The sequence below is a fragment of the Capra hircus genome, chromosome 4 (assembly GCF_001704415.2).
Source record: "Capra hircus breed San Clemente chromosome 4, ASM170441v1, whole genome shotgun sequence".
Lineage (NCBI taxonomy): Eukaryota > Metazoa > Chordata > Mammalia > Artiodactyla > Bovidae > Capra > Capra hircus.
The window spans coordinates 30,600,301-30,888,658 of NC_030811.1; the positions used below are offsets into that span (position 1 = coordinate 30,600,301).

The 288,358-nt window shown below is 37.3% G+C and overlaps 1 pseudogene; it reads right to left on the bottom strand.

Annotated features, from left to right (window-relative positions):
- Window positions 17,103-196,730, bottom strand: LOC102169254 (annotated as a pseudogene).

The following is a 288,358-nucleotide window of genomic DNA, read 5'->3' on the forward strand; positions in this document are numbered from 1 at the left end:
TATGATCTCTGTTCATTTCCAAGGCAAACCATTCAATATCAAGGTAATCCAAGTCTATGGCCCAACCAGTAACACTGAAGTTGATGAAGTTGAACCGTTCTATGAAGACCTGCGAGACCTTTTAGAACTAACACCCCCAAAAAAGATGTCCTTTTCATTATAGGGGACTGGAATGCAAAAGTAGGAAGTCAAGAAACACCTGGAGTAACAGGCAAATTTGGCCTTGGAATGCAGAATGAAGCAGGGCAAAGACTAATAGAGTTTTGCCAAGAAAGTGCACTGGTCATAGAAAACACCCTCTTTCAACAACACCAGAGAAGACTCTACACATGGACATCAGATAATCAACACCAAAATCTTGATTATATTCTTTGCAGCCAAAGATGAAGAAGCTCTATACAGTCAGCAAAAAAGACTGGGAGCTGACTGTGGCTCAGATCATGAATTCCTTAATGCCAAATTCAAACTTAAATTGAAGTGGGGAAAGCCACTAGACCATTCATGTATAACCTAAATCAAATCCCTTATGCCTATACAATGGAAGTGAGCAAAAGATTTAAGGGACTAGATCTGATAGACAGAGTGCCCGATGAACTATGGACGGAGGTTCGTGAAATTCTACAGGAGACAGGGATCAAGACCATCTCCAAGAAAAATAAATGCAATAAAGCAAATTGGATGTTTGAGCAGGCCTTACAAATGGCTGTGAAAATAAGAGAAGTGAAAAATGAAGGAGAAAAGGAAAGATATACCCATTTCAATGCAGAGTTCCAAACAATAGCAAGGAGAGATAAGAAAGCCTTCCTCAGTGATGAGTGCAAAGAAATAGAGGAAAACAATAGAATGGGGAAGACTAGAGATTTATTCAGAAAATCAGAGATACCAAGGGAACATATCATGCAAAGATATTCTCGATAAAGGACAGAAATGGTATGGACCTAACAGAAGCAGAAGGTATTAAGAAGAGGTGGCAATAATATACAGAAAAACTGTATAAAAAATATCTTCATGACCGAGATACTCATGATGGTATGATCACTCACCCTGACATTATTATTCTACCTCAAATTCAAACAAATACGCCAGTTCTGCAATATGAAGCAACATCTACTAACCAACCAATTGTCTTAAGTGTTTGTAAAATATAGTTTTGGGTTTTCCCTGGATAATTTCTAAAAATATTTTTGGCATAAAAATAATTTAGTTATCTTATGAATTATGTAACACTGCAAAAGCAGAATACTATCATTGTATTTGTCCATTATTGTTTTCCAAACTGAAGTCCAGCACAACTATAGCAATGCAAAATACATGGAAAATATACACCCTGTTTCTCCATAGCTTAAATTTCATTCCTAAGATTATACATGAGTATATAAAATACTCTCGGATTTTACATGTCTTTCTAACAAAGAGGATAGTGTTATGGGCGCGTTTAAATCACAAATAACTTTTAAATTTATTATTATTGTAAGTATTTTTATTCTAAAGCAGATCTATCTTCCAAAGTGTCATAGGCTAAAATTTTCTTCAAATCTTTAAATATATGATCAATTGCATTAAGTTAGGTTATCAGACGATCTAAAAGTACTTAAAAACAGAAAAATAATCTTATTCTACCATCCCATCAGGTAGAATTGGAGCCAAAGAAAAGTCCTTTTAAAATGGCCAGATACTAACAAGAGAAAACTTTACGTAAAGGGTTTGGATTCAGATATTCATTCTGAAAACTGATTCTTACCTAATTCAGGTACTTTTCTTAACACTGACATTCCTTCCTTTCATTACTGGCTCCTTTCAATTCCAAGGAGTTGATTCATGGATACAAACAGGTTCCCTTACTCCATTAGCTGTGAACGGTTTGATATTCTGCTTGGCAGCATTTACAATGAGGGATGGAAGGGATGACAAATTAGATCTCTCATTCAATCATATTTCTTTTTAGTACTCTTTCTAATTTTTGCATGAGGTCTCTCCTTTGATCCAGCTTCAAAATATATGTTCATTCCTAACTTTGAATCTTTCTTCTTTGTCATTCTGATGAATAGAAAAGCACATATTAAAGTTGTCATCTGGGAATGAGTCTATCGTCTACAGATCATCGGCAGGGCGGCCAAAGAGTTTTTCTACCAAATCGTATTCCCAGCAGGAGTAGATATAGACACTCTAACAAACTCTGGGCACAGTGACATCTGTATCTCTGAGAAGGGATCAATTTGCATACCATCTGGCACCAGAGAATTGAACTACTTGAAGTCCTAGTGGAGATGCTTTTGGCTCTGGCAATCAGGTTACAGATATGTGGCGAGTTAAATGCTCCAACAGAGCTGCTGACAGGAGTATTACAGCCGTGAAAAGACAAACTGGGTGGTATCATTGGACGGGCTAGAATAAATGTAACAAAAGGAAGACATCTAACTTTGTAATTTATCTTCCTGTGGAAATTCCAGAAGGGCTTATATGTCATATTCATTCACAGTATTAACATTCATCTTTCAGAAATGTTAGTTTTTTAAATAAAGACATTAGCCTTGAGATTCAATTAAAAAAGGATGAGAATATTCCTTCCAAGGTGCAACATACTGTGTCTGTAAGTAACAGCTTGAGAGAAAATTACAGTCATTAGGGTGCAATGGTAAGGAGTTTTTATTTCTATTTAATTCAAATTAAATCGCATTCAAAATACACGGGGAACAGGGGTGGTTATTGCCAGGAATGCTATTAAAGCTTCTGTTCAGTATTTCTGTAGACTGTTTATTAAAATGGGACTGACAGCATCATCTTGGCCATTGCCCTTCTGTTCACTCTCCACTCATGACCACCCTAAATGCAACTGCTGCTTGGAAGTAGGATCAGGGAGTGGAGATGGGAGAGTGAGGGAAGGGAGGCTTGATAGAAAGAACTAACATATTACAGCTTAGGAGAGAAGAAGTTTTAACATTTTTACTCATTATTCCAAGATTGGTTTTATAAAAAAGAAACTCTGTAGTTTGTTTGTGATACCTGCATTTTTTAAATGAATTATAGGATTGATTTACTTTTTTTTTCTTATGAGCATGATAAATTAATTTTCATAAAAACTTCAGCCAACTTCCAAGAAGAAAATACTTAGTGTACTTTACTTGTTTTAACTTGCGGGGCGGGGGGGGCGGGGGGGGCTGGGCGGGTGACTTACCTGGTGGCTCAGATGGTAAAGAGTTCTCCTGCAATGCGGGAGACCTGGGTTTAATCACGGCCTCAATCAATGGCACCAGTATGACCTTTGCTTCCATTATCCCCTTCTCATAAGGACCCCTGTGATTACAATGGACCCACCTGGAAAAGCCAGGATAATCCTTAAAATAGTTACATCTGCAGAGTCCTTTTGCCAGGTAAGGTAGGTAACAGGTTCTGGGATTTGGACATGGACAGCTGTGTAAGAACATTATTTTACATACGACACAGAGAAGGCACCAAATGATCATAGGAGGCACACAATTTCCACCAGGGTTACCTGCCATCTTATTGTGACAGATGATGGCAATGGTGTTACAATCATCAGCAATGTTCTCTTTGATAGGAGGAAATGGAAGTCACTCTCCTGCCTCTAGACAGTCATTGATTCACTTATGCATAAGTCTTATTGAACAATAACCTGAAGCAATGGAAGAAGTCGTCTCTTCACAAGAAGTTTATAATCTACTATAAGTTAAAAAGTATGCAGATAAGTAATCATAAGAGAAGGCAAAGTGGTAAGTGCCCTAGGAAGTGAATCCTATGATTCAGGAGATAGGGGACAAAGTGTACACTGAACAGGGTTAGCAGTGAAGGCTTCTTTTTAAATTTCTTTATTTAGTAAGTACTTAGCATTTCTTACTTTATTCCAGACATCAATTTACATATTTTCAAAAATTACTTGTTTAGCTCTTATAACAACCCTTTCTAAAATATTATTATTTTTACAGCCATTTCACAGATGAGGGAGCTGAGCCACAAATACGTTAAAAAGTAAAATAAGTCATACCCAGAAAGAGGTCTGAGCCCAAGCATTCTGACTCTGGATTCTCTTCTTAACCACTACCCTAAGCTGCCCCTTAGAGAGGGCCATTAAGCCAGGCTTTTTCAAGTACTATATTAAAAGGTTTGTGAGTGGAGAAGACAAAAAACATTCTGGGATATAAAAAAGTGGCTTATTTGAAGGCAGGAAAGCAAAGAACATGATTGTTCAGCTAAATATCATAACTCATTTGTCTTAAAGAGTAAGGAGACACATAGCTGTATGTAATGTGTACCCTCACGTTTACAGATGAACAAAACTCCAAACCATTTGGCCATACCACCTACCCCAGGGCATCTTAAACTTTCAAGTCACCTTAACCTGAATCTCAAGTTGAGTATAAATATGAAGCTCATAACATCTTGGTTTGAAGAATTTTGGTTTACTAGCAATTATCTGTCAGGTTATGTAGGTTATTTCAGGTCTGGAAATTTCTCTCTGTCTTTGTATATGTTTTTCTCATCATAAGAATTACTAAATCATATTAATATATAGCTTCATGATACCAAAGGGCAAAACAGGAAAGTGGTAAAGAGTTTCAGAATCAGACATACCTGGATTTGAATAACAACTCTGCTCATTCCTAGTTGTATCAACATATTCGCCTCCTTTAGGCTAAGTTTCTCCATCTTAGGAGAAATGAGGGTAAAAACAATTTCCACTTCTTCAAATAGTGGTTATAAGTATTAAAGATTGCATTTTGAAACACATAATACCGACTATTAATTACTCAGTAAATGTTAGCTACTATTAGCCAATCATTTGATATTTACATTGACATAATGTGGCAGGAATTAGATTGGGAGGTATTCATAACACAGCAAAGTGAAAATTTCAATGTGGAAGAAAGATTATTTTTTAACAATGATTTTTTTTAAATGGCAGCAAGGTATACCAGTTAGAAAAATAGATTTTGGACTAAGAAAAGACTAGTTGAAATTCATGACTTTGCTATCTGACTCAAGAGTGTTAATTAGCTTTCTGAATCTATTCTTTCCATCTGAATAAAAAAATATAAATAAAACTGTATAATCAATGCATTACACATAAAAAACTATTAATAATATATCACCATAAATAACAACTTTGTTTAACAATTCTAACTGGATTCCTATTATTTCTTTCTAAATACTATTTATAATAAAAAGTTCAAAAGTAGTAACAAAGATAGAAGAATAGCCCATTAGTGGCATATCAATGTTAGATCAACAATTTACTAATGGTTTTAAGAGAACACATCATCTGGTTATTTTACATTGGACCACAATTCTTTTTTGACCAAAAAAAAAAAAAAAAAAAAACCCTCACATTGCATTTTTTAATATGTAAATTTATGCCTGAATTCACTTATTTGGCTTTGATAAAAGCAGTCAAATCATTGTTTGGAAACAATTGTTTTCAAAAAATGCAAATTTAAAATAATAAAAATAATATAGTGCCCAGTTCCTTTTAAAAGAGAATGAAATGAAGTCATTTTCAGCAATGTGGATGAACCTAGAGATTGTCACACTGTGAAGTAAGTCAAACAGAGAAAGACAAATATTACATGATACCACTTATACAAGGAATCTAAAAACTGGTACAAATAGACTTATTTACAAACAGAATAGATCCACAGATATAGAAATCAAACCAGGGGGGTTTGGTAGGGGAGATAAATAAATTGGGAGATTGGGATAGACATATACCCAAGGAAATCAAAGCAGTCAATCCTAAAAGAAATCAATCCTAAATATTCACTGGAAAAGGGGACGCTGAAGCTGAAGCCCAAATACTTTGGCCACCTGATGCGAAGAGCAGACTCACTGGAAAAGACCCTGATGCTTGGAAGGATTGAGGGCAGAAGCAAAGGTTGACAGAGGATGAGATGGTTGGATAGCACCATCGACTCAATGGACATGAGTTTGAGGAAACCCCAGGAGATAAAGTGAAGGACAGGGAAGTCTGGCATGCTGTAGTCTAATGGGGTCACAAAGAGTCATAAATGACTGAGTGGCTGAACAACAATTATATATAAAATAGATAACTAATAAGAACCTACTGTATACCACACAGAACTCTACTCAGTACCCTGTGATGGCCTATGTGGGAACAGAATCTAGAAAGAGTATATGTATGTATCACTGACTCACTTTGCTATACACTCGAAACTAACACAACATTGTAAATCAACTATCAGTTCAGTTCAGTCGCTCAGTCGTGTCCAACTCTTCACGACCCCATGAATCGCAGCAGGCCAGGCCTCCCTACCCATCACCAACTCCCGGAGTTCACTCAGACTCACGTCCATCGAGTCAGTGATTCCATCCAGCCATCTCATCCTCTGTCATCCCCTTTTCCTCCTGCCCCCAATCCCTCCCAGCATCAGAGTCTTCTCCAATGAGTCAACTCTACTCCAATAAAAATTAATTTTAAAAATAAATTGGATTTTTATAATTTATTTATATAGTCTAATTAACAGTTGCTGACTGAATCAGGTCAGTTTGGAAAATTTAGTACATTTTCTGACATCTGTTCTTGAGTCATTGTTTACTAAAGCTGCACTTTTACAACAGGAGGGGAAATTATTATAAAGGTAATTGATAAACTAAGCATTTCCAACCGAAGGAATGAGCTGATTTTGCAACAGCAAATGGTTCTGAAAAATTTAAAGTACATATTCAAGGAGTCCCAGATTTATAGGTACAGCCTCCTTGATACCAATAGCTTCAGCTAGGATTTATTGAGGAACTCTTAGTGCCAAGCACTTTAAAAGAAGCAGCACATTTATGACAAATTAAAACCTATGAGAGATAGCTTATCTCACATGCACCCATTTTCCAGATGAATAAAATAAGGTTTACATGAGTTAAAAAGTTTTGTTCAAGCCATATCATTGGTAAGTGGTAGATATGGGACTTGAATTCATGTATGGGCAATTCTAAATATTGTATTTTTAACTTCTAATTTTACTATCTTTACAGATAAGCACAGAAAATATCTATTCCCATATACTTTCAATAAATATTACTTTTATCTTTCAAAGCACATCGGATGCGCCTTACTTTTGCCTCTGCCGTCTTCTCCATCACCAGGATGCCGTCATCATTGTCGTAGGCTAGGCTCTTCAACTCCTCCCAGCCTCCCAGTCTCTCAACCATGGCACCCCTCCCATTCATCGTCTTGCTTGGCTCCCTTCACTCTTTCACTGCACTGAACTGTACTGTACCGAACATGGAGAAAGGTGCGTTGGGGAGAAGAGCAGAGTAATTCATTCCTTCTTTCTGCACTGAAAGCCCCAACACACTAATTTTGGGTGCTACATAGACCTTGATAAAATGACTAGTATGTACAGTCTAGGATTTTCTCTGAAAAATAGATCTTCAAAATCTCATCTTGTACATTTACATACTCAAAAAATTCTCTACTTTTAAATCAATTTTAATCATTTTTATTTAATTCTAAGAGATAACTACAATATAACCAAAGGAATGAAACTTTTAAATTTTATTTTTTCTTTGGAGCTTTCAAATAAAACCCATAAGAGAGAGAAAAAATGATCAATAAGTAGTCAATATTGGTGACTCAAATATTTTATTAGGGTTAGTCACAAATATATTAGTGACTCAAATAGATCAAATGTTTTAAGGGTCATTTTCCATAGATCTAGGTTGAAAAGGAGCTGTGGAGAAAAAGAAGGAAGATAACTCTTCAAGTGAGAATAAAGGTTAAATTAGAGAGCAAAGGTGAAGGGAAAATGAAAAATATGAAAAATGAGAAAACATAGATTTGAAAAATAGAGGAGATAAAAAATAAAAAATATGGAAGACTAGAAAGCAGCAGACAGCTTCCAAAGGAATAGTATAATATGCCATTCCAGTCATTGACTGCATTTATTATCATTATACACCAGATCTCAAATTCAAATCTCACTTCTTTCCTTAATAGGCTTCCAAGCATGAAGGCTGTGAATCTTTTAGGGCCTCAGCTTCATGCTTTAGAAAGTTTCAGTAAAGACCAAATGAAACACTATTTTGTGCACTTTGCAAACTGGGCTTTGCAAGGGGATATGGATACAAAGAAGGTTATGGTTACAGAAGGTTCAAAAAGCCACAGGATAAACATAACATATCCATTGAGCACCAACCTGTTTAAAATATTGTCTATATGTTTAAAAGGATATCCATACTTGGAAGTAGCAAGCAAAATTTTACTTTTTATTCAGATTACACATATACCTTTAAAAAAGTTCATGCATATGAAGTCGTCCAAATATAACTTGACCTAATAAGCACTATTTGATAGCTTAGAGAAAATTAAATGTCCTCTGAGCTTTTAAAAAGCATTAGAAGTTTATGGCAAAATACATTTCAGAAACATGGTATGTTGTATCTAACAATGCACATAAACATTTAAGGCACTAAAGAATCCTACAGTAGAAAACCTAGTTAATGTATTCAACTTCAATATAATCAGTATATTTACTCATGAAATTCTACTCTTCTATGAAATGCCTATTAATAATTATAAGTACACTAGAGTCTGGGGGAAAACTTTAGTAAGCTGTTCTGAGAGCTTTCTCACCAGCTGCCATAAATACTCCTCTTCCTCTGGGAACACACAATTGGAATTCTCAATAAATATCTTACACAGAACTTTTTGAACATAACTCACATGTAAGGTAAGAACAATTTTTTATGAGACATGATTTTTCTAAGAACTGGACCCTTTTATAATGTAATCTATGTCTATAATGGGGAAGAGACATTTCTATATACATTTCCTGTATGGAAGTTGACATATAGAAATATTAAATACCTCCCATCTTACATGAAGTTTATAATTTTCCTTACAAACTGTAGTGCTTTTTTTAAAAAAAATTAAGTGCCTCATTCAGATCCTGAATGAGTATACAAGGATCATTGTATAATAAACTATATAAACTGTATATTATTATATAATAGACTATACAATATCATGATTCATTATAAAACTATTAAAATAAATTCTGCTATTCAAATATTACAATATATGTAATTGTACAATTCACCTGGAAACTTCTAAAGTCTTTAGAGTTCCTATCATTTTCTTTTTTTATTATTATTATTTATTGGAGTATAGTTGATTTACAGTGTTGCATTAGTTTCATGTGTATAACTGTCTGGAGAATCCCAGGGATGGTGGAGCCTGGTGGGCTGCTGTCTATGGGGTTGCACAGAGTCGGACACGACCGAAGCGACTTAGCAGCATGTGTATGACAGAGTCAGTCACACATATACATGTGGTGGTTTAGATGCTAAGTCGTGTCTGACTCTTGCGACCCCATGGGTGGTAGCCTGCCAGGCTCCTCTGTCTATGGGATTCTCCAGGCAAGATTACTGGAGTGGGTTGCCATTTCCTTTTCCAGGGGATCTTCCCGACCCAGGAATCAAACTCCAGTCTCCTGCATTGCAGGCAGATTCTTAACCAACTGAGCTACCCGGGAAGCCTCAGGTATGCATATATCTACTCATATACATGTATACTCGTATACACATATCTACACATATACATATATCTATTTATTTTTAGATTATTTTCCTATTACAGGTAATTACAGAGTATAGTTCCCTATACTATACAGTAGGTCCTTATTAGTTATCTACTTTATATGTCAATCCCAATCTCCCAATTTTTCCACCCCCTTTTTCTGCTTGGTAATCATAAATTTATTTTCAACCTCTGTGATGCCTATCATTTTAATAGTCACTGCTTCTGTAAGGACAAATAGAGGACACAAAAAGTGTACTGACATGAGTTTATAGGGCATTCATATAAGCTCACTATCTGACTAAATGAGAGGAAAAAAAACTGAATTATTTAAATTCTCACCTCATCAAGTCACCAAAATTATACTCTACTAACTTAAGTTGTTACAGAATAATCAAAATTGCAAATACTGAATCTTCCATATCAAAATTTATACTCTCCTACACACACAAAAAAAATATGTGTTAATTAATAATCCCAAGCAAAAGCTTGAGTATATAAATTAACATGCTGGTTAATTTTTTAAAAACTTTTCAGATCTTCCATACTTGTATATACCAGTTTGCATGAAAATGCCAGTCTCAGCATTCTTATAATCAGTTATATAAATAAAGAGATCTTTTGTATGTTTTGTATGTTAGTCACCTTGAATGAAGGGAGAAGGAAATGGTAACCCACTCCAATATTCTTGCCTGGAGGATCCCAGAGATGCCGAAGCCTGGTGGGCTACCGTCTATGGGGTCACACAGAGTCGGATATGACTGAAGCAACTTAGCAGCATCAGCAGAGACACTGGTTATTCTTTTCTCTGAATGTATTACTTCCAATGAAAACAATGGCTCAGGCAATGCTGATTTAAAATATTTAGCAATCCAGAAACATATATATCATCATACGTAAATACATAGCTTGTGGGAAGTTGCTATATAACACAAGGAGCTCAATCAGTGCTCTGTGACAACCTAGAGATGTAGGATGGGTTGGGGTGGCAAGCAGCTTCAAAAGGGAGGGGATATATGTATACTTAGGGCGGATTCACACTGTTGCATGATAGAAACCAACACAGCATTATAAAGCAATAATTCTCCAATTAAAAATAAATTTAAAAGATCAAAAGAATTAAATAAAAAGCAGTAGTTTAGGGAAATAGAAAATAAAAGAACAGTGTTAATACACAATTGGGACAATTCTATTTATTCTAATCAGGGTAAATATTATTAGAAGAACAGAGATTATTACGAGAAGTATAAACATAACGCTTAACATTCTTTAGTAATAAAATCATTTAACTAATGAATTTTAGTAACAGGTATTATAAGTTAAACTTCCTCTATTAAAAATGATGTTAATTCAGTGGAATTAGATTCCACATATAAATGAGATCATGCAAGTCTTTTTTCCCTTGGTGTCTGGCTTATTTCACTTAGCATAAAGCCCTCCAGGTTCACCACGTTGTTGCAAAGGGGACGATCTCCCTTTTTTAAAAGGCCGAACGATATTCCTCTGTGTTTGTATCAGAATTTCTTAATGTGTTTGTTCACTGAGGAACACTCAGGTGTTTCCATATCTTAGTTATTATGGATAATGCTGCAATGAACATGGGAGTGCAAATATCTCTTTATGGTACTGATTTCATTTTCTTTGGGTATAGGTATAGAAGTTGGATTACTGAAATATGTAGAAGCTAAGGGTAGGATGGTGGCCACCATGGGAGGATGTTGGTTAAACAGCACAAAGCTGCAGTTATATAAGGTGAAGAGATCTAGTGCACAGCATGATGACTAAAGTTAATAATAATGTTTTGAATACTGGAAATTTGCTTAAAGGGCAAATTCAGGTGCTCTCACCACACACAGACAAATGGTAACTAATGAGATGATGTTAATTATCTTAGCTGGTGTAATCATTTCATATATATGTATATTAAATCATCATGTTGCATACCTTAAATATATACAAATTTATTTTAAAATAAAAATATACTAAAAGATGGCAGGGTTTTTGTATTTAATTCTCTGGCAAAAATTTACTCATTTAAAATCATCTCTACATGACTGGAATCATACAAAGAATAACTTCAGAAAAATAAAACTCCAATGGTTTTAGGAAAACAAATTGTTTTTAAGCACATTTGAAGGATCCATTCAATCATTTAAAGTCCTAATTATTCTACTTACATCCTTTCACCTGCATTATAAGTTAGTTTCCAATCTGTTAATATGGATTTTCTCAAACTGGAAGGAGATATAGATTTAATTAAATAAATTAACTTTTTAATTCTAAAATTCAGACTTGGTAACAACTCAGACTTTCATTCTTCTTTATTACTTCTACATAAGAAAACTTGGCACACATGTTCCTTATATTAAATATATATTATTTGTTGATTTGTTTTACTTATAATTATTCTTCAAGCATTAAATACACAGTATTATGTGTATTTCATGCAATACAATTCACACAATAATTGAAGTGTTAATTTCTTACACATAGCATTAAAATCTATCAGGAAAGATCACAGGATCTTATGAATTATTAGCTATTTTGAGACTACAGTCAGAAACACTGCAAATAAAGTAGTTCATAATAAAATGTTATACTACACTAACAATAGTGATTGACATTAAATGTATTAAATTATATGCCTCATATTTGAGAATATATTTTAGAAAATGTAGAATAAGGAATATTCCTATAATAAATCTTGTCACCTCTACTTAAACATAAGATTTCTCTCAAAATATTATTACTAAGATTAATCTCAAAGTACATTAGTTTTAAAATTTAAAATTAAACATTTTAACTACATTTTTTATTGTAGTCAAAATATTTAACATCAAATATACTCTTCTAATAAGTTTTCAAGTGTACAATACAGACTTTTTAACTGTGGGAACAGTGTTCTCCAGAGAACCTAGTCATCTTGGATAACTGAAACATTATATCCATTGATTAGCAACTGCCCACATCCTGTTTGATCCCATTTGTGAGGTATGAGGTGTCTAAAATGGTCAGACCCACAGAAAAAAAGACTAGGCTGGTGATTTCCAGGAGATAGGGCTAAGACAAAATAAGGGGTTGAATACCCTATGCTTAAAGTACCAAGGGAACATTTCATGCAAAGATGGGCTCAATAAAGGACAGAAATGGTATGGACCAAACAGAAGCAGAAGATATTCAGAAGAGGTGGCAAGAATACACAAAAGAACTGTACAAAAAAGATCTTCATGACCCAGATAATCACGATGGTGTGATTGCTGACCTAGAGCCAGACATCCTGGAAAGTGAAGTCAAGTGGGCCTTAGGAAGCATCACTATGAACAAAGCTAGTGGAGGTGATGGAATTCCAGTTGAGCTTTTCAAATCCTAAAAGATGATGCTATGAGAGTGCTGCACTCAATATGCCAGCAAATTTGGAAAACTCAGCAGTGGCCACAGGACTGGAAAAGGTCAGTTCTCATCTCAATCCCAAAAAAGACAATGCCAAAGAATGTTCAAACTAATGCACAATTGCACTCATCTCACACACTAGTAAAGAAATACTCAAAATTCTCCAGCCAGGCTCCAACAATATGTGAACCTAAACTTCCAGATAGTTAAGCTGGTTTCAGAAAAGGCAGGGGAACCAGAGATTAAATTGCCAACATCCGCTGGATCATGAAAAAAGCAAGACAGTTCCTGAAATACATCTATTTCTGCTTCATTGACTATGCCAAAGCCTTTGACTGTGTGGATCACCACAAACTGTGGAACGTTTTTCAAGAGATGGGAATACCAGACCACCTGACATGGCTGTTGAGAAGTCTGTATGCATGTCAAGAAGAAATAGAACTGGACATTGAACAACAGACTGGTTCCAAATAGGAAAAGGAGTACGTCAAGGCTGTATATTGTCACCCTGCTTATTTAACTTCTATGCAGAGTACATCATGAGAAACACTGGGCTGTATAAAGCAGAAGCTGGAATCAAGATTGCCAGGAGAAATATCAAAAACCTCAGATATGCAGATGATACCACCTTTATGGCAGAAAGTGAAGAACTAAAGAGCCTCTTGATGAAAGTGAAAGAGGAGAGTGAAAAAGTTGGCTTAAAGCTCAACATTCAGAAAACTAAGAACGTGACATCCAGTCCAACACTTCATGTCAAATAGATGGGGAAACAGTGGCTGACTTTTTTTCTGGGGGCTCCAAAATCACTGTAGATGGTGATTGCAGCCATGAAATTAAAAGACTCTTGCTCCTCGGAAGGAAAGTTATGACCAAACTAGGCAGCATACTGAAAAGCAAAGATATTACTTTGCCAACAAAAGTCTGTCTCATCAAGGCTATGTTTTTCCAGTAGTCGTGTACGGATGTGAGAGTTGGACTATAAAGAAAGCTGAGCTCAGAAGAAGATGTTTTTGAACTGTGGTGTTGGAGAAGACTCTTGAGAGTCCCTTGGACTGCAAGGAGATCCAACCAGTCCATCCTAAAGGAGCTCAATCCTGAGTGTTCATTGGAAGGACTATTGTTTAAGCTGAAACTGCAGTACTTTAGCCACCCGATGTGAAGAGCTGCCTCATTTGAAAAGACCCTGATGCTGGGTAAGATTAAAGGCAGGAGAAGGGGCTGACAGAGGATGAGATGGTTGGTGGCATCACCAACTCAATGGAGATGAGTTTGGGTAAACTCCAGGAGTTGGTAATGGACAGGGAGGCCTGGCGTGCTACAGTTCATGGGGTTGAAAGAGTCAGACACGTTGAGTGACTGAACTGAATTGAAAATACAAGTTGAATCCATAGTAGTCAATTAGTGTTTCTAACAAATAATAATAAACTGGTAATTTCTTTTCAGCTATCTTTAGAATCAGAGGAGGAAGGAAACATGCACTACCAGGCATTATAGACATGTATTCAAAAAATCAGTTAAGTTGAGAAAAAAAGAAATCTACATTTTGTGCTACAGCAGATAATTATATTAAAAATAACTTTTTTATAAAACTGACACATCTAAAATCATTCCATGTAGACAATATTGTTACAAAAGATTCTTATTTAGGTAAATTCTATAAATTATATCAGCCATACAGAGTGATGACTTTGGCTTATAAGAAAACTGGATCTAAAAAAGAAAAATTATTTAAATATAACTTCAAGCATCTGAATGAATAGATTTAAAATATAGAAACTTATTTTCTAATATGTATATATGTAATCCGTTTCTTTAGTTCATCATCAGATTTCAAATCAACTTGAGTTAAGTTCTACTAAAGTAGCCTTTAAAGATGATCATTAAAGATAAATCAATTATTTGTATTTTCTCAGATAAAAAATAAAGAAAGATTTTTCACTGAGATGTTCTATTAGGCAGGATAGGCTAAGTTATACTTCAGTTACAAAAAAATTAAAGACTTATGCCTTGCCCATTGCTTATACTTCATGTCCACTAGAAGCTAGCTAGGGCTCTGCTGTTAACCAGCCTTGTGTATGTTCCTATTGCGGTGGTCCTTTTCACCCAGGGCCAAGATGCTAAGACTCCCCATGAATGCCTAAAACTGCAAATAGTAGGTTAGTTCTGAGCCCTATATCTACTGTGATATTTTCTATACATACATACCCACAATAAAGTTTAATTTATAAATTAGACATAGCAAAAGTTATTAATGATTAATAATAAGAACAATTTAAACAACATAATGGAATAAAACATGTGAATGTGGTCTCTCTCCACAAACATCTTACTGCACTCACCCTTCTTATTTGATGATGAGAGATGTCTGCCGCAAGAGATGAGTGAGACTACTACTGACCTTCTGATTATACGTTATGAGGAGGATCCTCCACTTCTACTGATTCTGGATCATTGAGCAGTGATGATGCTTGATGGCTGGGTGTCCAGGGCTAGTGGATGTTGACGTTTGGGGATCTTAGGCAGGGTGGAGCAAGACAGTGCTACTTGCATCAAACTACTCAGAATGGCACAACATTTAAAATTTATAAATTCTATTTTCTGGAATTTTCCATTTAATATGTTCAGACTAAGCTTGGTCGTGGTTTAGTCACTAAGTCATGTCTGACTCTTGCAGTACCATGGACTATAGCTTGCCAGGCTCCTCTGTCCATGGGATTCTCCAAGCAAGAATACTGGAGTGGGCTGCCATTTCCTTCTGCAGGGGATCTTTCCAAACCAGAAATCGAACCTGGGTCTCCTGCATTGCAGGCAGATTCTCTACTGACTGAGCTATGAGGGAAGTTATCTCAGCAACAGTTGTATAACAGTTTCATGACTACAAGGACTAAGGTTGACCTTGGGTAACTGAAACCATGGAAAGTGAAATGTGGATAAGGGAGAACTACTATGATTTTATCTGTGCAGTAAGGCTGAGTTTCAAATAGCCTCAAATTGTTTTCAGTATTTTATTTTACATTGTTTTTAAATAATATATTGGCAATGTTTTCACACTGAAATAATAGCTGATATTCAATAACATTTTCAATATTGTTTCAAATTGTTTAAAAATATTTATAAATTATTTTTATTTTATTTAATTTACTTTGTAATTGAAAAGGAAGTACCTGTTCCAACCCTATAATGCCTAATTTTATGGGCTCTGTCTCTATTCCCTTTCATTATTACTGAAAACTGGTCAGTAATTTTCTCATCTCATTTCTTGCTTGGGCTTCCCTTGTGGGCCAGTGGTAAAGAATACACCTGCAATGTAGTAGACGAAGGAGATATAGGTTCAATCCCTTGATTAAGAAGATCCCCTGGAGAAGGAAATGGCAACCCACTTCAGTATTCTTGCCAGGAAAATCCCATGGATAGAGGAGCCTGGTGCGCTATGACTCATGGGATCATAGAGTCAGATACTACTGAAGTGACTAAGCATATCTCTTTCTTATAATGCATTGCCAAATGTAGCCCACAGCAACCGACACACACGCTTAATGCTCACTGTATATCCCAATCTCTTCCCACAGGGCTGCAGGGTCATTAGCTTTAGACTTGCATTCCAGGTTATCTCAGTAGCAATTGTATAACAATTTCATGACTAGATAGACAGATTTTCATGTTTTCCAACACACAAGAATCATTTATTTGCTATCTGCCAGTCAGGCCTTAAAAAATAAACACTGCTATTTAAGTGCCTTTCCCCTTGTGGCAGCATTTATTTTTATAACAGTCAGTTTACCAGGTTAAGACAGAGAACAAACTACTCCAAAATACTTAATGAGTTAAAGATTAATTTTTCTTCATATTATATGTCCTTTGCAGGTCAACTGGTATCTGTGCTCTGCATCATTCTCACTCTGGGACCCAGGCGGGCAAAGAATCCATCTCCTGGAATCCTGCTGGTCACTGCTACAGAGAGAAGATAAAGTGTAGTGGGTCACGTGCTGGTTCAGTAGAGAAATGCTTCAGTACAGAAATGACAGTCTACGTGACCATTCTCCAGCAAGGTGGCTAGGGGAGAGCCAGGTATAAGTGATGAACAGCACTTATGATTTCTACATACATTATTTGATTCAAAGTTGTGTGATATAGTTGAAAATGAGAAGCAGACTTTCTAAGAGAACCTTTAGGAATAAATAAGTGCATACAAGCAGTATTGCAGGCATTCCAGTGCATGACGACCTGATATACAGAGCATAGCAAACGGAGCTTCCTTGCACTAAAAGACACAGAATTCTAATGATAAATTCATTATTCTATCCACCCTTGAATTCCTTTTACATTACAGCTAGTCCACATACCAAGCATTCTAGAGGAAGCCATTAAAACATCATTTATACTCCTTACAGTATTTATATAGAATGGCACTGTTTATCACATAATATTGTTAATGCCTTAGGAAATAAGAGTACAAACTACAGTTTTACCTCCTTTGATCATATCTGCCTGAAAATATTCTTGACTATCTCATAAGGAGATCATACTCATACACAAATTACTTGCATAACAATTGACTGTATGTGAAAGCAAGGGCAATGAGATTTATTTTCAGCAACATGAAAAATAAACATAAAGGTCCATTCTGGACATGGGTATTTTGTAGTTTCTATTTTAGGGTCAGCATTTTAGCGTCCCAAGTCCTTGTCAGAGTCACTCTATCATGGCCTTTGTTACTGAGAGATAGGAATGAAACAGTTCCATTTTATTTATTTGTATTACTGAGGTATTGTTGTTTACAATATTATTTTAGTTTCAGATGTTCAATGTTTTTATAGATATACTCATTTAAAGTTATAAAATATTAGCAACATTCCCTGTGCTGTGCAATGGATCCTTATAGATTATTTTATATATAGTAGTTTGTAGCCCTTATCTCTACCTTGCCCCTTTTCCTGTCCCTCACCATACTAGTAACCACTAGTTTGTTCTCTATAAGTCTGTTCATGTTTTTCTAATATTATTATTTCTTTATTTTTTAGATTCCACATATAAGTGATAATACACAGTGTTTGTCTTTCACTGTCTGACTTACTTTTCTAACCATAATACCTTCCAGGTCCAGCCATGTAGTTACAAACAGCATAATCTCACTGTTTTTTTTTTTTTTATGGCTGAGTAATATCTCTTGCTTATGTATTTGTATATATTACTTCTTTGTTGATGGACACTTAAGTTGCTTCCCTATATTGGCTACTGTACATAAAGCTTCTATGAATATTTCAATTTAGTGTTTTCATTTTCTTTGGATATACTCAGCAGAAGAATTGATAGATAGTTCTATTTTTAAATTTTTGGAGGGAACTTCCATACTTTGGTCTCTATTTTCTTTATTTCCTCTCTGATCTTTATTATTTTCTTCCTTCTGCTTACTCTCAACTTTGTTCTTTTGCTTATTTTTTACATGGCATATTAGTTTCGTTTATTTGAGATTTTTCTTCTTTCTTGAGATAGGCCTGAATTGCTATAAACTCTCTCTTTGAATTGTTTTTTCCATGTCTTATAGCTTTTAGAAGGGTTCCCTTGTGGCTCAGCTGGTAAAGAATCCACCTGCAATGCGGGACACCTGGGTTTGATCCCTGGGTAGGGAAGATCCCCTGGAGAAGGGAAAGGGTACCCACTCCACTATTCTTGCCTGGAGAATCCCATTGACAGAGAAGCCTGGCAGGCTACAGTCCATGGGGTCACAAAGAGTCAGATATGACTGAGTAATTTTCACTTTCATAGCTTTCAGAAACTGGTGGTTTTATTTTCATTTGTCTCTTCAGAAATGTTTCCAATTTTCTCTTTGATATCTTTATTGACATATTGGTTTTCTTAGTAGCATGTTGTTAGTCTCTTCCTCTTTCTCTCTCTCTTTTTTTTTTTTTTACCTCCTGTAATTGATTTCTAGTTTCATATCATTATGGTCAGGAAAAAAAAAAAAAGCTTGATATAATTTCAATCCTCTTAAATCTGTTGAGACTTGTTTTATGTCCTAGAATGTGATATATCTTGGAGGAAGAGGGACTAAAGAGAGTAACCAATGAAGGCAGGGACATGTGCTGGGACAGTACCAGGTCAGCAGTCAGAGGCTGAGACAGCTCCCAAATTACTGCCCCCTTGAACACCAGTAATAGCTGGCTTCACCCCATTCAGATTAATTGCAGGGTACTAGATAACCCACTTCCCTTAACCTTGATATCTCCTTGGCAATAGCAGCCTTCACTCTGGTGAGGAGCTGCTCCAGAGCAAAAGAAATCAGAGCAAGTGTTCAACATGGGCCAGAGCATGTGGTCAGATGCTTGCAGGAAACTGGCCAAAATCCTAGACTGTTCCAGTCTGCCTTGTTCCCAGGGGTAAGCAAGTGTGTCTGCTTGCTCTTCATGAAAGAAATCTGGATTTGTTCAGCTCTACGGTTAGGCTCACTAGCTTTCACATCACCTAAGGGGACTAGTCTTGCTGAGGTTAAACCTAGGATTGGATACTTCACTGTCATTTTTCACTTTTATGCATTGGAGAAGAACATGGCAACCCACTCCAGTGTTCTTGCCTGGAGAATCCCAGGGACGGGGGAGCCTGGTGGGCTGCCGTCTATGGGGTCACACAGAGTGGGACACGACTGAAGTGACTTAGCAGCAGCAGCAAGATGCCCAACATGTGGTTCAAACCAATAATTCCATAGGGAGGATCTCCAAGCCAAAGTAATCCCCCTCCTTCCTCTCCTAGGGGTACAAGTCCCAAACTAATTGCTTATCTTTCCTTCCTATCTAACTGTGTGGAACTTCCTTTAGTTTTTCTGCCAGTCTCCAGTGAGAATTGTTCTTCATATAAATGTGTTTTTGTGGGAGGTAAGTTTAGTGTCTTCCTATTCCACAATCTTGATTTCCTCTTCCAAAAGTTTCCAATTTAGAGAGTGTCCACGCTGATAACTCTTGGAAGTACCTGAAGAAACTTTACAGCATGGGCCTATCAATAACCTTTTCACATTTTGTTGTGGTTGAACTACTGAACTACATAGTATACATAACATTGGAAATCAGAAAATGTTAAAGATGGAAAAGTAAGCAAAGTATCATAGAAATTTTTTAAAAATCTGTATTAGTATTATCAGATAATATTCTGCATTAAGCTGTCAATTTTAAAGCATCTTACACATCATTTTGTAAGAGTTCTTGCAGGGAAAAGAGGACTTCCTGGGTGGCACTAGTGGTAAAGACTCAGCCTGCCTATATAGGAGATGCAAGAGACACGGGTTTGATCTTCGGGGCAGAAGATCCCCTGGAGGAGGAAATGGCAACCCACTCCAGTATTCTTGCCATGAAAATTCCATAGACAGTGGAGGCTGGTGTCACAGAGAGTCACATGGAGTTCATTTTACAGTCCATGGAGTCACACAAACAGTCAGATTGAGCAACTGAGCAGGTAGGAAAAAGAACTTATCATTTTGTAAACAACAAGCTGTCAGAATCAAAAAGGAAACAGATTTCATGAGCAGTAACAAACCTGAGATAACCACAGAGCACAAGACTTATTAAAAATCCATGATTCTATAAAGCCTGTGAGCAAGAGGGTAATAAATGAATTAATGACAAGAACCTGTAGTGAGCTATTACTCCTGTAATGATGCCTTAGTGACCCTCTAATAAATGCTTAATTTGTTTCTTGGCAGGAGAACCATGTTGGAAGGCCTAAGGTGATATGGTCAAAGCAATATGAACAAAAAATGCCTTTTTAATAGCTACATAATGAAGCTTGCATGACTTTAAAACATTGAAATAAAAGTTACTATTTCATATTGGTGTTTTTTTATTCTGTATTCCAAAACTAAAATAACAATGCTACTTTAATAACCTTGTCATCTACACTTTTTAAAGCATTATTTTATCTTAATTCTTTACAATTAATAAGATATATGAGTAACTTTAGATTAAAATATACTACTTAATATGGCTTAATATGCCTGAACATAATGGTAAATTTTACTAAATTAACAATTCATGAGCATTCATTTTAGATGAAGCACTTAATATTTCTGGATGCCTATGTTAATTATCTTCTATATTTATTATGAAAAGCAGAGACATTACCAACAAAGGTCCGTATGTATAATCAAAGCTATGGTTTTTCCAGTAGTCATGTATGGATATAAGAGTTGAGCCATAAAGAAAGCTGAGTGACAAAGAATTGATGCTTTTGAATTGTGGTCTTGAAAAGGACTCTTGAGAGTCCCTTGAGACTGCAAGGAGATCCAACCAGTCCATCCTAAAGGAGATCAGTCCTGGATGTTCATTGGAAGGACTGATGTTGAAGCTGAAGCTCCAATACTTTGGCCACCTGATGCGAAGAGCTGACTCACTTGAAAAGACCCTGATACTGGGAAAGATTCAGGGCAGGAGGAGAAGGGGATGACAGAGGATGAGATGGTTGGATGGCATCCCCGACTTGATGGACATGGGTTTTTGTGGACTCCGAGGGTTGGTGATGGACAGGGAGGCCTGGCATGGGGTCGCAAAGAGTCAGACTCAACTGAGTGACTGAACTGAACTGATATTGTTTGTCTTTTGATTTTACTTACATTCATTTAATTATTGTTGTTTCTGAAAGATTCAAACATTCAACAAGTTTTAATTAAGCCCATTATTAGGGTTTGATGTGTACATTAGAATGGTCAGTATTTAACTGAATTATTCGCAAAGCCAATCTTAACTCTTTACCCATGGTCCATGGATAAGAGCCCAAGTGTCCTTCAAGAGGCTGCCTTTGTCAGAAAATCTCAGTGAATCAGTTTTCTATGTGTTCCTGATACTTTCTGATCAATCTCACTAAATATTACAGCAAATCCTTTGCAGCTATGTATGTGTGTACTAGTTGTTCAATCATATCTGACTGTGCAACCCCATGGACTGCAGCCCAGCAGGCTCCTCTGTCCATGGAATTCTCCAGGCAAGAATACTGGAGTGAATTGCTCTTCCCTTCTCCAGAGGATCATACCAACCCAGGGATCAAACCTTGATCTCCTACACTATAGGCAGATTCTTTACCATCGGAACCACCAGGGAAAATGAGTGAACTAGACCTTTAGGTACTTTGTAGTTATAGCTAAGTAAAATTTTGACTTTTACCAGGTGCATTTTTATTTTTTTTTTAATTTAATTTTATTTTTTATTAGTTAATAGGGATTTAGGTTTTAATCTTAGCACTAATTGGAAGACTTGGAAATTTATTTTGTCTCTTCTAAAAGTCCCTGTTGATGTGAGAGCCCATACCTGCCTGTCTGCTATTAGTTTCTCTTTACTTCAAGTTCTGTGCATACAGATTCACATACCCTACTGTTGAAAAAAAAAAAAAAATACTTGATCTAAGAAAGAAATGGAAAATTTTATTCAAGTCATCTTCAGTATTATAACCCAAGAGACAGTCTTTTAGAATGCTCTGAGGACTGTTCTGCTCATTAGAGCTCAAAGCACAGTTGTATATATTTTTAAGTTTACACAATCCTGATGTGCATCCACAAAATGAGTAGTGGATCATCGTGAACACTTACAAAATTAAGAAGGAAGGTTATCTCCTAAAGCGATTAATTCAGACGTGCAATGCACACTAGAAGGGAGGGAGGAGGCCCAATAGAGAGAAAATTTTATGTTTAAGTTTTCCTTCTCTTGTCATAAAATATGAATTTTATTTCATCACTGCTCATACTAAATCTGTTTTCTGGGCTTCAGATCAGCCCAGGAGCACTCCTATTCTTAAGAAAGGTGCTCAGGCAAGGAGGTAAAGAAAGTCAGGCTGCTTCACTCAGTACTTGCTACTATTGAAATGATGAAAGAAAAGACAGTAAATTGTAGTCATGATAACTTCAGAATTCCATGCAGGGAAAAGGATGACTGATATGGGAATTCAATAACCTAGACAAGCTTTTCCAGAGCCCCAGAATCTAATACAGAAATCAACAAGATTGTCCACGTAGCTTTAGAGAGTCAAGAGAAAAATTTGCAAAAACTCATAAATTATAGCTGAGTCAGAGGAAGATCATGGATAAAGTAAAAGAGAAGGAATAAGATAGAACTAGTTATAAGGCAATCTATAATTAATGCAAAGATGGGAGGGTCATGAAATGTTGTGCATAAGTCTCACTTTCTAACTGAATCAACAGCATAGCACAACACAAAGGAACAAGAACAAAAACCAAATTGAATGTATCTTTGGTTGAAAGTCCAATAAAATCTTGCGACTTCTCTGGTGGCTCAGATGGTAAAGCATCTGTCTACAATGTGGGAAACCTGGGTTTGATCCTTGGGTTGGGAAGATCCCCTGGAGAAGGAAATGGCAATCCACTCCAGTACTGTTGCCTGGAAAGTCCCATGGACAGAGGAGCCTGGTAGGCTACAGTCCATGGGGTCACAAAGAGTAGGACACAACTGAGAGAATTCACTAATAAAATCTTAGGCCATAATAATTCAATATATTTAAGTATCATACTAAAAAGGCTTACTGTTAATTTATTTAATAGTATTCTTAAATAAAATATTATAATGAGAAAATAAAGAGTTCAGCACCAGAATATTCCTTAATATCTTCCAAGAAATAAAACATTTAATATCAGTAGCAAATCCAAATATAAATCACCTCTTTACAAGGGTGGGTCTGCAATTTCGAAATGTGCCTTGTTTTTTCTGAAAGCATAGTTCAATCATTTATAGTCAATCATGATTATATAAAAAAATTTTAAAAGTGAAAAACATCTCCCTCTTTCTGTCGCTAAGAACTTTTTCTAAGTGAAGGACAGAAAAACAATTCTACTCCACCTAAGAGTTTTTTTTTCAATTACACAAGGAACAGTGAAAGGCAGAGGATAAGCAATAAGATCAATATAATTTTTTTCTTTTCATGAATTAACTCTGTATCTAGAAAAATAAACATGGTAAATGAAGCTCATAGTACAGATTATAAAGTACAAAGACTTTCACTCAATATTTGTTTTCTGCCTTCAACTACCATGGTATTGATAATTATTTGTGAGAAAGAAACAGTGTTAGCTAGAACTTGGGACTGTATCTACTTACTAGGCATAAAATTTTGTGGAAATTTCTTTTCAAAATTTATGCTAAAGAAATAAATATTATAATCTTTTTGAAGTAAAAAGATAGTATTTTATAGTGTAACATTAAAAAAATGTTGCTTTACAAATAATTTCAAATTTATATGAGTTGCAAAGATAGTACAAAGAATTTCAGTAAATCTTTCACTTATCTATCCCTACTATTAACATTTTCCATAACTATTCCCACATAAAAAAGTTTATGTATGGTAAAAAATAAGCTTATAAACATTGGCATAATTGGAGAAGCTCTATACAGTCAGTAAAAAAAGACCAGGAGCTGACTGTGGTTCAGATCATGAATTCCTTATTGCCAAATTCAGACTGAAATTGAAGAAAGTAGGGAAAACCATGAGACCACTCAGGTTTGACCTACATCATATCCCTGGCAATTATAGAGTGGAAGTGGGAAATAGACTTAAGGGACTAGATCTGATAGACAGAGTGCCTGATGAACTCTGGACAGAGGTTCGTGACATTGTACAGGAGACAGGGAGCAAGACCATCCCCAAGAAAAAGAAAGGCAAAAAAGAAAACTGGCTGTCTGAGGAGGCCTTACAAATAGCTGTGAAAAGAAGAGAAACAAAAAAAGAAGAAGAAGAAGAAAAGGAAAGATATACCCATCTGAATGCAGAGTTCCAAAGAATATCAAGGAGAGATAAGAAAGACTTCCTCAGTAATAAATGCAAAGAAAAAGAGAAAAACAAGAATGGGAAAGACTAGAGATCTCTTCAAGAAAATTAGAGATATCAAGGGAACATTTCATGCAAAGACAAGCTCAATAAAGGACAGGAAATCTATGGACATAAGAGAAGCAGAAGATATTAAGAAGAGGTGGCAGGAATACACAGAACTGTATAAGAAAGATTTTCACAACCCAGATGATCACGATAGTTTGATCACTCAGCTAGAGCCAGACGTCCTGGAATGTGATGCCAAGTGGGCCTTAAGAAGCATCACTATGAACAAAGCTAGTGGAGGTGATGGAATTCCAGTTGAGCTATTTCAAATCCTAAAGATGATGCTGTGAAAGTGCTACACTCAATATGCCAGCAAATTTGGAAAACTCAGCAGTGGCCACAGGACTGCAAAAGGTCAGTTTTCATTCCAATCCCAAAGAAAGGCAATGCCAAAGAATGCTCAGACTACCGCACAATTGCACACATCTCACACACTAGTAAAGTAATGCTCAAAATTCTCTAGCCAGGCTTCAAGAATACATGAACCGTGAACTTCCAGATGTTCAAGGTGGATTTAGAAAAGGTAGAGGAACCCAAGATCAAATTGCCAACATCTGCTGGTTCATGGAAAAAGCAAGACAGTACCAGAAAAACATCTATTTCTGCTTCATTGACTATGCAAAGCCTTTGACTGTGTGGATCAAAACAAACTGTGGAAAATTCTTCAAGAGATTGGTCAGACCACTTGACCTGTCTCTTGAGAAATCTGTATGCAGGTCAAGAAGCAACAGTTAGAACTGGACATGAAACAACAGACTGGTTCCAAATATGAAAAGGAGTACATCAAGACTGTATATTGTCACCCTGCTTATTTCACTTCTATGCAGAGTACATCATAAGAAACACTGGGCTGGAGGAAGCACAGGCTGGAATCAAGATTGCCAAGAGAAATATCAATAACCTCAGATATGCAGAGGACACCACCCTTATGACAGAAAGAGAAGAGGAACTAAAGAGCCTCATGATGAAAGTGAAAGAGGACAGTGAAAATGATGGCTTAAAGCTCAACATTTAGAAAACTAAGATCATGGGATCCAGTCCCATCACTTCATGGGAAATAGATGGGGAAACAGTGGAACAGTGACAGACTTTATTTTGGGGGGCTCCAAAATCACTGCAGATGGTGATTGCAGCCACGAAATTAAAAGACATTTACTCCTTGGAAGGAAAGTTATGACCAACCTAGACAACATATTAAAAAGTAGAGGCATTACTTTGCCAACAAAGGTCCATCTAGTCAAGGCTATGCTTTATCCAGTGGTCAGGTATGGATGTAAGAGTTGGACTGTAAAGAAACGTGAGCACAGAAGAAATGATGCTTTTGAACTGTGGTGTTGGAGAAGACTTTTGAGAGTCCCTTGGGCTGCAAGGAGATCCAACCAGTCCATCCTAAAGGAGATCAATCCTGAGTGTTCATTGAAGTATTTATGTTGACGCTGAAACTTCAATACTTTAGACACCTCATGCGAAGAACTGACATATTGGAAAAGACCTGATTCTGGGAAGGATTGAAGGTAGGAGGAGAAGGGAATGAAAGATGACGAGATGGTTGTATGGCATCACTGACTCAATGGACATGAGTTTGGGTAAACTCTGGGAGCTGGTGATGGACAGGGAGGTCTGGCATGCTGCAGAATATGGGGACACAAAGAGTCGGACACTACTGAGCTACTGAACTGATCTGAACTTACACTGAGTGTAAATGCATCTGTGCCTGGAAGTTAAAAAAAAAAAAGGAGACTCCTAGATTAAGGAATAGATTATATGAGAGAAATTTCATTAACAAGAAAAAAAAAAAATTTAGGACCCTTTAAGGCTTTCAGTTCAGTTCAGTTCAGTCGCTCAGTCCTGTCCGACCCTTTGCGACCCCATGAATCGCAGCACGCCAGACCTCCCTGTCCATCACCAACTCCTGGAGTTCACTCATGCTCACGTCCATCGAGTCAGGATGCCATTCAGCCATCCCATCCTCTGTTGTCCCCTTCTCCTCCTGCCCCCAACCCCTCCCAGCATCAGAGTCTTTTCCAATGAGTCAACTCTTCTCATGAGGTGGCCAAAGTACTGGAGTTTCAGCTTCAGCATCAGTCCTTCCAAAAAATCCCAGGGCTGATCTCCTTCAGAATGGACTGGTTGGATCTCCTTGCAGTCCAAGGGACTCTCAAGACTCTTCTCCAATACCACACTTCAAAAGCATCAATTTTTTGGCACTCAGCCTTCTTCACAGTCCAACTCTCACATCAGTAGATCACCACAGGAAAAACCATAGCCTTGACTAGACAGAACTTAGTCGGCAAAGTAATGTCTCTGCTTTTGAATATGTTATCTAGGTTGGTCATAACTTTTCTTCCAAGGAGTAAGCCTCTTTTAATATCATGGCTGCAATCACCATCTGCAGTGATTTTGGAGCCCCCCAAAAATAAAGTCTGACACTGTTTCCACTGTTTCCCCATCTATTTCCCATGAAGTGATGGGACCAGATGCCATGATCTTAAGTTTTCTAAATGTTGAGCTTTAAGCCAACTTTTTCACTCTCCTCTCACTTTCATCAAGAGGCTTTTTAGTTCCTCTTCACTTTCTGCCATAAGGGTGGTGTCATCTGCATATCTGAGGTTATTGATATTTCTCCCAGCAATCTTGATTCCAGCTTGTATTTCTTCCAGTCCAGCGTTTCTCATGATGTATTCTGCATAGAAGTGAAATAAGCAGGGTGACAATATACAGCCTTGATGTACTCCTTTTCCTATTTGGAACCAGTCTATTGTTCCATGTCCAGTTCTAACCATTACTTCCTAACCTGCATACAGATTTCTCAAGAGGCAGGTCAGGTGGTCTGGTATTCCCATCTCTTTCAGAATTTTCCACAGTTTCTTGTGATCCACACAGTCAAAGGCTTTGGCATAGTCAATAAAGCAGAAATAGATGTTTTTCTGGAACTCTCTTGCTTTTTCCATGATCTGGCGGATGTTGGCAATTTGATCTCTGGTTCCTCTGCCTTTTCTAAAACCTGCATGAACATTTGGAAGTTCACAGTTCACGTATTGCTGAAGCCTGACTTGGAGGATTTTGAGCATTACTTTACTAGCATGTGAGATGAGTGCAACTGTGCCGTCGTTTGAGCATTCCTTGGCATTGCCTTTCTTTGGTATTGGAATGAAAATTGACCTTTTGCAGTCCTGTGGCCACTGCTGAGTTTTCCAAATTTGCTGGCATACTGAGTGCAGCACTTTGACAGCATCATCTTTCAGGATTTGAAATAGTTCACCTGGAATTCCATCACCTCCACTAGCTTTGTTCGTAGTGATGCTTTCTAAAGCCCACTTGACTTCACATTGCAGGATGTCTGGCTCTAGGTGAGTGATCACACCATCATGATTATCTGCGTCGTGAAGATCTTTTTTGTACAGTTCTTCCATGTATTCTTGACGCCTCTTCTTAACATCTTCTGCTTCTGTTAGGTCCATGCCATTTTATTGAGCCCATCTTTGCATGAAATATTCCCTTGGTATCTCTAATTTTCTTGAAGAGATCTCTAGTCTTTCCCATTCTGTTCTTTTCCTCTATTTCTTTGCATTGATCGCTAAAGAAGGCCTTCTTATCTCTTCTTGCTATTCTCTGGAACTCTCCATTCAGATGCTTATATCTTTCCTTTTCTCCTTTGTTTTTTGCCTCTCTTCTTTTTGCAGCTATTTGTAAGGCCTCTCCAGACAGCCATTTTGCTTTTTTGCATTTCTTTTCCATGGGGATGGTCTTGATCCCTGTCTCCTGTACAATGTCACAAACCTCATTCCATAGTTCATCAGGCACTCATCTAGGCCCTTAAATCTATTTCTCACTTCCACTGTAGAATCATAAGGGATTTGATTTAGGTCATACCTGAATGGTCTAGCAGTTCTCCCTGCTTTCTTCAATTTAGGTCTGAATTTGGTAATAAGGAGTTCATGATCTGAGCCACAGTCAGCTCCTGGTCTTGTTTTTGTTGACTGTATAGAGCTTCTTCATCTTTGGCTGTAAAGAATATAATCAATCTGATTTTAGTTTAGTCTGATTAAGGATTTCAGGAGTGTATAAAAAGTTATTTAGAAACTATAAACCAACTTCCGCATCTGATTTACCTAACTGATGAGAGATAAATGAGCTGAGCATTTAAAACACAGCCCTTAGGTGTGTTCTTTTGCACAAGAACTGTCTCTCTTAAAAAACAATATAATCATTAGCTTCTGCTACCACCATGCCAGCAGCAGTCACTGACCTTTCCTACCATAAATAGTTTCAGAAATAGCAATAGAACGATTATAAATCATGATTCTCCTGGCTGATTTAGTACATTTTTATAAACTAGAAACTCTGTAAATGTTAATACTTTATTATGTGCAAACAGGATATTATTATTTATTAAAAATGCCATTAAATCTCACAGTGATAGTGTGAAAATAATTCCTACTGATTCATGGGAGGTCTTTTTATGAAGCAAGCTGAGAGATAAATATTCTGTAGATTGCTCTAAAGACAGATGAGAATTTCATTTGCTGAAGGGGGTGAACATCACCACCATTTGGGCAATATTAAAATCAGACTTGCTGCTACTACCAAGACCAGAACCTCCCTTGCTTATACAAAAGCCAATGATAAAATATCTCCTTTTAAAATGAGATGAAATTAATATGAGAATCCATTCCAACAATAGGAATATGAATGCTCTGTTGTATATCTGTATTCAGCTTTGTAACAAACTCTCAAACCATCTTCCAAATGGTTATATTATTTTTCACATTTGGCATTGATAGATAAGAGTTCTTGCAGCATCCATGGCTTACCTTTTCAATCTTAACTTTGTCATTTTCAGAGCAAAAGTTTTTAATTTTAATAAAGTTCAAATCATAGTCTTTCTTTTGTACATCATGACTCTAAGAACTTATCACCAAACCCAAGGTGACCTAAAATTTATCCTTTTTCTTCTAGAAGTTAACATAATTTTGCACTTGGCATTTAGGTTGTTCATCCATTTTGGGCTAATTTGCATAAAATAAGTAAATTATTTGTCTGTGTTCACTTTTTGCATTACAGATTTTCAACTGGTCCAGCATCATTTGTTAAAGTAACAAATTTTCTTTATTGAATTACCTTTTCCCTTTTGTTAAAAAAAAAAATCAGTTGAGCATTTCTGGACTCAGTTCTCTTCCACTGACTATGTGCTTAAACTTTCACCAAAAACTTTGCTATTTTATATTGTCTTGAAATTGAGTAGTATGAGTCCTCCAACTTTTTTCTTCTTCAGTATGTTTTTGACTGTTGTAGATTTACTGCCTTTCCATATAAACTTTGTTGTTTATGTACAGTTGTTAACTTGAGTCCAGCTCTTTGCTACTCCATTAACTGCAGCATGCCAGGCATCCCTGTCCTTCACTATCTCCCAGAGTTTGCTCAAACTCATGTCCTTTGAGTCAATGATGCCATTCAACAATCTCATCCTCTGTGGTCCCCTCTTCCTCCTGCCCTTAACCTTTCCCAGCATCAGAGTCTTATTCAGTGAGTTTGCTTTTGGCATTAGCTAGCCAAAGTATTGGGGCTTCAGCATCAGTCCTTCCAGTGAATATTCAGAGTTGATTTCCTTCAGGATTGACCAGTGTGATCTCCTTGCAGCCCAAGGGACCCTCAAGAATCTTCTCCAACACCACAGTTGAAAAGCATCAGTTCTTCAGTGCTCACCTTATCTTTGCTCCAACTCTCACATCTGTACATGTCTGGCTCCTCTGCCTTTTTTAAATTCAGCTTGAACCTCTGGAATCCCTCTGTTCACATACTGTTGCAGCCTAGCTTAAAGGATTTTGATACTACCTTGCTAGCATGTGAAATGAATGCAATTGTACAGTAGTTTGAACATTCTTTGGCATTGCCTTTATAAGGACTGGAATGAAAATTGACCTTTTCCAGTCCTATGGCCACTGCTGAGTTTTCCAAATTTGGCATATTGAGTGCAGCAGTATCTTTTAGGATTTGAGATAGTTCAACTGGAATTTCATCACCTCCACTTCTTTTGTTCATTGTAATACTTCCTAAGGCCCATTTGACTTCATACCCCAGGTTATTTGCCACCACAATTATCTGGGTCGTTAGGTCCTTTTTTGTATAGTTCTGTGTATTCTTGCCACTTCTCAATCTCTTCTGCTTCTGTTAGGTCCTTGCCATTTCTGTCTTTTATTGTGCCCATCTTTGCATGAAATGTTCCCATGGTATTTCCAATTTTCTTGACAATATCTCTAGTCTTTTCCATTCTATTGTTTTCTCCATTCCTTTTCATTGTTCACTTAAAAAGCCTTTATTGTCTCTCCTTACTATTCTCTGAAACTCTGTATATCTTTCCCTTTCTCCTTTGCCTTTCACTTCATTTCTCAGGTATATAAACTTATAAAACTTTGTTAGAAGCTTTATATATATAAACTTTAGAATCTATTTATTCATATCTCATAAATAGCTTCTGAGCCTTTTGATTGAGACTGCACTGAATCTTTAGAGCAAGTTGGGAAGAACTGACTTTTTAACAATATTGAGTCTTCTAATTGAGAAACTCAGATTCTCTGTCCACTTTTCTAGGTCTTTCTATGATTCTTTTATCAGCTTTTTTTTTTTTTTTTTTTAGCTTTTTCCATATAGATATTGCCCATACTTTCTTATGTTGATATCTAAGTATTTCCTTTTTGTAGTATTATAAATGTTCTTTTCTTAAATTCAAATTCCCATTGTTAATTGCTAGTATTAGGAAAGAAACTGATTTTGAATGTTAATTTTGCACCCTGTGATCTTGACTTTCTCATCCATTAGTCCAAGGATGTTTTTGGCCAGTCTTTGTAATGTTGAGACTTCCCTGGTGGCTCAGACGGTAAAGCATCTGTATACGATGCGGGAGACCTGGGTTTGATCCCTGGGTCGGGAGGTTCCCTGGAGAAGGAAAAGGCAACCCACTCCAGTACTCTTGCCTAGAAAATCCCATGGGTGGAGGAGCCTTGTTGTCCATGGGGTTGCAAAGAGTCGGACATGACTGAGCGACTTCACTTTCACTTTGTGATGTTATACATAGTTAATTGTTATATGCAAATGAAGATGGTTTCATTTTCCCTTTTCCAATTTCTACACCTTTTATATCTTTTATTGTTGCACTAACTAGAACCTTCAGGATAATATTCAATCGGAGTGGTGTCTTGCTTTTTTTCTCAGTCTTAGGGAAAAAATGTTCACTCTATCACAATTAAGTATGAAGTCTGTTGTAAGACTTTTGTATATATTTGTTGTTAGGTTGAGGACTTTCCTCTATATCCCTCGTTTGCTGGTATGTTTTATCATAAACCGATTTTGGATGTTAAAAGTTTTTTTTTGCATCAACTGATATATATAACTATATAATCTTTCTTCTTTAGACTATTGTGATAAATTATGACATCTTTAAATGTTGAATAAGCCTTGAATAGCTGGTATAATTTTTTTAATACTTCATGGAAATTGATTTGCTAATATTTTAAGGATTTCTGTATCTACATTTATAAGAAATATCACTCAGAAGTTTTTGTTTCTTCTAATTCTTTATCTGGTTTGGTAGTAAAAGGGTTATGATGACTTAAGCACCAAATAATGGAAAACTCAAGTCAAATTTCTTAGCTAAATCAGAATATATTCCCTCATATACAAGAGATATCAAGGATAGCATTTCTAGGTTTGGCTAATGCAGTTGATCAACAATGTCAAGGACTCAGGTCCCTTCTTTCTTTTCATTCTGTCACCCTTAGAGTGCTTGTTATCAATTAATACCATTTTTACAGAAGATACCTGATGGAAGGAAATGTACTTTTGTTATATGTGTGATTCCTTTCCTGGAGTCATGGCAAATGCCTCGTATCTTATTGGTCATAACCAAGTTATTCGTAAATCATGCTTATTCTTAAACCAAGTCAGAGAATGAGAGAGTTTCAATTAACTTAGACAAAACAGGATTTACTCTGAATAAATATTTAGTAGAATGGAGGCATGAACAAAATCTGTTCCTGGACACTGTTCCAATTACTACTGAAACCTAACAAATCATATACCAAACTTACACATTTAAAAAAACAAAGTTTTTTTGTTTGTTTGTTTGTTTTTTTACCTCTTACATTTACTGTAAGTTAGAATTTGGCAACTTCTGTACACTCTTGGCTCAGGATATATCATATTGTGGTCAGACAGGGATTGGAATTCTAAGAGCAAATGACTAAATTCATTGAAAGATAAACAAGCATCTCTCTCTCTCCCCATATAATCTTAAGGCCTCTTCCTGTCATTTTTCTATATGATTAGTCTTCACGGCCTACATTGGTCTTCCTCAAAACATGGCAACCTAGGCAACTAGATTGCTCACATTGAAGTTTTAATCTCCAAAAATGAAGGCCTCAGGTAATAAGGTGGATGTCGCATCCTTTTAAGGCCAGTGTTTAAATTAATATAGGATAATTTTTGCCACACTCTCTTGGATATACATAATGTACTAAGCCTGCTCAGAATTAGGAGGGGAATTAACTTCTGCCTCTCAATATGGGTGTGGCAAGGTTCCCATGTGTGTGGCACATTAGATGAAAGACAAAAATAAACAAAACACAGACAAAAACAGAAGAAGGAGAAACCCCTGTGAGTAATCTGCCATACACACACACACACACACACACACACACACATTTTTCTGCTTATTCTATGTGAATGGAAAATAGAGTACATTAGTGTTAGTCACTCAGTCGTATCCAACTCTTTGTGACCCCATGGGCTGTAGCCCACCAAGGCTCCTCTCTCCATGGAATTCTCCAAGGAAGAATACTGGAGTGGGTTGACATTTCCTTCTTCAGTAGAGTACACTAGTTTGGGCAAAAATTCAAGATCAGGAAATGTCTAGGTGGACCATTCATAAGCAAAGTCCCTGGGCCAGACACAAACTCCCAGGTTGAAAGATCTTATGAGGGAGATCTTATTTATTGAGGGAGAGAGAAATGAAGATGGCAAGTAACAGAGAAAGGAGAGGAAGGTTTTAAAAATGACAAGGGAAGCAATGATGATGCCAAGTAGCTGTTTTTCCCCACACTGTTGCTCATGGTTAGCCCTTTTTCTTCTTTTCCTTTTTAAATTAATTATTTTATTTATTTATATTTAATTGAAGGATAATTGCTTTAATTAAAAGACGCTTACTCCTTGGAAGAAAGTTATGACCAACCTAGATAGCCTATTCAAAAGCAGAGACATTACTTTGCCGACTAAGTTCCGTCTAGTCAAGGCTATGGCTTTTCCAGTGGTCATGTGCTGATGTGAGAGTTGGACTGTGAAGAAGGCAGAGCACTGAAGAATTGATGCCTTTGAACTGTGATGTTGGAGAAGACTCTTGAGAGTCCCTTGGACTGCAAGGAGATCCAACCAGTCCATTCTGAAGGAGATCAGCCCTGGGATTTCTTTGGAAGGAATGATGCTAAAGATGAAACTCCAGTACTTTGGCCACCTCATGTGAAGAGTTGACTCATTGGAAAAGACTCTGATGCTGGGAGGGATTGTGGGCAGGAGGAGAAGAGGATGACCAAGGATGAGATGGCTGGATGGCATCACCGACTCAATGGACGTGAGTGTGAGTGAACTCTGGGAGTTGGTGATGGACAGAGAGGCCTGGTTTACTGCGATTCATGGGGTCGCAAAGAGTTGGACACGACTGAGCGACTGAACTGAACTGAACTGATTGTGTTGGTTTTGGCCCAAAATGTACATGACTCAGCCATGGATGGTTGATAATTCAGCCAGGTCAACATATACATGTTTGTGATTAGCCCTTTGTGAGCCACTATGTGTCAAAGGTTCATGATCCTACACAGATTCAACTATCCTCTTTTGTCTGTCTGCACTCAAGTGATCTGCCCATTCAAGCTTTTTTCCCCAACATTTATAGCCTGAAACACTGTCTGAAGCTGTGTTGCATGCCTTTAGAGGGTTTCTTCTTGATGTCCTGGTAGTAGTCTTCTCAGATCACATCACTGATTCAATGGACATGAGTTTGAGAAAATTCTGGGAGATAGTGAAGGACAGGGAAGCCTGGTGTGCTGTAGTCCATTGGGTCACAAAAAGTTGGACATGACTTAGCAACTGAACAACAACAGCTCTGCACACTACTTTAAAAATGAGTTAATATAGTTGGAAGTGAAATGTGCCTTGGTAATTGAGTGAAAGGACTTTGTGGTCACGTTGTAAAGGACTTATATATCATCCTTTCCTTTCCAAGGTTTGAAACCAATGTTCAAGAAGGGACTGCCATACCAAAGACTGCAAAAAGGATGAGACAGAGAGTAAGAGATATCCAAGAAGGCTTAGTTCAGTGACCTGAAGTAATTGAGAGAAATGAGAAAGGAAATATAAACTGATAGACTTATGAAGGAGAAGGAGGAATTTAACAAGGTTAACATGGGAAGATTCAGTGAGTGACCTGATAGCTAAAGATATGGACGGAAGGAAGGTGTATCAAGAATCTTTGAGTTTTCAAGTATGGCTACTTCCATTATTAATAACTTCATTGGTTCCATTTAAGGAAATAATAAACACAGAAGTCTTTAGAGATTAATTTAATTGGCCTTTTAAATTGGTGCTAATGAAATCTATAGTAATAGGTAATATCACACACAAAATCATATGTAATGGGGTACAGGTCAAAGATGGAATCATGGAACTCACCAGCAGTTAGGGACAGAACTGGAGGAAATCCAGAAAGACAATAATCAGTGAGCTGAAGACAGGAAAGATAAATAAGGTATTAATATCATAGTGAAGAAGACTATAGTGGAAAAATTATGATCAATATTATTATGCTATAGAGCAGCCAAATTAAGTAGAAGGCAGTCACTGGATCTGATAATTACAAGTGTCTTTTCTATGTCATTAAAATAAAAAATCAGATCAAAGTGAGTTTAGTAGCACATTGAACATGAAGGAACAACAATTTTTGTAAACTTTTTAATGAAGTTTGTCTGTAGAAGGAGAGAAATGAGAGCACTTACAATGCAGCAATGAAACAGTATATGTGATGGTGTGTTTTCAGGATACGTTTTTAAAGTGTACCTAAGGATGATATTCTTAGAAGAGTTTAAAAAAAAAAAGTGAACTTGAACTAAAGAAAGATCAGTTCTGCCTTGAGAGGAAAGAGATAGGGAGTGACAAAGATTGCTGGAGGAGATGACAGATGGATGAAGTGGTTTGATGAGTTTGTTTGACATGCAGGGTTTAAGAAATTTGAAGCAAATATAACATATCCAGTCGATGAGGTACAGTTTAAACAAAAACTAAGCCCCACGTGACCAGTCAAGCCATGAAGCTGGTTTGAAAAAAATATAAACTAACAACTGAAAGTAATGAAAATAAACCACTATTTACTGGAATCTCTCAAACAATATTAAAGTGTAAGAAACATTTTTCATTGCACTGAAAATCTTTAAAACATTTTCATCTCTGTCATCACCAGTACCCTACCCTTGAATTAGAACTGATTTCCTCAAAAGCTTACTCCACTGTAACTCTGAACCCCTGCTTCTTTTCCTACAAGCCACCATTCTCTCTTAAAGAGACAAGGCCCTTCCCAGCAAGACTCAATTTATGTATCTTTCTCTCTACTTGTCCTAAATGTATGATGCTCTATTTGTTATCTTAAAACTATATGACAGAAATCTAAAGAAGGAGCTGACACAACAGGGATACTCACTAGATGTGGCAGCGGTGCAAAATCTCAGTGGAAATAATCATAATTTCCCTCAACATATGAGGGAGAAAGAAAATGGAAAATGCAGATGTTTTATCTGTCACAGATGAGAAAGAAAACCGAAGTTGCAAAATCATTTTCTGCTAGAGTTGCTAAAATATGGATGATTCTTCAAGGGTAATTCAAAGATTAAACTGTTCAAAATGTGAGCATATATGCTCCTAGAATCAATTACTGAACTATTATATCATATTAAATTCTCATATATCACCTCATAAGTCCTACTATTTACCATCAGTATGGGTGGATGATGGAAATTTTAACCTCATGAAGGTGGTTGTAAAATTATATCACCCCCCAAATACTAACAGCATCTTAAGTGTATGATGTGTGCCAGACTCTTCTGTGCACACTCCTTCCAAAAACTCTAGGTTTCCAGATGAGAAAAATAAAAACATAAAGGTAAATTAGAAGAAATAAAGAACAAGTAACAGTGATATAAACTGATGATGCAGGAGTATAGTAAGCAGAATAATGCTCCCTCCCCAAAGACACTCCTGTCTTAATCCCCAGAACCTGTGAATATGTCATGTACAGTTACAAGGGACTTTGCATATGTGATTAAGATTAAGGGTTTTGAGATAGGGAGCCTGTCCTGGATTTTCCAGGTGAGCTTAGTTTAACCCCAAGAGTCCTTAGAAGAGGGAGTCAGGAGAATCAGAGTCACAGAAGGGGCTGTGATTATTGAGGAAGAAGCAAGAGCATTACTACAGGAGCCAAGAAGTGTGTGCAGCCCCTAGGAGCTGGAAAGGGCAAGGAATGGATTCTCTGCTAGAGTCTCAGGAAAGGGTGCAGCTCTGCTGATGACACTGATTCTAGCCCGTAAAACCCAGTTCACGTATCTGACCTCCGGGACTGTAAGATAATAACTTGGTGATGTTTTAAACCATTAAGTCCTTAATAATTTGTTGTAGCAGCAACAGAAAACTAATACAAGAAAAGGCAGGAATAGTGAAAAGAGTGAAGTCTTTGAGTAGCTGTGAGGGAAGCAGCTACAGACTAAGGGGATTAGATATTTCTTTGTCTTGAGGACAGATCTTTTTCTTTTTTTTAAATCTTAGATCACTAAATGGAGTTCAATAAATATTAGTGAATTACAAAAAGCTATAAATGTCTCTCAAATAATAGACCATCCCTCTTTATGCTGTTAAAAAGAAAACTATTATATTTCTAAGATATGGTGCTGAGTGGTCTACTCACAGTAATTTGCCTACCCTACCCCCTTTAAAGGGGCTCCCCAGGTGGCTCAGTGGTAAAGAATCAGTCTACTAATGCAGAAGATACAGGTTTAATCCCTGGGTTGTGAAGAGCCCCTAGAAATGGCAATTCACTCCAATATTCTTGCCTGGGAAATCCCATGGACAGAGGAGCCTGATGGGGTCACAAAGAGTCAGACACGACTGAGCAACTAAACAACAACAATCCCTCTTTGAAACCTAATTTCTACCCATATCTTTGAAAAATTAAAATATTTGTGAGAATAGGCTGGAGGGAGATATCAATAAGTCACTGAAAGGAGAGAGGGGCACCATTCACATACCAGAGATACTATGTGAATTCTGAAAGTTACAGGACTGAGTAAAGCAGATGGAGGGGGAGGCCAGACAATCTGGAATTAGTGTTAAGAACAAGACTATCTCTGGCCAACATGTGGAAAGTCACCAGGAGGAAGCGTTACTATCTTACATCTGTGAAGAGAAGGGTGAGGCTGCATTCAGAGATCCTGCTGGAGCTTCCTGTCTAGGTAAAGACCATCCAGAGAAGCAACCTACTCTCCATGAGGAAAGACAGTATTTTATGATCCTTTTATGGCAGCTGTCATGCCAGCTAAATCATGGTGGCCTTTTGCATCCGACTTGGCATAATAGTGAGCAAAGGCAACTTTGACACGGATCATAAGAGTCTCACTATTAGCAGCCACCAAGGACACCATCATTTTCTTTTGTCTCTTGCTTAATGCATGGGTGGTTGAAGGAAGTCTAGAACACATGTTGCATAAGCTTTCTTGTCTTCTCCCTCTAGGTGTGAAAAAACGTTCATTGTATATTTGCATAGGCACAAAAGTCGCAAAATGTTTTCTTTTTCCATATTTCATCATAAGCAGTTTGGATAATCTGTGTAAAAGGTCATCATAGTTCTGTGCTGAAAACACTTATAAGACATTTTGCCCTTTGTGAAACACTGCCTAACAAGAGACCCTTCTTACCTGGCTTCTGCCTACTTGCCCAGAATCAAAAGTCCCTGACACAGTACACATTAGGAGTAAAATGGGATAACCTTTATTTCTCCTAAAGTTCAATGTCCTGTGTTCTCAGACCTTTATGTATATCGTAGTTCTCTCCGTTTGGACTCTGTCTCTCCCACCTTTCAGGTCTTCAACATCATTAACTTAGTGTGGCTGATTTGGAAACATTTCAGGTCTCAGCTGTGAAGTCAGTTCCCCCTTGAAGATGTTCTCTGATCCACCACAAAGGACTATCCCATCACCATGCCCTGCTCTGTGTTTCAGAAGAGCAGAACAGCTAGAGTACCAGAATACCTGTTTGGAAGAGCACTATTTTTGGCCAAATAAATATTGATTGATATGTTGATAAAATTCAAGGGACTGTTTTATAAGAAATTAAAATTATCACTAAACTATTATACAAGAGTTTATGAGAGAAGTTTATTTTCTGTTTCTGAGAAGAAGGGAAAGAAAAGAAGCAAGAAAAAGATGAGAACTAAACAGGGGTGCAGTTAGATAACCACAACTGTCATACGCTCACTTGTCTCTGCCTTAACATATATCATCATGTCTACAATAATTGTCTCTGAGGTCACTATCAATAATTTATATTCTAATTTTCTCCTTTATATTTTTTGAACATTTCTAAAATAGACACTTTATTTTTAAAATTAAAAAAGAGTGCTGGTTTGTTGATTCATTCAGCATATGTGCTGGAATTTACTAAGTGCCAAGTATTTTTCAAAGCACTGAAATAAAATACGGAACAAGAAATAAATAAAATGTTGCTGATTGTAAAGAGTTTGCATTCTAGAGGGAAGTGCAGAAATTTAAACTAAAAATAAATAAAGCAATATCAGATAGCAAGAAGTAATACATAAAATAATAAAGTGATATACTGTAAAATAAGTGGTGGTCAGAGAAGGCCCTTTTCAGTGACAAGAAGGTGTTGTTCACATGAAGGTTTAAGGAAGGGCCTTTCAGGAAGTGAGACGAGATAATGCGAAGTCCTGACAGTGGAAAAGTCTTGCCCTGTTAGTGAAATAGAAGAAAAACCAGAGTGGATGAAGTGTGAAAACTGAGGGAGATGGGTGTTTGAGATGTGATGTATAGTTTAAGGTATAAAGTATAGTTGTGCAGGAGCCCATAACTATGCAGATCCTTAGCATCCAAGATGATGACTCTGAATTTTATTCTCCATGTAGTACTGATAGTAAATTTATTACACACATTTTCCAATTTTACTAAATATTCTTCTAAAATACCATTTTAATGTGTTCACATTATTCTGTCATATGGATGTGCTAAGATTCAATTAATCATTCCCTTATTATCGGACATTTAGGTTATAAGCCTTGGCCAAAACCCAACTTGAATCAGTTAATGAAACAGAATGAATCCACCTCTTTACTGCTTCAATCAAATGTCAGTTAGTAGTAATTAGTATTTGCTGAGCATGATATATGACACTGGAAATTATAATCAGGTAAGAAATGTGCATTATTCCCCATGATATAATTTATTTTGACATGTTTGGAATAAAGTGTAGATGCTTAAGTTAATATCACGGCATGTTTTCAACTATCTCTGGAGAGCTCTTACAAATCTAATAAGTGGATATGCTAGCATAAATGATGAAAATTTTAAAAGCATTTTATTTGAAATAAACATTTCACAAGAGATATTCAAAAGGTAGCCAAGGAAATATATATATGGAGTTTTTGAAAAAATGTGATAGAGAAGACTTTTATAATTGTAGTGGAACCAAGCATCATTTTAAAGGAAGAATTCTGTTACTATGAGGCGTCCATCATTGTCAGGGATCCTATCCTAACCACCTCTCTAGATCTCTAAGGTTTGACTTATATATGCAATAACTGCCAGCTCCTCCTCCTGCCTTCAACTCAACCCCCTGGAGCAGGAGCCTAAGTCATAATCTCCTGATAGCTGGATAACCTTATGTATGGATCCTTCTCAGAATATTGATTTTAGCTGAATTCAATTAAATACATGGGATTGTAAAGGAAATCAATTCTACTGAAATGTAGTTCTATCCATCATCTTGGAGCTCAGTTGAAGGCCTAGACTATCAGTTCTCCATGGATGATTTTGTAGTTGTAGTACAAGACCTCTCCTACCCTTAGCTCAGGTAAATATTAATATGTGTGCCTTGGATTTCCTGATAAAGAATCTGCCTGCAATGCAGAAGACCCAGGTTCAATCCCTGGGTCAGGAAGATTCCCTGGAGAAGGAAATGATTACCAACCCCGTATTCTTGCCTGAAGAATTCCATGGAGAGAGGAGTCTGGCGGGCTATAGTCAATAGGATCACAAAGAGTCAGACAGGACTGAGCAACTAACACCCTTTCACTTTTTTTTTTTTTTTCCAACGTAGAGCATATTTATGATAATAGTAGGTGCATGGGTGTATGTGTTTATAAAATTGGCCCCTCGGGCTACAAAAGCCAGATGTATAGTCAGTGTTTGAGCAAATTACAAAACTTATTTTTATGTGGTCCTCAGGAACACCAGTCCTACACTGCGATTTCTTTCCTTTGACTCTGTGTCTGATGGTGGAGGGCATGGAGAGCAGCTACATTTTCTTAAATGCTGTCATCCTCTGGATCCCCTAAGGACTGAGAAGAGGTACTCAATGGGCTGTCATGTTAGCCATCCAGAGATGCTCCTGGTTATGGAGAGGACTGATCTCTGTCTTGGTCACCACATGGCTGAATTTCGACGGCAGTACTTTCTCCATTGTCCATGAATTTCTACAGCAGTAGTTTCTTCACTGTGTATGAAGCTGGCTGATCCTGAGACTTGCTGGGATGGAGCTTCTAGAACGGTACACACACCACTCCTTAAAATGCGAAGTCCTGCACCCTTCCTCACATTTCCCTTCTCCTCAAAGAAAGTATATTACTTAGACATAGTCCTCAAATCAGGCCGCAGAGTTGAGCCTTTCCTGGTGTTGTTTGCTTACTTTTGCTTCCTGGGATTTTGCTGTTGTTTTTAATTGCTGGAGCATTCTTAGACCAGGAAGCAATGTCTGTTCCTCTCCCAAACTGTCCACAGAACTCCCCAGAAACCAGTTTTTATTCCCACTTCTTTCAGTTCCTGGTCAGCTACTTCTCTCAAAACTCAGGCAACCAACCAGGTCAAAATTAATTTTCTCCATGTAATCTTAACAGCCAAGTTTGTGCTGTAAAATTTTCTTTGAATTTTTAGTAGACATGATACAATCAATTGTTGCTTCATGTGTGAGTCCTACCACATCCTGTTTCCTAATATGCATATGTGTATAAGTATGTGAGTAAATAGAGGAAAGCCTATTTGTATCTCTATGTGAGCATTTGTTATTGGAGTTTAACCATTGGAAGAAATGTGTGTTTGTAAAGACAATATTTTTCTTTCGTAGCTACATGGAGGATTATGAGAAGGAAGAGATGCACAGCTTTTTTCTGGATAATTATATTTCTCCAAGAGTTCCTCTGGGCATGCCATGGGAACCATGTGTAAATGCCATTTAAAAGTGTTTTGACGCAAAAGTGAAGAGAGATGACTGAAGGAGGGACAAAGATTCTGATACAGAATAATACAAAAAAAAAAAAAAAGCAGAAAGGCCACTGGAGTCAGGTGGTCCTGAGATCTCCTTTTATCTGCTACCTGCTGTGTAACCTCAGTAAGTCACTCAGAGCTTCGATTTTCTCACCTTTAAACAAAGTAAAACGTATGATTATTTGAGGATTAAATGCCTGGCACAGTGTAGGAGATCAATATATGTGATCAATAAATGGAAGGTTCCAACCTCTACCTCAGTAAGTATTGCTTCTAAATCTTTTCATGCTGAGTGATCAAATTTGCATAGGTCCATAAGAACAGTAACTTTTATTAAGTATTTAATATACAGGAGATGCTCTTCTTGAAGCTCTAAATCTTCTGTATGATTTAAATCTATGAGAAGGGTATTTCTGTTACACACACCTTACAAGTGAGTAATTTAGGGCACAGAGAGGTTAACAGGCTGGCAGTCATAGAACTCACAAGCAAAGGAACTGGGATTTGAGTCCCAGCAGAATGGGCTCCAAGCTCATGCACTCTTACCCAATGTGCCCAAAATACCTCTTATTAACTAGGTAGAACTGAGGTGGTTGGACATCATGCAGAAATGAGAGATTTCCCTGTGAATCCAGTCTTTGGAAATGAAGAAGGAATAAAATGTTCTTTCTCAAAGAAGAATAGAGAATGAGCTACTATCACACAAGAATCAGTGCTATGTGTAAAAGATCCAGGGTGTACCATGCTTGGACCACAAACTGGCCATGTTTCAAGGCACTCCCTTTCTGTTCCACCTAGAAGAGGAACCAAACTGAGCCTTCCAAAGGATGAGCAGTTCCCTCCACCTGCCACATAACATTCACTGGCTTTGTTTCCCAGCTGTCCCTAGTCACGAATTCAAGGAACCTGGCTTTCCCAGATACTTCTCCAAGCAAGTGGTACCCTCACATAAAGACTGCTGTGCCAGCTGACTGCTTAATTTCCCCTGAGCAGAGCCCTTCTTCAAACTCACCCTCTGTGAGGAGAGTCATAAGTGGAAGTGTATTTTCTGTAGCAATGGAATGGATCCTACACTCCATAGGATGACAGGAAACTAAAGACTGTCCCAATTCTCTGCCTGGTTAAGTCTAACCACACGAGTTACGCCTCATACCACACCATGTCACAGTATGGAATTTGTCCCAACTGTATGCATTGACAGATGACAGCTCTGAAGGCATCCACCAGACATGTGAGTTGGAGAGTAATATAAGGTCACAGAAGACTGTTCTTGTCAGCCACTGAGCAGCTTATTGTCAGCATCATGATGATATAATGATGTGATGATGATGATAAGACCTCACATTTGTATATAAATTTACAGCGTCAGAAGTACTTTTTATCTGTTATCATGTTTTATTTTGGGGCTTCCCTGGTGGCTCACATGGTAAAGAATCTGCCTGCAGTGTGGGAGACATGGGTTTGATCCCTGGGTTGGGAAGATCCCTTGGAGAAGGGAATGATGACCCACTCCAGTATTCTTGCCTAAAGAATCCCACAGACAGAGGAGTCTGGCAGACGACAGTTGATGGGGTCACAAAGAGTCAGACATGACTGAATGACTAAGCATACACATTTTATTTTTAGGAAAGAGAATATAAATCATCCACATATGACACTCAAGGAAACAGAAAGATTAAGAAATAGAGACTTTTCCAAGTCTGACTGCTAATAAATCCAAGAACCAGTACTACGGCTCAAGTTTTCTGATGGTTTTACACATGGTGCTTGAGAAATATCAGCTAATTTATTAAAAACCATTACCTCTAAATAGCAGTTTAGAGATACTCAGACAAGTGGTAATTTTGTGTGCAACGAATTATATTAGCTAAATATGACCAAGTTACATATAAAATATAACTAGCCTGGGCAACTTGACAGTTCACACTCTTTGCTTCCTCTGTGGAGGTAGCAAGTATGCAGGGTCAGCCAATCTGAGAAACCTTTCCACTTAAAATGTAACCGGATACTGGCTAGCATAATTCTGCCATCAACATGCTGCTTCTTTCCTGGAAGATTGACTCTACGATTCTTCATCTGCAAGGAACTGAGAGTCAGTCAATTAAGTGAAATGAACAAGGACAGTCCTATTTTCCCCTCAAAAGCCAATGTTCCTTTATTGCTCATTGTTTTCATTTTTGAAGTCATTGTAAAACGGTGTCTCTAGGTGGCACATACCTTCTCAGCCAAGTTCACCATCTCAGCACAAAAAGATTTTGTGTACACAAACTGAACGTGAGACTGATGTCCATGGTGTGGACAAGTCTTAAAAGGAATTAAGTAGTTGACAGGGCCCTTGTTCTTTGGGTCATTTCCTTTTCTATGAAGTACTGAAATCACTGCCAAAAAATTCTAAAACTTAGGTCTGAACACTATTGATCCTTTCTGGACACTAACTTTTTTTAATAAGATCAGTTTGAGCAAACTAGGAGATGGTGAAGGACAGGAAAGCGTGGCATGCTGCATTTCATAGGCTTGTAAAGAGCTGGACACAACTTGGTGACTGAACAAGTGAAGACCATTGTCTTTTTTAATATCCATCACAAAAAACTCAGGATGACATTTCACTTTTATGCTTTCACAACATACATATGATAATTATTCATATATGCACTTCATTAAATTTGAAGACATCTACACTTTTCATAGGAAGAACTAGTCAAGAAGAGAATAAATGATGCATACCTAACATAGATTAGTTTTTCCTTACAATTGTACAATAGTATATTCTCTGCCATCAGCAAAATATTATACAATTGTATATACTGACACAGAAAGAGCAAAAATACTTTACTCAGTAACTCTTTTAATGATAAACTCCTTGGTTTACCATTTCTTACATAACCATATGTATTTTGCTATATGCGTGCTACTTATATTTTATATGGTATAAGTATATTCTACTTTTGTTGAAGAAGTTTGCAGTCTGGACCATGGATAACAAGATGTTGTCTAAATACTGTATATCCAGGTCATTTTGTTCTACTCCAGATTGAATCATATATATTTTGAAAGACATTGTATGTATCTAAATTAATTAATCTTTTTTAAAGGAAATAAGAATGAAATATTTGAACTTTACATTTTCAATTAAATTTTTATTTTTCTCTACAGTTTCTACCCTGGTAAGTTATTTTTTTATCTGGGTGACATCTATCCCAAGTGTGTTATAAATTCTCATGTTCTGTTATTTTGAAATGCATATGTGGATAAATTGTGACTTTCTCAATTAGCTGCCTTCTATGGGGTCTCACAGAGTCAGACACGACTGAAGCGACTTAGAAGCAGCAGCAGCAGCAGCAATTGTCTGGTAAACATAATATAAAGGATTGATTTCTAGTATTGAATTTTTCATCTTACCTTCCAATATTCAGAAGCTTCAAATTGATATATTCAATTTTTTAAAGACTATAAAATAATCACTTGATATTATTGAGCTCTTCTTGGGTAAAGGGGATATATAGTTGAATTTTACTGAAGTAGTAAATTATTAGTTGAACTCTACTTTGTATCTGATCTTTGTAAATCTACTCTATCTAATGTCTAGTTCCCTGTTTTCCTTAATTCAGGATGAACTAATCATTTTGTTGTTTAGTCACCAAGTCATGTCCGGCTCTTTCGCAGACACATGGATTGTAGCCCTCCAGGCTCCTCTCTCCATGGAATTTCCCAGACAAGAATACTGGAGTGGGTTGCCATTTCCTTCTTTAGGGGATATTCCCAACCCAGGGACCAAACCTGCATCTCCTGCTTGGAGTGCAGATTCTTTACCACTAGTGCCACCTGGAAAGTCCCAGTCATCTTGGACCTCATGCAAATGCTGATCTAGATACTGTTATTGAATGATGGTAACTCAAGACTTTTTATAGATAAATAAAAATAGCCTATAGCCATGCACTCTATTTAATTTGCTTATATCAGTTTTGGTCTTTGCTTTTTTTTTTTTTTTTTTTTTTTGAGGAAAAGACAAAACTGAGGTGGGTGGCCCTGTTTACTGGCCATTTTGAATTGGCTTAGTCAGAAGAATTTCTTGAAAAGCATGACTCTAAGAGCATCATTCTCTTCCCCTCTTTTTGGCACTAATTTTTTCCCAAAGAGCTCTTCTCCAACTAATTTTCAAGTGCTAAAATTCTACTGTTACTAGTGCTTAATTCCTTTAACCTCTGTTAAATGCAAATTACCTTTGGCAGAATAATAATTAAAGTGATTCGTGTCATAATCTCCTCTGAGTATTTCTCCAGTAAAGGTTTCCATGAGAGAATGAAAGAAAATGTAACTCAAGGAATAAAAATAGAATGAAGACAGACTTCACTCACTTAATTTCTTCCTAGAGTCAGCTCTAGAAATGAAAAACAGCTATATTAACACACAGTAGTATAGAGCAGAGCTTATTATTACTGAAATGTGAGCTAAAGGATGATTCTTTGTCATACAGTATAATCATGCAGTGGATTTCTAACCTACTGGACTGTAAAGCATCTGTATGTAATACAGAAGAGTATAGTAACCTGAAAGAGCACATACTTTCAGAACCTCAGAAAATGCCACTTTCAGAAGTATAAAATTTTGCAAAATGAAGGAAAATTTGTTGACATTAACCTAATTTTGATACCACACACAGGCACACAGATACACACACACAACACACAAACATCAATGAACCTAATTCTAAAATATTGCTAACATAAACTATAAGAAGATGTTTCAGTTGGATAAATCTGTCATGATTTTTTTTTCTAAAGATGACTTTGATAGTCAAAATGTAATATTGAAAAATGAGAGAATGAGACCCTGGGAAATTAATATACATTCAGTTCAGTTCTGTTCAGTCGCTCAGTCGTGTCTGACTCTCTGCGACCCCATGAATCGCAGCACTCCAGGCCTCCCTGTCCATCACCAACTCCCGGAGTTCACTCAGACTCATGTCCATCAAGTCAGTGATGCCATCCAACCATCTCGTCCTCTGTTGTCCCCTTCTCCTCCTGCCCCCAATCCCTCCCAGCATCAGAGTCTTTTCCAATGAGTTAACTCTTCGCATGAGGTGGCCAAAATACTGGAGTTTCAGCTTCAGCATCATTCCCTCCAAAGAAATCCCAGGGCTGATCTCCTTCAGAATGGACTGGTTGGATCTCCTTGCAGTCCAAGGGACTGTCTAGAGTCTTCTCCAACACTATAGTTCAAAAGCATCAATTCTTCGGCACTCAGCTTTCTTCACAATCCAACTCTCACATCCATGCATGACCACAGGAAAACCCATAGCCTTGACTAGACGGACCTTAGTTGGCAAAGTAATGTCTCTGCTTTTCAATATGTTATCTAGGTTGGTCATAACTTTTCTTCCAAGAGTAAGCATCTTTTAACATTAATCTAGCACTGTCTAAGGGTACAAAATAACTCTCCATTGTAGTTCAAGATTTATCATTTAGACTGTATTAGAATCTGGTGACATTCATTGGGACAGATACATTTCACTGACTAAATACTAATCACTCTTCACTTGTTCCTCACCAATAGAAATCTTGCTTCCCAGATGGCATAGTGGTAAAGAACCTATAGGTCAATGGATGAGACACAAGAGATGTGAGTTTCCAAACAGTGGTGCTGGAAAACTATATATCCATTTGGGTAAAAATGATAAACATTCACCTTATCTACAAAATGCAAGAAATAATAACAGCATATGGAGAAGGAAATTGCAACCCAATCCAGTATTCTTGACTGGAGAATCCCATGGAGAGAGGAGCCTGGTGTGCTATAGTCCATGGGGTCACAAAGAGTCAGACACAACTGAGTGACTGAGCACAATAATAGCATAAATTAAAGCACGGCCATAAATGAACAACCATGATACTTCTAGAATAAAATACATCAGAAAATTTTGTAAAATGTGAAAGGAATGCCAAAAAATAAACCTATAAAAATTAGAAATTGGGCTGTATCAAATTTAAAAAACATTTTTTTCTGTTGAAAGAATACCATTACAAAAATGAAATTGTGAGTCACAGAATGGAGGAAAATATATGCAATACTTCTATATGACAAAATAAACAATAAGAAAGCAAACCACTCAACTTAAAAATTGGCAAATGTTTGAACAGATCTTACCAGGAAAAAATTGAATCTGTAGATCATCTTTGTGGTTCACATTATATTTCTATTGCAATTACAGTTCTACAGCACGTGAAAGCACAGGATTCAAAAAGAATAAAGATGAAACAAAGTAATTGGTTCCCTCAGTTCAGTTCAGTCGCTCAGTCCTGTCCGACTCTTTGCAACCCCATGAATCGCAGCACGCCAAGCCTCCCTGCTCATCACCAACTCCCAGAGTTCACTTAAACTCAAGTTCATCGAGTCAGTAATGCCATCCAGCCATCTCATTCTCTGTTGTCTGCCAGGGTCCAGCCCCGGTGGATCCAGGGAATTCGAAGGGTGGATGGAGTCGGCAAGGAAAACTTATTTGTTTATTAATATAAGATTAGATTAGGAAGAAATAGTGTAGTAGGAAAATTAAGTGGAAAAAGAGGGCTGAATAACTTGGATTATGTGGAAGACCAATAAAACTCCAGACAAGGAATTTGCACCATCTACGTTGGGCCACTGGCACTCGCTTGAATATCTAACGGTGCCTCGCCTTAGGCTCCCTTTCACACGGGTCTTAACAGCCAGGGCAAGTAAGTAGACTTGGTGAGCCTCCGTGCCCCAGATGGGAATCTCAGCCTGAAATTAAAGTAAAGAGGAGAGGGAGGGAAAGGGAGAAAAGGAGAGAGAGAGAGACACGGGGGAAACCAGTCCAGCCACTGGCTCTGTCCTCTATTGTTCAGAAGGCCTTTTATACTTTTGATAAAACATGGAGATCAATGGGTAACACAAAGTTATACAGCGTTAACAGTTCAGACTCTTATCAAAACCAGGCTTTTCTCTCTGCATACCTAGTTGTATACACAAATCTTAGGTAATTTACATAATCTTCCAGCCAAAAGGGCCAATTAACATTTTACAGCCTTTTTTCTGATAAGGGTTTGTCAACCAGAATACTTATTTGTGTTGATCTTCCCAAAGTCTGGTGCCATTCTCAGAAAGCACTAAATAAAGTTACATTCTTATATAGCAAGGACACAAGAGGAGTGCAGTGATATATAACAAAGAGAAAAGTAATTAACTCAAAAGTCTAGTGTTGCTAACATCAAAACTACTATATATCTTTTTCCATATCCCATTTACATTGATTAACATCCTCCCAGGTGCCTAAAAGATAAAGAATATTGGAGGCCTGGTAGCAGTCATTGAGTCAAGAGTGAAAACCCTCTAACAATATAATTTTTAACTCTTTAGAAAAGGCTCTGTATCTTTAAGATGCTTTAAGCTTTGTTCCTCTCGCAGTTGGGGGCTGCAAGCAATTCACAAGCTGTAAGAGGTCCAGGGGAGAGAGGGGTTAGGCAAACTAGAGAGTTATCAGAGGGGTTTAACTGAAACATCCCTTTCAAATGCAGAAGACTAAAGCCCTGAGTTGACTTTATTCCAGAGAATATCAGAAGAGTGGAAAAGCAGGCAGATTCTTATTTTTGGGGGGTGAATGCTCAGGAAATTCCAGGGGGAAAACCTGAGGTCTGATTAGCCTTGCCATCAGAGCTCTGCCGCATGACCTTGTCACGGGTGGAATTCCTCATGCTGGCTCCCGGCAGTTGTCCCCTTCTCCTCCTGCCCCCAATCCTTCCCAGCATCAGAGTCTTTTCCAATGGGTCAACTTTTTGCATGAGGTGGCCAAAGTATTGGAGTTTCAGCTTTAGCATCATTCCCTCCAAAGAACAACCAGGACTGATCTCCTTTAAAGTGGACTGGTTGGATCTCCTTGCAGTCCAAAGGACTCTCCAGAATTGGTTCCTTAAGCAGCATTACATTGAGTTTCCTCAACTAACAATAAGATAAACTGAATCTGAATCCTCTTTTGCCTAGGATCTGAAAAAAAAAACAAACATATTCTAAACACATGCAATATAAGAAATTTTTATTCTGTCAGTTAGATATGTAATATATCATCATTCTGCAGACCTATGATCCTCCTCTAAATGACTCAGGGAGACTTTTAACCATGCTTAAGCAAGTTAACAAAATATTCCAAAGCCACAAATCAGTTTACAACATAGTTCCTTACATTCTTTCCTAATAATCCTCATGTTCAGGCTCAGATATATTCTTGATTTTAAACTATACATATTCTTTTGCTCTTTAGATTTTATCTCATGTTTCTATTTTTACTATCTTTTTTGGAAAGGTAGGTGGGAGATAAATTCAAAATCTAGTCCATATCCATGGCCTTGCCTTCCTTTAAATTTCGATTCATTTATTTCCTCTGTGGCTTTACTATTTACAGTGCCAACCTCACTCAGCCCTTGCTTGGGCCTTGGCAATTTTCAGATTCTTCACCCTATGAATATAGCTAAAGTAACTGAAGCGGTGAAAGAATGAAATACAATGCATTATAAACCACTAATTACAATTAACACTTGAAACATGGGAAGAGTTTAAAGAAATATTAAAAGCATATCAAGTTCTATATATATTTCAATAGAAAGAAAGATATAGATATCACATAAGTATTACAAATTACTTTAGAGAGAGATTCATTTATAATAAGTGCATGAATGGGGTTGTGGCTGTCTTAACAAAATAACAACCCTATTAAATTCAATTTAACATGAGAAATTAGGGCTGCTATTTATTCCTACTTCTTTATCCTTGAAAATCTATATAGTAAATAACAAGAAAGTTTCACTGTTCTAAACACTATATTTGTGCAAACATAAAGAGTGTCTAAATGCCAGAAGAAATGTTCACAATGTTGGTGAAAATATTATTATATAGATTTTAATCCTCAAAATTTTAAACACATAGGAGCATTCACTATGGAAAGCAGAATAATTTAAGAAAGAGCAGATTAAGATAAGAAAGAAAAATCTTTTTCTAGGTCTGACTTGTATTTATCAGTTCAGTTCAGTTCAATCTCTCAGTCGTGTCAGACTCTTTGCGACCCCATGAATCGCAGCAAGCCAGGCCTCCCTGTCCATCACCAACTCCTGGAGTTCACTCAGACTCACGTCCATCGAGTCAGTGATGCCATCCAGCCATCTCATCCTCTGTCGTCCCCTTCTCCTCCTGCCCCCAATCCCTCCCAGCATCAGAGTCTTTTCCAATGAGTTAACTCTTTGTATCAGGTGGCCAAAGTATTGGAGTTTCAGCTTTAGCATCATTCCTTCCAAAGAAATCTCAGGGCTGATCTCTTTGCAGTCCAAGGGCCTCTCAAGAGTCTTCTCCAACACCACAGTTCAAACGCATCAATTCTTCAGCGCTCAACTTTCATCAGAGTCCAACTCTCACATCCATACATGACCACTGGAAAAACCATACCCTTGACTAGATGGACCTTTGTTGGCAAAGTAATGTCTCTGCTTTTGAATATGTTGTCTAGGTTGGTCATAACTTTTCTTCCAAGGAGTAAGAGTCTTTTAATTCCATGGCTGCAGTCACCATCTACAGTGATTTTGGAGCCCAAAATAATAAAGTCTGACACTGTTTCCACTGTTTTCCCATCTATTTCCCATGAAGTGATGGGACCAGATGCCATGATCTTCATTTTCTGAATGTTGAGCTTTAAGCCAACTTTTCCACTCTCCTCTTTCACTTGCAGCAAGAGGCTTATAAGTTCCTCTTCTTTCTGCTATAAGGGTGGTGTCATCTGCATATATGAGGTTATTGATGTTTCTCCTTGCAAACTTGATTCCAGCTTGCCCTTCTTCCAGCCCAGCGTTTCTCATGATGTATTCTGAATAGAAGTTAAATAAGCAGGGTGACAATATACAGCCTTGATGTACTGCTTTTCCTATTTGGAACCAGTCTGTTGTTCCATGTCCAGTTCTAACTGTTGCTTCCTGACCTGCATACAAATTTCTCAAGAGTCAGATCAGGTGGTCTGGTATTCCCATCTCTTTCAGAATTTTCCACAGTTTATTGTGATTCACACAGGCTGTCCAGAGAGGCCTTACAAATAGCTGTGAAAAGAAGAGAAGTGTAAAGCAAAGGAGAAAAGGAAAGATATAAGTATCTGAATGTAGAATTCCAAAGAATAGCAAGAAGAGATAAGGAAGCCTTCCTCAGTGATCAATGCAAAGAAATAGAGGAAAACAACAGAATGGGAAGGCTAGAGATCTCTTCAAGAAAATTAGAGATACCAAGGGAATATTTCATGCAAAGATGGGCTCGATAAAGGACAGAAATGGTATGGACCTAACAGAAGCAGAAGATATTAAGAAGAGGTGGCAAGAAGAAACAGAAGAACTGTACAAAAAAGATCTTCACGACCCAGATAATCATGATGGTGTGATCACTCACCTAGAGCCAGACATCCTAGAATGGGAAGTCAAGTGGGCCTTAGAAAGCATCACTACAAACAGAGCTAGTGGAGGTGATGGAATTCCAGTTGAGCTGTTTCAAATCCTGAAAGATGATGCTGTGAAAGTGCAGCACTCAATATGCCAGCACATTTGGAAAACTCAGCAGTGGCCACAGGACTGGAAAAGGTCAGTTTTCATTCCAATCCCAAAGAAAGGCAATGCAAAAGAATGCTCAAACTACCTCACAATTGCACTCATCTCACACGCTAGTAAAGTAATGTTCAAAATTCTCCAAGCCAGGCTTCAGCAATATGTGAACCGTGAACTTTCAGATGTTTAAGCTGGTTTTAGAAAAGTCAGAGGAACCAGAGATCAAATTGTCAAAATCTGCTGGATCATGGAAAAAGCAAGAGAGTTCCAAAAAAAAAAACCATCTATTTCTGCTTTACTGACTATGCCAAAACCTTTGACTTGTATTTATAGCTGGAAAAATAAAGGATTTGTAGTGTAATATCCCACATACAAGTGGCATTGCATTTGAGTATACATTAGCATGAGGAAATTCTCAAGAAAAAGATTTCAAAGTTAGAAAATAATGCATTCTATTCATAAAAGCAACGTGAAATTTTGCAAATTAAGCAACAGTTGAAGGAAAGTACTCATAATAAAACTTACAATTTCTTAAGTGGGTAGAATTTTGAGTCACAGACAATATTTTAAATGAGATTAAGAAAACGTGCCTCAGTAATGCTGAAACTAATTGGCTTTTGAGACATATACAAAGAGCAATGTCTAGACACAATGAAACATTCATTGATAACAACTGATACAGAGCATAAAGAAAAAGTTCTTAGAAACTCTTTATCATGGTAATAACCCTTGATTATATTATTTCCCTGGTATAGAGAGCAGGTACTAGAAATTGAATACCCATTTGCTTTGCATAAAAATTGTGATTTATTCTACCAGGGAAGCATAAAATTAAATTAGAAGTATATAGGTGAAATTTTAAGTTGGTGAAATGGTCAAAGTTTGATGATAAAGTCCTAAAAGAGATTTATAGAATCAATCTCATTTATTTCTTAAATACTAGAGTATTTTCCATGAACAAGGCACTTTGCAAGGTGGATTATACCAAGTCTATAATTATAGCTTCTACTTTAAAATGCAATTGTGTAGAATGTAAAGAAATAAAAGTCCTTTGAATTACACTGACAGAGCCAGGAAAGGCTGACATTGGCCATGATGAAAGAAAAGGTGGAGCAGAACCTGGACCTGTTTGCCACCAGATCCTCCTCTTCTCCTTTTGGCTCTGTAAAATTGGTAATCTGATTCCATGAACCGTGTTTTCAAGATCTTCTATCAGTTGGCTTTCTATTGGGATTCATAAAATGAAGGACAGAAGAGAGGAAACAATTTATTGTCTATCTCAGCCTTAGGCATCACCTCATCCTGATCATCAGGCCGTGTCAGTGTCTCTTTCAAGGAACCAGCTTCCAATCACTTGACTCTGGCCCCTGAGTTCTCATATCAGCTTACTATTCTGTGCCCAGTTTCTAGTGATGGTAGCAACACCCTCCAGTTGCTATTGCTCATCCTGTTATTGCTTGCTGTTGGATTATCTCCCCACAGTCTTCTATTAATTTTCTCTGCTTTTCCATCACCAGAATAACAACTTAAGTACACTAAATTCTATTTCAAATATTTTGAGTGCTTTTTGTTTTTGCTGGATAGACACTGAGGATAAAAAACACCATCGGGGGCTCACTGAGTACCAGGCATCGTAAAAATGCTTTACATATGATATTGCATATATTCCATATAACAACCACAAGAAACAGATAATATTAGTAGTATCATTTGTCAGAGAAGGAAACAAAGTGGTTTAAATATTTTCACAAGGTCACACAACTGTAAGTAGAAGCGCTAGACTTTAAGATCGGGCAATCTGAGTCTGAAATTAATGCTCTAAACAGTGAAATACTAGGTTAAATCAACTCATTATCTTTCACGTGGGAAACATGCAATGGGGGTGAGTCTAAGCTGTCCAACTCACCAAAAGATGAGTCTGTTTCAGTCAAATATTGATATCCAAGGGCCTAGGGTAATACATGATAGCTGCTATTCATTCATCTACTGTACCAAGAAATTAATGTTCTTGGTGCTGGGAAACAGCAGATAAACAATAACCAAATAGATAAAAATTCTGACCTCATGGAGCTTACAAACTATTAGAGGGTAAAAAGATAATAGATAAGTGAATGGTAGTTGCTAGCAAAGAATTCTATGATAAGAAAATAAAGTAATTAACCTCCAATTTAAATAAATAAATTTATATTTTAAAAAAAAGAAAATAAGGAAAGGAAGAGGTATGAGAAATCTCAGGACAAGTTTTGAATTTTAAATAGGAAAGTTCTATATATTTCCTTAGATGTTCTCAAATATCACTTTTCCTCTCTTGTGGTCCACACTCTACCTTTCAGCATTGCTTCTCCTCTTTAAACAAGAATGAAATACCATGCCATAGAGTATGGGACATGGCTTAATGAATGGCCATCAAGGTGCTGACCACTGTGACATGGAGGTTCAAGAAATCCCCAAGAAGTTTCCCCATCATGTTTTCCTCATCTCATAGGAAGCAGGATGCCCTTTATTATCTCTCTAGTAAATTACTTTGATGTAAATTTCCTACTTTCATTGTTTTAAAAACCTTTTATGTGCCTATTATTTGTTTGTGTCTCTTGATAAAAATGCTGTTGCAGTTTAGTTGCTAAGTCGTGTCCAATTCTTTTGTAACCCATGAACTGTAGCCCGCCAGGCTATATCCAGGTTAGTGTGTGTGTGCTAAGTCACTTCAGCTGTGTCCAACTCTTTACGACCCTATGAACTGTAGCCCACCAGGCTCCTCTGTCCATGGGACTCTCCACGCAAGAATACTGGAGTAGGTTGCCACTTACTTCTCCAGGGGATCTTCCTGACCCAGGTATTGAACCTGAGTCTCTTGAGAGTCTCCTGTATTGGCAGGCAGGTTCTTTACCACTAGGATTACGTGGGAAATAATTCATGGCATTACCTTGCTCAGCATCTTTCTTGCTTCATTTCTATATTTCTCTCATCTTCATCCTTGTCATGTTCCTCTCAAGCAAAGTTGTTGTTCAGTCGCTAGTGAAGTGAAGTGAAGTGAAGTCGCTCAGTTGTGTTTGACTCTTTGCGACCCCATGGACTGTAGACTACCAGGCTCCTCCCTCCATGGGATTCTCCAGGCAAGAGTACTGGAGTGGGTTACCATTTCCTTCTCCAGGGGAACTTCCCGACCCAGGGATCGAACCCGGGTCTCCAGCATTCCAGGCAGATGCTTTAACCTCTGGACCACCAGAGAAGCCCCTAAATCATGTCCAATTCTTTACAACCCCATAAACTGAAGCACACCAGGCTTCCCTGTCCTTCATGGTCCCCCAGAGTTTGCTCAGACTCATGCCCATTGAATCATTGATGCTATCCAACCATCTTATCCTCTGCTGCCCCCTTATCCTCCTGCCCTCAATCTTTCCCAGCATCAGGGTCTTTTCCAATGAAGAGCCTCAAGTAAACTATCAGAAACTAAATTCTTTCCATAGAAACGGAAAGAAACCAAAATTATTTTACTTATAGTTAGAAATGTGGAGAGAGGCAGCTAATAAGCAACAGATTTGTGCCTTAAGTATATCACAGACATCATCTCTGATTCCATCTCAGGCTTTTGCTGGATCCAAATAAAGGCTGCTGAAACTCCTAATGCGGCATTTCAATTTGAGGCAGTAAGGAAGGAAGAAAAAGGAGAAACACTAGCTGAGTTTCCCTTTTAATCATAAAAGATTTTCCCCAGAAATGCCAATAACACAATTCCATTTAGCATACCATTGGGTGAAACTGCCACTTGGCATGCCCTAATTTCAAGAGAGACTTTGGAAGTTAGGATTTAGTGGCTCTAGTCTTTTAGTGAAAGTGTATAAAGAGGAAGGAACCCAATGCCATGCACTGGCCGGGCAGTAAGACTTATCACATTCATTAAGAAGAATTGCAACAGGAGAGAACAAAGAGAATGCCACTGAGGCAATATTTGAAAAACACGACAGAATTTAATAAAGACATGAATTAAAACTCATGATTGAAATTGCCCACTTATTTCCAAGCAAACTGAACAGGAAATGCACATCTTGTTAAAAGTTAAATTGTTCCTCCTAAAATGCAAAGAAAAAGTGTTGAAAGCAACCATAAACAAAGGATCAGTTACATAAGAAGGGAACAACAATTAGACTGACAGTTTTCAATAGCAAAGAAAGAGGCTCAAAGACAACGAAATCTTCAGTGTTCAGTTCAGTCACTCAGTCATGCCCCACTCATTGCGACCCCATGAACCACAGCGTGCCAGTCCTCCCTGTCCATCACCAACACCCAGAATCCACCCAAACTCATGTCCACCAAGTTAATGATGCCATCCAACCATCTCATACTCTGTTGTCCCCTTCTCCTCCTGCCCCTAATCCCTCCCAATATCAGGGTCTTTTCCAATGAATCAGCTCTTCGCATCATGTGGCCAAAGTATTAGAGTCCTTCCAATGAACACCCAGGACTGATCTCCATTAGGATGGACTGGTTGGATCTCCTTGCAGTCCAAGGGACTCTCAAGAGTCTTCTCTAACACCACAGTTCAAAAGCATCAATTCTTCGGGGCTCAGCTTTCTTTATAGTTCAGCTCTCACATCCATACATGACCACTGGAAAAACCATAGCCTTGACTAGATGCATCTTGTTGGCAAAGTAATGTCTCTGCTTTCAAATATGCTATCTAGGTTGGTCATAACTTTCCTTCCAAGAACTAAGCATCTTTTAATTTCATTGCTGCAATCACCATCTACAGTGATTTTGGAGCCCCGAAAAATAAAGTCTGGCACTGTTTCCACTGTTTCCCCATCTATCTGCCATGAAGTAATGGGACCGGATGCCATGATCTTAGTTTTCTGAATGTTGAGCTTCAAAGTGTTAAGAGAAAATAAATGTCACCTATCTTGTAACTTGTTCAATTATCATTCAAGAATATATACTATATAAAGGCATTTTCTTTCAAATAATGGAAAATTTTATCACTCATACATATTTGGTTAAAGAATTAGAGAGGCTTTACCTCAATAAAAAGGAAATTGATATCAGTGAGAAGGAATAGAATGTGAAGAGCAGTGGTATGGTCTGAAACCAAATGATCAAACTTGACTGAGAGTAATTGCAAAGAATTGCAAGAATATACAACCTAGCGTGATCATATAATTTGTTGTTCTAAACTGGGAGATTTTTTACAGTAAAAGGGATTAATAAAAATAATTTTAAATATGAATTGTATAAAATACTTTATTGAGTATCTTGGTTTTATTAAACTGATAGGTCTTTATTATAAGAGTTACCATTTTAAATGTTTTTGAAAGTGTGTTTTAGTTGCTAAGTCATGTCTGACTCTGCGACCCCAAGGACTTTAGCTTAAATTAATATTATTTTTACAAAATTAAGAAAATATATATATTAAAACAAAATTTTCTGTCTCATTATTAATTTTTGAACCATTAAAAATCAGTTTTTTAACTGTATCTGTTTCTAAGACTATGTGCTTTTTTAAAATGGTCTTATTGCTTTTCATTTTATAATAAAGTTAAAATGTTTCTCAAAATTGCATTTCATGGTCAATAAATTTGAATTATCAATACATTCTATTGAAAATTCTCTCCATTATATTTTGTTGATATGAAAATATTCACTCTAGATGTAGTCCCTTGTAAAATCAAACTCTACTAAATACAGGATATTTTCCCTTATAGTACTGTCTTTTTGCCTTGAATCAGAGTTTGTTTACTTAGTAAATATGCTCAAAAGAAAGAGCTCATAAAGTTAGTTGTTCTCATCTAAACTTATTTTGAATATTTCAATAAATTTTATATATCAATAAATTTAAAAATTCATTAACGATAGAAATTAAAGATATAGTAAGAAGTCACAGACTATCAATTCATCCAATTAAAAGTAGAGAATCGAATCTCTACAATTTGAGATATTCTAAAGCACAACTATTCTAGATTGAATATTATAAAGGACTTCACTGCTCATTCAACTTGTTCAATTCTTTTCTTGCTCTTATATAGGATAAATCTTAGTGTTTACCTGTTGGTAAGCTTTGTTCCATGTGTTGCAAATTGCTAAAATCTTCAAATCTTATATTTTCTAGCAGCTAATCTTTTGACTTAAAATGTCATTTATTTTCAAAATAAAGCAACAAACATAGTAGAAATATTTACAAAAATTTCTGTAATATTTTAGTGCTGTTAGAATGACTAAAGAAAACACCTACAGCTCAAACATTTTTGAAATGCAAAGTAAAAAAAGAAAATAGAGAAGGCTACATGTACTGCTATGCTGAGTTTTTGTCTGTATGTTTATTTAACATTGGTTTCGTCATTAAAAGTTTAGTTAATTACCCTAGATCTATATGGGCAAAAATTATAAACTTTGACAGCTTCAAGTTTCTTGTCCATTAGTAGAAACATATGTCTTAAATATATACATAGATATATAATTATATATACAATTATAATTTATGTATGCTCCCAAATTAAGTCCAAGTATATTTCTGCTCCACAGATTTCTTACTTTACTGTGAATATTGTTTTTATCATAAAGTTTTGCTCCACCAAAATTGGTTAAAAGGGTTGTATCATTCATGTTGGATTTTAACTGAAATTCCAATAACATGTCAGATGTTTTAACCAAATAAGCCTCCAGGACCGCATTTCCTCTCAATTGTTGGGCAACAAAAAGAAGTATTTGATGACATTAACCTTTTTAACTGGAAAAATTTAACTATTTTTGAAGCTCTTCTTGTACACAAAGAGACAAGATATTAACATCTATCAGTTCATTCTTCACAGTACTTAAGAAAGCTGGAATTAAATCAGGAGGTCAACTGATATATTTAGAAGAGTCACTTGACATATATGAAAAGTCACACTTTGCAGAAAGGTTATTTAAATACAAAAATGCATCTTCTGCAGCACTGAGTGTCTCCTTCTTAAACAATTTAACTAAAATTTTTAGGTAGATTATGAGACTGTGACAAATCTGAAAATGGAACATTTTTTGAATTTTACCACACCTGCGCTATTTACAAATAATACTTAGCTAAATCCTGGGCAAGTGCTGAATTAGGTGGATGCCAGGAAATAAACTAGAAACATTCCAGGCAAATCAGAAAGTAAACTTACCCATATTAAACTCACATTATCCTTGGTCATTTATGTACAGTATGGTGGCATTTGGAGTAGTATGCTATCAAAATCTGAATTCGAGTTTATAAAATGTGTTGCCAACATTATGTACTTAATCTAAAAGATTTAGGATAATTTACATGAAGTGTTGAAGAGAATTTTACAAGGTATAAAAGCTATGATTATAAACTATAGTGAAAATGGAATATTGGAAGCTTTTATTCAATAAAATGAAGCATATTATAAAAGTTTCTGAAGTTTGTGAGTCTACAGTTGTCACAATATTTCATTTTATGTTTCTTTTCTCTGAATGAAATGACAAAGCGCTATTGTTAAATGTCAGTCTTCACATAACTCCCTCATTCTCCCTCAAGCTAAAAAATGATGAACTATCACTTATTGCTCATTGATTTCTTTTCATATAAAAGTCAGTGCTTAATTATTTCTCAACATAGAAACTATAATTTAAGTAAGTTCTGAAACACTGAAAAGTCTCGCCACACAAATAATATCTCCTCTTGGTCTTTACCTGCTGTGCACCAGGATTCAAGATGAATTTCATAATGTATGACATTGCTAAGGATATACTTTAGTGAGAAAACTTACATAGTGTCAAGGGTGTGGGGGGAGGAGCCTCTGACCCTGCCATCATTCCACAGAGATGTGTACCAAAGCTTTGAGCCTGTTGAAGCATTTAGTCCTTCTACTATGAGTCTTTTTTATAAGATAAACATGGGAAAACAGCTTTGTCATTGACAGAATGAATGAACTGCTAAACTTGGGGACCATCTATTTATAAAGTTGTTCTGGAAAAACCAGCATTTCAACACTTGAAGATTAAGGCTTGATGAATCCTTTTGTTGGAGGAGGAAGCCCTATTCCTATGGAAACAATCATTTTAAAAGGAATCTCTGGTCTTAGCCAGCTGGGGTACAGGCAACAAAAGGTGCGCATCCCCACTCAACTTCATCAATTGTTTGTGGCACTGCACATCTTATAAAAACTCATGATGGAAAGTATCTTTATCTATCTATCTATCTTCTATTTATTATCTGTAGACCACATCTACGAAAATATTGTCTTATATAAATGGTCATTTAAGATTAACAAGTTGTACATCATGCATCACAAACTCTATAAAGATGACACAGTTTATAAACTTCATATTTATAAGAACAATAAAGTCACTTACTACCATAACATAACCACTGCTGAACTTAATATGATGGACAAGAATGAATATAGAATCAAAGTTCATGCATGCCTTTTTCAAACAAGGTATGTATAGATCTGATTCGTTTAAAAAACAAAAATTACAAATTATTTATATTAAAAAAGCTATAATTTTTCACTTCTCAGACATACAGTGTTAGAGTCTTATTATGGAACAACAGACTGGTTCCAAATAGGAAAAGGAGTATGTCAAGCCTGCATATTGTCACCCTGCTTATTTAACTTATATGCAGAGTACATCATGAGAAACGCTGGGCTGGAAGAAGCACAAGCTGGAATCAAGATTGCTGGGAGAAATATCAATAACCTCAGATATGCAGATCACACCACCTTTATGGCAGAAAGTGAAGAGGAACTACAGAGCCTCTTGATGAAAGTGAAGGAGTAGAGTGAAAAAGTTGACTTAAAACTCAACATTCAGAAAACAAAGATCATGGCATCCAGTCCCATCACTTCGTGGCAAATAGATGGGGAAACTGTGGAAACAATGACAGACTTTATCTTTTGGGGCTCCAAAATAACTGCAGATGGTGATTGCAGCCATGAAATAAAAAGACGCTTACTCCTTGGAAGGAAAATTATGACCAACCTAGATAGCATATTCAAAAGCAGAGACATTACTTTGCCAACAAAAGTCCATCTAGTCAAGGCTATGGTTTTTCCAGTGGTCATGTATGGATGTGAGAGTTGGACTGTGAAGAAAGTTGAGCACCGAAGAATTGATGCTTTTGAACTGTGGTGTTGGAGAAGACTCTTGAGAGTCCCTTGGACTGCAAGGAGATCCAACCAGTCCATCCTAATGGAGATCAGTCCTAGGTGTTCATTGGAAGGAATGATGCTAAAGCTGAAACTCCAATACTTTGGCCACCTCATGAGAAGAGTTGTCTCATTGGAAAAGACCCTGATGCTGGGAGGGATTAGGGGCAGGAGGAGAAGGGGATGACAGAGAATGAGATGGCTGGATGGCATCACCAACTCGATGGACACGAGTTTGAGTGAACTCTGGGAGTTGGTGATGGACAGGGATGCCTGGGGTGCTGCGATTCATGGAGTTACAGAGTCGGACACTACTGAGCGACTGAACTGAACTGAACTGATCTATCCTTCCAGAGTATTTAAACATTAACATTTGTGAAATCAAAAGTTGCTGATAATAGTATTTTCTTTTCGATTATTGGATCCCAAGAATATAAAATTCACTACTATTTCCATTTTTTCCCCATCTCTTTGCCATGAAGTGCAGGGATTGGATGCAATGAATGTTTGTTTTTTGAATACTGAGTTTTAAGCCAGCCTTTTCACTCTTCTTTTTCATCTTCATCAACAGACTCTTTAGTTCCTCTTCACTTTCTGCCATTAGGGTGGCATCATCTGCATATCTGAGGTTGCTGATATTTCTCCTGGTAATCTTTATACCAGTTTGTGAGCCATCCAGCCCAGCATTTCCAGTGATGTATTCTGCATACAAGTTAAATAAGCAGGGTGACAATACACAGCTTTGATGTACTCCTTTCTCAATTTTGAACCAGTTCAATGTTCCATGTCCAGTTCTAATTGTTTCTTCTTGACTTGCATACAGGTTTCACAGGGGGTAGATTTCTCAGGGGGGCTGGTATTCTCATCTCTTTAAGAATCTTCCACGGTTTGTTGTGATCAACATAGTCAAAGTCTTCGGGATAGTCAATAAAGCAGAAATAGATATTTTTATGAAATTATTTTGCTTTTTCTATGATCCAGTGGAAGTTGGCAATTTGATTTCTGGTTCCTCTGCCTTTTCTAAATCCAGCTTGTACATCTGGAAGTTCTTTGTTCATGTCTTGTTGATACCTATTACTACTACTACTACTAAGTCACTTCAATCATGTCCATCTTAGTGTGACCCCATAGATGGCAGCCCACCAGGCTCTCCTGTCGCTGGGATTCTCCAGGCAAGAACACTGGAGTGAGTTGCCATTTCCTTCTCCAATGCATGAAAGTGAAATATGAAAGTGAAGTTGCTCAGTCGTGTCTATTAGCGACCCCATGGACTACAGTCTACCAGGCTCCTCTGTCCATGGAATTTTCCAGGCAAGAGTACTGGAGTAGGGTGACATCGCCTTCTTCTGTTGAGGCCTAGCTTGAAGGATTTTGAGTATTACTTTCTGAGTATGTGAAAAGAGTGCACAGTAGTTTCAACATTCTTTGGCATAGCCTTTCTTTGGGCTTGAAATGAAAACTGACCTTTTCTAGTCCTGTGGCCATTCCTGAGTTCTCCAAATTTGCTGGCATAATGAGTGCAGGACTTTAACAGTATAATGTTTTAGGAATTTAAATAGCTCAGCTGGAATCTCATCACCTCCATTAACTTTGTTTGTAGTAAAGCTTTCTAAGGCCACTGGACATCACACTCCAGGATGTCTGGCTCTAGGTGAATGACCACACCATGGTGGTTATCTAGGTCATTAAGTCCTTTTTTGTGTAGTTCTGTGTATTCTTGCCACCTCTTCTTAATCTCTTCTGCTTCTGTTAGGTCCTTGCCATTTCGGTCCTTTATTGTGCCCATCTTTGCATGAAATATTCCCTTAGTATCTCTAGTTTTCTTGAAGAAATCTCTTGTCTTTCCCATTCTATTATTTTCCTCTATTTATCTGTATTGTTCAGGTAAGAAGGCTTTCTTGTCTCTCCTTACTATTTTACTTATTTTATTGGACTTCAAAAACACTAGAGACAGTGACTGCAAAAATGAAATTAAAATACACTTGTTCCTTGGAAAAAAAAATATGACAAACCTAGTGTGAAAGTGTCAGTCACTCAGTCGTCTCTGACTCTTCGAGATGCTATGGACTGTAGGCCACCAGGCTCCTCTGTCCATGCAAATCTCCAGGCAAGAACACTGCAGTGGGTTGCTATTTCCTTCTCCAGGGGGATCTTCCTGACCCAGAAATCGAACCCGAATCTCCCACATTACAGGCAAATTATTTACTGTCTCAGCCACCTAGATAGCATATTAAAAAGCAGAGACATCACTTTGCCAACAAAGCTTCATATAGTCAAAACTAAGGTTTTTCCAGTAGTCATGTACTGATGTGAGAGTTGAACAATAAAGAATGCTGAGCATCAAATAATTGATGCTCCCAAATTATGATGCTAGAGAAGACCCTTGAGAGTCCCTCGGACAGAAAGGAGATCAAACCAGTCAATCTGAAAAGAAATCAACCCAAACATTCATTATTAATAGAAGGACTGATGCTGAAGCTCTAATACTCTGGCCATCTGATGGGAAGAGCTGATTCATTGGAAAAGACCCTGAGGCTGGTAAAGATTGAGGGCAGGAAGAGAAGGGGGTGACAGAGGATGAGATGGTTGGATGACATGAGCAAACTGTGGGAGATAGTGAAGGACAGGGAAGCCTGGCATGCTACAGTCCAGAGGGTCACAAACAGTTGAACATTTTATGCAAAAATGGGTGCAATAAAGGACAGAAATGGTGTAGAGCTAACAGAAGCAGGAGATATTAAGAAGAGGTGGCAAGAATACACAGAAGAACTATACAAAAAAGATCTTCATGCCCCAGATAACCACGATGGTGTGATCACTCACCTAGAGCCAGACATCCTGGAGTCTAAAGTCAAGTGGCCTTAGAAAGCATCACTATGAACAAAGCTAGTGGAGGTGATCGAATTCCAGTTGAGCTGTTTCAAATCCCAAAAGATGATGCTGTGAAAGTGCTGCACTCAATATACCAGCAAGTTTGGAAAACTCAGCAGTGGCCATAGGACTGGAAAATGTCTGTTTTCATTCCAATCCTAAGAAAGGCAACGCCAAAGAATGCTCAAACTACTGCACAATTGCACTCATCTCACATGCTAGCAAAGTAATGCTCAAAATTCTCCAAGTGAGGCTTCAACAGAAGGTGAACCAAGAACTTCCAGATAGATGTTCAAGCTGGATTTAGAAAAGGCAGAGGGACCAGAGATCAAATTGCCAACACTGGCTGATCATAGAAAAAGCGAGAGTTCCAGAAAGACATCTACTTCTACTTTATTGACTATGCCAAGGCCTCTGAACACAACAAACTGGAAATTTTTGCATGAGATGGGAATATCAGATCACCTGACCTGACTTCTGAGAAATCTGTATACAGGCCAAGAAGCAACAGTTAAAACCAGAAGTGGGACAGACTGGTTCTAAATAGGGAAAGGAGTATGTCAAGGCTGTATATTCTCACCCTGCTTATTTAACTTAAATGCAGAGCACATCATGAGAAATGCCAGGCTGGATGATGCACAGGCTAGAACCAAGACTCCCAGGAGGAATACCAATAACCTCAGATATGCAGATGATACTGCCCTTAGGGCAGAAAGTAAAGAGGAACTGAGGAGCCTCTTGATGAAAATGAAAGAGGAGAGTGAAAAAGCTGACTTAAAACTCAACATTCAAATAACTAAGATCATGGCATCATCTGGTCCCATCACTTTATGGCAAATAGATGCGGAAACAATGGAAAAAGACTTTATTTTCTTGGGTTTCAAAATCTCTGCAGATGGTGACTGAAGCCATGAAATTAAAAGACACTTGCTCCTTGGAATAAAAGCTATGACCAACCTAAACAGCATGTTAACAATCAGACATTACTTTGCCAACAAAGGCCCATCTATTCAAAACTCTGGTTTTTCCAGTAGTCATCTATGAATGTGAGAATTGGACTATAAAGAAAACTGAACGCTGAAGACTTTTGGACTATGGAGTTGGAGAAGACTCTTAAGAGTCCCTAGGACTACAAGGAGATCAAACCAGTCAGTTTTAAAGAAAATCAGTCCTGATTATTCATTGGAAGGACTGATGCTGAAGATGAAGCTCCGATACTTTGGCCACCTGATGCAAAGAACGATTCACTGGAAAAGACCATGATGCTGGAAGAGTTTGAAGGAAGGAGGAGAAGGGGACGACAGAGGATGAGATGGTTGGATAGCGTCACTGACTCAATGGACGTGAGTTTGAGCAAGCTCCAGGAGTTGGTAATGGACAGGGTAGCCTGGCATGCTGCAGTCCATGGGGTCGCTGGACACGACTGAGCAACTGAACTGAACTAGCGACTGAACAACAACAATGACAGAACTGATTTTGATTCTAAAAGACTGAATTAAAAATCATTGAAGAAGTTGTATCAAAGGGAGGATAATTCAGTTCTGCAGTACACATAGAATCTTATCAGATTGTCTATTTTTAAGAGTCTATGAATTATTACTACTCAATATGCTATTTATTTTCTGTCACCATACATTCATCACATTCTCTATAGCATGGGAAAGTACTATTTTAGAGAAATGTGGGGGGCAAATAAACCACCAGAAGCACAAAATGCTTGTCCTCTGGTCTCCCTGAAACTTTCTTTACATCAAGATAAAATGAAAGTCCCGCATTCATATGATTCAAATTGTAGGAAGATAGTAAATATTTCAAAATGCCAAAGGAAAAAAAAAGCAAGATGCCATAGCACACAAAGCATAGATTAATTTTATTCCTATTGATTCTCTTTCTACCAATACAGCAATCAAGGTCAGGTAACATAACCCACATAGCCTGTTTTTTTTACCTGTAAAATGGGGATAAAGAACATTATCTCAAGGGAAGAACTAATGGAAATTATTATGACTTATCACAATAATTTTAAGAGGATCTCCTGAATTCAAAGTCTATCAATACATTATTTACCAACAATGTAAATTTTTTTCTTTGTGGCTGAATAATGTAAACCTTTATAAAAATCTTTATAAAATCTTTATTTAGCTCAATTTTCTTTACAGTTAATAAATCTAAAAGTCTCATAGATAACTGTAGAAAAGCTTAGTTAAATTTGAATATGATTCTTTTTGACATGCTTTCATAATATGCTGCTGTAAAAGTCAGAGGGTTCATTATGACATGTAAAGCCACATTCTTTGTTTTAAAGTGAACTCCCTAGAACTAGTTTCTCTTATATTCTTTGGGAAACACTCACCTAATTCTTTTTCAAAGTATTCCATTGTTATTGCCACATGTTGTAAAGCTTATAAAATCATTTAGAAAAACAGTATTTTATTTCCACTCATTAATTATAATCTACTGTTTAGCTAACTCACAGCAAATATAGATAGTTATACTTTGTTGTGTTTGTAAAAATACTTTTTAAGTTGAAATGTTTTTCAAACAGGTAAAAACTTCTTGTTTGTTTTTCAGAGAACATGAATCCATCTGAAACAAGATTTTATTTTGCTTCTGGATTGTTGAATTTGGGGAATGCTATCAGTATGTCACTAAGGCTAATTGTTGACCACAAAGGATGTGGTTTTACTATAGAAATAAAAATATCCAACAACCAGAACAGGCATCTTCCAGCAACGCTGATCAGTCACTGAGCATCACATTATGGGTCATGGAAACACTGCCTGAGCTTTGACTGGATACATCAAAAATGGAATATAATGTCTAATTCTTCATACACTTGAAGGCATTTCAGGAAAATTATGACAAACATAAGGGATATTTTTTAGACAGTGTCCAACAGTGTCCATAAGGCAACAGCCTACATTAGTCTAATCGCTGTTGAAACAAATTAGCAACAATTTAGTAATTTAAAAGAGTGCAAACATATGATTTCACATTTTAAAAGTCTGAAATAGGTTTTGTGGGTTTAAAATCAAGGTGTTAGCAGGGCTGAATTCCTTCTGGGGGCTCTAGGGCAGAAAAAGTATCCCTGCCTTTTCTAGTTTCTGGAGGCTGCCTCCATTCCCTGGTTCGTGGCCCCCTTCTATCTTCAATAAAAATCGGCAAACAAATCACTCTGACCTCTGCCTCTGCATCATGTCTCCTTTGATGATTCTGCCTCCTCTGCATCCTTTTCTAAGGTCCCATGCAATTATCTTGGGCCCACTGAGAAAAATGTGTCCATATCAAGATCCTTAACTTAATCATATCTGTAAAGTCCCTCTTGCCAGGCAATAACATATTAACAGATTCCAGGATTAGAAGATGAACATCTTTAGAGGGACATTTTTCTACCCACCACAACACTCCCCTTTTCTTCATACCAAAAAAAAAAAAAAAAAAAAAAACCAGTTGAAATCTTTGAGTTAGCAATCATACTTCTCAATTTCCTGAACATCAACAGTAATGATTTAGATTTTCAGAGTACAGGGAGAAGATTTACTTGCCAGGTGACTGAAAAAATATAAATGGCACCAGCAACTGAATTTAAGAAATGGAGAACATTACTTTAGAGATTTTATTACATACAGCTTACATAGACAAAGAATGATTTTGTCTCACAGCGACTATATCCATCAACTCAATTTTATCACTTTGCTTTTCTAAACAAGAAAGTGTTTTATAAATCATACACATCTGTCATCTTATTTGCTGCTGTATGAGGCATCATGTGTTAAGAATAAGTGTTTAGAGTTCAATGTGATATATCCTCTCTTTTTAATAACTTGTCTATGCTTGGTATTTTCTCACCTTGCAGCAAAATTTTAGAGATTGCTATGTTCTCTGATGAGTTATTATAAATCCAAAGAGACTTACCACATGCAAAGAGAAAAAAATGTATCTGTTTATTTGATAATTCACTAGGTTTATTCTTCACATCAGATAAATGCTACCTGACCATGTGAGATCTAATAAAAGCCAATACCCATTTTGTCAAATTCCTCTTCTGCAGCATCTGTACATGGGTCATTACACACTTTCAGCCTATCATGTGCGCTGGTCATTAGAGCTAGACCTGGCTCATCTAAATCAATTTGTAATGTATGTAGATCAGTTACAGATTTTCACTGCTAATGCTTCATAGTGTGACTCAGACTCTTAATTTAGTTATTCAACAAAGATAAAAAAAAGAAATAGCTACTCAGACTGAGAACAATTGCTATTCTTTTTGACCTCATTACAGGCTTGAGTCTCACTTTGCTTATATCCTGGATTCATATCAGTTCACATAAAACATGACTACAGATAATTTAGGGCTACTCACCATCAGGGCAATCAGCAAACTTGTACTGCACTGGAAGAGTGAACACCCTAGTACAACACCCTGAGTAATCTGTTCTGAAGACAACAATAGGGAGAAAGACATAATGAGAATTATTCTGACATTTCAGTAATTAAATTCACTTTGTGTCTAGATCAACCTGACTTAACTCTGAATTTCGCTCTAGAATGGTTTTCAAAACATGTTTTCATTGTATTCAGGTATCTGAATGGGACCTTTCAGAAGAACTCAAAGGGAAATGACTCATTTGGTAACTGTACTTTCAGGGACTGTGGTACAAACTAGTCTAAAGAATAAATCACTAACGTGAACATAGTGTGTCTCTGGAGGAAACGTCATATCTTGTTCAGGTTTGGTTTCAGAGACACGGTGTCACAGGTGACATCGTACTGTACTTGCCAGGGAGCTAGAACTGGGCCAACATCTACTCCATGAACACGGACCAAGAAGTTGGTGTTCTAGTGAGAGTCAGCGAGAGGTCCATGTTCCCTGAAGCAGATGACCCAAACCTTATAGCAAATCAGTTCATCTGCGCCATGTTTCTAGATTCCACATACAAGTGACATCATATGATATTTTTTTTCTCTTTCTGACTTACTTCACTCCAAATGAAAATCTCTAGGTCCATCTAAATGGCATTATTTAGTTCCATTTTTATGGCTGAGTAACATTCCATTGTGTATATATGTACTAATCTTCTTTATCCACTTGCAAAGCAGAAGTAGAATCACAGATGTAGAGAACAAACTTACGGTTACCAAGGAGGGAAACGGTGTGATGAACTGGAAGGCTGGGATTGACATATATACACTACTATGTATAAAAAGGATAACTATTGAGCCCCTACTGTGTAGCAAAGGGAACTCTACTCAGTGCTCTGTGGTAGCCTAAATGAGAAGCAAATCTAAAAAGGAGGGGACACTTGTATACATGTAACTGATTCACTTTGCTGCACAATAGAAACTAACACAATATTGCAAACAATTTTTATTGTTGTTGTTCAGTCGCTCCGTTATGCCTGACTCTTTGTAATCCCACGGACACAGCACTTTAAGCTCCTGGGTCCTCCACTCTCTTCCAGTGTTTGCTCAGATTCATGTACATTGAGTCAGTGATGCTATCTAACCATTTCATCCTCTGCTGCCCCCTTTTCTTGCCTTCAATCTTGCCCAGCATCCATGTCTTTTCCAATGAGCTGGCTCTTTGCATCAAGTGCCCAAAGTATTGCAGCTTCAACATCAGTCCTTCCAATAAATTTTCAGGTTTAAGTTCCTTTAGTATTGACTGGTTTGATCTCCTTGCTGTCCAAAGGACTCTCAAGCGTCATCTCTAGCACCACAATTCGAAAGCATCAATTCTTTGGCACTCAGTCTTCTTTATAGACCAATTCTCACATCTGTACATGACTGCTGCAAAAACCATAGCTTTAAATATATGAATCTTTGTCAGCAAAGTGATGCCTCTGTTACTTCAATAAAAATTAATTTAGAAAACATCACAGCAGTCCAGGGCCAAGCTCTATCTATCACTATCTTCTGATGCCACGTCATGTACAAAGGAGTCTCTAGGGTGAGGGAAGCTGGACAGAAGACTGGGTGGAAGATCGTTCCTTCAAATTCGACTAATGCAGGAGGTGGCTGCAGACTGTTCTAACAGGGGCTCATTTGGAAGAGACATTAGAAAAGATCATCCAGAGGGAGAAAAAGTAAAAGATGAAGGAGGGAAAAAATGAAGATAAAGACAGTCCTTGTTTTAAGTTAGAATAATGTACAATAAATAGCCTTATTCAGTTAGGATTTATAGATAAATCAACTATATAATTTTACATAGAATATTACTTTTGGATGGAAGGGGGCAAGCAACATTAGAATGTTCAAGATTGCCAGCCACTCTAGGAAGCGGAAGAAAAAAAAAACAGTTCTGGAATGCTGGCTCTGGGTTTTCATCTTCTGGTTCAGTATATACTGGCTCTTCCTATCCTCTCCAGTTTGGACAGTTGCGGTCCCCTCTTGGTCTCAAGCCTCTACAATTACATTCTGCTTTTGGTTGTCAGCACCCAATACAAACCATCTGTCACTTCCCAGCTCAAATCACCCTTCATATCATCCTGTTTTCAGTGTTAACCATGAACCTCCTACACAAAAATGGGTGGGTATAAATATGCAGACTCCTAAAACCCACTTTAAGAATATGGCAAGGTTCATTTATAACATTTATATCAAGTTGATTGGACTGCAGGATACATTTTAACAAAAACTATGTTAAGTCTTCAAATTACTAGAAAATGACAAACCTCTGTCCTTTCTTTTCCCTACCCCTAGTTGCTTCACTGAATTTTGTAGATAAGTTGACCCACACAGAATTACGAGAACAGAAGTATTATGAGTAGCCACTCTACAAAGTAAAAATTAAGAACCAGGATTAAATTTTTATTTACTGACATAAACATATAGCATTATTAAATATTTAATGATAGTCATGAGACTAATCCAGTATACTGCTGAAAATAGCAGATGCCATACTGTGTTACTCATCATTAAGGTGTAAATTAAAATTAAAAGCTTCTGCACAACAAAGGAAAATATAAGCAAGGTGAAAAGACAGCCTTCTGAATGGGAGAAAATAATAGCAAATGAAGCTACTGACAAACAACTAATCTCAAAAATATACAAACAACTTCTGCAGCTCAATTCCAGAAAAATAAACGACCCAATCAAAAAATGGGCCAAAGAACTAAATAGACATTTCTCCAAAGAAGACATACGGATGGCTAACAAACACATGAAAAGATGCTCAACATCACTCATTATTAGAGAAATGCAAATCAAAACCACAATGAGGTACCACTTCACACCAGTCAGAATGGCTGCGATCCAAAAATCTGCAAGCAATAAATGCTGGAGAGGGTGTGGAGAAAAGGGAACCCTCCTACACTGTTGGTGGGAATGCAAACTAGTACAGCCACTATGGAGAACAGTGTGGAGATTCCTTAAAAAATTGCAAATAGAACTACCTTATGACCCAGCAATCCCACTGCTGGGCATACACACCGAGGAAACCAGAATTGAAAGAGACACATGTACCCCAATGTTCATCGCAGCACTGTTTACAATAGCCAGGACATGGAAACAACCTAGATGTCCATCAGCAGATGAATGGATAAGAAAGCTGTGGTACATATACACAATGGAGTATTACTCAGCCATTAAAAAGAATTCATTTGAATCAGTTCTGATGAGATGGATGAAACTGGAGCCGATTATACAGAGTGAAGTAAGCCAGAAAGAAAAACACCAATACAGTATACTAACACATATATATGGAATTTAGGAAGATGGCAATGACGACCCTGTATGCAAGACAGGGAAAGAGACACAGATGTGTATAATGGACTTTTGGACTCAGAGGGAGAGGGAGAGGGTGGGATGATTTGGGAGAATGACATTCTAACATGTATACTATCATGTAAGAATTGAATCGCCAGTCTATGTCTGATGCAGGATACAGCATGCTTGGAGCTGGTGCATGGGGATGACCCAGAGAGATGTTATGGGGAGGGAGGTGGGAGGGGGATTCATGTTTGGGAACGCATGTAAGAATTAAAGATTTTAAAATTAAAAAAAAAAAAAAAGAACAAATGTAAAAAAAAAATTAAAAAAATAAAACAGAAGTAGACTCTCAAAAAAAAAAAAGAATAAAAAAAAAGGTGTAAATTAATTATGTGTAAATCAGAAAATAGATTTCCAGGGTCACTTTCTGTGATAAAAAAAATCACCAACTCCCAATCTAAGTTTGTCTATTAGTAGAAGGAAAAGAATTTCAGTGACACTCTTTCAGAATGTAACACAGGCATTCTAGGCAGGGGGTGGATGGCAGTGTGTGGGGTTGTAGGGGGGCTGGAGGAATTTATACAGCTACAATCAAACAGCAAATAAATTTGAATTTCAGACTATGTAGAAATTTCTCGTTATAGGTAATTCATATCAAAACTACTAGTCAATGCATGACAAAGCATTTCTATTAAGAGTTTTTTTTTCTTTACAAGTTTGTTGAGTTTTGTTGTTTAGTAATTAATGTCCTTTTCTTCAAAGTCCTTTTTTAAAAAAAGTTACAAACATAAGATAAAGGATTCATATAAACTTTTAATGGAGCAATAAGGATCCTGGTTGACTTATGAGGTTAATTAATTCTAGTCTTTCCAAAGGAGATATTAAAGTCATTGTTTGGGAGTGGAAATGGAGAAGTAGTCTGACAAGTTGCTACAGCTTTTGATCACAGGCATGAACAGATTCACTGAAAAAACTTAACAATTTTGTTATGTATTTGTGTAGACAACAAGAGTACAACCCATGCCAGTCATTTGTTTTGCTCAAAATAATGACATTTAAAAACTCACTACCTTCTCAGTAAATGCAAATTAGTTAAGTGTCATATTCTGCTTTTTTCAAGAACATTTGTTAGCAATTAAGAGATAAAGATGATAAAAATGTTTATCCTCATGGGATTAAGCAACTTGAAATTTTAATTATTCTCGAGTGACTGTGTCGCTGTCTCGGGATTATAAACTGAACAAGAAAGAACAGGTATGGCAACCTAATTCTTCAGACCCCAGATGGCAATTAGAAGGAGACTCTTTACTCATGGGGTGTCTTAAGACTAAAATGTATTTATACTAGAAGTCTTGGTATTTCAAGACAGATAATCAGAGAAGGTCCAAAACTAAATTCCATGTTACACAGAATTTGTAAGTGGCGATACAGTAGACAGGTGGAATTTGGGGGAACAATTCCCTAAAACCTCCTGGCTTGGCATGCCTGCTTCACATAATATTATTTAAATGTTTATTGAAAAATTTCTAGGCTCACATATTGAAGCTATAAACTTTAATTGTTTAGTCATCCCCGTAAGCCTATGGGGAAAGTTCTGTAGTGATTCCAATTCCATAGCTGAGGCAAAACGGAAGATTAAAGAAAGAATAAAATCAGGACCTCACCTCAGATGATTACAGCACAGCCTGCCTATTTAAACACCATGCTCTTCTATCTAGTAAACTGTGATTTATGTGTAATTGTATCGGGGAGATACTTCAAATGTAGGATAGAGCCATGCTCAAATTCTTCCAGGAGGACAACTGCCTAATGTATGGTATGTGAAATCGATATTAGATGACAGCATTCTCATGTTACTTACTGACTATAATATATTTTTAAAAGATATGTAGGGGACTTTTGTTTCTTACATATATCATGTCTCAGTGCTTTAGAACTTTGAATCACATGATAAACTACAAATACAAGAAAGCTTTAACTATGATGATATTTATCTGAAATGATTCAATATGAATCAATTCTTTAAAATGAAGATTTTTATATTTATAAGTGTTTATTACTATTTAAGGTTACATCTTAAGTTTTGAGATTTAAAATTTAACTTCAAAGATAAGCTTTCAGGATATTTGATCCACTTTTACATGTATTTTTTATTACTTTCTTGGAATTTGAGAAAATAGTCCTATTGTTTTCATAATTCCAAGCAAAGAGCTGGTTATATAGTAGACAGTTAATAAGTATTGGATTGATAAACTGATTTACCTTGTTTCTAAGCTTTGTCCTCTGGTAATTTGTACTATTGTTGTTATTGTTCAGTCGCTAAGACCTATTCAACTCTTCGTGACCGCACAGACTGCAGTGTGCCAGGCTTCCCTGTCCACAATGTCCCAGAGTTTGCTCAAACTCATGTCCTTGAGTCGGGGATGCCATCCAACCATCACATCTTCTGTCACCCACCTTCTACTGCCCTCAGTCTTTGCCAGTATCAAGGTCATTTCCAGTGAGTCGACTCTTCCCATCAAGGGACTATAATATTAGAGCTTCAGCTTCAGCAGCAGTCCTTTTAATAAATATTCAGGGTTGGTTTCCTTTAAGATTGACTGGTTTGATCTCCCAAAGGACTTTCAAGACTCTTCTTCAGCACCACAGTTTGGAAGCATAGATTCTTCAGCCCTCAGTCTTTTTTATGGTCCAACTACTACGTCCACATATGACTACCAGAAAAACCATAGCTTTGACAATACAGAACTTTGTCAGCTTTGCTTTCTTTGCTTTCTGATATGCTATCTAGGTTTGTCATAGCTTTTCTTCCAAGGAGGAAGCTTCTTTTAATTTCATGGCTGCAATCAGCATCCACATTGATTTTGGAACACAAGAAAATAAAATCTGCCACCGTTTCCATTTTCCTCCTGTCTATTGGCCATGAAGTGATGGAATGAATGCCATGATCTTAATTTTTTGAATATTGAGTTTTAAGCCAGTGTTTCCACTCTCCTCTTTCACCCTCATCAAGAGGCTCTTTAGTTTCTCCTTACTTTTGCCATTAGAGTAGTATTACTTGCATACATTAGTTGTTGATATTTCTCCTGGTAATCTTGATTCCAGCTTGTGCTTTATCCAGCCCTTCATTTCACATGATGCATTTTGCATATCAGGGCTTCCCTAATAGCTCAGTTGGTAAAGATTCTTCCTGCTGCAGGAGATCCTGGTTTGATTCCTGGATTGGGAAGATCCCTTGGAGAAGGTATAGGCTACCCACTCCAGTATTCTTGGGCTTCCCTTGTAGCTCAGCTGGTAAAGAATCTGCCTGCAATGTGCGAGACCTGGGTTTGATCCCTGGGTTGCGAAGATCCCCTGGAGAAGGAAATAGCAACCCACTCCAGTATTCTGGCCTGGAGAATTCCATGGACTGTATAGTGCATGGGGTCGCAAAGACTTGGACATGACTGAGCGACTTTCACTTTCGCTTCTCTCTGCATATAAGTTAAATAAGCAGGATGACAATATACAGCCTTGACCCCTTTCCCAATTTTGAACCAGTCCATTGTTCCATATCTAACCATTGCTTCTTGACTTGCATACAGGTTTTTCAGGAGTCAGGTACAGTCGTCCGATATCCCCATCTCTTTAAGAATTTTCCACAGTTTGTTGTGATCCACACAAATGCTATGAAGCAGAAGTAGATGTTTTTCTGGAATTCCCTTGCTTTTTCTATGATCCAATGGATGTTGGCAATTTGATCTCCTGTTCCTCTGTCTCTTCTAAATCCAGCTTGTGTATCTGAAAGTTCTCATTTCACATAATGTTGAAGCCTAGTTTGATGGATTTTGAGCATTACTTTGCTGGAATGTGAGATGAGCAAAATTGTGAGGTAATATGAACATCCTTTGGCATCACTTTCCTTTGGGATTGGAATGAAAACTGAAAACTGTACTGGGAAAATCCAGTCCTGTTGCCATTGCCAAGTTTTCCAAATTTGCAGGCATAAAGAGTGCAGTATCTTAAGAACATCATCTTTTAGGATTTGAAATAGCTCAGCTGGAATTCCATCACCTCTACGAGTTTTCTTTGTAGTAATGCTTCCAAAAGCCCACTTGACTTCACACTCCACGATGTCTGGCTCTAGGTGAGTGACCACACCATCATGGTTACCTGGGTCATTAAGACCTTTCCTGTATAGTCCTTTTGTGTTCTTGTCACCTCTTCTTAATCTCTGCTGTTTCGGTTATGTCCTTGCTCTTTCTGTCCTTTATCGTGCTCATCTTTGCATGAAATGTTCCCTTGGTATCTGCAATTTTCTTGAAGAGATCTCTTGTCTTTCCCATTCTATTTTTTTCCTCTATTTCTTTGCATTAATCATTTAGGAAGGATTTCTTATCTCTCCTGGCTATTCTCTGGAACTATGCATTCAGATGGGTATAGCTTTCCCTTTCTCCTTTGCCTTTTGCTTCTTTTCTTCCTCAGCCATTTGTAAGCCCTCCTCACACAATCATTTTGCCTTCCTGCATTTCTTTTACTTTGAGATGGTTTTGGTGACTGCCTTCCATACACTGTTGCAAACCTCCATCCACAGCTCTTCAGGCATTCTATCTAGCAGATCTAATCCCTTGAATCTACTTTTCACCTCCACTGTATAATCATAAGATTTGATTTAGGTTATACTTGAATGGCCTAGAGGTTTACTGCCATATTAAATACCCTTAATGGTAAAATAAAAATTATTTTTGTATTAAAACACTTTTCAGGTGGGATTAGTAAAGATTTTCCTTTTTTTCCTCCTTAAACATATCAGTTAATTCATTGTTTATCAGCTTTAAAACTGAAGGTTCCCTTTTTCCAATTACTTGGGTCACTGAATGTTATCTGAGGGTCCAGTGAAGGCTCTGCTTCCCTACCATTATATAAGTTTTCTACTTTCCTGTAGAATTAGTAGATGGTAGAACATACGTGATGAGTTTCAACTTTGAAAACAGACTTTCAATGCTAAGTATGCTTTGTTCAAAGAAGTCTTATAGTTTAAACAATTTCTACTCATCTCCTGGGACTTTCAGAGTCAATCTTCTTTGTAAGATGCATTCCAAATTTTGACTTTGATAGCTCCTAGTTGTGTCTTTAGTAACCCTTATCCTAAATTAGATCTTCAGGCACTGAAGTTGTATTTTTTTACAGTTGTATTCCTACCTGTGTTTAGCTGTTTTTGCCTACTTTGGGACTTTTGGTTGTTTGTTTATGTGGTTATTTGTTTTACTAAGCAGTAGTTGAAAAACCTAAAAATCAAGCTCTTATCACTGACGTAAAGAGGTCTGCCAAATACTGGTTCCACCATAAATGTTTGTGAGTGACTGAACTGCTGTCATACAGAAATTCATGAGGTTTTGTCAGTGGCTCTGTTCCATGTCCCATTATGATGCTTTTTGTCAACCACCCATAATGATACTAAAAATGTCATTTACTCTTTTTCCTTTCCTTATTCTCCTACTCTTTTTCTTCTGATTTTGTTTCCATTTCCTTTTTCTCTTCCTCCTCAAAATATAATATTGGGTTATATTCTACTCATATATTTTATTTATATGATTTATTTAATTATTGGGTTTCCCCTCACCATCAAGGCTGAGAAGTTTCTACTCTGCCTTCAAGCATAGAAAGAAACTGAAAGTGAAAGTTACTCAGGCATGTCTGACTCTTTATGACCACATGGACCATACAGTCCATGGAATTCTCCAGGCCAAAATACTGGAGTGAGTAGCCATTCACTTCTTCAGGGGATTTTCCCAACCTAGGGATCAAACCCAGGTCTCCTACATCGCAGGTGGATTCTTTACCAGCTGAGCCACAAGGGAAGCCCTTAAGTATGGATCACCCAATCAAATAATCCACCTTCTTATTTTGAGTAATCAGATGGAGAATTTTTTGTTTTCCCTAAAAATAGTCATAAATGAAAGATGTACTGTATTAACCAGGATTCACCAGAGAAACAAAACTAATGGATCTGTCTGTCTGTCTATCTATCTATCTTTGAGTTGGCACATATAATCACATGGGCTAAGTCCCCATGATCTGCTGTCTGCAAGGTGGTGACCCAGATAAGCCAGTGATACAATTCCAATGTGAGTGCAAAGTCTTGGGAGTCAGGGGAGCGAGTGGTATAAATCTCAGTCCAAGGACAATGTCTCAGTTGGGCAGGCAGACAGAAATAGGGCAAATCCTCCCTTCCTACCCTTTTCAGTCTAGTCAGGCCCTCTTAATGGATTGGACCATGCCACCCCACCCCCATCTATTTTACTGAGTTCACAGATTCAAATGCTAATCTCATCCAGAAATACCCTCACAGATACATTCATAAGTGTTTAATCTGGGCTCTCATGGCCCATCATGGACATTTCAGTGTCTGATATAGCCTTTGATTTCCAGTGGGAATAAACCAGTTTTAAGTCATTTTGCAAATTCAGAAAACTAAAGTATTCTTCTAAACCTCACAGACTATCCAAGTCATATAAGGAAAAATTATAAAACACCCTTAACTCCCCAAAGACTTAACATCTCACTAAAGGAAGGACACCTTTAATTCATTCCTCTTGAATGGATCAGATGTTTTAGTAAAAAGTAAAGAAGGAAGGAAGGAAGGAGGAAGGAATATGAAAAGATTAAAACAACAGCAGTTTATTAATACCTGTTCAACATCAAACAGCCTTATTTCTTCTCAGTCTTGAAAAAATTAAAGCATCTGCTTTGGTTTCATGAAGACATATTTCATTGAGGTTGCTCTATTTTTTAAAAAGTGATATGCTGCTGCTGCTGCTGCTAAGTCGCTTCAGTCGTGTCCGACTCTGTGCGACCCCATAGACAGCAGCCCACCAGGCTCTGCCGTCCCTGGGATTCTCCAGGCAAGAACACTGGAGTGGGTTGCCATGTCCTTCTCCAATGCATAAAAGTGAAAAGTGAAAGTGAAGTCACTCAGTTGTGTCCGACTCTTAGCGACCCCATGGACTGCAGCCTACCAGGCTCCTCTGTCCATGAGATTTTCCAGGCAAGAGTACTGGAGTGTGGTGCCATTGCCTTCTCCGAAAAAATGATATAGGATTGTGTAAATGTGATTATTATTCTGACCTATGTCTCTAGAATCTACAGTTTAGAATCGTGGGAGGAATGACTATTGATACAATGTTCTATTCAAATAGAAAGACAATCCAATAGAAACATTCTTCATTTGAAACATTTCATAACCTCACTTGACAAAGGAACTTTGGAAGTTTTGCAATAACTGGATGCATGCTGCTGCTGCTGCTGCTACTGCTAAGTCGCTTCAGTCGTGTCCGACTATGTGTGACCCCATAGACGGCAGCCCACTAGGCTCCTCTGTCCCTGGGATTCTCCAGGCAAGAATACTGGAGTGGGTTGCCATTTCCTTCTCCAATGCATGAAAGTGAAAAACGAAAGTGAAGTCGTTCAGTCGTGCCTGACCTTAGCGACCCCATGGGATTTTCCAGGCAAGAGTACTGAAGTGGGGTGCCATTGAAGTCTCGATAAAAACAAACAAATAAAAATCCTCTATTTTTTTTTTCTTAGAATGACTTCCTACATCCTAGATGCTGTGGTTTTGTTTGTTCAAGTTTCTACCCCAAAGAAAGTAGCTTTCCTTGCATACACAGTATCATGGTCAGGGTCTTTAACTTGCTTTCTTCATTGGTCATAGCCATCTTACACTCAAATGGTGTTAAAGCTTTTTAATTGCATTATGCAGGCTATTAAAATGAAGCAATCAGGGAGAACTGGTTGCAAGTCCAAGAGAAGTGGTAAAAATCATATGCAACTAATCCTTTTGCTACTTGAAATGACTATAAAAGATAATGGCTCTGTCAGCAGACAATTAGATCAGCAGTGCAAAGAAACAAAAATACAATACAGGAAAGAAAGCAACTTTTAAAAAGAAAAAAAAAAAGTCCTTTCCAGTTGGCTCTCTGGAAACATCCCCCACACATCCAAGTTTGACTTGACTATATTTCTTATCAACTTCTGTCAAACTGGTGGTTAAACTCATAAATAAACAAATTATTTGGAATGTTTTTAAAGCCTAGGTTCATTTGATGAAGAAGATGCCTAGAAGCAGTTGAGTCTCAAGATAATAAGAACTACTTACATAATTAAAACATTCTACCTTTACCCATGACACTAAGTGTTCCAGAATTTATATAAACTTATTTTATTTATCAGCGTGCTTTGGAGATCCCTCTTGCAACATTGAATATAGAAGTAGTAACAAATAAAAAGAGGAAACGAGATGCTGCTTCATTGGCAATATTTCAACTTCATTATCTTAAAAGCTGAGGGAAGCTGGCCTTAGTCACCTTTACATTATGAGAAAACAAAAAGACATTTAAGAGTTAAAAATCATCATTCCGAGCTTTCTGCTTAGAGAAGATTCCAAGGAGCAACTTCTATGTTTACCCTCTGCCTGTTCAGCACTTTGGTGTCTGTCCCTACACGTGTCTACAATTCCCTTGCACTAAATAAGGCTGAATTTAACAAAGTGAAGAATTCAGTTTCACACATTGCTAAGTATGAAAATAGTGTTCCACAAACGAACTGCACTGCTAGCTTACATTTCCTGAATGAAAGAGTAGATGACTGATGATGAAATGAACTAACAAATTGAAAGTAAGTATGTATAATGGAGAGGATTTGGTATGTGGCTGTGTTTCTCACCAATGCGCAACTGCCTGGGGATAATACAGAAATTGCCTTTTGCTTGATAGTATAAATTTTAAATCAATCTCTCAGTTAATCAGAAGAAAAGCTGGTCTGGTTCCTGCCACAGCCTTTCTGTTTGTTATTAACTTTGCTCAAAGAACTTATGATTTATTTATTTTTTAATAACCAAAGCACACAGTATACAGTGATGGATCTGCAATGATTTAACTTTCCGGAGATGTGCAGCCTTTATTTTAAACAGAATTATATATCCCTTAGAAGTTCCACATTATTTTCAGCCATCCACAAGTGTTATATATAAAACAATTAGCCACATTGAGAAAATTGGATTAAAAAAAAAGTAGTGATGATGATATCTGCCTTTGGGCAGAGAATATATCAAACAGAAACTGAAAGATGTGTACTTAATACAATAAGAGTATAATATGAGGGGGGTTCTACATTGTACTACTACCTAAATTCTCCTTCTTCTGCCAGTACATTCTTTCGTTTTCCTGGGTAAACTTCCTTGACATACTCAGAATCAGACCTTCCCTTTGGAGACCTGCACCAATGTGGGTCAGTCCGGAGACCCAGAACTTGCTTCTGACATCCCCTAATCTCTAATCCCATGCCCTCTTTCCCTGAGCTCTACTGCTATCTGTTCAGAATCATCAGGACTAAAATAATTGTCATCTGCATCTTTTTATATCAATCACCACAGGAAGCTTGGCTCTCCAGGTTATACCTCATCTCTCAGATTTCAATTCCCAGAATGTACCCAGCACCTTCCTACCCATCTTTCCCTCTCCCACAACTCCTTCAACTTTTCTCCCTTCGTCCTTAGATTCTCTAATTTGTCCCATACTTTCTTGTTCTAACCAGGCTTCCACACAGCTCATTCAGTTGGTGTTAGTCTCCTTACCTCCCTAACCGTTGGCCCTGGAAATGTGGTAGAGATTCTCCTTGCACTAATCGCCACTTGGAGCATATCCTCTTTTCTTCCTCTCTAAAGACCTTCAGTCTACATGATTCAAGTCACTTTTTTCCCCTTCCATAAACATTTGTTATGTGAATCATTATGACTCTTTAAAAATACCCCATTTTAACTTTTAGTGATGTTAAACCCACCATGAAAAGTTGCAGAAAGAACAGGGAGATTATTAGGGACTCTCCCCTATTTCTTTCCACCAGGAAATTACTCCTGCACGCACTTGCATTAGAGAGGATGTATGTTCCCTGGAAAAGTTTAGTCAAAAGGGCTCTGAACTCAGAAATAAATGGAACAGATGGAGGCAGAGTGCTGTAACTTGGGTCTTTGTTGCTCAAAGAATGGTCCACAGAGAAACAGAATTTTTATTACCTGAGATCTTGTGAGAAATTCAGAAACTGAAAGTATACACTAGAACTATGGAATCACAATGCATATTTTACTGTGTATTTATAGGCCTACTGGAATTTAAGAAGCAAGGACACTGTGTTAACTAAAAAGAATCTGGCAATCCAGCTTATTTTTACCAAGTAAGCCCCCAGGAAAGATCTATAGATAATGATGTTTGAGGGAGGTTTTCAGAGGCAGAGATGGCAAGTTGTCTTCAAAATTAGTACTTGCTTTTCCAGAGCTCAGAGTTGTCATTGGGAAGTAGTGTCCTAGCTGGAGACATTTCCCAGCCCAATTTTCATTGAACAAGTTCTGGCTACTCTAATGTCTGTCACATACAGGATAAAGATTTAAAAAGCAAATGTGCCCTCTCTAAAGTTCATATTCATTTTCTGCCCTGAGGGTACTACAAGACCCTATGACAAGTAGGATCACGAGGAAAAGAGTCTGTACTTCTAAATCTCTCCAGAGAGTAAAATCACCCATTAACCAGAAAAATGAATAATAAAAATGTTCCATTGTGTTTGAGCCTTATATTGTCTTTATTTTAGTGTCTGTGTGTTATAGAAGCTATCTATGATTTATCCAATACAAATTCCCAACCAAATATCTGGGTGTGTGTGTACAAACATACTAAGTTGATTCAGTTGTGTCTGACTCTTTGCAACCCCATGGACTGTAGCCCGCCAGGCTCCATTGTCCATGGGATTCTCCAGGCAAGAATAATGGAGTGGGTTGCCGTGCCCTCCTCCAGGAAATATCTGGGTGTACATCTGATCAACTTATGATAATGACACTGTATCTCATTGGAATTAACAGAGACTGACTAGCAGAAATTCTTGATCCTGTTTTATAGAACAAGAGGTAAGGGAACAGCTTGTAAAAGCCCTTTCACTGGCATAATGCCTTCACTGATTAAGCTCACTTTTCAGTTCAATTCGGTAACTCAGTCATGTCCGACTCTTTGCCATCCATTGGAATGCAGCATGCCAGGCTTCCCTGTCCATCATCAACTTCTGGAGCTTGCTCAAACTCATGTCTATTGAATTGGTGATGCCATCCACCGATGCCATCCATCCTCTGTCATCCCCTTCTCCTGCTGCCTTCGATATTTACCAGCATCAGGGTCTTTTCCACTAAGTTCTTCACATGAGGTGGCCAAAGTATTGGTGCTTCCCCTTCAGCATCAGTCCTTCCAATGAATACTCAGGATTGATTTTCCTTAGCAAAAACAAGACCAGAAGCTGACTATGGCTCAGATCATGAATTACTTATTGCAAAATTAATACTTAAATTGAAAAAACTAGGGAAAAATCTCTAGACCATTCAGGTAGGACCTAAATCAAAAATCCCTTTTGTTTATACAGTGGAAGTAAGAAATTGATTCAAGGGATTAGATCTGATGGACAGAGTACTCGAAGAAATATGGACTGAGATTCATAACATTGTACAAGAGGTGGTGATCAAAACCATCTCCAAGAAGAAGAAATTCAAAAGGGCAAAATGATTGTCTGAGGGGGCCTTACAAATAGCTGTGAAAAGAAGAGAAGCAAAAGGCAAAGGAGAAAAGGGAAGAAATATCCATCTAAATGCAGAGTTTCAAAGAATAGCAAGGAGAGATAAGAAAGCCTTCCTCAGTGATCAATGCAAAGAAATAGAGAAAAACAATAGAATGGGAAAGACTAGAGATCTTTTCAAAATATTAGAGATACCAAGGGAACATTTCATGCAAAGATGGGCACAATAAAGAACAGAAATGGTATGGACCTAACAGAAGCAGAAGATATTAAGGAAAGGTGGCAAAAATACACAGAAGAACTGTACAAAAAAAGATTTTATGACCAAGATAACCATCATGGTGTGACCACTACCTAGAGCCAGACATCCTAGAGTAAGAGGTCAAGTGGGCCTTAGGAAGCATCACTATGAACAAAGCTAGTGGAGGTGATGGAATTCCAACTGAGCTATTTCAAATCCTAAAAGGTGATGCTGTGAAAGTGCTGCACTCAATAAACTCACTTTAGATATTACTTTTTTCTTTCTTTATATGCATACTCGCTGAATCTTGTGTAGCCTAGGTAATTTACCACAAGACTCCTTAACCACCCCTATAGTTAACATCTCAGATGTATGGGTTACTATAGAAATAATGGGGGCTGAAATTATTTTTCAGGAACTTGGAGTCAGCTCTTGTTCAGTTCAAGCTGGAGAAGACTGGCTGAGATCACCAGTCCCAAAACTGGGCCTTGGCAGGTACCTGATGAAAGACCCTTTGATGTCAGAGGGCCAAAAACTCCCTCTGATCACACTAAGCACCTCCAGTTTTTAACATGCATCCTATGAAGAAGCATGTAACTCAGATATACCTGCACAGCACACCAATTATCTCACCTTTCCCTTACCTCAAATCACCTTACACACCCCATGCCTAAGACCAGGGTGCTTCTTTATCCTGTAAATATCTCAACCCCCTCACCTTTGAGATGGCAGATCTGAGCCTTTTTCTCAGGTCTCCTGTCTTGGCTGTCTTGTGAATAAATTCTTTGCTGAAAACCTCTGTCATCTCAGCATCAGACTTGCTGCAGGGCAGGCAAACAAACTTAGTTTGATAACAAAGCTTAGCAAATCAGTAAGGCCAAGTTCTGTACACAGTTTCCAGTTACCATGTTACTGCCCGACTCTTAAATATGAATGGACAGCAAATGCCACCAAGTATCCGACAAAAGCATCTAAAGGACAAATAGGCATATGGAAAGGGGGAAGAGTCATTATTAACACCAGGAAAAGCAAAGAATTATACAAGAAAGAAACAAAAATCAGAGTGTATTACAGAATTTATGTGACCAATATATACAAAGTCAAAATAACATAAGCAGTAAACATGGCTTGACAAATAACATAATTACGTTGGGAGACATAGGAGAGAGAGAGAGTAGGGAGAGTGGGGTTATAAGAGAAGTCCTCCTCTTCCAATCAAAACTGTATATGTTTACATTTTAAAAATCAAAATATTACCATCTTTCTAAATTCCATATATAGCAAAACCGATACAGTATTGTAAAGCAAAATTTAAAAAAAAACATATCACTCTACTTATTTTATTTATGTATAGGGAAGTAAAAACAAGAAAATACAGTTAAGCAATTGACAACAATATCCTCAGAGCATAAATCTGGGGTGAGGAGAGACACAAAGTGAATATGGGTTTGTCATTTTAAGGCTGTTAGGGCATTTTAACTCCTAAATTATATGAACACATAAATGAGTAAAATAAAGATTAAATTAAAATTTTAAAATATGTTATTTTATTTTTTTCTTCCTTAACTCTACCTAGGATCATACTTTATTTGAATTAGTTAATTCTGCAAAAATTCAATTTTATCCCCCCATCCTACCTATCATTACTTTTGTAAATTTGCTCAAATTAAAGATGAGAATCTATGTTTCAGTGGAATGCTCATATGTTAAATTTGCATGTAAACAGTCACACTGAACACAGACAAATAAATAAAGATACGCCATTTATCCCACTGAAGGTATTATTTTACCATAAGCATACAGAAGTGAAAGTCACTCAGTCATGTCCAACTCTTTGCAACCCCATGCACTATACAGTCCATGGAACTCTCCAGGCCAGAATACTGGAGTGGGTTGCCTTTCCCTTCCCCAGGGAATCTTCCCAACCCAGGGATCAAACCCAGGACTCCCGCATTGCAGGCAGATTCTTTACCAGCTGAGCCACAAGGGGAAGCCCTAAGCATACAGAGGTTAAGTCTAAATGCATTTGATTTTCCAGTTAAATTATCAAAATTTTCAAATAACAGAATTGTTTTTGTTAATAAACTATGACTTAGAGAAGGTGTTGAGGCACAAGAAATTTTTTTCTACTCTTCTAGGTTTTTCTGGTTTGTCTAAGAATATACTGACATGAAATAGCTTAACAAAAGAAAATCAAACAAAAAATAACATGTACACATGAAAAAGATCCAGGAAACTGAGTAACTTGCCAAAATGGCCAAAGTGAAGCCCTCACCTTAAATCCCATCTCCAGCTAAATAAAGACAAAAGAATATGCTGAAGGTGGGAAGGGGTGGTTATGGGAGGGTACCAAGAACAGCACAATAAAAAGGGAGGTTGTGGTAAAGATTTAAGCCCATGCCTGCTCCATGGGCTTCCCTGGTTCCTCAGATGGTAAAGTATCAGCCTGCAATACAGGAGACCAAGGCTTCATCCCTGGGTTGAAAAGATCCCCTGGAGAAGGAAATGGCTACCCACTACCACAAGAATCTCCAGTATTCTTGAGTGGAGAATTCCATGAAGAGAGGAGCCTGGCAGGCTACAGACCATGAGGTCCCAAAGAGTCAGACAAAGCTGATGACTACTTCACTGATGAGCATTTCTTGAGTTTGGTCATCCTCCTCTCTAGGTATAGAGAGGGAGATGGAGACTTCTCTTACAAATGTAATTGTCTCTTGTTATTGGTGTTCAGTTGTCCAGTCATGTCTGATTCTTTGCCACCCCACGGACTTCACCACGCAAGGCCTCCCTGTCCCACACCATCTCCTGAAGTTTGCCTAAGTTCATGTCCATTGCATCAGTGATGCTATCCAGCCATCTCGTCCTCTGACACCCTCTTCTCCTTCTGCCCTCAATCTTTCCCAGCATTAGGGACTTTTCCAATGAGTTGGCTATTAGCATCAGAAGATCAAAATACTGCAGCTTCAGCAACAGCTTTTTCAAAGAGTATCCAGGATTGATTTCCCTTAAGATTGACTGGTTTGATCTCCTTGCTCTCCAAGGGACCTCTCAGGAGTCTTCTCCAGCACCACGATTCAAAGGCATCAATTCTTTGGTGCTCTGCCTTCTTTACACTCCAGCTCTCACAACCATACATGACCACCAGGAAGACTATATGGACCTTTGTCGGCAGAGTCACGTCTCTTCTTTTCAACGCACTGTCTAGGTTTGTCATAGCTTTCCTACCAAGAAGCAATCACCTTCTGATTTCATGGCTGCAGTCACCATCTGCAGTTATTTTAGAGCCCAAGAAGAGGATATCTGTCACAACTTTCAGAGTTCCTCCTATTTGCCATGAAGTAGTGGGGCTGGATGCTATGATCTTCGTTTTTTTAATATTTAGTTTTAAGCTGGGTGTTTCACTCTCCTTCACCCTCATAAGAGGTTCTTTAGCTCCTCTTTGCTTTCTGCCATTAGAGTGGTCTCATGAGTATAGTTGAGGTTGTTGATGTTTCTCCTCTTGATTCCAGCTTGTAACCCATCCATCCTGGCATTTTTCATGATGTGCTCAGCATATAGGTTAAACAAACAGGATGACAGCAGACAGTCTACAGTGCTCCTTTCCCAACTTGAACCAATCAGTTGTTTCATACAGGTTCTAACTGCTGCTTCTTGACCTGCATACAGGTTTTTCAGGAAACATGTAAGATGGTCCTGTATTCCCATCTCTGTAAGAGCTTTACACAGTTTGTTATGATCCACACAGTCAAAGGCTACAGCATAGTCGAGATAGATGTTTTCTGGAATTCCTAGAAACAGAGATAGACGTTTTCCGGAATTCCCTTGCTGTCTCTATGATCCAAAAAATGTTCAATTTGGTCTCTGGCTACTCTGCCTTTTCTAAATCCATCTTGGACATCTGCAAGTTCTTGGTTTGCATAATGCTGAAGCTTAGCATGCAAGATTTTAAGCATGACCTTACTAGCACGGGAGATGAGTGCAACTGTCCATGATTAGCACATTCTTTAGTACTACCCTTCATGGAAATCGGGATGAGGATTGACCTTTTCCAGTCCTGTGACCACTACTGGGTCTTCCAGATTTGCTGACATATTGAGTGCAACACCTTGATGACATCATCCTTTAGGGTTTTGAATAGCTCCACTGGAATTCCATTACATCCACTAGCTTTATTAACAGTAGTGCTTCCTAAGGCCCACTTGACTTCATACTATAGAATGTCTGGCTCAGGGTGACTGACCACGCCATTGTAGTAATCTGGTTCATTAAGATATTTTTCGTACAGTTCTTCAGTGTATTCTTTCCATCTCTTCTTGATCTCTTCAGTGTCACCTAGGTCACTACCATTTCTGTCCTTTACTGTGCCCATCTTTGGGAAAAATGTTCCCTTGATATTTCCAATTTTCTTGACGAGATCTCTAGTCTTTCCCCTTCTGTTGTTTTCCTCTAGTTTTATACACTGTTCATTGAAGAAGGCTTTCTTGTCTCTCCTTGCTATTCTGTAGAACTCTGTGTACAGTTGGATATACCTTTCTCTTTCTCCCTTGCTTTTTGCTTCCCTTCTTTCTTCAGCTATTTGTAAAGCCTCCTCAGATAACCACTTTGCCTTCCTGCTTTTCTTTTGTTTTCTGCCTCCTGCACAATATTAGGGACCTCCATCCATAGTTCCTCAGGCACATTGTTTACTATATCTAATCCTTTGAATCTATTCATTACCTCAACTGCATATTCATAGGGGGTTTGATTTAAGTCATACCTGGCTGGCCTAGTGGTTTTCCCCACATTCTGTAGCTTAAGCCTGCTTTTTTTTTTTTTTTATGAGAAGCTGACCATCTGAGCCACAGTCAGCCCCAGGTCCCGGATGAATAGCTGTAAGAAATGTTTCTTATAAATGGATAACTCCTACTTGGTTTTCAGGACCCTTCTCAGGTTTACTGTTTCTCAGAAAATAATCAGCTTAAACCAATCAAAATGCCAAAGAGACAAATTTTAGGGTGGCAAATTCTGCTCCCCTAAAAGGAAAAAGAAGATAAGTTGAAGAAGAAAATATTACATACTTAATCCTAAACAATGTACTTCAACAGTCTTCAATACCATTTTTGAAGTGTTACAAAGAAACAATGGTGAGGTTCCAAACTGAAATCAAATATTGCTGTTGTTCAGTCGCTAAGCCGTGTCTAACTCTTTGCAACCCAATGTAATTATATAGTAATTACATAAATGGTGAGTATAAAATGCCAATACAGTCACCCTTAGATTCCTCTTGGAAGTCACTGCTTAATTCCTTACACCGTGCAAGCTTCTGCCATATATAAATACCTAGGCCAAAGCTACAGGAGAAGAATAGTGAAATAAGTAACAGAAAAGCCTAGTTGGAAGTCTTCAGTCCTAAAATACTTTGAAGTTAGAATACTGAACATTGTAATTGACAAGTTTGTTACTGAATAGCTAAAAACTATTTTTTAAAAATCCCTGTTATCACTTTACATTTATGATCATGTTTTTTCACCAACATTACAAGCAACGTAGGAAATGCTCCTGCCAGTATACAGATTTACTGCCACAGTGTCTTGATTTTGTTTGTTTGTTTGTTTTTTAATGTGATTCCAGGTTTTCTTTATGTTTGGTAGTTAGAATAGGAAAAAGGAGTCCAAAATGGCAGTGGCTAAAGGACAAAGAGGGGAAAAGCCCGCAAAAATGGAACAAAGGAAGGTCTGAGGACTGGAGTGAGGACTTCAGGTAAAACAAACAGCCCTCCTGGCTAGCCCAATTTACATAGGGCATGCCCAAGAGGAGGAGAGGAAAAAAAAAAAAAACATATAAAAAGAGGAGTCAAAATTGAGCTGGGGGCTTCTCTTCTCTTCCTGTCTTTTGGGTCAGCTCACCCTCATGCCCTGAGGATGTATTTTCCTTTGCTTTCTAAATAAAACTGAGCTATAATATGGAGCTGTAACACTGGTCCATCCATTGCTTCAAGTTTTTATTGTGACGAGACAGAACTGAGGAAATTACAAACTCCCCTAACACTTTATAAAAAGAAAAATTATTTTCCACTTTAGTCTGATCAGAGGCTAAATCCAGACATAAGGAGCAGAGATAGGAAACAAAATGAAAATGATTCACTTCACCCTTCTATTTCTAAAGATTGCTGCTTCAAAACACAAAGACCTCCTATGCAGTAATTATATTTTGTTACTTTACATAATAATACAGCTTACAGTCACTTCTATTTTCTAAATTACCTGGAGGCAGCAAATTGTTCTTGCAATTATCTGATTTTCTACTTAACTAGGATAGAGTTCTCAAACTGTGAAGCTGATCACCCTGGGATGACTTCAATCTTTTCCTGGGGATGTGAAAGCCAGTCCAAAGAGAAGGATGGCGTATTTTCCTGCTCAGTAATTGTTTTCACTAATGGTTGAAAAGGCATTTAATTAGGAATTTTTGGTACATTTTATTTCTTTTGGATAAAGTATATCATTTCTCTTCTATATTGTGAAATAAAAAAAGATACTTATGTGTTTCATTAGCATTCAAACATTAAATAATAACAGTCATAATTTATATTGGTTGCTATTCAGTCATGTCCAACTCTTTGTGACCCCATAGACTGCTGCACACCAGGCTTCCCTGTTTGCTCAAATTCATATCCATTGAGTCAATGGTGCCATTCAACCATCTCATTCTCTGTCACCCTCTTCTCCCCATGCCCTCAATCTTTCCCAGCATCAGGGTCTTTTCCAATGAGTCAATTCTTTGCTTCACAAAGTATTGGAGCTTCAGCTTCAGCACCAGTCCTTCCAATAAATATTCAGGGCTGATTTCCTTTAAGATTGACTGGTTTTATCTCCTTGTCGTCCAAGGGACTCTCAAGAGTCTTCTCCAGCACCACAGTTTGAAAGCATCAATTCTTCAATGCTAGCCTTCTTTACAGTCCAACTCTCACATCTGTACATAACTACTGGAAAAACCATAGTTTTGACTAGGTGGAGCGATGTCAGCAAAGCAAGCCTATGCTTTTTAATATGCTGTCTAGGTTTGCCATAGCTTTTCTTCCAAGGAGCAGGCAAACATCTTTTAATTTCATTTCATGGCTGCAGTCACCATCTGCAGTGATTTGTGAAACCAAGAAAACAAATTCTGTCATTCTTTCCATTGTTTCCCCATCTATTTGCCATGAAGGTATGGGACCAGATGCCAGTATCTCAGTATTTTGACTGTTGTTTTAAGTCAGCTTTTTCACTCTCCTTTTCACTTTCATTAAGAGGCTCTTTAGTTCCTCTTCAATTTCTGACATAAGGGTGGTGTCATCTGCATATCTGAGGTTATTGATATTTCTCCTACAATCTTGATTCCAGCTTGACCTTCATCTAGTCTGGCATTTTGCGCCATATACTCTGCACAAGTTAAAAAGCAGGGTGACAATAGACAGCCTTGAAGTACTCCTTTCCCAATTTGGAAGCAGTCCATTGTTTCATGTCTGGTTCTTAACCTCATACAGGCTTCTTGACTTCATACAGGTTTCTCAGGAGGCAGATAAGGTGGTGTGGCATTCCCATCTCTTTAAGAGTTTTCCACAGTTTGTTGTGATCCACACAGTCAAAGGCTTTATCATCAATGAAGCAGAAGTAGATATTTTTCTGGAATTCTCTTGCTTTTTCTCTGATTAAACAGATGTTGGCAATTTTATCTATAGTTCTTCTGTCTTTTATAAATCCAGCTTGTACATCTGGAAATTCCCAATTCATATACTGCTAAAGCCTGGCTTGACAGATTTTGAGTAATAATTTGCTAGCATGTAAAACGAGTACAATCATGCAGTAGTTTGAACATTCTTTGCCATTGTCCTTCTTTGGAAATGGAATGAAAACTGATATTTTCCTGTCCCATGGCCACTGCTGTTTTCCAAATTTGCTGGCATATGGAGTGCAGCACTTTCACAGCGTCATCTTTTAGGATTTGAAATAGCTCAGCTAGAATTCCATCACCTCCACTAGCTTTGTAGTAACACTTCCTAAGGCCCACTTGACTTTGCACTCCAGGATGTCTGGCTCTAGGTGAGTGATCACACCATCGTGGTTATCTGGGTCATAAAGATCTTTTTTTTTATAGTTCTTCTGTGTATTCTTTCCACCTCTTTATAATATCTTCTGCTTCTGTTAGGTCCATACCTTTTCTATCCTTTATTGTGCCCATCTTTGCATGAATTAGTCATCAGATTAACTATTTCATTCTGTTTGCATCTCAGAGTAAAAGTGTAAAGATCTCAATGAATCAGATAATAAGGGTTCTATTTGCTTTATAATATATGTGGCTGCTGCTAAGTCGTGTCAGTCATATCCGACCCTGTGTGACCCCATAGACAGCGGCTCACCAGGCTCCTCTGTCCCTGGGATTATCCAGGCAAGAATACTGGAGTGGGTTGCCATTTCCTTCTCCAATAATATATGCCACATATGCTTAAAGTCAGAGAAGGCGATGGCACCCCACTCCAATACTCTTGCCTGGAAAATCCCATGGACAGAGGAGCCTGGTAGGCTGCAACCCATGGGTGTCGTAAGAGTCGGACACGACTGAGCGACTTCCCTTTCACTTTTCACTTTCATGCATTGGAGAAGGAAATGGCAACCCACTCCAGTGTTCTTGCCTGGAGAATCCCAGGGATGGGGAGCCTGGTGGGCTGCTGTCTATGGGGTTGCACAGAGTCAGACACAACTGAAGTGACTTAGCAGCAGTAATGCTTAAAGGAAAACCATTCTTATATTTTTGTGCTTTGATTTACTTTTGGCTATACTGGGTCTTCACTGCTACATGGCCTTTTCTCTGGTTGCAGCTACTAGAGTGTGGGCTACCCTATAATTGTGGTGCTTGGGCTTCTCATTGTCATGGCTTCTGCTATTGTGGAGCACGGGCTGCAGGGCAGGCAGGTTTCAGTAGTTATGGCACATGGGCTTAATAGATGAGGCTCCCAGGCTCTAGAGCACAGGCTCAGTAGTTGTGATGCTTGGGCTTAACTCCTCCCTAGCACTTGGGATCTTCTCAGATCAGGGATTGAACCTATGTCTGTTGCACTGGCAGAGGATGATTCTTTACTACTGAGCCACCAGAGAAGCATTGAAAATACTGATAATTGTGCTGTTTCCGAGATATTATAATATTCCAATTTCTTTTTGACTTTATAAGTCATTGTCTATTCCTCTACTGTCTCACCCCAACATCTTCTTTTGTCTTTAACTAGAATTGCTATTTAACATAGTGGCTTGGTCCATTTTGGGGAGTTACTCTATTTTCCTGGGTCTTCCCTATTTTTCTCCTATTAACCTGTCTTCTTCTTTCAGGGGCTTTCTGAGCCAAGAAACTAGAAAGAGAGAGGGAAATTATTTTTCCTCCCTTGCCAGATCACAGAGAAATTACTTGTTGCCTACATTCTAGCCAACCTGATGAAGCAGGGTACAGAATCAGAAGTAATCTTGCCACTGAAGAGTGAGTTTTCAGAAAGGCATGCTCTGTATAAGTAAGAAATCTTTACAGCTCATTAGTTGATCTAGTCCCCAGAACAGGCATAAACACCTTTACTCTTTGTAAATGGAACAGCCATAGGAATAATGTACATGTTATGGTTTATCTCTACTCTGTTTAATTAACCAGAAGTCTAACCTTTTCATTCTGACTTATTATTATTTTAAAGAATTCTTGTGCTGATATTCCCTCTATTTTATATTTTTCTAGAATACATATTTTTGTATTTGTATATGCAAAATGATCTTTATTAACTCCAGCAAGGTCTCAAAAATAATCAGAAAATTGCAGAAGAAATTATGTAATCAATGTTGACATTTACATATATTTACTAGTGATAATTTTATGTTTATATTTTCTGAAAAGAAACTAATTATTATCTTCTATTTTGTATTCTACTTTTTGTTCTGCTTAACATTATTTTTTTGTGAATTTTCCATATGCATGTAATTAAAAAACATGTCATTAAATAGATGTACCGAAGTCTTTAGAGCCATGTTGGGAGGATGTTAAGCAGTTACTGCAATTTTCTTACTCAGTTCAAAGATCTGTTAACTGAAAAGACTACAAATTAAGAGAGAGTAGAGTTCTGCTTATACTAGGTATTATTCTAATGGCACACATTTGTTTCTATAGAAGAGCAAAGAAATCAGAGAAACTAAAATATCACCTTGAAATGCTAGAGTTTACTGAACTAAAGCAAACTCAAGTGAATTCTTGGACCAGCTCCAGAATATTACTGAATGAATGAAATACGTACCACTTAACACAATAGGAGTCAGTAAGAACTGCGGAAAACAAGAATATTCACCTTGCTTATAGCCAATAAAATTTAACTTTTCAAGCCAAACAACATATATCTGATAACCTGTCAGGAGGGTGTAACCTTCAGATATCGAATAAAGCTTTATCTGTGCTTGAGAAGAATTCCAGAATATCAAACTTCATTTTGTATAATTATGATACTGTTCATAGACAAATAAAAAGACTTTAAATCATTTAAACTTTTTGCAGTGTCTGTGACCTTCAGTTTGATAAATTCTCTCCTATGGCAACTTCTAACCACCATGACTTATTTACTTAGACATCAGCTATGTAACTGTTCATATACATTCATTAACCACCATCCACTAGAAACTTCTGCTGCTACTGCTGCTAAATCACTTCAGTCGTGTCCGACTCTGTGCGACCCCATAGACGGCAGCCCACCAGGCTCCCCCATCCCTGGGATTCTCCAGGCAAGAACACTAGAGTGGGTTGCCATTTCCTTCTCCAATGCATGAAAGTGAAAAGTGAAAGTGAAGTCACCCAGTAGTGTCTGACTCTTAGCAACCCCATGGACTGTGGCCTACCAGGCTCCTCCATCCATGGGATTTTCCAGGCAAGAGTACTGGAGTGGGTGCCATTGCCTTCTCCACTAGAAACTTCTATGTAACCTCAAATGTTCTGTGTGCTTTTCTCCTAGCTGTGGAACCCTGTGAGACGTAGTGTCAACTTGCCCGTCACTTGAGTGCTATCGGCTAGGACTATTCACTCCTAAACATGTCATTCACTTGGTTCTCACTATTCAAAGGTCATGCTATAAATCATTCTTCACCCAGAAAACACACCAAGACTTGGAAAACTAGGTAAGAACTCTTTCAGAGGAATCTCTGTAGATTACTTGGAAAGTAGACCAACCATAAAATCTCAATAACCAAAGGATATAGGACTATGAGTGTGCTTATTAAAATGGCAAATGAAGTTCCAGAATATTGCAACCTGCTCTTTAAGAATATGTTTTTACATTAGAATTTATTAGCATGAGTGTGTTTGGTAACTATGAGAAAACTTCATAAATGGCACTGCATAAAAAATCATGAACTTTGCTATAAAATAGACTTTGATTAAAATCCAGTTCAACTGGTTAAATGACTTCAGAAACTCTCTGGAGTCACGTATAAAATGAGGAAAAAGAATTCCTAGCAGAATGAATTATTTTAAGTATTTGAACTAATCTAGTCAGAAATGGGTCCCCTACTCTGATACTGTGTTTTCATTCCAGGTCTCTATAACAGGTATTCCATATGCCTCCAGATAATTATAGTGCTCTGGCAGGAAAGCTGAACCCATAAGTGTAATAGGTATCTATCCTTGAAAGGATAAACCACTGCCTTTTCAAGTATAGAAGGTGATTTTGGAGTTAACTTGCCACAAATTGTTGGTTAGTCTCCCTCCAAAATAATATCATATTGGGGGATTCATGTTGGGTTTCATTACTATAAATGGTTTATTCAGAGGCAGAAGTAGCTTGATCACCATTAGTACTCGAGACCATACTGTCAGGCATGTACATGAACTCCATCAACTGCATCAACTCTGGGCACTGACAGTGGGAACAGTGATTTCCTTGAAGACGTCACCACTATATCCTAAAAAATGCTTATGGTGTATTTTTAGTTCATCTATAAAATCAATTCATAAACATACAAATTATTGAGAATATGAGGATCTTCAAGAATATAAACAAAAACCCTCAGGGATCTGTTAATCCTGTGTTTGAATATACATCTACTATGTTAATATATCCGAATGATCAACTTAGAAAAAGGATATAATTTTAAAAGCTGTAAATATAAGACTATCAGTGGGAAATTACAGTAACATTCAAAACCCCAAAAGAATGGGCACCACTGCTTCAATGGGGTACTGAGGATGTAATTAGTAACATTAAAAGATTTACTAAATTGCGATCTTCCTAAAATAGTGAGAACAGTCAGAGTAAGCAGAAAACAATGGTAAATACATGTGAACGTGTTTTGATCTGTGTATTTTCAGATCCATGTTTCTTCAGTTACAAAGAGAAAACCATTTTGTAACAGGTTTATTGGTGACTATTAAAAAACCATGCTGATAATCTTCCTGAAAGCATATTCATCTAGCTCCTCCTTTAAACCCACAAAGTGACCATAAATCTAATCTAGAATCACTTCACATACACAAGTACTTTTGTCAACTACCTTTCATCTACAACTCACTTCCTTATATCTTATTCAAAATTATCTTCCAGCAAATTCTCTTTTCTCAAACAAACTGATTTCATCGAAAAAAAAAAAAAAAGGAAAGAAATGTAGATGATTGTTTTCAGCCTGATTGTTTCTTATTGTACCCATTCACTGCCTGACTGCTGTTAAACACAATTGTTTTTAAAACCATGCAATATGGCCTTGAAGCACATATTCATGATATATGATACTTAATCAGTTAGAAAATTAACCTAACTTGCCATAGAAATAAACACTGCACATTTCTATATTATCGTTGCTTATTATATAGAGAACAGGTATACTTCAGAAATCTAACATTCTCATTTTATCTCCCTTTTATTTCACATGTCTAATTCAATGATGCATATGACTATATAACAACTATTGCTTCTACATAAAGCTTTATTTCTGGTTTTCCAATTCTTTCAACTTTTTGAGAACTGGATTAGAAATACATTACAGTTACAGCATCTCTGTATACACTTAAGCTAATGTTTCAAAAAGTGAGACTATTTTATTTAATTTGTCTTTTTACTTTATGAAAATAAAGAACAAGTAAGTATTCTAATCAGCACATTTACACTTTTAAATATTGCACTTAATTATAACCTTCTGCTTAACAAAAAAGAGACAATTGAAGGTAGTTAGAAGTGTTTTCCATAATGGGTTTCTATTATAAGATGAGCTGACCCTCTAAAGGGTATGCATTAATGTTTATGAATTCAATACTGCAAGTCTATTAATTCTGCCTCAGGGAAGAATTCAGAGGACTATTTTAACAGCAAAATCTGAATTTTGCTAGGATGATGACAAACAATCATAAAAACACATCATTTAAAATGATATCTGCTCATATGTGAATATACGAAATACCAAGAAGGGTATATTCAAGCTTATCCTTTTACTAATACAAAGGGTATAGAAATTAAAATTTGATGGTAAATCAGCTTCTTAGTGACCAATGCACTGTGATGAGACAGTCTTGAAGACTACTAAAATAATCATTTTGCCTAGCAAGTTTATTTGAACTTCCCTTCATTTCATTTAGACAGCTGTTTTCACTGATGTTTTTACATGAGTTGGACAACCAGCTCAAATACTTGTTCTGGATTAGACTTAATATGAATTAACTGGATAGCAAGCATAATTTGTTAAGTTTATCTAGCTGGCCTTTAGAAACAACTTTTCCATTTGAGAAGAGTCACTTATTCAAGAACAAAGGTTCATTGGGAAAGTGAAAACAGGAAGGGTTGTAGAATATAATTGTGTATTTTTAATATAAATTTTTAAAAAGATAAGAAATTAATCCCATGGGTTTGGATATCTCCTCTATTAAAAAATTCTCATGTGATCATGATAAAAAAGGAATCCAGAATATTAAATACCTCAATGAAACTAATTTCTGAAAGACAGACAAAAACTCAAAATCTTCCTTATTCCTAAAACATTAGTACTCAGATCATTTTCTCCATTAACAGTGCCAAGCCCCAGTAATATGACTGCTCAGTTTAGGTATCAAGCTGTGAACATAATCTTTCCTTAAAGTTCACTTAAATGCCCCACATAATACAACATTGAGTGATGGACAGACACATATCCCTCTGATCTCTTCCTAAACTTGTCAATCATGTGCTCTTTGTCCCAGTTTTGCCCAAAAGACTTTAATAATCAAATGGGTTTCTGGTATCCCTTTTCTTGTATGCAACTGTATGTTTTATTACGACTAACTCAGGTAGGGTTTATAACTACCCAAAAAAATTAAATTTTTAAAAATTTCAAACTATAGGTACAATTAGTTAGAAGCCCTTTACTTTGTTCACCTCTAAGCACAAGGAATAAAATAAACAGTGAAATTTACTTTTGGTGGCTTCCCTGGTGGCTCAGTGGTTAAGAATCCACCTGGCAATGTAGAATACATGGGTTCAACTTCTGATCCCAGAAGATCCCATATGCCACAGAGCAACTAAGCTCATGTGCCACAGCTATTGAGCCTGTGCTCTAGATCCTGGAAGCTACAGCTACTGAAGCCCATGTACCTACAGTCTGCTCCACAACAAGAGAAATCACTGCAATGAGAAGCCCGTGCACTGCAACCAGAGGTTTGTCCCTGCTCTCTGCAACTAGAGAAAAGCTAGTGCAGCAAGCCCTTGCAAAAAGATCCAGAATAGCCAAAAAATGAATAAAATAAAATAATAATACTATTAGTCATTAATTGGTTCAATTTTCTTGCTTACTGCTGTGTTACTAGTAAAAGTGAAGTCGCACAGTCGGGTCCGACTCTTTGCGACTCCATGGACTGTAGCCCACCAGGCTTCTCCATCCATGGGATTTTCCAGGCAAGAGTACTGGAGTGGGTTGCCATTTCCAAGCACACACCTAATATATCTTTTAAAAATATCATGCTTAATTAACTTAGCTGGTCAAGTCACTCAAAAGTACTAAAAATCAAAATGCCTAATAAACGGTTAACAAAAGCTATATGCTCATCTTAAAAAAAAAAAAAAAAAAAAAACCTCTTTATTGAGACATAATTAACTTGCTATAAAGTCTACCCAGTTTTAAAGTTTACTTTGGCTATTCTGGATCATTTACATTTCCATACAAATCTGATCATCAACTTCTCAATTACTGGAAGAAGTAGGTTAGAATTCTGGATAGAAGAGAATGTGTTCAACAGTAGATCAAATTAAGGAGAATTCCATCTTGATAAGGGGCTTCCCTGGTAGTTCAGCAGGTAAAGAATCTGCCTGCAATGTGGGAGACCTGGGCTCAATCCCTGGGTTGGGAAGATTCCCTGGAGAAGGGAAGGCTACCCACTCCAGTATTCAGGCCTGGAGAATTCCGTGGACTGTGCAGTCCATGGGGTCGCAAAGAGTCAGACATGACTGAATGGCTTTCACTGTCACTTTCTTTCCATTTTGATAATATTGTCTTCCAATCTATGAACAATTCTATGTGTTTCTGTTTATTTAGAACTTTTTAACTTTCTTTGAACCACATTTTCACAGTCAGTTTCTACTTTTATTAAATTTATTCCTAGGTTTTTTAAAAAGTTTTTGCAAATGGAATTATTTCCTTAATTTCATATTCATTGCCACTTATAGAAATAAAACTGATTTTTACATTGATCTTGTATCTTGCTGCTGCTGCTGCTAAGTCACTTCAGTCATGTCCGACTGTGTGACCCCAGAGACAGCAGCCCACCAGGCTCCCACGTCCCTGGGATTCTCCAGGCAAGAACACTGGAGTAGACTGCCATTTCCTTCTCCAATGCATGAAAGTGAAAAGTGAAAGGTTGCTCAGTTGTGTCTGACTCCTAACGATCCCAAGGACTGCACCCTACCATGCTCCTCCATCCATGGGATTTGCCAGGCAAGAGTACTTGCTTATTAACTCATATATTATTTTTAACAGTATTTTGGCAGGGTGTGGATCCTTAGGATTTTCTGTGTTCAAGATCATTTCATCTGTTAATACAATTTTACCCTTTCCTTCTCAATCTGGATGTTATTTCTTTTTTCTTATTTTTTTTCCTTAATTTTTCTGGCTAGAACCTCTAGCATAATGTCAAATAAAAGTGGAGAGTGGAGACATTATTGTTTTGATCCTGATCTTAGGCAAAAGCACAAATATTTCTATATAAATGGTAAGAATGATTCTTAAGGCAGGCAAAGAAGCTATAAAGTTATTTTGGCATGGGGGAATATATTTTAACCTTGCAGGTAGTTTGTTAAGACTAACCTAGAAAGCTCACTGCCCGAACAGACTTAATTGGGATCATTCTAAAAATTAGAAAGGCTTCCTAGGAAGAAAGCAGGATTTTTTTTTGAAATTATCGTTGTAAAGCATATAATAGTTTAAGTATTTTGGAGACTTTGGGCATATTAGCTATTTCTATTCAGTGAGTAAAAAGAGATTTTAAATATCAAGATAATAACAGTTCTATTACACAAGGGCCAGTCTATATCTGATTTCTACATTATCTGTCATCCCTAAAGAAATTATTTCTTATAGTGTAGAATGCTAGAGTACAATGTAAACATTCTTTCGTTCTGAGTGCACAAAAGGAGTACAGAAGAATATATGATAATTTCAGCTTTGCACTGTCTCTCTGAAAAAGACATAATCAAGTTTACCTTATACGGTCTTACATTTCATTCTATCTATCCACATCTCCTCTATGAAACTTTCATTCCACCACAAGAATATGTTAAAAGATAACAATCATTAAGTCATTGATATTTATAGATCCTATTCTTGGAAATACAAATGATTCTCTAACTCAGAGGCCAATAAACAAATACAGGTGACATCTAGGTTTCCCCTTCCCTCAATACCAGATCCTAAAGTAGGGAAAACCACTAGACCATTCAGGTATGACCTAAATCAAATCCATCACAATAATACAGTGGAAGTGAGAAATACAATTAACAGATTAGATCTGATAGAGTGCCTGATGAACTATGGACAGAGGTTAGTGACATTGCACAGGAGACAGGGATCAAGACAATTTCCAAGAAAAGAAATGGAAAAAAAGCAAAATGGTTGTCCAAGGAAGCCTTACAAATAAATAGCTGGGAAGAGAATTAAAAAGCAAAGGAGAAAAGGTAAGATATACCCATTTGAATGCAGAGTTCCAAAGAATAGCAAGGAGAGATAAGAAAGCCTTCCTCAGTGATCAACACAAAGAAACAGAGGAAAACAATAGAATGGGAAAAGACTACAGATCTCTTCAATAAACTTTGAGATACCAAGGGGAAATTTCATGCAAAGATGGGCTCAATAAATGACAGAAATGGTATGGACCTGACAGAATCAGAACATATTAAGAAGAGGTGGCAAGAATACACAGAAAAACTGTACAAAAAAGATCTTCATGACCCAGATAATCACCATGGTGTGATCACTAACCTAGAGCGAGACATCCTGGGATGAGAAGTTAAGTGGGCCTTAGAAAGCATCACTATAAACAAAGCTAGTGGAGGTGATGGAATTCCAGTTGAGCTATTTCAAATCCTGAAAGATGATGCTGTCAAAGTGCTGCACTCAATATGCCAGCAAATTTGGAAAACTCAGCAGTGGCCACAGGACTGGAAAAGGGCAGTTCTCATCTCAATCCCAAAGAAAGGCAATGCCAAAGAATGCACAAATTACCGCACAGTTGCACTCATCTCACACTAGTGAAGTAATGGTCAAAATTCTCCAAGCCAGGCTTCAGCAATACATGAACTGTGAACTTCCAGATGTTCAAGCTGGTTTTAGAAAAGGCAGAGGAACCAGAGATAAACTTCCCAACATCCACTGGATCATCGAAAAAGCAAGGGAGTTCCAGAAAAATATCTACTTCTGCTTTATTGACTATGCCAAAGATTTGAGTGTGTAGATCACAACAAACTGTGGAAAATTCTTAAAGAGACGGAATACCAGACCACCAGACCTGCCTCTTGAGAAACTTGTATACAGGACAGGAAGCAACAGTTATAACTGGACGTGGAACAACAGACTGGTTTCAAATAGCAAAAGGAGTATGTCAAGGCTGTATGCTGTCACCCTGCTTATTTAACTTCTATGCAGAGTACATCATAAAAATACTGGACTGGATGAAGCATAAGCTAGAATCAAGATTGCCAGGAGAAGTATCAATGACCTGAGATATGCAGATGACACCACCCTTATGGCAGAAAGTGAAGAACTAAAGAGCCTCTTGACAAAAGTGAAAGAGGAGAGTGAAAAAGTTGGCTTAAAACTCAACATTCATAAAACTAAGATCATGGCATCCAGTCTCATCACTTTATGGCAAATAGATGGGGAAACATTGGAAATAGTGGCAGACTTTACTTTTTGGGCTCCCAAATCACTGCAGTTGGTGACTGTAGCCATGAAATTAAAAGACACTTGCTCCTTGGATGGAAAGCTAGGAACAACCTAGACAGCATATTCAACAGCATAGACATTACTTTGCCATCAAAGGTCCAAGGATATGGTTTTTCCAATAGTCATGTATGAGTGTGAGAGTTGGACTATAAGGAAAGCTGAGCAACAAAGAATTGATGCTTTTGAACTGTTGTGTTGGAGAAGACTCTTGAGAGTCCCTTGGACTGTAAGGAGATCCAACCATTCCATCCTAGAGGAGATTAGTCCTAGGTGTTCATTGAAAGGACTGATGTTGAAGCTGAAACTCCAATACTTGGGCCACCTGATGCGAAGAGTTGACTCATTGGAAAAGACCCTGATGCTGGGAAAGATTGAGGGTGGAAGGAGAAGGTGTTGACAGAGGTTGAGATGGTTAGATGGCCTCACTGACTCAATATGCGTTTGATATGAGTTTGAGTAAACTCCGGGAGTTGGTGATGGGCAGGAAGGCCTGGGTGCTGCAGTCCATGGAGTCGCAAAGAGTCGGGCACAACTGAGTGACTGAACTGAACAGAACTGAAACTCCAGTTGAGCTTACATTAAGCTGTGCTTCTCTAACCCACTGCAATAGCCTTGAGGAAAGTCTTCTTTGCTTAGCTTGGGAACAGTTTTTGCTTTGACAGTGCTTTTTATAATTTTTATTATAATCAGCTTTGTTTATTGACATTTATGTTTAAAACAAAAGATTTACTCAAGGAACTATTATCTCAAATAATTTTTTAGAATGTTTTCTCAAGCTACATTTTCTCTAATTTTTCTTGGGTGCATGTGTCAAAAACATTAAAGAAAGAATTCAGGGTATTAGATAAATAGAAATAGCTACAATGAATTAATGTGATTAATCTCCATAAAACACAATTTTCAAATACAACTGTTGACCACAGAAGCAGTTGAATAATTTATAGATGAAAACAAAACAATCCAATCATTGCAAATAATTATCATCCTTGCCATAAATATACCAACTACACTCCTATTCTCAGCATAATAAAAGGGAAAGGAGATATCCAGTGATAAGACTTTTCATCCTTGCCCCTGTTGACCATAGCCCACTGATCCCCTATGAAAAATGTGTGTGTGTGCTCAGTCATGTCCAACTCTTTGCAGCCCATGGTCTGAAGCCCACCACGCTCCTCTGTCCTTGGGATTCTCCAGGCAAGATTATTGGAGTAGTTTGCCATTCCCTTCTGCAGAGAATCTTCCCACCCAAGAGACCGAACCTGTGTCTCCTGCATCTCCTGCATTGGCAGATGGATTTTTTACCACTGAGCCACCTGGGAAGCCCCCTATGACAAATAGTATCCCTATATTCCATACAGGTAAGCTGGTGGACCCGGATTTCTAAACTCAGGCATGGATTTCTAAAAACAAAATCACATTTTAAATGATCAAAGAAATTTTCTCTTTAAAAATATATTTTTAATGTGAAAAAATTACCACTTGGTTTGTCTGTTAAAGTGTATTTGTAAATAATTGGTTTTTAAAGGTGTACTAACCTGTGTTGAAGAACTTTACTGCTGCTGCTGCTAAGTCACTTTAGTTTGTGTGACCTGTACGACCCCATAGACTGCAGCCCACCAGGCTCCCCTGTTCCTGAGATTCTTCAGGCAAGAACACTGGAGTGGGTTGCCGTTTCCTTCTCCGATGCATGAAAGTGAAAGTGAAAGTGAAGTCGCTCAGTCATGTCTGACTCTTAGCGACCCCATGAACTGCAGCCCACCAGGCTCCTCCATCCATGGGATTTTCCAGGGAAGAATATTGGAGTGGGGTGCCATTGCCTTCTCCAGAACTTTACTAACCTACTTTAACTAGCTGAGCATTAATATCGACTTGAGGCAATAGTACATAGTGGTTAAAACCACTATAGTCCAGGGATTCTGGACTATAACTGACTAGTTTAATATTCCAAGTTCACCCCTTACTAGTTGTGTGCACTTGGGCAAATTACCTATACTCTTCGTACATTCAATAAATCACATATACAATGAAGGTTCTTAGTATCTACTTACAGAGCTATGAAGATTAAATGGTTATATGTAGGCTTGACTTGAAAATGTCTGCAGTATACCAAATGCTATACAAATGCATGCAGTTTTTAGAAGGAAAATCTTTGTTCATTGAAAAGAATTCTTTCTCACATTGTAATCTCAGTGTACCAAGTGGCCATTTAAAATGCTTACGTGAATTAGGTTATTTAGTGCAAACTAAATGCAGCTATTAACACAACTCCAAAAAGTATTCCAATCCTATGAAATGTACTTCCAAAGATCTTGTATTTATTTTTAAGGCTTTTTAAGAAATAAATAACATTACAATGCAGTAGAAAGATTTTATTTTTGCCATTCTTAGATTAGTTTAAGGTGACTAATCAATCATCCATCTGTGTTTCAGCCAGAAAAAGCCTGATAATGCTCAGTAACAAAGAGTTCCCTTTTATTTCTTTTCCCCCAGTGTCTTCTGTGGACCTAGGCAGTAACTACTTCCCATACCAGCCATTTAGCAGAGTTGATTGATAAAGAATCTGAACCTATAGCTTTTTGGTCAGGGGAGGGGAGAATAAAGTATCATATCTGACTATGAGTTTCTCAGAGGTACAGGTCACATCTGCTCTCAGCTCACTATAATAACATTATTTCTAAGGTGCTGTCTGACTGCAAAGAAGATGAGTAATAAGAGAAAAAAAATTGTTTATTGGGTGGCCATTATATCTCTACCTTAGTCTGTCCTCCAAATATCCCTTCACATGAAATACCTCCTTAAGGGAGATAGCACAAAGTTCCATCAGTGTATCCAGTTCAAAGGCTTATTTTGGGTGACATGCAGTAGTGTCTATATCAGGTCAAGGCATGGCCTTTTTTGGTGTAGATATTTCTGAACTAAAAATATAACTTAAGTCCCTTCTACATTCCAGTATAATGTAAAGTTTGTGTGAAATGACTGTAAAAATCACTCCCCTTTTGAAGAAGGAAGAATGGGTGGCATGCAGCAATTCAGTCTATTTGATTTATTAAGAAATTGAGAACATAATACTATGAGACAGTAAGGCTCACTAACTATTCTATTTGTTCCATTCTATTTCCACATACACAGGGAGGTCTGCCATGTATCTATCTATCTGCAGCCCCACTGGGAATGTACTGTAAGGGACCTCATGTCTTTGACTATTATCAATGGAAGGAATAACTACCAAAGGACCGTTGATACCAACTATGAATGTTCTTTGATCCACAGAACATTTGTAGTTGGTATCAATGGTCAATTGGTAGTGTCTGTCTTTATCCTTCATGTCCATGTCTGAAGTGGACACTTGGGTACTATGCACTCTTGATGGCTGAGGAGATATTTTAATTCATTTCCTTAACCTAAAAGGTTTGAGCGATTTAAAGTGATATTGAACCTTAGACTCAAACATTTTGCTGTAAGATACAATATCTCCCCAAAACTGAGCTTCTTATATATTTGATTCCACTTAGTTCATAGGTACAATCTTAGTCTTTCCAACATACGTTTCAGATGCACTATAATTTTTGCTCCCTTGTCCCCATCCCTCTCTATGTATTTAGAGGCAACATGATTTTCCAGACTCCAATCAGATTTTTGCCTCAAGTTATTTTTTTCAGTTTAAAGTATTTACTGTCTTCATATTCTTGGTCTGATTTTTTTTTCCCCCGAAGCAACTAACTCAGTTTAAATATCTTGCTGGATTTTCATATTTTTACTGGTTGGGAGTCCAGAAACAGTGGACTTTCTTAATCCCGAAAGGCCCAGATTTTGTGTATTATATTTCTTCTCCTGCATTTTTGCTTAGAAAAAAGCCAACTCTTATCTGAAATCATCACCTTCATGTAATATCTTGCCAATACAACCATTTAAAAACTATTCAAAATTCTAAATTTTTCAACCTCTCTTTCCCTAAAAGCCACACATTCATTTTTTTAATCACCGTGAACCCCACTGGTTGGTGATGTTTTCATTTTGTCTTATTTTAAGGTATATGATCCGCCTCCTTAAACCCTGCAGGTATGTAATTTGCCAGATATTTTACTATTGTAAAGATCACCAACTTTTTAAAGTTTTGATACAAGTTTAATGCTACCACATACACCAAGCTTTTGACACTCAAAAGTTCTACAGCTTTGGTTCCATTAACAGTATTTGTCAGGATAGGCTTGGATATTCTGCACTAACAACTGCCCAGTGTACAACCGCCAGTGTTAGTGGCTTATAGCAACAGAAGCTTATTTCCCTCTCATACAAAATTTGGCATCTCTCTAAGCAACCCTACAGTAAAACTGTGCACCAGTAACAGAAGTTCCATTATTTGAGTTATACCATATGGAATTGTGGAGGACTCTCTTCATGTCTGTTCATAGCCCATTGATCATTACCACTGACTGTGCCCCTGCCTAATTTCAAGGGTGAGGCTATGTAAAGGAATAAATGAAATAGTTGATGAGCATACTGCCTCTGGTCAGTATTACTCTCTAGATTTCTCAATAAATTAAATAGATCACATAATGGAATCTTTGTCTATTGCTGATATCCTTTGGTTAAAGCTTTTCGTTGTGTGGAAAGAAATCTCCAACAACTGAACATGTGAGGTTAGTATCATAAGTATATGATTTACTGTCATTAAAATTATATTAGGAAAATAAGTATGAAATCTAGCACTGTTGTGTTCAGTAAAATTGAGAGAAAGAATTTGCATAAAAATTTAAATACTGTATAGATTAGTATATTAATGCATATATATGGAATTTAGAAAGATGGTAACGATGACCTTATATGCAAGACAGCAAAAGAGACACAGATATAAAGAACAGAATTTTGGACTCTGTGGGAGAAGGCAAGGGTGGGATGATTTGAGAAAATGCATTGAAACATGTATATTATCATATGTGAAATAGACTGCTAGTCCAGGTTCGATGCATGAGACAGGGTGCTTGGGGCTGGTGCACTGGGATGACCTTGAAGGATGAGATGGGAAGGGAGGTGAGAGGGGGGTTCAGGATGGGGAACACATGTACACCCATGGCTGATTCATGTGAATGTATGGCAAAAAAAAAAAACACCACAATATTATAAACTAATTAGCTGCCAATTAAAATAAATAAATTTTTAAAAAATGAATTTAAATATTGTATAGATTAATATTATGTAACCCTCAAGCTTAAAATCTATCTTGTGTATAAGAGTCTTAACAGAAAATGATCAAAGGATAATTAACATGAACACTAAGAAGTACTATTAAGAAAATACATAAATAAAATTCAAAAACTAGTTTTATTTTGAAAGTCAAAAATATTTAGGATAAGTAAGACTCTGTGATTCAAAAAGTGATAAGATAATAAAGCGCTGACTTAGCCTAGACGTATTGTACAAATGCAGTGTGCAAAAAAAATTACAATATAATCTTATATATTAAAATATTTCAATTTACTCTTTGTCCTTAATGACAGTAAACAAATCCATATGCAATTAAAGTATGCACATATTTTCAGAGAAACATATTTTTAAAGTTTATGACATTAAAAATGTCATTCAGCTATCAATAAATTTGTTAGCAAATTTCTCTCATTTGAAGGCCATCTTATAAAATAGTTTGCAACTAGAAGTGGTGTATATATCAGAGTCTATCTGAAAGGTTCTTTAGTTCTCATAAAAGATGAAAAATAGATTCATCAGAAATTTTACTCTGCAATAAGCCTTAACATATCACACAAGTCCATCTGAACAAAAGAAAAAGCCTTTAATATTAAAATATTTTTAAGCTATGTCATCTGGTCCATTAGACACTAGTTTGATAATGCACTTCTCCATTTGCAGTTAACTGTTAATTTTTTTTTTCTTAAAACACATTTACACTCATTAACACTACAGATTTGAAAAACAAGAAATGAGACTTTTAAAGATACTATTTTAAATATTTGCTGCTCAATATTTTACTAGCAATCTGAACACTGGGAAAAATTATCATTTAAAAGGAAAAATTGTCATTTAAAGGTAAAAATTAAAGTGAGTCTGCAAAATTAATTGAGCATTATCCCTTATTGCACGTACTGTAATTGCTTCTTATAATGAAGCTGAACATTATTTTGGTCATTAGAATGGAAGTTTTCAATGATACTAGGATACTTTATAGGAAAAATAAGGCATTTCCCATTGAAATATACCACAGGAAAATATATAGAAGAAAAATAAATTTAGAATTTGATTGTAGAATAAAACCATGTTTTAAAAAATACACCACGCAAGCACAAGATAAATTATCTGACCACAGTTAACTTGTGAAGCAGAATAGCAAATGGACATACCACCCGGGGCTCATTACTAGCTTTGCTTTTAGCTCTGAGATGTGGTTCCAAGAGCAGAGTTTTCCATTAAATCCAGAGTCAGACAATTCAATCATAGGAGGCTTGGGACAAGGGAGGGAGCAGGTGCCTCTGGGACAGGAGGGAATACAGAGTTCTGATCCACATTTTATTCCCCACTAGATGCTTAATGCTGGACCAGGAAATATGCCAACTTACGATCCTACTGGGCAGAAACTTCAGCCAGCTCTTCTTGGAATTCCACATCTAATGAGTGCCAGGTCTCATTAAAGGTTCATTACTAGTCGCAGTCTCCCAATTCTTTGGGTTTCTATTCAGTAGAACAGTTGAAATACTGCACTATGTTTAGAGAAAACTGAACTACACTTCCATGTTTGCTTCATTAGCTTAGTTCCCTTAAAGGCAGAGCCATAGACAAAGACTTGCAAGGCAATTAAAGTGATCTCAGGAAATTAGGGGCAAGGAGAGTTTAACAGGAAGACAAGGAAAGCAAATTAAAAGATGCATTATTTCATTACCGACCATGCTGGAAGGACAGTATTTGGTCTTGCAGGACATTCTGAAAAGGTTTATGAAATGCATAATGGAACTTGAAGCCCAGAGGACAATTAAGGAGTGTTTATCCATTAACTTCTGCCCCCATAGATAGTGACTCTCCCACCCCAGCTGTCCAACCATGAGCATCCATAAGATACTTTCTATAATTTCAAGCTGTGTCCTCAAAAATGCATGGAATATGAGGCTAGAGGAAGCCTATTCTTCAAAGTGAAACATGATCAAATTGCCCCTGTGTGAGGCTGATAAACATCTGTAAGGAACTGGGCACTACTAACACTGGCTGCCGAAAGATGCATCCAAGAGGATGTGGAGTGATTCACAAGAGGATCTCACACACTGGTTTAATTAAACACCAGACCAGAATTAAAGTACTGGGAATATGAATGAGAGGGAAAGGGGAAGAGAGAGGTTCCAGGACTGCTCCCTAAATACAACTAAACTATTTGACCACCACCTCTTAATTTCTTTTCCCTTCATACATGGTAAGCAGTGCCTCAGAGGACTGCCTTGGAAGGAAACTTACACAATACTATTAAAAATTCAGTATAGTCAAAGATAATATCTTAATAAGATGGCCTTCAAATGAAAGTTGAACAGCTACAAAGAAAGAATCAATATTAAACAACATTATTACTGAGTGAATTATTCTGAGTAAATGTGGTATTCTGGCTAAGAAACAATGAGAAACATATGCTGTGAAATACCTGGGGTGGTAATTCTCCCTCCTGATGTAGTAGGAAGAGCTCTGAACTTGAGCTAAGATGCTGTGAGCTTGAATTGTGGGCCTGAAACCCTTTCATTTTATAAATTTGGAAGTCTCTTAACATCTTTGAGTCAAAGCTGAACTAGCGCTCACAAATGTAACTGGTTGAGTACAGGGTCAAACAAGATGATGTGCTGGAAGATAGTGTTTTCCTGGGCCATTGTTTATCTTGGTCATTATGACTTTTCTGGTTCAGAAATTTCAGAGGCCGTCCTAGATTGGTCCCCAGCCTAAGACTAGTTCTAGCTAAGGAAGCCCAATCCAGTCATTCTCCATCCCTGCCAAATCTGAAGAGCCTATCAACAATTTTGATAATCTTGTCTACACACATAAAATTCTGAATCCTGCTTGGTCTTTCCCAACCTACATTCAGAAAAACTTAGTCTTTTGATTCTGTAACTGTGCCTGTCAACATTAATTGTTATTCAGTTCAGTCGCTCAGTCGTGTCTGACTCTTTGTGACCTCTCGGACTGCGGCACGCCAGGCTTTCTTGTTAATCACCAACTCCCGGAGCTTACTCAAACTTCTGGTTATTAGCATATACATTTTGATGGTTATCCTTGATTATTCTTATTTTCCTAAAGTTGAATCTTCCAATGTCAGAATTTTGTTCCAGCATTTTATTTTATTTTTTTATTTTTTTTTTTATTTATTTTAATTTTATTCATTTTTTTATTTTTTAAATTTTAAAATCTTTAATTCTTACATGCATTCCCAAACATGAACCCGCCTCCCACCTCCCTCTCCATAACATCTCTCTGGGTCATCCCCATGCACCAGCTCCAAGCATGCTGTATCCTGCATCAGACATAGACTGGCGATTCAATTCTTACATGATAGTATACATGTTAGAATGTCATTCTCCCAAATCATCCCACCCTCTCCCTCCCTCTGAGTCCAAAAGTCCATTATACACATCTGTGTCTCTTTCCCTGTCTTGCATACAGGGTCGTCATTGCCATCTTCCTAAATTCCATATATATGTGTTAGTATACTGTATTGGTGTTTTTCTTTCTGGCTTACTTCACTCTGTATAATCGGCTCCAGTTTCATCCATCTCATCAGAACTGATTCAAATGAATTCTTTTTTACGGCTGAGTAATACTCCATTGTGTATATGTACCACAGCTTTCTTATCCATTCATCTGCTGATGGACATCTAGGTTGTTTCCATGTCCTGGCTATTATAAACAGTGCTGCGATGAACATTGGGGTACATGTGTCTCTTTCAATTCTGGTTTCCTCGGTGTGTATGTTCATGGATCGGAAGAATCAATATAGTGAAAATGAGTATACTACCCAAAGCAATTTACAAATTCAATGCAATACCTATCAAGCTACCAGCCACATTTTTCACAGAACTAGAACAAATAATTTCAAGATTTGTATGGAAATACAAAAAACCTCGAATAGCCAAAGCAATCTTGAGAAAGAAGAATGGAACTGGAGGAATCAACTTGCCTGACTTCAGGCTCTACTACAAAGCCACAGTCATCAAGACAGTATGGTACTGGCACAAAGACAGACATATAGATCAATGGAACAAAATAGAAAGCCCAGAGATAAATCCACACACATATGGACACCTTATCTTTGACAAAGGAGGCAAGAATATACAATGGAGTAAAGACAATCTCTTTAACAAGTGGTGCTGGGAAAACTGGTCAACCACTTGTAAAAGAATGAAACTAGATCACTTTCTAACACCCCACACAAAAATAAACTCAAAATGGATTAAAGATATAAATGTAAGACCAGAAACTATAAAACTCCTAGAGGAGAACATAGGCAAAACACTCTCAGACATAAATCACAGCAGGATCCTCTATGATCCACCTCCCAGAATTCTGGAAATAAACCCAAAAATAAACGAATGGCATCTAATTAAAATTAAAAGCTTCTGCACAACAAAGGAAAATATAAGCAAGGTGAAAAGACAGCCTTCTGAATGGGAGAAAATAATAGCAAATGAAGCAACTGACAAACAACTAATCTCAAAAATATACAAACAACTTCTGCAGCTCAATTCCAGAAAAATAAACGACCCAATCAAAAAATGGGCCAAAAAACTAAATAGACATTTCTCCAAAGAAGACATACGGATGGCTAACAAACACATGAAAAGATGCTCAACATCACTCATTATTAGAGAAATGCAAATCAAAACCACAATGAGGTACCACTTCACACCAGTCAGAATGTCTGCGATCCAAAAATCTGCAAGCAATAAATGCTGGAGAGGGTGTGGAGAAAAGGGAACCCTCCTACACTGTTGGTGGGAATGCAAACTAGTACAGCCACTATGGAGAACAGTGTGGAGATTCCTTAAAAAATTGCAAATAGAACTACCTTATGACCCAGCAATCCCACTTCTGGGCATACACACCGAGGAAACCAAAATTGTTCCAGCATTTTAAAAGAACCATGCTATCATTTTTACTTTGTTGCTCTCTTTAGACTTTGACTGAAATAATCCTCTCAACATACTAAGAACAAAAACGTCAGATTTTTAATCAATATCTGACCTAGTACTGGCTATAATTTATTTATCTTTCAGTTCTTGAATTATTAAATTAAGGCAACTATTTGGATTACAAACAAAACAAAACATTTCAACATGCTATGTGTTGTTCACTTGCTCAGTCATGTCCAACTCTTTGCAACCCCATGGACTGCAGCACATCAGGCTTCCCTGTCCTTCATTATCTCCTGGAGTTTACTCAAACTCATGTCCATTGAGTCAGTGATGTCATCCAACCATCTCATTCTCTGTCGCCCCTTCTCCTCCTGCCTTCAAGTTTCCCATCATGCTCTTTCCCAATGAGTAAGTGCTTCACATCAGGTGGCCAAAGTATTGGAGCTTCAGCTTCAGCATCAGTCCTTCCAATGAATATTCAGGACTGATTTCCTTTAGGAGTGATTGGTTGGATCTCCTTGCAGTCCAAGGGAGTCTCAAGAGTCTCCTTCAGCACCACAGTTTGAAAGCATAAATTATTTGGCACTCAGGCTTCTTTATGGTCCATCTCTCACATCCATACGTGACTACTAGAAAAACCATAGCTTAAACCTATGTTTAACATAGGTTAAACAGCTTTAACCAGAGGCTAAAACAGTCCTTCACCAAAAATTTACAAAGGCGGAAAAAATTTACAAAGGCAGAAATCTTCAGAACTGCCAAAAAATATATTTCATGAATAAACTGTAATTAAAAATATTGAGATGCTAGAGGTGATTATAAAAGCAAAAGGGACATCTAATAGGAGAATCGAACTTATTAGAGTGGAAAATTCTTAAATAGATAGGAATACCAGACCACCTGACCTGCCTCCTGAGAAATCTGTATGCAGGTCAAAAAACAACATTTAGAACTGGACATGGAACAACAGACTGGTTCCAAACAGGGAAGGAGTACGTCAAAGCTGTATATTGTCACCCTGCTTATTTAACTTATATGCAGAGTACATCATGCAAAATGAAAGGCTGGATGAAGCACAAGCTGGAATCAAGATTGCCAGGAGAAATACCAGGAACCTCAGATACACAGATGATACCACACTTATGGCAGAAAGCGAAGAACTAAAGAGCCTCTCGATGAAAGTGTAAGAGGAGAGTGAAAAAGTTGTCTTAAAACTGAACATTCAGAAAACTAAGATCATGGCATCTGGCCTCATCGCTTCATGGCAAATAAATGTGGAAAAAATGTAAACAGCGAAAGACTTTATTTTGGGGGCCTCTAAAATCCCTGCAGATGGTGACTGCAGCCATGAAATTAAAAGATGCTTGCTCCTTGGAAGAAAAGTTATGACCAAACTAGACAGCATACAAAAAGCAGAGACATTACTTTGCCAACAAAGGTCTGTCTAGTCAAAGCTATGGTTTTTCCAGTAGTCATGTATGGATGTGAGAGTTGGACTATAAAGAAAGCTTAGTGCCAAAGAATTGACGTTTTTGAACTATGGTGTTGGGGAAGACTCTTAAGAGTCCCTTGGACTGCAAGGAGATCTAACCAGTCAGTCTTAAAGGAAATCAGTCCTGAACATTCATTGGAAGGATTGATGCTGAAGCTGAAATCCCACCTGAGTTTGGCCAGATGCAAAGAACTGACTCATTTGAAAAGCCTCTGATGCTGGGAAAGATTGAAGGCGGGAGGAGAAGGGGACAACAGAGGATGAGATGGTTGGACGGCATCACTGACTCAATGGACATGAGTTTGAGTAAACTCCAGGAGTTGGTGATGGACAGGGAGGCCTGGCATGCTGCTGTCCAAGGGGTCGCAAAGAGTCAGACATGACTGAGGGACTGAACTGAACTGAATAGCTCAAGATAAAAATATAAACTTAAAATTGACTTTATACTAAAAGTATAAACTAACAGGCTGGCATAGAAAGCAGAAAGTTCCAGATGTTTTTAAGTTAAGTAACTGTTTTAATTACATTCAAATATACTGTATATCCATTAAACTTTATTATATTTTCTATTGCACTAAGATAATAGTTACATGTCCTGACTCCATGCAGAGAAGAGGAGGGTCTCTGTTCCCTTATTCCTATCTCCTTCCTCACTCTTCTGCAAGAGGTGATAATGTTAATCAATTATAGAACATTAATCGGGCCAGTTTACACCTGAAGCCATTAATTATTTAAAGGGCAAGTGCATATGCTCTGCCTCAATTACTACTCCTATCAATATAAGGCCAGGGGTCAAGGCAGGACGTGTCACCATCAGGCCCTGTTATCATGCTTAGTCCTCTTTCTCACCATATATATGACCAGCCAGAGAGGGTAGAAAGACTCATCAAACAGACTTGATCTCAGAGGCAAAAAGATGCATATCCTTCCAAGTTTTAGCAGAACAATGCATTGAGGAATATTTGGCACTAATTCCCAAACAAAATACTTTCATCTTGCACCATTTTGCTATTGCATCTTGCCTTGTCATAGAAATGTTAATTTTTACTCATACCTTCTCTCTTGAAAAGTTACAAATTATTTTTTAAAGTTGCAAGAATATTATACATTTGTATTCTCTGCACTTAACATTTCATCAGTTGTTAATATTTTATCTCATTTGTTTTTACTCCTTTCTCTGATACATTTGTCTCTATTTTTGTCTCTAGATAGATGCATGGATGGATCGATACACATACACATACAGGTACATTTTTCCTGAATTATTGCAGAGTTAAGTGCTAACATAACAATACGTACCTAAATAATTATTTATCTCATGAGTTAAAGGCTATTCTATGAGAGTAGCAAGAGATGAATGCAATATTACATATTTAAAGGTAAAAGTAAATCTCTTCAGAGGTCATTATATCCATTATATCTTTTATTTTGTCTATTAGAAAAACAGCCACAGAAAGGTGATTTGATTTGCTTAAAGTAACACCACCAGTTTGTGCCAGCATGAGATCTTTTGATTCCTAATCAGTGCTCTGATAACTTCACCTAATTATCACTATGTAACAGGTTGGAAATAATATCAATTAACTCTCTGTATATCAACAAGCTGAAATATAGTACTGATTAAAATACTGTGACATGGAGTTACCTTCTTAATGATAAATTCTTATGCAACTACCTAGCTAAATCATACCAGATAATTAACTGCTTTCAGCAATAAGAACATGACTCTAGAACTGAGATATATTAAAAAAATTCCAATCATGAAATCACATTGATTCTATTTTTCTTCCCATGAATGATTTTGCTTTAGAAATTTATAAGGTATGGTAAATGTCTTCAACTAGCACCAAAATTTCTTAAAAAGCAGAAAGGTTATTAAAATGCAGACACCCACTGCTCTTCTGATTTCTATCTTCTCTATGTGTCGAATATCTTCCTAAAAAGTTTGCTAAGAGGGGAGAAGATGTATTGAGCACTTTAATACTTATATACAATAAAGATTAGAAATATTTTTGGTTTTCACTGAGTCACTACTTCATGAGGATAGTATGGAGATGTACATAGAAGCCAAGGGAGAGACGAAATTTATCATTGTGATTCACTAAACTAGCTTCCCAAAATCCAATAGTCACAAGAAACTTAGATAAACTGTTCTTCAAAAATTACTTCTCATTCAAGTCATACAGGGTGTGTCTGGCTCTCTATGCATAGGTATGAAGTACTCCAAAGAGGTTTAAGTAAAAATCATCCTTAGATGTATCAAGAAGGCCTGCCACCACTATGATCTCCCTCACACAGGCAAGTCAGTCTATATAGAAAAAGGATGTGATCTGGGATACTAGAATTAATAGTTACAATAAAATTGAACAGATTACGCTGCCAGGCAAAGGACAGCATAAGTGAATGATGGTAGCAAGCAAGTGAATGATGGTGCATATATCTGCCTTCAACTCTAGGCATAGATCCATATTTAGAGGAAAAAGGACTGGTTGGAAAAGTACTAGTGTGGAGTAAGAAAATGCACATTTCTCTTTGCCCAAAGGTTCTCTCAGTATTACATATTTTAAAAATAACTAAGATAGATTCAGTTCAGTTCAGTTGCTCAGTCGTGTCTGAATCTTTGCGACTCATGAATCGCAGCACACCAGGCCTCCCTGTCCATCACCATCTCCCGGAGTTCACTCAGACTCACGTCCATCGAGTCAGTGATGCCATCCAGCCATCTCATCCTCTGTCGTCCCCTTCTCCTCCTGCCCCCAATCCCTCCCAGCATCAGAGTCTTTTCCAATGAGTCAACTCTTCACAACAGGTGGCCAAAGTACTGGAGTTTTAGCTTTAGCATCATTCCTTCCAAAGAAATCCCAGGGCTGATCTCTTTCAGAATGGACTGGTTGGATCTCCTTGCAGTCCAAGGGACTCTCAAGAGTCTTCTCCAACACGACAGTTCAAAAGCATCAATTCTTCGGCGCTTAGCCTTCTTCACAGTCCAACTCTCACATCCATACATGACCACAGGAAAAACCATAGCCTTGACTAGATGGACCTTAGTCAGCAAAGTAATGTCTCTGCTTTTGAATATACTATCTAGGTTGGTCATAACTTTTCTTCCAAGGAGCAGGCGTCTTTTAATTTCATGGCTGCAATCACCATCTGCAGTGATTTTGGAGGCCCCCAAAATAAAATCTGACACTGTTTCCACTGTTTCCCCATCTATTTAGCAGAGCATAGAATGGAAAACAAATTTAATTGTTCAATCACTTCTATGGAGGATAATGGTTACTAACTTTCTGGAATTCATTACTCATTTTGTTACCAAGTGTCCTGGTTTCCCAACTTCATTCTAAAAGCATACCCTACCTCATTCTGGCTATGTTAACCTCCACTTATATTAATCTTCTAGTATTTACTTTAGTAGTCATATATTGTGTATATCTGTAAAAGGAATTTTTCGAAGCTCTATCTGTGATTTTATTTAAATCTGTGCTTTCACATTAAAAAGTGAAGAAGTTTCATCCTCTGTTCTGAGATTCTTTCCCTCTATAGATCAATTTTGCCCCTAAATAAATAAAGGCAGATTACTTACTGATGTTCAGAATATTACCATTTAGGATGGAGGTATATTTTGGCTCCAAATGTTCAGTAAATAAAAAATATTTTACACTGCTCAGCAGGATTCCATAAAAGGAATGACCTGATTTACCAAAACTGATCTGTAAGGATAATCATAGAGCTAACGGTAATACCAATTATTTTCTTTTGCCTAGATCTACCTTCTTCCCTTCCTTCCTACTTGCTGAGGCTTGTGTTTCCTTTCTTACCAAAAAGAAAAACAGTACTCACTTTTTCAGAGTTAGTAGACTAGGATTATAGAAAAAATAGCAATAACAAAGACAACAAAACGAACAAACAAAAAAGATAACACGTCTGCAACTCATCGAATTTACATCCCCTTGAGGGATACAGACAACAAGCAAGTAAATGAATATGGATATGTTTTATGCGCTATAAAAATTCTATGAAAGAAACAAAGTGAATGAGGTGATAGAGAACTTGGAACCAATGACACTTGAGATGTCTGAAGGCTAAGAATGAGTCGCTCTAGAAAGCTGGAAACAGAGCAGCGCAGGCAGAAGGAGCAGGAAGGACACGGAGAATGGAAAGGGCTCTTGTATTCCGCAAACGGAAGCACGCATGCCCCCAGCATGCATAGCGAATAAGAGGGAGAACGGGACAGAAAGCTGGCTGCGAAGAGATCATGCAGACTTTGGAAAGGCCACGGCAAATATTTCTGGTTTTGATATAATGACAAGCCCTTAAAAGATTTCAACTAGAAAAGTTACATGACAGGTTGGCTGCTGTGTGGCAAATGGAAACTAAAGTAAGAGGGAAGATGAGTGCAGATGCTACTGAAGTAACTAGAAAACAGCGGTGGTCTCGGTAGGAAAAAAAAAAAAAAAAAGATGAGCCCTCCTAGCCAAAGTGAGAGCTGCAGAGAGAGACACCAAGAAGAATCTGCTTTCCATCACTGGTAGGAGTAAGGGCTATTGTATGGTAATAATAACGAATCTTTAATTAACATCTCTCTGTAAGAAACAGTATACACACACAGACACACACACAAATACATTCACTGTAAATTTCTCCCACATAAAGAATGTGTGGCAAATATTTACAAATTTTATTATAAATTCTAGAGAGCCAAGAGATTCTAATAGAGTTCTTTGATTTTTCTAAGGAAATCTTATACCATAACCAATCCATGATTGAAAGAGCATATTTCTGTTGAAAGAACATATTTCTGACATGAATGGTGACTGATGTTTCCACTTACGTTACCAATTAAAATGAAAGTGAAACAACACAAACTTCTGTCATAACTTCACCCACTCATTAATGACATGAGCCACTTTGGTGAATCAGCTTACTAGTTTTTAAGTAATGAAAGAATACCGCTCACTTTTTTTTGTGGAATTCCCTAAAAGCTACAACCATAACACAGTTTCAACTTTGTCTCCATTATTAACATTTTCTTCATCACTTTAAGTCTAGACAATCAAAAAATGATAAAATCTATGGTGGATTGTAGTGTTTGCTAATTGTTGTGATATAAATACTCTACACATGGACATCACCAGATGGTCAATACCGAAATGAGACTGATTATATTCTTTGCAGATAAAGATGGAGAAGCTTTATATAGTAAGCAAAACTAAGACGAGGAGCTAACTGTGGCTCTGATATGAACTCCTTATTGCCAAATTCAAACTTAAATTGAAGAAAGTAGGCAAAACCACTAGACAATTTATGTATGACCTAAATCAAATCCCTTACGATTACTGAGTGGAAGTGAGAAATAGATTCAAGGGATTAGTTCTGATAGACAGAATGCCTGAAGAACTATGGACTGAGGTTCATGGCATTGTACAGGAGGAAGGTATCAAGACCATCCCCAAGGAAAAGAAATGCAAAGAGGCAAAACGGTTGCCTGAAGAGGCTTTACAAATAGCTGTGAAAAGAAGAGAAGTGAAAGGCAAAGGAGAAATGCTAAGATATACCCATTTGAATGCAGAGTTCCAAAGAATAGCAAGGAGAGATAAGAAAGCCTTCCTCAGTGATCAATGCAAAGAAATAGAGGAAAACAAAAGAATGAGAATGACTAGAGAATGACTAGAGAATGACTCAAGAAAACTAGAGATACCAAGGGAACATTTCATACAAAGATGGGCACAATGAAGGACAGAAATGGTATGGACCTAAGAGAAGCAGAGGATATTAAGAGGTGGAAAGAAAACACAGAAAAACTATACAAAGAAGATCTTCATGGCCCAGATAATCACCACGGTATGATCACTCACCTAGAGCCAGACATCCTGGAATGCGAAGTTAAGTGGGCCTTAGGAAGCATCACTACCAACAAAACTAGTGAAGGTGATGGAATTCCAGTTGAGCTATTTCAAATCCTAAAAGATGATGCTGTGAAAGTGCTTTACTCAATATGCCAGCAAATTAGGAAAACTCAGCAATGGCCACAGGACTGGAAATGGTCAGTTTTCATCCCAGTCCTAAGAAAGGCAATGCCAAACTACTGCACAATTGCACTCATCTCACACACTAGCAAAGTAATGCTCAAAATTACCCAAGCCAGGCTTCAACAGCATGTGAACTGTGAACTTCCAGATGTTCAAGCTGGTTTTCTAAAGGGCAAAGGCACCAGAGATCAAATTGCCAACATCCGTTGGGTCATCAAAAAACCAAGAGAGTTCCAGAAAAACATCTACTTCTGCTTTATTGACTATGACAAAGCCTTTGACTGTGTGGATCACAACAAACTGGGAAATTCTGAAAGAGATGGGAATATCAGACCACTTGACCTGCCTCTTGAGAAACCTATATGCAGGTCAGGAAGCAACAGTTAGAACTGGACATGCAACAAAAGACTGGTTCCAAACAGGGAAAGGAGTACATCAAGACTATATTGTCACCATGTTTATTTAACTGATATGCAGAGTACTTCATGAGAAATGCTGGGCTGGATAAGTGAAGAAGAATTAAAGAGCCTCTTGATGAAAGTAAAAGGGGAGAGTTAAAAAAAAAAAAAAACACAACAGTCAGGAAACTAAGATCATGGCATCTGGTCCCATCACTTCAGGCATATAGATGGGGAAACAGAGGAAACAATGACAGAGTTTATTTTTGGGCTCCAAAATCACTGCAAATGGTGACTGCAGCCATGAAATCAAAAGGTGCTTGCTCCTTGGAAGAAAAGTTATTACCAACCTAGACAGCATATTCAAAAGCAGAGACATTACTTTGCCAAAAAGGTCAATCTTGTCCAGCTATTGTTTTTCCAGTAATCATGTATGGATGTGAGAGTTGGACTATAAAAAAAAGCTAGGTGCTGAAGAATTGATGCTTTTGAACTGTGGTGTTGGAGAAGACTCTTGAGAGTCCCTTGGACTTTAAGGAGATCCAATCAGTTCATCCTAAAGGAAATTAGTTCTGAATATTCATTAGAAGGACTGATGCTGAAGCTGAAACTCCAATACTTTGGACACCTGATGCAAACAACTGGCTTATCTGAAAAGACCCTAATCTGGGAAAGATTGAAGGTGGGAAGAGAAGGGGACAACAGAGGATGAGATGGTTGGATGGCATCACCAACTCAATGGACACAAGTTTGGGTAAACTCTGGGAGTTGGTGATGGACAGGGAGGCTTGGCGTGCTTCACTCCATGGGTTCACAACGAGTCAGACATGATTGAACAACTGAACTGATCTGAAATACTCCCAATTTGGACAGTTTCCACCTATTAATATTATACCCCTAAACATGGAACACACAGTTATGTAGTACATCCACTATACAGATACAGTAAATATAACCTCAAACATACAGATAACACTGCCATGTGGCAACAGATCGTTAGAATGTGATACAATCTGAGTGTTTATTACCTTCACTTTTAGTATACCTTAATTGTAAATTTATTTAATTTATATCTTAGTAATGGCTTTATTTAAGAGCCAGCTCACAACATTCCTGAAAACATAACAAACATCCCATGAGTCAGTGTGAGCTGCTGTGAGCCAGCCTGGCATACCACTAAAGTAGGGCCATATGACAGGTATAAGGGACTAGATCTCTCCCTGGTAGGACTCAATCTTGAGACCCAACCTTGCGCCTCTGCCCTAGACTCCACTTTACCCTGGGATAGGAAAAGAAAGCACCTGTGAAGCTGAGCCATAGTCTAGAGGAAGCCACTGAAATTATATCATCCCCAAGAGAAGAACATCACGATCTAAGAGCAACTTTTTCTAGGATCAATGATCAGAGAACAGTTCATTGAGTGGCTGGCACAACTTTTATACCTCATCTTGGTGAAGTAAAAGTCACTCAGTTGTGTCCTACTCTTTGCCAGCCCATGGACTACCAGGCTCCTCTGTCCATGGAACTCTCCAGACCACAATACTGGAATGGGTAGCCATTCCTTCTCCAGGAGATCTTCCCCACCCAGGGATCTGAATTACCAGGAAAGCCCAAGAATACTGGAGTGGGTAGTCTATCCCTTCTCCAGGAGTTCTTCCTGACCCAGGAATAGAAGCAGGGTCTCCTGCACTGCAGGTGGATTCTTTACCAGTTGAGCTACCTCTTGGTACCTATTTCCAATTTCTTAAAGTTGAAAAGTGCTTCTTGTGAGTAAATCACGTAAGTGGGTTACAAATAAATTAGAATCTGTACCCATTTCTTAGTGCTGCAAGTAGTTCAAAAGCTTTTAAAGGTCAGAGATTTGTTGCTACAATACTTGGTGCAAAATTCAATAATCTAGCTTAATGTTATGTACATTAAACATAATCAATACAATCTAATATAGGAAGTAAAAAGGTCTGGGGCAATTTTAAGTTGCTCTCCCTTCACTGTCCCTTGGTGACTCAGTGGTAAAGAATCCACCTGCACAAATGCAGGAGATGAGATGCAAGAGCCGTGGATTAGATCCCTGGGTTAGGAAGACACCCTGGAGGAGGAAATGGCAACCCGTTCCAGTATTCTTCGCTGGAGAATTCCATGGACAGAGGAACCTGGAGGGCTACAGTCCATGGGTTGTAAAGAGTCAGATACAACTGAGCAACTGAACACTGAGTACCCTTTATTACAGATCTTTGTCTCTCCCTTTATATCTCAGGAGCCATCGTAGATAAATACATGATTTTTGCGGTAACCAAAAGACACTACATTTCTCTCAAGTCAAGGAAAAATAAATGCTTTCAGGCACATTCACTGATGTTACTAATTCCCAGAATTAATTTTTTAAGATCCTGCAGTTGAATGTATCAATATGGTTTCTAGCCTAACAAAAACTATAGCAGCACCACCCCTTTTTTAATATAAATCATGCAGATGGTGATTGCAGCCATGAAATTAAAAGACGCTTACTCCTTGGAAGGAAAGTTATGACATACCTAGACAGAATATTAAAAAGCAGAGATATTACTTTGTCAACAAAGGTCCGTCTAGTCGAGGCTATGGTTTTTCCAGTGGTCATGTATGGATGTGAGAGTTGGACTATCAAGAAAGCTGAGTGCAGAAGAATTGGTGCTTTTGAACTGTGGTGTTGGAGAAGACTCTTGAGAGTCCCTTGGACTGCAAAGAGATCCAACCAGTCCATCCTAAAGGAGATCAGTCCTGTGTATTCATTGGAAAGACTGATGCTAAAGCTGAATCTCCAATATTTTGGCCACCTGATGGGAAGAGCTGACTCATTTGAAAAGACCCTGATGTTGGGAAAGATTGAAGGCAGGAGGAAAAGGGAACAACAGAGGATGAGATGGTTGGATGGCATCACTGACTCAATGGACATGAGTTTGGGTAAACTCTGGGAGTAGGTGATAGACAGGGAGGCCTGGCATGCTGTGGTTCATGGGGTTGCAAAGAGTTGGACACTACTGAGCAACTAAACTGAACTGAACTGATGTTTGCATACTGTAGTCTGTTTTACTCTAGAAATAATAGCAAGATATTTTAAAGATAAATCTTTTAAAAACATTGATAAGTAAATATATCTAAATTTAGCTTTGCTTATTCTCAAACTACTCACACATTTTATATCCTGATAATGTATTCATGAATCTACTTACTTTAGCATTTGTTATATAACTTCTAGCTGTTTCATTTACATATATGCAAAATATATTTTATATTAAGAGAGGAACTTGTCACCTGTTTAAGTCTCGTGGTGCATAGTTCTACGCAGTGTGCACACTGTCCAACTCTTTGTGTCCCCATGGACTATAGTCTGTCAGGCTGTCCATGAAATTCTCCAGGCAAGAATATTGGACTGGGTTGCCATTTCCTCCTCCAGGGGATCTTCACAACCCAGGGATTGAAGCCCCATCTCTTACATTGCTACACTGGCAGACAGGTTCTTTACCACTAGCGCTACCTGGGAAGCCCCACGCTTATGGAATAATTGTGCTAATTTCTAATCCCAAACCCTACATACAGAATTTTTTCATAGATTATATATTCTTAATATCTCGGTACTATTTTACTCATGATAAAACAGTCAGAATGTGTTAGTTTCAGAAAAATTAAGCAAGAAAATATTATTGCCAACCTATGTAAAACACATGTTGAAATAGCACATAATTCACTTAGTCAATCAAGTACTATGGTTAGGCTCTTGTTGCTAGGGAACATTGTTTGCTGTATACCTTTCTCTGGTTTTAAGATTCTCCACAACTCTAAAAAAATGTTTGGTAAGTATTTTATAGACTTTTTACACTTTTCTTTTTTATTGGATTATACTTGCTTTACAATGCTATGCTAACTTCTGCTGTACAACATCATGAATCTGCTATCACTTTTAATTTGCAAATGGATATGAAAATAATTCCAACAGCTTATTTAAAGTAGTATAATTCAGAACCTTCTTTCATTCTACTCATTCCTTACAATAACCTTTCATAGATAATTAGTTTACAATGCACATGAGGTTCTTTAAGTATTTAGGGATATTCTTAAAGTTTTAATGGTTATTATTAATAATTGAAAATAAATGTGTATGCAGCCAATTTTTCAAAACACTTTTAGCAGTTGCATAATATCATGACAGGCTCAATTTATTCATCTTTTTGGTGAGTCATCTCAAATTAGTCATATTTCATCTAGTGATAATTACAAACTTTGGAAATTTCTTAGCAATATTTTTGTGATTAATTAACTAGTAATATATAAATATGCTGAACATAGAAGAATTAGTAAATATGAACAAAATTCCTATGTGTTTCACTCCTTACAACATTGGATTTTATACCTTCACAAATAAACAAAATAAAGGTGAACTTATATAGAATGTCTGTATTGCATATGCAAATATCAGTGGTAAAGACTCCGCCTGCCAATGCAGAAGACAGGAAATGCAGGTTCAGTCCCTGGGTCAGGAAGACCCCTAGAGGAGGCCAGGAAGAATGCCTACTCTAGTATTCTTGCCTGGAGAATCCCATGGACAGAGGAGCCTGGGGGGCTACCGCCCATAAGGTCACAAAGAGTTGGACATGACTGAGCATGCAGGCACACACCTGCTTATCAGTGTTGAACACAAAATTTTAAAATGAAAATTCTAATTTTTGTGTTTAAATGACAATCAGTCTTAGGAGCAAAATATTTTTATTGTGGATTCTTCTTGCACAGCAGAAGAACGCTAATAGTAATAGAATATGTAGGATAAGTGAAGTTAAAGTCGTTCAGTCGTGTCCGACTCTTTGCGACCCCATGGACCATACAGTCTATGGAATTCTCCAGGCCAGAATACTGGAGTGGGTAGTGGTTCCCTTCTCCAATGTAGGGTACGGATGCTAGCAAAAGTGTTTCCCTCATACGATACAGTCTCTAAATTAAGTGGGCTTAATACCATTAAAATCTTAATGATTATACATTTATATAAGTATCTAATATCTAATACAGATCTAATTACTAAATCATTCCTGGAAAATCAAACAATTAAACAACAAAAGCCAGTTTACTTGAAATTACTTCAAAACTGCAATGTCAGTGGTAAAATAGAAACAAATGTAGACAACCAAATGTGAGGAAATTCATTGACCATAAGACCACTGATATTAGTGATGTTTGCTTGCATTCAATTTTTCAGGTTTATAATAGTTTATGTAAGAAAAATTATATATAATGTCATTCAAACTCATGCTTGAGAGATACACTAGTATCATGAAACAGAGCCCTTAGATTTTAGGATGAAGAAATGCAGGGTCTGACGATAACACTGAAATTTTAAAAGACACTGATATACAACAAATCACTTAGGAAAATATTAGTGAAGTGCTGATAATAAGTATAAAAAAGTCTACTTCTAAATATAAACTTTTGTCATTTTAATTTAAATCACTAGGAATATCTTCCTATTTATTATCATTATATGCTCTAAAGTGTACTGAGTTTATCTGTTTTCATCAATATAATGTATCTGGTTTACAACAGAAACTCCTTTATATCTAATTCTGTTGGTTCCTGAAGTGGTTTAGGTTCTTGGAGAAGACCCTCAGGAGTAATTACCCACATCACAAAACCATTATTGCATTTCATATATTTAACAAGACACATGAATAGAATATCAGTGATGCACAAAATCAGTGTTGAGATCTAGGAAAACCAGTTTAGCAATTCTCCCCAGAATGCATGTCTCCAGACAACACTAAGTAGCAAATATTTGTTGTATCTTAATGATATTTACAGTAATAAGCACTGGATTCCTTGATTTCATTTTGTTTTCTGGAGTATATATAAATTGGATAAGTCAGTGTTAAAATGACATATGGCCAGTCATGAATGAAAATAAAATTAGAGGCAGTAACACTTTGTAACAACTTAAAAATCACCTTCCAAGGTAGCAGTGATTTTCCTTGCTTGTATTTTCCAGACCTCCTTCTACTCCTATTTTAAGCTATATTTTCCTTAAGACTTCATTATGTTCCTTGGAAGACAATTTCACACTCTATTAGTTACAGGCAATTTCATCACATTACTAGAAGTATAAACACCCACAGTTTTTGCACCTCTTGAAAACACATTTCTTCCTTTTGGTATTTAATAAACTGTAGGCTGGAACTTGAACTAAGGGGTAATTTTACCCCAGAAAAGTAGGGAAAATATTATTTCCCAATTTCAAATTCTATATTATATGAAGATAAGCTGCATATGTTTTTTTGTATATGATACATTTTTGTATCAGAAAAACTCCCCCAAACTTGGAACTAATGCAAGTAATTGGGGTACACATCTTTTTAATATTACACTCTGAAAAAAGTTGCCTAAAGATTGTCTTTCCTTTCTCCAGGTGATCTTCCCAATCCAGGGATTGAACCTAGGTCCCCTGTATTGCAGGCAGATATTTTACCAGCTGAGCCACAGGGTAAGCCTAAGAATACTGAAGTGGGTAGCCTATCCCTTCTCCAGTGGATCTTCGCAACCCAGGAATCAAACCAGGGTCTCCTGCATTGCAGGCAGATTCTTTAACAACTGAGCTATCAGGGATGGTCAGATAGCATCACTGACTCAATGGACATGAGTTTGAGTAACCTACAGGAGTTGGTGATGGACAGGGAAGTCTGCTGTGCTGCAGTCCATGGGGTCGCAAAGAGTCGGCTATGACTGGGCAACTGAACTGAATTGAACTGAACTGAAGGATTTTCTAAGAGAATGTGTTTAGTTCATTTCATTATTTATTACTAATTAAAGGCCCTGGATTTAATGAAGTTATTTATTAATACTTATAGTTTTTTTTATATAAAGATGAAAGTTGTTTTTGTCTGCTTAGATAACTCCAAAGATGTGTGATCTATTGGATATTAAAAAGTATTAGATCCAACTTAGCAATCTTATCCTAAAATCTTTTTGATAAGTTTCCTATAAATACATCAACTTGTTAAGTGCTCTTTGAACCAGTCATTACATCTTACTGGTCCCTTCAGAAACTAATGTGTTAAATAAAAATTTGATACGGACACATTATCTGAGACTTCTCCCCTTGTTTGAAAAGCTGACTCATTGGATAAGACCCTGATGCCAGGAAAGTTTGAGGGCAAGAGAAGAGGGCAACAGAGGCTGAGATGGTTGGATAGCACCACTGACTCAATGGACATGAGTTTGAACAAACTCAGGGAGACAGTGAAGGACAGGGAAGAGTGGCATGTTGCAGTCCATTGGGTCGCAAAGATTCAGATGTGACTTAGCGACTGAACAACAAAATTTCTATTTACCTGAGAGTCATGATTTTGCTTTTTAAGTTAAGCTTTAATCTATGCAGTGATCAAAATTTATCCAAGCAATATGAGTAATATTACTTATTCTGCTAAAGATCCAGAACCTATCCAGATTTTTTCTAAGAAATTCAAATACTGGAGTAAGACTTTATTAACAGTATTACAACAGGAAGATCCTGGTTGAATTAGTCTGCCATGTGCATCTTACTCTTCCTTAGTCATCATTCTTCATGTAGTTTACAGTTTGATAATATGTCAGATCAACTTCTGGTGTCTCAGGTGGTAAGGAATCCGCCTGTAAGGCAGGAGTCCCAGGTTCGATCCCTGGGTTGGGAAGAACCCCTGGAGAAGGAAATGTCAACCCACTCCAGTGGGTTGCCTGGAGAATTCTATGGAAAACTGAGCCGGGTGGGTTACAATCCACGGGGTTGCAAAGAGTGAGACATGACTGAGTGCTAACACAACAAAAACAACACTTCAGAGAGGTTATAAAAATATAGCATCATTCAATGCATTTACAGTCCTAAAATCTCATCAAAAGTCATTTCCACAATTTATGTCTAGTACATTTCAACATGTATCACATACCAATACTTGTTAGTTAATAAAACTTCCACATGATATATTCAATAATTTGTCAATCCACTTCCTTAGATAGGCATAGACATTTACAAGTGTACATATCTAGACAATTAATTTGCTGCTTAATTTAAAAAAATACATCATTTCTCACATCTATAGAAATATGTTTGTTACATACAAGTTTCACTGTGTCATTGTTTTTGCATATTAAAAAATATCAATTTTTGTGCCAAAAAAACAAACATAGAAAATGAAGAAAAAGACACACTATGCATTAGCAGGTGGAATGACCTAGAGGCTGAAATATAAAGCAGCAAAAGAGTGAGACAACATAAACTATATACTGAGTTAATAATTACCTCTGATATGTGCCACAAAATAGGAAATACAAAATTGTACTCAGGCTTAGAAGTAGATGAGAAGTATTAAACGAAATTTTAAATTGTCACTTACCCTGAATTCATCAAAGTAAAATCAGAAATCTCTATCATATCATTGGGAATGTATATCCATTTTCTTATTCGCCTAGAAATAGTTGCTTCAGGTATTCAAATTTTTCTGTGCATTAATTGATGACAAATACTGTATTTATGGTCTCTCCATAAACTTTGTACATTTGGATCATTTACTTGAGGTGGAAAATTAAAGACCATTTATTTGATTTTTGCCTGAGTGTTGCTCCACAGAAATCATTTCCAGAGGCCTAGAGACATAAAATACCCTAAAGAATATTATCTTCATTCCATTTCAGAGATAGATGGGTCAGAAGTAAATAAAAGCCATTTTCTTCAGCCACTTTTCCGATACCAGCCTAGTCAGCCATCCCCACAAGAATGAGCTTCATAATTAATAAGGCTTAGAAATAAGGCTACAAATAAGGCTCTCAAATCTCCAAGTGTATCGGATTCCTGTGACTAAAAAAAAAAAAACTAGCAAGCTGGTTTAATTGCATTTTAGGATCTCAATTATCTCATGCAGATGATCTAGCAGAAATGATATACTTCAAGCAACACAAATCCATTTAAACAACAATTTTCCTAAGGATGCTTGAAAATCTACTTTCTTCTGTATGCTACAAATAGATGCCAAGAACTGGATGATAGTAAAAGATATTAGCAACGGGGTTGGTTTTATCTAAGGTGTGGTTATACCAAATGCACAGAGAAATCAAGGTTTGGGTTTAACATTGTATGAAACAAAAGAAAGTGTTAAGCCTAAGAGTTTATTAGCAGTCTAGGAAAATAGTAACCAAGTCCTCTTCCTGATAAGCCTTATTTTTCAAATAATTTTTAAAAACTAAAAGCATCTAGGCAGAATTATATTCACATCATATGTGCAGAATTCAAACAACTATCACCAAGATGCAAATATGATTACCACCGAAGTCAGTAAAAATACTATTGATACCACATCAGAAGTTCATCACATACTGTTTTACAACTGCTACCCTCATGTCTCCCCAGAGATAACTATGACCCTGAATTCTAAAAGCCGTATTTTTTTTTAAATTTTTGAACTTCAAACAAATTGAAGAATACAATATGTATATTTTGGCTAGTTTCTTTCACTTAAAATAGGCTTGTGGAATTCACTATAACTCTATCAATAATGATTTTATATATATATATATATATATATATATACGGTATTCTAAGACATGAAAATACCACACTTTATCCATTTTACTAATAATGGGCATTTGGGAGATTTTCATTTTGAGGCTATTAAAAACAATGTTTCTCTGAACAGCTTGGTACATGCTTGGTGCACACATACACAAAATTGTCACTTCAGTACACATATACACAAAATTCTGTTGAGAATCCGCTCAGGAATGGAATTCATAGGTTATAGTATATATTTATGCCAACTTTAGAAGACACTACTTAGTAGTTTTCTAAAATGGTTTAGAATTGGAATTGTTCCACATCATTGTAAGATCTTGATATTAACATTATTTTCAGTTCAGTTCAGTCGCTCAGTCGTGTCTGACTCTTTGCGATCCCATGAATCGCAGCACGCCAGGCCTCCCTGTCCATCACCAACTCTGGGAGTTCACTCAGATTCACATCCATCGAGTTGGTGATGCCATCCAGCCATCTCATCCTCTGTTGTCCCCTTCTCCTCCTGCCCCCAATCCCTTCTAGCATCAGAGTCTTTTCCAATGAGTCAACTCGTCGCATGAGGTGGCTGAAGTACTGGAGTTTCAGCTTTAGCATCATTCCTTCCAAAGAAATCCCAGGGTTGATCTCCTTCAGAATGGACTGGTTGGATCTCCTTGCAGTCCAAGGGACTCTCAAGAGTCTTCTCCAACACCACAGTTCAAAAGTGTCAATTCTTTGGCACTCAGCCTTCTTCACAGTCCAACTCTCACATCCATACATGACTACTAGAAAAACCATAGCCTTGACTAGACGGACCTTAGTCAGCAAAGTAATGTCTCTGCTTTTGAATATGATCTCTAGGTTGGTCATAACTTTCCTTCCAAGGAGTAAGCCTCTTTTAATTTCACGGCTGCAGTCAACATCTGCAGTGATTTTGGAGCCACCCAAAAATAAAGTCTGACACTGTTTCCACTGTTTCCCCATCTATTTCCCATGAAGTGATGGGACCAGATGCCATGATCTTCATTTTCTGAATGTTGAGCTTTAAGCCAGCTTTTTCACTCTTCTCTTTCACTTTCATCAAGAGGCTTTTTAGTTCCTCTTCACTTTCTGCCATAAGGGTGGTGTCATCTGCATATCTGAGGTTATTGATATTTCTCCTGGCAATCTTGATTCCAGCTTGTGCTTCTCCCAGCCCAGCGTTTCTCATGATGTACTCTGCATAGAAGTTAAATAAGCAGGGTGACAATATACAGCCTTGACATACTCCTTTTCCTATTTGGAACCAGTCTGTTGTTCCATGTCCAGTTCTAACTGTTGCTTCCTGATCTGCATACAGTCATTATTACAAAGTATAGGATGTTATACTGAGGTTGCATTTTCTTGTTGAATAATGAGGTTGAGCATCTTCTATTATTTTTGTTGGCCATTTGGATATTTTCTTTTGTGAAGAGCTTACTCAATCTCATGAATTTTTCTGTTGGATTATCTGTCTCATTTTTATTAATATGTGCAAGATTTTTATATACACTGGACAAAATACTTTTGAGCATTATTTATGTTGAAAATGTATTCACCTACTCAATAGCTTGACTTTTTACTCTCTTTGTAGTGTCTTTTGTTAAATAGAATTTCTTAATTTTAATGAAATAATATTACTCATAGCTTATTTTAGTGGTATTTATATCCTATTTTATAATATTAATAATTTCCATTATGATCTTCAAGGATTATATGAGAACTTTACCATTCATATTTAGACATATAATCAGGAATTGGGTATTGTCTATTGTATCAAACAGTGATTAAGAATTTCCCCCTCTTTTTTATATATACAGTTGACCCATTACTATTCAATGAGATAAATCATCCTTTCCTCACTATTTTTCGGTTATACTTTTTTATCATAAAGCAACAGTCATTGTACCTATGTATACCTATCTCTTGACTCTATTAGATTACTTGTCTCTCATTGTACCAATTTAGTTTGAAAAATAAATATTGAAACACAAACATATTCTATTTTAGGATGGTCTTAGCTATTCTTTTAAAATTTTAATATATATTTTAGTCATGGTAAATATTCGTAAGTATTTTGGCAGAATTTTGGTTGATATCATACTAAACCTACATGCTTTTCCACCAAATCCAATATGTGGTAGGAAAGGCAGATGACTACATCTGAATTGGCTGAAAAAAGAGGCAGAAAGTTTAAACTATATATTGCCATCCCCATACCTTATTCAAAGGACAAGTTCCAATGACAAGCAGTAAGTGTCAAAAAGAGATATCACCTCAGACCCTTTGGTTCCCTTACTCTCTGGTAAAAAGATAAATATTCATATTCATCACCTTGATCTGTTGCCAGTCGTTCCTTAGTGAACAATAAAACTTCAACATAGCCCAAAGAGCAACATCCGATGCATCAGGTCCAGATTTGGGCCCAAATTTGTCATTCTGAGGTATATAACTCAGCAGCTCATTGAATCTCACTGGATTTCATTTCTCTCAACAGTAAAATAACAAGGTCAGCTCCATAATTCCTAAGGCTGCTTACTTCCGTAAAGAAAATTCTATTCTTTTAAAAGGATTTTTAAACTTGCTTTAATTATTTTGTTTTTGAAAGTAAAAGTGAAGTAGCTCAGTTGCGTTCGACTCTTTGTGACCCCATGGACTGTAGCCTACCACGCTCCTCCGTCCATGGGATTTTCCAGGCAAGAGTACTGGAGTGGGTTGTCATTTCCTTCTCCAGAGGTTCTTCCCGACCCAGAGATCAAACCCAGGTCTCCCGCATTGTAGGCAGACGCTTTACCATCTGAACCACCAGGGAAGCCTATGCTACTGAATAGGAAAAGTGAAAGTAAAGTCGCTCAGTCATGCCCGACTCCTAGCGACCCCGTGGACTGCAGCCCACCAGGTTCCTCCGTCCATGGGATTTTCCAGGCAAGAGTACTGGAGTGGGTTGCCATTGCCTTCTCTGCTTCTCTAGGATACAGAGACACAAAGAACAATGCTCACATTTTGATTTAAAAAAAATATATAAGAGGTGCATAAGCAACAACATACAAACGTTCAGCGGGTAAGTGACTCTGGCTGGGGAACAGGCTCGAGTCACTGAAACAATAAAAGGAAGCAATTTATCAGTGGGTGGTGGTTAGAGATACAGTGCCACCATTTACTCTTGCCTTTTAATTTTTTAACTTGCTAATTAGAAACCAAATCCAATCAATCTGAACTGAAGACATCCACATCTGAGAAATAAGGATAAAAGTGGCAGTCTCCTAGAGGCATATGGAAACACTTATGTGTAGAAAAAGTCTTAAAAGTATTTGAAGAAAAGAACTTAATATTCAAAAGTGTTTTAAGAAAAATGTTTAAATATATATTAAGCAATTGAAGGACATGTATAAAATTGGAATTAAATGTTTGGAGAAATGTATAAGTCCTTTATTAATATTTCTATGACAGAGTGAGCTTATATTTCAGAGGGCATCATTTTGACAAACTATATGAAAACACTGACAAATATTTTAAAAATCACATGGAGAGTACTCATTCACTGAAATGATTGATCCCACTTGTTGTGGCTTTAATGTGTTTTTGTATAACTGTATTTGTTACCATCTCTGAGACTATTCATAAGGCTTTGATGAAGCACATACTAAATATGCTGTAATAACTGTTTGAAGCTTCTGTCAAATACGACTGTGCTTAGTAAATCATGTATCACCAATGTTATGATTTGCAGTAATAAAGTTATGCTATGGTAATTTTTTTGGAACACTGAACCATATGGTATCAGATGCCACAGGCATACTAATTAATGAGAAAATTAGCTTATAGATACCAGACCACGGTAATGTATCTATAATCAAAGCTTAACGCATAACTCAGAAAACAATTTGAAATTTTAAGGTTAGTATTATACACAACTTAGTATCCTTAATAACAGTATATAGACAAAATACTCATGGTCTTTGGAACAACGAGGATATAGAAGGTGTGCTATTGATCTAATTATTCTGTCTTTCCCTTTCAGACAGGAATTATGCTGAGAAAAGCAGTTTCTCACATACTGTGATCAAACATCTTTATCAAAATTATCTTTCACATTCCACTGGATACTCTCAAGAATAAGAACATTTCAGGGTGGAATCATCAATAAGTCGAACAGGTACTAGTCTAATGTTTTTGCCTCAGACTTCCTAAGGTCAAAACAGAAACTTAGATGAACAGTCAGAAGTCCTCCCAATCAAAGGTATTCCTGCCTCTATTAAGAAGTTTTAATAACTAACTGATTTGCAGTTACACAGATCAAGTTTTTATAATAAAAATGCTACTATTTTACACTGCTGTAGGCTTTAAAGTCCTACAAATTAGTGTGACACTGAAGTTAAAAGCCTGAGTTCTGCAGACAGATGGACAAATTCCTAAGGACAAACTTCAACTCTAGGACTTGTGATCTTTGTGATCTTGGGAATGTTATCTAAACTGTTAGTCACAGCTTCCTTCCCTTGCAGTGGAAATCACTGCAGTATGTATTTCAAAGGGCTGTTGAGCAAGCTGACATACTCCATGTAAAGTTAAAACCATGCCTGCACATAAAAAATATTCAACACCTTTAATAAGTTATTGTAAGTTTTCTCCCTGCAGCTCAATGATTTTGTTATCACATTCACAATTATCACAAATGAAGAAATGAACAATGAAGAATTTAAATGGCTTTCTAAAGTTTAGGGCTGACGCTGAAGCTGAAGCTCCAATACTCTGGCCACCTCATGCGAAGAGTTGACTCATTGGAAAAGACACTGATGTTGGGACAGATTGAGGGCAAGAGGATAAGGGGGTGACAGGATAAGATGGTTGGATGACATCACTGACTCAATGGATGTGAGTCTGAGCAAACTGAGAGACAGAGGACAAGGAAGCCTGGCATGCTGCAGTCCATGGGGTCACAGGGTTGGACATGACTTAGTGACTGAGAGACAACAACAATCAAAGTTTAGGGAGGTGATAAGTTGGAACTTGAGTCCACTACCCAGATTCTCTCTAGAGTTTCTCACTTCAGTTCAGTTCAGTCGCTCAGTCGTGTCCGACTCTTTGCGACCCCATGAATCGCAGCAGGCCAGGCCTCCCTGTCCATCACCAACTCCTGGAGTTCACTCAAACTCATGTCCATCAAGTTGGTAATGCCATCTAGGCATCTCATCCTCTGTCATCCCCTTTTCCTCCTGCCCCCAATCCCTCCCAGCATCAAAGTCTTTTCCAATGAGTCAACTCTTCACATGAGGTGGCCAAAGTATTGGAATTTCAGCTTTAGCATCATTCCTTCCAATGAACACCCAGGACTGATCTCTATTAGGATGGACTGGTTGGATCTCCTTGCAGTCCAAGGGACTCTCAGGAGTCTTCTCCAACACCACAGTTCAAAAGTGTCAATTCTTCGGCGTTCAGCTTTCTTCACAGTCCAACACTTAACATCCATACATGACTACTGGAAAAACCATAGCCTTGACTAGACAGACCTTTGTTGGCAAAGTCAAGTCTCTGCTTTTGAATATGCTATCTAGGTTGGTCATATCTTTCCTTTCAGGGAGTAAGTGACTTTTAATTTCATGGCTGCAGTCACCATCTGCAGTGATTTTGGAGCCCAAAAAAATAAAGTCTGACACTGTTTCCACTGTTTCCCCATCTATTTCCCATGAAGTGATGGGACCAGATGCCATGATCCTCATTTTCTGAATGTTGAGCTTTAAGCCAACTCTTTCACTCTCCTCTTTCACTTTCATCAAGAGGCTTTTTAGTTCCTCTTCACTTCCTGCCATAAGGGTGGTGTCATCTGGATATCTGAGGTTATTGATATTTCTCCCGGCAATCTGGATTCTAACTTTTGCTTCATCCAACCCAGTGTTTCTCATTATGTACTCTGCATATAAGTTAAATAAGCAGGGTGACAATATACAGCCTTGACGTACTCCTTTTCCTATTTGGAACCAGTCTTTCTACTTTCCCACTAATTGATACAGACATGGATAGAAATGACTTGGGTTTATTTGGTGGACTATGTCAATTCTAGGGATTATTTTATGCTTAGTGATTACTTTCAGCCTTAGTTTACTCTATATAAGCATGACTAGGTCTTCTCCAACAGCTCAGTGGTCAAGAATCTGCCTACAGTACAGGAGACACAGAAGATGTGGGTTTGATTTCTCCTTTGGGAAGATCTCCTGGAGGAGGAAATGACAACCCACTCCAGTATTCTTGCCTGGAAAAAATCTCATTGACAGAGGAGCCTGGTGGGCTACATTCACAAAGAGTCAATCAGGACTGAGCAACTAAGCATGCATATAAAGGATGACTAACATGGGAAATTGATGGGGAAACAGTGGAAACAGTGTTAGACTTTATTTTGGGGGGCTCCTAAATCACTGCTGATGGTGACTGCAGCCATGAAATTAAAAGACGCTTACTCCTTGGAAGAAAAGTTATGACCAACCTAGATAGCATATTCAAAAGCAGAGACATTACTTTGCCAACAAAGGTCCATCTAGTCAAAGCAATGGTTTTTCCAGTAGTCATGTATGGATGTGAGAGTTGGACTGTGAAGAAGGCTGAGTGCTGAGGAATTGACACTTTTGAACTGTGGTGTTGGAGAGTCCCTTGGACTGCAAAGAGATCCAACCAGTCCATTCTGCAGGAGATCAGCCCTGGGATTTCTTAGGAGGGAAAGATGCTAAAGCTGAAACTCCAGTACTTTGGCCACCTCAAGCGAAGAGTTGACTCATTGGAAAAGACTCTGATGCTGGGAGGGATTGGGGGCAGGAGGAGAAGGGGACGACAGAGGATGAGATGGCTGGATGGTATCACTGACTCGATGGACATGAGTTTGAGTGCACTCCAGGAGTTGGTGATGGACAGGGAGGCCTGGCCTGCTGCGATTCATGGGGTTGCAAAGAGTCAGACAAGGCTGAAAGACTGAACTGAACTGACCCCATCATGTTAAGGATAAATATCTTGGAATTCTTTCTGATTTCTCCTCAGATTGTAAACTGAGATGTGCATTTGACAAGCTGCATTGCTGATAACGGCTATTGAAGAATGACTGCAAGAAAGCTATGGAATGTTAGTTTCTGCTCCATGCCCTTCCGTGTGGTAAACGTTTATGACACAATACTTAAGGAAACTTAAATAAACAAGTTTGAAGTAAATAAACTGTGTTAAAGATGTAAACCATTCAAAATAATACTAAACGCTATAACTGTGTACTTTAACCTACAATTCTTTGACTTTATATGACAGTTCTTTGCAACTGAAAAGACACAAAAATTTTTCAGTTGCAAACTGGGAACAGAAAACAAGTTGCAAAAAAACATAAGTCTATCTATATGAGTTCTTTAGGAAGACCCCCCTCCTTGTAGCTTGCAGGCAGTGTTGAACCCTGCTGAGGTGTCAACCTAAACTCTCATTTTTCTACTCTTTTTATTTCCTTCCAAAGATTTTAAACCTACAGTTCCAGAGAAATAAAAGACATTTCCATGGGAATGCTGAAATCACCAATATTGCCCATCATAGAACAAAAGTTCTCAAAAAACTACTTGCTGAGGTAGGTTTAGAAGGATTATTCTGAGAACTGCCTTGCAAATTCAAAGAATGAAGCCTAAGTGACCTACATCGAATGGGATATGAAAATATGTTTAACATGCAAATCCAAAGGCATGACCACTAATGGAAATAGAATCATGTCATCCTTGTTAAAAACATGAAAATCATTAACAGATTTCATTGACTCCTCAATGACCCTATGAAAATAGTTTGAACCTAAAGAACCAAATCTAATTTTGAACAGGCATTACCACTGACAAAATTTACTCTTTTTTGAAAGTATATTTATTATCTCAAGTGCACAGAAAATTTTTCTTTCCCTTTCTCCCTTCTCTATGTTTTATTATTTCTCTCATTCTGTGTGTAAAGTCTAATAGATTATTTCATAAAATTTCTTAAATGCCAACCCCTGAGCTGGCCAGTCTCATTAAATGAAAAACAAAATTATATAATTTCAGAGTGCAGTTTTATTATTTTTCAGTATAGGAAAGTCTATACTAATATTAACTTCAAAATAAAACAACAACAATAATAAAATCTACACATGCAAAAATCTTTCTATATGCTCTGTGAGGAGGGGTATTAAGGAACATTTGGCTACAATTCTGATCTCTTAGACTAAAAGGAAATAATAAGATATTTGTAACCATGAGCCAAATTCATGCTGCTTCCATTCAGTCCTTAAAATTCAACATATGTTTGGTGAAATTTTGATATTACCACCTTAAAAATGTGTTAGTTTTTCTCCCAGTCTTTAAGGGTTACACAATGTTCTTATATTTCTGGATTGCAAATAACATCTCTATCCCAAATCGTTATAATTAAAGAAATTCTCATCACAGTTTTACTTATTTCTTCCTATACTAGATACTACCAGCATTTTTATGTTTCTACACATTGATGTTTTTGTCTAGTTGCTAAGCCGTGTCTGACTCTTTGGAACCCCAAGGACAGCAGCATGCCAGACTTCCCTGTCCGTCACTGTCTCCCGGTTTGCTTAAATTCATGTTCATTGAATTGGTGATGCTATCTAACCATCTCATCCTCTGCTGCCCCTTTCTCCTCTTGCCTTCAATCTTTCCCAGCATCAGGGTCTTTTCCAGTAAGTCAGCTCCTTGCATCAGGTGGCCAAAATATTGGAGCTTCTCCTTCAGCATCAGTCCTTCCAATGAATATTCAGGGCTGATTTCCTTTAGGATTGACTAGTTTGATTTCCTTGCAGTCCAACGGACTCTCAAGAATCTTCTCCAGAACCACAATTCAAAAACATCAATTCTTTGGCACACAACCATCTTTATGGTCCAACTCTCATATCCACACATGACTACGGAAAAAACTGTAGGTTTGACTATATTCACTTTTGTCGGCAAAATGATGTCTCTGCTTTTTAATATGCTGTCTAGGTTTGTCATAGCTTTTCTTCCAAGGAGCAAGCATCTTTTTATTTCATGGCTGCAGTCACCATCTGCAGTGATTTTGGAGCCCAAGAAAATAAAATTTGTCACTGCTTTCACTTTTTCCCCTCTATTTGCCACGAAGTGATTTGACTGGATGCCACAAATAGCAGTCCTCAAAATAAGAAATTTTCCTAGGTTCTGAGAACAGTCCTAGTAATGCTGGCTGTCATTGAATTTATGATAAAGTTAAAATTTAAATAACTAAAAGTAGTAATTCTTAGAGATATGCTATTGAGTTATAATATCTTTAAATATATGATGTGTGTATTCGCCAAAAACTATATCAAACTGATAGTAAAAGATACCTCTCAATATAATGGCATAAATATGATGGTGTCTAGTTTTCTTTTGCAAAAAACAGGTCTCCATTCTTTGTAGTTGGTGTCTACCCTCAAGTTTACCACGTAGTAACAAGATGGTTGTGGAACTCCAACCATTACATCCACAGCCCAAGCAGGAAGAAAAACAAAGGAAGGCTTCTGAGATGACCCGTGAGACATTTTTTCCATCTTTCTTCAGATACAATAAATATAACAATGAATTATGTTTAGGTATACAGCACAATGATTCGATATATGTATACACATTGTGACATGATAAGCACAATGTTTAGTTACCATATCCACCACCTCACATAGTTACAAGTTCATTTTTGTTGTGTTAAAATCTTTTAATATTTATTCTCCTTAGCAACTTTGAAATATACAATACAGTATTGTTAACTACAGTCACCAAGCTTCACAGTACATCACTAAAACATATTTATCTTATAACTGGAAGTCATTGGTCTTTTAATTACATCTCATCAGACCCTATTTATGAAAGAGAAACTGTGAGTTACTGTTGTTGTTTACTGGGTACACTGCCATCCCAAACAATAAAGTTCATCTATGGAAGACCCATAGCTTCATCATACTCTATGGTGAAAGCTGAAAGCTTTTCCTTTAAAAATCAAGAAAAGACAATGGCTCTCACTTTCACCACTTCTATTTAGGTAGTATTGGAAGTCCTAGTAACAACAACAATCAGATAACAAAATAGAAAGGCATCCAAATTGGAAGGGAAGAAATAAAACTGTCACTATTTGCAGATGACATGATACTATATGCAGAAAACCAAAAAGGCTCCACTAAAAAAAATCTATTAGAATTAATAAGTGAGTTCAAGGAAGCTGTAGGATACAAGATTAATACATGAAAATCTGTTGTTTTTCTATGCACTAATAATGAACTACCAGAAAGAAAAAGCAAAAAACCAACCTTGTTTAAAATCACATCAAAAAAGAACAAAATACCTAGGAATAAACTTAACCAAGGAGGTGAAGGACCTATACTCTGAAAAATATAAAACACTGATGAAAGAAATTGAAGATGATCTAATATATTTTATTGAATTTTAAGTTTTAGGATTAGTTTTGTCCTATCGCTTGGGTTCATATAGTAGGAATCATTTTATACATATGCCTTATGTTCTCCTAATATTCATCCATCACTTATACTCATTAATATCTTTTACCCAATTATTTTTAAATGTTTGCATATAGTTATCGGTCTTAAGACATCATCCAAGGTATTTACATACTCTTTTTTGAATTATACTTTGACCTATTTCCCAAATGATTTTATATCTTATTTTAAATTATCTTATGAGTTATTTCAAGTTGCTTTAGAAATCCTTTTCTTTAAACAATTTTATCTCATCTGTGTTTATCTAAATCTGATTGATTCATTCATTCTTTTATAGATTTCATTTCTTTAACATATTTCATTCATATTAAAAGACTATTCATGTCATTACAAATTTTTATTCTGATTGTTGTTATCTCTTAAAATTGTAGCTGCAATTTTTCTGTAACCCCTTTACATTACTTATATTTTATCAAGATAGATTTTCTATACTAACAGTAGAGAAAGGTGGGACAAAATAGCTTTCTAATATTTGTGATTTGGGACTCTCCTAATGGCACAGTAGGAGATTAGAAAATACCGTCTGTGTATTTGGGGGATCTGACTCCTTTGTTACCTGGTCTTGTCTTTTTCCTTCCTTTGGTCCTCTTCCTTCTCAGGGAAGTTTTCAGTCTCAGCAATATTTTCACATCACAGGCCTTAATGGAAAAGAGCATCAGCTGGATAGCTTGAGAATTCACTTGTCCAGTGTGACCCATAATAACTAACCTTTTAGTGGTCCGTCTATATTCGTTCCTTGAATGGTAACCTTGGAACTCCCATCTCAGGCTAGGCTATCTTCCTGAATTTGGCCCACTGAACGTCCCATGCTAACTGGAATTCTGGACTGCATATCATGCTTTTGGTTAGATGCATAGGTTTTCCTGCTATAAAGTTCATCAAAAGTTACTTTCATTTCCTCTGCTTCCTCCCACACAGCTATTAACACCAAACGTGACTTAATGCTCTTGGTGTTGGCTGACAGTGATTTTTCAGGCTTCTTGGGATTATAAAATAATTTTCGTGAACACTGAATATGTGTTTTTAAAATTTTGTTTGGCTAGTCCTGTGCTTTTTTTTTTCCCCTTAACTGGGGGTGGGTGTGTCAAATATATACCAGTGCTAATATATCTCACTCAGAATGCTCTCGGGTTTTCTTTTGTCTTATCTGTTTATGTTTTAATGCTGCAATATCAACATATCCCCATCTCATTTTTACTTTTTTTTAATATCTTTCATAATTTTCTTCTCACTTACGTTTGAGCTCATGTTAATGGGGAGGCTAGTATTGGAGAAAGATAAATGGAAATAAAGAAGGAAGTCATCATTTTGGTATCTATATTCACATCTTAACCACTTCTTCCAAAGTATAAATAATCCATCAAAAGATAAATTATTTTCCTCCTTAAAGACAGAAAAAATGAAACTGGTGGAAATGCTCTTCTTACGCAGCATCCAAGAGCACCTGAGGTGAACTGTTAAGGATTCTGACCCCCACTGACCCTTATTGCTTTTGTGAATCAGTTGGCAGACAGGACAATTATGACTTTTTTAAAACAACTTCACTTTTAAAGTACCAGTTCTAATACAGTATATGTTTTAAAATACAGTATATGTTTGCATTTTATTTTGTGCTAGAATTTCATCTGAAGGAGCCAGTCATGAAACATTAAATATTTCATTATATTACTAAAAATGACACATTTGCTACTAATAATCTCCCTAACATTTCATAGTGCAATGTTATATTCATAGTCTCCAAAGCCATGTGAGAGCGGTACAAATTCTTTGATTTAAAAAGCACAGGAAACAAGCTCCATTAAACATGGTTCACAAGCAGATGTGACATTTCTATTGTGGAAAGTATTTTCTTGATTTATAGAACCGTCATGAATGAGGGTCGCAAAACACTTATTTTTACAGACACCCTTACAGGAAAGGTTAAGGCCTGTATAAAACAGTTCAAATGCCCTTAGTGTGGGGAAAGGAAGCTATGTTTCACACAATACCTTTGTCATTTCTCAGTTGTGTTTCTCCCCTGCTCATTATTTATGTTTTGTGTGTTCTACAAGCTGACCTCATCTCCTTTACTCTCACTCACTCTTCACAGGCAAGGGGACATCGCTGAGGAGCTAAGGCTTGTCATCTAATCAGATTAACAACCATGTTAGAGGGCTTTACTCGTATTATTAAGACAAATGAATGGGAAATTTATTGCACTTAGGAATCAAACTATGAGCAAGCTTTTGGTCAGTCCTCTAGCTTCATCTAAATCAGATGAGAAAAAAACACTGAGATCTATTTGTGATTTCCCATATTGGCTTAGAAAATACAATGACTGGATGTTTCCAATCACTTCTAATGGGAACAAGATAAATAATCTAAGAATCTTCACAAAATATCCTAATATAAATACTTCAATGGCCCTCTGAAGTGTTGTCCTGCAATTCCTTAATTGGTATCAGTCTTAAACAAGAAGTACAGTAAAAAACATGATGCCCATATTTAGTAATAACCCACCAAAATGGCTAGATTTGAATTAAAAATCAAAGTTGGAGTTTATGAGTTAAATAACATCCTTTGATTTTATATAGGTGTTTTCAAAACACCTGCCAATTAATTACTGCATCAAAACAAACTTGCAATGTGGACAGAGTAATTATTCATACCACACAGATGTGGAAACTGAGGAACTGCAGTCATTTTGTGGCCTTCAAAATACTCAGCTTAGTGAAAACTCAGCCCCAGTCTGTCCCCTCCACCATGTTGCTAACTGACATACGTTATCAGTGGGATCCACACACTAAGGAGAAAAGGCATGTAACCTGGGCTTTTAGAACTCAGCCGGGGTCATGCTCTTCTGCTCATCTGGATAAAATATGCTGGTTTTATTTCTTTTTAATATTATCCATGAATTCCTCATGTTTTCTGATTGCATCATGATGGATCACTAAATGAGGTAATCCATTTTTTCCTTTTCCTCCAAACATTTTATGAGTCTAGAGAATTAGAAAGCATTCTGCAACTGTTTTGGCAGACAGAAGAGTAGAAACAGAGTAAATTGCCTAATCAGAGGAACAGAGGTTTGCAGGCTCAACACTAAAGTTTTAATGACAGGGTCTCACAGGGGTCGCTGATCTGATTACAGGCTGTGTTTTTCTAATCCACTGCCCAACTTACCTTTAATTCTAAATAAGTGAAACTGAGAATCATGTCCTGACAGATTCTTTTGTTAGCTTCTTTCCCAGCTGCCCAAATAGGACGACCTGAAATAGAAGATATTCTTGCACCACCTTGCTCAGATATCTGTAAGTAAAATAAGAGTGCCAGGCCAAGACACATGTTCCAAGGGCATGAGTTTTTCTTTTTTAAAAAATTTGTATTTTATATTGCCATATAATTGATAAACAATGTTGTGTTAGTTTCAGCAAAGTGATTCAGTTAGACATGAACCTATACTTTTTCAAATTATTTCCCCACTTAAACTGTTACAGAATACCTACCAGAGTGAATTTCATTGCCTCTATCTTTTCATTTAGACATTTATCAAAACTCCACCAATGTTAAAGTCTTCCCTAGTGGCTTAGACGGTAAAGAATCCACGTGAAATGCAGGAACCACAGGTCACAGGTTCAGTTTCTGGGTGGGAAAGATCCCCTGGAGAAGGAAATGGCAATCCACTCCAGTATTCTTGCCTGGAAAGGTCCATGGGCAGAGAAATCTGATGAGCTATCGTTCAGGGGGTTGCGAAGAGTCAAACATGAGTGAGTCACTAACACTTTCACTTTCTAACAACGAATGTTTAAGCGTATAAATGAAAGTAACAGAATTTTTGTTACCAATTGCTATTTTTATTCACAGGTGATTCAGAAAAGGGTCAACTTTGAGAAAAAGATCTGAAATAATAGGTTATGTGATATGTCTGATAAGTTACATATGTCTCAATTTGTTGCTTCTAGTGAAGTTAAGGATTTATGTAATAAGAAGGCAAGATGATCATCTTGGTCCACTCACATACTGAGAAATAAGAGGGTGTTCTTTCCTTTTTCAATACTTAAAGTTAGAGGGCAAACATCAGTAAGCATAGTGGCCTGCACATAACACAGTGTACATACTTTATAATGACAGCAGACTGTTGAACCCTGGAAATAAATCCATGAGCAAGAAGCAGGAGGGGATGAAATCAGCCCACTTTAAGAGTGGAAAATTGATCAAAGAGCAGAAAATTGATGTAAAATTAATAATGCTTATATTTCCATTTTTCCTTAGTTGCATTTTTTCATCTTTTTTATTTTCAAGAAAGTTACAATTAAAATGTAACTAAGGGAGACTTCACTGTGTATTATATGGGCTGGACAATTTGCAGGTTGATGTTATACACATAATACCTAGTAGGATGTGGCATAGAATTTCCTATCTCAGTATAGCTATATTGGTTTCCAAAACCCTCTATGGATTCCATTTAATCCCTTCTTTTTCAGACTGAGCCCCTAATACTTTCAATCATCAAGGCTTGGTGATTGAATCATTATCCTACCAATGACTATTTCTTTTCCTTCTATCAAAATTTACCCACTATGCCCCAGAATTAGTCTCTCCAAAGTGATAATAGGCCTCTCTGAGAAATAATTATGTCTTAATAAACCAAAGAGGAAAGACTTTGGCTGACATCTTACTTTGTCTCAGGCATGATTTCTTGTCTTAGGTCAGTGATATCCAGTCTAAGTTGTGCAAAGTCCTGGAAATGCATGAAAACTTATACACAGCCATGAAAAATTTTAAGTGATTCAAATTCAGATATTATTTCCTAAAATTAATATGTCTCAAGAAAACCCTGAAATTAGCCTTCATGTCATTTCTACTTTTTAACTCCTCTTTTAAATGGTCCTTCCTCCAATGTAAAAAAAGAAAATAATGGTAGAAAGAGAGAGAAAGTATCATCTAATCTTATATCCAAAATTTTTCTACAAATACCCATTCATTTCTTTCCATGATATCACAAAACATAACACATACCAGAACAGTTAAGTACTTGAACTCTTGTGTTCGACCTCAATTCTAATCTTATTCACTTATAAATTGGGTGACTTTATGTAAGTCACACAGCTTCCTAGGTGGTTCAGTGGTAAAGAATCCACCTGCCAATGTGGGAGAGGCAGGAGACGTGGGTTTGATCTTTGGGTCAGAAGATCCCATGGAGAAGGAAATGGCAACCAATATTCTTGCCTGGGAAATCTCATGGACAGAGGAGCCTGGTGGGCTGCAGTCCATCGGGTAACAAAATATCGGACACGACAGAACAACTGAACACACACACACACACATGTAAGCCATGCAATGTAGAAGTGTGTAAATAATATCACACTTATCTGTTGATAAGGAGAAATATCTCCAAGAAGTAAAAGGTTATAATAGTTTTAGGATAATTAATCTTCAGATTGCCAAGTTCATGCTTTCTCTTCTAAAACTGATCTTCCTGAGAAAATAGGACGTCATGCAATTTCTCCTATTTAACCTTACACATTGGAGAAGGAATTGGCAACCCACTCCAGTATTCTTGCCTGGAGAATCCCATGGACAGAGGAGCCTGGCAAGCTACAGTCCATGGGGTCTCAAGAGTCAGACAACTTAGCGACGAAATCACCACCACCAACAACTTTCACATGCATTTCTCCTGAGGCACAACCCTGTGTATGAGAAATAAGTGGAGTGTTGGTAGGAAATGTTAATAGCAATAGAGGCTTTTATCTTCTACCCAAGACAAATTTTGGGTCTTTTCTATCCATTTATCTTAGAATAAGAATTTAAAGGTTATTAAAAAGTGAAGCCAGATGTTTTCCTATAAGAAATAATTCTATTGCAATTTGTCTGATTATTTTGACAATGAATTTGGCTTTCCCTTTATGACTTATGATGGATATTTACCATAAATTGAATGAGTTAAATCAGCAACTGCAACTTTTCTGAGTATATCTGGTTAAATAGGGTGCCTCTGAGTAAAACTTAAATTAAGATGGTTACAGCAGCACTGTTTGCAATAGTCAAGATGAGAAAGTGATCTAGATGTCCACTGACAGACGCATGGATAAAGAAGATGTGGTGCTTAAACACAATGCGATACTAGTCAGCCACAAAAGACAATGTAATAATGGCATTTACAGCAACATGGATGCACATAGAGATTTCATACTAAATGAAGTAAGTCAGAAAAAAAAAAGACAAATACAATGCAATATCACTTATATGCAAAATCTAAAATATGACACAAATGAGCTTATTGGCAAAACAGAAACAGACTCACAAGACACAGACAAAGAACTTACAGTTACCAAAGGAAAAAAGGCATGGGGTAGGCATAAATTAGGAGTTTGGGATCAGCAAATACAAAATACTATGTATAAAACAGATAAACAACAAGGGGCTACTGTACAGTACAGGGAAGTATATTTAATATCCTACAATAAACCATAATTAAAAATAATAGGAAAAAGAATATGTATATATATATGTATAACTGATTTACTTTGCTGTATACAAGAAACTAACACAATGCTGAAGGTCAAATATATTTCAATTTTTTTAATTCATTTAATTAAGGAACTGATGCATGTTAGTGAATTATTTTGATATACTGTGCAGAAACTGAAGGAATAGATGATTTTATTTAATAGAGTGTCCTTTGGAAGTCAGATGGTCTTCTAATCTTTGTTTTCTTCGAATATATAAGATATAAATGAATCGGAAGCTGATAGAGCATCAAAAATAATGATAAATACAATAATCTTCAGCTTTAAATTTAAATGTTTAAGAAAATGTGTGACATGACATTAACAAAATTCCCAGTATGTATTAACAGAAAATATTTTCACTATTATCATCAATAAAAATAGTAGAAATGATCTTAAACCCTGTTTGATAATAAAAATAAGAGAATCATTTTTGGACATATCAGTTCAGTTTAGTCACTCAGAAGTGTCTGACTCTTTGTGACGCCATGGATTGAAGCACATCAGGCCTCCCTGTCCATCACCAACTCCTGGAGTTTACCCAAACTCATGTCCATTGAGTTGGTGATACCATCCAACCATCGCATCCTCTGTTGTCCCCTTCACCTCTTACCTTCAATCTTTCGAGCATCAGGGTCTTTTCAAATGAGTCCGTTCTTCACATCAGGTGGCCAAAGTATTGGAGTTTCAGCTGCAACATCAGTCCTTCTAATTAACATTCAGGACTGATTTCCTTTAGGATGGACTGGTTGGAACTCCTTGCAGTACAGGGAACTCTCAAGGGTCTTCTCCAACACCACAGTTCAAAAGCATCAATTCTTCAGCGCCTAGATTTCTTTATAGTCCAACTCTTACACTCATATATGACTTTCTGGAAAAACCATAGCTTTGACTAGATGGACCTTTGTTGGCAAAGTAATGTCTCTGCTTTTTAATATGCGATCTAGAATGGCCATAACTTTTTCCCCAAGGAGCAAGCGTCTTTTAATGTCATGGCTGCAGTCATTTTAGAACCCTCCCCGAAATAAAGTCTCTCACTGTTTCCATTGTCATCTATTTGACATGAAGTGATGGGACCAGATGCCACGATCTTAGTTTTCTGAATGTTGAATTTTAAGCCAACTTTTTCACTCTCTTCTTTCACTTTCATTGAGAAGCTTTTTAGTTCTTTGCTTTCTGCCATAAGTGTGGTGTCATCTGCATATCTGAGGTTATTTATATTTCTCCCAGCAATTTTGGACATATGAACTATGTGAAAAATATAGTCCCTTTTTTCATTAATAGAAACATTTACCTTAAAATCTTTTCTTTATGTTTAGTAATCACTTGTCAAATATCTTATATATGTCTGTTGCTTTGATTAAACCTGTACTAATTACATTATAATCTAGTCCAGGAGAAAATTTTTAATATTTAGACTCTTAAATTAATGGAAAATAAAAATGTTTAATTTATAAATACAGTTTTATCACAGAGAAGTATGAGTAGTTTATTTACTGTTTAACTAATAAGAGACATGAGTCTATAAATATATTAATTTAGTATAAAATTTTCCAGAGCAATTGAAATGTAAATCAGGTTGAAGATTAAAAAACATGATAACAATTTTTAATAATTAAGAAAAGTTTTTTAATGTAATTATTAAATATCTGGTTGTAGATATTAAAGTCAATCCTAAAGGAAATCAACCCTGAATATTCATTGGAAGGACTGATGCTGAGGCTGAAGCTCTAATACTTTGGCCACATGATGCAAAGAGCCAACTCATTAAACTGTTATGGTACTTAAATTCTATAGAAACTTTATGTAAGATTCATATAATTTTATGAATAAAATCACACTACTTTTTTAAAGAAAAAGAATATATATGTATATATATAATTGAATCATTTTGTGGATGGCAAATACAACATTGTATCAACTATACCTCCATCAAAAAATATATATAATGAATTTTTTCATTTTCAAATGTACAAAGGAGTCTATACTTATTTTCAAAATAATCCTTAGGAGTTCGGTCCAGTTCAGTTCAGCTGCGCAGTCGTGTCCAACTCTTTGCGACTCCATGAGCCACAGCACGCCAGGCCTCCCTGCCCATCACCAACTCCCAGAGTTTACCCAAACTCATGTCCATTGTGATGCCATCTAACCATCTCACCCTCTGTCATCCCCTTCTCCTCCTGCCCTCAATCTTTGCCAACATCAGGGTCTTTTCAAATGAGTCAGCTCTTCGTATCAGGTGGCCAAAGTATTGGAGTTTCAGCTTCAACATCAGTCCTTCCAATGAACACCCAGGACTGATTTCCTTTAGGATGAACTGGTTGGACCTCCTTGCAGTCCAAGGGACTCTCAAGAGTTTTCTCCAACCATAGTTCAAAAGCAGCAATTCTTCGGCACTGAGCTTTCTTTATAATCCAACTCTCACATCCATACACGACTACTGGAAAAACCATAGCCTTGACTAGACGGACCTTTGTTGACAAAGTAATATCTCTGCTTTTGAACATGCTGTCTACGTTGGCCATAACTTTCCTTCCAAGGAGTAGGCATCTTTTAATTTCATGGCTGCAATCACCATCTGCAGTGATTTTGTACATAAGCAAAAACTTCTAAGCATATGCATTTCATAAAGGCCATCTGATTTTCTGAAGATCTAATTCACTTAACTACTCTACCTTATTGATCTTTTAATCCTTAACATCCAATAGAATGCCTAAAAAAACATTTCCAAAAAAAGAAATAATACAACAAATATGAGATACTCCTAAGCAAAACTGAGATTTTAGCACATTACTTTTTTGAAGCATTTATATATATACCATTTATATATAAATTTATTGGTCAACAATGGCTTCTAAGATATTTCCTGATTGGAAATACACAGGTCTAGTTTAACACAGTTTAATGTGTTGTTCATCTCAGGGACAGTTGCCTTTTGCAAAGAGAATACTGTATTTCAATTTTGATTCAATTCATTGAAGGCATCTTAAGCTGTTCCTATATACTACACACTTTGCTAGTGGTTGATGATATGTCAGTGAAGATAGTCATGGACTTGCTTTCATGGAAATTTCATTCTTACAGAGAGGGAGGATTTAAATCAGTAATAACAAGTGTGATAACGGTCACAAAGGGAACATATAAGTGAGTATCAAGGCACAGAGCACAGGGGTATAACCCAGTCACTGAGGCCAGAAATATACGTGCCAGTGAAGAAACATGGCACAGAATTATATTTTGACTGCTTGAAGAGTAGAAATGTACATATATATATATAATTAAATAAATTTTGAAAATAATATGTGCAAATGTATGTGTGTGAGGGTGATAATTCATACCTCCCAAACTTAAGTGAACTATTGAGCACTTAAAATGTTCAAAACCATGAAGTACCACACAATTGACTCATTTCACACACTAGCAAGGCAATACTCAAAATCCTTAGAGCTAGGCTTCAACTGTAAGTGAACTGAGAAATTCCATATGTACAAGCTGGACTTAGAAAAGGCAGAGGAACCAGAGATCATATTGCCAACATCTGTTACATCACAGAAAAAGCAAGAGAATTCAAGAAAAACATCTGCTTCTGCTTCACTGACTATACTAAAGCCTTTGATTGTGTGGATCACAGCAAACTGTGGAGAATTCTCAGAGAGATGAGAATACCAGACCACCTTACCTGCCTCCTGTGAAACCTGTAAGAAGGTCAAGAAGCAACAGTTAGAACCGGACATAGAACAATGAGCTGGTTCTAAATTGGGAAAGGCTATATACTGTAACCCTGCTTCTGCAGAGTTCAGTTCAGTTCAGTCGCTCAGTTGTGTCCGACTCTTTGCAACCCCATCAATCACAGCAGGCCAGGCCTCCTTGTCCATCACCAACTCCCAGAGTTAACCCAAACTCATGTCCATCGAGTCAGTGATGCCATCCAGCCATCTCATCCTCTGTCGTCCCCTTCTCCTCCTGCCTCTAATCCCTCCCAGCATCAAAGTCTTTTCCAATGAGTCAACTCTTCGCATGAGGTGGCCAAAGTACTGGAGTTTCAGCTTTAACATCATTCCTTCCAAAGAAATCCAGAGTATATCATGCAAAATGCCAGGCTGGATGAAGCACAAGCTGGAATCAAGATTTCTGGGATAAATACCAATAACCTCAGATATGCAGAGGACACCACCCTAATGGCACAAAGCAAAGAGGAATGGAAGAGCCTCTTGATGAAGGTTAAAGAGGAGAGTGTTGTAAAGCTGGATTAAAACTCAACATACAAACAATGAAGATCATGGCATCTGGTACCATCATGGCATGGGAAATAGATGGGTAAAAAATGGAAACAGTGACAGACTTAATTTTCTTGGGCTCCCAAATCACTGAAGACAGTAACTGCAGCCATGAAATTAAAAGATGCTTGCTGCTTGGAAGAAAAGCTATGACAAACCTAAACAGAGTACTAAAGAGCAGAGACATCTTTGCTAGCAAAGATCTGGATAGTCAAAGCTATGGTTTTTCCAGTAGTCATGCCCAATATATTACTAGAGAAGAGTGGTGAAATACCTCCAGAAAGAATGAAGAGGCTGGGCCAAAGTAAAAACAATGCCCAGTTGTGGATGTGATTGGTGATGGAAGTCCCATGCTATAAAGAAAAATATTACATAGGAGCCTGGAATGTTACGTCCATGAATCAAAGTAAATTGGAAGTGGTCAAACAGGAGATGGCAAGAGTGAACATTGACATTTTAGAAATTAGTGAATTAAAATGGACCAGAATGGGTGAGTTTAATTCAGATGACTATTACATCTGCTACTGTGGGCAAGAATCCCTTAGAAGAAATGGAGTAATCCTCATAGTCAACAGAAGAGCCCAAAATGCAGTACTTGGGTGCAATATCAAAGACAACAGAATGATCTCTGTTCATTTCCAAGGCAAACTATTCAATATCACAGTAACCTAAGTCTCTGCTCCAACTACTAATACCACAGAAGCTGAAGTTGAATGATTCTATAAAGACCTAGATCTTCTAGAACTAACATCAAAAAAATGACATCCTTTTCATCATAAGGGATGAAAGCCAGGCAAAGGTTAACAGAGTTTTGCCAAGAGAACATACTGGTTATATCAAACACCCCATTCCAACAACATAAGAGATGACTCTACACATGGACATCACCAGATGGTCAATACTAAAATCAGACTGATTATATTCTTTGCAGTCAAAGATGGAGAAGCTCTATACAGTCAGAACAACCAACACCAGGGGCTGACTGTGGCTAAGAGCACAAATTCCTTATTTCAAAATTCAGACTTAAATTGAAGAAAGTAGGGAAAACCACTAGACCATTCAGGTATGGCTTAAATCAAATCCTTTATGATTATACAGTGGAAGTGACAAACAGATTCAAGAGATTAGATCTAATAGGCAGAGTATCTGTATAACTATGGACAGAAGTTTGTAACATTTGTACAGGAGGTGGTGATCAAAACCATTCCCAAGAAAATGAAATGCAAAAAGGCAAAATGTTGGTCTGAGGAGGCCTTAATAATAGCTGAGAAAAAGAGAAAAGTTAAAGGCAAAGGAGAAAAGGAAAGATATATCCATCTGAATGCAAAGTTCCAAAGAATAGCATAGAGAGATAAGAAAGCCTTCCTAAGTGATCAATATAAAGAAATAGAGGAAAACAATAGAATGGGATAGACTAGAGATCTCTTCAAGGAAATAAGAGATAACAATAGAACATTTCATGCAAAGATGGACACAAATAAGGACAGAAACATTATGGACCTAACAGAAGCAGAAGATATTAAGAAGAGGAGGCAAGAAAACACAGAAGAACTCTATACACACACACACACACACACACACACACACACACACACACACACAAATCTTAATGATCCAGGTAACCACAATGGTAGGGTCACTCACCTAGAGCCAGACATCCTGGAATGCAAGATCACGTGGGCCTTAGGAAGCATCACTATGAACAAAGCTAGTGAAGGGGATGGAATTCCAGCTAAGTTATTTCAAACCCTAAAAGATGATGCTGTGAAAGTGCTGTACTTAATATGCCAGCAAAATTGAAAAAACTCAGCAGTGGTCATAGGACTGGAAAAGGTCAGTTTTCATTCTAGTCCCAAAGAAAGGCAATGCTAAAGAATGATCAGACTAACACACTTGCACTCATTTCTCACGTTAGCAAAGTAACACTGAAAATTCTACAAGCTAGGCTTCACCAGTACATGAAACAAGAACATCCAGATGTTTAAGCTGGATTTAGAAAAGGCAGAGGAACCAGAGATCAAATTGCCAACATGGATCACAGAAAAAGTAAGAGAGTTCCAGAAAAACATCTACTTCTGCTTCATTGACTATGCTAAACCTTTGTGTGGATCACAACAAACTGTGAAAAATTCTAAAAGGGATGAGAATACCAGGCCACCTTACCTGACTCCTGAAAATCTGTGTGTGGGTCAAAAAGTAAGTTAGAACTGGACATGGAGCAACGGACTGGTTCCAAATTGGGAAAGGAATACGTCAAGACTGTACACTGTCATCCTGCTTATTTAACTTATATGCAGAGGTCATCATGTGAAATGCCAGGCTGGATAAAACACAAGCTGGAATTAAGACTGTCTGGAGAAATATCCATTACGTCAGATATGTAGATAATACCACCCTTCAGCCAGAAAGTAAAGAGGAACTGAGGAGCCTCTTGATGAAAGTGAGAGAGGAGAGTGAAAAAGCTGGCTTAAAACTCAACATTAAAAAAACTAAGATCATGGCATCCAGTCCCATCAGTTCATGGCAAATTGATGGGGAAAGAATGGGAACAGTGACAGATTTTATTTTCTTGGGCTCCAAAGGTGACTCCAGTCATGAAATTACAAGACGCTTGCTCCTTGGAAGAAAAGCTATGCCAAACCTAGACAGCATATTAAAAAGGAGAGACATTACTTTGCTGACAAAAGTCCATATAGTCAAAGTTATGGTTTTTGTAGTAGTCATGTATGGTTGTGAGAGCTGGACCATAAAGAAGGCTGAGCTTTGAAAAATGGATGCTTTTGAACTGTGATGTTGGAGAAGACTGTTGAGAGCCCCTTGCACTGCAAGGAGATCAAATTAGTCAATTCTAAAGGAAATCAACCCTGAAAATTCATTGGAATGACTAATGCTAAAGCTGAAGCTCCAACATTTTGATCACCTGGTAGAAAGAGCCAATTGACTGGAAAAGACTCTGATGCTACTAAAGATTGAGGGCAAGAGAAGAAGGGGAAACAGAGTATGATATAGTCAGACCATATACACCATATATGGTGCACAGAGTATATGGACGTGAGTTTAAGCAAACTCCAGGAGATGGTGAAGGACAGGGAAGTCTGTCATGCTACAGTACATGGGGTTACAAAATGCCAGGCTCCACTGAGCGACTGAACAACAACAAAGACCCTTATAGAAATAAAAACTCAAATATGTTTGAAAACAACTTGTGTAAAATTTTGCAATAATTCTGAGGGTTGAATTACAATTTATAAACTTTCTCTCTCAATAAGACACATACCCATAGTTTTGAGATTTTTACCACACATTGCCTAGAACTTCACTGACTATAAAATTTATTTAAAATTGTGAAGCATACAAAGCTTATTTTTAATTCAGCAGTCTTTTTTTCTTTCCCCTCCAGTAGCTAATGCACATTTTCTCACCATGCTCAACAATAGGTCCAGTGTCCAGGCCACTGTAGTCAGATAGACCCAGGTTTGAGTGCCTGTTTCACTAGTTCTGACTCTCTATGATCTTAGAAAAGTTACCTATCTTCTCATCATAATATCAACAGAACAAAACAAGATAAAAATATCTAATTTACAATCATTTTACATCTTAAGGGAGATAATGAATGGAAACATGTCTGTTATAAAATTATCATTAAACATATATGAAATCCATTATCTTTTGGTGGTCTTTGAATATTGACTCTTTTATCCCCTTTCCTGAACCTAAGTCAATATGATTTTACATTTTAATGTTGAAATTTAAGGGCAAAGTTAAAAGCCTTGCAACATGTGAAAAATATGTCAGAACTTGGGATGTAAGCAGGTTGAGGAAATTTGGAAAAGGGCATTAGGAGGGTCTTACCTAGGACTTCTTAATGCAATCATAAAGATACTTGTTTATCTGCCATTTTGGGAAACCATATTTATGTATCTGATACAACTTATTCATATCGCTTCCCTGATTGGCACACACACACAAACACACATATCCATCAGCTCAGTTCAGTTCAGTCGCTCAGTCGTGTCCAACTCTTCACGACCCCGTGAATCGCAGCATGCCAGGCCTCCCTGTCCATCACCAACTCCTGGAGTTCACTCAGACTCATGTCCATCGAGTTAGTGATGCCATCCAGCCATCTCATCCTCTGTCATCCCCTTCTCCTCCTGCCCCCAATCCCTCCCAGCATCAGGGTCTTTCCCAGTGAGTCAACTCTTCACATGAGGTGGCCAAAGTACTGGAGTTTCAGCTTTAGCATCATTCCTTCCAAAGAACACCCAGGGCTGATCTCCTTTAGAATGGACTGGTTAGATTTCCTTGCAGTCCAAGAGACTCTCAAGAGTCTTCTCCATTACCACAGTTCAAAAGCATAATACACAGACAAAATTGGGAGTGGACAGGATTCAAACATTTGTTTTCAGTCCCCCTGACCAGTTCTCTGAGATTCCTCTAATTTCTTTACAGCCTTGAGCAACTGAGGTAGTTGTATTTTCTTTCCTGGTTTATTACTCATGTTTTATCACCTGAAATACCTCTGGGAAAAAAACGAGAGGGAGAACCTTATTTTTGGTAGTATAGTTTCCTTCTAACTAAAATGAAACCCATTGCTCAAATCCCAGAGATTGCATAAACACAGAAACTTAATTTCCTGCAGGCACTCATTCATTTCAGACTTATAACAGTATAGTGTAAAGAAGCCATCCAGAAACTTACCGTGACCCTCGAAAAAGTCAGCATGTTTGATGTGGGAAAAGTACTGCCCTCTTTATGAGATTTCAGTTACTTCTATTTTATGCTTTCTATTTATACAATTACTCAGAGGAAAGAAATGGTAGGGAATTTTTAATCATGGCAAAACATAGTAGTTTTTAAAACTAGCTTTTTCACTGAAATGGTAAGGTGGCTGGATTTATGGGGAAATCGCTGGAGGATGAAGATATTATTTTTCTAAAGTATCAGCTGAAGCCCATCTGTGTACCAGTGTCTGGTGATGTCTTAATTCACAACCTTATTATCAAAGGCTCTCAGAAAAGGTCATCAAACAAACAAACAAAGCCATTTGTTAGTGACAGAGATTTTGTTGGAGAAAAAAATGTGAGTCACAGTGTTGCACTCTCCATCCAGAAAAGTAGAATATATAAATTCTTATAAAAATTATTATGCATTAAAGCAATAAAGTCCCTCATCCTAGAAAATGTTTTACTTCCTTTTTCCAACTTTTATTAAGCTTTTTCATCTCTTACTATTTCATTTTCAAAGCAAAAAAGTTCCTTGTAAAGAAATGGCGAAATGATAAAGATCTTTTTTTTTTTTAATGAAACCGGGAAAACAATTCAGATCTCTTGTTTTCACTTTCCAAGCACAGTTGTTTTGTTTTCATTTGGTTTTCTTTTTAGTATATGTAAACACTGAATAAAAATCACATAGATAGAGAAGCCTTTAAAAGAAGCTTCAGTAACTGTGGGCACACATATTCCTAGATAAACCATGCTACTTTAGGATGATTTAACAGTCTTTTATGCCTAATTCAGGAATTGGTCTCCTGAGGAGAACACTAAGTTCTTATGGCTCTTACAGAGCATCAGCCTTTGGGGTGCATTGATAGATAGTTCCTACTGGGTAAGAAGCTAAGAGAAAAGCTTTTCTGAGATTTTAATATCAGAAAACTTATGATATCACAGTTCTAAAATTAAAGAAAGCATAAAGAAGCAAAGTACTTATTTTTGTCCATAGGATAGCAGGCTATTTGGAACCCGATAGAGTGTTCCTGCCACAACAATTAATATCCATGTGTCAATGAGAAACAATTACTTTCAAGACATTTCAAAACACTGAAGTCTCCAAATACAACCCACAGAACCATAAAAGCTAATATGCTAACCCCTTTCTGCAAATAACAATGACATTCATTCATTCATTCAAACTTTCATTAATTTATTCATCAGTTCATCAATTTACTGAGTAGTTTATCAGCAGTCAGCATTATTCCAAGGACTGGAATATATTAGAGAAAAAACTTCCAACCTCCAAAGTAGCTTCTATATTCTTGGAGTATAACGATAATGAAATAGATAATACAAAAGTATTGATAACTAAATGGACAAGAGAATTTCACATAGTTATCAGTCTTATGAAGACTATAAAAAAATAATAAGAGGGAGAGAGAGAATGAAAGAGTCTAGGAGCAATTTCTGAGAAAGTGATATCTGAGCCTGAAATATGCATACTCACAGGCAGCATGATACAAGAAGATAGTGAATGAAAGAAATTCAAGTAGAGGAAACTGTAGTTAGTGTATTTGAGAAAAACAGAGTCTATATGGTTGGAGTTCAGAAGGTAAAGAGATTAAACAGGAGATAAGGTTAGAGAGGTAAGCAGGATAAAAATGGTCGGAGACTTGAAGATCATAAGGAAATCAGATTTTAAATCCAGCGGGACGTAATTGTAGAATCAAAAGCAGGAGATTGGCTTGATTTGATTTATACTTAAAAAAGAATATCTGGCAAGAGAATAGAAAATGGATTATAGACAAGCAACAGAAACAGGTAGAAATGATAGTTGCTATAATAGAGTAATAGCAGTAGACATGGTCAGAAGCGTGGAAATTCATGGAGACCTGTACATGGACAGGAAGAGGATGTGGAAAAGTAAAGAAATCAATCAATGAATCATATCTAAGTTTTTTGCTTGAGTAAATGGATGGGCTGTGAGTCATTATCTGGCATGGGAAAAACTAAGAAGAAAAAAAATGTGTTGGAAATAGAAATCAGAGATTTCCTTTGTCAATATTAACTTCAAGATGTCTCTTAGATGTTTAAGTAGAGATTACATGTAAAAAGTTGGCCATACCAGACTAGCGATATTCCAACACCCCCAAGTCTATCACACACACACACACACACAAACAGAGAAAAGCAAGCTGAGAAGAAATACTAGTGAAATAGGAGAAACACCGGAGAAGGATGATGTCATCAGAGTCAAGAGGAAATGGTTCAAGAAAAAGGAAGTGGATAGCTGTGCTGAATACTGAGAAATCAAGAAAGACAAGGACAGAGAAGCAATGGTTTTGACAAGAGCTGTACTGGTGGGTTTGTGAGGATATGTACTAATATTAATGAAAGAAGGTTAGAATATTCTGTGATAACAAACAAACCCTCAAATATCAGTGGTTAAGCTCAATAAAGGCTTCCTTGCCAAACAGGCAATGTCCTGAGGTCAATCACTGAACTCCTTTCCAGTTTGCAGCCCTCATTCATCTTGTATAACGCCACTTTAAACAAATGGCTTTTAAATTTGTCACAGCAGAAGAAGGACAGCATGGTTTATTTTTAAAAATCTGGCCTGGAAAATGTTTACATAACTTCCAAACACATTATCCAAAATCCAATTACATGACAAAGAAGACTGGTAAATATAGAAGAGAACGGGAGTATCTGGTGAGCACATTGTCTCCTTGGGATAGTAACCTAAATTACTGCACTGAAGACAGGATGAGAGATGACAAAGTAGAACGAAAGAAAAAGGACAATACAAATGCTCTCTATTTCATAAAAGCCTTCCTTGACCCCACCTCCTTCTCAAGCTACCAGTCCATTTCTCTGCTTTCGTTTGTACTTAACACTTTGAATTACCAACCAACATCTTAATAATAATCTTAATAAAACTTTTGCTCTGTAATGGGCTAATGATAAAAATTTTGAACATAACTGGCAAAAAATATCTGATACAATTATATAGTTTGGAATTGTTACATAATGAGCATTCATAGGTCAAGGACCACCCCCACCTCCCACCCCCCCACCCCACACACACTACACACACACACACACACACACACACACAAATAGGAACTGCATCAAAGAAAACAAACAAGTGAAATGAAGTGAAGTGAAGTTGCTCAGTCATGTCCAACTCTTTGTGACCCCATGGACTGTAGACTACCACGCTCCTCTGTCCATGGGATATTCCAGGCAAGAGTACTGGAGTGGGTTGCCATTTCCTTCTCCAGAGGATCTTCCCAATCCAGGGATTGAACCAAGATCTCTCACATTGTAGGCAGACACGCTACCATCTGAGCCACCAGGTAAGTTCTAAAAAAAGCAAAAGTACATGACAAATTTTGAGTTAGGTACTTATTTCCATTATGAACCTAAGGTGAATAATGGAGAGAGAACTAGTATTTATAAGTTTTTTCTATGTGTTAGGCATGTTAATGCATTGTTATATAAACTGCATAGTGACATTAATTAGTATTAGGATCTTAATTGAAAAGTGAAATTTAGGCTCTAAGATGAAATTTTAGTAAGCGACATACCTTGGGTCTAAAATCAGTTGATTTTGATTTCAAAGTCCATGTTCTTTCTACCCTTGATGATTTCTGTTCAAAGTTCAATAAATCAGGGTGCTTATCTATTCAATTTTAAAATTTTAAGATCAAGAGCTTCAAAAAAATGGGCTTTGAGGAAAAAAAATCTTCTATTAAAACTATACTTTAATTCTAATAATTACTTCTAATTTAAATTTCAGTCTTCTATCAAGGAGCTGCTTTTAGAATACCTCCATTTTGATATTACACATGACATCAAACCCAACACCCGCCAAACCTGATTTCCCTTTTAAAAGCTGCTCTTTCCACAAGATTCTCATTTTACCATGGCATCACTTTTCCCATCACCTCACAATTCAGTTTACTGACCTATCATCAGGTTGTCCATTATTCTTATGTACGTATTTTCTTTGCTAGTCTAAAACTCTTTGAAGAAAAGACCTGTGTCTTCTCCATCTTTTTATGTCCATTATCTCTGCCATTACCTTACTTATAACAGGTGCACAATACATGTTTGTTGATGCCTTTGATGACAAAATATAACTTTAATTCACTCTTCTATTTTTGCTACATTTACTACCTAAATCTAAGGTCTTATAAGCTAGTTACTATGACAGCTCCATCACTGACCTCCTAGCTTCCATTAGGTCTCCTTATAAGTAATCCTATAGACCCCCTGGAGAAGGGAATGGCTACCCACTCCAGTATTCTTTCCTGGAGAATCCCATAAACAGAGGAGCTTGGTGGCTTACAGTCCATAGAGATACAAAGAGTTGGACCTGATTGAGCAACTAAGCATTTACTATATACTGTAATTAAGCAAAAAAATGTATAAAATACTACTCGATCACATCAGTTCTCCTTTCCCAATTCTACAATGGAATTATATTGGCTATTAATTTAGATGAAAGTTCTTGACATACAAAGCCTTCCTAATCTAGGTCATCTTTGTCTCCTAACCAATGAACAGGTAGGGTTTCAAACACAGGAGAAAATAGAATAGATATACACTTCCTTATTCTTCACTTTAAGTATAACTAAAAACTCTGGAAATGACGTATAAAACAAATATAAGAAGACAAAGAGTGAGAGAAGAAAAGGATAGCTAGAAACCTCAGGACTCAGGAACAACATGGTGATGAGACCTCTGGGTTTCTTTTGGCCTCATGTAACCCAGATTTACAACTGAAGAACCCAGAAACCTGAAAGCACCTACAATCATAAGCAAAAGATATCACCAAGAAAAGCTTTATTCAAAGGGTCAATCTATGAAAGCAGAAAATGTTTAGATAATAACTGCACTACCTCCAGCAAATATCACAGGGAAAGTTGTGACCCCACTCTGCCCAACGCCAAGGCTGAATGAAGAAATTAGACTACAAAATCTGAAGCTATAATAAGACACCTCAGCATTCTTGCCAGAATAATGTTAAAAGGAGGCTAGGCTGAAAGCCAGGATGTTCAGCACCACCCAGCAATAACAATGCCTCATACCATGATGATGCCAGTGAGACCAACTAGGGTGCAAATCTCTCACCCACAAATAGCAATAATGAGGAGGCCAACTGCAGGTGTTAAAATCCTAATGAAAAGCCTGGACTTCTACACCCACCAGAATGTAATAAGATAGCAGAATGATGTTCAGAAAAAAGTAATCTAAAAAAGAAGATTTAGCAACTTTATACATATTGACTGACTAATTCTAAAGTATTAAAAGGGAAAACATCTAAAACAGCCAACAAAATGTTAAAGAATTAAAAAAAAAAACAATGAAAACAGACTAACAAGCTTTGCTGTAAATGTACAGTATAGTATTGGTGACAGTGTGGTACTGGTGAAAGACTAGACAAAGAGATCAAAGGAACAGAATAGAGTCAGAAATAGACCCCAAGAAATATAGGGAATTAATCTTCAACAAATGAGCAAAGGCAATACAGTTGAGCATATATTTTTTGCAACAAATGGTGCAGGAACAAGTGGACATCCACATGCCAAAAAATAATAATAATAATCTAAACATCACCGACTCGATGGAAGTGAGTTTGAGTGAACTCCGGGAGATGGTGATGAACAGGGAGGCCTGGCGTGCTGCGATTCATTGGGTCGCAGAGAGTTAGACACCACCGAGCGACTGAACTCAACTGAACTGAATTGAAACATAGACCTTGGAGAAGGAAACGGCAGCCCACTCCAGTGTTCTTGCCTGGAGAATCCTGTGGACAGAGGAGCCTGGTTGGCGCCCATCTATGGGGTCCCGCAGAGTCGGACACGACTGAAGCGACTTAGCATGCATGTATGCATTGGAAAAGGGAAGGGCAACCCACTTCAGTGTTCTTGCCTGGAGAACCGCAGGGACGGGGGAGCCTGGTAGACCGCCGTCTATGGGGTCGCGCAGAGTCGGACACCATTGAAGCGACTTAGCAGCAGCGGCAGCAAACAGAAACCTATACACTAAACTGAATTAAAATAAAAATACAACATATCATAATCTGTGTACATAATTTGTACAATTAAGAGCAAATTCTTCCCTGATGGCGCAGGCAGTAAAGAATCTGCCTGCAACTCAGGAAACCCAGGTTCAATCCCTGGGTTGGAAGATCCCGGAGTAGGTAATGGCAACCCAGTCCAGTATTCTTGCCTGGAGATTCCCATGGACAGTGGAGGATGGCAGGCTACAGTCCATGGGGTTGCAGAGTCAGACATGACTGAGTGATTAACACTACATATTCAAGAGAAAATTCACAGCACTAAACGCACTCATTAGAAGAAATAAAGTCTGAAATGAGTAATTTCACCACCAGCTTGAAGAATTTAGAGAAAGAACAGCAAAATAACCCCAAACAAGTGGAAGGAAGGAAATAATACAGAATAGAAATGAATGAACTTGAAAACAGAATAGTAGAGAAAAATCACTGGGACAAAGTGCTGATTTTTCAAAAATGCAAATAAAATTGACAAACTTCTAATAAAATGAAAGAAAAGAAATTCACTGATAGATAGACACATGGATCAATGGATATCAGACCCACAACCCATGAATCTACCCATAGAAACAGTCCCAAGTGATTTTGGACAAAGTTCATATAAAATTCAATGAAGTCTTATAAATAAGGCTACTAGAGCAACTGAGCCATTGGACATTCATAGACAAAACAAACAAGCAAAAATCTCACAGGAAAACATATTATCTTCAAGAACTATGGTGAGGCAAAGAGTTCTTAAACTTGATGTCAAAACTACAACCCATAAAAGGAGATATTGATAGACTATACTTCACCAAAATAAATAGATTTTTCTCTGTGAAAGACTGTGTTAAGAGGATAAAGATACAAGCTACAGCGAGAGAAAACATCAAATTACAACTAGCATCTAGAAAGATAAAGAACTCTCAAAACTCAGTGTTAAAAAAGAAAATAAAAAAGAGAACAATAATCCAGTTAGAGAATAGACGCAAAGATGCAGACAGACAGTTCGCCAAAGAAGATAGATACACAAGTGCAAATAAACATATGAAAAAATGTTCAAAATCTTTCCCTAAAACATCACTATACACCAGTCAGAATGGCTGAAGTAAAAAAATAAAGATAACTCTAAACATTGATAAGAATGTGGAAGAAATACATTACAAATACTTTCTACTGAAAATGTAAAATGGTACAGCCACTCTGGAAAATCTTTTGGTAGTTTCTTAATAAAACTAAACATTCAACTACCATCTGACACAGCAATTTCACTCCTGAGGATTTATTCCAGAGAAATGAGGCTTAAAATGAAGACACAAAACTGTACATGAATGTTTATAGTGTATTCATAATGGTTCAAAACCTGAAGCAACCCAGATGCATTTCAATAAGTGAATGTTTAAATAAATTATGGCACACTGATATCATAAAATAATTTATAAATGCAGCAACCTCTAAGTGAATCTATAGATGATTATGCTGAGTGAAAATTACATATATACTTCATTCTTATAATTATATAAGATTAATGAAATGGTAAAATTGTGAAAATAGAAAAGAGAGCAGTGGTTATCAGGGGTTAAGATGAGGGGAGGAGCAGAAGGGAAATGGATCTGGCTATAAGAAGACAACTAAAGGACTCCTGTGGTGACAGAAGTGTTCTCTGTCGTGACTTTATCGATGTCAATATCCTGACTGTGATACTATACTACAGCTCTGCAAGATGATATCACTGGAGGAAACTGGGTAAAGAGTAAGGGGATCATTTCATTATTTCTAACTGCTGCATGTTAATCAGTGATTATTTAAAAATAAGAGTTTAATTTAAAAATTAAACATATGAGGGAATAGACACCATTTTCATTTACTCAGATATAGGATTCAAACTACGAAACATGAATACTCAGATTCATTTATAGAGCCAGCTGATTTCTTCCTGTGCATGCTCGCTCAGCCGTGTCCTGACTCTTTGTGACCTCATGACTGTAGCCCGCCAGGCTCCTCTGTCCATGGAATTATGCAGGCAAGAATATTGGAGTGGGCTGCCATTTTCTTCTTTAGGTGATCTTCCTGAGGCAGGGATCAAACCCACATCTCCAGCACTGGCAGGCAAATTCTTTACCACCGAGCCACCTGGAAGGAATGATGCTGAAGCTGAAACTCCAATACTGTGGCCACCTAATGCGAAGAACTGACTCATTTGAAAAGACCCTGATGTTGGGAAAGATTGAAGGCAGGAGGAGAAGGGGATGACAGAAGATGAGATGGTTGGATGTCATCACTGACTCAATGGACATCTGTTTGAGTAGACTCCAGGAGTTAGTGATGGACAGGGAGGCCTGGCATGCTGCAGTCCATGGGGTCACAAAGAATCAGACACGACTGAGTGACTGAACTGAACTGAACTGAGCCACCTGGGAATCCATGATTTCTTCCTAAACTCCTTCTTTTAGAATAACGCATCAGGAACTTCCCAGTTCATATTTCTGATCTTTGCTATCAAATTTACAAAATTACTGTTGATGGTAAAGAGCTTTCATGATACAGGAGTGAAGTGAAAATACCCCATGTGTGGCCTGCTCTTCTATTGTTTAGGACTTTTTCTGACTCTTTGACTTCATGATATATTTGTCTGGAGGGTCCCATGATCTACCTGTTTCTGTCAATTCCAAGAAATAAATCACAATGTCACCCAGAAACAGGTAGTGGCGTACTTCATGATTTTATTCTGCTCAATTGCTTACAGTTGCCTTTCTTTACTTTGCCATGTCAGTAGCTTTCAGACAGCACTTCTATCTTATAGGAATCTTTTCTATTTGATTTTTCATATGTTCAGCTTGGTAGAGCTAAGTCACTCAGAATATAGCTTCAGTGCCCAGTGATCCTGCTTCAGAACTTTATTGGATCATATAAAATACTCAAGCAAGAAACTCAAATAACTAAATCTAACTTTCCAAGCTGGATTGTGTATATAGGTGAAATGGCTCCCCAAATGGTGGCTCTTTCAAGGGACTTAAACACATATTTTAAAATAAATTGAAACACGTATAATATCATATAAGAAACGAATCGCAAGTCTAGGTTCGATGCAGGGTGCAGGATGCTTGGGGCTGGTGCACTGGGATGACCTGGAGGGATGGTGTTGGCGGGGAGGTGGGAGGGGGGTTCGGGATTGGGAACACCTGTACACCCGTGGCGGATTCATGTTGATGTGTGGCAAAACCATTACAATATTGTAAAGTAAATAATAATAATAATAAACAAAAAATAAAATTTAAATTTAAAAAATCAAACATTTTTTAGAGTGCTATATATGTACCCATCGAAGTATGTCACTGTAAAGAATCCCAAAGAAACTCCTGATAGGAAGACACCAGCTTGATTGGGACAGAGGCACATGGCATCAAGAAGTAGGAAATAGATTAGCATTAAAGAAATACATAATATGATCTCTAACCTAACAATTTTAGAAAACATTAATAGTTCTTCAATGATAAATGTCAAATATTACCATATTTATGTAATTTTAAAAATTTTCATGGAATGTTTACTGTATGAGCCTAAGGCTATTCTAAACATCAGAATGTGTATTATACTGGAAATACCAAAGACAGGGACCCTGACTTTAAACAGCTGGAATTTTGGTTGGAAAATGCATCTTATCATGGGAAAATGTATAAGTAATACATAACAATGTAAGAGAAAATAAAAATATATTTAATAAGAAAAGCACTCGAGAGACCAGCAACCAAAAAGTATCAAAACGTAGTAGAGACATTTTTACAGAAGGAGTGTGACTAGAGATGGGACTTAAAAATAAATACTGGGTGTTGACGGAATTGGCAGATAGTCACATGAAAGTTTACATCCCAAAGATTCTATTTTTCCAACCATATTTTCATAGCTTAGATCCCTTTTCTTAGGGATCTTCTCAGTGAACAGCATTCTGAGCTCAGGACCTTCCTTTCTTCCTGTGAAATCTTCATCCATTTCCCCCAAAGTCTTACCCTACAACTTCAGTCCCTTTCTCTCTTTTATTCATGCTTAAATATTCTCAGTCTTGGCTGCTTACCTAGCTTCCACAGGTCTCCACCTCCCTGTCCTGGGTACTTGCTGAAAGGAATCTCTTGCCTGGACAGAATCTGTCAGCTGACACTGTATATTACCCACCCAACTGTATTATCTGCAGGCGGGGTTTTCCTCAGGTGTGTTCCCTACCCTAATGTGCCCAACAAGTTCCCGTTGTTTTGGTACCATGTTCTATGCATCAATGACTGTAACTTATTGAACATTTAAGTCACTGAATCAGATCTGTTTCACCAAACTGTCAAAATGACAGATTTATTCACTATTTTGCTTCTTCGAAATGACCATCTATTCTTCTAAAGAATGTACACAGGAGTTTCATGAGGGTAAATTATACTGAATGAAATCCTCACTAAAAACAGTGAAATTTTGAATTTAATTTAGGATTGCAAAAAGGTCTTGGAGGGAAGTGATTGTAAGTCATGCTAGTGGAATAACAAGTACCAGAGTTCAATACAAAGTGATAATGACGTACACAGTGCAAGATGTGCTATACTATATTTGCAGTCATCACATTTAGTTCTCAGTCCTGTCTGACTCCTGGCCACTCTATGAACTGTAGTCTGCCAGGCTCCTCTCTCCATGAGATTTCCAAGCAAGAATACTGGAGTGGGTTGCCACTTTATACCAGGACAATTATTAAGAAATTAAGGCACACAATAATCCTGGCAATGTCAGTATGAAAGAGGTTTGGTTAGTTATTATATAGGAAAAATTAAACAGACTGGAAAAGAGGCTAGATAATAGATATTAGACAATTCTAGTAAGTATGAATGAAGAGTGATAAAATCACTATATATGTCTTAGTGGAAAACAGAATTTGCAAAATACTACCAGCAATTTTTTGATCCCTATTTATGTAAGAATGGTAATTCCTTTAGTGACTAGAGTTATAAATGATTTCTATTTTAATTAAAACCTATAACTACAGAAATGTAAAAATTGGAGGTCTATTTTGAACTGTGTTGTTGGAAGAGACTCTTGAGAGTCCTTGGACTGCAAGGAGATCAAACCATTCCATACTAAAGGAAATTAGTCCTGAATATTCATTGGAAGGATTGATGCTGAAGCTGATGCGCCAATACTTTGGCCACCTGATGTGAAGAACTGACTTATTGGAAAAGACTCTGATGCTGGGAAAGATTGAAGGCAGGAGGAGAAGCGGATGACAGACGATGAGATGGTTGGATGGCATCACCAACTCAATAGACATGAGTTTGAGCAAGCTCCGGGAGTCGGTGATGGATAGGGAGACCTGGCGTGCTGCAGTCCATGGGGTCACAAAGAGTCTGAGCAACTGAACTGAACTGAACTGATGGTAGACTAGGATCTCATAGCATAAAACTCTAAATCCAAAACCATTAGAGCAGTTAATCACCACACCAGTGCCTGTTGTCTTATTTCCTACTTCACACACCCTTAGTTTTTGTGTTTTTTTGTTTGTTTGGTTGGTTGGTTGGTTGTTTTTTTAATGGTGCAGTATTTCAGGTCCAGCTCTCCAGGAGTCAGTAGAGGAGCATGTCATTAGTTATGTCTTCCCTCCCCTCCAATGGTCTTCGATTACCGTTTTAGTGTTGCAATGATAATTTGAGTTAATAGAAGCTAAACTAATTACACAAGCAAACTCTGCTTAACATCTCCCATCTGTCCCTGAGAATATAATCAACTCTCCCTTTATCGTTCTGTGCCCTGGATGGCTGCTGCTCCTGGTCCACTTTCCCGACTCCTTTACACTCTAGTCTTTGCTTGGCAGAAGAAGGGAAGGAAGGAGGAAATATGACTGGAGTTTACTTTCTGAGCGCTCTCACTGTGGTCACTGTAGGCCAGTGGTAACAGTGTGCCTTCTTCTGACAGGGACTTCTCTCTAGGCATTCCTATTAGTCCCTCTCACCTCTCCACTTCAGAGAGGGTTGGCAGACATTCTATTCCAATCCCAGTGAACCAATATTCATGTATTTCCCTACAGAATGTTCAGTTTTGTAATAGCCCTTTATTATATTCAATTCAGCTTTCTCCAATTTGGTTCTGCTATCATTTCCTGCTGAGACATGGCTGACATCCCCAAAATTAAACACATTGCTTTCTGACACCACTTCATGGAATATGGATGACATTAATAAAATGTCCAAATCTTCCCATATTCTAACATGCTGTTCACTACATACTTCTTGAACTACTCACAATAAGCATAAAAAGTAGAAATGTGGGATACAGATATTGACAGATTTTAGGAATATTCCTTATTGGAGAGCTGCAGTTTTGCTAATGAAATTTCAGAAACTGCATATTGTATGAATCATTTTGTGTGTTTGGAGTATTTGGTTATGTTAGTGAGGGATGAATAAGGGTTGTCAGGAAAGCCTACTAGCTGAATAAAAGCTCTGGGGAAAGTCAGGCCCTTTAGACCTATTATTGATATTGATTATTTCATTTTATTTAATTTTTTTCAGAATGAATTTCTTTACAAGACCAGCTAGAATGGATCTACTCTTTAGAGGCCACACTGGCTATCCCTAAAAATGCCTGTTTCTGTGTAAACCTCCACACTGTCTATCCAAACACACTCAATGACAGATTCTTTTCTCTTTCTCTTCCTGTGAAATCCTGTTTCTGTCCAACATCTAGAACAAATGACAGCTGCTCCATGAGGTCTATCCAGATGTCTCCAAAGGCTATTACTTTCTCTGTATTTTCAAACTCTTAGGTGTACCTCTACATTAGCATCCCTTTAATATATTAAAATTAGAACTCTAAATATGTTGTGAGTTTCTGGATAGCAAAGGTCTGATTTATTTTTCTTCCCCTAGTATCCAGTTCAGTATATAACAGCATGCAATAATTATTTAATGAATGAATGAGTGAACTTATTAGCTACCCACAATCCAAACCTACATAGAGCATTTAGATTCTATTCTTATAAAGCCCCAAATGTGTATTCCTTAACGTAATAAGGGATCATTTTCTGATAAAAAATAATTAAAGATATTATCTATTAAATTATTTTAATACTTGATTTAACAGTTGTTACTTCAACTGAGCTGGGATATTTTATTTCTTGATTTTACGTAAACACAAACTTCAACTGTATCTGTTAAAAGTTATGCATTGTTTTCCACTTAAATCGACTGAGAAGGAAACAAACAACAAAAACAAAAAGATACAAACCAAATTCTGCAAATGGTCATAAAATGGTAACTGTTTGAAAAGGATACGGGAAATCTACTTGAATCTTTTTTATGCACTATCTAACATTAAACTGCTCATTGAAATCTTTAAAAAAGTCTGAGAGGTAATATAATGAATGACTATGGAGGAAGTCAGCAGATGGTATTCCTCAGCTATAATACAACTGGACATGATGACTAAGGATACTGTTGTAAAACTTGTTCACAATTTTAACAATGAATGCTATAAATTTCATAGGTCTATAGGCCGACCAAACCAGCACGATTCTTTTCACTGTTAACACTGTAAATATAACTGCTTATTCTATTGGGCTTTTCAATCCTGCTATCTCACTATTCTATCGTTGCTAAGCAACCTTGGTACTATCATGGCAGGCTCACTTTAAAAAAAAAAAATCACCAAAATGTGTTTGCTGATTTATTTATTTGAATGGAAATGATCCAGGACCAAAATAAAATCTTTTCAATGTGACAGCTGGCACTGACTGGGTAACAACCTGCAACTTGACTGTAATCACAGTTAAGACAATGTTTTTCTCTGAAAAGGTAGCCTCCTGGGTACCCTCTTATCCCAAATGTATATTTGTTTAATCATTTTTGGTCGGGATTGCTTTTGAATACCTGAAGATAGATTTGGCCTTGGAAGTTCATGTGAAAAAGTGTTATGTGTAGCAGAGCCCAGGGCCAGGACGTTTGTAGGACAATATGAAGTATGAATTATCGCAACTGTAGTACTCAGTGAGCAAACTCACCCATCAAGCTATATAAGTTGTCACAAAATGTACTGAGGCATTCCGTTCCACTCAGGTGAGATAGGACGAAGGGCAGAAAGAAGGAGTCTGAGTCATAAAATCTTTCCTGCCTCAGGGTAATAGTAACTTATTTCACTGTATTTATAGGTCACTAATGGTAACTGATCCAAAAGAAATGGTGGCATCGAATTGTCCTTGGCCTCTTGTCAAAAAGAAAGAAATCATCTATGAATATAGTCAAGGGCCAAAAAAGAAAAAAAAAAAAACACAATAAACGACAACACTATTAGCATAAATACAGGAATAATAATAGTATGTAATTTATGTGGTCTATCTTCAATGGTTTTTCTAATGGAATTATTCAAATTCTAGTACATGCAAAGAATATTTATCACACAGAGGAAAAGAAAGTCTACCAGTACACTATTCAAACTTATGAGACTAAATTTGCTATATTCGTTTTGACTGTTCCTGGGTGAAGAGAATAATACAATGAATCACACATTCCTCCCTCTATTTCTCCTTTTCACGTTAGATGGTTTTGTCAGGGAAAGCTGAGATATTGGAAAATAAATTCAGCTCTTTCCTGTACTCTGTATCTCAGAGCAGCACACGTACATTTTTCTAGTTCTTAATTTTTATCCTTTCTTGCTGTTCCTAAGCTGCCCTTTCCCGTGATAACTTATGCTAAAGAAAACTGCATTATTTAGTGATATTACTCATGGCTACTATTTACTAAGGACTTGATATGTGACTGGAGTTGATACCATTCTAGATTATTCTTTGCTTGTTTGCCCAGTGTAATAAAAATCCATTAAATAATACAAAATCTTTGTTTCAGGGAAGAATGGACATAAAACCAGTGAAAATTCAAATTTTTTTCTATGATAAGCACCACAGTAAAACAATACAATGAAATGGGGTAGCTATTTATTCCTAAAATATAGATTATGATTCCACTCACTCTTCTGTTATTCTGCTGAAATACTTTTAAATGGTGTTTTACCAAGGCATAAACCCTGCTGAGAATCATCAGACATGTGTATACTATAAAGCAGTCACACACTTCTTGTTTCCATAACCTTAATGGCTAAGCTCTTTTAATCAAGCCTATAACATCTATTCTCTTTTATATCGCTAATTGTCGCAAACATGGAATAACACTCCTACCCATCAGTTTAGGGTTTAGAAATTCATATGGGAACTCTGGGGAAATTAAGTGTCACAGAATTCATTGATGAATTTCAATTTCATACAATACATGTTTAAAAGTTTACTAATGAGTAAGTTTGTGTCTGGCAATAATTAGTCTGTTTGACTGAATGATAACTGAATTAGCTAATTACTTGAATATATTAAACTGCCAAGTTTGAGCATATATTGATACAAATAAATCATTCTTAAGTTTTAAAATTTATTTATATCAATGTTTGCATTATATTGCTTCCCAGGTCGCGTTAGTGGTAAAGAACCCAACTGCCAACGCAAAAAACACAAGAGAAGCCTGCCAGTGCAGAGATGTGTGTTCGATTCCTGGTTTGGAAAGATCCCCTGGGAGAGGTCACGGCAACCCACTACAGTTTTCTTGCCTGGAGAATCCCACAGACTGAGGAACCTGGTGGGCTACAGTCCACAGGGTCGCGAAGAGGCAGATATGATTGAAGTGACTTAGCAGCAGAAGCAGTTGCCTTAATTTAGCTGACTAATTTGAAAGACATAGATTATATTGTAAAAATATTTAGAACTTTATTAAGCAAACAATGGAATAAACTTAAATGCTACCTTTAAACAAATATATTCATTGCTTACTAAAAAATAAATAGTTTTGTTAATTAGACTCCTCTGGTTGGTAAAGAATCTGCCTGCAACACAGGAGACCCTGGTTTGATTCCTGGGTCGGGAAGAACCACTGGAGAAGGGATAGGCTACCCACTCCAGTACTTTTGGGCTTTCCTTGTGGCTCAGCTGGTTAAGAATCCGCCTGCAGTGCGGGAGGCCTGGGTTTGATTCCTGGGTTGGGAAGATCCCCTGGAGAAGGGAAAGGCTCCCCACTCCAGTATTCTGGCCTGGAGAATTCCATGGACTGTATAGAGAATTCCTTGGACTATACAGTCCATGGGTCTCAAGAAGTTGTACACGACTGAGCAACTTTACTTTTTTTCTTTCACCCTGAAACTCGATTCAGTTTTAAGTAGACTTGTTATACCATGCGGCTTCAAATTGTGCTTATAGATGACATTTCAATTGACTCAAGGGTGTCTGGCTTTGCATTCATAAGACAGTAAACATTTTTATGGCATAAAACTGTTTAACTCAAATGAATGGCACTCACACGTGGGCTTCTAAGCTGCATTTATACATCTCATATTGCATATACTTGCATAAACCTGCCTTTACTGGAGAACATGCTTCCCTTGAGGGGCTCACCTGAAATATCAGATCAACTAGAGCATGAAGATCTAGCCTAGTGAACAATTCAACAGTCTGAAAATACTCAGGTTGAGTTAAAATAAATACTTTCTTGTTTATAAAGCAAGATCTACTTATTAGCACCTATTTAGGTATTACTTTAAGCTTTTAAACATAGATCAACTCACGTTTTGTGTTTCTGTCCATGCTGCTCCTGCTGCTAAGTTGCTTCAGTCGTGTCTGGCTCTGTGCAACCCCATAGACGGCAGCCCACCCCTGTCCCTGGGATCCTCCATGCAAGAATACTAGAGTGGGTTGTCATTTCCTTCTCCAGTGCATGAAAGTGAAAAGTGAAAGTGAAGTCACTCAGTTGTGTCCGACTCCTAGCAACCCCATGGACCGCAGCCTACCAGGCTCCCCCGTCCATGGGATTTGCCAGGCAAGAGTACTGGAGTGGGTTGCCATTGCCTTCTCCGTTTCTGTCCATACAGGACAGGAAAAGAGAAACAGCAGAAAAAAGAGGAAAATGAAACTTATGCGTGCTTAGGATGCCAATTATTCTGAAATAAAGTATTTTATGGCTAAAAGTCAAATGTTTAAAATAAATATTATGCCTAAATATCTAAAGAGTAGCATATCTATACTGTGATAACCATTTAATCATAGCTCAGTGTTAACTTCATCACATTTGAAGGGAATCTAAATTTACAAATTCTTAAACTATGTATCTACTATATAAAGTTGCCCATCATATAGAGTGAAGTAAGTCAGAAAGAAAAACACCAATACAGTATATTAACACATATATATGGAATTTAGAAAGATGGTAACAATGACCCTGTATGCAAGACAGCAAAAGAGAGACAGATGTAAAGAACAGACTTTTAGACTCTGTAGGAGAAGGCGAGGGTGGGATGATTTGAGAGAATAGCATTGAAACATGTATATTATCATATGTGAAATAAATCACCAGTCCAAGTTTGATGCATGAAACAGGGCAGTCAAAGCCACTGTCCTGTGACAAGCCTGAGGGATGGGATGGGAAGAGGGTGGGAGGGGGGTTCAGGATGGGGAACACATGTACACCCATGGCTGATTGGTGTCAATGTCTGGCAAAAACCACCATAATATTGTAAAGTAATTAACCTCCAATTAAAATAAATAAATAAATTTAAATTAAAAAATTAATAAAGTTGTACAGAAGATAAAATTTATCATCATCTTACAAGTTCAAACAATCTTTGATTTGGGGAAATGATCCTTAACAAGAAGTTAAATAAAACAACTCTTTCCTGAACATTTCAATATACTTTTGGGCTGTAGGTATTAAACTATATAGGCTAATCCTATGTATTATAGATTCTCACTTTCTAACATTCTTTTCAAAATGCTCCTAAATCTTGCTGCTCTGAATAGCAACAGATAATGAGATGTGGGCTTCCCTGGTAGCTCAGAAGGTAAAGAATCTGCCTGCAATGCAGGAACATCGCCTAGGTCAGGAAGATCTCCTGGAGAAGAGAATGGTTACCCATTACAGTATGCTTGCCTGGGAAATCCCATGGGCAGAGGAGCCTGGTGGGCTACAGTCCATGGAGTGTCAAAGAGTCGGACACATCATTGAGCAACTGACACTTTCACACTTGTCTGTTGTTGTTGTTGTTGTTTTTAATTGCATCCTGTGATGTTGAGAGGGGAACAGTTAAATAAACTACAGAGGACAGCATATGGCAGAGTTGTCTCCTAAGAGCCAAGAAGAATAATTTTTGGATGTAAATATCCAATGGTCACTCCAAAATCTTAGACCAAGGAACAAAATTTAAAAAAAAAAAACACCCTTTCAAAGTTGTCTTTGATGCTGCTTCCTGAAAATAGGGTCCTTACTTTTTAGTCACAATCACTGACTTCCTCCACAATTCCTTATCTACAGGAGATCTAAGAGATGACTGAATCTCATGGAATAACAAACAAACAAAAAATGGTCTGCAAAAAAGTCTTACTTGGGACTTTCTCCCTAATTAAAATCCCTATCCTCATAAACAATCATTAATATTCTCCACCTTGATAACATTGCTTTTAGTTATTGAAGCACAATGATGTTCATTTAATAAAAATTGAACTTATTTGGAACACTCGTGTAAAGCTACATATTTTCCATTGAACATAAGAATGTCTTATGTATTTAAACATATTTTCACCTTTCCTTTTAGGTTTTTTAATGCAACAAATACTTACAGTGAGAAAAACTTTTTTCCTTTATGATATTTTCATGTGGTAAAGAACCCACCTGCTGATGCAGGAGATGCAGATTTGATTCCTGGATCAGGAAGATCCCCTGGAGAAGGAAATTGCACCCATGCCAGTATTCTAGCCTGGAAAATACGATAGACATAGGAGCCTGGTGGGCTACAGTCCATAGGATCACAAGGAGTTGGACATGACTTAGCAACTGAATGAAAACAACAGTCATTTTCACTATATATTTCAGAGAATTCCCCATCATGGACTCACTGTTACTGACTAAGGATTTAAAATTTGGACTATGAAAAGAAAGGGAAAATAAATAACAGTGGCAGACCAGGAGGTTAGTGTGTCTTTCCTTTTTATTTATGCTCTTTCTCTTCCATCTTCTAAATTTTGTGAGAGTGCTTCTATTGGCAAATTACAACACATTGGATATTACCAGTATGGTACCGGCACAAAAAACAGACAGATAGACCAGTGGTACAAAATAGAGATCCCAGAAATAAACCCATGCATTCATGACCAATTGTTGTTATTGCGTCACTAAGTCCATCTCTTTGCAACCTCATGGACTGCAGCATGCCAAGCTCCTCTGCTCCCCACTACGTCCTGCAGTTGGTTCAAATTCAATAACTAAAATTCAAATTCAAACTGAAAAGCTTTCACACAATGAAGGAAACCATCAAATGAGATGAAAAAAGCAAGCTACTGAATGGGAGAAAATATCTGCAAATGATTCACCCGGTAAACCATTAATATCCAAAATACACAGAAAACTCATGCAATTCAACAACAAAAAATCCAATTAAAAAATGGGAAGAGGACTTGAATAGGCAGTTTTCCAGAGAAGAAATACAGATGTTCAACAGGAATATGGAAAGATGCTCAACATCACTAATCATCGGGAAAATGCAAATATAAGTTACAATGAGATCTCACCTTACGCCTGTGAGTATGACTATCCTCAAAGAGACAACAAACAAAAAGTATCAGTGAGACTGTAGAGGTAAGGTAACTCTCACGCACTGTTACTGGAATGTACATTGGATCAGCCACTATGGAAAATAGTATGGACGTTCCTCAAAATTTTTAAAATAGAACTACTATACAATCCAGCAATTTCATTCCTGGCTATTTATCCAAAGGCAAAGAAACAATAATTCAACAAGTACTACACCCTTATGCTCATTTCAGCGTTACTTATAATAGCCAAGATATGAAAGCAATCTAAGCATCCATTGATGAATAGATGAAGATGATGTGATATATACATTCAACAGAACATTACTCAGACATAAAGAGAATGAAATCTTGCCATTTGCAACATAATGAACCGAGAGTGTATTGAGCTAAATGAAATAAGTCAGACACAGAAAGATAAATAAATAATGTTTTCACCTGTGTGTGGAATCTAACAACAAAAGAATAAATATAACAAAATAGAAAACAGACTCACAGATACAAGAAACAAAGTAGTGATTTCCAAAGGGGAGCGGGATGAAAGATGGATGAAGTGAGTAAAAGGGATTAAGAGGTAAAACTATTTAATACCAATTATAAAATAAATAAGTCACAGGGATGCAATGTATAACACAGGAGTATAGTCAATAATACTGTAATAACTTTGGTGCATAAAATAGAACGTATTATAAAATTAATTTTATTGGACTATAGTTGATTTACAATGCTGTGTTAGCTTCTGCTGCACAGCAAAGTGAATCAGTCATATGCAGACATATATCCACTCTTTTTTAGATTCTATTCTCATATAAGTCATTACAAAGTATTGAGTAGAAGTCAATTGCTATTCATCACCAAGACAGGTTACTATGGGTGTAACTATGAAGTAGGCAATGAGAAAGAAAAAAGGGGTTCAGTGACAACTATTCACGCAGAATTCTTACTTAGCCAGTATAGATACAGAGTGTATCTGCTTCTAATACATAGGATTAGCCTGTATAGTTTAATACCTACAGCCCAAAAGCTCATTGCCTGCCCTGGTCATTTCATCTGTCCTGTTACCTTTAATTTTTCCTTCAGTTCAGTTCAGTTCAGACACTCATTCCTGTTCGACTCTTTGCAACCCCATGAATCGCAGCATGCCAGGCTTCCCTGTCCAGCACCAATTCCCGGAGTTCACTCAAACTCATGTCCATTGAGTAGATGATGCCATCCAGCCATCTCATCCTCTGTCGTTCCCTTCTCCTCCTGCCCCCAATCCCTCCCAGCATCAGGGTCTTTTCCAATGAGTTAACTCTTCGCATGCAGTGGCCAAAGTACTGGAATTTCAGGTTCAGCATCAGTCCTTCCAATGAACATCCAGGACTGATCTCCTTTAGCATGGACTGGTTGGATCTCCTTGCAGTCCAAGGGACTCTCAAGAGTCTTCCCAAACACCACAGTTTGAAAGCATCAATTATTTGGTGCTCAGCTTTCTTCACAGCCCAACTCTCATATTCATACATGACCACTGGAAAAACCATATCCTTGACTAGACGGACCTTTGTTGGCAAAGTAATGTCTCTGCTTTTCAATATATTATCTAGATTGGTCATAACTTTCCTTCCAAGGAATAAGCATCTTTTAATTTCATGGCTGCAATCACCATCTGCAGTGATTTTGGAGCCCAGAAAAGTAGTCTGACACTGTTTCCACTGCCTCCCCATCTATTTCTCATGATGTTATGGGACCAGATGCCATGATCTTAGTTTTCTGAATGTTGAGCTTTAAGCCAACTTTTTTACTCTCCTCTTTCACTTTCATCAAGAGGCTTTTTAGCTCCTCTTCACTTTCTGCCATAAGGGTGGTGTCATCTGTATATCTGAGGTTATTGATATTTCTCGCAGCTATCTTGATTCCAGCTTGTGTTTCTTCCAGCCCAGCGTTTCTCATGATGTACTCTGCATATAAGTTAAAAAGCAAGGTGACAATATACAGCCTTGACGTACTCTTTTTCCTATTTGGAACCAGTCTGTTGTTCCATGTCCAGTTCTAATTGTTGCTTCCTGACCTGCATATAGGTTTCTCAAGATGCAGGTCAGGTGGTCTGGTATTCCCATCTCTTCTTTGGTCCTACTCAAATGTATTCTGGCTCTCTTGCTAAAAGCTGCAGGATTTCACAGGCAACATTATGGAATTTTACATTTTTCACTACTGCTAACAGGGTCATATAGGCCACTTCTGGCTTTCAGCTTCTCCACATATCCAATCTTATCCATGCTATTTCCTACACATCACTCTTAATGTTGCCTTGTGTATGTGTGTGTTAGTCACTCAGTAGTGTCCCACTCTTTGCAACCCTATGGACTGTAGGCCACAGGCCCCTCTGTCCATGGAATTCTCCAGGCAAGAATACTGGACTGTATAGCCATTCCCTTCTCCAGGAGATCTTCCCAATCCAGAGATTGAACCTAGGTCTCCCATATTGAAGGCAGATTCTTTACCATCTGAGCCATCAGGGAAGCCCAATGTTGTCTTAAGGACTTTCAAAAAGAAACACTCTTTTTTTTTTTTTTTTTTTTTGCTGTCTAAAATATTATGCTCTTCAAGAAATACTGTCCATTTAGTCAATAAAAATTCACCTAAGAAATATCCAAAGTAGTAACCTCGAAAATTAATTTATCCATGCATATAACAGGTTAAGTTCTATATAACTAAGCAAAAGAGTTTGGTGTGAGTAATGTTTCAATGATGATATTAATGATTGCATACATACTTGGTCAAGGTGAAATTATCTTCTCTACATATTTTAAGTGAATATATTTTAATATTGAATCAGTGCATTTAAATGAAAATGTTAATAATGAGGGCTAACCCTAGCAATGAAGAAGGCAATGGCACCCTACTCCAGTACTCTTGCCTGGAAAATCCCATAGATGGAGGAGCCTGGTAGGCTGTGGTCCTTGGGGTCGCTAAGAGTTGGACATGACTGAGCAACTTCACTTTCACTTTTCAATTTCATGCATTGGAGAAGGAAATGGCAACCCACTCCAGTGTTCTTGCCCAGAGAATCCCAGTGAGGGGGAGCCTGGTGGGCTGCCGTCTATGGGGTCGCACACAGTTGGACACGACTCAAGTGACTTAGCAGCAGCAGCAGCAATCCTAGCAAAAACATTTACATGAAAAGCACTTCTTTGCAATGGCAACTACTTAAAGACTGATCCAACGATTTCCAGAAACAGCATCTTCACATATTTGAAGGCCCACAGTATGCTTTGCTCTAGCTCCAGAAGTCTCAGTAGGTTCTCTTTTCACACTTACCCTCCGTACAATCCTCATGCATGCTGTTCTCTTTCACTTTTGACATGGACTCTTCTCCTAACTACCCCTGCTGCCACCACTATATTCAACAATGCTTTTTCCTAACCAAGTTCCCTAGATGCTTAATGTGGGATTTATGATATAGGGGGCATTATTCTAGTGCACTAAGTTCTATTTTCCTTTTTTTTAATTGATTTTATTGGAGTATAGTTGCTTCACAATGTTATGTTAGTTAATACTGTACAGCAAAATGAATCAGCCATATATCCTCTCCCTTTTATATTTCCTTCCCATTCAGGACACCACTGAGGATTAAGTAGAGTTTCCTGTGTTGTTCAGTATGTTCTCATTAGTTATCTATTTTATGCAAAGTATCAAGAGTATATACGTGTCAATCCCAATCTCCCTTCTATTTTCCATGGAAACCATTATTCTTTCACAGTTTTAGAAAATATTGAATGCATACACATTCCTCCTATATTGTTTGCATGTTTAGTGACAATATTACTAATCATCTATACAAGATTACAGCTTATTGTAGAGTAGGGATTTTTTTTCATATTTGTGTCAGTCATAAGAAACAACTGAAAATCTCTTTCTCAGTAAGTGGGTTTAGTTCGCTTTCTGGTAAGAAAACTTTATCTTCAAGCTATATTATAAAAGGAAGGCCAGTGATTAACTCCTGCAATAATCTTTTATTGCTTCTAGTCACATGTTAGAATTAGGTGAGAATGGATTCCTCTAATATAGGCTGAATTCAGAAGATGGAAATGGTGTAAAAGGTAGCGGAAAGAACAGAGCCCTTATCTCTAATGATTATTTCTTACTGAAAGAGGCAGGAAAGAGTCACAGTGATAAGACCCTTATCCTCTCATTTAGGGATCAAAAAACATGCAGCTTATAACCAAAGATAAGTGAAACCCAACTTTCCCATGGAATGTAATGAGGAACAAGGGAGTGAAGAAAATTTTTAACAGGGTGGAAGAATATTCTAGGAAGGACAGGCAGAGTTCGCTACCTGACCCACCTAGGATGACCAGACCCTGTCCCTATCTTACCAAGCTCCTGTCTCATTAAAAATCCCCAAGTCACACTCCCAAAAAGCTGTTTGAACCAATGATCAAGGGATCTCCTTGTTACATTGTTCATTTCATAAAATCATAAGAATAGGGTTTGGTTTAAAATTAGGATTTAATTAGAGATGTAAGAGAAATGAGTTTAAAAATTTAGATATATTATTATTCCTGGAAATCTGACTTAATGGAGAAAGTCACACCCATTAGATTTCTGACATCAATTTTATTAATATATTGATTATAGCCCAGATTAATGTGATTCTTAAAAATTACCCATCTTCCACAGAAATGTAACTTTTATGTTCATTATGGTACCCCTAATTTCTGGTCTTGATCTAAAAAAATGAACAATTAGCAAGTAAATGTAAGGGCACAATACCACTGAGCTTCAACTTATTGCCGGAAGCTTAGAGTCAGTGAGTTACCATGAGTATTTAACAGAGTAAGAACTTCACTATGGCTTAGAAAAGTCTAGAAGTTAATCAGAATTTTGTACTGGCTTCCATTATTGTTTATATACATAGAAATAAGAGAAGGTAAATTCAAACATCAAATGAACAAATTGTGTTGTCTTTTATTCTTTTGCTATAAGAAATCTGCTTTTACAACTACTTCATTTGTAAATTTCAGAGTTATAGGTTAACAAACGAATTTATCTTAACCTACTAAAGACAGCTGGTGGAGACACTGCTCTCTCTACAGTATCTAACACTTCACTACTCTGTATGCACATCCTGTGGTGACTTATTCAAACCTCAGTTACATAATCCTTGAAATTACACAAATTGTGAAATTTGATGAAATAATTAAACCTAAATAAATGTTAGCAAATGACAAAAATTGTTTTCCTATCCCGGTTTACCAACTGTTTATAGTAATCAATTAGCGCTTAAGACTATTATGTATATCCACAGAATTTTAGAACCCAGACAGTGAAGTAGAGATCCCAAGATACTAAGTAACTTGCCTCAGAATTCCATTTCTCCTTTTTAAAAACTGCCCCATTTGCATTTGTAACTTGTAATGGAATATTCCTTAGCAATGTTTTCCACCATCCTACAAAAAGTTTTAAATTTTAACATCATTGTTTTATACTGACTAAATTAAACTTTAGCAAGATTTAAGGTAAAATATACAGTCTCAAATGTTCTTTTTTTTCTTAATACTTACAACTTTTTATTTTGCAATAATTACAGATTAACATGAGGCTACAAAAAATAGTACAGGGAGTTCCAGTTTTCCTCAGTGGTAAGATCTTGCGCATAACTACAGTCCAACTTCAAAGCCAATATATTAACAATGGTACAATAATCCTAAATATCTTATAGACCTTATTTGGTTTCATCAGATTTTACTTGCATTATTTGTGAGTGTATGTAGCTCTGTATAGTTTTAGCTCAGATATACAGTCATATAATCAACAAAACAAAGATACAAAAGTGTTCCATCAGCCCAAAGGAAGTCTTTGTGCTACCCTTTATAAACTCGCACCCTGGTGACTAAGACTGTAAAGAATCACCTGCAATGCAGATGACCAAGGTTCGATACCTGGGTAGGGAAGATCCCCTGGAGAAGGAAAGGGTAACCCATCATTCTTCCCTGGAGAATTTGTGACCAGAGTAGCATGGACAGTTCATGGGGTCGCAATAAGCAGGAAACAACTGAATGACCAACATTCCAGTCCCTATCCTTGGCAACCATTAATCTGTTCTTCACCTCTATAATTTTGTCATTTCAAGAACTGAGAAATGACATACAGTAGGCGACTTTTTTAAATTAATTTATTTTTTATTGAAGGATAAAAGCTTTATAGAATTTTGTTCTTTTCTGTCAAACCTCACATGAATCGGCCATATGTATACAAATATCCTTTTCCCTTTTGAAGCTCCCTCTTGTCTCCCTCCCCATCCCACCCCTCTAGGTTGATACAGAGCCCCTGTTTGAGTTTCCTGAGCCATACAGCAAATTCCCATTGGCTATCTACTTTACATATGGTAATGTAAGTTTCCATGTTACTCTTTCCATACATCTCACCCTCTCCTCCCCCTCCCCATATCCATAAGTCTATTCTCTATGTCTGTTTCTCCACAGTTGCCCTGTAAGTAAATTCTTAAGTACAGTTCGGTTCAGTTCAGTCACTCAGTCGTGTCCAACTCTTTGCAACCCCATGAATCGCAGTACGCCAGGCCTCCCTGTCCATCACCAATTCCCAGAGTTCACTCAGACTCATGTCCATCAAATCAGTGATGCCATCCAGCCATTTCATCCTCTGTCATCCCCTTCTTCTCCTGCCCCCAATCCCTCCCAGCATCAGAGTCTTTTCCAGTGAGTCAACTCTTCACATGAGGTGGCCAAAGTACTGGAGCTTCAGCTTCAGCATCATTCCTTCCAAAGAAATCCCAGGGCTGATCTCCTGCAGAATGGATTGGTTGGATCTCCTTGCAGTCCAAGGAACTCTCAAGAGTCTTCTCCAACACCACAGTTCAAAAGCATCAATTCTTCGGTGCTCAGCCTTCTTCACAGTCCAACTCTCACATCCATACATGACTCCTGGAAAAACCATAGCCTTGACTAGACAGACCCTAGTTGGCAAAGTTATGTCTCTGCTTTTGAATATACTATCTAGGTTGGTCATAACTTTTCTTTCAAGGAGTAAGCATCTTTTGATTTCATGGCTGCAATCACCATCTGCAGTGATTTTGGAGCCCCAAAAAATAAAGTCTGACACTGTTTCCACTGTTTCCCCATCTATTTCCCATGAAGTGATGGGACTGGATGCCATGATCTTCGTTTTCTGAATGTTGAGCTTTAAGCCAACTTTTTCGCTCTCCTCTTTCACTTTCATCAAGAGGCTTTTTAGTTCCTCTTCACTCTCTGCCATAAGGGTGGTGTCCTCTGCCTATCTGAGGTTATTGATATTTCTCCCGCCAATCTTGATTCCAGCTTGTGTTTCTTCCAGTCCAGCATTTCTCATGATGTACTCTGCATATAAGTTAAATAAGCAGGGTGACAATATACAGCCTTGATGCACTCCTTTTCCTATTTAGAACCAGTCTGTTGTTCCATGTCCAGTTCTAACTGCTGCTTCCTGACCTGCATACAGATTTCTCAAGAGGCAGGTCAGGTGGTCTGGTATTCCCATTTCTTTCAGAATTTTCCACAGTTTATTGTGATCCACACAGTCAAAGGCTTTGGCATAGTCAATAAAGCAGAAATAGATGTTTTCCTGGAACTCTCTTGGATTTTTCCATGATCCAGCGGATGCTGGCAATTTGATCTCTGGTTCCTCTACATTTTCTAAAACCAGCTTGAACATCAGCAAGTTCACATTTCACGTATTCTTCAGTACCATTTTTCTAGATTCCATATATACGTGTTAGAATATGGTATTTATCTTTCTCTTTCTGACTCACTTCACTCTGTATAATATGTCCTAGGTTCATCCACCTCATCAGAACTGACTTAAATGTGTTCCTTTTTATGGCTGAGTCATAGTCCATTATGTATATATACCACATCTTCTTTATCCACTCATCTGTTGATGGACATCTAGGTTGCTTCCATGTTCTAGCTATTGTAAATAATGCAGAAATAAACAATGGGATAACTGTGTCTCTTTCAATTTTGATTTCCTCAGGGTATATGACTAGGAGGGGGATTGCTGGGTCATATGGTGGTTGCCTGGAAAATCCCATGGACGGAGGGGCCTGGTGGGCCACAGTTCATGGGGTCTCTAACAGTCGAACACAGCTGAGAGACTTCACTTTCACTTTTCACTTTCATGCATTGGAGAAGGAAATGGCAACCCACACCAGTGTTCTTGCCTGGAGAATCCCAGGGACGGGGAGCCTGGCGGGCTGCCATCTATGGGGTCACACAGAGTCGGACACGACTGAAGCTACTTAGCAGCAGCAGCGGCGGCAGCAGCAGCATGGTGGTTTTATTACTGGTTTTTTAAGGAATCTCCATAGTGGCTGTATCAATTTACATCCCCACCAACAGTGCAAGGTTGTTACCTTTTCTCCACACCCTTTCCAGCATTTATTGTTCGTAGATTTTTTGATGAGGGCCATTCTGACGAGTGTGAGGTGACATCTCATTGCAGTTTTGGTTTGCATTTCCCTAATAATGAGTGATGCTGAGCATCTTTTCATGTGTTTGTTAGCCATTTGTATGTCTTCTTCGGAGAAATGTCTGTTTAGGTCTTTTACCTACTTTTTGATTGGGTTGTTTATTTTTCTCACATTGAGTTATATGAACTGCTTGTATATTTTGGAAATTAATCCTTTGTCATTTGTTTCATTTGCTATTATTTTCTCCCTATCTGAAGGTTGTTTTTTTTTTTTTTTTTTTCACCTTGCTTATAGTTTCCTTTGCTGTGCAAAAGCTTTCAATTTTAATCAGACCCCACTTTTTTACTTTTGTTTTTATTTCAGTTACTCTAGGAGATGGGTCACAGAGGATCTGGCTTTGATTTACATCATCAAGTGTTCTGTCTATGTTTTCTTCCAAGAGTTTTATAGTTTCTGGTCTTACATTCAGGTCTTTAATCCATTTTGAGTTTATGTTTGTGTATGATGTTAGGAAGTGTTCTAATTTCATTCTTTTACATGTAGCTGTCCAGTTTTCCCAGCACCACTTATTGAAGAGGTTGTCTTTGTCCCATTGTATATTCTTGCCTCCTTTGTCAAAAATAAGGTACCCAGAGGTGCATGGGTTTATTTCTGGGCTTTCTATCTTGTTCCATTGGTCTGTCTTTCTGTTTTTGTACCAGTACCATACTGTCTTGATGACTGTAGCTTTGTAGTATAATCTGAAGTCAGGAAGGTTGATTCCTCCAGCTCCATTCTTCTTTTTCAAGACTGCTTTGGCTATTCAGGGTCTTTTGTGTTTCCATATGAATTGTGAAATTAGTTTTTTGTTCTAGTTCTGTGAAAAATGCCATTGATAATTTGATAGGGATTGCATTAAATCTGTAGATTACATTTGGTAGTATAGTCATTTTCACAACACTGATTCTCCTAAACATGGATTATCTCTCCATCTGTTTATGTCATCTTTGATTTCGTTCATTCAGTTCAGTTCAGTTCAGTCGCTCAGCTGTGTCCGACTCTTTGCAACCCCATGAATCGCAGCACACCAGGCCTCCCTGTCCATCACCAACTCCCAGAGTTCACTCAAACTCATGTCCATCGAGTTGGTGATGCCATTCAGCCATCTCATCATCTGTCGTCCCCTTCTCCTCCTGCCCCCAATCCCTCCCAGCATCCGAGTCTTTTCCAATGAGTCAACTCTTCGCATGAGGTGGCCAAAGTATTGGAGTTTCAGCTTCAGCATCATTCCTTCCAAAGAACAGCCAAGACTGATCTCTTTTAGAATGGACTGGTAGTGTTTTATAATTTTCTATGTAAGTTATTTTGTCTCCTTAGGTAAGTTTATTCCTAGATATTTAATTTCTTTATTGCAATGGTGAAAAGGATTGATTCCTTAATTGCTCGGATTTTTCATTGTTCGTATATAGAAATGTGAGTGACTTCTGTGTATTGATTTTGCATCCTGCAACTTTGCTAAATTCACTGATTAGCTCTAGTAATTTCTGGATACTATCTTTAGCATTTTATACGTACAGTATCATTTCATCTGCAAACAGTGAGAGCTTTGCTTCTTCTTTTCTGATCTGGATTCATTTTATTTCTTTTTCTTCTCTCATTTCTGTAGCTAGGACTTCCAGAACTTGTTGAATAACAGTGGTGAAAGTGGACACCCTTGTCTTGTTCCTGATCTTAGAGGGAATGCTTTCAGTTTTTCACCATTGAGAATGTTTGCTGTAGGTTTATCATATTTGGCGTTTACTATGTTGAGGTAGGTTCCTTCTATGCCCATTTTTTGAAGAGTTTTAATAGGTGCTGAATTTTGTAATTTTTAAATTTTTGAATTTCAAAGATTTTTCTGCTCTTATTGAGATGATCATATCGTTTTTATCTTTCAATTTGTTATTATGGTGTATTGCATTGATTGATTTCCATATATCAAAGAATCCTTGCATCCCTGGAATGAACACAACTCGATCATGGTGTGTGAGCTTTTTGATGTGTTGCTAAATTGTGTTTGCTAAAATTATGTTGAGGATTTTTGCATCTATGTTCATCAGTGATATTGGACGCTAGTTTTCTTTTCTTGTGTGTCTTTGTCTAGTTTTAGTATCAGGGTGATGGTGGCCTCGTAGAATGAGTTTGGAAGTATTCCTTCCTCTGCAATTTTTTGAGTTTTGGAAGGATAGGCATTAGCTCTTCTCTAAATGTTTGATAGAATTCTCCTGTGAAGCCATCTCGTCCTGGGCATTTTGGGAGGAGGGGGGATTTTATTATCACAGCTTCAATTTCAGTGCTTGTAATTGGGTTGTTCATAATTTCTATTTCTTCCTGGTTCAGTCTTGGAAGATTTAACTTTTCTAAGAATCTGTCCATTTCTTCCAGGTTATCTATTTTATTGCCATACAGTTGTTCATAGTCTCTTATAATCCTTTGTATTTCTGCATTATCTGTTGTAACCTCTCCTTTTTCATTTCTAATTTTGTTGATTTGATCCTTCTCTTTTTTTCTTGATGAATCTTGCTAAGGGCTTGTCAATTTTATCTTCTCAAAGAACCAGCTTTTAGTTGTATTAATCTTTACTATTGTTTCTTTCACTTCTTTTTCTTTTACTGCTGCTCGGATCTTTATGATTGCTTTCCTTCTACAAATTTTGGGGTTTTTTCCTTCTTCTTTTTCCAGTCGCTTAGGTGTAAAGTTAGGTTGTCTATTCAATGTTTTCCTTGTTTGTTGAGGTAGGACTGTATTGCTATAAACTTCTATCTTAGAACTGCTTTTGCAGCATCCCATAGGTTTTGAGTTGTCATGTTTTCTTTGTCATTTGTTTTTAGAAAATTTTTTTATTTCCCTTTTGATTTCTTTAGTAATCTGTTGGTTATTTAGAAATGTATTGTTTGATCTCCATGTGTTTGTTTTTCTTACAGTTTTTTCCTTGTAATTGATATCTAGTCTCATAGCACTGTTATCAAGAAGATGCTTGATACAATTTCAATTTTCTTAAATTTAATGAGGTTTGATTTATGACCCAAGATGTGGTCTATCCTGGAGAATGTTCCATGTTCACTTGAAAAGGTTTATTCTTCTGCATTTGGAAGGAATGTCCTGAAGATATCAATGAGATATATCTCATCTAATGTATCATTTAAGACTTGTGTTTCCTTATTAATTTTCTGTTTTGATAATCTGTCCATTGGTGTGAATGGGTGTTACTGTCAATTTCTCCTTTTATGTCTGTTAGTGCTTGTCTTATGTATTGCGGTGCTTCTATGTTGGGTGCATAGATATTCACAATTGTTATGTCTTCCTCTTGGATTGATTCCTTGATCATTATGTAGTGTTGTTCCTTATCTCTTGTCATCTTCTTTATTTTAAGGTCTATTTTGTCCGATATAAGGATTGCTATTCCAGCACTTTTGCTTCTAATTTGCATGGAATATATTTTTCCATTCTTGCACTTTCAGTCTATATGTGTCTTGAGGTCTGAAGTGGGTTTCTTGTAGACTGTATATATATATGGGTCTTGTTTTTGTATCCATTCAGCCAGTCTGTGTCTTTTGGTTAAAGCATTTAATCCATTTACATTTAAATCAATTATTGATGTATATGTTCCTATTGCAATTTTCTAATTGTTTGGAGTTGATTTTGTAGATCTTTTTTCTTCTGTTTTATTTCTTGACTATATAAGTCTGTTTAACATTTGTTGTAAAGCTGATTTGGTGGGACTGCATTCACTTAACTTTTGCTTGTCTGAAAAGCTTCTTATTTTTCCATCAATTTTGAGAGATCTTTTCTGGGTACAGTTATCTTGCTTATAGATTATTCCCTCTCAGCACTTTAAATATATCCTGTCATTCCCTTCTGGTCTAGAGTTTCTGCTGAAAGATCAGCTGTTAAGTGTATGGGGTTCCCCTTGTATGTTGCTTGTTGCTCCTCCCTTGATGCTTTTAATATTCTTTCTTTGTGTTTAGTCTTTGTTAGTTTGATTAGTATGTGTCTTGGCATGTTTCTCCTTGGGTTTATCTTGTATGGGACTCTTTGGGCCTCTTGGACTTGATTGGCTATTTCCTTTTCCATGTTGGGGAAATTTTCAACTATAATCTCTTCAAAAATTTTCTCATACCCTTTCTTTTTCTCTCCTTCTTCTTCTTCTGCTGCTATTGCTAAGTCACTTCAGTTGTGTCCGACTCTGTGCAATCCCATAGATGGAAGCCAACAAGGCTCCCCCATCCCTGGAATTCTCCAGGCAAAAGTACTGGAGTGGGTTGCCATTTCCTTCACCAATGCATGAAAGTGAAAAGTGAAAGTGAAGTCACTCAGCCATGTCCAACTCTTAGCGAGCCCATGGACTGCAGCCTACCAGGCTCCGCTGCCCATGGGATTTTCCAGGCAAGAGTACTCGAGTGGGGTGCCATTGCCTTCTCTGGGACCCCTATAATTCGAATGTTGGTGCATTTGATATGGTCCCAGAGGTCTCTGAGACTCTGAGCTCTTTTCATTCTTTTTATTTTATTCTGCTTTTCAGAAGTTATTTTATCTTCCAGCTCACTGATTAGTTCTTCTGTTTCAGATATTCTGCTATTGAGTCTTCTAGAGTATTTTTAATTTCAATAATTGTGTTTTTTGATTCTGTGTGCTTGTTCTTTAATTCTTCTAGGTCTTCGTTAATTGATTCTTGCATTTTCTCCATTTTTTAATTTTTTTTTAATCATCTTTATCATCATTATTCTGAATTGTTTTTCAGGTAATTTTCCTATTTCCTTTTCATTTATTTGGACTTCTGTGTTTCTAGTCCAGAAACTAGAAACACAGTTTCTAGTGCAGTATTTCTCTGCCTTTTCTTTATTTTTTTAAGTTATTGTGTTTGAGGTCTCCTTGTCCCAGGCATCAAGGAAGGTTGAATTCTTTCCTTGAAGAAGGTTGAATTATTTCTTTCTTTTGGTTTCTGCCCTCTAAGCCTGGTCCAGTGGTTTGTGTGAGCTTTGTATAGGGTAAGTTTTGTGCTGAGTTTTTATTTGTTTTTCCTCTGATGGGCAAGGCTGAGTGAGGTGGTACCCCTGTCTGCTGATAATTGGGTTTGTATTTTTGTTTTGTTTGTTGTTTTGACAAGGCATCCTGCACAGGGTGCTATTGGTGGTTGGGTGATTCTGGGTCTTGTATGCAAATGGTCTCCTTTGTGTGAGTTCTTAGTATTTGATACTCTCTAGGGTTAGTTCTCAGTTAGTCTAGGGTATTGGAGTCAGTGCTCCCACTCCAAAAGCTCAGGCCAGTAATGAAGATTCCACAAATGGTTTGTAACAGCATTAAGGGAGAGTAAAACAAATATCCAAAACCAAGAAACCAAAGATGAACCACAGACAAATGTCAGTTACAAAATCAGGCAAATAATAATTAAAATAATGGAGTATACACATATACATATACACCCATGAGCAAAGTGAAAACAGCTGTTTTCACCAGCAAAATAAAGTACAGTAGATTGATCTGGCAAACAAAGGAAATCAAAAATTATACTTAGCAGTTAAGAAGAAAACTAACTTAAGCACAAACTGTAAAACAAAACTAAAGCAAGGTGCCAAGTGGGGAATAAAGCAATGAAACAAGATTAGCAAATATGTTGAGAGGAAAGGAAAGAAAGAAAAGAAAGAATAGATATGAAAAGTTAAACAGAGGTAGATGAAGAAGATTTATATACATTAAAGATTAACTGCAAGGGGAAAAGAATAGTAGGAAAGGCAAATGAAGGAGTAAATGTAAAAAAAAAAATAGGTTTAAAAAAAGTAAAAATTAAACTTATAAAAAAAGAGAAAGAAATGGAAGAAGAAAGAAAAAAGGGGACAAAAAAGGAAAACACAGAACTGTAAAAGCCCAAAGTAGAGGCAGAGGTTTATAATAACAGTAGAAAGTGTGACTGAATATACACATATACATATACACCCATAAGCAAAATCAAAACAGTGTAACAAAAGTTAAGTACAAAAGATTGACACAGCAAACAAAGGAAACCAAAAATTATATCTACCAGAACAAAATTAATTAAAGCACAAACTGGAAAACAAAACTAAAGCAAGATGCCAAGTGGGGAATAAAGCAATGAAAATAAAACTAGCAAATATGTTGAAAGGAAAGGAGAGAAAGAAAAGAAAGAAAGAATAGATATGCAAATATAAATAGAGGTAGATAAAGAAGATTTATATACATGAAAGATTAACTGCAAGGGGAAAAGAACAATAGGAAAAGCAAACAAAGGAATCAATGTAGAAAAAATAATAATAGGTTTAAAAAATTATAATTAAAAAAAGAGAGAAAAAAAAGAGAGGAAAACTCCACAGAATTGCAAAAGCCCAACCTAGAGGCAGAGGTTTACCACAACAATAAAAAATGTGACTGAAGAAAAAGAAAAAAAAATCTCAAAAGCTTAATTGGATTTCTTCGTGCCAATAAAATTGGCAACTACAACAGGGGCGGGTGTTGGGGGGAAGGAAAAAGAAAAAAGAAAAAATCCAAAAGAATCTGCAGAACAAGTAAAACAATAAGAATAATGAATGTTTTTCTTGAGTCTCTGCTGTCAGAGTCCTTTCCCGTGCTGGGAATCACAGTCCACCTTACCTCCCTAGGATGCCCTCCAACACTGTACTGATTTCTGGACCTGCTGTGGGGCCAGCACGGATTCTAATCTGGCTTAGTCCTGTGTGTTCTTGCCTCCAATGTCTACAGCTAACAGAGCTGGTGTGTTTTCTTTTGTGGGAGCTCTCAAGGGCCTTTTATATATTCCATAGACAAAGAGTCTGCTTAATTGATTGTGTGGATTTAATCTGCAGCTTGTACAGCTGGTGGGAAGGTTTTGGATGTTCTTCCTTAGCCACACTGCTCTTGGGTTTCAATTGAGGTTTTATTTCCACCTCTACATGTGAGTTGTCCACCAGGGTTTAGACCCTGAGGCTGACCTGGAGGCCTTGGGTTTGCCCCTATGAGGGCCAGATGTGAAAGTGGTGCAGCTGCTTGGGTGCCAGGGGTTCTGGCAGCACCAGATACTCAGGGGAGTTGGCGGCTGGGACAGCAGGAAATATAGTGCTCTAGAAGGGTATGGCGGGAGTTCCCTGGTGGCTCAGATGGTAAACTGTCTGCCTGCAATGTGGGAAACCTGGATTCAGTCCCTGGGTTGGGAAGATCCCCTGGAGAAGGGAATGGCAACCCACTCCAGTATACTTGCCTGGAAAATCACATGGATGGAGGAACCTGGTTGGCTATAGTCCATTTGGTTGCAAAGAGTTGGACACAACTGAGCAACTTCACTGTCAGAAGGGTATGACAACTAGTATTGGCCAATATACTGCAGTATTCTTGCCTGGAGAACTCCCTCTCTGACAGAGAAGCCTGGCAGCCCACAGTCTACAGGGTCACAAACAGTCGGACAGGAGAGAAGTGACCCTGCGCGCATAAACACAAGACTTTTTTTTGTTTGCCTGTGGCATATCTGCCCCAGTGAGAGTTGAGCATGAAGGTGATGCAGATGCTTGGTTTATAGGGATCCTGGCAGCACCAAGTGTTCAGGGACACAAACTTCCTCCATGGCAGGAGTTATGGCCCTATCAGTCTTTTTCCAAGCTTCTTGTAGCTAGCGATCAGAAGGCCTCTTTGGCCAGCTTTTCTCCATAGCTCCACCCATTCAAGCACATAGAGTGGCCCCCCTGACTGGGGTCCTACTCTGTAGCTCTGTGCATCAGGCACTTGAAGGGGCACACTGGGTGTGGTCCTACTCTGTAGTTCAGTGTGTCAGGCTTTTGATGGGCCAGCCTCTCTATTGTTCGGCTGCTGATGCTGGCGTATGGAGAGAGAGAGCTTATAGTGATGGCTCTACCCTCTACGCGTGACTCAGCAGTATCGCCTTGCTTCCATATCTTCCTGACTTTCCTCCACAGGCATTTTCCACCATAATCTTCTCCCTCACATCCCCTTAATCTGTCTTTCCACAATCAACAGTAGCCCTCACACTGGGATTGCTCCACACTCCCTAAACTCCAGCTCCCAGCCATTGCCCCTTCTAAGAGACCCATGTTCCTGCCTGGCGTATGTATGGTTGCGGCAAGGACTGTCTGATTCTCATTCCATTTAGGCTGCCACAGATTAGCTGTTTCACTCTCAGCCTTAAATGTTTCTCCTGTGACTCAGACAATTGCCCTGCTCTGGGGATTAGACCCCTGTTTCACTTCCCCCACCCACTGAGGGGGTAGTCCTATTAATACTCTTGTTTTTTTTTTTTTTCCCCTAGTTCCTTTGACCTACCAAGTTTTGCACAGTTCTATATGTTCTTTTCCACTGGTCAAGTCCTCCTTTCTGCCCTCAGCTGGTGTTCTACATGCATTTCTGTGTCTGTAGGTGTATTCCTGATGTATCCATAGAGAGAGATGTACTTCATCCACCTACTCCTCTACATCTTGTTCTTCAATAGGTGACCTTTTAAGACTGGCTTTTTCATTCATCCTAATATGCTTGAAGTCCATCCAAGCTGTGTGTATCAATAGTTTGCTCCCTTACACTGCAGGATAGCATCACATGGTGTGCCTAGTTGCTTTAACCACACACTCAACTGCAGGACCTGGGTTGTTTCATTTGGGGTTATTACAAATGAAAGTGCTAAGAACATCTGTATAGAAATTTTGGTGCCAAAATAGGTTTTCATTTCCTTGGGATAAATGCACAGGAAAATAACCACCGGGTAATAAATTATGTGTATGTTTAACTTTGGTAGAAGTTTCCAAACTCTTTTTCCAGAGTGGCTTACCACCATACATTCCATTCAGACAGAATGGAAACCACAGGTACAGAAAACTAACCAAATTGATCCCTTGGCTCAAAGCTTTGTCTAACTCAGTGAAACAATGAACCATGTCATGGAGGGCCACCGAAAATGGATCATGGTGGAGAGTTCTGACAAAACATGGTCCACTGCAGAAGGGGAAGGCAAACCGCTTCACTATTCTTGCTTTGAGAATCCCATGAACAATATAAAAATACAAAAAGATATGACAATGAAAGATGAACTCCCCAGATCAGTAGGTGCCCAATATGCTACTAGAGAAGAGTGGAGAAAGAATTAAAAGGCTGAGTCAAAGCAAAAACAAAACCCAGTTGTGGATGTGACTGGTGATGGAAGCAAAGTCAGATGCTGTAAAGAATAATATTGCATAGGGACCTGGAATATTACATCCTTGAATCAGGAAGTGGTCAAACAGGAGATGGCAAGAAAGAACATCAACAATTTAGGAATCAAGGAACTGAAATGGACCAGAATGGGCGAATTTAATTCAGATGACCATTATATCTACTACATTGTGCAAGAATCCCTTAGAAGAAATGGAGTAGTCCTCATAGTCAACAAGAGTCCAAAATGCAGTACTTGTGTGCAATCTCAAAAACGACAGAATGATCTCCATTCATCTCCAAGGCAAACCATTAAATAGCACAATAATCCAAGTCTATGCCCCAAACACTAATTCTGAAGAAGCTGAAGTTGAATGATTCTATGAAGACCTATAAGACCTTCTATAGATAACGCACAAAAAATATGTCCTTTTCATCATAGGGGACTGTAGTGCAAAAGTAGGAAGTCAAGAGATACCTGGAGTAATAGGCAAGTCTGGCCTTGGAGTTCAAAATGAAGCAGGTCAAAGACTAACAGATTTTTGCCAAGAGAATGCACTGATCATAGCAAACTCCCTCTACCACACACAAAAGAGGACTCTATACATGGACATCACCAGATGGTCAACATCAAAATCATATTGATTATATTCTTTGCAGCCAAAGATGGAGAAGCCCTATAGAGTCAGCACAAACAAGATTGGGAGCTAACTGAAGTTGAGATCATGAACTCCTTATTGCAAAATTCAGACTTAAATTGAAGAAACTAGGGAAAACCACTAGACCATTCTGGTATGACCTGAATCAAATCCTGTATGATTACACTGTAGAAGTGACAAAAAGATTCAAGGGATGAGATCTGACAGATAGAATTTTACAGGAGGCAGTGATCAAAACCATCCCCAAGAAAAAGAAATGCAGAAAGGCAAAATGGTTGTCTGAGGAGGCCTTAAAAATAGCTGAGAAAAGAAGAGAAGCAAACAGCAAAAGAGAAAAGGAAAGATATATCAATCTGAATGCAGAGTTACAAAGAATAGCAAGGAGAGATAAGAAACCCTTTCTAAGTGATCAATGCAAAGAAATAGAGGAAAACAATAGAATAGGAAAGACTAGAGATCTCTTCAAGAATATTGGAGACACCAAGGGAACATTTCATGCAAAGATGGGCACAATAAAGGAGAGAAATTGTATGGACCTAACAGAAGCAGAAGAGATAAAGAAAGGGTGGCAAGAATACACAGAAGAACTATACAAGAACAATACTTAAAAGGTCTTAATGATCCAGATAACCACAATGGTGTGGTCACTCACCTAAAGCTAGACATCCTGGAATGGGAGGTCAAGTGGGCCATAAGAAGCATTACTTCAAACAAAGCTAGTGGAGCTGATAGAATTCCAGCTGAGATATTTCAAATTCTAAAAGATGATGATGTGAAAGAGCTCCACTCAGTATGCCAGCTATTTGGAAAACTCAGCAATGGCCACAGGAGTGGAAAAGGTCAGTTTTCATCCCAATACAAAAGAAAGGCAATACCAAAGAATGTTCAAACCAACACACAGTTGTACTCATCTCAAGCAAAATAATGCTCAAAATTCTCCAAGTGAAGCTTCAGCAGTATGTGAACTGAGAAATTTCAGATATTCAAGCTGGATTTAGAAAAGGAAGAAGAACCAGACATCAAATTTCTGACATCCATTGATCATCAAAAAAGCAAGAGAATTCCAGATAAACATTTACTTATGCTTCATTGATTATGCTGAAGCCTTTGACTCTGTGGATCACAACAAACTGTGGAAAATTCTTAAAGACATGGGAATAGCAGACCAACTTACCTGCCTCCTAAGATATCTGTATGCAGGTCAAGAAGCAACAGTTAGAATTGAACATGGAAAAATGGACTAGTTCCAAATTGGGAAAGGAGTACGTCAAGGCTGTATATTGCCACCCTGCTTATTTAGCTTACATGCAGAGTACATCATGCGAAATGCTGAGCCAGATGAAGCACAAGCTGGAATGAAGTTTGTTGGGAGAAATATCAACAGCCTCAGATATGCAGATGACACCAAAGAAGAAAGTGAAGAGGAATTAAAGATCCTCTTGATGGAAGAGGGGAATAAAAAAGCTGGCTTAAAACTCAACATTTAAAAAATAAAAATCATGGCATCCGGTCCTATCACTTCATGGCAAACAGATGGGGAAAGAATGGAAACAGTGACAGACTTTATTTTCTTGGCTGAGAAAATCACTTTAGATGGTGACTATAGCCATGAAATTAAAAGATGCTTGCTCCTTAGAAGAAAAGCTATGACCAACCTAGACAGCATATTGAAAAAACGGAGACATCACTTTGCCTACAAAGGTCCATATGGACCTTTCTCCAATAGTCACATGAGGTACAATATAAATTGGGATTCCAATTCACTCGTATTCTGAGCTCTTTTGGACCTGTATGGATTGAAAGCAAGTGCAGATTACCCATCCAGTCTTTGTACATTTATCTCCTATGAAACAGGAAAATATAAGCTTGACAACGCCTTGATCCATCATCTGGTACATGGCTTGGTGTGAAAATCAACAAGTGAAGGCCAAAGAGTTACATGAGGATGGAAATAATACCAGCCTGCAACTCTCATCGGGTGACCTGTTAGTTGAGCCAATCTCTCTGCCTCTGTTGAGGCCACAGACAACTATTTGGAGAAATTTCCACTCTATCCTTCCTCTTATCAGAACATTGCAAGATGATGACAAAATGAACGTGAACACTTCTGTTGATGTCAACTTTTCAGCAACAGTACAGATTTCAGTTCCAGTATATGTAAATTAGGAGTCACTACTTAAATCACCATTCAACACCCCTATGCACAACCCCACCACCTCCTCCTTCTCTGTGCTGACATGTGATTGAGACATACTAGGAAAGCACCCAGATGAAGCTCTCACTGCCTGCACCACCGGCACTGCCATCTTGACCCAGTCCAACTCACATCCGCCTCCCACCAGCTTGGGCAGACCAACCAGCTGCTCAGGCGTGTGGGTTGAATCCAAATATTCTTTGCTTAAATCCGCAGAACTAAGTGTCTAAGAAAGACAAAAACTTTTGTTCTGAATGATCATGTATTTTTCAATGTTTTTTACTAAGTTATTAGTCATTCCAATTCAAATATATTAATTTCACAGATTTCATCCAGGAAAAATGCTATTCATTACCTCTCAATAATTTTTTACTAATGCTGCATTTTTCAGTATTGCAAAAAGATTGCAATACCATACACGAAGTTTTTGTTCAGAATAATTCATGTTTTTAAAATTGTTAGATTAATTTATTAATTGATAATCAGAAAATTATTTTCTTATAAACTTTTATATCAATCCCAGTGAAAACAGTTTTTCCTTATTTAGAGACTACCAGAACTTATTTAAAATGGCAAAAAAAGTTAGTAAATGTACATTTGCTATTGTACGGTCTACTAGTTATATTTCTAAAAACCCCCTTTTCAATATCTTTACATCATTGATATCTGGAAAAATAATCAGGGTTATAAAAATCCAAGCCTGATTATCTGTGTTCTCAGATTCTTCAAACTTTGTTCTCAATTATATGAAGAGCACAATGCAGCATTATAGCACTTGAGGCTTAATATCATTTCATTTAATTCTGTAGCTTCAAATACCTAATGATCATGAAAAATTATAATATTATGATGTGATTTATAAAACTAACATTTTCACTCTTCTATTTGACTTTGTTTGAAGCAACAAATAACAAAATACTGATATCTTAATAGTTCTTAACGGTAACTTAAAATCTAAGACTGATGGTGACTTGTAGGGTACACACCAGTTCAGCATAATGGCTGCCCTCAATTCTTACACGTCAGTTAACATATTATTGACCTATGCCCAACGTGTATTATTTTGAATATCACCCCTGAATATACCTGTCCTTCCTCTAAGCTTAACTGGGCACAGTTTAGACAGACAAACAGAAAGACAAACAAGCTTAAACGATTAAGTCTGACAACCAAAATGCATTAAAAATTCATAGATAATTAATGAGAATCTACTGTACAAAACAGGGAACTCTACACAATGCTCTGTGGTGACCTAATGGGAAGGAAGTTCAAAAAAGAGGGGATATATGTGTACATATGGCTGAATTACTTTGCTTTATGGATTTTCCAGGGGTCATGTATCGATGTGAGAGTTGGACTGAGCACCGAAGAATTGATGCTTTTGAACTGTGGTGTTGGAGAAGACTCTAGAGAGTCCCTGGGACTGCAAGGAGATCCAACCAGTCCATTCTGAAGGAGATCAGCCCTGGGATATCTTTGGAAAGAATGATACTAAAGCTGAAATTCCAGTACTTTGGCCACCTCATGCGAAGAGTTGACTCATTGGAAAAGACTCTGATGCTGGGAGGGATTGGGGGCAGGAGGAGAAGGGGACGACAGAGGATGAGATGGCTGGATGGCATTACTGACTCAATGGACGTGAGTCTGAGTGAACTCTGAGAGTTGGTGATGGACAGGGAGGCCTGGTGTGCTGCAATTCATGGGGTCGCAAAGAGTCAGACACGACTGAGCAACTGAACTGACGGAACTGAGAGTGGAAACTAACACAACACTGTAAAGCAACTATGTGTGTTAGTAGTTCAGTCGAATCTGTCTCTTTGCAATGGAATTCACCGGGTAAGAATACTAGGGTGGATAGCCATTTCCTTCTCCAGGGGATCTTCCCAAACCAGGGATCAAACCAGGGTGTCCTGCATCACAGGTGGATTCTTAACCATCTAACCAACCAGGGAGCCCAAAGCAACTATAACCAATGAATTTTTTTTTTATTCATCTTAACTGCAATCTGAAAGTTGAGCTTTAAGCCAACTTTTTCACTCTCCTCTTTCACTTTCATCAAGAGGCTTTTTAGTTCCTCTTCACTTTCTGCCATAAGGGTGGTGTCATCTGCATGTCTGAGTTTATTAATATTTCTCCCAGCAATCTTGATTCCAGCTTGTGCTTCTTCCAGTCCAGCGTTTCTCATGATGTACTCTGCATATAAGTTAAATAAACAGGGTGACAATATACAGCCTTGACTTACTCCTTTTCCTATTTGGAATCAGTCTGTTGTTCCATGTCTAGTTCTAACTGTTGCTTCCGGACCTACATACAGGTTTTTCAAGAGGCAGGTCAGGTGGTCTGGTATTCCCATCTCTTTCAGAATTCTCCACAGTTTATTGTGATCCACACAGTCAAAGGCCTTGGCATAGTCCATAAAGCAGAAGTAGATGTGTTTCTGGAACTCTTTTGCTTTTTCCATGATCCAGCGGATGTTGGCAATGTGATCTCTGGTTCCTCTGCCTTTTCAAAAACCAGCTTGAACATCTGGAAGTTCACGGTTCACAGAATGCTGAAGCTTGGCTTGGAGAATTTTGAGCATTACTTTACTGGCGTGTGAGATGAGTGCAATTGTGCAGTAGTTTGAGCATTCTTTGGCATTGCCTTTCTTTGGAATTGGAATGAAAACTGACCTTTTCCAGTCCTGTGGCCACTGCTGAGTTTTCCAAATTTGCTGGCATATTGAGTGCAGCACTTTCACAGCATCATCTTTCAGCATTTGAAATAGCTCAACTGGAATTCCATCACCTCCACTAGTTTTGTTCGTAGTGATGCTTTCTAAGGCCCACTTGACTTCACATTCTAGGATGTCTGGTTCTAGGTGAGTGATCATACCATCATGATTATCTTGGTCATGAAGATCTTTTTTGTACAGTTCTTCTGTGTATTCTTGCCACCTCTTCTTAATATCTTCTGCTTCTGTTAGGTCCATACCATTTCTGTCTTTTATTGAGCCTATCTTTGCATGAAATGTTCCCTTGGTATCTCTAATTTTCTTGAAGAGATCTCTAGCCTTTCCCATTCTGTTGTTTTCCTCTATTTCTTTGCATTGATCGCTAAGGAAGGCTTTCTTATATCTCCTTGCTATTCTTCAGAAGTCTGCATTCAGATGTTTATATCTTTCCTTTTCTCCTTTGCTTTTCACTTCTCCTTTTCAAAGCTATTTGTAAGGCCTTCCTAGACAGCCACTTTGCTTTTTTGCATTTCTTTTTCACGGGGATGGTCTTGATCCCTGTCTCCTGTACAGTATGGGAAATAGATGGGGAAACAGTAGAAACAGTGTCAGCTTTTATTATTTTGGGCTCCAAAATCACTGCACATGGTGACTGCAGCCATGAAATTAAAAAACGCTTACTCCTTGGAAGAAAAGTTATGACCAACCTAGATAGCATATTCAAAAGTAGAGACATTACTTTTCCAACAAAGGTTTGTCTATTCAAGGTTATGCTTTTTCCAGTGGTCATGTATGGATGCGAGAGTTGGACTGTGAAGAAAGCTAAGTGCCAAAGAATTGATGCTTTTGAACTGTGGTGTTGGAGAAGACTCTTGAGTCCTTTAGAATGCAAGGAGATCCAACCAGTCCATTCTGAAGGAGATCAGCCCTGAGATTTCTTTGGAAGGAATGATGCTAACGCTGAAACTCCAGTACTTTGGCCACCTCATGCAAAGACTCATTAGAAAAGACTCTAATGCTGGGAGGGATTGGAGGCAAGAGGAGAAGGGGACGACAGAGGATGAGATGGCTGGATGGCATCACTAACTCGATGGACATGAGTTTGAGTGAACTCTGGGAGCTGGTGATGGACAGGGAGGCCTGGCATGCTGCAGTTCATGGGGTCTCAAAGAGTTGGACACGACTGAGCGACTGAACTGAACTGAACTGAACTGAACTGCAGTGTACAGCAGAACTACTAGTCATCTAGCTCTCAAAGTATTTATTCTTAAGACAAGCTGCTCCCACTTCGTTATGTTGCTGTCTCCCTAACTTTCTGGCCATGCATATATTCTCACTCTTCCCTATCCATGCATGTATTCTCAATCCACTCCTGTCCACTGCATCAACTTGCAGAGACTCTCTCCTTAGCATCCATCAGTGGAGTCTTTTGCAGCTTGGAATTTTTGTCAACATTTCTCCACCCCCTCACCTTCTCCCCCGCCCCACCCCTTGAAAAGATCACTTGGTCACCTGCCTTATTTGCTTTTCGGTAGTGTTCCAGATATAATCATGTCATCTCCTCTTATCTATTATCTAAACCAACAACAAAAGTCAAGGAGGCAAATACAGAGTCTTCCTGAGTGAGGAGGATGAAATTTTTAAATACTTACATAATATTATTATATCTTGCCACCCTCACTCAAGTCTAAATAACTATTTATTTTTTCACAGTAGTTCATACAACTTGTATAAGACCATTAACAGTATATTATTAAATATGTGGCTCTTTTTAAATGGCTCCATTCACCCTTTTCATAATGAAGCTTACTTGCACTTTATTTTTTTTTCCCTTGAGATATCAAATATCAGTTTAGTGGAATTTTTTTTTTCCCTGTCACCATTTGCTTTGCATTTGTTTATGGTTTTTATATGATATCCCTACCTTCTGGCATGAGGCAAGTAGCCTATTCTTTCTTTCCTTCTTCTTTCAGAACATCTTGGGCATTGGAGGATCAGAGGAAGAGGATGAAGTGTAAATGCTTCCTTACTAACTGAATAGTAAACAGCATTCTCCCAACAGGTTTCAGTTTGAATATTACTCATTCCAGGACTGCAGGTGATGATCACCCTGTACAGCAAAGCCAAGTCTCCCATGATGAATAATGATCTCAAATATAACTAAGCAAAAGTGAGAATCATCACTAAGGCAGCATTTCCACTGGTAGAGCACTCCCTGAACACCTGGCCAGAAGGCTGGTTCAGAACTGACTCCAAGGTAGCCCTGTTGTTGAATTATTTCTTAAAATAGCTATTCTACAGAAGGTGTTCCTCAGAGACATCACCAAATGCTGACCCAGTCTGTTCCTGCTTAGCTTAAGCTGACAGGTTCAGCATTTTAATTGCACTACCTTCAGTTCAGTTATGCTGCTCAGTCCTGTCCAACTCTCTGTGACCCCACGGACTGCAGCACGCCAGGCTTCCCTGTCCATCACCAACTCCCGGAGTTTACTCAAACTCGTGTGCATTGAATCAGTGATACCATCCAACCGTCTCATCCTCTGTCATCCCCTTCTCTTCGTGCCTTCGGTCCTTCTACCTTCAGTTCAGTTCAGTTCAGTCGCTCAGTCGTGTCCGACTCTTTCCGACCCCATGAATCGCAGCACGCCAGGCCTCCCTGTCCATCACCAACTCCCGGAGTTCACTCAGATTCACGTTCATCGAGTCAATGATGCCATCCAGCCATCTCATCCTCGGTCGTCCCCTTCTCCTCCTGCCCCCAATCCCTCCCAGCATCAGAGTCATTTTCAATGAGTCAACTCTTCGCATGAGGTGGCCAAAGTCCTGGAGTTTCAGCTGTAGCATCATTCCTTCCAAAGAAATCCCAGGGCTGATTTCCTTCAGAATGGACTGGTTGGATCTCCTTGCAGTCCCAGGGACTCTTAAGAGTCTTCTCCAACACCACCGTTCAAAAGCATCAGTTCTTCGGTGCTAGCATGGAAGACATCCTACTTGCTTTCTCTTAACATATTAAGAGTGTGGACATAGGCTCCTGTCACCTCTTCTTCTCAGCAGTTCAAGGTAAAGTTTTTCTTTCAACAAGCTAGTGTTGACAAAAACTGGTTGGTTTTTGTCAGGTTTCAGATGATAAAAGGAAACTTTGCAAATGGATCTCTATTCTTCTTCACTCTGTATCAAAATAGGGGTCAATGGTCTTGCTTTCAATGTAGCTGTGCAGGCTATGTATATAAAGCCTTTACTGCTTTGTGACTCATTCCTTCTGGAAGTTTCCTTCCCATTTCTTTTCCTTATATATGATCCTCTATTGCAACCCAGACTCATTCCCTTACATCTTACCTCTTATACATAAAGCATCAAATATCCGGAGCCCATCAATTTCTCTGTTTTATTTCAGTTTGAAGAAAATACATATAAAATAATATTAATAATTAAACCATTTCTGCTCATTAAGAATAATATGATGAATACCCATGTACTCAACCTCCATGTTAACATAAATTTAAAGCCCATTGTGCACCTCTTCCCAACACATTCCCTCAGAAGCATGCCACTTCTACCTTTGTACCTGTTCATTTTTGGTTAAAACACTTTAGAATAATTTTAAACTAATATATTATTTAACCTTTGTCCTTTCTTGAACTTTATATACATTAAATTATACTACATGCATTCTTATGTGAATATGTCTTTTATATAAGAAATGTATGGGGTAGGTTCAGGTTAAAAATCTCAAAATCTTCACATGATGGCTGTATTGGCTGTTTTTCCACTCATTTTATTATTGTACAATGCTCAACTGTATGACTACACCACAGTTTAACTGGTCCTATTTTTGGTGTCAGAATGGTCAAAGGAAAAAGTCTTAAACAAACAAATTAAAACAAAAAGTTTTTTTTACAGTATAATATCCCCAACTAACTTTAAAAGTCATGACTGAAAAAAAAAGATATTCAAGAAGTAGAACTGAGATACAGTTAGGAAGCCTTTGAAAAACTATAAGGAAAGAAAGATGGTAAACAGAATGACAAGTGGATCAATTCAGGACATGCAACATCTGAACAAGTATGGTTTCAGAAAGAGGGAATAGAAAAATAGAGGAGTACATTACTAAGAAAACAATTTCCAAAAGATTCTAGAAGGATATATGAAGGATATGTACTTCTTTATCAGAAAACTCATCAAGTGCCCAGTAAAGGAGATGAAAAATGATTCATGCCAATGCATATTGTTATGAAAGCTCAAGAAAGAAATGTCACACTAGAAGCAAGACAATGGAGGATGTTTTCAATCATTTAAAGAAAATAATTTTTGGCTAAGAATTCTATGCTGATACATCCTCTCAGTCTAGTGTGATGGAAGAAAATACATATTTTTAAACATGGATTTCTCGTGTTTTCAGATTTGCTTATCTTAAGCAAATCAGAAAAGAAAAAAAGATCCAGTACACCACATGAGAGAAAAGAAAACAAAACCCCAGGATGATGAGAAAGGAAAGCTTTGAGGATATAACCTGAAAATTTAAACATTTAGGAGAAATTATAGTTCTGGGAAAGAATTCAAAGATATATCACTATGTGATACTCACATTGCAAATTATTCAAAGAAAGAAAAAGACAATTACTGAACTCAAGGAAAACAAAAATTTATGTAAGAATGCGGCAATTCAGGAGCTCTGATGTGATTTACTCCTATCTACATAAATTCTATGTACTTGCCGCCCTCATCCAACTTCTTAACTACACCTCTACCTCTGACATGTGGATAGCTTCTCCAGTAGTGTTAGTAGCTCAGTCATGTCCAACTCTTTGTGACCCCATGGATTGTAGCCACCCAGATTCCTCTGTCCATGGAATTCTTCAGGCAAGAATACTGGAGTGGGTTGCCATACCCTTCTCTGGGGGATCTTCTTGACCCAGAGATAGAACCCAGGCCTCCTGAATTGCAACAGATTCTTTACCATCTGAGCCACCAAGGAAGCCCTTCTCCAACAGAAGAGGACTAAAAGACAACATATAAAACCTTAAACTCCAACAGCAGCTCATTCTAAGCTAGACTTTGCCTTCAAGATAAACTTTTCACAAACTCTGTTTTTCCACATAGCCTAGTAAACTGCATCTATCTGGCATGTGTATAAGATGTCAATATCAGAATCCTTTTATATTCATTGTATTTATCTAAAAATGATGGGGAAATCTTTTTAAAAATTGTCAGCAATGAGACAGATGAGACTCAAGTCAATTTCGTACAATTTATCCTTTGCTAAACTAATATCATGTTCATACCCCTTATCAAGCTGTTTTTCTTTCCTGTTTGACCTACTTCATAAAGCTTCACATGAAATGAGGTTGAAATAATGCTACAAATAAATGTGTGGTTTTAATATGCTCTGAAATATAGGAAGGAAAATTCCTTTTGATGTCTTTGAGTATAAAAAGTAGACAATTAGAGGTAATACATAATCATTGCTGGTACCAATCTGTAACACATGAGAGGCAAAACTCCTTTATTTTACAAATTGAGATGATAGGCAAACTGCTGAGGATTAGAGAAAGAATATTACAGCAAGCAGCCAATATGACATGGATGTCAAGGGAGAACAGTGCCCAACAGAAAGTTTATATCTGTACAAAGTGACCGACTTCATATAAAATAAAATTAAGTTACTGCAAGAGAGAAGTATCAAGCAATATGAAATGCCTATTCATCCTATGTAACCTACTTTTGCTTAAAGCTTCCCTGAGTGATTTCTTACTAGAAAAACTAGAGTATACAGTCATACTCATTTAAATACATATGCTATACAAAGAATGTGTATAATTTTTATTGTGATATTTAAGTGCGGCATTTTGTTGCATTGGGGATATATTTAAAAGGCAGAATGTGAAAGAATGATTTCTAAGTATTTTGTCATGTTTTAACAATTGTGAATGAGGTGAATCTTTATTTCTCTTTGTCAGTTTCATCACAGAAATACCAAATTAGCATCTGTCTGGTTATAGATACTTTATTTTTTCTCTTTATTAAAAAGTAACCTTCTCATTTGCTTCTGTAATTAATTTTGTTACTATAATCTACAGGTTCCTATATAATAATTCTAATTACTTTACAGAATTATTTAAATAATAACTCACAGCTGGAACATATCTACTTCCGGCTTCTATCTCTGTTCATGGTCTTTCCACTGCCAGGAATGCCTCATACTACATTTCTGTGATTCCAAATCCCAAATACCTACCCCTTAGTAAAATGTCAGTTTCTAACAAAATTGCCTCTGATAGCTTAGCTGGAAGGAATACTTTGCTGTCCCTAAACTTCCACGGCAATTTAGCCGTAACACTGCAATGGCAGGCTTCCCTGAGAGCTCAGTTAGTAAATACAATTCAGGAAACTCCAGTTCAATTCCTGGATCAGGAAGTTCCCCAGGAGAAGGAACAGGCGACCCACTCCAGTATTCTTGAGCTTCCCTTGTGGCTCAGCTGGTAAAGAATTCACCTGAAATGTGGGAGATCTGATTTTGACTCCCGAGTTGGGAAGATCCCCTGGAGAAGGGAAAGGCTACCCACTCCAGTATTCTGGCCTGGAGAATTCCATGGACTGTACAGTGCCTGGGGTCACAAAGAGCTGGACATGACTGAGTGACTTTCACTTTATTTTCACTGCAATAGCAGTACTCCTGACTTCCCATCCTGTAATATAGAGTCACTTGTCTGTCTCAGGACCCCTCTTTGAAGAAGGCTTAGTTATTTGTATATTTTGTGTGGATCATAATAAACTGTGGAAAATTCTTAAGAGATGGGAATACCAGACCACCTGACCTACCTCTTGAGAAGCCTGTATGCAGGTCACGAATCAACAATTAGAACTGCACATGAAACAACAGACTGATTCCAAACAGGAAAAGGAGTATGTCAAGGCTGTATATTGTCGCTCTGCTTATTTAACTTATATGCAGCTCCAGTACTTTGGCGACCTCATGCGAAGAGTTGACTCATTGGAAAAGACTCTGATGCTGGGAGGGATTGGGGGCAGGAGGAGAAGGGGACGACAGAGGATGAGATGGCTGGATGGCATCACTGACTCAATGGACGCGAGTCTAAGTGAACTCCGGGAGTTGGTAATGGACAGGGAGGCCTGGCGTGCTGCGATTCATGGGGTCGCAAAGAGTCAGACACGACTGAGACTGAACTGAACTTAACTGAGTACATCATGAAAAACGCTGGGCAGGAGGAAGCACAAGCTGGAATCAAGATTGCTGGGAGAAATACCAATAATCTCAGATATGCAGATGACACCACCCTTATAGCAGAAAGCAAAGAAGAAATAAAGAGCCTCTTATGAAACTGAAATAGGAGAGAAAAAGTTGACTTAAAGCTCAACATTCAGAAAACTAAGATCATGGCATCTGTTCCCATCACTTCCTGGCAAATAGATGGGGAAACAGTGGAAACAGTGGCTGCCTTTATTTTGAGGGCTCCAAAATCACTACAGATGGTGATTGCAGCCATGAAATTAAAAGACGCTTACTCCTTGAAAGGAAAATTATGACCAACCTAGACAGCATATTGAAAAGCAAAAACGTTTTGTCAACAAAGGTCTGTCTAGTCAAGGCTATGGTTTTTCCAGTGGTCATGTATGGATGTGATAGTTGGACTATCAAGAAAGCTGAGCGCTAAAGAATTGATGCTTTTGAACTGTGGTGTTGGAGAAGACTCTTGAGAGTCCCTTGGACTGCAAGGAGATCCAAACAGTCCATCCTAAAGGAGATAAATCCTGGGTGTTCATTGGAAGGACTGATGTTGATGCTGAAACTCCAATACTTTGGCTACCTGAAGCAAAGAGCTAACTCATTTGAAAAGACCCTGATGCTGGGAAAGATTGAGGGAAGGAGGAGAAGGGGACAACAAAGGATGAGATGGTTGCATGGCATCACCAAATCAATGGACAGGAGTTTGGGTGAACTCTGGGAGTTGGTGATGGACAGGGAGGCCTGATGTGCTGCAGTTTATGAGGTTGCAAAGAGTCGGACACTACTGAGCGACTGAACTGAACTGAAGGAGAAAATATTATTGCACAGATAAATTAACATTTAACATTTATTAATGTTTGCTTTTAAAAGCTCTAGCAAAACATGAACCTGAAGAAAAAAACAATTATATATTTTTATTCTGATCATGAAAAGCAGTGGTCCACAATAAATGAGAATTTTTCTTTCAGCACATTTCTTAGATTAAGCAATCAATCATAAAATCTTAGATGACTTAAACAAACCTGACCAATTTCAGACATCTGTCCCACCTAGGGCCACATAACTACTACAAAATCACCCTCTGTGTAATACCCTGGACATGAAATGGGAGTAAAATTATAAAGATTGCAGGCGACTTCTCTACATGTGTCCAATACTTTGACTTTAGAGATTCGTTTCTCTCAGACCTATCCAACTCTCCTAACACAATCAATTAATGTCATAATCCCAAGAAACCAAATCTAGTTCCTCCTAACAAAATGGGTAGAGACTTCAATATTCAGGTACTTCTTACAAGTGAGATAGAGAGATTTATTCTACAAGTTTCCAAAAGCTTTATTGTTTTAGCATTCATATTAAATCCATAATCTATTTTGAACTGGTATTTTTGTGTATAGTAGAAGATAGGAATTATAGTTTATTTTTAATTACAGCTAGCTTTTTAACCTAGCACCCTGTGTTTAAATGACCATCCTTTTCCCTCCACACTGCTATGTCAACTCTGTTTAAATCAGATCATATGTGTGATTGCTTTCTGAAAACCATTGTTTCATGGTTCTGTTCGTGCATTCTTTTGTTAATATTTTGGTCTTAAATACTATGGTTATGTAATAAAGTTTGTATCTGATAAAGTAAACTTTATCTTTACTTCCAGATAAAGTTTGTATCTGGAAGAACACATCTCCCAGCTTTGTTCTTGTTCAAGACTTCCCTGTTTATTCACAGCTTTTGATTTTCCATAAAAACATTGGAAATAGCCTGTTACTTTCCTCCAGGAAAACCTGTTGGAATGTTGGCTGGAGTCTATTAGGGAAATTTTACTTCTTTAAAATATTGATTCTTCAATTCCATTGACATAAAATTCCATGATCAAATTATATTTATTATTTTGGCATAGATTGTGGCCAGTATTCCCAATCTCCTTGTTTGAGTATAACTGTAAAGGTTTCTAAATATAAATAATTTCTCAGTGTACTTTACAGTTGGGAATGCCATGTGACATAGGTCTGGCTTACTAAACATAGGGGAAGATTAAGAGGCTTTTTTAAAATTAATTTGCCTATTGAAGTATAGTTGATGTACAGTATTATATAAGTTATAGATACACAATATAATGATTCATGTTTTAAAGGGTACATCTCATTTATAGTTACTATGAAATATTGGCTATATTCCCCACACTGTATGTCCTTTTAGATTATTTTATACCTAATAGATTTTACCTCTTAATCCCCTATCCCTGTATTGCCCCTTTCCACTTCCAACTCCCCAGTGGTACACACTAGTTTGTTCTCTATATCTGAGAATATGTTTCTTTTTCGTCATATTCACCAGTTGTCCCATTTTTTAGATTCCACATATAAATGATATAACAGTATTTGTCTTTCTCTGTCTGACATTTCACTTAGCATAGTACCTTCCAAGTCCAACCATGTTGTTGCAAATGGCAAAATTTCATTCTTATGTATGGCTGAGTAGTATTTCATTGTGTATATGTACCACAACTTCTGTATCCACTCATTTGTTGATGGACAATGAAGCTTTTATATTCTTAATAAAGTGAGGAAATGTAAGTGGCACTGTTTTCCTCTTTCTTATGCACTAAATATATGTGAGCCATCACTGTCCAAAGGAATCACCAACTGGACCAAATTAAGGCCAGATGCTACCTACTTCACACACACACACACACAGAAAACAACCTCATTTATTAAGTTACTAATTACCTAAGGTTTCACATTCTCAAAGGACAGCCCATTGCTAAGAAAAATTATATTTACAAAAAAAACCCACTAGATTAGAATTCTATGTATTCTTTCCATGTAGGAAGTCTCTGATAACTAGAAATGCTAATCAAAATAGTGTGATTGAAGAGAAATTAGTCTCCAAAATTTACAAATAGCTCATGTGGCTCAATATCCAAAAAACAAAAAATGCAATTAAAAAAATGGGCAGAAGACATTTTGGAGCAATAGACATTTCTCCAAAAAAGACATACAGATGCTCAACAAACACAGGAAAAGATGCACAACATCACTAATTATTAGAAAAATGCAAATCAAAATTACAATGGGATATCATTTTCACCAGTCGGACTGGCCATCATCAAAAAATTTACAGTAAATGCCGGAGATTTTGTGGAGAAAATAGAACTCTCCTATACTGCTGGTGGAAAAGTAAATTGGTACAGTATTGAGGTTCCTTAAAAAACTAAAAATATGTCTGACGCAGGATACAGCATGCTTGGGGCTGGTGCATGGGGATGACCCAGAGAGATGTTATGGGGAGGGAGGTGGAAGGGGGGTTCATGTTTGGGAACGCATGTAAGAATTAAAGATTTTAAAATTAAAAAAATAAAAAACTAAAAAATTAAAAAAAAAAAAAACTAAAAATAGAGCTACCATATGATCTAGCAATCCCACTCCTGGGCATATGTCTGAAGAAAAACTTGCACCCCAATGTTCATTGCAGCACTGTTTACAATAGCCAAGGCATGGGAGCAACTTAAATGTCCATCAAGAGATGAATGGATAAAGAAGATGCGATACATATATACAAAGGAATATCACTCAACTATTAAAAGAATGAAATAATGCCATTTGCAGCATCATGGATGGACCCAGATTGTCACACTCAGTGAAATAAGTTGGACAAAGAAAGACAGGTATATATGATATCACTTTTGTGCAGAATCTTAAAAAAAAATACAAATGAACTTAATTACAAGAGAGAAAGAGACAGGCTTAGAGAATGAATTTATGATTACCAGGTGGGAAGGGTTTGGGGAAGAATAAATCGGGAGTTGGAGACTGATAGGTACACACTGCTATATTTAAAATAGATAACCAGGACGCCCCTGGTGGTCCAGAGGTTGAAAATCCACCTTGCAGTGCAAGGGATGCAGGTTTGATCCCTGGTTGGGGAACTAAGGTCCCACATGCTGCAGAGCAACTAGGCCCATGTGCCACAACTAGAAAGCCCACAGGCTGCAACTTTTGAGTACATGGGATGCTGGAGACTTTGTACTTGCAATAAAAGATCTGCATGATGCCACAAAGATCCCACATGCTGCAACTAGGATTTGATGTGGTCAAATAAATAAATATTTTAAAAAATTAAAATAATAGATAACCAACAAGGACCTACCGCAAAAATAATATAGAAAGAAAAGGAAAAAAGTGAGCAGGGAAATTACCAATTTTATGAAGACCTGCCACAAATGGCTAATAAGAGGAATTTCACTTCATTAATTATTGGATAAATAAAAACTAGAACTAAAAAATTAATTGAAATAGCAGGAATTAATACAATATTGTGAACAACTATACTTCAATAAGGGCTTCCCAGGTGGCTCAGACGGTAAAGAATCTTCATTGCAGGAGACCTAGGTTCAATCCCTGGGTTGGGAAGATCCCCTGGAGAAGGGAATAGGAACCTACTCCAATATTCTTGCCTGGAGAATTCCATGGACAGAGGAGCCTGGTGGGCTATAGTCCATGGGTCACAAAGAGTAGGACATGACTGAGCTACTAAAGCTATGCTAATGCTTCAATAAAAAATTAATTAGAAAGTTTTCTGTCTACTATAAATTAGAAATATTAAAGAACTCATATAAACAATATAAAATTCATATGCATTAAACATCTTGAAAACATCAATTCCTAATGTAATATAATGTCTTACTTAACTACCATAAAGGAACAATACTTCCTTCTCCTCAGTAAAAGTTTCACACATTATTCCCAGTGTCTGTGTTTGATCTTTTAAAGACAAAGCAAAACACAGATAAAGAACAGACTTTTGGACTCTGTAGGAGAAGCTGAGGGTGGGATGATTTGAGAGGATAGCACTGAAACGTGTATATTACCATATGTGAAATAGATCGCCAGTCCAGGTTTGACGCATAAGACAGGGTGCTCAGGGCCAGTGCACTGGGATGACCCTGAGGAATGGGATGGGGAGGGAGGTGGGAGGGGGTTTTCAGGATAGGGGTACACATGTACACCCATGGCTGATTCATGTCAATGTATGGCAAAAACCACTACAATATTGTAAAGTAATTAGCTTCCAATTAAAATAAATTACTTTAAAAAAAAAAAGACAAAGCAAAAACCCTAATGGCAGGTAAATGGTGTTCTTATTTTATAATTTAGTCATTTATACTAAATGATTTAATGATTTACTAAATATGGATGACTGTCTTTCCCTTCAAATGCCTTTAAGATATTATTATTTTGGATAAGAAAGCTGTGGTACATATACACAATGGAGTATTACTCAGCCATTAAAAAGAATACATTTGAGTCAGTTCTAATGAGGTGGATGAAACTGGAGCCGATTATACAGAGTGAAGTAAACAAGAAAGAAAAACATCAATACAGTATATTAATGCATGTATATGGAATTTAGAAAGATGGTAACGATAACCCTGTATGTAAGACAGCAAAAGAGACACAGATGTATAGAACAGTCTTTTGGACTCTGTGGGAGAGGGAGAGGGTGGGATGATTAGGGAGAATGGCATTGAAACATGTATAATATCATATAAGAAATGAATCGCCAGTCTAGGTTTGATGCAGGGTGCAGGATGCTTGGGGCTGGTGCACTGAGATGACTCAGAGGGATGGTGTGTGGGGCAGGTGGGAGGGGGGTTCGGGATTGGGAACATGTGAAGACCCATGGCAGATTCATGTTGATGTGTGGCAAAACCAATACAATATTGTAAAGTTAAAAAATAATAATAATAATAATAAATAAATAAAAGAAAATGTTAAAATATAAAATATGTTTTATTTGCTTAAATGTCACAACTAGATGTAAGTAAAATGTGTTTTTGAAAATATTTCAAAAATAGCACCTAATATGACTCTTTAATAGAGCAAGATATCATGTGCTAAAATAAAAAGTGAAATATACCTGAGGATTAATATGTAGCTTATAGATAAAAACCTATATTTATTTTAAAGGTTGCACCAGAGTCACCTTTCCTAGACATAGAATTATTTTGTCAGAACTCTTGGATCCATAAAAAAAATTAAATCTTAAAAAAAAATGTCTCTAAATACCATTTTCATGCTTATTTGGAATCACCTTGTTTCAATTTGAGTCAATGAAAAATTGTTTGTTATGATTTGAAAGGCAGTTTTCCAGGGGAGCTCTAGTAAAAAATGGAAAGAATTAAACAAAACTATAGCCCATAATCCCAGACTACTACTCTATACTGCTCTACCCACCCCCCCAATACAAATACCTGTGGTTTCAAGATATTCCTATAAATAAAGTATACTATTTAAACACAATTTTCTACAATAAGCATACAAAATAAAAGTAGATCACCTATTGTTGATGGCAATTTATGCCATATTCATTAGCAGTTGGAGAAAATACAGTTATAAACTTAATAAATTTTCAAGGAAAAACATTTTCCTTGAGTAATATACAAAAATGGACTAAGAGTTTTCATTTGTTTGATAAAGATGAAAACCTTCTGAGATGTCTCTTGACAACATTTTAATTCATCAGATCTTTTCAATATTATGATTACAGCCCAGAAATAATCCCTGTATAAGTCTTGGCTATTCCTACTACAAGTTTAAAAACAAGAGCTATTGAAAACTCAAAGGACTTCCTAATTAATATGCTAAAGAGTTATGATATAATAATAATATAATAAGTTATAATAATACCTTATACCCAAGTCCATTGCATTGAAGAAAATAATAAGTCATTCTTTCTCTTTTCCTCTCACCAAATCCCCTTCTCCACTAATGATTCTCTTTCTTTCTAATATTTAGAGCTTAGAATTCATTCCTTAAAGTTAACTGAGCTTTTGATTAAACATTAGATTTACTTATGTACTGGATTTTCAAATTAAAATGATTATTGAGACTAGGTAGGTAATGTAAGTAAGTCAAAAAAAATGGGTCAAGTGTGATAAAATAGAGATTACATATCCTATTTAAAGAAGGCAGCATCCAGTGAATTATTCTTTTGGGAACTGAGACACAGATTTGGTAAAACTTGATTTTTCACAACTCACAATGAAGGTAATTCAATGAAATGTTTCAATTTTTAATGCTGGCAACCAATTCAAATTTAGTAAGAAACAAGCAACATACAGTATACAGGATCATACTTGTTGAATTAAACAATATGCACTCGTTGATATATTCAGTCTTGTTTCTTACTTTTGTGCTTATACAGACATAACCAGCAGAATGTATACAACTATATCACTCTGTCTCATCCACCTATTAAAATATTTGTTTTTCCAGGGAAGCAGGGAAACTCTACAGTTTCCTCTTGTCAACAAGGAAATTTTAAATTGTGTATAATTTTACCTTATTGCTCCAGGTCTCACGGGAGTCATTTTGCCCCCTCAGAGACATTTGGTAATATCTCTGGGCATTTTTGATTGTCATAATAGGGGAATGGATATGCTACTGGCATCTAATGAGTAGAAGCATCTACAGATCCTGTTAGTTATCCCACAATGTACAGGACAGCCCCATAACAAAGACTTATCTGGCCCTAAGTTTCATTGGTACTAAGGTTGAGAAATCCTGGTTATAATATCTCCCCCTTCCCCCTAGTTCTTAATACTTTCTAAAATATTTATGAAAGCTTAATGCATGAGAAATGGTATTGTAAAGAACTGAATAAAAATGTGTGAGGGGAATTAAAGGGTATTGAATATGAAATGAATAGTTCCCATTTTGTCGAGTGTTTTAATTTATTCCACCTCTCAATTAGTGGAACAACCTGAAACAGAGTTCTTCATTTTACTTAAATTTTATTTAAAAGCAAAATAAGGAAAACCACTCCTATTTATTTTTCTCTACCTAAAGCCTAGATGTTTGTTTTAAAGTCTCATTCTTCCATCATGTTTAGACCTCATGCAATTCTATTTAAATATTCATGCTCAGTTGCTCAGTCATGGGATTCTCCAGGCAAGAATACTGGAGTGAGTTGCCAACTCCTCCTTCAGGGGACTTAAATGTTCAATTTACTATTATTATGAATACCAATAGCCCAAGTAATAGTCTAGTATTTCAGATATTTATGAATATTTGTGACACATAATAAATACTCAATAAATATTAGTTTTATTGTTCAGTTATTGTTCACCTGCATTTTCAGTGACTTTTAATAGTAATTTTATTTTTCAATTTCTTAGACTTTATGGTTTTTATTTATTTTTACATGTTTTAGCTAAAAGTTGGAGATTTATTCCAAAAGGTTTGAGCTAGATAAAATAAAAAATTACATACTAAAACTGAAATATCATTGCAGTAGGGAAAATGAATTCATTCAGATATATTTTCCCATCTTCTGGGTTATCACATAATTATTAGGAAACTTAAATTCTTCTAATAAAGATATATTTAGAAGAAAATTTCCTGATGAGTCAGCTATCTGGATACATAATTAATATGTATAGACCCAGGAGTTCTGCTCCTTTCTTGAGCTCAGGAATCATTTAATGGGTAGTTCCCTTTCTTGAAATATTTTTTGTTTTTTGCACTTTCTAATTCATAATCGCTATAAATTATTTGCTTGCATTCTCCATAGAAATTTATATTGCATGGTCCAGGGATATCGGATAGAGTCTTTTTCAGGTTTCAAGAGACCACCAGAGTGAATCAGATTTTCTTAACAACTTCTGACAAGCATCAAATTCATTTAGACTGAGGAGTTAGTCACCTTGAAAATATCAGTTCATCTTAATCTATGGCCAAATACACCACCAATTTCATTCAATTTATTCGCTTAAAAGTAGGGTTGAGGAGTTTTAACTTCTTTAAAATATCTATTGGTGACTAGCTATATTTTTGTTTCTCTTATGTTGGTTTGATCTGTTGACACTATTTCATTGGATGAGCTGAAATTTTTGTTTTTGCCAGTTTAGTTAGGCATTATATAAATTTATGTGATTTCAGATTATATACTAACTACAAACTAATTACAAACCCAAGACTAACTACAAATACTAACTACGAACTACAAACCCAAGAAACCCTCTACTTCAGAGTTAAAAGATTTCAGATTCCTCTATCTTTCCAAAATTAAAAGATTTTAGATTATAAAATTATCATATTTTAACCATGAATAAAAGTTATGGGAAATTTTTCTCTTACTCTGCAGCAGTTAAAGAAATGCTTGGAAAAAATCGAGAGATTTATAAAATTATTTCATTAACATTAAAAAATAATTATACAAGTATATACAGACATGTAGGTACAGTGTAGATAGGGAGTTATGTATGGTTCCAAATGATTGCAGCTCCTTAAAACTTCTGAAAGTATAGAACTCATGGAGAGTATAATCACATACTTCCTGAACATATTCAAGAATACTAGCATTTTTTTTGTTCCTATTCTCTCAAACTCAAGGGGATTTATTTAGGACAAATAAATGAATATACTACTTTGTACCATACAATTTTTGTGGTTAACATGCTGGGAGAACATTTCTTTACATATAACATCACTTGTTTTTTTTTCTTCCCTTCCCTTCAGGTGATGTCACTAATTTACAAAGCTTCAAGTAAATGTGTCAATGTGTATGTATATATGTGCAGCTTCGTTAATTCTTAAGTTATTATGAGTATGCAAACATAGTAACATTGAACATTTAAAATTATTATTAATACATTAACTCAGCTTGAATTATCTCCATTTAACAAAATTACTCAAATCAACTACTTTAAAAGTTCAAATGTCCTAGCATTTCAACTCAAGGACTGACCCAGTACTGCCTTTAGATGTGGACAAGTGGGGCATCTGTCCTAGGCCCTGCAATGCAGAGGATGAATGCCCTCTCTGTAATCTTCTAAGTCAACCTTGGGTCCTTGGGTAGAGCCAGCATTGCCAGACTGGAACCTACCTTGGCCATAGGGCCCATTTCTCTACTTGGGCATTCTCTAACCCTCTATCCAAGTACATGGGCTCAATCAGATATCTATTAAGTTCTAGAACTCACTTAGTCTACAGAGTCTTCTTTGGTCTCCATGGTTGAGGTCCATGTCTGGGAAGATTGGAGGATTGCTCCAGGTGCCCAGAAAACTGTTTCTTCTGTAGGACTTCACAAAATTGAGCTACTATTATGATGAAGACACACTGACTGGGGTGACTTTCACTCACATTGGACACAGAGTGAATTCAGAGTTCCAGGCTACTATGGATCAACACCAACCCTTGGTGACATGAGTTGAATGTGCAGACCTATGCATGAGCTCTTGTTCTCAAATTCAACTGTAGTGCCACCTCTAGTCTTTGGCATACAATGGTGCCAGGGTGGTGGCAGGTGACTTTGACCATATATGACCCTGCTGCTGATAGCCGGAGAGATCAGCACCCCCTCTTAGCGGGCTTTGTGCCACCTGACAGGCATTAAAGTCCACAAAGCTTTAGAGACTTGCTCACAAGACCTATCCTTCTGACTGGTCTTTTTCTGATCAATGTGATAACGTTATAATCTCCTGGATCAGTCTTAAGCTTTGCCAGACAGAGACAGTTAACAGCATTGTTAGCTTTATTATCATTGTATGCCAGAAGATATGAAACTGTGCATGAATCTTACTTTGGAAACTAAAAACTTAAAAAATGTTCTGGAGTTGAACTGGAGGGGATAGTGCATAGAACCTATGAAGAAAGTTCTTGTATAATGAATAGACAATCAACAAATCCCTAAAGACATCTCTAACCATAATTCTAAGGAATCATCAATAAATCACTATACCTCACAAGGGCCTGTGGATTTTGCAACATTTTTTTCTACTCCAATTGTTTGTGTAGACTGGGGCCCAACACACCCTAGAGGATGCCCCAGAACAGCCATCTCTATTGCTGAAATTTGACAGATATTAATATATAATTTAAAATACTTAAAAATGAGACCACAGATAAGACATAAACAGACAAAGTGAAACATACAGAATACCATTTTGAAGATAAACCTCAAAAATTCCAAATTCATCTTTTATGTGGCTTATTAATAAAAGATTGAAATTATTAACTTTTTTGTTAACTTTTCTATGTATTTATATTGTATTTGTATATCTGTGGCCTTTTTCTTTTTTTTACTAACAAGCACAGGTCTTGAAAATAACATACTCTGACCATGAAAGTATTACTGGTGCCAGATTAGCTGTGGCCAAAAACAGCTGAAAAAAAGTTATAAAATATACATGGCAACTGTTTTCAGAGGACAGCAGGCAGGGAATAAAACACAAGTAGGGAAATACATAGGTAAGCTGAGTAGTCACCCTGGCTTTGTTCCTGGGGACACTTTCCAGATTGTGGTGCAGAGAGTTGGAAACCAAACAGAGCACAGGGATCCTGTGAAGGCAAGGATCAGGGTTCCAAGCTGCTAAGCTGGCTAGACTCTGTAAGACAGAAAATTACAGGTGAAGAAAAGCTACAGAAATTCTGTATGGGCTCCATCACTATTAAAACATATACTAAGCTTTGCTAGTATACTTTTCCCAGAATAAAAGCCCATAAGGTTTAGTAGAGAATAGCTGTTGGGGCATATGATGATCTCACATCCCAGCCAACACTTGGCCTCCAACAATATGTTAAACTTTGAACTGATTCATCTTATGGGCTTGTGTAGTTGTACCAATTTCTCCCATGCTCTGCCACAAATAAGCCACTGTGTATGTTGTTACTCCCAAGAAGAGCCATTTCTGCTTTGTATTCCATGTTACTTATTTGTTCTGCTGCTTCAGTTCTTTAACAGTCTCAAGAAGTTATGATTTTACAGTTTATCCAGCCTGAATAGTTGTTAGAATGGATAAGACTCTTCAGTTTTACATATCCTGGGAAGAAGCAGAAATAATATTCAGTTGATTTTCGACAAAGGTGCCAAAGTAATTAAATTGGGTAAAGGAATGTCTTTTCATAAAATGATTCTGGCATAATTGAATATTCATATAGGAAAAAAAAGGGGGCCTCAATGACTATTTCACACCATGTAGAAAAATCAACTAGGGGTGAGTCATAAACTTAAATGTAAGTTAAAGCTCTAAAGCTTCCTGAACAAGGATGCCACAAAAAAAGAAAACTACATGCCAGTATCACTGATGAAGATAGATGCAAAAATCGTCAACAAAATTCTAGCCAACAGAATCCCACAATGTATTAAAAAGATTGTACACCATGACCATGTAGGCTTTATTCTAGGGATGCAAGGATTCTTCAATCTTCACAAATCAATCGATGAGATACACCACATTAACAAATTGAAAGATAAAAACCATATTATTATCTCAAAAGAGGCAGAGAAAACATTTGACAAAATTCAACACCTATTTATGATAAAGACTCTCCAGAAAGCAGGCATAGAAGGAATATACCTCAACATAATAAAAGCTATATATGACAAACCCACAGCAAACATTATCCTCAATGATGAAAAACTGAAAGCATTTCCTCTAAAATCAGGAACAAGATAAGGGTGATCACTCTCATCACTACTATTCAACGTAGTTTTGGAAGTCCTAGCCATAAGAAAAAAAAATGAAAGAAATAAAAGGAGTCTAGATTAGGAAAGAAGAAGTAAAACTCTCACTGTTCACAGACAACATGATCCTCTATATAGAAAACCCTAAACATACCACCAGAAAATTACTAGAGCTAATCAGTGAATATAGTAAAGTTGTAGGATACAAAATTAATGCAAAGAAATTCCTATACACTAACATGAAAAAACAGAAAGAGAAATTAAAGAAACAACCCCATTCACCATTGCAACAAAAAAAAAATAAAATAAAATACTTTGGAAAAAATTTACGTGAAGAAACAAAAGACCTATATAGAGAAAACTATAAAACACTGATGAAAAAAATCAAAGATTACACAAATAGAAAAATAACATGTTCATGGATTGCAAGAATCAATATGGTGAAAATAAGTATACTACTGAAAGCAATCTATAGATTCAATGCAATCCCTATCAAGCTACCAATGGTATTTTTCACAGAACTAGAACAAATAAATTCACATTTGTATGGAAACACAAAAAACTTTGAATAGCCAAAGCAATCTTGACAGAGAAGAATGGAACTGGAGAAATCAACCTTCCTGACTTCAGACTATACTACAAAGCTATAGTCATCAAGACAGTATGGTACTGGCACAAAGATAGAAATATAGATCAGTGGAACAAAGTAGAAAGTTCCTTGACAAATCCATGCACCTGTGGACACCTTATCTTTGACAAAGGAGGCAAGAATATACAATGGAGAAAAGACAATCTCTTTAACAAGTGGTGCCTGAAAAACTGGTCAACCATATGTAACAGAATGAAACTAGAACACTTTCTAACACCATACACAAAAAATAAACTCAAAGTGGATTAAAGATCTAAATGTAAGACAAGAAACTATAAAATTCTTAGAGAAAAACACAGGCAGAACACCCCCTGATGTAAAACACAGAAAGATCCTCTATGACCCACCTTCTGGACTAAAGGAAATAAAAACAAAAATAAACAAATGGGACTTAATTAAACTTAAAAGTTTTGTACAACAAAGGAAACTATAAGGTGAAAAGGCAGCCTTCAGAATGGGAGAAAATAATAGCAAATAGCATCAATTCTTTGGCACTCAGCTTTCTTCACAGTCCAATTCTCACATCCATACGTGACCACTGGAAACAACTTACAAACTATTAATCTCCAAAATATAAGAGCAGCTCACATATCTCAATACCAGAAAAACAACAACAACAACAGCCCTATCAAAAACTGGCCAAAAGAACTAAACAGACATTTCTCCAATAAACACATGAAGAGATGCTCAACACCTCTCATTATTCAGTTCAGTTCAGTTCCGTCACTCAGTCGTGTCCGACTCTTTGTGACCCCATGAATTGCAGCACGCCAGGCCTCCCTGTCCATCACCAACTCCCGGAGTTCACTCAAACTCATGTCCATCGAGTCAGTGATGCTATCCAGCCATCTCAGGCTCTGTCGTCCCCTTCTCCTCCTGCCCCCAATCCCTCCCAGCATCAGAGTCTTTTCCAATGAGTCAACTCTTCTCATGAGGTGGCCAAAATACTGGAGTTTCAGCCTTAGCACCAGTCTCTCCAATGAACACCTAGGACTGATCTCCTTTAGAATGGACTGGTTGGATCTCCTTGCAGTCCAAGGGACTCTCAAGAGTCTTCTCCAACACCACAGTTCAAAAGCATCAATTCTTCAGCGCTCAGCTTTCTTCCCAGTCCAACTCTCACATCCATACATGACCACTGGAAAAACCATAGCCTTGACTAGATGGACCTTTGTTGGCAAAGTAATGTCTCTGCTTTTGAATATGCTATCTAGTTTGGTCATAACTTTCCTTCCAAGGAGTAAGTGTCTTTTAATTTCATGGCCTCAATCACCATCTGCAGTGATTTTGGAGCCCCCCAAAATAAAGTCTAACACTGTTTCCACTGTTTCCTCATCTATTTCCCATGAGGTGATGGGACCAGGTGCCATGATCTTAGTTTTCTGAATGTTGAGCTTTAAGCCAACTTTTTCACTCTCCTCATACAAATCAAAACCACAATGAGGTATCATCTCATGTCATCAAAAAGTCTACAAACAATAAACCCTCTTACACTGTTGGTGGGAATGCAAACTGATACTGCCACTATGGAGAACAATGTGGAGATTTCATAAAAAGCTGGAAATAGAACTGCCATATGACCCAAGTGTATGTCCACTCCCATTGCTGGACATGCACACTGACGAAATAAGAATTGAAGGAGACGTGTGTACCCCAATGTTCACTGCAGCACTGTTTACATTACTAGGGCATGGAAAAACCTGGATGTCCATCAGCAGATGAATGGATAAGGAAGCTGTGGTACATATACACAATAGAATATTACTCAAATATAAAAAGGAAAACATTTGAGTCTGTTCTGATGAAGTGGACAAAACTGTAACCTATTATACAGAGTTAAGTAAGTCAGAAAGAGAAACACCAATAAAGTATATTAATGCATATATATGGAATTTAGAAAGGTAGTAATGACAATCCGGGAGTTGGTGATGGACAGGGAGGCCTGGCGTGCTTTGATTCATGGCGTCACAAAGAGTCGGACACGACTGAGTGACTGAATGACAATCCTGTATGCATGGCAGCAAAAGAGACCCAGATATAAAGAACAGACTTTGGACTCTGTGGGAGAAGCCAAGGGAGGAATGATTTGAGAGAAGAGCATTGAAACATGTATATTACCATATGTAAAACAGATGACCAGTGCAAGTTCAATGCATGAAGCAGAGCACTCAAAGCCAGTGCTCTGGGACAACCCAGAAGTTGGGGTGGGACGGAGGTGGATGTGGGGTTCAGGATTGGGGGACACATGTGCACCCATGGTTGATTCATGTCAATGTATGGCAAAAACCATCACAATATTGCAAAGTAATTATCCTCCAATTAAAATTAATTAATTAATTAGAAAAAATAAAGCTTCCTAAAAAAACACAAAAGAATATCTTCATGGCTTAGGGAGCATTAAATATTGATTTCTTAGACTGTGCACAGAAAGCAAAGCCCTCTCCCCCCAATTTTTAAATGTTAAATTATATTTCTTTAAAATTAAAAATTTATGTTCATCAAAAAGACACCACTGACAAAACACTGACCAAGGCTTGTACCTTTGTACAAGTTATTTATATATGGTATATAAATAACTCCTACAACTCAGAAATAAAAAGAAAACACTTTAATAATAAAGGGGAAAAGATGGGACATTTAAAAAGAATATGATGACTGGTAAGCACATGAAAAGCTGTTCAATCATTAGTTTTTAGGGAAATATGAATCAAAACCACAATCAGTTAGGTATTTCCCTGGTGGTCCAATGCAGTGGTGGTGAAGACGCCACACTTCCAATGTAGGGCTATGGGTTCTATCCCTGGTCAGGTTACTGATATTTCACATGCCTTACAGTGCAAGGAAAAAACAAACAAACAAACAAAGCATCACAATGTGTAACTAGAATTAACACAATTATAACTGCAAATATGAGCAAAGATGTAGAGATACTGAAACTTTCACAAACTCCTTTTATTTTTTTTTAATTTTTTAATTTTTTTTATTTTTTAAATTTTAAAATCTTTAATTCTTACATGCGTTCCCAAACATGAACCCCCTCCCACAAACTCCTTTTAAAAGGAGTGTGAATTGGTACAAATACTTTGGAAAACGTCTAGCAGTTGCTTATAAAGTTAAATGTAAATCTGTGCTGTGCTATGCTTAGTCACTCAATCGTGTCCAACTCTTTGTGACCACATGGACTGTAGCTCGCCAGGCTCCTTTGTCCATGGGGATTCTCCAGGAAAGAATACTAGAATGGGTTGTCATGCCCTTCTCCAGGGAATCTTCCCAACAAAAATTGAACCTAGGTCTCCAACACTGCAGGAGGATTCTTTACCATCTGAGCCACCAGGGAAGCCCAAGAATACTGGAGTGGGTAATCTATCCCTTCTCCAGGGGATCTTCCTGACCCAGGAATCAAACTGAGATCTCCTGGATTGCAGGCAGATTCTTTGCCAGCTGAGCTACCAGGGAAGCCCCAAATCTTCACTATGATTCAGCAATTCTATTTCTAGATATTTCCCAAGAGAAACAAACAAAGAAAATCAACCCACAAAATAACTTGAACAACGGTTCCTAGTAGGCTTTCTCATAATTGCTGAAAAACAAAAAGTCAACCCAAACATTCACTACCTTAATCTGTGGTTTATTAGTAAAATACTGCTTCCCTGGTGGTTCAGAGGTTAAAGCGTCTGCCTCCAATGCGGGAGACCTGGGTTCGATCCCTGGGTCGGGAAGATCCCCTGGAGAAGGAAATGGAAACCCACTCCAGTATTCTTGCCTGGAGAATCCCATGGACGGAGGAGCCTGGTAGGCTACAGTCCACGGGGTCACAAAGGGTCGGACACGACTGAGCGTCTTCACCTCACTTAGCAATAAAAAGGGCAAAACTACTTATGAATCTCAAGAACATTTTACTATGCAAAACAAGATGGATAAATTAGTGTACACACTGTTTGATTTCATTATTATTGAGAAAAATTTGAATACAGATTTTGATTTAGATAACAGTTTTGTTTCAAAGTTAACTTTGAAGTAAAATCTCCTCCTTCTAGAAAAACGTATTGGAATATTTAGAGGTATAGAAGGGCTAAATTTGAATACATTCAGCAAAGTTTTAGAGAAGTTAGTGTGTCTGTGAGAGAGAGGGACAGAGAGGGTAATAAATAATAAGGCAAATGGAAAAAAAAATGTAAACAATTAGAAATTGCATAATGGGCACCAAGAAATTCCCATTTTGGCAACTTTTCTGTAAGTTAGAAATAATATAAAAAGTTTAAGTTCCAAAAATTAGCATGCTCTACTTTGTATAATCAAAGTGCATACAAAAGTCTCTTACTACCAAAGTATTATTTAATGCTCAAGGCAAATTATCTTACCTCAAATTTTGCCTGAAATATTTATATATCATACTATCTATTCTTTTAAAAAAACAGGCTTTTTAAAAATTGTATTTATTTACTTAGGCCATGCCACACCACATGTGGGATCTTAGTTCCCCAACTAGGATCAAACCTGTGTCCCCTGCCACTGAAGTCAGTTAATTTCACCATTCATTCTTAATAGCTAGTAGCATAATGGATACCTAAGATACTAGTGTAAGGCTATCTCCCACGTAAGACCAATGAAACAGCATTATAATAATTCTTTAAACCACCCTCCTTATGAATTTTGTGAAGATTTGAGACTAACAAATGATCTTATTTATTTACTATGCTGAAGTGTTTAGATTTCATGAAGAAAATAGGAAGCTACTGAAAGGTTTTAGGCAGATTTTTTTAAGTTCAGATGGAAATTTCATTACATCACTTTCATAAATTTGAGGACTTTAATTATTGGTGAGGAAAAGAACTAGAAATGTATTGTCACAATCTACGAGTAAGAAAAAAAGGGATTTAGAGTGCAGACAATATGAATACTAACTGTATCTATAAAATATTTTAAAAGGTGGAAGCATAAAGGCTTGTTATGTATTCAGTGTGGTGGTAAAGAAGTGGAAGTAAAGCATTTATTTTGTAGGACAGAGAATATAACAGTAACAATAGATTCAAGAAAATGATTAGCTCTACTACAAGTTTCATACCTCCATGCAATGGCCAAGTTGAAATGATCAGAAAAGATTTGGAGTTCAAGAAGGTGAGCTGAGCTACAGGTAGTACTTAGGAAGTCACCAGCAAATAGATCTATCCTCTTGCTGTGAAATCCTGGGCAAATAACTCTTCAGGTATAAAATGTTTTAAACTTTTGTCAATTTCATTGTTAAATGTCAGGTGGTGTCATGATCTTTCATTCTCTATTATCCAAATAAATAGATTAAAACTGTTAAAACATGGATGAACCACTAGAAACCGTAAATAAACACCACAGTTTCTTTGAAAGAAATTTCTCTTTCTTTTGATACTTTCTTCTAATTTCAAGCATTTTTTTTCTTGAATGTTAATGCTGGTTGTTATATGAGAAAAATGCCTGTAGGCCAATTTTCAAGTGGCTGATGCTCTAATTACCCAAATTATGTTACATTTCTTGACAGGCTCCATGTTAACAGAATGTGACATATGAAGTTTTCTCTAAATACAAGATTCCTTTCAAAATTTTCAATAAGACATTTGAACCTGCCCTGAAAAGCAGAGGAGGGATAATGTAATTCTAATACGTTTGAGATTCTTGATGGTGTTAAAATTTTCAAGCCAAATATGTGTCAATTCCTAACACAGAAAGATTCAGCAAAGCCTCTCTGATGAAAATATTAATAAAAGTCAAGATGAAGGGGAGGGGGGTTCATGTTTGGGAATGCATGTAAGAATTAAAGATTTTTAAATTAAAAAATAAATTAAATAAATAAATAAATAAAGTCAAGATGAAAATTGGGAGAAAAATGTTATTCACTCATCCTACAATCAGAGAATAACCTGTATATGTATGTATGCATTATATGTATATATGTACACATATGTGTATATATATTGATAGATAAATATAGATACAGCAGTATGAACACCAGTGGGAATGTGGAAGGAAAATAGTAGGAAGAAAAGTTGCCCAACGTTACAGAACTATCTCAACTAATAAGTAAGTGAAGTCGCTCAGTTGTGTCTCACTCTTTGCAACCCCTTGGACTGTAACATACCAGGCTTCTCCGTCTGTGGGATTCTCCAGGCAAGAATACTGGAGTGGGTTACCATTACCCTCCAAAGAAGTGGAATATCTTTGACCACTTGGCTATTAAAGTAGATCTTAAATCCCAGTTTTCTGGATTTGGCTACGGGTTAAAAAACTTTTGATTTTCAGAAATTTTGGCCTATCATAATCCATCCATTCTTTCCTTATTTTGTAGAGACATTTTTTACCCTATCTATAACAATTGTAACCCATTCTGCCAATATTAATCACAGAAATGTAAGCATATTTATATGTTTATAATAAAGTGATACTTTTTAAAAGTTTATTTCCCAACTTGCTACATTTTAAAAATTTCTTTTCATTTAGGAATTAAGACTATGAGTGTTGAAAAAATGTCATGAATGTAGGTAATCTGAATATATTGTAAATTTGCTTATAGGATGTTATTAAGATATGTTAAATATAATATGCCCCACAATAATGCCTAATAGGTGAATTGGACTTCCAGAACTACGAAGGAGTTCTGAATGTTTCCTACTATTCTCGCAAGATGTAAAACTACAGCCTTAGTGGATTACTTAAAGAAAATAAAATGTTCCTTTATTAAATTTAACTGATTATTATCCAAAGCATCACTTTTCCAAGGAGAGCAATCTGAGATTTCCTCATTGACATTTAAATAATGTTTTACCACAAAATTAGAGTTGAGAAAATAATAAATTATGCCATATGTTCTTATCTAGTTTGTGCCCCCAAAGGCCTAGGGAACGGGCTCGGTTTTCAAAAGCTAAACAAATTAAATAAATGTTTTGCTCTTGTAACTCTGTTACCTTTTAGCAAAAAAAAAATGAATTACTGCCAGGGGAGCCACAGAATTAAGAGACCCTGTAAACAAAAGAACAGAAGGCTGTCTGCATCTTCACACTAAATTAACGAACACCAGACAAGTTACAACAGATTATTCAGTTTATCAAAACAGACAGCTATATCATTGCAGCTTACCTGCATGGACTGTATATAAAAATATTTATACTGTAACCTTTTAATCATTAATGAAGAAACACAAAAAAACCTTCAGTTTCTCAAGAAATTAAATACATTTTTAAAAGCACGATGTAAAAATCTTGAATATTCCTTTCTAAATCTATTTCAGATTCCACATCTGCCTACAAACACAAATATTGATGTTACTTCTCCCTGTAATCATCTGACAATACACCAGCACATGTATATGAGCCTTGGCTATTCTATGCCCCACACTTTGGGAGAATTATAATTTTGTTTCCCTCAAGTTCTACCAGTTTTGTTTTGTTTTTATTTTTTTCACAAACAGAATTAGTCAAGTTTTCTAATTTTATACCATGAAAAAAAAAAATCAATGTAACATTAGGAGTACGGACTTTTATTTCGCCTGTTTACTTGATAATCTTTTTTATCTCACTACTTCTGATGAATCTGTGTACTACAGATTATATTAATAATTCTTAGGATAGTTATGCCAGCAAATTTAGAAAATTCAGCAGTGGCCTCAGGACTGGAAAATGTCACTTTTCATTCCAATCCCAAAGAAAGGCAATGCCAAAGAATGCTCAAACTACCGCACAATTGCACTCATCACACACGCTAGTAAAGTAAAGCTCAAAATTCTACAAGTCAGGATTCACCAATACATGAACCGTGAACTTCCAGATGTTCAAGCTGGTTTTCTAAATGGCAGAGGAACCAGAGATCAAATTGCCAACATCCGCTGGATCATGGAAAAAGCAAGAGAGTGCCAGAAAAAACATCGATTTCTGCTTTATTGACTATGCCAAAGCCTTTGACTGTGTGGATAACAATAAACTTTGGAAAATTCTGAAAGAGATGGGAATACCAGACCACCTGACCTGCCTCTTGAGAAACCTATATGCAGGTCAGGAAGCAACAGTTAGAACTGGACATGGAACAACAGACTGGTTCCAAATAGGAAAAGGAGTACATCAAGGCTGTATATCATTATCCTGCTTATTTAACTTATATGCAGAGTACATCATGAGAAACACTGGGCTGGAAGAAGCACAAGCTGGAATCAAGACTTCCAGAAGAAATATCTATAACCTCAGATATGCAGATGACACCACACTTATGGCAGAAAGTGAAGAGGATCTAAAAAGCCTCTTGATGAAAGTGAAAGAGGAGAGTGAAAAAGTTGGCTTAAAGCTCAACATTCAGAAAACAAAGATCAAGGCATCTGGTCTCATCACTTCATGGGAAATAGATGGGGAAACAGTGAAAACAGTGTCAAACTTCATCACTGCAGATGGTAACTGCAGCCACGAAATTAAAAGATGCTTACTCCTTGGAAGGAAAGTTATGACCAACCTAGATCGCATATTCAAAAGCAGAGACATTACTTTGCCAACAAAGGTCTGTCTAGTCAAGGCTATGGTTTTTCCAGTGGTCATCTATGGATGTGAGAGTTGGACTGTGAAGAAAGCTGAACACCAAAGAATTAATGCTTTTGAACTGTGGTGTTGGAGAAGACTCTTGAGAGTCCCTTGGACTGCAAGGAGGTCCAATCAGTCCATCCTAAAGGAGATCAGTCCTGTTCATTGGAAGGACTGATGCTAAAACTGAAACTCCAATACTTTGGCCACCTGATGCGAAGAGTTGACTTATTGGAAAGGCTCTGATTCTGGGAAGGATTGAGGGCAGGAGGAGAAGAGTACGACAGAGAATGAGATGGCTGCATGGCATCACCAACTCGATGGACATGAGTTTCAGTGAACTCTGGGACTTGGTGATGGACAGGGAGGCCTGGTGTGCTGCGATTCATGGGGTGGCAAAGAGTTGGACACGACTGAGTCACTGAACTGAACTGAACTGAGGAGAGTTATAGTCACCAAATCAGGGCCAGTATTCTATTGACTCAATATGTTTCTCTCCTATTTGACTCACATATTGTGAAGAAGTGGAATTTATTTCTGGCCATTCATCATAAGTCATTTAGGGGAACCCATCCCCTCTTTTGCTAATCATGAACCTCAAATGAAGTTTATTTCCAGAGCTAGTGGCATTAATGAAAGTGAAAGAGGAGAGTGAAAAAGTTGGCATAAAACTCAACATTCAAAAAACTAAGATCATGGCATTTGGTCCCATCAGTTCATGGGAAATAGATGGGAAAACAGTGGAAACAGTGGCAGAATTTATTTTGGGGGGCTCCAAAATCACTCCAGATGGTGACTGCAGTCATAAAATTAAAAACACTGGCTCCTTGGAAGAAAAGTTATGACCCACCTAGACAGCATATCAAAAAGCAGAGACATTATTACTTTGCCAACAAAGGTCCATTTAGTCAAAGCTAAGGTTTTTCCAGTAGTCATGTATGGATTTGAGAATTGGACTATAAAGAAAGCACCAAAGAATTGATGCTTTCGAACTGTGGTGTTGGAGAAGACTCTTGAAAGTCCCTTGGACAGCAAGGAGATCCAAACAGTCCATCCTAAAGGAAATCAGTACTGAATATTCATCGGAAGGACTGATGCTGAAGCTGAAGCTCCGATACTTTGGCCACCTGATACGAAGAACTGAGTCACTGGAAAAGACCCTGATGTTGGAAAAGATTGAAGGCAGGAGGAGAAGGGGATGACAGAGGATGAGATGGTTGGATGGCATCACCTGCTCAATGGACATGAGTTTTAGTAAACTCCAAAAGTTGGTGATGGACAGGGAGGCCTGGTGTGTTGCACTCCATATAGTCACAAAGAGTCAGACACAACTAAGGGACTGAACTGAACTGAATTGAGTGGCACTAAATTGCATTTAAATCTTTTTTTTTTTTTCCCCTGGCAGGTCACCTAACTCTTGTAAACATTCATAATTTTTACCCAAATTACTTCATAGCCCAAAGAATATATCTCAGGAAAGAAACAGAAATCTCCACTTTTAAGGTAACTAATAATTTGCTCTTGGATGTTAACAGTTCTATGATTTCATTTAAGCCACATTTTAAAATCACTCAGCAATAAAATCATGTTCAACAAGAAGTTCAAATCCATGTTAACAGGGTCAAATAAAAAATTAGGACACTCCCAACCAGGACTTTTTAATGATGAGCTACTCAGTAAAATGTCAGTCAATTTAATTCATTCAGCAAATTTAGAAAGCAGATATTACACCAAGCCTGTGGGCTAACAGTTTTGTACATTGATATACAATTCTCAGTTCTCCCCTCTTCATGGTATGGAACTATGTACAGCAATAAACAACATCCCCAAAGGAAGGAAAGACTCTCATTTGCTCCTGAAATAGAGGCAGTTAGAGAGGAGGGCAATGGCCCCCCACTCCAGTACTCTTGCCTGGAAAATCCATGGATGGAGGAGCCTGGTAGGCTGCAGTCCGTGTGGTTGCCCAGAGTCAGACATGAATGAGTGACTTCACTTTCACTTTTCACTTTCATGCATTGGAGAAGGAAATGGCAACCCACTCCAGTGTTCTTGCCTGGAGAATCCCAGGGATGGGGAGCCTGGTGGCCTGCCATCTCTGGGGTCGCGCAGAGTCGGACGCAACTGAAGCAACTTAGCAGCAGCAGCAGCAGAGAGAAGGGAGAGGGGGGCATGGCAACCCACTCCAATATTCTTGCCTGGAGAATGTCCATGGACAGAGAAGTCTGGTGGGCTACAGTTCATGGGGCTGCAAAGAGTAGGACATGACTGAGCAACTAAGCACAGCATAGCAGAGAGGAAGGAAATAAGAACAAGAATCCAAATTCTCTCACCACTCCATAAATTCTTAAAATGTTCTCTTCCTCTTAAAAACAACACCACCACAATATTCAGGCCAGAAACCTAAGTGTGAAAGAATTACAACATAATTTTTTGGACACAAGTACCAGTATCTGTGCATTTATCTTTCCTTTGTCAGAACAGTTCAATGGAGTATGATAGCACACCTGTGCTATAAATGGGCTTCAGGTGTGATGAGATTTTTGTCCTCATTCTTTGCCCTATCTGGCTATAGCCTGGTATAAGATGCTCAAAGTTAGTTGCCTCCACAAATATCATAAATTTTTATGAATCCATGACTTGTAAAAGGTGTGGAAGTACCGTTATATCCAACTGTCTCCATCTTCCTGGGCCAATGAATACAAACTGATTCTGTTTGATCTTGTATTCCTCAAAATTACTTTCTAATGGCATACACTTCACTCTCAGTGTCTTTTGGGGCTTTATTTAGTGATTCTAAAGCTAAGAGTGAACTCTTCTGTCATCTGCTTTTATAAGGCAATGATTGTTCCTTACTGAATGGGAAAAGGTCTTGAAAAAACTACTTCAACCAAATACTCATTAGTCAGCATACCACGATAATCTTCCTATCTTTAGGCAGTGTCTTCATCAAGAATCAATCATGGTTGAAAATGAACTGGAATGTTTTCAAATTGGGTTCAGCAGAAAATAAAAGGGGTGTGGCTCTCTATCATCCTCAAATATAAGAATCAGACAGAATAAATAAGACTTATGGGGGAAAAAAAAATACCTACCCAAGGACAAGAGGAGTAATTGAGCATTTTGTGAGACTAGAACCAAGTTCAGCCTCCCTGTCTCTCTATACCATTTGATCTTCTTTCTAGATTTCAGATTCATTCTTCCTTCACTCTCCTTTTGTACAAAAGTTTACTTTCCTAATTAATTTACTCTTGCACACTTCAAAAAGACAATTTTACACCTCTTCTCTCCTGATATCTCTAACAACCCATTCACACATATCAGTCTCAGATAAAAAATTCCTCATACACACTAGAAAGAAGTAATCAGAAAAGCATTTATACATTCCTCTTACCATCATATCAGGCAAATGACCTGTGTCTGTCCCTGTCAGTTCAGCTCAGTCACTCAGTCTTGTCCAACTCTTTGCAACCCTATGAACTGCAGCACACCAGGCCTCCCTGTCCGTCACCAACTCCCGGAGTTCACTCAAACTCATGCCCATTGAATCCATGATGCCATCCAGCCATCTCATCCTCTGTCGTCCCCTTCTCCTCCTGCCCCCAATCCCTCCCAGCATCAGAGTCTTTTCCAATGAGTCAACTCTTCTCGTCAGGTGGCCAAAGTATTGGAGTTTCAGCTTTAGCATCAGTCCTTCCAAAGAACACCCAGGACTGATCTTTAAAATGCACTGGTTGGATCTCCTTGCAGTCCAAGGAACTCTCAAGAGTCTTCTCCAACACCACAGTTCAAAAGCATCAATTCTTCAGTGTTCAACTTTCTTCACAGTCCAACTCTCACATCCATAGATGACCACTGGAAAAACCATAGCCTTGACTAGACAGACCTTAGTTGGCAAAGTAATGTCTCTGCGTTTGAATATGCTATCTAGGTTGGTCATAACTTTTCTTCCAAGGAGAAAGCGTCTTTTGATTTCATGGCTGCAGTCACTATCTGCAATGACTTTGGAGCCCCCAAAAATAAAGTCTGACACTGTTTCCACTGTTTCCTCATCTATTTCCCATGAAGTGATGGGACCAGATGCCATGATTTTCGTTTTCTGAATGTTGAGCTTTAAGCCAACTTTTCCACTCTCCTCTTTCACTTTCATCAAGAGGCTTTTTAGATCCTCTTCACTTTCTGCCATAAGGGTGGTGTCATCTGCATATCTGAGGTTATTGATATTTCTCCCGGAAATCTTGATTCCAGGTTGTGGTTCTTCCAACCCAGCGTTTCTCATGATGTACTCTGCATATAAGTTAAATAAGCAGGGTGACAATATACAGCCTTGACGTACTCCTTTTCCTATTTGGAACCAGTCTGTTGTTCCATGTCCAGTTCTAACTATTGCTTCCTGACCTGCATATACGTTTCTCAAGAGGCAGGTCAGGTGGTCTGGTATTCCCATCTCTTTCACAATTTTCCACAATTTATTGTGATCCACACAGTCTATCCCTATATACTGACTTAATTCTTGTAACAATGAATGAATTGTTCCCTGTCTATGATCAACCAATTTATTGGTGGACTAGATCATTTCCTCCTCTTACCTGAGCAAGAGCATCACTCCTGTAATTATCCCCTCTTCTGTGTCATTTTTCCACTTCACCAGATCATTCCATAGCCATCCTTACATTCAAATTACATTCTGAATTATCTATCTCCATTTGGAGAAAAAAAAAAAAAGCCTTAATCTAAAATCCCCTTATAGATTTTATCCTATTTCTCCATTCTTTTTTCAAAACTCATTGTGACATTTGTCTTTACTTATTTCTTATGTTCTCTTCAACTGACCTCATATGTCTTTTTATCCTTCCTAATCCAATAAAACTGCCCTAGTTAATCTTCTGAACTCTAGACACATTTATTAACATCTATTCAATGTACTGACTTCCACATCTAATAGGCATCCTGTATTTAACGTACCCAAAACCAGACACTTTATTCTGCTGCCACTTTAACCCCAAACTAGCATGTTTCTCCCCAAGTGTCAGCTTTTCCATAAACAACACCACATTCATCTAGTGGGTTCACCCAGTGGATGCACCCAGTAAACCCACGCTTATCTAACACCTCCCATACAGGCTTCCCTGGTAGCTCAGCTGGTAAAGAATCTGCCTGTAATGTAGGATACCCTGGTTCAATTTTGGGGTCAGGAAGATCACCTGGAGAAGGGATAGGCTAGCCACTCCAATATTCATGGGCTTCCCTGGTGGCTCAGATGGTAAAGAATCTGTCTACAATGCAGGAGACCTGGGTTCAATCCCTGGGTTGGGAAGATCCCCTGGAGGAGGCCATAGCAACCCACTCCAGTATTCATGCCTGGAGAATCTCCCTGGATAGAGGAGCCTGGCGGCTCTAGTCCATAAGGTCACAGAGAATCAAAAATGACTGAGGGACTAAGCACACATATCCAAACCAACAGCAAATCCTCTCAGCTCTACTTTCAAAATATATCTTGAATCTGGGGTTTCCCTGGTGGCTCAGTGGTAAAGAATCTGCTTGCCAATGAAGGGAGACACCGGTCTGATCCTTGGTCTGGGAAGATCCCACATGCTGTGAGGTAACTAAGCCTGTAGGCCACAACTACTAAGCATGTACTTTAGAACACTAGAGCTGCAACTAATGAAGGCCGCATGCCCTGGAGCCCATGCCCCACAACAAGAGAAGCCACTGCGATAAGAAGCCCATAGAGTGCAACCAGAGAGTAGCCGTCACTCGCTGCCAGCTAGAGATGAGCCTGCACCCCAATGAAGACTGAGCACAGTCAATAAATACATACATATATATATATATATATATATATATATACATATCTTGAATCTAAGCATCAGCACACCCACCACTACTACCTTACTCCTTAACCAGTATAACACTTTAATTTGTTTCTCAGTCTCCACACTTTGTCACTCATAGTGGGTTCTGACTATATATATATATATATATATATATATAGAGAGAGAGAGAGAGAGAGAGAGATCTAGATAGATAGATAGATAGATAGATAGATAGATAGATAGATGGATAGATATCACTCTCTTTCTTAAAACTCTTTAAAAGGTTTAACAGCACCATTTGAAAAAGTCCTGTCCTTACTTTGGCCCTCCAATTCCAAAGAATTTGGCTTGTAACTGTATTTCCAGTCACATCTCCTATCATCACCTACCTCACTCACTGTTCTCTAGCCAAACTGATCTCTTGCTTTTGAGCTTTTATGCTTGCTGTTTTCTTTGCCTGGATCATTATTCTCCAAGTGATCCATATAATTTTTTCCTCACATTATACAGGTCTCTTTTCAAATGTAATCAACTCAGATAGTTAGTCTCTTACCACCCTATTTAAAATAATACCTCTGTCTGCTATATATCAGGTTTCCCTGGTGGTTCAGCTGGTAAAGTACCTGCTTGTATTGTGGGAGACCTGGGTTGGATCCCTGGGTTAGGAAGATCCCCTGGGGAAGGGAATAGCTAACCCCTCTAGTATACTGGCCTGGAGAATCCCCATGGACAGAGAAGCCTGACAGGCTATAGTCCATGGGGTTACAAAGTGTTGGACAGGACTGAGCGACTTTCACTTTCACTTGCTATCTGTCATTTTGCCCTGCTTTATTTTTCTCCTTAACACTAACTTCATAACTATTATTTATGTAATTCTTTTAATAATCTATACATCCCCATAAGTGTAAGCATTAAAACATGATTTATTAACTGAAGCATTCCTCTCACCTATGAGATAGTAAATAGTGGATAATCATTACCCATTAAAAAATTTACAGAAAATAGCCCACATAGTATCACCCAGATCAAATGGTGAACACAGTTTCATGAAGTCTCCGTGTTTTATCTCCATGTCCCCAATCTATATTTCTAGGGCAAAGAAATACTTGGACAAATTTACCCTGGACCCATCAGTTACACATCCCATTAGCCATGGTGAAAGGGAGGCAGTCAATACAGGTACCACTGTACACAGTTACAGCTATGGGAGAATGTAAGAAAAAGGGATATGAATAGGCAGGAAAATTAAATAACTTGTCTTCACTTTCATCTATTCAACAAATATTTATTGAGTACTGAAAGTGTGCCAAGATTCTAGAAGGTAGAATACAATAGGAACTTGGCAAACAAGAACCTATCTGTTACAAATCTTTCACTTAGTGAATGGAATTCCAAGTATATATGACACTCTTGCCTTTGGTCCATGAAAAAAACAATCAGAGTAAATAAAATTGAGTTATTTTGTTGTATTGCATGCTACAATTATTTAAATGTATTAATTAAAATATAAATCCTTAGAAATCATCATGAAGTGAATATTGAATCATTTTCACACTTAGATTATAATTTCATAGATAAATTCTTATTAATTTTTTTGTTTCCTACATATTACTTATTTAGAATTTATAAATATGAATATTTATTTCAAAAAGAATACTTCTTTTTAAATATGCAGTATACATGCACTTGACTCATTCTCATAACCACTACCACAATATAACCACTACTACATTTATTCACTGTTCAGTCTTCAGCACATTGCTCAGCCTCTCAACTTTATTTTGTTATCTACAAAATTAACAGATTGGTTTAGATGTTCAGAAAGACTTTTGAGAGCTTTACATATTTTCAGTTCAAAAAGAAAATCAATGGAGACAGATTTCTGTATTCTAGAAAGATGTATCATTGGTGCACCATGGTCCACCATTCTCATTTTATGAGAAGATCTCATTGACACTAAATGCTTTGTATGGTTAAGACTGCTGTTTAGAGGAAATACAGTCAGGGACAGCAAAATGAATAACCACAGAGAAATGTTTTCTAAATAGTTCAATTATGACCAATTAAAATTTTGAGCATTCTAGAAAGTGTCAAAATTCCTCTAAATCTGAAGACATAAACTGATTTACCATGGGTTAAATACTTCCCTCACATGTGATGTTTATGTTTTGTTTTGGTCAGCTCAGTTTGTTGACCTTGAATTTGAATGCTTTAGGACTTATCTTCTAGTTCACTGAAGGCCATAATTTCCCATTATTCTACACTGGTTGTTCACAAATTTGAGCATAAATCACAATCACCTGTAGAGCTTGTTAAAACACATATTGATGGTCTCATCCCAAGTCTCTGAACTGCATCTTCAGTACTGCTGCTAAGTTGCTTCAGTCATGCCCGACCCTGTGTGACCCCACAGATGGCAGCCCACTAGGCTCCCCCATCTCTGGGATTCTCCAGGCAAGAACACTGGAGTGGCTTGCCATTTCCTTCTCCAGCATCTTCAGTGGGGCCATCTAATATGCATTATTTAAAATCTCCCTTGTGTTGCTAATGCCACTGGTCTCAGGTCTGCATTCCTGTACTACTTCTGCACTTTATATTATTGGCCAAGCCTCTAAAGACATCTAAATTCATGACTCACTGCCAAAAACAATTTACTCTAATCCTAAGACCTTTTTTAACTCTTAATGAGTAGACGTCAAAAAGAATTGAACTGAGCTTGTCAATCCCCATCTGGACTTGGATGTGATTAATATACATGGTGTTCTTTAAAGCTGTTTGACCAGACAACAAACTATTAGAAAGAGTAACTCAGAAAACAATCCCTTTTATATGTGCAGGAAAAATAAAATATCTAGGAATAATTTTAACTAAGGAGGTTAAAGACTTGTACCTGTTACAAGATGCTAATGAAAGAAATTGAAGATGACACAAACGAATGAAAAGATATACCATACTTATGAGTTGGAAGGATTAATACTGTTAAAATGACCATACTACCCAAGGCAATCTACAAATTTCATGCAATCTTGGTCAAAATACCAGCGGTGTTTTTCATAGCACTAGAATAATTCTAAAATTTGTATGGAGATGCAAAAGACCCTGACTAGCCAAAACAGTCTTGAGAGAAAAACAAAGCTAGAGGCATCACATTCCCTGCTTGCAAACTATACTATAAAGCTACTGTTACCAAAACAATATGGTACTGGCACAAAAAAAGACACATAGATCAACTGAATAGAATAGAGAGCCCAGAAATAAACCCATGTTTACATGGGCAATTAACCTATGACAAAGGAGGCAAAGATATACAATAAGGGAAAGACAATCTCTTTAGCAAATGATGCTGGGAAAACTTTTGCCAGCTACAGGCAAAAGAATAAAACTGGACTGCATGCTAAGTCACTTCAGTCGTGTCTGACTCTTTGTGACCCTAAGCACTGCAGCCTGCCAGGCTCCTCTGTCCACTGGATTCTCCTGACAAGAGTACTGGAGTAGGTTACTGTGCCCTCCTCCAGGGCATCTTCCTGACCCAGGGATTGAACCCACATCTCCTGTATCTCCTGCCCTGGCAGGGAGGTTCTTTACCACTAGTGCCACCTGGGAAGCCCAAAACGAAACTACTTCCACATATTGTGTACAAAAACAGATTCAAAATGGATTAAAAACTTAAATGTAACACCTGAAACCATAAAACTTCTAGAAGAAAACATAACTAATACAGTCTTTGACACTGGTCTCAGCAATATTCTTTTGGATATGTCTCCTCAGGCAAGGGAAACAAAGCAAAATAAATAAATGGAACTATATCAAACAAAAGGCTTTTGCACAGTGAAGAAAACTATCAGCAAATTGAAAAAAAAAAAAAACCTACTGAATAGAAGAATATATTTCAGCAGGGAGAAATGGATGAAGGCAGTCAAAAGATACAAACTTCCAGCTATAAGATAGATGAGTACCTAGGATATAAGGTGTATGATTAACAAAATTAACATTGTTATATGTTATATATGAAAGTTGTCAATAGAGCAAATCCTAACAGTGCTCATCACAAGGAGAAAATACTTTTTTTCCAATTTCTTTAATGTTGTGTCTATATAAAATGATAACTATTCACCACACTTATTCTGGTAATCATTTCATGATGTTATGTAAATCAAGCCATTATATTGTACACCTTTCACTTATACAGTAGTGTATGTCAATTATATTTCAATAAAGCTAAAAAAACTAGATAAAAAATTTTTAAAACATTGTTTGATCTGGACTGTTATGTGACTATCTTATTAGGACCACACAACTAAACTATACACCTAGTCAGGTATGAGGATTCTCCTAAAAGGAACAGATATTCTCATGTTCTTAGATAAATACTGTATATTGGGGTACAAAAATCTGTAGTTATCACATTTATCTTTAGACCTTGATAATGAGTTCATCTTAAGTAGTGAGAGCATCAGTTCAGTTCAGTTTAGTTCAGTCGCTCAGTCGTGCCGACTCTTTGCGACCCCATGAATCGCAGCACGCCAGGCCTCCCTGTTCATCACCAACTCCCGAAGTTCACTCAGACTCACCTCCATCAAGTCCGTGATGCCATCCAGCCATCTCATCCTTTGTCGTCCCCTTCTAAAAGCAGAGACATTACTTTGCCGACTAAGGTCCGTCTAGTCAAGGCTATGGTTTTTCCTGTGGTCATGTATGGATGTGAGAGTTGGACTATGAAGAAAGCTGAGTGCCGAAGAATTGATGCTTTTGAACAGTGGTGTTGGAGAAGACTCTTGAGAGTCCTTTGGACTACAAGGAGATCCAACCAGTCCTTTCTGAAGGAGATCAGCCCTGGGATTTCTTTGGAAGGAATGATGCTAAAGCTGAAACTCCAGTACTTTGGCCAGCTTATGTGAAGAGTTGACTCATTGGAAAAGACTCTGATGCTAGGAGGGATTGGGGGTATAGGTAGTATCAATCTTCTATGTTATTTCTCACTATAATTATATATATATATAAAGCTATATACATATTATATATGTATGTGTATATATATGCATATCACTGTAGTGGATATATATGTATAGTGTGTGTATATATATATATCCATATATATTCATCTACCTGTCCACCAGAGTGATTCCCACAGCAGATACATTATTTTTCATTCCATTCCCTATCCTCCTTAACTTGCCTAAAAAATCAGTACTGATTCCTCTTTTCCCAAAGCCTACCCATTCTGTAAACTCTAAAATACATTATTTCCTTACTGGACTCTGGCGGAATCTTACTGCAGTTGTGACACAGAGCTGTACTGTAGATATGACAGGAAAGAATAACTACTATAAAGATCTACTATTTGTCTGGATTCTAACAACATTTCAGAAGAGAAAAGTTATTATATTTGACAGATAAAGCAAACTACATTGCCAGAGAATTAATTACTGTGGCCTTGAAACCTATAATTTTTTTGTTTATGTTCTCTATACAAAATGTGTTTGTTTACTCAGAGAAATTGATATGTGAAAATGTCAAAACAATATTAAATATTCAAATTTTATGCTAATCATGATATATATTGATAAAAATCTAAATTCCATATAGGTTAAATGGATCTTTGCTTCAGAAGTTTAAGTCTTTTATAGTGCAATGTGTAACTGATTTATTGCTAAATCATTAGAAATAATCAGCATCATATTACAGGGATTTATATTTTTAAGATCTTTACCTAAAGAAATTAGCAAGTTGCATTTTTATTTCTTAATAAATAATTTGGCTGATTTTGTTTGATTGCTTTATTTTGTTATATCCATCATGGCCCTCAGTCAAGGCTGAGAGCCTTGTGCCCTGTGATGTAAAGAGAAGGGAACATCACTGTATTCCCTGCCTTCAGCTCTCAGAAAGCAGGAAGTGGAGGTGACTTGTGAAGACATATAATCCTCAAGGAAGCTTTGCCCTTTCTGTTGCCTTTGCCTAAAGCATATTCACCCTGCCTCTTTCTTTGCTTAATTAACATCTATACATTCTTTTTCTCAGTCAGCTTGGGCATCATAGCCCCTAATTAAGTTTACTCTCCTTTCATAGCGCCACTAAGCTCCCCTTTATTGCACTTATCTCAACTGCATCTTATATATTAATTACTGTTATTTAATGGATGCCTCTCTCACCCCAAAGAGTGAGCTTCCTACAGGCAGTAGTGTGTTTTTACATAGAAACAGTGTGAAACAACATGCCTGACATCCAGTAAGTACAAAATCTATATATGTATATCTTATATATGCATACATGTGTTAAGTGAACAAATGTATGTAAATATCTTTCCTCTTGGCCTACCAGTTGAATTGAAATTTCCAAAGTTATAATCATTCATTATTATATAAATGAAATAAGAATTTTGCCCAATCGTTCCTAGATAAAATGAGAAATATTATCTAGAAGGCTTTTCCTTTTTTATATGGGCAACTTATTAGGTCCTTATAGATATGGCTAGCTCATTAGATTAAGTTTTAATTGAATGGCAGGTGAAAGAGTAGGACTGTGCCTTTTAAAGCATATTGAAATATGGCCTGAGCTGAGAGCTCTTCCAGCAAGCATGAGCAGTAAAGCAGAACACTGGTGGAGAGAACTCTGAAATGACGGAAAGGGCTCCCTGCCTTAGAGGACTTTTTAAGCCCCACTCTACTAGATGTTGATTCAACAAGATACTTGCTCTTGTTGCTAGGAGGATGTTAAGTATTAAAGACTAATATAATAACTTAAAAAGGAAAATGAATATGATAAGACTTTTGATTCCCATTTTAAAATTCTTAGAAATTCATATTATTTGATTAGAATTCTCCACAATTTTTAATTCCATTAAATAGCCACTCATCCAGAGACAGAGGAAACTGGAAGTTCAAGATTTCTTTTTACAAGCAATAGAATAGCCAGTCTTGAGAAGTTTTGGAAAGATTGCCAAATCTCACCTTGTGGTCTGCATAAGAATTGATGTTATTTTCTTTTGATTAGTTTTCTAATACTGAAACAGTAAGCACTGATTTAAATTTCATAGTGTCTTTGGTGGATCAGATTATCAAGAGAGCTATTACAGGGCTTCCCAGGTGGCAAAGAATCTGCCTGCCAATACAGGAGACTTGGGTTCGATCCCGGGGTCAGGAAGATTCCCTGGAAATGGCAACGAGTTGGATATGACTGAACACACACACACAAGTTCATTATAATTTTTACAAGTCTATATTTTTAAAAAAATTAATTGTAAAATCTGTTTTTCATACGTGCTCAGTCACTTCAATCATGTCCAACTCTTTGCAGCCCCACAGACTATAGCCCACTAGGCTTCTCTGCCCATGGGATTTCCCCAGAAAGAAATTAGAGTGGGTTGCTCTTTGCTCCTCCATGGGATTGAACCTGTGTCTCCTGCATCTTCTGCACTGTCAGGTAGGCTGTTTATCACTGTGCAACGTGAGAAGCACAAATCTGTTTTTAAACTAAATACCCATAATTATTTTCCTATTTAATAAGTTTAATGATATTTCAAAAAAAAAGTTACAGAAAAACTAGACTATATTCCTTGGTATATTTAGAATATAACATATTTTATTTTCTTATGTTTTAGCACTTGAAAATTTTTAAAAAATGAAGTGAAACAACCCAACATTCTCTGTGTTTAGCATAACTGTATGTATGATTGCTTTGTTGTGGCAAGCTAACCAGGGATGAGGAGATGATCCTAGAAATTAATACAGTTACTTAAGAAAAGCAACAAATTACAATTTCAACTTCAATGATGATAATGAACATAAGTTCAATTATATGTGGGTTTAATTTGCTTAAAAGTTTGCTTCTGTTAATTCAATTTTCACTATTTTTAAAAATCTTGCTCAAAAGAGTAACTTAAATCAGATAGACTTTCAAAGAAATTCAGGCTTGACTCTCAAATCTATTTGAAAATATTTTAATATCAAGGCAACATTAATAGCTGAAGCTTCCACAACTTTGCATATCCGATAGCTATCTAAAAACTTTAATTGTCTCTTGAAAAGTCAATAATGCTGAGCAGCATGCCCAGCAGCAGTGCTCTCTCTTGCTGCCTCCAAGTCTCACACTGTGAGCCACCAAAGCAATGCTATGAGTGTGCACTCCTGCAAGATCAGACTGGAGCTTGTTTTAAAGCCTGATACATCTATAGATGAAACTACAACCATAACCTGACAAAATTATACAATCCCTGGAGGCATGGAAGATGCTGTTGCATGCAAAGTACTGGGAATGATTGGAATTGTCCTGGAAATTTTACCTGTGTGTATATATTAACAGCATAAATACAGTGATCAAAGAACCTCTCTTTCATGAAGTTAATAAATATCAAGTATTTCTATTGAGTATTACAATTGTAAATTTACTGGCATACTTCTGTAAACTTTCAGATATCACCACTTGGATAAATGTATCCTGATAAGGTAATCTCCTAAAACCTCCAAACCCATCCAGTTTAAAGCTAGTCTTAACTTGAAGACTGGGAAGAAATCTGAGAGTAAGATCGATTTTTCAGATATTGATGGGAGACGTGGGAGGTTAGCTAAGAAGCCCTCAGCAGCCTGATTAGAACTTGCTTTGTAACATTTCTTTCCTCATGATATCCTTGGTGTCCTCTGTGGAGAACTTCCATCCTAATGCTATTAAGTAAATAAATGCTGTGTGTTAATGCTTGTACTTCAATATATACATAATCAGTAGTAACATATACATATTTATTTTAAAATAATACAATCCTCCATAAAAATCAAACCTAGATAAGCAGAAACAAGAAGAAAAATATTCCTATTCATTAATAAGAGCAAATATAAAAAATATCAGTCAAAACTTTAATAAAATGGACAGGCTTTCTTTTGATTGCAAAAGTAAACATTAAAACTATTTTAAAATACTAAAACACAAAGAGGAAAATAAATATCCTTAATAATCTCACCCTCAAAGATAAATGCTAAGAAAATGTTTGTGTATAGGCTTCCAGGATTCAACATCTTGTACATGTATAAATGAAGCTTTACAGAAGCACAGTTGTTTAAAGTTCTTGAATTTGTTCTATTATATTCATAACGTTATGATTATTTCCCTCATGCCATTAAATATTCTAAGTGTAAATCTGAATGATTGTTCATTGTATTTTTGTAGGAGTATTTGTTTAACAAATTCCATGTTGCTTCATATTTAACCTTTGTTGTTGTTCAGTTGCTCAGTCATTTCCAGCTCTCTGCCACCCCATGGACTGCAGCACGCCAGACTTCCAGGTCCTTCACTATCTTCTGGAGCTTGCGCAACTCATATTGATTGAGTCGGTGATGCCATTCAACTATCTCCTCCCCTGTCATTCCCATCGCCTCCTGCCTTCAATCTTACCCAGCAACAGGATCTTTTCCAATGAGTCGGCTCTTCATATTAGGTGGCCAAAATATTGGAGCTTCAGCTTCAGCATCAGTCCTTCCAATGAATATTCAGGACTGATTTCCTTTAGTATTGACTGGTTCGATCACCTTGCAGTCCAAGGGACTCTCTTCTCCAGCACCACAGTTCAAAAGCATGCTCAGCCCACTTTATGGTCCAATTGTCACATCTATACATGACTACTGGAGAAACCATAGCTTTGACTATTCGGACCTTTGTCAGCAAATTAATGCCTCCACTTTTTAATACACTGTTAAGGTGTGTCATAGCTTTTCTTCCAAGGAGCAAGCGTCTTTTAATTTCATGGCTGCAGTCACCATCTGCAGTGATTTCTAAATGGAAAGTGAAAGTCTCTCAGTCGTGCCCGACTCTTTGCAACCCCATGGACTATAGGCTGCCAGGATCCTCTGTCCATGGAATTCTCCAGGCCAGAAACTGAAGGGAGTGGCCATTCCCTTTTCCAGGGGATCTTTCCAACCCAGAGATCAAACCCAGGTCTCCCATGTTGCAGGCGAGTTCTTTACCGTTTGAGCCACCAGAGAAGCCCAATTCCAGCAGTGATTTTGGAGACCAAGGAAAAAAAGTCTGTCACTGTTTCCATTGTTTCCCCATCTATTTGCCATGAAGTACTCTGCATATAAGTTAAATAAGCAGGGTGACAATATACAGCTTTGTCTGTAGCTCCATGTCCAGGCACTAAGTAACAAGAAAATCTGTTAGAAGGTTGTGTCTCATTCTAAAAGAAAGAGAGTAAGTCAGGATCAAAACACTGACAAGGATCATGTAAAATAAGAGAAAAGAAAGGGACTTCATACATAAGTTAGTAATCACATACAGAGAAATCGGCACAGAGGGAGTGGGCAGAGGTGGAAGTGATGGAAGTAAAAGTAAGAAAGAAACCAAGGATGATTCTGAGGTTTCTAAAGGAACTAGGTTAACATTTACCCTGTCAATTTATATATTTCATATGCATCCAAGCCAATTATTTTTATTCTGTGTGAAGGTTATTTCATGTACTAGAAAACCTTTTGAAAAAAAAATGCCTCAGTGACTCAGGTGATATTAAACCTCAGAACATCTAATAAAATGAGAAAATACTGAGAACGTGTTATGATTTTGAGGACAACAATCATTTCACTCTTCTAATTAGGAATACAGCCTAGACTGTCTTGTTTAAATGGACCCTATTTATTATAGTATGCCTTTAAAGGAATAGTATTTTAGTCCTGACATTTTAGCAACAAGCTGAATGGAAAGTTAGTTAATTGGTTCTGCTATGGAAGCATGGCTACCAATTAGACTATAGGCTCTGAAAGTCTAAGTTTAGCTGCACTGCAGGTGGAAAATGGACCCCAAGGTATTTTCTAGCTTACTTCTTAAAATAAATATATATAAAATAACTATGTCTCAAAACCATAGTTTCAGGCATGAATTAATTTATTTGTATCTAATCTGTATTAAATTATTCATTTGTATTAGTAAAAATCCCCTAAAAATATTAGATTTCTTCCTTCCCTTCCTCCTTCCCTCCTTCTTCTCTTTCTCCTCTACTATCTCCCACCCATCCTTTCTCCCCTCCTTCCTTCCCTTTTTCTTTTCTTCCTTCCCTTCTTTGTTTTGGCTGACACATGCAAGAATCAGTAAACAGTATTAACGGAAGAGAGTAGAAAGGCAGTATTGCACAACAGATTCTGAACTCCAACTATCTTGGATTTAAATTCTGGCTCTGCTGCTAATCAGTATCCTGACCATGAATAAATTAGTTATTTCTCTAAGACTCATTATTTTCTGAAATAGAGATGATGATGATGATAACAATATCTACTTTGAAGGATAATTATAAAATTTAAATAAGAAAAGGAATGTACAGTAACAATGGGCCTGCTGCTGCTGCTAAGTCGCATCAGTCGTGTCCAATTCTGTGCGACCCCATAGACAACAGCCTACCAGGCTCCCCCATCCCTGGGAGTCTCTAGGCAAGAACACTAGAGTGGGTTGCCATTTCCTTCTCCAATGCATGAAAGTGAAAAGTCAAAGTGAAGTCGCCCAGTCATAGCACATTAGTTCAGTTCAGTCAGTTCAGTCGCTCAGTCGTGTCCGACTCTTTAAAACCCCATGAATCGCACACGCCAGGCCTCCCTGTCCATCACCAACTCCCGGAGTTCACTCAGACTCAAGTCCTTCGAGTCAGTGACGCCATCCAGCCATCTCATCCTCAGTCGTCCCCTTCTCCTCCTGCCCCCAATCCCTCCCAGCATCAGAGTCTTTTCCAATGAGTCAACACTTCGCATGAGGTGGCCAAAGTACTGGAGTTTCAGCTTTAGCATCATTCCTTCCAAAGAAATCCCAGGGTTGATCTCCTTCAGAATGGACAGGTTGGATCTCCTTGCAGTCCAAGGGACTCTCAAGAGTCTTCTCCAACACCACAGTTTAAAAGCATCAATTCTTCAGTGCTCTGCCTTCTTCACAGTCCAACTCTCACATCCATACATGACCACAGGACATAGTATATAGTTAATAATGATTAACAATTATTACTATTAATAAATAGTCATGTGCACTGATATTAGCTATGAAGGAAAAAACTCGTGAGAGCCTGAAAAAAACAGACACAAAAAGAGTCAAAAACCGATTAGCATCTTTTTTGAAGAAGTCTCTTTTTCTTAGCCCATCTTTACTAATGATTAATTGTTTGGGAAGATCCCCTGGAGAAGGAAATGGCAATCCACTCCAGAACTATTGCCTGGAAAATCCCATTGACAGAGGAGCCTGGTAGGCTACAGTCCATGGGGTCGCAAAGAGTCGGACACAACTGAGCGACTTCACTATAATTGTAAAAAGGTCCCAATTCACCACCTTTTCCCACATCCACATCCTTTTCCTCATGACTGTGCAGCTCCTTCCTTCAGAAGGTATAGACTTTGGCCACAAGAATAAAATAGAAGTGACAAAGTGCCAGTTCCACGTTGACTCAATAACCTTGAACACTTCCTCCTGCTGCTTCCTGGAAAGAAACCAGTCTTGGCTGGTCTGCTGGAGGACGAGAGATCATGGGGACCAGACAGCAGATGGCCAGCTGAGATCATAGATGAGCCAACCCCCAGCTGATTTACAGCTGTCCACTGACGGGGCTCAGGGCAAGCTGCTCTAAGAGGTGTCACTCTGGTGTCCAGATTGCTTCCAGCTGAAAACAAGAAAGGCCCAAAGGACTCAGGAAGAACCCTTGAACCGTCCCCTACTGACTAAAAGAATTCAAGATAGAAGGTATGTTCCAAGAGTTATCACCACAGATAACTGCAGTAAAGAAATGGCAACCCACTGCCTGGAAAATCCCGTGGACAGGAGAGCCTGGTGGGCTGCCGTCTATGGGGTCGCAGAGTCAAACACGACTGAAGTGACTTAGCAGCAGCAGCAGGTGCAGTAGACAAGGAGGAATTTAGCAAAGCCCCCACAGTCAAAGCCCTTTCTGGGTCCCAGTGTAGCTTGGTGACCAAGAAAATACTTGTTTATCAAACATTAACTTTTTTCATCTTCCTGTGAATTTCCTTATTCCTTTTTGAAGTCCCAAGCCCCTAACTCATTCTACTTAATCCCAAACTGTCTTTGGCATCCTTCATGCTCATGTGAATTCCCCATAGGCACATAAAAATTTTATTTTTTCCTGTTAATCTAGCTTAAGTCATTTTAATTATTTGACCAGATGAAAGAACTACAAAAGGAAGAGGTGAGCTTGGGGGAGATACGACCTTCTCCCACTCCACAGACACAGTAGAGACTGGCCCAGTCTGGTCCAGATCTGCAGAAACAGCAAACCATGAACTTACAAGCAAAAATGAATGTGTATGTAGTATATCACTGAGGATTTTACTTGTTTGTTATCAGGCATTATTGGGGCAGTAGATTCTTGGTAATTCTTAGCATATAAAGAAATTGAACATATCTTTGATGAAAAAATGTTTGCTCTGTGAATAAAGACCTAAAAATAAACATAGGAAAAGAAAAAAGCAAAGCATAGCAAAGAATAGGTGGCAAAAGTACATGGAAGAACTGTACAAAAAAGATCTTCACAACCCAGATAATCATGATGATGTGATCACTAATCTAGAGCCAGACATCTTGGAATATGAAGTCAAGTGGGCCTTAGAAAGCATCACTACGAACAAAGCTAGTGGAGGTGATGGAATTCCAGTTGAGCTGTTTCAAATCCTGAAAGATGATGCTGTGAAAGTGCTGCACTCAATATGCCAGCAAGTTTGGAAAACTCAGCAGTGGCCACAGGACTGGAAAAGGTCAGTTTTCATTCCAATTCCAAAGAAAGGCAATGCCAAAGAATGCTCAAACTACTGCACAACTGCACTCATCTCACATGCTAGTAAAGTAATGCTCAAAATTCTCCAAGCCAGGCTTCAGCAATATGTGAACCGTGAAATCCCTGATGTTCAAGCCAGGCAGAGGAACCAGAGATCAAATTGCCAACATCCGCTGGATCATGGAAAAAGCAAAAGAGTTCCAGAAATACATCTATTTCTGCTTTATTGACTATGCCAAAGCCTTTGACTGTGTGGATCACTATAAACTGTGGAAAATTCTGAAAGAGATTGGAATACCAGACCACCTAACCTGCCTCTTGAGAAACGTGTATGCAGGTCAGGAAGCAACAGTTAGAACTGGACATGGAACAACAGACTGGTTCCAGATAGGAAAAGGAGTACGTCAAGGCTGTATATTGTCACCCTGCTTAGTTAACTTATTTGCAGAGTACATCATGAGAAACACTGGGTTGGGAGAAACACTGGGTTGGAAGGAACACAAGCTGGAATCAAGATTGCCTGGAAAAATATCAATAATCTCAGACATGCAGATGACACCACTCTTATGGAAGAGAGTGAAGAGAAACTAAAAAGCCTCTTGATGAAAGTGAAAGAGGAGAGCAAAAAAGTTGGCTTAAAGCTCAACATTCAGAAAACGAAGATCATGGCATCTGGTCCCATCACTTCATGGGAAATTGATGGGGAAATAGTAGAAACAGTGCCAGACTTTATTTTTCTGGGCTCCAAAATCACTGCAGATGGTGATTGTAGCCATGAAATTAAAAGATGCTTACTCCTTGGAAGAAAAGTTGTGACCAACCTAGATAGTATATTGAAAAGCAGAGACATTACTTTGCCGACCAAGGTCCGCCTAGTCAAGGCCATAGTTTTTCCTGTGGTCATGTATGGATGTGAGAGTTGGACTGTGAAGAAGGCTGAGCGCCGAAGAATTGATGGTTTTGAACTGTCGTGTTGGAGAAGACTCTTGAGAGTCCCTTGGACTGCAAAGAGGTCCAACCAGTCCATTCTGAAGGATATCAGCCCTGGGATTTCTTTGGAAGGAATGATGCTAAAGCTGAAGCTCCAGTACTTTGGCCACCTCATGTGAAGAGTTGACTCATTGGGAAAGACTCTGATGCTGGGAGGGACTGGGGGCAGGAGGAGAAGGGGACGACCCAGGATGAGATGGCTGGATGGCATCACGGACTCGATGGACGTGAGTCTGAGTGAACTCCGGGAGATGGTGATGGACAGGGAGGCCTAGTGTGCTGCAAGTCATGGGGCCACAAAGAGTCGGACACGACTGAGCGACTAAACTGAAGCACTTAGCCAGATAGTGTGCTAAATTTTATGTGTACATATAAATATCTACTATGTATGCACCCACACATATGAAATTTCATTTAATCTTATGAGATACTTTTGAAGAAATTTATCAGAAGAAATCAAAGCTGAAAGAATTTAAGTAACTTATCTAAGCTTTCACTATGATTTCTGCTCAAGTTTGTCTGACTCCCAAGTGTATATCAATGCTCTTGTAATATTGTCTTCCAGTATAGATTTATTCATAACTCACAAGGCCTCTGCATTCATTGACTAGAACTTGATTAATACACAGTTTTAGCAGTGACATAAATGTAATTTCTATGGTAACAATGAATTATTATTCAAAACATTTTTTGGCTCCATTTAGCAGAAGCAGAGAATCAAAATCAGTAATCCAGACAAGTGCAAACAAGGCAAAACACTTTCTAGTAAACACACTATTTTCTCAAATACATCTTTTTTACAATTAGCAAAATAATAAATTCTAAAGAAATTCAGAGCACATATACAATCTGAGAATAACCAAGAACTAATCTAGTCAATAGATTTTCACAGACTAGGACAAATCAAGTGAAGGAATACTTAATCTCTCCATTTTCAGAGAGAAACTTCTCTTTTGTAAAGGTCTAAAATATAAACGCATAAGATAATTTTGTGGAATTCATTAGAAGAGACAGAAACAATGTAAATTGTTGAAAAAAGAAAATGCACTCCCCTTTGGAAGAGATGATTTGGAAATTTTATGAATTTGGAAATATCACTGTAGACTGAACCTGGTAGAATTCCTGTATCCAACTTAAAGAAAAAGTGTCATCAGCTTTACTGAGTGAAATGGCCTTATGCTGCTTAGTCCTCAAAGGAAAGGAAAAACCAACCAGCTTTTATGTTCTAGAAGCTGCCAGTCACGCAGCAGTGAACATGAGCCATCATATGAGTCGCTTTTCTTTCAGCTATAATCTCTTTTCACAGTGACAAATGAATCACAGAAGTCAATCTCAACTCTGACTATGAAAAACCTTCTGCAGGGATTTTTATTTGAAAAGAGTAAAGACAGGCAACCTAAGATTTCATATTAGGAGGCAGACAAAACGGGTGTGAGCCTAAACTGGTTCAGGTGTGCACAGAAAAGGTTTCAGAGCTCTGCCTGGCATGTTAGAGAGAGTTCAGTCTTTGAGACAGAACAGATGAGACTACATCCTGTCCCATGGCCTATTAGCTCAGTGAGTGGCTAAATTAGCCAACCTCTGCAAAACTTAGTTTTCTCATTAACAAAAAAAGAGAAGATAATAAAATCTACATGGTAAGACTGTGATGAATGTTAAACAATGTATTGAGGCTTTTTTACCCACATTCCACTAAAAGCACTGATACATAATCAAATACGCACGAAACAATCCTAACATCATTTTATGCTATATGACTTAATGCATAAAAATACCTTGCTGCTATTTTTCTGCAAGTATATGTTTATTTCATCCCCTTAATCAAACAACTATTTCCAAAAAGAATGGCTTTCTATTTCTTTAATGTACCCTTTAGTTCTGAATACTGTGAAGACCCTCTCTCTGCCCAAAGAAGGAACTCATTAAATGAGGTAGATAACTATTGAGCTGGAAAAACCATAGCCTTGACTAGACGGACCTTTGTTGGCAAAGTAATATCTCTGCTTTTCAATATGCTATCTAGGTTGGTCATAACTCTTCTTCCAAGGAGTAAGTGACTTTTAATTTCATGGCTGCAGTCACCATCTGCAGTGACTTTGGAGCCCCCTGAAATAAAGTCTGACATTGTTTCCACTGTTTCCCCATCTATTTGCCATGAAGTGATGGGACCGGATGCCATGATTCTCGTTTTCTGAATGTTGAGCTTTAAGCCAACTTTTTCACTCTCCTCTTTCACTTTCATCAAGAGGCTTTTTAGTTCCTCTTCACTTTCTGCCATAAGGGTGGTATCATCTGCATATCTGAGGTTATTGATATTTCTCCCAGCAATCTTGATTCCAGCTTGTGTTTCTTCCAGCCCAGGGTTTCTCATGATGTATTCTACATATAAGTTAAATAAGCAGGGTGACAATATATAGCCTTGACGTACTCCTTTTCCTATTTGGAACCAGTCTGTTGTTCCATGTCCAGTTCTAACTGTTGCTTCCTGACCTGCATACACGTTTCTCAAGAGGCAGGTCAGGTGTTTTGGTATTCCCATCTCTTTCAGAATTTTCCACAGTTTATTGTGATCCACACAGTCAAAGGCTTTAGCATAGTCAATGAAGCAGAAATAGATGTTTTTTTGGAACTCTCTTGCTTTTTCCATGATCCAGAGGATGTTGGCAACTTGATCTCTGGTTCCTCTGCCTTTTCTAAAATCAGCTTGAACATCAGGAAGTTTACAGTACACATATTGCTGAAGCCTGGCTTGGAGAATTTTGAGCATTACTTTACTAGCGTGTGAGATCAGTGCAATTGTGCGGTATATATGGCTGTGAGAGTTGGACTGTGAAGAAAGCTGAGCGCTGAAGAATTGATGCTTTTGAACTGTCGTGTTGGAGAAGACTCTTGAGAGGCCCTGGGACTGCAAGGAGATCCAACCAGTCCATTCTGAAGGAGATCAGCCCTAGGATTTCTTTTGAGGGAATGATGCTAAAGCTGAAACTCCAGTACTTTGGCCACCTCATGCAAAGAGTTGACTCATTGGAAAAGACTCTGATGCTGGGAGGGATTGGGGGCAGGAGGAGAAGGGGATGACAGAGGATGAGATGGCTGGATGGCATCACTGACTCAATAGACATGAGTCTGAGTGAACTCTGAGAGTTGGTGATAGACAGGGCGGCCTAGTGTGCTGCGATTCATGGGGTTGCAAAGAGTCGGACACGACTGAGCAACTGAACTGAACTGATCTATTGAGCTACACATTCCAAACAAAAGAGTGAGATGTTGTGAATCATGTTTTTATATGGATTCAGAAAGCACTACAGGAATCACACCAAAAACTAAATATGTACCAATATTATTTCTGCTCATTAGTAAAGTTTTATATAATCTCCATGGTTCTTTCTCCTGCACCAGTGCCTTGTGGACAGTTCCAAGGCATACAATTTGTTTCCTAGTCATTAGTAAGAATTAATAAGGTAATTCTGGATATCTCAATGAAACTTTTGCTGAATACTCTGGTCTCTCTACTTATTAGACAAAATTATTGTCAGGTTAAGAAACCTCTTAGTGGTTGCTGAGCTCCTGTTGCTACTCATTAGAAAATTCTGGAGCCAGGAGCAATACAAAAGAAAGAAGTTTATTAAGGTTCATTTTTTATGCTGAATAAAATTTCTGCTATTAGCACACATTGCAGCATTTCAGTTTATACTATATTAGTTACCTTTTAAAAATACACCCATATTTAATGACATTAAATGAAAGCAGTGGTAAAATGATCCTTGTCCGTTATAACCTCTGATGAATGATTTTGCCTTGCTACAAATAAAATGCAACATAAACATGCCCCCAATTTGAATTTTAGTAGACTACTGCTAAATGTACATAATTTAAGTACAGAAGCTATTATTTTGTGGTTAGTCTCAGGCAATTATCACAGTTTTAAACCTCGCCTTTGGTTTCTTTTATTCTGTTTTTTTTTTTTTCTCAGCACAGTAGAGTGTGTGTGTGTTGTCAGCACATAACTTTCAAATGATTCAAGATATGTTGTATATATTTAGTTTAAAAATCCACTAATTAGCAGTTTCATACTCAAGATGATTTTATAATGTGAAAAGCAAGAAGAGAGAAAGCATGAGAAAAAAAAAATGTGGTACTGTGTAAAACATTTTTAAGCCTTTCCCACCCAGAAGCATAGCAAACTTATTTTACTATATAGGCATTAAAGATAAGGAATTGTTTTTAAATACTTGGATAATATTTATCTACAGTCCATACAAAAGATTTGTTTATTGATATAGCGCCATCTTCTGGTAAGAATTACAAAGGTAGTTGGTTTCACACCAAAATAGTATTGAAATCATTTAAAGAATTTAATGAAAAATTGATCCATTGTAACAAATGTCTAGAATTGCATTCTACTAGGGCTTTCTTAACATTTTAGTGTTATACTAACTTGCTACTTGTTAACCTTGACTTTTAACCTTTTCCAAGAAGTTTAAAGTTATTGTCAAATTGCTACACATGGCATAAAATCAATACAAACTGTAAGATGAAGTTATATATGAGTGTCTTTTATACATAACGTGTAACTTTATATACTTATTTTATATGTAATATAAATACATGTCTATACAAAAATAAAAATGTACTTGGATAATCTAAAAATTAGAATTATGTATTTCACTGCACAATGGAGTATAATAAATATACATACATACACACACACACAATTCTACACATATAAGATCCAAAACTTAAGAACTTGCTAGCATTAATAGGAATGCAACACATCAAAAATGGACTGCTTGTCTAAATATACCTTAACAAAAATTAAAAATTAAAATGCAAACATAAAATTGAACAAAACTCTTAGCATGTATGAAATAAAAAGGGCCAATAACTCTAAAATATAATCATTATAATTATTATCAATGAAAAATGCTAACCTCCTTAAAATGTTATAATTATAATGAGCAATTTTTAAAAAGGCAGTGACAACACAGAAAAATGAGATTAATAAAATTTAATAAGTGAGGAAATAGAAACTTAACAAAGAATAAGCTTAGTAAATAAACCAAAAAAATATTTTATCCTCATATTCAATGAATTGTAAGCTAAAAAATATGTTTTTAACTAAAAGTTGATAAAAAATTAAAGCTGCAAATTCACAATTTTAGGAGTATAAATGCATACCATATTTCTGAAGTTATTGGTCAATATGCACCAAAAGTTCACTTTAATGTATATAACCTCGGATAATAAGGAAATGTGTGAGAAACATGTAAAAAAGAAAATTTAAAAATTTTAGTTTTGGGAATTCCCTGGCAGTCCAGTGGATAGGACTCCATGCTTCCACTGCAGGGGCCAATGGTTCAATCCCTGATCAGGGAACTAAGCTCCTGCGTGTGTGCAGAGCAGCCAAAACAAAAACACACACACACACACACACAAATTTATTTTCATTTGGTTTGTGTTTTACATTGGGAATATTTAGAAAAAAATTAGACATCTTAAGAGGATTGTTTATATTAACTGCAATGCCTTAACATGATAGAAAGATACTATTGACAGAATGATGGTCACAACATACTGCTTAGGAAAAAAAAAAGAAAATGAACAAAGTAATATGTACATCATTCATGGAAAACAATGAATGGGGTACATCAGTTATACACAGGTCATCTCTGGATATTAAAATTATATGTAAATGTATTTTATATTAATCCCTATTTTCTGTATTCTAAATAATAACTTATTTAGAACTTTTAAAAATAATAATTGCTAAAATTCTTTAATTTTCAAGCACATATAAAATGACACAAATCAATAAATAGTTATTAAAAAGCCTGTATTTTATGTAGTTACACTAAGTTCCATCACTTCATGGGAAATAGATGGAGAAACAGTGGAAACAGTGTCAGACTTTATTTCTGGGGGGCTCCAAAGTCACTGCAGATGGTGACTGCAGCCATGAAATTAAAAGACACTTACTCCTTGGAAGAAAAGTTATGACCAACCTAGATAGCATATTCAAAAGCAGAGACATTACTTTGCCGACTAAGGTCTGTCTACTCAAGGCTATAGTTTTTCCTGTGGTCATGTATGGATGTGAGAGTTGGACTGTGAAGAAGGTTGAGCGCCAAAGAACTGATGCTTTTGAACTGTGGTGTTGGAGAAGACTCTTGAGAGTCCCTGGGACTGCAAGGAGATTCAACCAGTCCATTCCGAAGGCGGTCAGCCCTGGGATTTCTTTGAAAGGAATGATGCTAAAGCTGAAACTCCAGTACTTTGGCCACCTCATGTGAAGAGTTGACTCATTGGGAAAGACTCTGATGCTGGGAGGGATTGGGGGCAGGAGGAGAAGGGGATGACAGAAGATGAGATGGCTGGATGGCATCACTGACTCGATGGACGTGAGTCTGAGTGAACTCCGGGAGTTGGTGATGGACAGGGAGGCCTGGCATGCTGCGATTCATGGGGTAGCAGAGTCGGACACGACTGAGCGACTGAACTGAACTGAGCACTAACTATAAAGTGTACACAGTACAACTGTGGAACTAAGTTACAAATCAGTAACATAGCAGGGTAGATGAAAAATACTGTATGAGTGAATACATCAGTCAGGATATTTTGACTTTAAGACTTCAAGAAACTGAATGCAACCTTGTTGAATATGCTTAAAAAAAAATATGGGCGGGGTGGGGGGGAATTATTTTCTTACACAACTGGGCAGAGCAAAAGTCAAGCTAATCTTAAAGATGACTGAAAAGAAGCATGTAGAAGCAGACAGATCTGGGCTCTGTTTCTGTCCATGTGACATCTTCATTTTCTAATGCCAGGTTTTCCATATGGAGGAAGCAGGGGATGGTCCACAGCAACTTGGGGCTCATACCCATGTAACTCCATTAAAAAGACCACAGTTCAAACATTTTTGACTGGTTGAGCTTGTCTAGTACCCACACTCGACAGCCCAGGATGTAAGTTAACATGACTGGCACTCTGCATTGCTAAAAAATCATATTTGACACCTGTTAAAATAGTAAATTAGACTTTTCTTTTGGGACTACTGTGATAAATATCAAGATATCAAGACTATCTGAGGTCCATGGTGGCTCTGCCTGCCAAAAGATCTGCCTGCCAAAGCAGGAGACCCAGGTTCTATCCCCGGGTCAGGAGGATCCCCTGGAGAAGGAAATGGCAACCACTCCAGTATTATTGCCTGGGAAATCCCATGGACAGACAGGCCTGGCGGGTTACAGTTCATGGAGTCACAAACAGTCAGACATGATTTAGTGACTAAACAACAATATCAAGAATATCATAAGAGAGAAGAGAGATCAGCCAAAGCTCCTAATACAGAAAAGACAACTGGAAATGTATAGTCGATGAGCAGACTGAGTGGTTATTGGATGAAAGTTACAAAGAGAAGACATCAAGGGTGGGGAATCCTTGTTAAACCCCCTTACAGGGTTCTTGATGAAGGCAGGCCAGGGTGATCAGATATCAAGGGTGGAAGGACTCTTAATAAACAGACTTAGCAGGATTCTTGCTACGACTGAACTAGGCAGGCTACACAGAGGGCCCAACGACAAGGACTAGTCAAAAAGTGGGCTCTGAGGACCCTGACTAAAGTTTGGGCAAGGAGAGAGTCTTTGTTACCACTAAAACCACATTTTTGAAAGAGGAAGAAGGGTATGGGAACAGAGTTCTGCTCAAACAAAGGATAAGAATTTAAATATTATAGTGCGACTCACTAGAGGCTTATAAGAAATCAGTCATGGAAAATAACTCCAGCTTAAAGATACTTAAAGAAAAGATGAGTATAAATGTGATATTGAAAATTAATTAGCATTTTATAGGAGACATGAGAGCAGGAAGGAAGCCACTGTAAGGCATGAACAAAGATAAGAAAGCAGGAAAAGAGAGATGAGCCTGTATGCAAATAAGTTCAGCAGTCTGGCTGGTATGTGGGATTCATGTAGAGAATTAACAGAAGTTAGTTTATAAGTCTATTAAAGCTATATGTGGAGTATCATGAAATTCTAGCAAAAGAGTTTGAACTCAGTCTGACTTTTCACATCAGAGTACTTCTACCTCCATGAAAACGTGGTACAGCCAGGGAAACCTGGAGCCATATGGTAAATCTTCCTGGACATCAAAATCACCTCAAGATTCAGAATGAAATACTAGGCTATTTAACCAGGAAGTATGTTTAATAACATTAAAACAAGTGTTGATATTGAAACAGGCCTGGTACCTGGGACACTCTGAAGGAGTGCTGCAAAACTTGCACCTGGGCACACCTCTCCTAGAGCCACAAAATACATAGATAAACTGTATGGGATTAAAAATAACTGCACATGCACAGCTGGGGCAAATTCTGGACCAAAAGACACGAAGACAACAAAAAACTCAACTGCCGTTTCTGAAGCGCCAATAACAAAAGAAAAGTGAGTGGCAAAAGCAAAAGCAGAGTACTGTTCATGCCTGCCTGCTCTCAACACCGCAGAGGGGCGCACAAACCACCTAAGCCCCTCTGCCCCCACCCCAGGATGTACCCCTCCTCTCCCCTCACTTCATATAAAGGATGGAACAGGAGGGTATAGGGGGAGCTGTGAGCAAAGGAACAAGTTACTTGTTTCACTCCCTCCTGCAGCCAGTGCAGGAGCCCCAGTAAAGCATTGCCTGAAATTCTTGTCTGGCCTCTAGTCAAGTTCTATTACTTGGGGAAGACCAAGAACTCTGGTTGGTATCAACAGTATGTGGTTAAGAATGAAAAAGTAATTTGCATTTTAAAACTACAAAGCAAGATTGGAGGAGAATTGATAAATTCTTTGCCCCCAGGATCTTCCAGTCCTGTTCCATCTGCCATTTGGGCAGAAATTCTTGAGAACTCTGCTGCGATTCAAGGATGTGTGAGCATGAAGACGGAATAATGAAAAAGCATATATTATATAAATGTTAGCGTGAAAAGTGAACGTGAAAGCCGCTCAGTTGTGTCCAACTCTTTGTGACCCCATGGTCTATATGGTCCATGGAAGTCTCCAGGCCATAATACTGGAGTGGGTAGCCTTTCTCTTCTCCAAGGGATCTTCCCAACCCAGGGATCAAACCCAGGTCTCTTGCATTGCAGGCAGATTCTTTACCAGCTGAGCCACAGGGGAAGCCCCAGTGTATACAGAATCAGTAAAGAAGGGTAAGAATAAAGAAGTGGAAGCTAGCTAGAAAAATATTTTTATAATTCAGGTATAATAGCATAAGGTAATGACAATGGAGATGGGGGAAAAAGGAATGATTTAAGAAACACTATAAAGGAATTTAAAAATATGTACCATGTTTTTAAATAACATTCTAACCACATTAATAAAAATAATGTTAATACTATGTTGTTAAATCAAACTGACACTAAGGTCATGAAGAATGCCTGCCTAGGTCCACTGAGTTGTTTGGTCCAGTGCATCTTTTTGTCACCCCTTTTTGCTTATCTGTCACAGCACAGGGCTAATGATTAAGAAGGTAATATTCATGAACTCTCACAAACATTGTTCTCATCAGACTCCAAGACTTACATGGCAAGAGGAGCCAGACATCTAATGAGTAATTCATCCCTTCCAATTTCAACAAGACTTCACTTTCCTTCTGGGATACTTAAAAATGGAAGCTAATTACAAGAGCTGATCAAAGTGTGAACTCTTGAGTACAGTTCTGGCGCCGTGCCTGAAGAAAGACAACATAAACCTGAAGACAGGAGAAAAGGTAGTTAAAATCAAGAGTATGTAGAAATTTTCATATAATGAAGTGGGAATCATGAATCACAGAAAAAGTAAATTTGAAAGGGAACATAACTGAATTCTATAAAAGAATGAGAATGATACCGAGGTAACTGATTCTGGAACAAAACAGCACCTACTATGTACTAAGAAATTGTATTTGCCATATGCATTCTATTTTGAGAATAAAACTGGTTATTATTACTCTGACATTTCAAATAAAGAAACTCGGGCTCAAAGAATTTGAGGATTATCCCATAATGAGTGAATGAAATAGTGCCAGGTGATATCAAAGAAATTATCATTCATACCCCAGTGGATGAAGATAAGAGGTATCAGAGCCTAAAACTAAAATTAAATATAAGTGAATAAAAGTTCAAGGAGAACTCAGATTCATGACTACAGCTGTGCAGTGAATAGTGGGTGTATATCATGAAGATTTTTGGAGTAGAAGGCTAACTCTTTGAGATCGAAGCATGGCAAATAACTGAGAAGCTTTATAAAACCATCGCCCTGTCTCTCAGAAACAGAATTTTGAATGTGTAACAGTATCAAAGTTGTTAAAACGTGACAGATATTTATCAAGCACAATGCTTAAGATATCTTAACTCTATCAAAATTCCTATGACATTACTACAAATAATCAAACATCTGTGTTTTAAAAAGTTGTTTTTCTTTTATACATGATTGCTTATCCTTGTCCTAGAGACCCAGAACTATATTGTAATGTAATCCACAGGATCCATGCCATGGGACTCTATTATAAATGAAGCCTTGGTACAGTGAGATCCATTTGGTATTTCCAGAAGTAAATCCCCTCAGATAGGGTCAAAAACACATCTACTTTATACTGAATTCTACATTCTCCACAGCAGTACTGTGAGGCTCTGGCCTTATATCATAAATGTTATTAAAAAAATTTTTTGATTCAGATGGAAAACCTAAGAATTATCTTTAATATGACCATGTAATGCTACAAAGAGTTCTGAGCAGCTCTTGTCTAACAGCATTCTACTGTCTCATGAGATCTATGTACCAAATAAGCTGCCAACCAAGCCAAATCCAAAGCCAATTTCTAATTTATTATTTCAGAGGGAACTTTGAAATATGCTCATTTAAAAATCTGCCACATAATAGCAAGTTCTGTACCACTCTTCTGTAATGTCAGTACAATATTTCTCAACACAGGAAAGAAGCATGAATTTTGACACTCAATTATGGATATTAAATTCAGTCTCCCATTTCAGATCTATGTCAGATGTCACCATCTTCAGGAATTTATAAATGAGCAATTCTCTTCCTCTAGTCAATGTAATATGAACTATAGCTTGAGAAATATTATGTTACACCACTCTTCTTTGGTTACATACCTGTAAAATATTCTTTCGCACCCCAGAAGCTCTGGATCACAGAAATTTCCCAAATACTTCATCCATCACTGTATTATAGTTACCTCTAGAGTGTGGTTTCAATATTCAGAGGCAAAATGGAGCATAGCAGATCATCACTTCTAACTAATTAATGATTTAAATTGTTATGCCTGGTAAGCTTGAGCATTTTTCAAAATAAGAATTGCAGTGGCCTATTTCTAGGAGCAGCACAGTCTAAATTACAGCTATATATCTATACATGCATGACTTCACAAAATGAAAAAATATGAAAAGGTATGTTGGTGATAACAGGGACATTTAAGGTCATCTTTTTGTTGCTGCTCTTGTTTATTTGAAGAAACTAAAAAAACAAGGCTTCATATTTAGCATTCTTTGACCACTTAAATTGTGTGCTGAAAGGTTAAAAGTTATATCAAAAGCTAAAGTTTTGCAATCAATTGTGTCTTAAACTCTAACCTTAGAGCTCAGCTGCTGAAAACATTTTACTTCTCTGGAGACTTACTGTTCATGGGATTCACACTGCAAAATCACATTAGAGCTGAAGCATTTGTACAACTTTCTGTAATAAATGCCTTCAGACAACGGTCCCAGATCTAGAGCAGATTTCCTAACAGAGAATTCTATGGTGGTTTATGGTACAGTGAGGGCCAAGATAATCAAAGAAATGTGGTTCACTTTCAAAGGAAAAGTTAAACATTTTGGTCCCTAAATCAGCAGTCATGATTACATGTAATAACCAGCAGGCTATGATACATTTTAAGAAATGTATGCACCACACAGTGATAACGTATGTTGCCAATTCATTATTCCTGACTCTTTTACTGCCATTTTATCATTTCTGACTAATTGCATGTTCTGACAGTTTCTATGATATGTGTGATACTGAATAATAATCATTGACTATTCATCCAGTAGTGGAAGGAAACATAGCCAGGGGAAAACGTGTCCCAAATGATATATCAGCAAATGTTACTTAGACTTAAATAATTTCATGTTAATTTGGATTTCAGCAGTAATTAAAGAATTTATGCCTTAAAATTTTTTCATTTTTATTGACATTGTTAATACTTTTCAGCGGCTAATTTTTTAAAAAGTTTCTTATTGACCATTTAAACAGAGTTAGCTTATCAGTATAATAAATTTAAAAGCTTTGGTTTTTTTAAGGGAAATTTTCTACCAATAAAGAATGGCTTGGGATTTGTTTTATCATAGAAGTTTTATTAGTGGTTAGTTTCTGCTTCAAAACAATTCAATCTTATTTCCTAGATTAATTTCCCACTTGAGTGTGATATACATACAGGTAGAGTCTTCATGTGGACAAACATCAAAACCAAACTGTAACCTGAAAATGCCATACCAGCAACTCGTCATCTTCAATAATACATTTCAACAGAGTTGCAATTTCATCACAAGCCACCACTTCAGTGGTTACACTTGAAACCTGAACAAAGTCTGGTTTTACCTGTGGCTGTTCACTGAAATTGCAAACACAATTCACTAAGCTTTTATATACATTCTAGGGCTTTAACTCAGTCATGCAAAGAACCCAAAGGCATCTGACCTGCTAAGTTGCCTGAAAATATGGGACTGAAAGTGTTTCTCTGAAATAACTCAAGTATGGCTTTGGTTTTATTATAGATTTCACTTGGAGGCAGTGAAGAAAATAACATGCTTCACAGGCCGTCCTTGCTAATCTAGCAATACCTGGTCTGAGGTTAAGGATGAAGTGAACACTTAGAAAATACATGTTAAATGAAAGAGCATTTGCATAGTTAAACAGTTTCAGTGACAAGGAAGTATTTGTAAATTCAAAACTCTGCAGTGTCTACATAGATATTTTCTTATCTTAGACTATCATAAAAGTAAACAAGATGGAAGCCTATGGCATCAAATCATTAATTTGCTCATAACTGGTTGACCTATTTAGCAAATGGGGCCTTCCTGGTGGCTCAGTGGTAAAGAATTTGCCTGCCAATGCAGGAGATACACTCTTGACCCCTGGGCCGTGAAGATCCCCTAGAGAAGGACATGGCAACCCATTCCAGTACTCTTGACTGGGAAATCTCATGGACAGAGGAGCCTGGTGGGGCAGACCATGGGGTTGCAAAGAGTCAGACATGACTGAGATACTGAACTGAACTGAAGATTTAAATGCGGCAAGCAAAGAGAAAAGGAGCCAAATCACTCTCTTTTATAAAAGATATAGCTATTCATGCCTGGGCACATTAAGTGCAAAGCGAAAATGATAGACAATGTCAGACTTTAGTATAAACAACTCGAAATGGGAATTAGAGCATGAAAGAGCTCTGAGCCTCAGTTTCCTCATCCGTAAAGTGAAAGTGGTGTTTCTGTAAGATTTCTCAGATACGCATGTATTAAAAACTGTTAAGGACAGGGTAAAGTGATTTCATACCCCTAAGTATCCAGAGCAACAGAGATAGCATAAAGAAGAAAAAAATAAATAAATAAACCTCTGAAAAGCAAACAATAAAACCTCTCATTGATTTACTATCACATCCCAGGTAATTTAAAATTATATCTGTCATACATACTATACTTAAGATATTTATACAATTTAGGATGAAATCATTTCATCATATGTTATTTTCTTCCCAAGAATGTATACTTGGTTTTGTTTTTTCTGTTTATGTGAATATGAGCTAGAAAATCATCACACTAACCACGGTTAGAGTATTTCTCAACATTTAAGTAATGGAGAAATATCCCCAAATTAGCACATGCTAGATCACCTACAGAGAACCTTCCTGAAGTCTTACAAATGCAAAACAATATTTGAGCAGTAGCCCCCAGATAGAGAAGGAAATGAGCAGTGTTATTTCTGAACCAACAGGACTTTTTTTTTTCCCCTTTCTAAAGCATCTTTTCACTTGGGACTGACAAATACAACTGCTATGTATAAAACAGATAACTAAAAAAAAAAAAAAAAAAAAAACAGATAACTAAAGAGAATCTACTCAACAGCACAGAGAACTCTACTCAGTGTTCTGTGGTGACCTAAATGGGAAAGAAAAATATCTAAAAAAGAGTGGATATATATACATGTACAGCTGATTCACTCTGCTGTGCAGCAAGAGTCTAACACAACAGATATAAAGCAAATATACTTTATATTGGAGTAAAGCAAATATACTCCAATAAAAATTGATTTTTAAAACTGCATTCTTTCACTTAGAATGATACCTTTACAATCAGAATAGGGTTGTGGGTGGGGCATTTGCAACTTGGGACTACAGGAATAATACATCATCAGACACACATCTTCCTTCTTCTGCTCATCCACAAGAGGATCATCAAAATCACCCCGGAATTTCTGCAAAACCTCTGACAAGTAAGTGGAAATTCACAGGTTAAAGCAATGTGATGTGGTGCTGGGGAGTTTTTCTGAAGCGTGAGTACTTTTGTCCGATTTCAGTTAGTCCCACCCTCGTAGGATTCACAGTCTCAAAGCAGAAGTGGAAATAATGTATGTGTAAGTTCAAAGACTGCAATCATATGAAAGTGAAAGTTGCCCAGTCACGTCCAACTCTTTGCGACCCCATGGACTATACAGTCCATGGAATTCTCCAGGCTGTAATAGTGGAGTGGGTAGCCGTTCCCTTCTCCAGGGAATCTTCCCAACCCAGGGATCGAACCCAGGTCCCCTGCATTGCAGGCAGATTCTTTACCAGATGAGCCACCAGGGAAGCTAGCACATTCCAATTTACCTATCTGGTCCTCTCTCACTGTAAAACGAAGTGAGAATTTTCAGAAAGGGACTGGAGTCGCTATTTTGAGAAAACTACAATTTCGCTTCTATTTTACCAATGTTTTAATATCATTTTATATCTTCATTTACATGAAAAAGTGGTATCTCTTAGGCAGAATGATATTTTAAAATACACAGATGCTGCAAATAAAACATCTCGTGGCTATTCAACAGAAACATAAGGCCACTAAAATATATTAATTTTTCAGTACACATGTAAATGTGGCTAAGCAAAAATTTGGCAGAAGAACAAATATCCTCACAAAGAAAATACAACCCAGTAAAACATAAACACAATTAAATGAGCCAAATTACACCCCATCAATAGATGAGAGAGGCGTGCCACTGACTCTGTCTGCATGGTAACTATACAGTCAATTTTCTGGATTATTAGACAAAATATGCACAAAAGCTTTTGGATGATTAACTGTGTATAATAGAATCCTATTAATTTAGCCAACATTCACTGAACACCTATCATATTTCATGCACCATGATAACCACTGGAATTACCAAGATGAAAAGAGGCACAGTCCACACATTTAGAAGCCTGACATCTTAAGCCTTTTCTTTACTGTGTAGCTTTAGATGCATTATAGATCAGCTTACATTTCTTGAATACCAATCAAAGTCTGATACAACATGATTCGTCAAAGTTCAGCAATGCTCTTGCCTTACATGAGCATGTAAAGACGAAATTCACTTTACAGTCTATGACATTTCAGCAGTATATAGACATTAAAAAAATATTTCATTTTAAAATGCCTTCTTCATTCATTTATTTCTCTCAAAAAAACATTTATCAAGGGCTTATTCTGTGCAACATTCTGTGAGTAACTGGAGACACAGCAATGAAATATCAGCATACTCCTTGTTTTTCAGAACTGTAATTGTATATTATTCTTTTCACAACAACAAAGCTCCTTAGAGCCTTCCATCTGGACAGATTATTTCCTGTTTCCCTGCTGTTAGAGTCTGCCCTTCTCCTGAGAATATCTAAGCTTCACTCATCTCCACTCAACTTATTTGGTGCAATCTTTACTTCCTTGTCTACCCAACAAGGAAGTAAAGATTATTATCCGGTTGTTATTCTTATCAGATCTGATTGTTATTATCTGACACACTAATATATGCTAATGAATCAATAAAATATCTGCCCCCTACTGAGCGACCGTTGTGCAATTGTGTAGTGTCCTTCTAGAGACCATGTGTTTGAACTTAAGTGAGTCTAATGGTAGGTATTTCAAACTCTTAGACAGTTTGAGGAAATGATGAGAGTGAATTCCTAGGCAGTTACCTGTGTGCCTATGCAGGGATTATACTACAGCCACCTGGTGTGGATGCTGAAGCTGAAGCTCCAGTACTCTGGCCGCCTCATGCAAGGAGTTGACTCATTGGAAAAGACTCTGATGCTGGGAGGGATCGGGGGCAGGAGTAGGGGCCGACAGAGGATGAGATGGCTGGATGGCATCACTGACTCGATGGACGTGAGTCTGAGTGAACTCCGGGAGTTAGTGATGGACAGGGAGGCCTGGCGTGCTGTGATTCATGGGGTCGCAAAGAGTCGGACACGACTGAGCGACTAAACTGAACTGAACTGACCTGGTGTTAAATGCTGTGAAAGTATTTTGGTATTTATCTGCATTGCCCATCTCATGGTGAGGTGTTCCCAATATGACACTCATACCTTCTGTTTTGGAGACTTAGGCATGGGCCTCTGACTGATGAATATAATCATTTCATTAAAGGAGTTTTTTTTGTTTTTTTTCCATCCTTCATCCTGCTGTGTCCTACTAATCAGGTACTAAACTGAACAGAAAACATCGATCCCCAAGAATCAGTTTTAACAGCCTCTGTTTCAAATGCACTTTATCAATCTAGTCTGCTATCAGGGTAAACCAATAATCAGGAATACTTTCTATTATGCACAACAAGTTTCAGTGTTCTAAATGCAGTTAATTTAAGACCACTGTAGGAATAAAGAAGCTAAAGGCAAAGCAGAAAAGGAAAGATATACCTTTCTAAATGCAGAGTTCCAAAGAATAGCACGGAGAGATAAGAAAGCCTTCCTCACTTATCAATGCAAAGAAATAGAGAAAAATAATAGAATGGGAAGAACTAGAGATCTCTTCAAGAAAATTAGAGATACCAAAGGAATATTTCAGGCAAAGATGGGCATAAGAAAGGACAGATGTGTTATGGATCCAACAGAAGCAGAAGATATTGAAGACTAGGTGGCAAGAATACACAGAAGAACTACACAAAAAAGATCTTCATGACCCAGATAATCATGATGATGTGATCACTAATCTAGAGCCAGACATCCTGGAATGCGAAGTCAAGTGGACTTAGGAAGCATCACTGTGAACAAAGCTAGTGGAGGTGATGGAATACCAGTTGAGCTATTTCAAATCATAAAAGATGATGGTGTGAAGGTGCTGCACTCAATATGCCAGCAAATTTGGAAAACTCAGCAGTGGCCACAGGACTGGGAAAGGTCAGTTTTCATTCCAATCCCAAAGAAAGACAATGCCGAAGAATGTTCAAACTACCATGCAATTTTACTCATCTCACATGCTAGCAATGTAATGCTTAAAATTCCCCAATTAGGCTTCAACAGTCAGTGAACTTCCAGATATTTAAGCTGGATTTAGAAAAGGTAGAGGAACCAGAGATCAAATTGCCAACATCCATTGGATCATCAAAAAAGCAAGAGAGTTCCAGAAAAACATCTACTTCTGCATTATTTAACTATGCCAAAGCCTTTGACTGTGTGGATCACAACAAATTGTGGAAAATTTTTTAAGAGATGGGAATACCAGACCACCTGACCTGCCTTCTGAGAAATCTGTATGCAGGTCAAGAAGCAACAGTTAAAACTGGACATGGAAAAACAGGATGGTTCCAAACTGGGAAAGGAGTATGTCAAGGCTGTATATTGTCACCCTGTTTATTTAACTTACATGCAGAGTACATCATGAGAAATGCCAGGCTGGATGAAGCACAAGCTGGAATCAAGACTGCTGGGAGAAATATCAATAACCTCAGGTATACAGATCACACCATCCTTATGGCAGCAAGTGAAGATGAACTAAAGAGCCTCTTGATGAAAGTGAAAGAGGAGAGTGAAAAAGTTGGCTTAAAGCTCAACATTCAGAAAACTAAGATGATGGCATCTGGTCTCATCACTTCATGACAAATAGATTGAGAAACAATGGAAACCATGAGAGACTTTATCTTGGGGGCCTCCAAAATCATTGCAGATGGTGACTGCAGCCATGAAATTAAAAGACGCTTACTCCTTGGAAGAAAAGCTATGACCAACCTAGACAGCATGTTAAAAAGCAGTCATTACTTCGCTGACAAAGGTCCATCTAGTCAAAACTATGGTTTTTCCAGTAGTCATGTTGGAGAAGGAAATGGCAACCAACTCCAGCATTCTTGCCTGGAGAATCCCAGGGACAGGAGCCTGGTAGGCTGCCATCTATGGGGTCGCACAGAGTCGGACATGACTGATGTGACTAAGCAGCAGCAGCAGCATGTATGGATGTGAGAGTCAGACTGTAAAAAAAGCTGAGCACCGAACAATTGATGCTTTTGAACTGCGGTGTTGGAAAAGACTCTTGAGAGTCCCTTGGACTGCAAGGAGATCCAACCAGTTCATCCTAAAGGAAATCAGTTCTGAATATTCATTGGAAGGACTGATGCTGAAGCTGAAACTTCAATACTTTGACCACCTGATGAGAAGAACTGAGTCATTGGAAAAGACCCTGCTTCTGGGAAAGATTGAAGGCGGGAGGAGAAGCGGATGACAGAGGATGAGATGGTTGGATGGCTTCACTGACTCAATGGACATGAGTTTGAGAAAGCTCTGGGAGATGGTGATGGAAAGAGAAGCCTGGCATGCTGCTGTCCATGTGGTCGCAGAGAGTCAGACACAACTGAGCGACTGAACTGAACTGAATTGAACTAAGGAATAATTAACATTTTTGCGCAAGGAACTGTATCTCTTTATTTTCCAACTCATGTGGTTCCCTTTATAGTTTCATGAGGTGGATTATATATCTCCACTTCACAATGAAGAAACTGAGACTAAAATCGTTGGCTTTGGTTGCATAACTAGTGAGTGTAACATTTTAGACTAAAACAAGCAGAACAGATTTCAACAGTGTCAGAAATAGAGACTGACCAAAACTACATCTGCCACTACCTACCACTGTGATTGAAAGTCTACTTTCAGAAAATCATTATTTGGAGTTCTTAAGTTATTTTACTTGACTTGATTTTTTTTGCTGTTGTTTCACTTTAGAAGCTTATTAAATAAATGTGTTCCCCTAAGAGGAATAATACCTAAAGATTTTCACCTAAAATATTACTGAACATTTAGACATTTTATAGGGAGACACTGTCTTTATGAGTGCTATACCTTATATCTAATTTCACTAAATCTAAGATGCCACTTTTCACTTTCATGCATTGGAGAAGGAAATGGCAACCCACTCCAGTGTTCTTGCCTGGAGAATCCCAGGGACAATGGAGCCTAGAGGGCTGTTGTCTATGGGGTCACACAGAGTCAGACATGACTGAAGTGACTTAGCTGCAGCAAGATGCCATTAATTGGAAAATGCACCAATTTTCTATGTACTACTGAAAAAAATGCCAGTTAATCATGACAGTGATAATGATATTTTATCACATCAACTAAAAGTTACATCTCAATTTCAGAGATGTTAAAATGTGAAAAATTCACTTTTTATGTTTGACAAAATAATGTAGAACATCTGAACATGAAGAAAGTAAAATAAGATGGAATTCAAACTAATATTACCTGCTTTATCCATTTTAAAAAAGATTACTGAAATTACTAGTTAATTCCTTAAATGGGTTTGATACATCATATTTAAATAGTTCTGTGTCATTGCAGAATTAGAATATGCACAATCATTATATTCAGAGGAATACAGTTGCTATAGTTATGAGTTTAATTAAGAAAATACTGATTTAATATCTATTACTTTGTTTTCTACAATGTAAAGGCAAAACTGGAAGAGGCACAATGTTCTTTGATTCTTAGAATTTCTAACTGAGGCCAAGATGAGGAACTGTTTGAATTTAAACGGGTCAGTCAATCAGTCAGTCAGTTCAGTCACTCAATCGTGTCCGACTCTTTGTGACCCCATGAATCACAGCACGTCAGGCCTCCCTGTCCACCCTGTTGCACCAACTCCCAGAGTTCACTCAAACTCACATCCATGAAGTCGGTGATGCCATCCAGCCATTTCATCCTCTGTCGGCCCCTTTTCCTCCTGCCCTCAATCCCTCCCAGCATCAGAGTCTTTTCCAATGAGTCAACTCTTTGCATGAGGTGGCCAAAGTACTGGAGTTTCAGCTTTAGCATCAGTCCTTCCAAAGAACACCCAGGGCTGATCTCCTTCAGAATGGACTGGTTGGATCTCCTTGCAGTCCAAGGAACTCTCAAGAGTCTTCTCCAACACCACAGTTCAAAAACGTCAATTCTTCAGTGCTCAGCCTTCTTCACAGTCCAACTCTCACATCTATACATGACCACAGGAAAAACCATAGCCTTGACTAGACGGACCTTTGTTGGCAAAGTAATGTATCTGCTTTTGAATATGCTATCTAGGTTAGTCATAACTTTTCTTCCAAGGAGTAAGCGTCTTTTAATTTCATGGCTGCAGTCACCATCCGCAGTGATTTTGGAGCCCAAAAAAATAAAGTCTGACACTGTTTCCACTGTTTCCCCATCTATTTCCCATGAAGTGATGGGACCAGATGCCATGATTTTCTACACCATAACTCTGTCCTAATATCATTTGTAAAGTGCTTCTAAGAACTCTTCTAGGTATTTGAGTCCTCCAGTATCCCAGCAGGCAGTTCAGCCTAGAGATGCTGACAAACACCGGAGGGAGCAATTGCAGCTGCTTTCCGAGGAGCTGGTGTTGCCGAGATTGCCAAAATGCTTTGGAGTTTTTAACTGATTTTTAAGAAAAACCCCAAATATATTTGAGACTGTAAAAACCCATGCCTCAGCAAGGGGGATTTAGTGTCAATGCATCAACAAAAAAGACAGCCAGTTCATGGAAGGAAATCTTCCTGTCTTTGTGTTTCCCACAGAGCTAATATTTTATTCAGATGACCAGTCAACACATAAGCAAGTGTTGACACTCTATAATCCCTATGAGTTTGCCTTGAAGTGTCCGATCCTGTCACTATGGCGTAATAGACAAACTCCATCTCCAAGTTTCCTAGCAAAGCCAGAGGAAGGCTTTAGGAAGGAAAGAGGTCGTGGCTACTCTTCTCCCGTCTGCAAAAGAACAACAAAAGGAAGAGGAGGAAAAAAGAATAAAAGAACATTTAACTGAAAGTTTATATTTTGAGCAGTCATTTCAACCAGAAAACAGAATTGCCCCCTCAGGACCTGGCTTACTGACTGTCTTCCTGGTGGTGTGTATTACAGCTCCGATGCTTCCCTGCTGGGGGATGTGGAATCGCTGGTGCCTCTCTACCTCCACTTAAGTGTGAATCAGAAATTAGTGGCTGCTTATATCTTAGGTCTTATCACAAGGACTGTATTGAGAACATGAACAAGGAGTTCAGTTGACTTCTGAAGTACATTTATCTTGATAATACGAATGTGGACGGCCTTTTCTCTCTATTTCATCCCATTAACATGCTACAAACTATTGAATGATTTACAATCATTTTAAATGTATAATATATATTTAAAATTACTCTATAATTTTATTCCAAGGACTCCAGCACATTATGTTACAGATAGCAAAGAGGCTTCTGAGTGACACTTAGGAAATTATTTGAAGAAATTCTTTTTCAATCTAAGCCACCCATGCAGAAGACTTCAACTAAGACATTTCTTTTTTTCTCATCTGTTTGCTAATTCACTTTGATTGTTGAAGTCATGTGTCCTTCAAAGTTAAAGGCCAGCAAACTGACCAGACTAAAAGTAAAAGTACATTTACTTCCTAGGTACGAACATCAATGTTCCTATGTAAACTATGCCTTGTCCTCTATCATTATAAACAGTTGCCATGGTATTTCTAAAATACAAGTTTTACAGTTAATATGTAGAGAGTAATAAAAAGCATAAAGTTTAAAAAAAAGGACACTTCTATGTTCAGCTCAATACAACCATCATTGCCAATCCTGATTCGAGAATATCCAACCATCACTTCTTGTATAACCTGAAGTATCCTCTGTTTATCCTCTCCTATTATTGTACCTTTTACTTTATCAACCACCTGAGCAAAATTTCAAATTAGTTTTTTATTTATTTCTTGTTTTTAAATATTATCCATTTATAATTAACTATTAAGTAAACATCAGAATAGACAGCGATAGGAATATCATAAACCTCAGAGTCAGAGTTGAATTTGGATTACATTTTCAGACTTGATTTCTTTAGTCGCAAAACATAAGAATTAAAAGAAATAACATAAGTAGCTGATATTTAATGAGTACCAATATACGTTAGCTTCCCGCAGATGCATGCTTTGTAAACAGTCAAGTGTGTTGATTTCTTTAAGGATGCCCTACGTTGTGACATCTTGGAGCTCTAGCAGTGGGTAAGAGAAGACACAACAGTGGTGGCTGAGGTTGAAAAGAAAATAAATATCCTAAAATTCTGAAGGACACCCAAGTAAGTAATAAGTGTAGTCACTCAGTTGTGCCCAACTTTTTGCAACCCTATGAAGTAGCCCCATAAACTTCTCTGTCCGTGGAATTCTTCAGACAAGAATACTGGAGTAGATTGCCATTTCCTTCTCAGGGGACACTTAGGGGAACATCTAAGATATATTTAATAAGAAACACAATGTAATAATTTAATAATAAATATTTTACATTTCTCAAGTGGGCACAAAGCTACTTATTAATATACACATGTTTCAAAATACACTTAATACTTACACTTTTTAACAATGTGTTCATATTTCCCTCCCACTTTTCTTTCCCACCACTTTCCTTACTTTTACTTCCTAACTCTGCTTCAAAGTCCCTATTATTGTATAGTTGTGGCTTTGTTAACTAGTGCTTAGAAGAAGCCTTTCTAATTACTTTGTCCTTCGCTTCAATCTTTGGCTGAAAATCAAACATGCAGAAAAGAGACTCCAATGGCTATTTCATTCTTATCTCTGTAAAGGGAAAAACGAGAATATGCTTCTCTTAAAACTGTCACTCACCTAAGTTTTTCTATTCCTATTTAGAACAGCTAACTTTGATTCAATGTTTTGTAAAATTCTAGACAAGTTTCAGTGCCTGTGTAAAATTAATTGAGATGAACAGAAATTCTTCTTTGTTATTTCTGGTCCATGAATTAATTTTTCTAAGAGTTTCTGCTTTGATTCTTCTATAGTAATCAGGATCCTAGGTACAAGTTAATAGCTTTTTGATGACAATCCTCAAACAGTAGTTTGATAAGGATCTCTCTCCCCCGCCACCATTCTGGAAACGTATCTGCAAATATTTAGGCTCAATTTCACACTGAATTTTTATTGACTTCTTCTGTTGGTTTTGGACAACTTTTAATTTGATAAATAGCCACACTATTTTTCCATATTTTAACTGCTATTTTATGCATCTTCCTACTTTGTACTAAGAAGGTAGAAAAAAATATCAGTACTGATCAGTGAAAATTCATAGTTATAAAAAACTGAAACAAAACAAAACCTGTACTATTTTATTTTTACTGTTTCAAGACAGGCATAACTTTAATAATTAGTTTTAGGAAACAATTTTAACAAATCAACAAAAAATTGGAACACCTCAAATTCATTTTTCTGATGCATAATGACTAGTAACATCCCTACAGCTGTTTTTGTGTGATTAATTTCTCAGCACAACATATTTACTTCTAGAAAAAGTTTTCTTTATATTAGTTCTTTATAGGATTCTCTCATAACAAGGTTTTATTATACATTCACCTTAGCTAGGGCTTCCCTGGTGGCTCAGAGGTTAAAGCATCTGCCTGCAATGCAGAAGATCTGGGTTTGATCCCTGGGTCGGGAAGATCCCCTGGAGAAGGAAATGGTAACCCACTCCAGTATTCTTGCCAGGAGAATCCCATGGAGGGACAAGACTGCTAGGCTACAATCCACAGGGTTGCAGAGTCGGACACGACTGAGCAACTTCACTTTCACTTTCACCTTAGCTAATGCTTCCTGCTCTACTTTCTTCATATTTATATTCTCAGAAGGAGTGCTACTATTTCCTAAAATACACACTAAACTGTTATCAGTTGGCAGTCAAGTTAGTTATAAAACTGAAGCTATTATATTTGAAGTAACTTGGCAATTAATACCAAATTACATTGACAGGTCTTATTAGGTAAATTATTCAGCATAAATCCTCTGGCTCAATTAATTGTTGTATAACAGAACTTTTAACTTTAAGAATTCCTATACTAAAAAGCCAATGATATCTTGTTTCAAATGAATTTTTTTTTTCTTTTGAGCAAGTAATAGGACATTTCCTATGGTTAGATTTACAATGGCACAACTCCTAGGTAAGCCCTTACCTTTCCAATCTTCTAATCTTAGCAGAGAGCCCTCATAATGAGCAGGGCAGACAGATTGGTGAGGACTCCAGCTCGACATCCCTGGTTCCTGAGCACCACCTAAAACTCTACAGCGGAGAAAGGTAATCTTAAAGAAGTATTTTCAAAGCAAAATGAAATACTTTAGAAGCACTGACTCTTGTCCATCACCTATTTTACAAAGGAGGAAAGTGAAGACCCCTTCTTGTCCACAGTGACTTCTGTTCTATTAATTCTCTTTAGCTGAAGAAAAACATTTTTTGAAACCAGCTCTTTTCATACACAACATTTATTTTCTCAGAGGAAAAAAATGTTTCCCACATTTCACACTTGGGAACCTACATACCTTGAAAAATTTTAAGGATTTTTGATTCAGTTTAAAATTTAAAATATTTTACTAATTATGAAAATTACCATTTCTAGCCAATAGTAGGAAGAATTCCTAATGTATGTCAAGTATTTTGTTAGACACTGAGGATCTAGAAATGAAAATATATGGCTCTCTGACATGAAAGATCTTGCAGTCTAGAAAGGAGGCAAAGTGACAAATAACTAATTTACTATAGTGAGGTCATAATAAAGGTGCATGTAATGTGACAAAAAGCACAGAAGATGGGAGTAATATCTGCCTAACAATGTAGAGTAACTTTTACATCTAAACACTCTTTCTTCTAAACTTGCTTGCTTTTTAAATAAATACCATATAAATCCTAGTATTCTAAAATTGATGTTTTCGGAACTATGATATATGGAATTTTATCAAAAACATACCGAATCCATAATATAAACACATTGCTCTCCAGTATTCTCTTACCTAATAAGTCCACCATTACATTAGAGAAGATAAGAGCGGCTTAAAAAAAAAAAAACTTTAATAAATTTGTGATGTTGATCACTTTTCAAGCATTTTGTTCTCAAGTGGTCACATATCAATAGTATTTATTGGGTCATAAATTTAAATCAGTTCAAAGATCGTGTGACTCAACTTTGTGTAAACTTTCTAGACTTTTGAACTATATCCATTCCAGAGGGGTAAAGCTTCACTCTAAACTATGTACAAGGAGATCCAATCAGTCCATTCTAAAGGAGATCGGTCCTGGGTGTTCTTTGGAAGGAATGATGCTAAAGCTGAAACTCCAGTACTTTGGCCACCTCATGCGAAGAGTTGACTCATTGGAAAAGACTCTGATGCTGGGAAGGATTGGGGGCAGGAGGAGAAGGGGATGGCAGAGGATGAGATGGCTGGATGGCTTCATCGACTTGATGGACATGAGTTTGAGTGAACTCCGGGAGTTGGTGATGGTCAGGGAGGCCTGGCGTGCTGCAATTCATGGGGTTGCAAAGAGTCAGACAGGACTGAGCAACTGAACTGAACTGAAACTATGTAGGGCATTGAACCTAAAAAGCAATTTGAATAGACATTTATAACATTGTTTCTATTAAAAGTGTGATTGTGCAACTCTCAGGTAAACTCCTTCAAAGAGGAGGGATAGGAAAAATACTTAAGGTTTTCTGCTGAGGTTCCCAAAGGTTTTCACAGTAGTGTAAAGGCAAACTGGAAATAGAACAGGACTCAAAAATTCTGAAACAGTTTAAATACATGCGTGGCTAAAGGTGGTTTCTTTGCTAACAAGAGGAAATTAAATTCTCTTTGGAGAAAGAAATATCATGTAGTCATTCTAAAACTGTCTAACTTTTCTCTATAATTTTTCCTGAAGATCTGTGGCATTTCACCAAATGACGAAAACAGCAAGACCAAAATCCATATGACAGGAAAAGATCCACAGGTAGACCATTTATATATTATAACAATCAAACAGGAACTTTAAAGTAACAATGATTAATGTGTCCAAGAAAACAAATAACATAAAAAATTTTACTAGGAAAATGAAACCCATTAAAAATAGTCAAGTGGAAATTCTATAAAAATAAACTTACAATAAGTTAAATTGTGAATTTAATAGATAGGCTTACTAGATGATAAGATACTGCAGAAAAGATTATTGATTTGGAAACAGAGGAGCAGAAAAATAAAGTTAGAAAAAGGTATTAAAAATATATAAAAGAGAAGGAAAGTCATATGGGAATACTAAAATTATCTAACATACCTGAAATTAGAGTACAAGAATTAATGGAATGAAAGAATATTTGCGCATATATTGGAGAGAGAATATTCCAAAATGGATAAAAACTAGCTGACAGCATCAAGCATAAAACATATCAAAAAGCTCTGAGATCAAAGAGGATAAGCACCTGAGCTGTACAGTCACTGAAAAAGGAAAGGAAAAAAAAAAAAAAAACCTGAAAAGAAGATAGAGGGGCAGAAAAGGAAACATTATTTCAAAGGAGTGACAGACAATAAGTCTGACAGCTTACTGAGCAACATGCTGCAAGTCAGAAGACAATGAAATGACAGTTTAAAGTCCTGAAAAAAATAAATGCCAACCTAGACGCCTTCCATCAGTGAACGCATCCTTAGAAAGGTGGTGAGATGCAGAAATTTTCAGATAAATAACATATGAGAAAAGTCATTTCAAGGGCAACTGCACTAAAAGATATAACAGAATTGTTCTTTAGGAAGCAGAACTTCACAAAGCAGAAGCATAGTAAAGCAAAGGATGGGTAAGTTTTGAAAGTATTGACCTAAGGGTAAATCTAAATGAATATTGACTGTTCTAAATAATAATATCTAGTGGAGTTTGAAGTGTGTGTATATGTGTGTGTGTGTACACATATATGTACTTGTATGCATATATGCATACAAATACACATATATATGTATCTGTACTTGTTTTTATATATATCATTAAAATATATAACAATAGAAAAAAGTTTAGGAGGTAGACAAATGAACTTAAAATGTATAAAGTCCAGGAACTGATAAAAATATTAATTAAAAAGTAGACTGTTGAAACCTCTGGTGCAGTAATCCCCAAACTTTTTGCCACCAGGGACTAGCTTTCTGAAAGATAATTTTTCCATGAACTGGAGAGAAGGGAATGGTTTCAGGATGATTCAAGCTTATTATATTCATCGTGTACTTTATTTCTGCTATTATTTTATCTACTTGAGATGATCAGGCAACAGATCCCAAAGGCTGGGGACTCCTGCTCTATGGATATCACTTAAATAATAAATATATGTATATAATTAAAAAGCTAAGAGAATAAAGAAAATACTTTAAAATCATACAATTATTCTAAAAGAAAATAAGAGTGGAGGGGGAAATAAAAACAAAAAAATTAAATATATAAAGATAATAAATTTAAATTCCACATGTATCATTACATATATTTATTATATGAAATTTAAATGGATTAACTACTCCAAATTTTTTAAAAATTGTCAAACTGAATAGAAAAAAAATCAAACTATACACTGCTTACAATGGATATGCCTTAAATAGCAAAAGACACAGAAAGTTTGAAAGAAAAAGGATGAAAAACTATACTTAGAGAGAACTATCTTGTAATAATTTTATTAGGGTTCTCCAGAGAAACAACCAACAGGAGATGATTTGGAGATATATAGATAGAGGGCTTCATCATAGCTCAGGGGGCAAAGAATCTGCCTGCAATGCAGAAGACTTGGGTTCAATCGCTGGGTCAGGAAGATCCCCTGGAGAAGGAAATGGCAACTTACTCCAGTATTCTTGCCTGGAGAATTCCATGAACAGAGGAGCCTGGCAGGCTACAGTTCATGGGGTCACAAGAGTCAGACACAACTTAGTGACTAAACCACCACCACCACAGAAATAGAGAGACTTGGCTCATGCAATTACGGAGAATAATAAATCCCTAGACCTGCAAGGCAACTAGGCAGAAGGAGTTCTCTATTACTCTGGGAAGAGTCAGACTTCTGTTCCATTGAGACCTTTAGCTAGTCAGTTGGGGTTCCCCTACACTGAGGAGAGCAATATGCTTTACTCAGTCTACCAATTCAAACGTTAATCTCATTCAAAGACATTCTCACAGACACACCCAGATTATTGGACCAAATAACTGGGACCCATGGCCTAGTCAGGTTAATATGTAAAATTAATTATCACAACAACAAGAAAAAGATAAATTCAATTGAAATGTATAATAATCTTAAATTTGTATGGACTTAATACTATAGCACCAAAAGAGATGAAGAAAACTCTTACAGAATTGAAAGGAAAAATAGACAAATTCCAAAAATACTGAAAAAACATTAACATAAATTCTTCTTGTAATTAATAGAAAAGAAAAGCAAACAACCAACAGAAAAACATAATTAACAGATGTGGAACACTGTCCCTAACAATAAAACAGTACACTCTGTTTCTACCTACTAGAAATACTTTATAAAAGTCCATCTATGGTTCACAAAAGCAGTCTCTACAGATTTATCATGATGAAACTAACATACAAGTCAGTCCCCTACATATGAACAAATGCCATCTGAGAGCACAGTCATAGGTCCAATGAGTCTGTAAGTGCAACAAAGTTAGCCTAGGTACCTGACTAACACAATCGGCTATATATTACGGTACTGTAATAGGTCTTAAAGTATTTTTCACATTAAAAAAAAACATAAAAATCAAACACAAAAAATAAAGAAAACATTTTTAATCTTACAGTATGAAAGTGAAGTTGCTCAGTCATGTCCGACTCTGCAACCCCATGGACTGTAGCCTACCAGGCTCCTCTGTCCATGGGATTTTCCAGGCAATAGTACTGGAGTGGGTTGCCATTTCCTTCTCCAGGAAATCTTTCCAAACCTGGGATTGAACCCAGGTCTCCTGCATTGCAGGCAGACTCTTTACCATCTAAGCCACCACCTTGAAAGGTACAGTAGTACAGTACAACAGCTGGCATACAGAGGCAGGCAATGAGTGAACAGGCAAGAGGAGTTACTGACTGGAGAGGGAGAAAAGAAAGAAAGGGAAAGGAAGTCATTCAGTCAGGTCTGACTCTTTGCAACCCCATGGACTGTAGCCTACCAGGTTCCTCTGCCTATGGGATTTTCCAGGCAAGAATACTGGAGTGGGTTGCCATTTCCTTCTCCAGGAAATCTTCCCAACCCAGGTCTCCTGCATTGTAAGCAGATGCTTTGCTGTCTGAGCCACCAGAGAAGTCCAGGAGGAAGGAGAGAAGGTGGGAAATGGTAGAGCTGAAGGATCATCAGCAATAGGAGAAGGAGGGCAATCTGCAATTTCACTCACGCCTGACATTGATGGCACAGGTTCTGGTTCCTTCAATTCTGGATTCAATTCTATCTACCCTCTGGAAAAGCAATCCAGAAATGTGTGGATAGTAGCTCTTGGATTTATTTTTCTTATCACAGATGATATGGTAGCACTGGATTGCCTTCTGAAGTGTTGTTGCAACCTTTGTGTACCATTCTGCGTTCAGGTCCTGTTCCTCCAAAACTAACATTGCCTCAACAGATTAAAAAAATTTGCTTGCCATTTCCTGCATTGTGAATCCCTTTGGCTCTTCAGTCACTTCTTCCTCTTGTCTCTCTTCATTCTTTCTCTTTCTCAACTCCATCAGGTCTTCTTCATTGGTAAGCTCTTCCTATTGCACAACAAGGAGTTCTTCTTGCACTTCTAGCTCCAGTTTTTGGCTGAGGGTCACGAAGTTACTGAAGACTTTTTTAAAGGGTAATGGCTGTAACCTTATGCTAAGCAAAGGCAATGGTTTTTATGGCCTTGTAGATATTATAGTCCTTCCAAAATTGCAACAGGGTTCTTCCTGATTTGTCACTCACCTTTACTGGCTGATGAAAAGTGTGATGTAAATAATATTTCTTGAAAATTGCTATAACTCCCTGGTCTGTGGGTTTGATGAGTGAGGTAGTATTTGGTGGAAGATGAACTACTCTGACGATGGGATGAAAGTTGTCCGTGAATGGGGGTTGGCCTGGAGCACTGACAAGCAGCAAAAGAATGTTGAATGGGATGTCCTCCCCCAAGCGATGTTTCTCTACCTCTGAGATAAACTGGTGGAAAAATAAGTCTTGGAAAATGACCTGTGTGACCCAGGATTTGGGGTTACTCTTCCACATAATAGGAAGAGAGACCTTTTCTATGTTCTTGGGTTCTCTAAGTGATAAACTAAGAGAGGCTTCAGATTCATATCGCTGGAAGCACTGCCATCAAACAACAGAGTTAGCTTATCCTTTGCTACCTTATAGTCTGTCATTAATTTTTCCTCCTCATTGATATAACTTCAGTCTGGCATCCTCTTCCAGTGTAGTCCTAGCTCATCCACATTAAAAAGCTTTTTGGGTAAATACATGCCTTCATCAATACTTTCTCAAAGACTTTCAGGAAATTCTCAGGCATCTACCATATCTGCACTCACTGTCTCACTACTTACTTTTATGTTGTGAAGTTTGACTCTAGCCTTGAACTAATGAAACCAGTCATGGCTGACATTAAAAGATGCACCCTCTGATTCTTCACTGTGTTTCTTTTTTGAGTCTTCATTCAGGCTTTTATCTTTCTCTTAAATCAGCATTAAGTTGAGCAGGACTCAACATTGATGCTGATTCTGCATCCACACACTGATAAATTTCTCTATATTCTCCATCATTTTTCCATGTTCCTTCTATATTATTGTTGACATCACTGGCACAGCACACTTTACATGTTCAATGATTTTGTCTTGCTGTTTAGAATCATGCTGATGGTTGAACAATTCATTTTATGAGTGACATCTACCATCTATTCCCATCACTCAACTCAATAATCTTTACTCTTGTTTTCATTGTCATCACTCGGTGCTTCTTAGCAGTACCAGCTTCATGACCACTGCCCTCACATTTGCTTCTGGACATTTTGGGCTTGAAATAAACATACTATACTACTGTACTATACAGTATTGTAAAGTAAAGTACACAAAAGCACAATTATAGAGAACGCATGGACATGACAATGTATGCCAGACACATGAACCAACTTATGTGATTGGACATGTCAGTGCATGTTCACATCTTTGAAAGTTTCCCAACCTAAAGGTTCATTGGTAGGGGACTTACTGTATAACATACAGAATATTTTATTTGATTATAGTGGAGTTAGAAATGATCAAAAATATATATAACAAAAATTACCAAATTTCAGATACTTAAGTACCACACTTCTAAACACCTGCAAAACCAAAGAATTAGTCATAATAGTAATTAGGAAGTATTTTAAACATGGAATACCAAAACATGTGGGAAATACAGAAGGCAGTGCTTAGGAGGAATTATGTAGGCTCACTTGTAAGTATTAGAAAAGAAGAAAGGCTGAATAGTAATACTTTACTAGTTTACATCAAAAACGAAGGAAAGGAATGACATAATAAAATTGGCCAATAAAAACTAGATAAAACTGAAAAAGAAATCAATTAAATAAAAAATAAACACATAACAGAGAATGTCAAGAACATTAAAACTGTTCTTTAAAAAGGCTAACAAAATGATGAACCTCCAGAAACACTACTCAAGGAAAAAAAAAAAAAAATAAGGAATACACAGAACAACAACATCACAAAAGAAAATGGGCAATATTACATACCCCAAAAACATTAAAAAAATAGTAAGAACAACTTTATGTCAATAAATTTAAAAATTTAGAGGAAGTGACTGGACAAATTTGTTTCAAAACTCAACTTTTAAAATATCAATAGTCTGTTAAAGTAGATGAATCCATAATTTTAAAATTAAAAAAAAAGTTCTAGGTGGAAACATAACATGGAACAAGAATGTTCATGATCATTATGTCTATTCAACATAGTACTGGATGGTCTATAAGGCAGTAGAATAAGGCAACAAATAGTAAACATACTTCCCAATTCAATATTTTGTTCTGGATTTATGTATAAAATCATACTATTTGCAAATAATAGATTTCTCTTTGTCATTTCTAATATTTGCAACTTATGGCATCTTCCACTAGCTTCCATTTTCTAATCTTAAACCTAGGTACTGGGTCTTCTACAGGACTACCCAGAAAACAGTATGTGTCTCCTGAGGTTAGAGGTGGCATCATTGACCAGAAAGTCTAAAGGCAGAGAGATCAGACGGCTGTGCCAAACGAGTAAAATGAGCATAGCAAAAGTTACTGTCACGTTAGACATCACTTACATCTCTAGAGTTTGCTCCTGGTAAGAAGGCATGAGTTTTTCTGTGGATCAATAGAGGAATATGTGAGAGAACGTAGACAGAACCCACTGTAAATTTTCTCACATTGAAAACAATAATAAGAACACTACATTATGTTTACCATGGGATTAGTGGATGGATAAATAGAGGGCTGCAAGAGAGGTCCAACCAGTCCACTCTGAAGGAGATCAGTCCTAGGTGTTCTTTGGAAGGAATGATGCTAAAGCTGAAACTCCAGTACTTTGGCCACCTCATGTGAAGAGTTGACTCATTGGAAAAGACTCTGATGCTGGGAGGGATTGGGGGCAGGAGGAGAAGGGGACAACAGAGGATGAGATGGCTGGATGGCATCACCGACTCGATGGACGTGGGTTTGGGTGAATTCCGGGAGTTGGTAATGGACAGGGAGGCCTGACATGCTGCAATTCATGGGGTCGCAAAGAGTTGGACACAACTGAGTGACTGAACTGGACTGAAATAGAGGGCTAGATAGGCAGGCAAGTAGGTAGGTATATAGATGTAATTTCCTCTCAGGAGCTCTATGATGTTAGTTCTATTTATTAGCATACCTCTTCCAGATGACAAAACTGAGAGACATTAAGTAACCTGCCCAAAGTCACATGGCTAGTAAGTGGTAGAACAAGGATTTGAACTCAGACAGCCAAGTTCAAGACCTTCTTTAGCACCATGCTTTGCAACATAAACAAAAAAATTCTAGGTAAAGTACATCTCCAAAAAACTAGGAGGTGGTTAGAGGAAAGGTTGAATCCAGAGAAAATTATACCTCTATATCACAGAAACCTATGAAAGAGCACATAAAAGAAAGAGCTTTAAATATCTATCAGCTCAGAAATAGAAAGTTAACCTGGCAGAATCATGTAAGTATATTTATTTGACACCTCCCCCCTTCCATTTTATCCCTCTGCCTTTCCCTAGTTTGACCCTAGAGGGGTTTGGAACTTCTAGTTTCAGGAATAAAGTATTACCTTCTTTCACTTTCATTTATTCACTTAAAATACTTTTTAAAAAAATAGAATCACAGTTTTTAAAAAAAACAGCTTAACTCATATTTTTCAGAGTATTCTCTTATTCTGATTTCACTGTAAGAAGGATTCACACCATTTCTTTTAGTTCATTATAATTTTCAAATTTCTAGTCTCTGCAGGTATGTGTCCTCTGTTACACAAAGGATCAAATGCTCATATTTGGAAACAGATGATAAAAAAGAAGAGACCTTAATTGTTGCTTTCCTCCTAACAGTTTTTTTCTTGCCAAACCAATTAAGTAAACAAACTGTAGTTTCTACTCTAAAAATAAAAACACACATTTACAGTTGCCCAAATATGTTTTCCTTTTCTTACATAAAAGGAAATACTCAGAGGATTTAATTATAACAAGACTTGACATTTGTGGCATAAATATGATAGGTTAGTTAATGTTTGTGTACTTTCTTTAAACACAGAAACAAATTAAAGAATCCAGCAAGCTGGCTTGAATGCTGTATGGCAGCTGACAAGCTGGAAGCATGCCACATGGATACTATAATTGTTGCAATTAGCTAACACCTCTTGGACAAAAATTTTGTGTTTCCTTATGGGATTTTTTTAACGCAGAGGAGAAATATTGGGAAAATTAAGACAGTCTTACGGAAGTGATAACTGTTAAAAGAAAAGAAAGATTAAGACCAGCCTATATTGTGAAACTGCAAGAATCTTCAAAAGAGGGCCTAAAATATTGCTTTCAAAGGAATAACACTGAAGGGCCTCAGCAGCAGCTTTCACATTAGCCTAGGGTCATTTTAAACTTACAAAGTTCAACTGAGGCAGGTGCGGGGCAGACAAAGACTGGAAGGATCCTGTTGAGACATGATCACAGCAGGATACTTACTAAGAATAAGAGCAAGAATGTTATCAAAAAACAGTTTTCCAAAGGAACAATTTTCCAAATTCTGGTGGAACATCAGCCAAAGTATTATATTTTACCCTCTAAGTCTAAATTTGATCTATTTTATCTACCATTTTTCACAGAGAGAATATTTTTTAAAAGCATTTCCCACTTTTTCTTGCTTCTGAAGTCAGTTCTACAGGGGTTAACAAAAATCTAAATAGTGCTTCTAAAATGAACAGCTTCACAGATTCACTCGGCTGATGGATTCACAAAATGGTAACAGAGCAACAAAACTCATTCCTCCACCAATACTATGTTCTTTTGCACTGTCTTTTGCCAGTATATACTATCATGAACAGTCTTCAGCTTGGAATTAGAACATATTTAGTTTGAGCTGAATCTCAATTTAGATGTTCCTCCCTCTAGGAATCGTCTCATGATTCTTCCAAATACTAGGCAGAATCCTCAACACTCCCCAAACTATAGGACTTGTGCTAGGACACATTGAAAGTGAAAGTGTTATTTACTCAGCCGTGTCCAGCTCTTTGTGACGCCATAAACTGTAGCCCACCAAGCCCCTCTGTCCATGGAATTCTCCAGGCAAGAACACTGGAGTGGGTTGCCATTTCCTTCCCTAGGGGATCTTCCCAACCCAGGATTGAATCTGGGTCTCCAACAGTGCAGGCATATTCTCTACCATTGAGCCACCATGGAAGTCCACGCTAGAACATATTAGAAGAATCTAAATGTTTAATGTTCTTAATATGTTTCCATAGTATCCTATATTTCTCCTCTCATAGTATATACTTAGCATGCACTGTATTGAATTCACTTATTTTTCTTCCTGTGCTAATCTTATAAAATCTATGAAAGCAGAAGACCTGCCTTTACTGTTCACTGTTACTTCCCCAAAGCTCAGTGCAAAGCCTGACACCACAACGACAACATTGAAAATACATGGATGGAAACAATAGCTAAGCTAAGATAGAGCATATACAAAAACTCACATAGTGAAGCTTTGACTCAGGACATATACATGGATTTTGGACAGCACTGTAAAAAACAAGAACAAGCCAACAAAAGCAGCAGAAATCAGGGAGGAGTAGTGGTTAACAAAAAAAATAAAAAAAGTAGGAAATAACAGCAAAACTTACAAACAAGGAACATTCACTAGAAAGTAATTCCATATGCAAGTTAAAAGCTGTACAAGTTACTTTGTCACAATTTTAGAAATATCCAATAAAGCCATCTCTTCCATGAAGGAAGTCACAAACGAGAAATTTTAGAACTCAGAACAAAGATGGTGAGACAAAAGAGGAAATAATGTGTGAGCTGATAGTACTTGGGAAAGAAGTTAGAAGGAATAAAAACAATGACGGAAATGAAGGAAAACAAATAACAGAAAGCGATGGAAGTTCTGAAGGAACACAAAGAAGAGAAACTGATGCAAATATAGTAAGTGAAAGAGTGAATACAAATCTGTGTCAAACTTAAAAGAAATGGAGTTAAGGAAAATTGAGAAGAATCAGAGAGACTATATTTAAAAAGAAGACAGGCAAACCAAGCCAATATAGAATAACTGGAGTCTCCAAAGAGAAAAAAAGACAAAACTATATATTCAAATATTCCATTCTAGAAAACTCTCATTTTCTGAAACTAGCAGAGTGTATCATAGCAGTAGAAGTGAGCCAGAATGACCAATAATAAGCTATATCCCAGTCAAGTTATTAAACCTTGACAATACAGAAACAAGCAGGAGAAAGTGGGGGAAGGGAGAGAACAAAGCAAGCTTCAGATTTCTCTGCAGCAACAGATAACAACAGAATAGAGTGAAAGAATATCCAAAATACCATCAAAGAAAGAAAAGCTCAGGGTTTGTTATACACACAAATGTACAATAATTATATAAATATTGTTTCCATGAACATTCTTAAGTATCTACTTAGAAAACTGTTATAAAAATCATTTTTTCAAAAAGTCAGATTGATTGACTGAGATCAACTAATTATATTGATAGAATTGAGACTAAAATAAAAATGGAGATTAAAGTGGCTTGACCACATAATTTCTATTTTCATTGCTCTTTATTTCCTCCTGCATCTTTGTTTTCATCTGGAAAAGTTTCCCTGCTGCCTGAATAAAACCCTTTAACATCTTTTTGTGCCATGTTACTGACAGATACTCACAGTTTTTGTTCACCAAAAAATTTATTAATTTAACTTTCATTCTCAGTGAATTCTTTCACTCAATAGAGGATTTCCGGTTGGCATTTTGAAGTTGCTACTCCATTACCTTTAAGACCACAGTTCTTTTTTCCAGCAAGAAATCACCTGCCAGTGATCACTGTTGCTCTCAAGATAATCTTTTTTTTTTTTTTTAATTCAGCTGCACTTCGCATTTTCTTACATCTTTTGAAGTATTATATTCCCTATCTACTCCTTCTCTCAACAATCCTATTAAATCAGAATGACTCACTTGTGTACTTTACATTCTCTTGCTTATTTTCAGTTTTGACTTGTCCATGTTCTTTCTGGGCATGTTCTTCTGACCTATCTATTAGTTCACAAATGCTGTCCCCATCTATATCTAATATATTGAGAAATCTTTACTGATTATTTCTAAATCTTATTATTACATTTGTTGGCCTTAAAATAATTTCTTTCTTATGGGTCCAGTTCTCTACAAAATTAAGTTCATATGTTATCTCCTTTCATTTATTTGGTGTGGGGGGCTCTCTGATGGCTCCACTATCTGGAGACCTATGTGTCTTTTCCATTGCTTATTTCTGCTGGGCTTTTTTCACCCTGCTTCTTCTCCTTGTGCACCATGACATCCTGAATATTTTATTATGGTGTTACCAGACATTGTATTTGCAAAATTTATTGTATAAATAATTTTATTTGAGGCTCAAAATGATGTGAGGTTTCACCAGAGGTAATTTATCTTTGGTTTCTGCTAGGGAGGAGAAGGGGATGACAGAGGATGAGATGGTTGGATGGCATCACTGACTCAATGGACATGAGTTTGAGGAAGCTCCAAGAGTTGCTGATGGACAGGGAAGCCTGGAGTGCTGCAGGCCACGGAGTCACAAAGAGCTGGATACGACTGAGTAACTGAACTGAACTGAGGGGCAGTATAAACATGGGATTGTCTTTATCCACTCCTGGAAACTGAAATGTTCCAGAGCTAACATCAGTCTCCATGACAGCCTTTCTATTTCCAATTTTCCCTTCTTCTAAGGCTGTGGCCTGTTGAGAATCCTCTGCAAGGACATTGGCACCCACCAGACCCCAATTTCCTTCACAGGCCTTAGACTCCAGCTCTGCTCTCATAGAAATATGGAATAAAATTAGAGTGGTTTCTTTCCTGACATACCTCAAAAGTAATCATTATAAGCAAAAATTTAATTGTAACTTTCTTTCTTATTTTACAATTTAAAGAAACTACAGAAGCAATGAGGAAACTATGGAGAATTCACATATAAACTTAAAGTTGGAAAGGATATTCATACAACCACTCAAAATCCGGGGTTCTCAAAGAAAAGATTGATAACTTTCACTACAAAAAAAAAAAAAGGTTAAGAAATGCCATAAATGAATTCAAAAGGCAACCTAGGAAAATATCTGTGATTCTAAAACAAATGAAGAACAACTCATGCTAGAATGTATGTTACAAAAACTAAATTACAAAAATGAAAAATGGCAAAGGTTATGAGAAGAAAAGAAAATGCAAGCAGCTGCTAAACACATAAACAGATTTCAAACTCATCTATAATGAAAAAAATAAATTTATCTTGAAAAGTCACCTGATCTTATCATATTTGCAAAAACTGAAAATTCGAAATAACAGACTATGAGGAAACAGATATCTTTATATATCGCTGACTGGAATACATACTGGTGCAATTCTTATGAACAAAAATCTGGCAATAACTATCAAAATTACAGAGATCTTTAACACCACAATCCAACATATGACATAGTTTTCAGATATGCTTGCAGAGGTAGAAAAATGAAACAGATGTACATACATTCTGTCTTATAAGCATACTGTCTTATAGCAAAAGTTTACCTTTGTAATATCAAAATATACATCAAGCCCATATGTCAAGCAAGACATATCAAATAAATTATGACATATCAAATAAATTATGACATGTCAAATAAATTATGACACGAGGACCATAATGATAGCTTTTATTTTCATAGATATACCACCATCCTCACACCTATAAAGTATCTTATTATATATAAAATTTAAATGAGTACTAATATACCCTAAAATGAAAAACACAGTAGCACAAATTAATATAAACCCTATAAAGTAAGAAACAAAATAAAGTAAACAAAGATTTATCTAAGCATTCCAACTGACTTTGCAGATTTCTGTATGGACAGGAATAATGAGGGTTCTGTCAACAAAAGGAGAGATTGAGGAGAGACTCTACTGGGACCCATCATCCAACAATGTGTTTTAGAATATAGGAATGGTATATTTTATAAGCCTTTCAATAACAGAAAATAACTCTTGGTTGCCTTCAGAACTTCATGACAAATTGACTGGAAATAAAATTCTTAGATAAATTTACCTTTTGTTTTAATATCAGGTATGTAATTACTTCACTAATAAATTCTTCCCCATCATCTTATGAAGTCCATGATAATCGTGACTCCCATCACTTCATGGGAAATAGATGGGGAAACAGTGGAAACAGTGTCAGACTTTATTTTGGGGGGCTCCAAAATCACTGCAGGTGGTGATTGCAGCCATGAAATTAAAAGACGCTTATTCCTTGGAAGAAAAGCTGTGACCAACCTAGATAGCATATTGGAAAGCAGAGACATTACTTTACCAACTAAGATCCGTCTAGTCAAGGCTATGGTTTTTCCTGTGGTCATGTATGGATGTGAGAGTTGGACTGTGAAGAAGGCTGAGTGCCAAAGAATTGATGCTTTTGAACTGTGGTGTTGGAGAAGACTCTTGAGAGTCCCTTGGACTGCAAGGAGATCCAACCAGTCCATCCTAAAGGAGATCAGTCCTGGGTGTTCTTTGGAAGGAATGATGCTGAAGCTGAAACTCCAATACTTTGACCATCTCACGTAAAGAGTTGACTCAT